Source organism: Neovison vison, chromosome 8 (assembly GCF_020171115.1).
Source record: "Neovison vison isolate M4711 chromosome 8, ASM_NN_V1, whole genome shotgun sequence".
Lineage (NCBI taxonomy): Eukaryota > Metazoa > Chordata > Mammalia > Carnivora > Mustelidae > Neogale > Neogale vison.
In genome coordinates this window covers 141,803,761-142,058,605 of record NC_058098.1, presented here as the reverse complement: position 1 = coordinate 142,058,605, position 254,845 = coordinate 141,803,761, and the positions used below count along the sequence as shown (strand labels likewise).

The window sequence follows — 254,845 nt, the reverse complement described above, 5'->3', positions numbered from 1 at the left end:
CTGCGTCAGAGACACGAGGGAGACCTGATCTGGGAGGTGGTGCGCCGTCCCACCACGAGGGCGTTCTGTCCACGAGGGGTGACCCCCCAGGACCCGTGCACGCTCAGGGAGGGGACATCACAGCGTGTAGACACCGGGCGGCAAGTCCGGAGGGGGCCGCCACAGCATCTGAGGTCCCTTTCCTCTTTGGGCATCAACCGCACTTCTTCATGTTTCAAAGAATACAGCACAAGGGCATGGCCTCTGCCCTGAGGCGGCTTTCCAGCACCCCGCGCGGAGCCCCTGCTCTTTCAGTCTGAGCGTGGGTCAGAGGTGAGCACCGGCCTTCTCATGGGCTCTCCTGGCTCGTGTGCAGTCCCGGGGGAGCCCCGGCCCCTCGGGGTCTCCTTCCCCCCTTGGAGGCGAGGGGGGCAGAGGGCAATCCCTCTGAGCTCTCGTGTCCCCTCCAACTCTGGAGAAGCGGGAGGGAGCTCAGCGGGTCCAGCTCCTGCTGCCGCCTCCTGCATGTGGCTGTCCTGCCTTGATGCCCGCTCAAAGCAAATCTGATAGGAGATCAACCACGGGGCAGAAGGCAGATCATTGCTCCTAACTTAATCCCCGACTTCTCAACAAGGGGCCTGTTCCCATGGCAGAGTCTGATCTGCAGGGCAGGGGGGAGGTTCCTGGCTGGGGTGAGAGCCGGGATTCATGAGGTGCCGCGGACAGCACGGAGCTGCGCTCCTTCAAGCCCCCGCCCTGGAAGCGTGGGTGGAGGTGGAGGATGGAGCCCATCCCCAGGGGCCAGTGGGGCTGCAGACCCGCGGGTCCACGCTGCCATCCAGCGGCCGGAGGAGGACATGCGTCTGCAGCCGGGAACGCGGGGAGTCGGCAGGACACAGATGCTGGGGGTGGGGGGGCTCTTTAGGATGGGATGTGTGTGTGCACATGTGCGTGCTTGTGCGTACGTGTGCATGGGTGTGCATACGTGCACATGCGTATGCGTGTGTGCAAGAGAGGAGGGGAGCACTTAGAGGCAGAGGGGGAGAGATGCTGCAGAACAAAGGGCAGGCAGGCAGGGAAAGGAGGGGCTCTGGTCCCGGACCCAGGGGAGCCATGTCCTTCAGAAAACCCTCAGCCACGTGGTTCCTCCTCCACATCCCCAGGGCGGTGGCGGCCATCTAGACGGACAAAAAAAGCCCACTCCGGGGAAGGATTGGTGGTTCTGATTGTCGGAGGAGGAGGAGCTAGCTCTAAGAAGGAGATGGGATTAATCTCCGGTCTCAGCGTCCCCGCACAAAGCCTGGTCCAGGCCGGGAAGATGACACGGGCGTTTCTGTGGGGGCAGGCTCGGGTCCCTGACTGGTGTCGTAAGACTGTCCATCATTCTTCCGGGGGCAGCATAGTGTCCTGTTCCTGCCTCATTCAGACTGGAGCAACGACTCTCGCTGTCTGCCTGTGCCGGCCGGCCGGCTTCCCCTGGGGGCTGTTTGGACAGCGTGCTCACCCTCGTTCCTTGGGAGACTGGGTGGGCAGGTGAGAACCGAGGGACAGTCACCAGGCATTACCCACATTAATCCAGCAGATCCGAACCAAGGGTGGGAGGTGTTTCTTAGCCGTAAGCAAGAAAGTCAGAGTCTGGCTAATTTAAGCAGAAAGGGGATTCGTTGAAAGGTTTTTGGAAGTTCACAGGAATTTTGGAGAGCCATTGGGGACCATGTAGAAGGGAACAGAGTCCATGAATCATGCTGCAGAGGGACCCAGCTGCTGCTCTTGCCATATAAGCTGCATTGGTATCTCACTGGCTCACCTCCAGAGTCTGGAGGGCAGGTCTGTGTGGGTACGTACTGTCCTGGGGCCATCTTGTGCAGCTGCACAGCTTGTGCACTGCACAAATCCAGAGAAGCCATTTCAAAGAACTCCCACACGTGGCGGCTGGTATGTGTCTGTGCCTGAGCTATAGAGGAGGCTGGGAAAGCACAGAGTTTTCAGTATCTCTGGTGGAGGAATACTGCTTTCCAAGTATGAGCATAAACCGAATGCACTGTATCTGTTCGTCTGTGCCGTGCAACGACACACCCAGAGCTCAGTGACTTCCAATAGTAACCATGTTTTTACCCATTCCCCATGATTCTAGGGGTCAACCATTTGGGCTGGGACAGCAGGGTGGTTCTTCTGGTCACGGCTGGGCTCCCGTCTCCTGGCAGCTGCCCGAGCAGTCACGCCTCGGTGGGCAGGCCATGATTCTCATCCTCAAGTGACCAGCCCGAGGGTGTGCACAAGGTGGCAGTTCCAGAAAGCAGGAGTGGGCCCACAAGGCTGGCTGAGGCCCAAGCCCTGAGCGGGAACGATGTGGCTCTGTCACCTTCTACAGCCACGTGCGAAGGTGCGTCGGATTCAAGGGGCCACATGTGGTGTGAGAAGACGCAACGGGATCTGGACGGTTGTGGCCACGTTTGCAATCTGCCACCCACAGGAAAAAGGGCAGATATGTCCCGACAGGACGGTGGGAGCAGGAAGGACCTTGCAGGTGGTCATTTGGAGTTTGGTGCGTGTGAACAGGAGGGAGGAGTCCCTGAGGGGGCGCGCGCTGCAGCCTGGATCAGTTCCTTTATCTCTGTCTGAAGGTGCAGCAGGCGCTCTGAGCTGTGCTGGGTCCTGCCGCTCAAAGTCAGGGCTGGGAGGAGGTTGAGGCACAAGGTGGGTTGTGAAGGCAGACGTTTCTAGCATCGCGCTGGGGCTCAGGGGCAGCGGGCTGCTTCTGGCTGTGGTGTCCTGGCCCGCCCGTCTGACCGCGCCCGTGGGGCCATGCCCAGCCCCGGTGACCCCGAGAGGCACCCTGCCTGCTTCATCCACGGGCGCAGATGGCACGGAGACAGCACCCCGAAGCGGGAAGAGCCCACGCCTCCAGTCCGCGTTCTCGCTGCCGTGGGCCACCCTGGCCCCAAACCTTTCTACCCGTCATCCCCCATCATGGTCCCTCGTGGGGATCAGTTACCCACTGCTGGGTCACAAACGACCCTACAAGCCGGCAGCTGTGTCTTGCACGGGTTCTGTGGCTCAGGAACGTGGGAGCAGCTGAGCCGGCTGGCTGGTTCGGGCCCGGCTCCTCTGGGGCTGCTGTCGAGGTGCGCGGCGGGCAGCTCTCAACCCCAGCCTCTGGGTGCCTCTGGGTGAAGGGTCTGCTCTCGCCGCTCCCACGGCCCCGACAGGCTCCATCCAGCTCCGGGCTCTGGGGCCCCCGCTGTGCTGGCTCTCGCCTTCCTCCCCCCTCCCACAGCGCCGTCTGGAAGCACGGGCACAAAGCCAGGAGGGCTCTGTTTCCACGTCGCCGCATGTGGCATCGGGCATGTGGAACTGAGTGAGGCAGGGGACGTAGACTCTAAATTTAATTCAACTTCTATTAAATTAACTTAAATTTTATTTTCATTTATTATTTTTTATTTATTTGAGAGAGAGAAGGAGAGAGTGAGAGAGAGCACAGCGGGGGACTGGCAGAGGAAGAGAGAGAAGCAGACTCTTGGCTGAGCAGAGAGCCTGATGCAGGGCTCGAACCAGGACCCCAAGATCATGACCTGAACGGAAGGCAGACGCTTTACAGACTGAGCCACCCAGGCGCCCCTTAACTTCAACTTTAGATGTGATTTTAAGTAGCTGGTGGCCGGACAGTGTGGCTGACAACACCCTGTTCTCCAGGTCCTGGACCGGCCGCCCGGCACCGCCTTGCCGCGTGCAGAGGTCCAGACCCCCGGAGCCTCCCAGATCTGCAGTCAGAACCTACGCCGTAGCGGCTGTCCTGCGGCGCGGATGCCCCACACTCGGGGAGCGGGGCTCCAGGGCGGGCAGGCGGCTCCACGGCCTTCGCGAGCCCCGAGAGTCCCTCTTGGCTGTTCTGTGTGCTAGTCTCCGGCCATGGGTGAGGAGAACCCAGGACAGGGTCACAGGTCACTTCTGTTAGTTTAATAAAGCAGCGCCCACTATGTACAGAGGCACAGATGTGGCTGTGCTCTTAAGATTTCCCCCTGGACGGCTGGACGGACGTGTCCGCACAGGCCTGAGGACCTGGGCACCAGCCAGAGGCCGGGGAGTACCTGGAGGGGGCGCGCTTTCCAAATCAGGGATGCAGGGGTGCAGGAGGGGAGAAGGGAAGGCCAAGCTGGTGACGAAACAAAGGATGGTGACAGACGTCCACACCGCACTGCCAGCCCCCCAGGCCTCCAAGGCCGGGTGCCGGTGCCGTGTGGATGAGCCGAGCTCCTGCTCCCGTTCAGCCGCTCATGACTCAAGTGACCTTGCATGAATCTCCAACCTCCTGAGCCTCAGTTTCTCCATCTGTGGACCCGGACACGACCGCTCTGCAGGGTGGGATGACAATGCCACCCGCTGGGCACCGCGGACGTTGGGGCCACCGTGCTGTTCCCGCCTCACGGAGAGCTCTTCCCCTAGACCGTGGGCTCCAGGGCAGGGACCGGCGTCTGCTGCACTCCACGAGGCGGGACCTGTCTCATCAAGGTCCACGGAGTCCTTTAAATCATGTGAACCTCACGGTGCATCCGCCTCTTCCTGGAGACTGAAGGTCCTTCCCTGTCAAGTCCCCCAGAGGCTGTCCTCTCTCGAACCGTGGCTGTGTGTGCAGAATCCGTGCATTTGCTGGAGGCTCGGAGACACAGCACTGGGCGTCCCGTCCCAGCTGGGCTGAGGGGATGTTTCAGGACCAGGCCAGTGGGGATGGGCTCTTGTGGGGGGATCAGGCCTGGCTGTGTGCCCCCAGTGAGGTCCCTGCAGAGACTTCCATGACTTCTCCAGGGAGGGGCTGCTCCATGGCCGAGCCCCTGCCCCCAGCCCTTGTGACATCACAGAGGCTCGGCCAGTCTCTGGGAAGTTCTGTCTTGCTGGGTGAGGCCCCTCTAAACTTCCTCCTGGCCAGCAGTGAGCACCATGGGACCCTGGCTGGCTTGTGGGGAGCAGGAAACCGGGTGCTGAACACTGAGCTTGGGGTGCTGCGTGAGGTTGGGCGCCACTCAGACACACCTTCCTGCTTTAAAGCTGTCTGTGACAGAGGAACGGGCCGGGGAGGGACTCAGTGTGACGAGCCTCTGACGGCATCGATCGGTAAGGCCGGGGCCAGTGGCGTCCACGGAGCGCGGGGCGGGTGTGGGGCCGGTGCCGGGTTGGGGGTGTTCCAGCCCCCATGGCCTGTGATGCCGGGCTGGGCCCTGCTCTATGCCCCGCGCTCCCCGCCCCACCCCTGCTCCTCCAGGCCCCCCGTGAGTCAGGGGTCTTTGCAGAGCTTGTCCGGGGGTGAAACGGGCTGGTGTCCTGCCCACAGAAGAGCCACAGCGTTGTGCTGGGAGCCCGGCCTGGGCTTACTGCCCGCCAGCTGCACCAGCCGCTGCTTGAACTCCCTCTGGTTTTATGCCAAATATGAATCAACTCCTTTTATCTCCAAAAACCTCACACTTCTGGCTGAAGCTTCACTGAAGTCCCCGCAGGTGCAGTGGGTCTCTGGGGGTCGCAGAAGGTCTGCTCCCGCGGTCCCACACCTACGGGCAGAGCCCGGCTTGCTGGTTTACTCTCCTGCTGTCCTGCACACCCTCCACACGTCTTGTCTTTTAAGGCAAATCCCGAGGGGACAGCAGAGCGTGAGCGGCGCCTGAGCGCGTGGAATTTCAGGATTACACTTTCTCCATCAGTAAGACAATGATCGCCCGCTCTCCAGAGGTGACTGTCCTCAGGCTCCTCATGGCGGACGAATCTGATGCGACTTGTAGAAAACGCTCCCGCACACTCACGGCTTGCCCCTTTCAGAGGGGATCTTGTTCCCTCACAAGGAATTATTTTTGAAAACCTCATTTAAACGCACAGACTTGGAAGTAGATGCCACGGGTGGTGCGGGCGGAAGGCGCCTTTGGGTGAGGGAAGGTCAGGTCCGGCGGGCGCTCCCTCCCGCACAGAGACCTTGTCTGCCCCGTTGACAGGACGGGGACACACTGGACGGCCGGGGAGATGAGCAGAGCCGGGGGAGCCCACGCCACCCAAGGTGCCGAGCTGCGAGCTCCCACGGCCAGGCAGAGGACCTGCTTCCCCACAAGTCCCCAAGGACTTGGAGCCTGGGCCGTGAGGGACACGTTCGGGCTTCATGGCTCAGGAGAGAAACCCAGACACAGACCGCGAGCTCCCTCCACGCAGCCAGGGTGCGGTGTGTGGTTAGGCCTGCACAGTGTTCTGGAACCGCACGGGAGGGGTCCCCTCTTTTCCTTGGCACACTAAAAGAGATTCCAGGAAAGTTAACGCACGGTGTTACGTTGCTTTCAGGCGTAGAACATGGGGGTCCAGCAGCCCCACGGATCACCCTCTGCTGCTCACGACCCGGTCTCCTCCATCCCCGTCACCTGCTCCCCCTCCCCCCGCCTCTGGGGACGTCCGTGTGTCTCTGTAGGTAACAGTCTGTGTCTGGGTTTGTCTCTCTGTCTTTTTTCCCTTTGCTCGTTTGTTTTCTTCCTTAAATTCCACATGAGCGAAACCATATGATACTTGTCTTTCTCTGACGGACTTATTTCACCAGCGGAGTACTCTCCGGCCCCATCCGTGTCCTTACAAGTGGCAAGACTTCATTCTTTCTGATGGCTGAGTGACAGGCTACTGTGTGTCTACAGCACATCTCTTTTCTCCGTGCGTGGGTCGGTGGACACCGGGCTGCTCCTTATCTCGGCCGTCATAGAGGATGCGGCTGTAAACCCGAGAACTCGTCCCTTTGGACGGGTGTGTCTGTGGTCTCCCATGAATCCGCAGGAGTGTGAGAGCTGGCTTGTGGGGTCATTCTGCTTTCTTCCTCACATGTGTATCCTGGGGTGGAGAAACTTACCCTATCCTGGCCTTCCAGAGTGTCTGGAGAACACATAAGGAATTATGCAGCTCCTGGGGAGACAGTGAAGACGGTGCTGTTTTCTTCATTGTTAACAAAGGGGTGGGTCTGTGGCTTCATCCCCAGGCCCCTGGAAACCCGTCCCCGCCCCTTTCATTACCGTGTGACACTGGGCAAGCGCCTGGCCTCTCTGGGCATCTCTGCAATGGGTATGATCACAGGTAACGCCCCAGCTGGCGTGAGGAAAGCAGGAGAACAGGTATGAGGCAGGAAAGCAGGCGAGGAGGCAGGGTTGGGACCCAAGATGCCCATTGTCTTCCGGACGCCCGTCTCATGCTGTTACACTTATTTTAGGGAAAGCGTGGCAGGACCCAACTGCAACCAGACCCAGACCTTTAGTGGAGGCGCCAGCTTGGCGGACAGGCCTCCAGGCGACCAGTGGGTGCTGTCGGTGCTCCACCGCGGGGAGGCCAGGATGGCCCGAGACGGGTCAGGCGGGCCTTTGCCGGGTCGGGCTGGATGCTCCCAGACAGCGGGGTGGGCCTGGGGTCCCCGTGGCTCTAGTGAGTGTCCCAGGTGCACCTCTGTGTGTCCCTTAAAACGGGCACAGCTGATGGTGCCACAGCCTCTGCCCTCAAGGATCCGATGGCTCCGTTTTCTCTCCTGCTTGCTCGAGGGTGCGGAGCGGCCCTGTCCGTGGGCCCCGGGATCTGTGGACACAATCCCGCCTGCAAGATCCCCCTTGTTGTGTGAAGTCCCTTGTCACGGGGTCAGGCACAAGGGAGTCAAAGAGACGGGCTGGCCTGAGTCAGCACGTTCCGGCACTGACAAGAGGCCGCCAAAGAGCTCTAAGATCGCGGAACGTTGTGTCTAAATTAATAAAAAGGGATATTAAGACAACGGTGCTCCCTACAGTAGGGACCGTTGCTAGAAGCTTCTCCAGCAATGGACATCGCTCTTCTGGGCTGCTCTGTGCAGAAGCTCCCAGGCACACCTGGCTCCTGAGCCCATAAAACGCGGCCGGTGCGACCAAGAAGCTGAGTTTTATATTTCATCGGACTGAAAGTTGCATATGATGTGTGGCAAATGGTTCCCATCTTAGCACAACCGTAAGATACCCGGCCAGTGTTATGTCTTTTGCACACTGAGGGCCTGGTAGGGATGGTCTCTGGTACTTGCAGGCCTGACCTCTGGTACGGCCGGGGGAGGGGTGAGCAGCAGTAGAGAACATCGTGCTGACCGTCACCTGCGCCCTCCCCTCCTCTGCTGTTTCTAGGAACCAGTCCAGGGCTTCGGGCTTCTTGCCCGTTTATCTCTGGTGGCACGTCTGCCGTGTGCGGCGAGGGCTGGTTTCTGCGTTATCTCACAGAAGCACATGCGAAGCTCGTGGCCGCCGGCTCGTGGCCGCAAGAGGAGCTTCAGCGAGAGAATGTTGGAGGTGTCTGCGTGACTGTGTCCCGAGGCAGCCGTGCCGCCTCCGCTGGCGCCCCAGCTCGGGGCGACCGTGCAGGCTGGGGGGAAGCGCCGGGACATGGGGGCGGTGGGAAGGCCAAGGCAGGAGCCCGGGGGGAAACCTCTGCCCCAAACCGAATTCACAAACCGAAAACAGACGGGTCTGAACGCCGGGTTTCACTTGGAAAAGCAAACGTCGGCATTGAAAATCTGCAGCTGGTTTGTGGGCTCTTCAGCGAATGCGCCTGCACACCAAGGGGCTTGAGGAAAGCATGTTCATCCAGTTTGAGGAGCAGGCTGTATGGCCTCCCCCTGCGGGTTCCCCCGGGGCCACCTGCGCCACAGACGCCGGGGCTGGGAAGGTCCTGCCTTGCTGCCTGCGCCACAGAGGGCACTGCGACCCTGACCCTGAAGTTGGTGCTTTCTTGAGAGCTGCGAGTTTATTTATTTGCAAAATGGAAACATTCATTTGCAGAAGGGAGCAGGGTTTTTTGTTGGTTTTGTTTTGTGTTCTAAGGAAGTGCTGAAGTGACTGTCTAAATCTGAGGGTCAGGATTTGGGGGTGGGAGCACTGATCCCTTCGAGAAATGTGGAAAATGCTCGTCTGTCTGGCTCTTTCCGCGCACATCTGCAGCCTCTGGTCCATGGCGGCTGCGTGCACTTCTTGGTGGAGGTCACCCAAGGCACAGTGAAGAAAAAGATGGACTACAGCAGGCGTGAAAAGAATGCCCCTTTCCGCTGCTCTGGCCAGGAGGGAGGCAGATGACAGGACCCACAAGGCACCTACCCCGTGTTGCCAGAACACCCAGCGTTTTCTGTCCAGCTGGGTAGCTGGAAGAGGGGCCTTAAGCTGTTGGCTTTGGCGGAATGTTAGCGAGCTCCGTCCTGCTGCATATGGAGCTCGCCGCAACCGCCAGGGAGAAAATGGGGACTTTTCAAAAGAATGACCAGGTGAATCAAATGTCATGTGATTATTCAAGAAAATTAAATATGCGAGAAGGCTTTGTCCAGCATCCATGGCTGGCTGGGCTCCGTGTGATCTTGTCGGGGACACGGGACGGTTACTGCGCTGCCGTCGGGGGAAAGCCCACGTGGCCCACAGGTGCGGACCTGGCACCGGGCGCGCTGGCCCCCAGCTCGGAGGTCCTGAGCCCAGGTGGGGCCACTGGAGAGCCCGGCCGAGCCTGAGCCGGGACCGAGCAAACCTGCCACGTCTCGGCTTTGACGAGCTGCCCCGGCCGTGGCAGAGTGAGGTCCACGCAGGAGCCTTAGACGCAGGCTGTGCGGGGCGCGTATCTGACTCGTGGTCCGGCCTCAGTGCATGGTGGTGGAGAGGGAGCCCGGCGCTTCCCCGCACAGCTGAGTAGAGCTTTCTGTGACGGACTGTTCTGCGTGTGCGCCACTCAACGTGGAGGCCATGTGAGCTCCCGAGTCCACTCAACGTGGCTAGTCCGAGGGAAAGTGGCACTGTTCATTTTATTAGATTTATTTAATTATAATGAAATTGTATAATTACATTATTAGATGTATTAGATGGCCACGCACGGCCAGCAGCTTCTAGGTTGGATGGGGCAGGTGTGGACAGATGTTGCCTTCTAGCTTGTGGGTCCCGCAGCCTCCCCTGCCTGCGTGTCTCCCCTGCCCCTCCTCCTCCTTGAGTCCTGGCTTAGGAGTCCATTCCCAGTGGGAGCCCCCAGGGCCCCAGAGGTCCGGGCGTGCTATAAGGGCGTCACTGCCGTCTTGATCACCAGCACCGCCCGCTGTTGTGTCCGTGTCCTGCCCTCAGCTGTCAGCCCCTGAGGAGCAGGTGTAATCCCAGCCTTGGCCCAGGGCCTGAACGTCACAGGACTGTGCACACGATTGCAGAACGGTCTCACTCGCCGTCTGTGTCGTCCCCGTAGGCCAGCACTGTGCTAAGAACTTTCATATGTCAAACAAAGTTAGGCGCATCTGGGTTGGAACCATGGCTCCCTTCCCAGCTGCGTGGTCTGTACACTTCCCTTGGCCTCTCAAAGGCGCGTTTCTTCATTTGTAAGATGCTGCAATACCGGCATCTCAGCATTCCGCGGATTAAATGAGATAAACTCCACGCACTGGGTATGACTTTACTGTAAACTCCACGCACTGTGTATGGCTTTACTGAAAACTCCACGCACTGTGTATGGCTTTACTGTAAACTTCACGCACTGGGTATGACTTTACTGTAAAGTCCACGCACTGGGTATGGCTTTACTGTAAAGTCCACGCACTGGGTATGACTTTACTGAAAACTCCACGCACTGTGTATGACTTTACTGAAAACTCCACGCACTGGGTATGGCTTTACTGTAAACTCCACGCACTGGGTATGGCTTTACTGAAAACTCCACGCACTGGGTATGGCTTTACTGTAAAGTCCACGCACTGGGTATGACTTTACTGTAAACTCCACGCACTGGGTATGACTTTACTGAAAAGTCATGATCAATGTCAGCAGTTTTCTCCTGCACCTTTTCATCCTCAGGAAGATTTCAGTCCAGTGAGGGAAGCAGTATTTTAAAACACGGAATGAGTTAGAAAACATTATTCATTCAGTCATGTATGTAGGAAATATTTACTAAGCATCTCGCACGTGCCGGGCCGTGTTCCAAGCCCCAGGGCAGTGTCTGTGGACCAGACGGAGATCACTGTGCTCCTGGAGCTCACGTCTCAGCGGGGGAGACGGACGATACAAGGATAAGCACCTTACACAGTATGTCTGTCTGCTGTCGAAACAGAGGTGCATGGGTTCGGGGTGTGGGAGGTGCTGGAGAGTGGAAATGTCGCTGTGAATGGGGGCGTCCGGCTTACTGAGAAGGTGATCGTGGAGCACAGGCTTGAAGGGAGGTGAGGACGCCTGTGCAGAACCGCAGGAAGAACCTTCCAGCAGAGGGGGCAGCCTCACTCGCTCGCACGCGTCCTGCCGCCCCAGCGATGGGGCAGGACATACCCGGGGCTGGGACGGGCGAGTCGGGGGCGCCCTGTGGACCTTGAGGGACACCGGCTCTTACTGTGACTGGACGAGGAGCCACACCCGCCAGCCGTTTGACAGGGGCCTCTAGTTTGAGAAAGGTGGCACTGGTGTCCTGCTGGGGGAGGGGCGGCCCTGGGCACCAGAGGGAGGGGAGGACGCAGGGACAGCTGGGGTGTGTGAGTGATCCGGGGAGAGAGGACGATGCCCCCGCGCCCCGTTCTCTCTCTGTGTGGATAAGGCATGTAACGTGTATAATTTCACCGTGAAAGTTTCTGTGTGTCCAGAAGTAGAGGAGGCTACTCGGGCCCGTGGTGCGTGTGCCGTGGCCCGGACAGCAGCCCTCGAGCCACGGCCAGCCTTGGTTCATCCGCGCCTTTACGCCCTTCCCTCCTGCTTGGGTGCTGCGGAAGGAAAGGCCATGCGTTCGGTCGTTTCCGGGGTCTGCATCCGACTTCTGGGCCGACGCGATGTTGGGATAAGTAGGATTCGCGGTCTAAGGGGAAGAGGAGACCCAGGGGAGGTGATCCTGAGATCGCGCGAGCGCTGGGGGACGGGGCGTCCGGCGGAGGCGGGAGACGAGGGACGGGCAACAGCCCTGTGGGAGGCCCGGGGACGCGGTCACACATCCCGGGAGACAGACGGAGTGGGCAGGTGGAAATCCAGGAAGGCGATATGCGTTTGGGGACAGTCGTCCTGGGAGTGACGTTACAAGCCAGGAGACGGTGTGAGGCCACGGGGTAAGTGGGGGGGGACTCGGCGGAGCCAGGGGCCCCCGGCGTGAGCAGCCCAGGGAGGACCAAGAGGGCACGGCAGGGAGCCGCCGGCGCTTCCCCAGGGGTAAGAGCGAATCACCGCAGACACCGCTGCAGCTCCCGTTGCCGAGAGCAGGTCATGGGGTGCGTTTGCTACAAAAAGTGTCCACAAGTGTCCGCAAGTGTCCACGAGGAAAGCTGCCATTTTATGAATCATCATAGTCCTGTGATCTCGGCAGAGAGTTGACTTCTCATGTCCATCGACCATTTCCGTTTCTTCTGTTGTGAACGGATCTTACTGAGACACTAGTTTTTGTGTGGCTTTCTCTTTTCACCATATGAGGGGTGGAAAAACAGTAGGAACAAGGAGGGCATCCATTGGCGTAGGAGAGGGGCGACAGCCAGGCCAGCCCTGACTCCCCCGTCCACACCTCTGCCCTTCTCCAAATCTCTGCTTTCTCAATTTCAAAGTAAGTGTGCATTGGATTGAGTAATGTTAGCCCCACTCGTGATGTGACAAAGGGTCCTGCGTCCCCTTGGGTGGAGTGACCTCTGTGCCTTAGTCTCGGAAGGTTCCAGAACACTGCTCTGTATGGGTGTCTGGGGGCGTCTGTTTCCCCTGCAGGCAGGGCAGGCATTCGCCTCTGCACCCCATTTCTATCCAGGGCCTGCCTCCTAATTGCTCAAATAAATGTTTTTTGAATGGATCTAACTACACACTTTGAAAGCAAATTATTCCTTTCTAAGTTAAAATATTTTCTCCTTTAAAATATAAAATAAAATTGCAATTTGAGGCAGTAGGGTTATGTATGTAGTAGTATTTTGTTATGTGCTTCAGAGGGAAAGCAGGCTCTAATTCCCTCCTGGATTGCAGAGTCACTTGTAGGGACCCTTGGTGGGCAGGCACGTGCCCCATCCAGTTGACGGTCCCAGTGTTGGGCCGGGAACCCGGGGGAGGGCCTCACTCGCTCGCAGGCGTCCTGCCGCCCTCTCACCCCAGGCTGACTGAGCCTCCTTTCTCGTTGCCAGGAGGCATGGCTGACTCTCCCAGGGAGGGAAAACTGGCCAGGGGTCCAGACTTCACCCAGCTTGTGGACATGGCGTGTGAGTCTGTAGGAGGAAAGGTAAGTGGGGGGGGGTATCTCGTGGATGAACGAGGGGTCCGTGTATCCATATGCTGAGCACCAACGCCCCCTCTGCAGAGAACCTGCTTAGAACGGCAAGAATCAGACTCAAAAATGCCAAATAATCTTTTAAAAACTAGTGACGATTCTGGCAAAGGCAGCATTGTTTTAAGCTTAGAACAAAGAGACATTTTGCGTCCGTGTGAAGGGCTCCCTGTCCTGCGTGTGTTCTCGGTGCTGATCCGTGGTCCCCGCCCGGGAGCGCAGGCGTACCCTGCCACCCTTGTTAGCTCCAGCAAGGGGCCGGAGCAGCGGGCACCGGCCGGCGCGGGCCGTGGGCAGTGCAGACGGGAGGGGCGCGCCCTCAAGCGAACCATGTCGAGCAGAGAGAGTCCGTTACTGTACGGTTTCGCTTACTCGTGGAGCACAAGGAATAACATGGGGGACACGGGGAGATGGAGCGGAGAAGGGGGTTGGGGGAAACCAGAGGGGGAGACGGACCATGAGAGACTCTGGACTCTGAGAAAGAAGCTGAGGGTTTTGGAGGGAAGGTGGGGCAGACGGGAGGGCCTGGTGGTGGGTATCGTGGAGGGCACGGACTGCATGGAGCCCTGGGTGTGGTGCATAAATAATGAATTCTGGAACACTGAAAAGAAATAAAAAAAAAAAAAAGAGACCTCCTGGGAGTCAAGGCAAGGGCAGGGGCCGGGGGAGTGCATCTCCGCTGGCCGGGGGCAGCCCGAGGGAGCAGGAAGGGATGGGGAAGCCCGGCCAGGTGAGTGTTGCTCCAAGGAGGCTTCAAGTGGGAGGGGAGCCAGCTCGGCTAAGGGGTGAGGGGCGGTGTCCGTTGGGACGCCAGGCGGATGGGGACGCTGGGCAGGGGGAGCACTGCGTGCTCCTTGGTTTCGTGTTTCTGGAAGTCGTCAGCTGGTGCTGGGGAGCAGGAGCCTCAGGAGGTCGGAAAGGCCCCATGTGCCCGCAGAGGGTTTCTGCCAAGGAGCCGGCAAAGGATCTGGACAGGCGAGGGTCTCTAGCGTCCACCCGCCTGTGCTTTGCCCTGACACATGCTTGGGGCAGGTCCACCCCGGCACGGCAGGGACTCCCCTCCACTTTGCGTCCCACACAGCCAGCAACTGCGAAACTGCCTTTAAGGTTCTGGGCGGGGGTCAGAGACCAGGCCTTTCATCGGAGGCGAGCTGTGCTCAGAGACGGACACAGTCATTTATTTAACATGGGTTCTCTGTGGAAACTGTAATTTCTAATAATAATTTGCAAGTCAATAGCACACAAGATAATGTCTCCTAAACAACACACCCTAAACCAATGATAGGCTAATTACACCGAATTAAACCAAAAGCTAGGTGCCCCCTACCAGCTTGGGTCCCTGCACCTGGTGGGCAACGGCCCGGTGTCGGCAGGCAAGGTGGGCTGGTCTGATGGTATCACCCAGGGGCCGTTGTGGGGTCCGCGAGGAGCAGCCTTGCCAAGGCAGGGGCAGATGTCCCTTCTCCCCCGGCGACTGCTGCCCGGGAACCTGTGCCGACCGAGAGCAGCCGTCCCAGTCCTGGGTGGGTAGGGATGACAGCAGCCTGTTTTGTTCAGAAAATCCATTTTATACCTGTTTTCCTGGTGCAATTAGCAGCAATGCCCTCCCTCTCCAACACGTCCTGCTGGGGTTGATAAATGATCGGCCAGCCTTCCATCAGGACATCCTTCAGTGAGCCGGCAAACCGGGGGCGGGGGGCGGGGGGTTGTGGCGTGTCCTGGGCCGCTGCTCTGCCAGTGAGACAGTCGCAAAGCCCAGTGTCCCCCGTTCTTGAAAAGAAGAGCTGGTGGGTTTTCTCACCGCGTCAGACGTTAGCGCCTCCGCGTCCGACCGGGAGAGAGCGAACACCGGCTCGGAGGAAGGGCGGAGGCGGGCGGCGAGGTCTGGACCTTTACGAGCATCCTGGGTTCGTTACCGGCTGTTTCCCTCTCGCTGGCAATGGCACATGTCTTTTTCCTGTGTCCAGTAATGTTTCACCAAGGCATGAAATAAAATGGTTTTTAATTTATGGTTATTTTATCTTCTTTCTTTGTCTAGATTTTATTCGCCACAGATGACTTTTTTGCTCCTGCGGAAAACCTCATAAAGGTATCATAAATTGGCGTGAAGTGTGGGTACAGAGTGATCTGAGTGGTTAGGACCCACCGGAATACTGGGGATGGGGGTCCTGTAGCGTGTACCAGAGATGAGCAGCTCGAACCGTAGAAGCCCTGAGAGACCAGCTCCGGCTCAGGCTAAGACACACTGGAGACGGACGGCACGTGACACGGCGGTTTGGGACTGCGCTGCTCTGTGGGGAAATTACCGAGATCCTGGCATATTGTCCTTTGTCGAACGTGGAGTTCGTAATCTGTGACCTGTGCTGGCACGCCTCTCGAACGTCGGGAAGTTGTAGGAAATTGAAAAGTGTAGGACACGCTTACGAAAAGAGGGACAAAACCCCAGCAAATACTGACAAATAAGGGGAAGGAATGGAGGCTTGGCTAGAATCCCGTGACCTCGTTATACTGGTTGTGGGGGTGAATGCTTGCGAGTGGGCGGATAAGCACAGGTGTGCACAGAGTTCACACGCACGCACACCGCGTGTGACAGCAGCCGGAGTCTTGGCTGTGCCCAGGGTGCTGTCCTCTGCGTGTCGCTGGCCTTCTGGTCGGTCTGGTGACAGGGTCACTCTCCTGGGCAGGAGCTAGCCTGGTCTGGAGCACGTTACGGGCAGGCGGTCTCTGTGAAAGTACTCCTCGGAGAAAATGATGCTGGAATGAAGAACGCAGATGCTGATTTACTTGTTCTAGGTCACGCAGCTAATGCGTGCCCAGCTTTAGCGTTTTACCATGTCTGTCTAGAGGAAACGTGAATGCACGCACGCCTTGACCTAGCTGTCCCACAGACTGGTACTACTTGCAGAGATATGTAGAAAACAGCCATCCTGGTGTTGTCTGGGGCAGGGGCTCGCGGGAATGCCCATCCATGGGGACCTGGTAAAGAGCCCGTGGTACGTGCGTCCAGATGTGGGTGACCTGTGGCCCCGAGGAGAAGGGTCTGCAGCTCTCGACGCCCGTGACGGAGGTCCCGCGTGTCGCACCGACTCAGAGCAGTCGACAAGACTCACGCCACGTGGTGAGGTGTGGTTGTCGGTGAGGTGCCGGGCTCCGCAGGGGACGCAGAGCGGGGCCTCTTCTCCTCCATGACACTTGTGTGTGTGTGTATTCGATACGCACGTGCGTGTCTGCACACAGGTGTGTGTGCAGCATAGTTGTAGAACACACGCGTGTGCGCATCAACACAGTCTCCTCCCTGAGAAAAAAACCGCGGTGGAGCTGAAGCCCCGCGCCTCGCTGTGCAGAATTAGCGCTGCCGAGACCGACATCGTCTCCGAGGACTTTTCACTCGGTTATAAATACATAGAAATTCCGCCTGGAGGAAGGGGTGCTGCTGTTTGGTTTTGAATTTGCAGACCTGCTCTTATAAAGTACCTGACGTCACGGGACACGTCCCGCGGCAGTGTGTGTGCTCTGCCTGTGCCCAGCGACCACGGTCTGGTGGCCCCCCACTACCTAGCACCGGGTCCCTCACCCCACCGGAACCCTTTCCTGTGCTGACATGCATTTAGGTCGCTTCGCTTTTACCTGTGACAATCCCTCCCGCCCCTCTGGGGTGGTAATGCTCGCGCGGGAAGCCCGGCCCTCCCGCGGGCGGTGACGGCGGCCTGCTCGTCTCTGCTTCAGAAGGACCGCCCAGGCTGCAGAGAACACGAGAACGCCGGGTCTGGGACGTGGCCGGATGGATGGCAGACCAGGAGGAGGAGGACTCCAGGTAACGCAACGTCTCTGTCTTTCACTGTGGCGAGGCTCAAGCACGGGTCAGAAAGCCAGTGCGCGTCTCGGCTCCGCTTTGTCCTGGGCCCTTGGAACGCTCTGTATCTCAGGGGTCCCTTCTGAACACCAGCTCTGACGATGCAGGAAGGGGTCCCCTGTGCCCCTGCAGCGGGGGGAGGGCGTGCACGAGTGTCGGAGAGGCTGCAGGGAGCAGGGCGGGGAGCTTCTGAGGTGGGCCTTCACCCCTGTTCCTTGGGGCATCTGCTCTTGTCCCCACGAGGCTGCTGTGGAAGCAGCCTCAGTCCCTCAGCCTGGTCCCGTCACTCAGGAGAAGAGCTGGGAGCGGACACACGTGCCTCTCTGTCCCTCTGCCGCGGCACACACCTCCTGTCACCCAAGGACCTACTTCTCTTCAGTACTACTTATCAGGCCCAATCAAGATACTCCTTTTAAAGTTGAAGAAATGCTTGGAAAAGCAAACGGACCCAGCACGAGGCTAATAACTGATTCTTCTGGGTCTGTCGCAAGTGTTGCAGAGATGCTGGGTGCTTCTACGGTGCTCCCGATGTGACCAGATTCCCGTGAGTCTGGGCATTTCAAGGCGGGTCTGCATAGGACTGTGAGTAACCAGGAATTACCTGGTGGCCGGTGCCGTGGAGACTTTGAGACTTCAGCTAAGTCTAAGCCGGGGACTCGGGGCACAGGAAGTCCCCGGTAACGGTAAGCGCGCCGTTTCCAGGAGGCTCAGGTCCACCCTGAACGCCTGGCAGGGTCTAGTCACACGTGACCTTTCTGGAAGGTTGATCTCATCTCAGATTCGCTGTTGTAGCAACGGGGTTCGGAGAGGCCAGTTTTCACTTTGGAATCAGAAGCGGGTCTCCCCGGTTCCATGGCCTACGTACGTCCTGCCGAGTCTGGAACAGAGGCTGTTGCGGGGCACAGCGGCCGCACTTGGCCATGTTACAGGAGACCTTTTGGTCACAGGGGAGCCTCCCCCGTGTGCACTTTTCTGTGGTGGGACGAGGGGCCGCTGTGGCTGGTCTTGAGCTCTGCTCGAGCACACGTTTCACCTGACCCGCCGTGCTTGTTTACGTCTCACAGGTCACGACTGGTGCATCATCAAGCTGGGGATACAAGGGATTATCCGAGGCTTTGACGTGGACATTTCCTACCTCATGGGCGATTATGCTCCTCGGATATCGATTCAAGCAGCCAACTTGGAAGAAGGTGCCCTGGGAACCACCGGCCCCCAGATGGGCACGGGGGGCAGGTGGGGTCATCCTGGGCAGCCCCTGCTGTGCACCGCCCACCCACACAGGTCCAGCAACTTGTCCAAGGCCACCTGACTGCCACCGAGCTGTAGAACTTGGATTCCCAACGCAGGGTTCTATGAGTTCTGGTTTTTAGCTCGACCAGAGGTGGGGGTTGTTACCCCCACCCTCTTCCGGCCCCTTGCAGAGGCGCGCCCGGCTGGCACCGTGAGGTCTGGGGAGCAGGTTGCAAGGGAGGGTGGCAGGGAGCGGGACACCGGACAGTGTGGAGCCAGGTCTGGGCCCGCTGTGGACAGGGCTGGTGGGGGGCACCAGCTTCCTTTTGGCTCTCCCAGGGTGCGTAATGATGCCGTAGGCACGGGGTTTTCGGAGAGGGTCCCTGCTGCTGTGTGGGGTGCTGGACCGCATGAATCGGACAGGATCTGCAAGTTAGGCCTGGGTTGGTGGTCCTTCAATTGGCACAATCTGCAGCTGGTCCTTTTAGAAACGGGCACATTTATGTGTGTGTATATACCTGTATTTAGGGACAATAAATCATGTCTGCTGGCAAATTGATGCTGAGAGCCCAGCGTCCACAGCCCTGTATGAGGCTCTGTGGAAGGAGGGGCCGTGCTCCCGAGGACGGGGGGGATCCTGAGAAGTTACGGGATGATAGGGAGATGCTACTCTGGAGGCAGGAAATGACTAAAGACAAACAGTGAGGTGCCTTCCCCAAGCCCAGCCATTGTCCGAGATATCACCCCAATGTCAACTCCAAGATGCCATGGGGGGAGTCCTGCTTCGGGAACTGACCTGGCAATGCTCCGGAACTTCCACGAATCCAACCTCTCAACCCTCTCGTCATGATACGTTTGTTGCCATTGGACTTGGAAGTGGCATGTACTGTTCTGACAAGCAAGTGTCCCCCAGGCGCCTTGCAGGACGTCTTGAAGTCACTTAGTGTTTTAAATAGCGAGGAACTTCAACTTGAGTCCGTTACTGTGGTCATCTGGTGCTCTGAGTTGAGAAGTGTCATCTTTGGGGTTATTTGGCAAAACGAAAATGAACGTACTGCCCACTAGGAGAGTGTATTCTCTTTGATTCTGAGCACGAACCCTAACCCTACTGGTCAATCTACCTTCAGATAAACAACCAGAAATCCCACAGAGAGGCGCCAGGACGGAAGCCGCGGCCACGCCGGAGGAGTTTGAGGCTGTTGCCAAGGTGCGCCCATGTGGGGCGGGGGGTAGAGGGAGAGCCTGTCGTGGCGGCCGGGCGGCAAGGGACGGGCTCCGCGCGCCCAGCCACGGCATTCAGCCCGGTACACCTGCCCTCATTTACTGGCCCAGCGGGACTTTGCAGGTGCTTCTGCAGGGGTTCATGCTACCCCTGTGCAAGGGAAAGATGTGGCCTGGGCGAGGTCTGCAGCAGTGGGTCTCAGGGCGCTCTGCTTCCCCCGGCTCGTCCGCTGGTGGCTTTTCTGATGAGATAAATACGGAAATCCACAGTAATAGCTTATATATTTATTTTTTTAAAATTATGTATTTAAATTATGTATTTATTATGTATTTTTTTAAATTATGTATTTATTTTTTTAAATTATGTATTTATTATGTATTTTTTAAATTATGTATTTATTTGACAGAGAGACACAGCAAGAGAGGGAACATAGCAGGGGGAGTGGGAGTGGGAGAAGCAGGCTTCCCCTTGGACAGGGAGCCTGACGCAGGGCTCGATCCCAGGACCCCAGGATCATGACCCGAGCTGAAGGCAGAGGCTCATCCGACCGAGCCGGCCAGGCGCCCCGCTTACGTACTTCTTACATAGACTTTATGCCTGATGAATCTGATAGACCAACAACTTGGGCTTCTGTTCTGGTACATTCTTGTTTTTTAGTCTGTCTAGTAATTCATACTGTGTTTTACGAACGTGTTGATCACAACAGACTGGAAAATAAATAACAGCAACGGTTTGAGGAGCAGGGATGGAGAGGAAACAGTCACAACGTCAGGTCAACTGGTCAACCGGACGGCCCGGTTTTTACTGAATGTTAGCGTCACTATTCCAGTTCCTTCTAAGAATCCCCAGAGGGGATCTCAGACCTGTCCTTCGTTCCCAAGCTCCCTGCTTGCACGCCTGCCCCCTCACGCAGTGGTCATTTTAATCAGGATGAACCCCCCCGGCCTTTAATCGCTTATCAAACCTGGGACTTAATCTTTATTAGTATTTTTATTAAAGTGTTTTATGAGGCATCCGTCATCAATTTTTATTCTCACGTGAGCACTACGATGAGTCCCCAGGAGCCACTGCTAACATCTTCATGTCTATTGCTAGCTGAAGTCCGACGACTGGAATTACCTGGTCCCCATGACAGAGCTCAAGCCAGGAAAGCCTGCTTCCAGCCACAATTACTTTCCCGTCAATTCCCAGCAGAGATGGAGTCACGTAAGGCTCAACATTTTCCCGGGTAAATATGACGTGGACCCATCTGCCGTTCTGGTTCTTCTTTACTTAATGTGGTCGTGTTCCAGAGTGAAGTCACTCATCACTCTAACATTTCAGGGTTATGATTTGCCCTTTCTGTGCTCTAGGAAACTCTTGTTCCAACCCAACCATCCATTGGTAGTTACTGAAAAGGCATCACATCAGGAAGTGATGGAACTGAGCTGTATTAGGTTAAATATCTCCTAATGATTTCTATTTTGCTGGGTACACTAGCAGATCAAGCAGTGTGTGCAGATGACCCTCCTTTTATTTTATTTAACAGCTCTATTGTAATGTGATTCACCTTCCATGTAATTCACTTACTTGAAGTGCACAGTTCAGTGGTTTATAATATACATTGGTATATGGCATGAAGTCCACGGAAATGTACAGCCAAGTACAACCATCACTACAGTCAGTTCTAGAAGGTTTTATCGCCTCAGAAGGATGTCCCGTACCCTTACTATCAACCCTCATCTCCCTCAGCCCTCAGCAGCCACGAACTACTTTGTCTTGATAGGCTTGACCGTCTCAATATTTCATGTAAATGGTCTTTTGTGACTTGCGTCTTTCACCAGCGTTTTCCGGGCTTATCCATGTTGTAACATTCTTAGGAGCATTTTGTCATTTTCATGGCAGAATAATATTCCAGGGCACAGAGAAACCACATTGTTTCTCCAATTCATCAGTTGATGGGCTTTTGGGGTTTCCACCTGTTGGAAACCCATTACCTATGGTTAATGCTGCTATAAATATTCCTGTACAAGTTTCTCATTTGGGCTTACATGTAGGATTGAAATTGTTGGGTCAAGGAGTAACTGTGTTTTAAATTGGTGGGAGGAACTATCAGACTGTTTTCTAAAGCAACCGCATTATATTATATTCTCACCAGCAGCATGAAGGATTCCAACTTCTCCACATCCTTGCTAACACTCAACGTTAACTGACTTTTCGGTTGTAGACATCATAAAGGATGGGAAGTGGTATCTCACTGTGGTTTTAACTTGCGTTTCTCTAATGACTAATGATGGTGAGCATGTTTTCAGTTCCTTACTTTGGCCATTTGGAAATGTTTATATATGCATGTGCACATGTACACCTGTATTTATAAACATTTTTTTTTGAAAAGTGTCCCTTGTCCATTCTTAAGTGGTTTTTTATTATTTAATTGTAAGAGTTCTTTATATATCCTCATACATATTCTTTAGCAGATATATGATTTGCAAATATTTTCTCCTGGGGTCCAAGTGTAAAGGGGCAGGAAGCAGTAGGACAACCTGAAGGGACACGTAGGGTGACAACAATTTGCTTTAAATGAATCACCCTCAGAGCATGGAGGGATGTGTCTAATATCTTTCATAGTTTTGATTAATGCTGAGGCTAGATATTAACTCTGTAAAGAAGAACCTTATTTTTTAAAATATCAAGTCAGCTTTACACTCAACAGACAAGCATCTTCTAAACCATCAAAGTTGATCACCATGTCCAGTGAACCAGAGCAGTGGTGACATAGGCTAGCTTCTGCTAAACTGCTCCCTCTAGTATATTTTTAGGGTGTTATGCTAACATAGTCTGGATTTATTTGTTGTAAATGTCAAGACTCTTCTACTGAAAAATTTTCAGATCCTTCAGTTTCATCAAATTTTTCATGTAAAAATTTATAGGGCTTTGTTTCAGTAGAACACTCTGATTAATGGGAAAAAGCTCTATATACAAAGCTTGCTCTCATCATCGAGGAAGGACTGGTCTAACAAATAAAAACATTCACTTTATTAGGATCAGATAATGTGAGTTGATGTCGGCAGGTACTCTCTACTATGCTGGCCTAATCTTGGCTGCTGTGGCTCTCAGAAGCGATCAGGTTTTGTGACTATTATCTTTTCTATTCTCAATCGTATTGCTAAGCAGTGTGTTGTTATAAAAATAAAAACATAATGTTCATATTAGTCTGTGTAGGATTTAGCAATGCTAATTTGTGACATCAAACATTATATCTATGGTGAATTTCCCAATTGATTGTCTTTTGACCTTCTTGGAATTACCAATCCAATTTTAAAAAGTGTGAGCACCTACTATGTGCCAGGACCAGTTCTAGATAGAGATGATAGAGAAGAGATCAAGATAGATCATTATTCTGGCTTTTAAAGATTTTTATGCTCTGGTTCTGAGAGACTGATATCAGCAGGGGCTTAAACAAATAAAATGACAAGTTAATTTCAGACTGTGACTTGAACTCTGAAGTAAATATGGGAGTGGTGATTCACCGAACCTGGGGAATCAGGCAGAGCCAGGCAGAGCTGGAAAGAGGAAGCTAGAGAGTGAGAGGAAAAGTCTTTCTGAGACCATGGCACTAAAGGTGAGACCTAAGTAAAGCAGTCTTTGGAGAGGCGGGAAATTTGTTCCAGTACAAAGGAATGGTAGGTGCAAAGGCCCTGGGGCAGTAGGGTTGGTGTATTTGAGAAACAGAGAAGACAGGTTGTGGAGGGCTATGTTATTGACAACCTACAAGCAGCCACCTTTTCAAGGAGGAAGTAACTATGGCCTCTTGCCTTTTCAGATGGTGGAATTGCACGTCTTAGAGTGTATGGTACTGGACAGAAAGACTGGGCTGCAACTGATCCCAAAGAGCCATTTGACCTGGTGGCCATCGCTCACGGGGGTGCCTGTGTAGGATTCAGCAATGCACACTTCGGGCATCCAAACAATATGATAGGTAAGAGGATGCTCTGGCAGCTGGTCTTTATTTGGGGCATCTGGGCACCAGCATTAAGCACCCCACATAGTCTGAATGATTTAAGAGGAAGTGCAGGAGTGGGTGAGATTAAATATCTAGCCACAGGATTTGATGCCTTTATGATATGAAGTGAATCAATAGCAATTTTCCTTCTTAATTTTGGCTTAAAGGGAAAAGTAAAACTTACAACCCTCTGGCTGTATGCAAATTTACCAAAACATTAAGCTGAATGAAAATGGTTTGTGTAATGATGCTCAGGACCATGGGGGTCTGTGATTTAATGATGCCAATGCATTCATTCTCACATTTAAGATAAAATCCTGTGACATTCCCATTAAACCATGTCATTCTTGGCAGGAGTTGGCAAGCCCAGGTCCATGGCAGATGGCTGGGAGACGGCGAGAAGGCTGGACAGGCCTCCAGTATTAGAAGTAAGAAGTCCCAAACAGCCACAGTGAAGTTTTCTAGATCTTGTTTTAACTTACCTCAAGGAAATGCTTATTTCAGAAACCCCTCAGGCAATGTTCCAGAAGTTCTCTGTGTTTTCCAGATTCTCCGCTGTCACAATCACATCCTGTCCTGTTGCATCACTGTCCATTTTTTTTTATTTTTAAAATTTTAAAAAGATTTTATTTATTTATTAAATAGAGAGAGCGAGCATGAGAAGGGGCTGAGGGAGAGGGAGAAGCAGACTTCGTCTCGCCTGATGAGGGGCTTAATCCCAGGACCCTGAGTTCATGACCTGAGCCAAAGGCAGATGCTTAACCCACTGAGCCACGCAGGTGCCCCTATTTATTTATTTTAGAGTGAGAAAGAGAGAGCTAGAGTGAGCATGTGGGGAAGCAGTCTCCCCACTGAGCATGGAGCCCTACTTGGGGCTCAATCTCACAATCCTGAGATCACCACCTAGGCTAAAATCAACAGTTGGATGCTTGACAGACTGAGCCGCCCAGGCATCCCCCAACCCCATTTGTTTAATAAAGAAGTGAGGATCTACAATTTAATCATAGAAAACCCACTGATAAACTCTTTGGTTGACCTGGAGAAGAAAATAGTAGTTTAATCATTTTTGGTATCTGCGTGTCCCTGAATGAGATCAGGGACAGGGACGTGTGGCTGTGGGATGGATCTGGGACCCTAGAGATGGCTCAGCTGTTAAACATTTTGGCCAGTGACTAATGTGAGATGCGAAAGTCAAAACAAAAGCAAACAAAACACCTTTCTCTGTGTTAATACCACCTTTCTCTGTGTTAAAACTTACTTGTAAACCCCCTTTCTTGGGTCAGTTTCCATGTCAATCAATGCTTCCAATGAAAATGAACATAAGGCTGTTGTCAGAAACTAAGGTTTGGAGGCAGATCATATATTGGTATGGATTTGACCAAGAACATCATTTCACTGAAAGGTCAAAACAAATTTATCAGAGGATCCGGGGGCATGGTTAGACACAGACCCTTCTACATGAGTTTACAATTGACATAGAAAGTCATGTAAGAAATTTATAAAAACTTACCAATTGCCCATTAAACTCTTGAGTCCACATGAGGCATTTAAGGAATAATAGGCAAAGGGGCAATTAACGCAGAAAGTAATTTACATACCAGGGCCTAGGAAACACGTTTATAGTAAGAGATAAAAGAAATAAATCCTACGTACATGTCAACATTTTTCACTTGTTGGCTCCAGAATTAGTTTCTCAAATGGCACCAAGCTGGCTTATATCTCTCGTCTTCCTTTTGGATTCCAGAATGATGAGAACGGCATTCTCCTTGTTCCGGGCTGTGAATGGGCAGTTTTCCGATTGGCACACCCTGGAGTAATAACGCAAATAGAAATTGATACAACACATTTTAAAGGTAAGAGTGATGTCGGCAGGGAAGGCATATGACCTGATGCTGGTTGTGGATATAATGTGGTCCTGTGGGAGGGGAGCTCAGGACAGTGACTTGGAATCAGCTTTTACCCTCAGTTGATGTGTGGTTTTGAGCAACTTCCTGGGACCCTTGGTGCCCTACTTTTTGTCTCTATATAATGTCAGAGTTGAACTGGATGACCCTCAAAGTTGAATGAGATTTTGTGAAGACCCTTTATTACTGGGGTCTGGATCTCTCTTGGAAAGACTGTGAAATAACATTGGTTAGGACATGACAAGAACTGGATGGCATCTTCTTATTTTGGGGGAAGGGGAACAAAGCATATTGGTTGGGGTGACCATTTCTGCTCCACACTGTACTTTTAAGACAAGGGGCTACACATTTTCAAAACCATGCTCTTCCATTAAAAAAAAAAATTGCACAAGCACCCTTGGTATTCAAAACCTACTTTCTTATGAAAGTATATATGTGTCATTAAATTGGCAAAGTTCAAAAGTAGATATTAAACTTTTATAACTGTTGGGTGAAATTTTCATACATATTGGATTGGGGGTATTGTGATTGTTTAGTTGTCAGTGAATGGTGGCAATTTATCCTTGTATTTTGGATGCCTTAATGTTTAAACATCTTGGGAATCATTGTGACTTTACTCAGTAACCACACCAAGACACACATACACACACACATAAATATTCTTTTTTATTAACATATAATGTGTTATTCATTTTAGGGGTACAGGTCTGTGAATTGTCAGGCTTACACATTTCACAGCACTCACCATAGCACACACCCTCCTCAATGTCCATCACCCAGCCACCATTCCCGCCCCTCCGCCAGCAACCCTCAGGTTGTTTCCTGAGATTAAGAGTCTGTTATGGTTTGTCTCCCTCTCTGGTTTCACCTTGTTTCATTTTCCCTCTCTACCCCCATGATCTTCTGTCTTGTTTCTCAAATTCCCCATATCAGTGAGACCATATGATAGCTGTCTTTCTCTGATTGACATATTTCGTTTAGCATAATACTCTCAGGTTCCATCCATGTTGTTGCAAATGGCAAGATTTCATTTTTTGATGGCTGCATAGTATTCCATTGTATATATATACACCACATCTTCTTTATCCATTCATCTGTTGATGGACATCTAGACTCTTTCCATAGTTTGGCTATTATGGGCATTGCTGCTGTAAACATTTTGGTTCACATGCCCCTTTGTATCACTACATTTGTATCTTTAGGGTAAATACCCAGTAGTGCAATTGCTGACTTATAGGGTAGCTCTATCTTCAACTTTTTGTGGAACCTCCATACTGTTTTCCAGAGTGGTGGCACCAGCTTGCATTCCCACCAACAGTGTAGGAAGGTTCCCCTTTCTCCACATCCTAACCAACATCTGTTTTTTCCCGACTTGTTAACTTTAGCCATTCTGACTGGTGTGAACTGGTATCTCATTGTGGCTTTGATTTGTATTTCCCTGATGCCGAGTGATGTGGAGCACTTTTTCATGTGTCTTTTGGTCATTTGGATGTCTCCTTTGCAGAAATGTCTGTTCATGTCTTCTGCCCATTTCTTGATTGGATTATTTGTTCTTTGGGTGTTGAGTCTGATAGGTTCTTTATAGATTTTTGGATACTAGCCCTTTATCTGATATGTCATTTGCAAATATCTTCTCCCATTCTGTCAGTTATCTTTTGGTTTTGTTGACTGTTTCCTTTGCTGTACAAAAGCTTCTAATCTTGATGAAGTCCCAATAGTCATTATTGACCTTGCTTCCCTTGCCGTTGGCGATGTTTCTAGGAAGAAATTGCTGTGGGTGAGATCAAAGAGGTTGCTGCTTGTGTTCTTCTCAATGATTTTGACGGATTACTGTCTCACATGGAGGTCCTTTATCCATTTGAGTCTATTTTTATGTGTGGTGTAAGGAACTGGTCCAGTTTCATTCTTCTGCCTGTGGCTGTCCAATTTTCCCAACACCATTTATTGAAGAGACTTTCTTATTCCCATTGGACATTTTTTCCTGCTTTGTCAAGGGTTAGTTGACCCTAGAGTTGAAGGTCCATTTCTGGACTCTCTATTCTGTTCCTTTGAACTATGTGTCTTTTTTTTTTTTAATGCCAGTACCATACTGTCTTGATGATTACAGCTTTGTAATAGAGCTGAAGTCTGGAATTGTGATGCCACCCACCAAATTTGGTTTTCTTTTTAAACATTCTTCTGGACATGGGGATATGGAGAGGAGAAATGAATTGGGGGAAATTGGAGGGGGAAACGAACTATTAGAGACTGTGGACTCTGAGAAACAAACTTAGGGTTTTGGAGGAGAGAGGGTGGGAGGCTGGGTGAGCCTGCTGGTGGGTATTATGGAGTATTGCATGGAGCACTGGGTGTGATTCATAAACAATGAATTTTGGAACTCTGCAAAGAAATTTAAAAAATAAAAAAAATAAAAAAAACATTCTTCTGGCTTTTTGGGGTCTTTTCTCATTTCATATAAATTTTAGGATTATTTGTTCCATTTCTTTGAAAAAACTTGATGGTATTTTGGTAGGGATTGCATAAAATGTGTAGATTGCTTTAGGTAGCATGACATTTTAACAATGTTTCTTCTTCCAAGTCATAAGGATGGAATGCTTTTCCATTTCTTTGTGTCTTGATTTCTTTCATGAGTACTTTATAGTTTTCTGAGTGAAGATTCTTTGCCTCTTTTTTTTTCACATAAGGAAGCATTTATTTGAGGTTTAACATGAAATCATACAAATAAAATTTGTATAAACACAAATCCACATCAAGTCATAACACAGATAGCAAAAGACAAAGTAAAAACAAAGAAAACTAATTGGCGGCTATATACAGTTGGACACAGTTGTGTCTTGTACACTAGAAAGTCTTTTACAAAATAATCATCTTAGATCAACAGAAGACCAATCTTCAATGTCGTCCTGCAAGATGGGTTAACTTTAGCAATTTCCTCCTGTTTTCTCCAATGTCCCCCTTTAGTATGGCTGGTAATTGTTTTGGTGATTGCCACCCCCTTGAGATGCCTTGCCGTAAGTGCTCTGTTGGCCACTGTAGTCTGCATATCCCTGTCCATATCCATAGTTCCCATAGTTATACCCAGTATAATCATAGCCGCCATAGCCACTATAGTTTTGATCACCACCATAGGCACTATTGTAATTTCCATATCCTTGATCATAATAGTTATTAAATCCTTGGTTCCAGTTTTGGCCCTGACCTCGTCCACGACCCCTAGTGCCACCTCAGCCACCAGCTGCAGCACCTCTTCCTCCTTTTTGTTGCTGCTGTTGCTGCCTGTATATCTCTTTGGGTTGTGCAACTTTGATTTCACACTTCCCAGAACCGATTTGATGATGTCTGCTTTCTAATAATTTCTTTACTGGCTCTTCATCTGTATATGTGATAAAACAAAATCCTCTTCTTTCATTTGTTTTTGTATCCATGGGAAGTTCAATATTTTCAATCTCTCCAAAGGCTCCAAAATATTCTTTAATTTGTTCTTCCGAAGTATCTGGGCTCAGTCCACCCACAAACACCTTTTTGGGTGGTTCTTTCCCTTTTAAAGCTTTGGCCCTTTTGGAGTCTATCAATTTGCCATCCAGTTTGTGTTCTTTCAGTTCCAACACCTTGTCGACACTAGCAGCGTCTTTGAAGAGCACGAATCCGAATCCTCTCGATGTTCCGGTCACCGGGTCGGTCTTAATCGTACAGCACTTCCCCAAACCGGGACAAATAGTCAGTCAGATCTTTCCTGCTTGTATCCCAGCTCAAGCCTCCAATGAACATTTTACCGTCATCCTGCTGGTTCTTGCTCGCGTGGATCTTGGATCCCGCTGCGAACTCCTCTATGTTGCTGTACTCGTTCATGTCCTCCATGGCGGCTGAGCTGTCGGCCGGGGGGTGCCGGCGCGCAGTCCGGGTAGCGGCGGCAGCAGCGGCGGAGCGTTGTATGGAGCTGGATTTAAAATGGCGGCGGAAGAGATCCGGGCGCCGCCTGCGCCCTCCCTTTATAGCCGCCCCGCCCGCCAATCGCGAGGGCTGCTGCGCGGTGACGTGGCGCTGGGCCCGGCGCGCCCCCTGCCGGGCGGAGCTGGGAGCGAGCGAAGGGAGGAGCGGGGCGAGCTGCCGCGGCGCGGGCGGCGGCCCATGGGAGAGCCGGGGCGGGACCTCCGTAGTGGGCCTCCCGCTGAGGCGCGAGGTCGTGGGTGAGGGCACGCGGGCGTAAGACGAGAGAAGCGTCGGAAGAGGAACGGCGGCGGGCGACGAGTCCTGGGCCGAGAGTCCGGGCGGCGCCGTCGCAGGGCCGCAGTCCCGCGGGTCCGGGCAGCCTTTGTCTGCGGCGTCCGCTGCGGCCGCTGCCCCGAACGGCCGTCCGCCCGCCTTTGTCCAGGGCCCTCGGCGCCGCGTGCGGACTGCTGCGGGGCGGCCGCCGTCGGTTAGCACCGCGGCCGGGAAGCTCCCGGAGAACGGCGGACTGCGGCCGTGGCCCAGCCCGCGAGCGCGCCGCCCGCCCCATTCTTTGCCTCTTTGGTTAGGTTTATTCCTAGGTATCTTATGGTTTTGGGTGCAACTAGAAATGCGACGGACTGCTTATTTTCTTTCTTCTGTCTTGCTGTTGGTGTATAGAAATACAACTGATTCCGTGTACGGATTCTATTTCCTGACACTCTACTGAACTCCTCTATGAGTTCTAACAGTTTTGGAGTGGAGTCTTTTGGGTTTTCCACATAAAGTATCATATGTGCAAAGGGTGAGATTTTGGTGACTTCTTTGCCGATTCAGATGCCTTCTATTTCTTTTTGTTGTCTGATTGCTGAGGCTAGGACTTCTAGTACTATGTTGAATAGCAGTGCTGATAGTGGACATCCCTGCCATGTTCCTGACCTTAGGGGAAAAGCTCTCAGTTTTTCCCCATTGACAATGATATTTGCTGTGGGTTTTTCATAGATGGTTTTGATGATATTGAGGTATTTACTATCTATCCCTACACTGTGAAGAATTTTGATCAAGAAAGGATACCATATTTTGTCAAATACTTTTTCAACATCTGTTGAGAGTATTCTATGATTCTTGTTCTTTGTTTTATTAATGTATCACATTGATTGATTTGTGGATCTTGAACCAAACTTGCAGCCTTGGAGTAAATCCCACTTAGTCCTGGTGAATAACCCTTTTAATGTTCTGTTGGATCCTATTGGCTAGAATTTTTGTTAGAATTTTTGCATCCATGCTCATCAGGGATATTGGTCTGTAATTCTCCTTTTAATGGGGTCTTTGTCTGGTTTTGGGATCAAGGTAATGCTGGCCATATAAAATGAGTTTGGGAGTTTTCCTTCCATTTCTATTTTTTGGGAACAGTTTCAGGAGAATAGGTATTAATTCTTCTTTAAATGTTGGGTAGAATTCCCCTGGGAAGTTGTCTGGCCCTGGGCTCTTGTTTTTTGGGGAGACTTTTGAATTAACTGCTTCAATCTCCTTACTGGTTATGGGTCTGTTCAGGTTTTCTATTTCTTCCTGGTTCAGTTTTGGTAGTTTATACATCTCTAGGAATGCATCCATTTCTTTCATATTGTCAAATTGTCTGATGTATAGTTGCTCATGATATGTTATTATAATGGCTTGTATTTCTTTGGGATTGGTTGTTATCTCTCCCCTTTCATTCATGATTTTATTAATTTGGGTTCATTCTCTCTTCTTTTTGAGAAGTCTGGCCAGGGGTTTATCAATCTTATTAATTCTTTCAAAGAACCAGCTCCTAGTTTTGTTGATTTGTTGTACTGTCCTTTTGGTTTGTATTTCATTGATTTCTGCTCTTATCTTTATAATTTCTCATCTCCTGCTGGGTTTAGGCTTTCTTTGCTGTTCTTTCTCCAGCTCCTTTAGGTGTACGGTTTGTTGTGTATTTCAGACCTTTCTTGTTTCTTGAGAAAGACTTGTATTTGTATATATTTTCCTCTCAGGACCAGCTTTGCTGTGTCCCCAAAATTTTGAACAGTTGTGTTTTCATTTTTATTTGTTTCTGTGATTTTAAGAAATTCTTTTTAATTTCCTGGTTGACCCATTCATTCCTTAGTAGGATGTTCTTTGGCCTCCAGGTAATTTGAGTTTTTTCCAACTTTCCTCTTGTGATTGAGTTCTAGCTTCAGAGCATTGTGGTCTGAAAACATGCAGGGAATGATCCCAGTCTTTTGGTACCAGTTGAGACCTGATTTGTGACCCAGGATGTGATCCATTCTGGAGAATGTTCCATGTGCACTAGAGAAGAATGTGTATTTTGTTGCTTTGGGATGGAATGTTCTGAAGATATCTGTGATGTCCATCTGGTCCAGTGTGTCATTTAAGGCCTTTATTTCCTTGTTGACCTTTTGCTTAGATGACCTGTCCATTTCAGTGAGGGGGGTGTTAAAATCACCTACTGTTATTGTATTACTGTTGATGTGTTTCTTTGCTTTTGTTATTAGTTGGTTTATATAATTGTCTGCTCCCATGTTAGTGGCATGGATATTTAAAATTGTTAGGTGGTCTTGTTGGACAGACCCTTTAAGTATGATATGGAGTCCTTATCTCTTATCATAGTCTTTGGTTTAAAAGCTAATTTGTCTGATATAAGGATTGCCAGCCCAGCTTTATTTTGATGTCCATTAGCATGGTAGATTGTTTTCCACCCCCTCACTTAAAATCTGGAGGTGTCTTTGGGTCTAAAATGAGTTTCTTGCAGACAGTTTATCAATGGCTTTTCTTTTTTAACCCATTGTGATACCCCATAAAAGACACAATATATATTTAAAGTGGAGCTCTTCTTAAGTGGTAGTGGACTTAAATGAATTATTTAAAGAAGTATTTATCATTGTGACCTATTTTTGGAAGACTATTTTAGATCTGATTATTGGGTCACTGTTTTCACTTTTCTTTTTTTTTCTTTTTCTTTCTTCTTACTATCTTTCTTTAGTTTTATTCTTTTTATTATATTCAGTTAACCAACATATGGTACATCACTAATTTTTGATGTAGTGTTCCATGATTCATTAGTTGCATATAACACCCAGTGCTCATCACCACATGTGCCCTCCTTAATAACCATCACCTGGCTACCCCATCCTCCCACCTCCCTCCCTTCTATAAACTTTAGTTTGTTTCCCAGACTCTCATGATTTGTCTCTCTCTCTGATTCCCCACCCCCCTTCAGTTTTCTCTCCCTTCACCTGTGGTTCTCCATGCTATTCCTATTCCTTATGTTCCACACATGAGTGTAATTGACACATACAAATGAACGTATCCACACATAATTGACTCTCTCTGCTTGACTTCTTACACTCAGCATAATCCCCTCCAGTTCTATGTTGATACAAAATTAGGTATTCATCCTTTCTGAACGTTGAGTAATATTCCATTGTATATATGGACTATATCTTCTTTATCCATTCATTTGTTGAAGGACATCTCAGCTCCATTCACAGTACGGTTATTGTGGACATTGCTGCTATGAACACTGGGGTGCGGGTGCCCCTTCTTTTCACTACATCTGTATCTTTGGGGTAAATACCACAGCTGATGAAGAGCTCATCCTGGGTCAGTGGTGATGTCAGCTTTACTCTTTTCTCCTGGTATATAGGTGCTTGCATTTCTGATGGTATCTTTAATCCATCGGTGTCTGCTTGAATAGTTTAAAATCACTTATTAATTCTGTGAATGATAGTTTAGTTAAAACCAGATAACAGTAAGTCCATGTAACCAGGGTGCCTGGACTATTCATTCCATCAGGAACTTGCTGCTGTTTGCTGTCTAGGTTCTGTGCATCACAATTTGATGGCAGCCCTGGGGTGTGGGGCATGTCAGGATCCAGCTGTCATCTCAAATACACAAAGCCTAATAAGTACATGTGCATGTGTATACATATTAAAGGAATGCAATCAGAAATAGTGGGTTTAATGTTCTCCTCCTGCATCTGTTGGGTTTCTGTGTGCACCCAGGGGTGTGCTCACCCACCTCGGAAATCACTGTTTTAAGAGATGAGCTGCAGGGGGCATGAGAACAATGCATTTTTCTTTTTCCTGTCAGATTCCTTTTTTTTTTTTTAAAGATTTTATTTTTTTATTTGAGAGAGAGAGAGTGCACAAGCAGAGGACGAGGCAGGCAGAGGGAGAGGGAGAAGTAGGCTCCTTGCTGAGCAGGGAGCCTGAAATGGGGCTCAATGTCAGGACTGTGGGATCAAGATCTGATCTGAAGGCAGATGCTTAACCAACTGAGCCACCAAGATGCTCAGTTCTTGATCAGCAAGTCCTCCTCTGCTGATCTTAAAGTCTTAGGGGACCCCCAAAATCGTTCTCCCCACAAAGAGCATGGCCCTGCAACTCCACTGGGCACAGCCCTGATGAACTGCAGAGAGAAGAGAGACTTGGGACCTCGTGTCTCACCCGGGGAACAGTCAGCACCCCTGGAATACAGCACTTGGGTGGGTGCTGCTCACTGACTGGTTAACTTAGCTCCGTCTTTCTCTGTACCTCATGTGAAGAAATATGATGCCATAGGGAAAGTATCTTCAGCTTATGAGAGCTTCAGATGAGCCACACATCCCTGTGCAAGTACTTAACTGCAATTGCTTCTGTTCAGAGAGAATGATTTATTCTTCCTGATAAAGGCTTATCAGATACCTTTACCTTTCCAAGTAAAATGCTGTACGTCCAAACTCCAACAAGCCAGCCAACTCATGTTGGCCTCATGATGTCAGGTTGATTTTGATTCCTCTGAAAAACACACACCTAAATTCATTGGGCAATCCAACGCCATCACTACTGGGTGCATTCCTTCACCCACATACATAACACTTTTGCTTCTGTTCAGAGAGAACAATTTGTTCTTTGCTGGGTCTTTGATTTGATTAAAAAGTCCAAGACCCTGTAAGCCAAAGTGCTACACAGAATGGAGAGTCACCCTGCGTTTGCTCCGACAGGCAATTCTCCCGACAGCTGTAAGCTGGATGGTTGTATCCTGACAACTCAGGAGGAAGAAGATATGATCAAGCAGAAGTGGAAGCTTCCGGGCCATAAGTGGAAACCGCTGCTGCCAGTCACCAAGGTGTGGTACCCATGGGGAGCTGGGCAGGCTGGTCCCCAGCCTGGCCGCGTCCCTCAGATGCACCGTGTTTAACAGTAACACGGACAAGCTTCTAAAAACCGTATTTCATTTCTGTCATGAGAACACATGCTCTATTTCCTCATACTTTTGCATTCCTAACAAGTTTTGTTTTAAATCATCATGTGCAAGGAATATATACGTATTTCCATATATATGTATATGGAAGATGTTTCTGTAGTATATTAACTTTTTAGAAGGGATGAGTAGCATATTCAAACCTCTAACCGCATGTCCTCTGTGGAGTGGATGCTGAGACATTCTGGAAGTGTCCACTTCCATCCGGTAGGAAGATAGTCATTTGCTGGTCAGAGTGGGGTGTGAAGGTTGCTCCCATGGAGTTATGGGTGATGACCTCTGGGAGGTCACTTGCTTTCCTTATCAGTGTGTCCACTTCAATGACTATTAAGAACCACAGATAGCATGGACCTGAGTGTTCATGTCAATGTTCCCCAGGCTTGTGATCCCAACTAGCTTTTCTCTGTGGTCAGCCAACTCACTATCAGTGAGTACCTGTCACGGTTCATGGGTGTTGAGCCCACAGGATGGCTGGCTCCGTGGGCCTCGCCCTGTGTTATCACAAGGTCGCTTCCCTGCTTCTCTTTCAGCTCTCCGCCAACAACAGTCACTTGTTCGACAGCCTGACCCTGGAGCTCCAGGACGTCATCACACACGCAAGGCTCACCATCTTCCCGGATGGTGGCGTGGGCCGCCTGCGACTCAAGGGCTTCCCCAGCTCCATCTGCCTGCTGCGGCCTCGCGAGAAGCCCATGATGAGGTTCTCCGTGAAAGCGGGCTTCCGAGCCAACCTCTGAATCCCCGCATGGCCGAGCGCTGGTCAACGCGGTCCTACACGTCTCCTGAAATGTTCTTAACACCCCAAACTTAAGAGGCTTCTAGCAATGAATCTTACCAAGATCAATGGGATTCCTGGTTATTTAATAAAGTGGTCACTCTCACATGCTGGTATCTGTACTTACGGTCGCTGGGAAGTGTGAGGTAGGTGAAAAATTGGCTGAGCCTGTGAAAGGCAGGTGGTCTCCTAAAGTTGACTTTTCAAAACCACTCCGAGATCTTGATGTAGCACACTCTGTTCCTCTTCCGTCTGTAGATGTGGCTGTGTATCCATAGCCTATCTCCTTCAACAGAAGTTTAAGTCCATCAAAACCACTGGAAAAATGTATTTCAGGAATCATGTACTGTCTCAGCTCAAGAGGACTGGCCCATCCCTACCGAGAAAAGGAATAACTTCCACAGGGGCACCCGTGCCCTGGAATCTTTCTCCCCCAAATGAAAGTGGATTCTGAGTGTCAGACCGGTGAGGAACCGTGTGCCAGCTGTGAGGAGAAATCTAGTTTCTCACAGGCTCTGAATGGTTCCATACAATTCTTCCTTGAGGAGTTTTGATGATGGAGACAGTCCTGATGTGCACCCCCATCCCAGCAACCTGTCCTGCACAGGAGGCCGGCAAGCGCAGTGGGAAGGCTGTGGTTAGTGTGGGGTGGTCCTCAGCACCCTCCCATTCCTGCCACCTTGCCAGAGAGGTAGATCACAGAGAGCGGCTGTCTCCCTTCCTTTCCCTGAGCTCTGCTCGCTGCACCTGTCTAGGCTCGCAGAGGCTCCTCCCCGGTCCTGGATCTCCGCCCCCTCCCCTGTGCAGGCTTTCAGATGCCTGACGCTCCCCTGTGCCGACTCCCTGCCTCCCCTCCCCTGGCCATCGTCCTGCCCCTCTCTGGACTGCAGGCCACAGGCGGTCACAATGGCCGGCTGGCGTCAGCCCACGCAGGGACCCGGGGTCGCACTGCGGTCCCGCACCCACTCCCTGACTGCGCCCCGGCTCGAGGGCAGCGAGCGGTGTCCGGTGGCCCTGGGGCGGCGCGGCCATGGGCACGCGCGGGCCGCACGTGCTGGTGGACACCACGCCCGCCAAGACCATCCTCGTGTACCGCAACGGGGACGCGTTCTTCGTGGGCCGGAGGTTCGTGCTGCCGCGGCGCCCCGTGGCCACCTTCGAGGCGCTGCTGGACCAGCTCACCGAGCGGGTGGAGGTGCCTTTCGGCGTGCGGCGCCTGTTCACGCCGACGTGCGGGCACCCGGTGCTCGAGCTGCAGGCGCTGCGGGCGGGCGGCAAGTACGTGGCGGCCGGCCGCGAGCCCTTCAAGAAGCTCGAGTGAGTGCGGTGCCCCCTCCCCGCGCGGCCCGCTGCCCTCGACGTGCGCCGTCCACCCGAGGCGCACCTGTCCCCCTCTGCCCTCTGTGCGGGGTGACCCGGAGAGTGCGGGAGCGCAATGTTGCCCGCCGTGGGCTGTGACCGGGCGAGTGCGGGAGGCACACCTGTCACCCTCTGCTCCGTGACCGGCCAGCGCGAGCGAGGGATGTGTGCTGTCGCCCCTTCTCACGGTGACCAGGCGAGCGCAGAGCCGTGTTCTGTGCCTGGTGACTCACCAGGGGGGCAGCACCCCTGTGTGCACAGCCCCCTCCTGCTGGTTGTGGCCGGGCTGGCGTCCACCTGCCCCCCCCCCCCAGGTGTGTTAAAGGGTGTCAGAAAGGGCCTGGAGAAGAGAAATGGGCGGGCAGTGGCCCTGAGGGCAAGCCGGTCTGAAAAGTCGACCTTGGCTGGAAGGTCTGCAGGAAGGAAGGGAGTTAGCCCTGCGGGGAGAACTGGGGAAGCACGCTGGAAGGCAAGAATCAGACAAGGGTCACCCTCTGCCTGGCTTCCCCCCCGCACGTGTTCCGTCATGCCTGGCTGGGCATTCTCAGATCAACGCACTTGCTAAGGTGTGAAATGCGGGCGTCTCCAGCAGAGTCTTCTGCTAGACGGGGGCCTTGTAAGCTTCATCTCCAGAATCCTGGCCCATGAAGCGAGGCTGGCCCACAGCACAGACTGAAGGTCTGCGGAGAGCAAAGAGACCCCCTCCCCAGTGTCTGCTGAGGTCAAGACAGCCCGCGGGAGAGATGTTACCTGTCCTGGGGAGATGCACTTGTGTGTGAAATCCTGATGGAAACGGAGTGGCCATATTCAACTTGTGAGTCCTACTGGATGGCGTCCCCTCAGAATGCCAGTTGAAGGCTTTTTTGTTAAGCCCGACACTGGTGTCACAGTCCCTTTGAGGTCTTACTGCTTGTGGGCTTACACAGCACAGTTCTGTTCATCTTCTCAGGAGTACTCCAGTGCTGCTTACAATTTCTCCGAGCTTTCTTAGTGACTGTCGTACAAGTGTCTCCGGAACCCCGAATTCAACCTTGCAGTTCTTCAACAAACAGCCGGTGTTCCCCCTTCCCGTGGGGTGGAGTCCGGGTGCTGTAGAGGCTGTGAGAGCTTTACGGTGCGGGTTTACGGGAGATAAGAAGCAAGTCACCATAACAGAGAGAGGGGTCACAACTATGAGAGATTCTGTTGTGGAGCAGGGCCTCTGAGATGGCTTCTTTACAAAATGCAAGAGGGGGAAGCTCTTTCTTATCCTTCAGGAATTCCTGACCTGGGGCAGGATCACCCATTTCTTGTGTCTGCCTTTTAAAGGCACACAGCTTGTGCTGGCACTGTTGCTAACTCCTTTCTTTTATGGTGAAATGTATTGTATATACAGCCGTGTATACAATATTCTATGTAGAGTTTAAGAAAACTCTGTATAAGCCCCATTCCAGATCAAGAGAGGACACAGCTGGTATGTGAAAACCTGCCACTTCCGTCCCCGTCCTTTCCCCCCGGTGAGCACCACTCTTCTGGTTTCTGTACCATCTTTCCATGATAATCGATCCTCAAAGGACAGAGTTTTCAGTGTTCTCATGTTTGTGTACTTTTGGTTTTCTGTTGGTTGCTTTTCCACATGATAATAAGCTGTGGTTTTCATCCTCGTCAATAGTGTGTGGCTGGAGGTCACTGGCCTCTGTGGTCATGTGCTCTTTCATGGACCAAAATGCCAGTTTACTTCCCCGATCTGGTGATGGCTAATTTGGCTTGTTCTAAATTTTATGCTGGAATAAATGAAACACTGTTGTAAACATTCTTTGGCTTATCTGCTAGTGCGTATGGGTAAGACTCTCTCTAGAAGGGTGCATTCATTACCTACTGCCATATAACCAATCACCCCAAGCTTTTTGGCTTAAAACAGCTTTATTTTCTTGCAGTTTCTGGGATCAGGAATTCAAGAGCAGCTTAGCTCAGTGATTCTGGCTCTGAGACACTCGTGAGGTTGCAGTCAGCATGTGGCTACAATCACCGGAAGGCCGGACCGGGGTGGGTGCTTCCTAGCTCACTCTCAAGGCAGGGGCAAGAAGCTTCACCCCTGCAGTGGGAACCTCTTCATAGGTGACGTAGCAGCTGGCTCCCCAGCACCAGGGATCTGGGAGGGAGCCTGGCTGACGCTCCTGCTGGTTTTCTGTCATGCTGTCTTGTCTCTCTATCTGCCTAGTTATCTTTGGGTGCAGGATATTACTCTCAAAACTTATTTGCAGAAATAATTTGAGGCCTAGGGTGATAATGTCTTTTGCCAAAGTTGATTTTTTGTGTGTTTTGGCCAGATACCTGTCATCAACTGTTCATGATTACCTTAATACAATTTCAGAATATGTGATAATTTGGGCCACCCAGATGGCTTGATGACTGGATGGACCCCACTGGGGTCCCAGTTCACAAGTATGGATAGTTCACAAGGAGCCCCGTTGCTGGTGCCTTGAGCCAAGTGCTTCTGCCTGCTGGTCACTGAGCCCATCAAAGACATGGTTCAACCTCTCAGCCATCTGTCTGTGGGCAGCAAGTCCTGGGCTGCAGTGGCCCCCGATAGTGGGCTCACATATTTGGGTTTTCTTTATTTCCTGGACCTTGGCCTGGCAATTCCTCATTATTTTGTTAGATGTCTTATGTTTTGAGAAAATGTTGTCATTTTGTCTGATTTTATTAGTTTTTAGTGGACAGGATGATCAGAGTTACTTAGTCCATTGTCCCCAGGGATGGAAGTCTTCTCTCCCTCCTTCTTCACATATATTTTTATAGATGGATGATTCTGTTTGAATGACAGGGTCCTTCAGTCCACAGAAGCTGTTTATCCTTTTCCTTTCTTGATTTGGGGAAGATTTTATTTTTTTATTTATTTGAGAGATAGAGAGTGATAGAGAGAGAAAACAAGATGGGGGAGGGGGCAGAGGGAGAGAGAGGATCCCAAGCACACGTTCTGCTGAGTGCGGAGCCCAGCATGGGGCTCAATCTCACGACCCTGAGATCCTAATCTGAGCAGAATCCAAGAGTTGCATACATAACCGACTGTACCTTCTGGGGCCCCTGGAAGGTGTTTTTCTGTTGTCTTTAAACTTCGAGGTTGCTGATGAGAAATCAGTTATCACAATTTACTTATTTGAACGTAATATTTTATCTATTCTGGCTATTTAGAATGTATTTTCTTTAACTTCAGTGTACTGTGGTGTAAGCGATTTGTCCAAGTAGTCAATTGATTGAGCTCTATGGAGTCTGGTGTGGTAACTTGCAACAGCCCTTGTCTTCAGAGGATGCCTCTGTCTTACACTTTCTGTGTTTTCTGCCTTGGAGTTGATGTGGGTTGGCCTGTCTCACTGACGTGAACCTCGCGGAGTCCTCCTCTTTGTCCGAATTTCTCTCTTTTCTTTGGGCTTTAGGTACTTGGTTCACATTGAACTTTTGGCTAATTTTTCTGCTGTATATAAGATGCTATCAAACCAATTCATTGAGTTTTAACTTTAAACTATTTAATTTCGTGTGGGTTGAGTTTGAGGAGTTCATTATAGATCCTGGATATCAACCTTTTGTCTGTACTGTCATTTGCAAATATCTTCTCCCATTCCGTGGGTTGCCTCTTTGTTTTTTTGACTGTTTCCTTTGCTGTGCAGAAGCTTTTGATTTTGATGAAGTCCCAGAAGTTTATTTTCGCTTTTGTTTCCTTTGCCTTTGGAGACGTATCTTGAAAGAAGTTGCTGTGGCTGATATCAAAGAGATTACTGCCTATGTTCTCCTCTAAGATTCTGATGGATTCCTGTCTCATGTTGAGGTCTTTTATCCATTTTGAGTTGATCTTTGTGTACGGTGTAAGAGAATGGTCGAGTTTCATTCTTCTAAATATAGCTGTCCAGTTTTCCCAGCACCATTTATTGAAGAGACTGTCTTTTTTCCACTGTATATTTTTTACTGTTTTGTCAAAGATTAATTGACCATAGAGTTGAGGGTCCATATCTGGGCTCTCTACTCTGTTCCACTGGTCTATGTGTCTGTTTTTATGCCAGTACCATGCTGTCTTGGTGATCACAGCTTTGTAATAAAGCTTGAAATCAGGTAAGGTGATGCCGCCAGCTTTATTTTTGTTTTTCAACATTTCCTTAGCGATTCGGGGTCTCTTCTGATTCCATACAAATTTTAGGATTATTTGCTCCAGCTCTTTGAAGAATGCCGGTGGAATTTTGATCGGAATGGCATTAAAAGTATAGATTGCTCTAGGCAGTATAGACATTTTAACAATGTTTATTCTTCCGATCCAAGAGCATGGAATGGTCTTCCATCTATTTGTGTCTTCTTCAATTTCTTTCATGAGTGTTCTGTAGTTCCTCAAGTACAGATCCTTTACCTCTTTAGTTAGGTTTATTCCCAGGTATCTTATGGTTCTTGGTGCTATAGTAAATGGAATCGATTCTCTAATTTCCCTTTCTGTATTTTCATTGTTAACTCAACCCACACAAAACAGACAAACACATCAAAAAATGGGCAGAAGATATGAACAGACACTTCTCCAATCAAGAAATACAAATGGCTATCAGACACATGAAAAAATGCTCATCATCATTAGCCCTCAGGGAGATTCAAATTAAAACCACATTGAGATATCACCTTACACCAGTTAGAATGGCCAAAATTAACAAAACAGGAAACAACATGTGTTGGAGAGGATGTGGAGAAAGGGGAACCCTCTTCCACTGTTGGTGGGAATGCAAGTTGGTGCAGCCTCTTTGGAGAACAGTGTGGAGATTCCTCAAGAAGTTAAAAATAGAGCTTCCCTATGACCCTGCAATTGCACTCCTGGATATTTACCCCAAAGACACAGATGTCGTGAAAAGAAGGGCCATCTGTACCCCAATGTTTATAGCAGCAATGGCCACAGTCGCCAAACTATGGAAAGAACCAAGATGCCCTTCAACGGATGAATGGATAAGGAAGATGTGGTCCATATACACTATGGAGTATGATGCCTCCATCAGAAAGGATGAATACCCAACTTTTGTAGCAACATGGACGGGACTGGAAGAGATTATGCTGAGTGAAATAAGTCAAGCAGAGAGAGTCAATTATCATATGGTTTCACTTATTTGTGGAGCATAACAAATAGCATAGAGGACAAGGGGCGTTAGAGAGGAGTAGGGAATTTGGGTAAATTGGAAGGGGAGGTGAACCATGAGAGACTATGGACTCTGAAAAACAATCTGAGGGGTTTGAAGTGCGGGTGGGTGGGAGGTTGGGGTACCAGGTGGTGGGTATTATAGAGGGCACGGCTTGCATGGAGCACTGGGTGTGGTGAAAAAATAATGAATAATGTTTTTCTGAAAATAAATAAATTGGAAAAAAAAAGGGAAAAAAACCCTAATTTTTCATTTCTAAAAATTCTCCCTCGTTCTTTTTCAAATCACGTGTATCGTTCTTTAGACTTTCTTGGTCCTGCATGTCCTTTCACACTTGCTTTTACTGAAATATTGTCCTTGTGCATCTGAGATGCCTGTGTTGGAAACCTGTTTCTATTTCCTGTTATTTTAGTCATTTTTTTCTCAGTTGAGAGAGTAATCTTCTTGTTGGTTACTTTTGACCGTAAGTGACTCCTTTTATGTGGATGTTAGTTGAGGAAATTCATGCAGGGCTGAGATAAAGGTGAGACTCTTTGGAGAGGGCTGCTCAGCTGATCTTCTGCAGGCTTTCACCCAAAGACACTCGGGGTCCAGGTAGTAACGTGTGACTTGGGAACCCACCCAGATAGTGTAATTTTGTGAGCAAGCTGGCTTGTGATCTGAATTCTTAATTGCATCTGCAAAGAGGCAAATTAAACATCCTATTGTTTTTGAAGTAAAATTTTAATCCATCGACATCTGAGTTGCCCAGAGGCATTGAGTTAATGACATTTTGAGTTAAGTTTGTGACAACGCCAACCCTGCTAAATCCTGTTTGCCACAGTGAGCCTCACTGACAAGAACACATCCCTTCACAGATGTCTGATTTTGTGATGATTGTTTTCAGGCTTGATTATATGCTATATCATGATTTATATATCACTGTAACCAGCTGCAAACAGAATTATTGTGTCCTCCCGAAATTCCCAAGTTGAAACCTAATCCCCAGTGTGGGTGTTAGGAGGTAGGGCCTTTGGGAGGTGAACCGGTCATGAATAGGATTAGTGTACTTGTAAAAGGGACGGGACAGCTTGATGCCCTTGCTGCCATGAGAGGACACATGAGAAGGCAGCCGTCCATGGACCCGGACGAGGGCCCTCGCCAGAACCCAGGCACACAGGCCTCTCATCTCAGACTCCCAGCCTCCAGAACAGCGATACACAAATTGCTGTTGTTGACTCCACTCTGTCTGGGTGTCTTTACTACCATCACTCCAGTGGACTTAGACACTCTGTACCCTGAATTCTGATTTCCTACAGAATCCAGTGTTCAGGTAGCAGAATGTGTTGCTACTAAAATTGACATTAAAATCCTTTTCAGTGTATGTATAATGAAAAGTATTTAATCCCCCACCCAAACATTTCCTTGTAAAATCAGTGTGTGTTTTATGTATGAGCTGATGAGGAAGGAAGCCCGGAAGCATGGGTCAACATGCCCAAACATGCTCGGTACATGCTTCTCTTTCCCCTGTCCTGTGGGTCGAGGAGTTTTCTAATAGACCCTGGTAGACCTCTGATTTGGTGGGGAGACTGTCATAGTTTATTTGAAATGTTTTGGGCACATGGTCGAAAAACTGACACTTGGAGGCATTTCTCTTCCCAGATCTCTTCAGGTTTGTTAGTGTTTTCCATGAGGGAGACAGCGTGATCCTGTTCACTGGTAGGGGTGGGGAGTGGGGAGGGTCAGGGCATTTTCAGGTGTCCTCGAGACTCTGGAATCATCCGTGCACCTTCAGTGATGTACATAGATGGGTGCTCTTTGCTTGTGAAGTTCATCATGCAGAGACATTTAAATTTCATTTTCTTCACTACTTTTTAGATCAATGAAGTATGAAATCGGAATCCAGACTTAGATGAATAAAGCTCTGACAAATCTTTTGGCTTGATTTCTGCTGGTATCAGTAAGCTAGCACTTGTTGGAATGTATGTTCTGTAATTACTGAGCCACTGGGCAGTTAAAGTTAATTTTCTCTAGCAAATAATCTTCTAATTGTACCACAAGCAAATGAACCTTGCAGTGAAACCTAATGATGTGTTAGCCATCCTGGGGCTCTTCTCATAATAATGGCTGCAAAATGGTACATTGAAAAGACAAACACCATCAAGTCTGTATAGAATCTGATCATTATTCAAACCCTACATTTTCTGGGATGAATTAGAGATGAGGAACATAGGTTTTTCTTCTATAAAACAAAATATTATAGGTTAGTAATCACGCTTCAAAAAAAATGTCCAGTAAAGCCTAGAATTCATGATTTCAAAAGAACATAAATCAAGACATGGTGTGTGTGTGCCCATGATTGTGGGAAACTCCAGAGAATTTGAGTGATACCAGGAATTTTTCCTGGATGCCTTATTACCAAAAATCAAATGTAATGTTTGATTACAGTATGAAAGAGCATTAAATCACACTATCATCGTTCGCCTGCACCCAACCTTTACTTCTGTCTCCTTGCCACCCGTTTGTATCCTGAGGGTAGTGGGTATCAGGAAAAGGAGGCAGCTGAACCAGGTATCAGGAGTGTGGTCTCAGGGACAGAAGGCCTGGGTTGCATTGAATCCTGGCTCTTCCTATCTCAGTAGCATTTAGCCAATTACATGACCTTGCTGAAGATCTATGTCCTCATCAAAATGGGGTGAGTTCATAGCCAGTGTGGTGCTGTGAAATTTAATGGATACAGTACTTTAAAATGCCTGACTTAATTCAAATGGGCGGGTTCTTCCTTTCCTTTGTTCTGGAAGCAACACTAAGTGACTTTGCACTTAAATGTCCAGTTTCTGCTCAAATGTCGGCTCCCCTCTTTCCACCCCCAAGGAAAGTATTAGACCAAACACTGGTCTAAAGACTCCAGTTCACTGCATCTCTGAGGAATTAGTTTTTCTCTCTCTGTTGTATTTGTCAGTTTTTTGGAGTGAAACATTGAGATGATAAACAGAATTTTGTGTTTTTTTGGTTGGATCTTTTTATGCCTTAGTTTTTCTCCCCCCCATGCTTGCTTGTTCACTTTTAAATTAATTAATTAATTAACATATAATGTATTATTTGCCCCAGGGATACAGGTCTGTGAATAACGAGTCTTACATTTCCCAGCACTCCCCATAGCACAGACCCTCTCCAATGTCCACCCCCTGCCACCCTATCCCTACCCCCCCACCTCCAGCAAACCTCAGTTTATTCTGTGAGATTAAGAGTCTCTTCTGGTTTGTCTCCCTCCTGATCCCATTTTTTCCTTCCCTCCCCACATGGACCCCGCACAGCATCTCAAATTCCTCATATCAGAGAAAGTATATGATAATTGTTTTTCTCTGATTGACTTGTTTTGCTCAGCATAATACCCTCTAGTTCCTCCACATTGTTGCAAATGGCAAGATTTCGTTTCTTTTGATGGCTGCATAGTATTCCATTGTGCATAAATATATACCACTCTTCTTTTTTTTTTTTAGTTTTTTAAAAAAAATTTATTTTTTAAATTTCTTTTCAGTGTTCCAATATTCATTGTTTATGAACCACTCCCAATGCTCCATGCAATCCGTGCCCTCCTTAATACCCACCACCAGGCTCACCCAACCTCCCACTCCCTTCCCCTCCAAATCCCTCAGTTTGTTTCTCAGAGTCCACAGTCTCTCATGGTTCATCTCCCCTTTCAATTTCCCACAACTCACTTCTCCTCTCCATCTCCCCATGTCCTCTGTGTTATTCCTTATGCTCTGCAAATAAGCAACACTGTATGATAATTGACTCTCTCTGCTTGACTTCTTTCACTCAATAATCTCCTCCAGTCCCATCCATGTTGATACAAAAGTTGGGTATTCATCCTTTCTGATGGAGGCATAATACTTCATAGTATATATGGACCACATCTTCCTTATCCGTTTGTCTGTCGAAGGGCATCTTGGTTCTTTCCACAGTTTGGCGACTGTGGCCATGGCTGCTATGAACATTGGAGTAGAGATGGCCCTTCATTTCACTACATCTGTATCTTTGCAGTAAATACCCAGGAGTACTATTGCAGGGTCAGAGGGCAGCTCTATTTTTAATTTCTTAAGGAATCTCTACACTATTATCCAAAGTGGCTGCACCAACTTGCCTTCCCACCAACAGTGTAAGAGGGTTCCCCTTTCTCTACATCCTCTCCAACACTTGTTGTTTACTGTTTTGTTAATTTTGGCCATTCTAACTGGTGTAAGGTGGTATCTTGATGTGGTTTTGATTTGAATCTTCCTGATGGCTAGTGATGATGAACATTTTTTCATGTGTCTGTTAACCATTTTATACCACATCTTCTTATCCATTCATCTGTTGATGGACATCTAGGTTCTTTTCATAGTTTGGTTATTGTGGACTTTGCTGCTGTAAACATTTGGGTGCATGTGCCCTTTTGTATTACTACATTTGTATCTTTAGGGTAAACACCCAGTAGTGCAATTGCTGACTTATAGGGTAGCTCTATCTTCAACTTTTTGTGGAGCCTCCATACTGTTTTCCAGAGTGGTGGCACCAGCTTGCATTCCCACCAACAGTGTAGGAGGATTCCCCTTTTTCCACATCCTTGCCAACATCTGTTGTTTCCCGACTTGTTAATTTTAGCCATTCTGACTGATGTGAGGTGGTATCTCATTGTGGTTTTGATTTGTATTTCCCTGATGCTGAGTGACAGGGAACACTTTTTCATGTGTCTGTTGGCCATTTGGAAGTCTTCCTTGCAGAAATGTCTTTTCGTGTCTTCTGCCCATTTCTTGATTGGATTATTTGTTCTTTGGGTGTTGAATCTGATAAGTTCTTTATAGATTTTGGATACTAGCCCTTTATCTGATATGTCATTTGCAAATATCTTCTCCCATTCTGTCAGTTATCTTTTGGTTTTGTTGACTGTTTCCTCTGCTGTGCCAAAGCTTTCTATCTTGATAAAGTCTCAATATTCATTATTGACCTTGTTTCCCTTGCCTTTGGTGATGTTTCTAGGAAGAAATTGCTGTGGGTGAGGTCAAAGAGGTTGCTGCTTGTGTACTTCTCAAGGATTTTGATGGATTTCTGTCTCACATTGAGCTCTTTCATCCATTTAGAGTCTATTTTTTTAAAAGATTTTATTTATTTACTTAACAGAGACAGAGAGATCACAAGCAGGCAGAGAGGCAGGCAGAGAGAGAGGAAGGGAAGCAGGCTCCCTGCTGAGCAGAGAGCCCAATGTGGGGCTCTATCCCAGGACCCTGAGATCATGACCTGAGCTGAAGGCAGAGGCTTTAACCCACTGAGCCACCCAGGTGCCCCTTGAGTCTATTTTTTAAAAAAAGTTTTTATTATGCTGAGTGAAAGAAGTCAAGCAGAGAGAGTCAATTATCATATGGTTTCACTTATTTGTGGAGCATAACAAATAGCATGGCGGACAAGGGGAGATGGAGAGGAGAAGGGAGTTGGGGTAAATTGGAAGGGGAGGTGAACCATGAGAGACTAAGGACTCTGAAAAACAATCTGAGGGTTTTGAAGGGGTGGGGGTGGGAGGTTGGGGGAACCAGGTGGTGGGTATTAGAGAGGGCATGGATTGCATGGAGCACTGGGTGTGGTGCAAAAACAATGAATACTGTTATGCTGAAAAGAAATAAAAAATTACAAAAAAGTTTGTATTAATTTTTAAAATTTCTTTTCAGTGTTCCAAAATTCATTGCTTATGCACCTCACGCAGTACTCTATGCAATACATGCCCTCCATAATACCCACCATCAGGCTTACCCAACCTCCCACCCCCACCCCTCCAAAACCCTCAGATTGTTTTTCAGAGTCCATAGTCTCTTATGCTTCATCTCCCCTTCCAATTTCCCCCAACTCACCTTTCCTCTCCATCTCCCTATGTCCTCCATGTTATTCGATATGCTCCACAAATAAGCGAAACCATATGATAATTGACTCTGCTTGACTTCTTTCACTCAGCATAATCTCCTCCAGTCCCATCCATGTTTTTTTTAAATTTATTTTTTATTTATTTTCAGCATAACAGTATTCATAATTTTTTCACCACATCCAGTGCTCCATGCAATCTGTGCCCTCTATGATACCCACCACCTGGTACCCCAACCTCCCACCCCCCACACCGCTTCATACCCCTCAGATTGTTTTTCAGAGTCCATAGTCTCTCATGGTTCACCTCCCCTTCCAATTTCCCCCAACTCCCTTCTCCTCTCTATCTCCCCATGTCCCCCATCCATGTTGATACAAAAGTTGGGTATTCATCCTTTCTGATGGAGGCATCATACTCCATAGTGTATATGGACCACATCTTCCTTATCCATTTGTCCACTGAAGGGCATCTTGGTTCTTTCCATAGTTTGGCGACTGTGGCCATTGCTGCTATGAACATTGGAGTAGAGATGGCCCTTCTTTTCACTACATCTGTATCTTTGTGGTAAATACCCAGTAGTGCAATTTCAGGGTCAGAGGGCAGCTCTATTTTTAATTTCTTAAGGAATCTCTGCACTGTTTTCCAAAGTGGTTGCACCAACTTGCATTCCCACCAACAGCTTAAGAGCATTTCCCCTTTCTCCACATCCTCTCTAACACATGTTGTTTACTGTCTTGTTAATTTTGGCCATTCTAACAGGTTTAAGGTGGTATCTCAATGTGGTTTTGATTTGAATATCCCTGATGGTTAATGATGATGAACATTTTTTCATGTGTCTGTTAGCCATTTGGATGTCTTCATTGGAGAACTGTCTGTTCATGTCCTCTGCCCATTTTTTGATGTGATTATCTGTTTTGTGTGTGTTGAGTTTGAGGAGTTCTTTATAGATCCTGGATTTCAGCCTTTTGTATTGTCATTTGTGACTATCTTCTTCCATTCCGTGGGTTGCCTCTTTGTTTTGTTGACTGTTTCCTTTGCTGTGCAGAAGCTTTTGATCTTGTTGAAGTCCTCCAAATTAATTTCCACTCGTGTTTCCTTTGCCTTTGGAAACATATCTTGAAAGAAGTTGCTGTGGCCAATGTCAAAGAGGTTACTGTCTATGTTCTCCTTTAGGATTCTGATGGATTCTTGCTTCATGTTGAGGTCTTTTATCCATTTTGAGTTTATCTTTGTGTATGGTGTAAAAGAATGGTCGAGTTTCATTCTTCTACACATAGCTGTCAACAAATTAAGCCAACTCCACACAAAAGAAAGGAAATAATAAAAATCAGAGCAGAGATCAATGAGATAGAAACTAGAGATACAGTAGAGTGCATCAATGAAACTAAAAGCTTGTTTTTTTGAAAGAATCAATAAGATTGATTAACCATTGGCCAAACTAATCCAAAAGAAAGGAGAGAGGACCCAAATTAATAAAATTATGAATGAAAAGGGAGAGATCACAATTAACACCAAGGAAGTAGAAATAATCATCAGAAATTATCAACAGTTATATGCCAATAAGGTAAGCAACCTAAATGAAATGGATGCATTCCTGGAAAACTATAAACTTCCAAAACTGAATCAGGAAGAAATTGACAACCTGAATAGACCAATATCTAGTAATGAGATTGAAGCAGTGATCAAAAACCTCCCAAAAAACAAGAGCCCAGGACCTGACAGATTCCCTGGAGAATTCTACCAAACTTTCAAAGAAGAAATATACCTCTTCTCCTGAAGCTGCTTCAAAAAACTGAAGCAGAAGGAAAACTTCCAGACTCTTTTTATGAAGCCAGCATTACCCTGATCCCCAAACCAGGCAAAGACCCCACCAAAAAAGGAGACTTTCAGACCAATATCCCTGATGAATATGGATTCTAAGATTCTCAACAAGATCCTAGCTAATAGGATCCAACAGTACATTAAAAAGATTATCCACCATGACCAGGTGGGATTCATCCCTGGGTTGCAAGGATGGTTCAACATTCACAAATCAATAAATGTGATAGAACAAATCAATAAGAGAAGAGAGAAGAACCACATGGTCTTCTCAGTTGATGCAGAAATAGCATTTGACAAAATCCAGCATCCGTTCCTGATTAAAATGCTTCAAAGTACAAGGATAGTGGGAAAATTCCTCAACTTCATGAAATCTATTTATGAAAAACCCATAGCGAATATCATCCTCAATGTGAAAAAGCTGACAGCCTTCCCTTTGAGACCAGGAACATGACAAGGATGTCCACTCTCAACACTCTTGTTCAACATAGTATTAGAAGTCCTAGTAACAGGGGTGCCTGGGTGACTCAGTGGATTGAGCCTCTGCCTTTGGCTCAGGTCATGATCTCAGGCTCCTGGGATCGAGCCCCACATTGGGCTCTCCGCTCAGGAGGAAGCCTGCCTTACCCCCACCCCCCCGCCTGCCTCTCTGCCTACTTGTGATCTGTCTGTCAAATAAATAAAATCTTAAAAAAAAAGAAGTCCTAGCAACAGCAATCAGACAACAAAGAGAAATAAATGGCAATCAAATTGGCAATGAAGAAGCCAAACTCTCTCTCTTCGCAGATGACATGATACTTTATTTGGAAAACCCAAAAGACTCCACCTCCAAACTGCTAGAACTCATTCAGCAATTCAGTAATGTGGCAGGATACAAACTCAGTGTACAGAAATCAGTGGCTTTCTTATACACTAACAATGAAAATACAGAAAGGGAAATTAGAGAATTGATTCCATTTACTATAGCACCAAGAACCATAAGATACCTGGGAATAAACCTAACCAAAGAGGTAAAGGATCTGTACTCAAGGAACTTTGAAAGAAATTGAAGAAGTCACAAAAAGATGGAAGATCATTCCATGCTCTTGGATGGGAAGAATAAACTTTAAAATGTCTATACTGCCTAGAGCAATCTATAGTTTCAATGCCATTCCATTCAAAATTCCACCAGCATTTTTCAAAGAGCTGGAGCAAACAGTCCTAAAATTTGTATGGAATCAGAAGAGTCCCCGAATTGCTAAGGAAATGTTAAAAAAAACCCCAAAAACCATAAAACAAAACTGGGGGCATCACGTTGCCTGATTTCAAGCTTTACTACAAAGCTGTGATCACCAAGACAACATGGTACTGGCATAAAAACAGACACATAGACCAGTAGAACAGAGTAGAGAGCCCAGATATGGACCCTCAATTCTATGGTCAAATAATCTTTGACAAAGCAGGAAAAAATATACAGTAGGAAAAAAGAAAATCTCTTCAATAAATGGTGCATTTTGAGTCTATTTTTGTGTGGTGTAAGGAAATGGTCCAGTTTCATTCTTCTGGATGTGGCTGTCCAAATTTCCCCATACCATTAATTCCCAAGACCATACTGTCTTGATAATTACAGCTTTGTCATAGAGCTTGAAGTCCGGAATTGTGATCCCACTAACTTTGATTTTCTGTTTAAACATTCCTCCTGCTATTTGGGGTCTTTCTGGTTCCATACAGATTTTAGGATTATTTGTTCCATTTATTTCAAAAAAGTTGATGGTATTTTGATACAGATTGCATAAAATGTGTAGATTGCTTTAGGTAGCATAGACATTTTCACAATATTTGTTCTTCCAACACATGAGCATGGAATATTTTTCATTTCTTTTTTTTTTTTAAAGATTTTATTTATTTATTTGTCAGAGAGAGAGGAGCAAGAGTGAGCACAGGCAGACAGAGTGGCAGGCAGAGGCAGAGGGAGAAGCAGGCTCCCTGCCAAGCAAGGAGCCAGATGTGGGACTCGATCCCAGGATGCTGGGATCATGACCTGAGCTGAAGGCAGCTGCTTAACCAACTGAGCCACCCAGGCGTCCCTCCATTTCTTTTTGTCTTCCTCAATTTCTTTCCTGAGTACTTTATAGTTTTTGAGTATAGATTCTTTGCCTTTTTGGTCAAGTTTATTCCTAGGTATCTTACGATTTTGGGTGTAACTGTAAATGGGATGGACTGCTTAATTTCTCTTTCTTCTGTCTTGCTGTTGGTGTATAGAAATGCAACTGATTTCTGTGCATTGATTTTATCCTGAAATTTTACTGAACTCCTGTATGAGTTCTAGCAGTTTTGGAGTGGAGTCTTTTGGGTTTTCCACTTAAACTATTGTATCATCTGCAAAGAGTGAGAGTTCGAATTCTTCTTTGCCAATTCGGATGTCTTTTATTTCTTTTTGTTGTCTGATTGCTGAGGCTAGGAATTCTAGTACTATGTTGAATAGCAGTGGCGATAATGGAGAGTCCTGCTGTGTTCCTGACCTTAGGGGAAAAGCTCTCAATTTTTCCCCATTGAGAATGATATTTGCTGTGGGTTTTTCATACATGGCTTTGATGATATTGAGGTATTTACTCTCTATCCCTATACTGTGAAGACTTTTTGATCAAGAAAGGATATTGTATTTTGTCAAATGCTTTTTCAACATCTGTTGAGAGTATTCTATGGTTCTTGTTCTTTGTTTTATTAATGAATTGTATCACATTGATTGATTTGCAGATATTGAACCAAACTTGCAACCGAGGAGTAAATCCCACTTGGTCATGGCAAATAACTCTTTTGATGTACTGTTGGATCCTACTGGCTAGAATTTTGGTGAGAATTTTTGCATCCATGCTCATCAGGGATATTGGTCTGTAATTATCCTTTTTGATGGGGTCTTTGTCTGGTTTTGGGATCAAGGTAATGCTGGCCATATAAAATGAGTTTGGAAGTTTTCCTTCCACTTCTATTTTTTGGAACAGTTTCAGGAGAATAGGTATTAATTCTTCTTTAAATGTTTGGTAGAATTCCCCTGGGAAGTTGTCTGGCCCTGGGCTCTTGTTTTTTGGGGAGACTTTTGAATAACTGCTTCAATCTCCTTACTGGTTATGGGTCTGTTCAGGTTTTCTATTTCTTCCTGGTTCAGTTTTGGTAGTTTATACATCTCTAGGAATGCATCCATTTCTTTCAGATTGTCAAATTGTCTGATGTATAGTTTCTCATAATATGTTCTTGTAATGGCTTGTATTTCTTTGGTGTTGGTTGTGATCTCTCCCCTTTCATTCATGATTTTATTAATTTGGGTCCATTCTCCCTTCTTTTTGAGAAGTCTGGCCAGGGGTTTATCAATCTTATTAATTCTTTCAAAGAACCAGCTCCTAGTTTTGTTGATTTGTTGTACTGTCCTTTTGGTTTGTATTTCATTGATTTCTGCTCTTATCTTTATAATTTCTCATCTTCTGCTGGGTTTAGGCTTTCTTTGCTGTTCTTTCTCCAGCTCCTTTAGGTGTACGGTTGGTTGTGTATTTGAGACCTTTCTTGTTTTTTTGTTTTTTGAGAAAGACTTGTATCACTATGTATTTTCCTCTCAGGACCAGCTTTGCTGTGTTCCAAAGATTTCAAACAGTTGTGTTTTCATTTTCCCTTGTTTCCATGATTTAAAAAAAATCTATATATTTGACAGAGATCACAAGTAGGCAGGGAGGCAGGCAGAGAGAGCGAGGAAGGGAAGCAGTCTGCCTGCAGCCTGATGCAGGGCTCAATCCCAGGACCCTGGGACCACGACCTGAGCTGAAGGCAGAGGCTTTAACCCACTGAGCCATCTAGGTGCCCCTGTTCCATGATTTTTAAAAATTCTTTTAAATTTCCTTGTTGACCCATTCATTCTTAATAGGATGCTGTTTAGCCTTCAGGTAATTTGAGTTCTTTCCAACTTTCCTCTTGTTATTGAGTTCTAGCTTCAGAGCATTGTGGTCTGAAAACATGCAGGGAATGATCCCAGTCTTTTGGTACCAGTTGAGACCTGATTTGTGTCCCAGGATGTGATCCATTCTGGAGAATGTTCCATGTGCACTAGAGAAGGAAGTGTATTCTGTTGTTTTGGGATGGAATGTTCTGAAGATATCTGTGATGTCCATCTGGTCCAGTGTGTCATTTAAGGCCTTTATTTCCTTGTTGACCTTTTGCTTAGATGATCTCTCCATTTCAGTGAGGGGGGTGTTAAAGTCCCCTACTATTATTGTATTATTATTGATGTGTTTCTTTGATTTTGTTATTAGTTGGTTTATATAATTGGCTGCTCCCATGTTAGGGGCATGGATATTTAAAATTTTAGGTCTTCTTGTTGGACAGACCCTTTAAATATGATATGGTGTACTTCTTCATCTCTTCTCAGTCTTTGGCTTAAAATCTAATTTGTCTGATATAAGGATTGCCAGCCCAGCTTTCTTTTGATGTCCATAACATGGTAAATTGTTTTCTATTCCCTCACTTTAAATCTGGAGGTGTCCTTGGGTCTAAAATGAGTTTCTTGTAGACAGCATATTGATGGGTTTTCTTTTTTTAATCCATTCTGATACCCTTTGTCTTTTGATTGAGGCATTTAGCCCATTTACATTTAGGGTAACTATTGAAAGATATGGATTTCGTAACATTGTATTGCCTATAAGGTCACTATTACTGTATATTGTCTCATTTCCTTTCTGGTTTGTTACTTTTAGGCTGTCTCTTTACTTTGAGTACCTCTTTCAATATTTCCTATAAAGATGGTTTGGTGTTTGCAAATTCTTTCAGTTTTTGTCCTGGAAGCTTTTTTATCTCTCCTTCTATTTTCAATGACAGCCTAACTGTGTATAGTATTTTTGGTTACATTTTTAAAAAATTTAGTTCTCTGAATATATTATGCCTGTCCTTTCTGGCCTGCCAGGTCTCTGTGGCTAGGTCTGCTGCCAGTCTAATATTTCTACCATTGTATGTTACAGATTTCTTGTCCCAAGCTGCCTTCAGGATTTTCTCTTTGTCACTAGGACTTGTAAGTTTTACAACTAGTTTATAGGATGTGGACCTATTCTTATTGATTTTGAGTGAGGTTCTCTGTGCCTCCTGGATATTGATGTTTGTTTCCTTTGCCATATTAGGGAAATTATCTATTATAATTTGTTTCCATATACCTTCTTCCCTCTCTCTCTTTCTTCTTCTTTTGGGATCCCAATTATTCTAATGTTTTTTCATATATGGTATTACTTATCTCTGAATATTCTCCTTGTGGTCCAGAAGTTGTTTGTCTCTCTTTTGCTCAGCTGCTTTGTTCTCAGTCATTTGGCCTTCTATATCACTAATTCTCTCTTCTGCCTCATTTATCCTAGCAGTAAGAGCCTCCATTTTTTATTGTACCTCATTAATAGCTTTTTTAAAATTTCAGTTTTGTTAGATTTTAGTTCTTTTATTTCTCCAGAAAGGGATTTTATTTTTCCAGAAAGGGATTCTCTAATATCTTCCATGCTTTTTTCAAGCCTAGCTAGCACCTTGGTTATCATCATTTTGAACTGTAGTTCTGACATATTACTATTGTCCGTATTGATTAGGTCCCTAGCAATTGGTACTGTCTCTTTTTCTTTTTTTTTGAGGTGAGTTTTTCTGCCTTGTCATTTTATGCAGATAAGAATAGATGAATGAAAGAACAAAATACTAAAAGGGTGGCAAAGGCCCCATAAATATATATGCTAACCAAATCACAAGAGACCAGGTACTGGAGGAAGAAGAAAGGGGAAATATATATATATATAGCACTGTTGAATAGAATAGAGCTACACACTTGATTTTGGGTGTATTCTGGTCTCTTGGAAGAAAACACCTCCCAAAATTTTAAAGAAAGAAAAACTCATACATATACAAAAATAAGGATAAATACGACAAAGGGATGGAATATGACTGTAAAGATGAAAATTTAAAAAGATTCTAAAAAAGGAATTGATAAGATTAGAAGTTGGTTGAAAAAAGAAAAAAAAAGAGATTGGTTGAAAAAAGAAAAAAAAAAGAGGAAAGATTGTGATCAGGTTGGAGACTAGAACAAAGCATGCAGTAGATTTAGGGTATATTTTGATCTATTAGAAGAAATAGTGTCCCAAAATTTTAAAGAAAAAAACCCCTATATTATACAAAAAATAAGGTTAAATACAATGAAAGGATGAAGTATGACTATAGTAATGAAAATTTTAAAAAGATTTTAAAAAAGGTATTGATAAGATAAAATAGTTAAGAAACATTAAAATAGAAAACAGTAAAAATTTAAAAAATAGAATATGAGAAAAATAAAATTAAAAAAATTAACTTTGAAAGACTGAAGGATCATGGGAAGAAAGACATGAATTCTATGTGTTGCTTTCTTCTAGCTCTGGAGTTCTGCTATTCTCATTGATCAGTGAACTTGGTCTTGGCTGTATGTTCTTGCTCATTTTCTGGGGGAGAGGCCTGTGGCAGTGATTCTCAAATGTCTTTGCACAGGGGTGCAATTGCACACCTGTGCCAGGGGCCAGGCTAAATAATCTGCTTGGTTTTGTTCTTGGGAATTTTTGTTCCCTGAATGTTTTCCCTACAGCTTTGGAGGATGGGAATGAAAATGGTGGCCTCCCAATCTCTGGCCCATAGGAGCTAAGAGCTCAAGCGCCCATTCCTCAGTGCACCCTCAGAGAATAGGAGTTGATCCCTCCTATCTTCCTGGTCTCCGACCATACTCCATGCTCACCTGGCCTGTGACTGAGTGTTTCTATCTCTTGTGCATGGCCCTGTTTAGACTGTCCAAACCCAGCAGGTTCCTGCAGGGTGGTCCTGCACTTCTCCTTCTACAGGAGGAAGGTGAGTCTCCCCCAGATCTGCCACTTGTGGTGTCCCTGCTTGAAGAGCAGTGGCCCAACTATGCCTCCGACAATGGTTTAAGGTAACCCTAAGCTGAGAGCCCCCACCCCCACCCCGCTCCATCTCTGCAGCCAGCTTCCACACTCTGATACCTGGAAGCACTCCACACTCAGACACATACGGTCTTTTCATGACCCTGCAGGTGCTGAGACCATAATGTCCCCACGAGGGCTCCCCATCTTCACCCCACAACCCCTGCTTAGCCTCTGGAGCAAGGTCCCTTGGTGGAGCAGACTTCTAAAATTTCAATTTTGTGCTCTGCTGCTCTGCTTGCCAGGAGCTGGCCCTTCTCCCTGCAGTCTCTCTTCCTATCACTTGGATTCACGTCTCTGCATGTCCTACCTTCTGGAAAGTGGTCAATTTTCTGTTCCTAGAATTGCTGCTCTTCTTCTCTTTGATCTTCTGTTGAGTTTGTAGGTGTTCAGAATGGTTTGTTAACTATATGGCTGAACTCCTGGGACCTGATGATATTTTAGTTTCCTACTCCTCTGCCATCTTGCTTCTTCCACATCTGCCTTAGTTTTTCTGCATTTATTTTTACTTTTTTAAAAAATGGTTTATTTTAGAGACAGATAGAGAGTATGAGTGGGAGGGGAAGAGTGAGAGAATCCCAAGTGGATTCTGTGCTGAGCATGGAGCCCTATGTGGGGCTTGATCCCATGACCCTGAAATCATGACCCAAGCCAGAACCAATTGTTGGATGCCCAAACAATGGTGCCACCCAGGTTCCCCATGCATTAATTTTTACTCTTTGTTTCCACTTAATTATGGAATAATTTGTTTCATTCGGAGATTAGTGTTCATAAAACATGGAATTTGGGGGGTTAAAACTGGAAGAAGAGCTCATACAGGGGCATGAGAAGGGGTGTTAAGCTAGAATTCTGAATGTGCCATGTTTGGTTTGGGTCACACAGTTTTCAAAGATGTGAATTGTCTGGGACATTTTATAACAAAAGGGAGTTTATGTAATAGTATGAAATTTTAGTTTTATTGAAAAAAAGATATAGAAGGCTGATTGTTCAGAAGGACTAAGTTTTTAGTTGCTTGAATTTCCACGTGAGAAAAGGGCCCTGGAGCAATGAGCACTGCTCACCCTGGCGGGAAGTAGGTTCATGCTTGCCACAGTCCCCACTGTTCCCCTAAGACTGCCCTGGACAAGCATTGTCATTATTTGCCTGGCCTCTGTAAGCAGCTGGCTTGTGACTCTTGACTCAACTGAATACTTTGTAATTCCTTTTCCTTCCAGCTGCGAACTCTTTGTCAATCCTTCTCCAAATATTGCTAAAACTATCAACAATAGCAACAATCTCAGATATATGATTTTTTAAATCAGGAAGAAATCTTAAAGGATATAAAATTAAAGTGTTTATTATCGTGAGAAAGTACCTGTTCTATTTTTGAGGCATATAGAGGGCTCTCTGAAAGTCCCCACCTGTCAAAAATTGTACTGGTGGGGCTCACATATGTGATATTCTGGTGACATTTCCCAGTGTTCATTTTTGGCAGAATGGGGATGGTGATGTAATTCTGTGTGATAGGAGGGGATGGTGCAGATGATGAGGAGCTAGATAGGGAGGGACTCTGCTCGGCCTCTGGCCAGTTTTTGGAACTCTTGGTGAGCTCACTTCTGGGGTCTTTGGTGTGCTGGTAAATAAGGAGGTTGGAGTAGATGATCAATACTGTCCTTTTGGATTAATAAGGTTATAGGAGGGAAAGAGCGCCATTCAGGCAGTTTCCCATGGGTGTTGCCAGTGGCAGCCAGTGTGGCATTGTCTTGAGATGACTTTGCCATTGACCTTGCTGTTGAGTGTCCATGTCCCATGTGCTGCTCTTTACTTTAGTTGAAGTTGTTGTGGATTCGCTTGTGGGAATGCCAAAAAGGAGTCCTTTCTGAAAAGACTCTGACCTTCCAACTCAATATTTACCTTCTAACTAGGTTTTTCTTTCTTCTTTTGCAGTTATATTCATATAGAGCCCAGAAAACCTGCAAAGATGAGAAAGTTGAAGGAAGTAAGTGTTCACTGCTAATTACTAAAGTTGGGATAAATTGGGTGATCTGGGAAAACTTTGAATGTCAGCACTGAATGATATCGCTTTTACTAAATCAGCAGTTTGTAGGCAATGCCTATAGGAGCGTGTTTCTCTTGAAGCCTGAATCCACTGTGCAAGCTTGTCATACTTGTCAAAGCACTTAAGTAACTAACATGATGGAAGTCAGTAAAAATACTCTAAGACCATGCCTAGGAAGATCGTCATCTTCGAGACACACTGTGCAATTATTTGTTGAAATATTTCACTTGTCTTTTGTTTTTGAGGATTTGAACAGATGGGTGTCAAGAAAAGCTATTTTAAGTTATATAACATTGAAGCTAATTATAATGCTAAATTTAAAGATTTGCCCCAAGTTCTTAACATTTTTGTGCTTGACAGACATTTGAAAGGTCTAGAGGGTGGAGCCTTCCATCACTATGTTCACATTACCTGACTCTTAGCAAAAAAAAGAAAAAGAAGAAAAAAAAGGAAAAAATCGATTTAATAAGTATAAAGAAATCCGCCTTTTAAAATAAGCAACAGAAACTGCATATCCTGTAGATATTTAGGTGGTAACATGATTTTTACTTAAAAAAAAACAACAACACAGACTTGTCATTTTGTTGCGTATTTCAAAGGTGAGATGTTTGAGAGTATTTATTCCTTTAAGTGGTAGTTTTGGTATTCTTTCATTTTCTCTGCCACGAGGTGGCATGTAATTATTCTTAACACCTGGTCGCCTGCTTCCCTCTTTCCAGAAGGGCAGGGGTGGGGATGAGCAACAATTCTGAAAAGTTGCCCTCAAGTTTCATTCTATGTGCACGCTTTTTTTGGGTAACTTAAAAGATAGGATATGATTATCCTTAGTCATTAGATTTTTAAGACAAGCAGGAAAGTTGCAGGTTATATTGTCAAATCCCCTTATTTTCTAGTCGAGGAGGCTTTGACCACAGAGGTTGAGTGACGTTCCATATGTGAAGTTAGGATGCTAGAGTGGGGACTGGCATGCACTCACAGTCATGGCGGTATAGTCATCCCCGAGAGTTTTGTAATTTTTCTTTTTATTTTTTTCAGGTTTTAAAAACATTTTTTATTTACTTTTAAAATTTCTTTTCAGCCCTCTTGAACTCTCTCTTTAAAGTTCTTTTCAACTTTCCCTTACGGTAAAAAAAAAAAAAATTTCTTTTCAGTGTTCCAGAATTCCTTGTTTATGCACCACACCCAGTGTTCCATGCAATACATGCCTTCCATAATATCCACCACCAGGCTCACCCAACTTCCCATCCTCTTCCCTCCAAACCCCTCAGTTCCTCAGAGTTCACAGTCTCTCATGATTTGTCTCTGCCTCCAATTTCCCCCAACTCCCTTCTCCTCTCCATCTCCCCATGTCCTCCATGTTATTCCTTATGTTCCACAAATAAGTGAAGCCATATGATAATTGACTCTCTCTGCTTGACCTATTTCACTCAGCATAATCTCTTCTAGTCCCACCCACTGTTGATACGGAAGTTGGGTATTCATCCTTTCTGATGGAGGCATCATACTCCATAGTGTATATGGACTACATCTTCCTTATCCATTCATCCATTGAAGGGCATTTTGGCTGTTTCCACTGTTTGGTGACTGTGGCCATTGCTGCTATGAACATTGGGGTACAGATGGCCCTTCTTTTCACTATATCTGTATCTTTGGGGTAATTACCCAGTAGTATAATTGCAGGGTCATAGGGCAGCTCTATTTTTAATTTCTTAAGGAATCTCTGCACTGTTTTCCAAAGTGGCTGCACCAACTTGCATTCCCACCAACAGTGTAAGAGGGTTCCCCTTTCTCTACATTCTCTCCAACACATGTTGTTTACTGTTTTGTTAATTTTGGCCATTCTAACTGGTGTAAGGTGGTATCTCAATGTAGTTTTGATTTGAATCTCCCTGAAGGCTAATGATGAAGAACAATTTTTCATGTGTCTGTTAGCCATTTGTATGTCTTCATTGGAGAAGTGTCTGTTCATGTCTTCTGCCCATTTTTTGACATAAAACAGACACATAGACCAGTGGAACACAGCAGAGAGCCCAAATATGGACCCTTAACTTTATGGTCAACTAATCTTTGACAAAGCAGGAAAAAATATACTGTGGAAAAAAGACAGTCTCTTCAATAAATGGTGTTGGGAAAATTGGACAGCTATGTGTAGAAGAATGAAACTCGACCATTCTCTCATACCATACATGAAGATAAACTCGAAATGGATAAAAGACCTCAACGTGAGGCAGGAATCCATCAGAATCCTAAAGGAGAACATAGGCAGTAACTCTTCTACATCGGCCACAGCAACTTCTTTCAAGATATGTCTCCAAAGGCAAAGAAAACAAAAGCGAAAATAAACTTTTGGGACTTCATCAAGATCAAAAGCTTCTGCACAGCAAAGCAAACAGTCAAGAAAACAAAGAGGTAACCCACAGAATGGGAGAAGATATTCGCAAATGACAGTACAGACAAGGGGCTGATATCCAAGATCTATAAAGAACTTCTCAAACTCAGCACACACAAAACAGACAATCATATAAAAAAATGGGCAAAAGATATGAACAGACCCTTCTCCAATGAAGACATACAAATGATTTTGTAATTTTTTTAGAGTTTATGTTTTTTCATCTACAAAATCTGATTGTAAAGAGAGTCCTTATTGAGAAGAATGTCAGAAAGCTGTGCAGAAAAGCTCAGTGAAGAAAATGGGCATCACCCATAGTCTTACCTCCCGAGGTCGGTGCTTTTTGACTTTGTCACATCTGTTTCCAGGGGCTGTTCTGTGCTCTAGCCCCAAGCATGTATACATGGAAACACACACGTGTACAACACATGTGTACAGATGTGTTTATGTGTTTGTAGAAATGGGGTCCATCAGTACACACTCTTTCCCAATCTCCTTTTTATTTACTGTATGTTGTGACTGCTTTCTCATACAGTGACTGATCTTCTGCTGCATGTTTTAATGGCTGCGAGATAGTCTGTCATGTGAACTTGTCATAATTATCTGGCCCACCCTCTCAGCAGATCTTTAGGTAATTCTGCTTTTTCAGTATTTTGACAGTGATGTAAAGGATCCCTTATATAGACATATTTGCTCAGAGTCGTGACTGTACATACAGAGGTGGAATTAGAGGCACAGTTGTAACTTCTTTAATATTTACACCAGAAGTTTCTGAGAAGTTATACTGCTTCTGGGGGTGTACGAGAACGCCAATAAGACCCTTGGCATTGAGCAGCGTAGAGGGTGTGGCTGAGCGTGCTTGGTGCCCCCTGCCTTGGGCCCTCTCCTTTTGCAGAGGAAGTCCCCGAAAATGGATTGTTACTGTTGTTTGATGTGTAAGTGCCTGTCTGGGTGGGAGATAGTGTGTTTGGGGACATGTATCTGTGCTGTTGCCAACCCTGAATGAGCACAGCCAAGAGTCTTGACTGAAAGGGAAGATTTGATCCAGGAAATCTGTTCTCATGAGTGGACTGTAAGTGCAGCCTGAAATCAAGATCTGTGTCCTGCTGTCCCGTATGAGGACAGAGCTCCAGAGTCACAGAGCCGAGATTTGGGGGTCACGCTGGGGGCACCTCCCTCTCTCACTGCCTGCAGAGTCACAGAGCCGAGATTCGGGGGTCACGCTGGAGGCACCTCCCTCTCTCGCTGCCTGCACTGCTTATGTCACTACCTGTCTCCCCCTCTTTCGTCGTCTCTGATGACTTACTGCTACTTTACTGCACCATGTCCTTCCTGCTTCATGGTTTTTGGGGCACATCCCCATAATTCTGGGTATAATAAAACAATGAGCTAAAAGATCAGTCTTTTATGGACTATTTTAGCTGTTTATCTTATTCTAGGGATGGAAATATTTTGGTAAGGCATCCGATGGAAAAACGCGTCTCCTGATTTAGAATTAGTGCAGCAGGCAGGCCCTGTGGTGGTTCTCGGAATAACCTGCTCCAGCCCCCTCCTCTCAAAGTTGCCAAAACCATGTTGGACACCTGCTGAGGAATCCCCACAGAAGCTCCAATCACATTGGACACTGCCCTTCCCTTGCCCTCCAGCCCAGCCCTGGAAGAGCAGGGAGGAGGAGAGGGCTGAAGGCAGGCATGATAAAACACCATGCGCTCTGCCCACTGCGCTGGCTCAGGCCTATACTGGGGGAGAGGCTCTGCTTGTGATGTAGGATTCAGATCTAAATTAGAATTGGCAGGGCTTTTTCTGTGTCTGCTGGGATGATCTTGGGGTTTTTGCTTTTTGTTTGTTAATATTATGGATTACATTGATTTTTAATTATTGTCCTTTTTATAAATTTTTGGATTTTATTTGCTAAAATTTTGTCTGGAATTTTTGCATCTGTGTTCATGGAGGGATGCTGTTATGCAGGTTTTTATTCCTTTAATTTATTTCTCTAGTTTTGGTATCATTTCTTCCTTAAGTGTCTGGTAGAAGTTGCCAGGGGAACCCCCTGGACCTGGAGTTGTCTTTGTGGGAAGGTCTTTAACTACACATCCAGCTACCTTCCCAGCTATAGGGCTCCTCAGGTTGTCTGTTTCTTCTTGAGTGAACTTTGCTAGTTTGTGTCTTTTAATTTGTCCATTTCATTTCAGTTGTTGAATCTATCACAAGAAATCATTTATTTTTAATTTTTTAAAAAAGATTTATTTAGTCAAGCAGAGAAATTCAATTATCATGTGGTTCCACTTAATTATGGAACATAAGGAATAGCATGAAGGACATTAGGAGAAGGAAGGGAAAAATGAAGGGGGGGGAATTGGAAGGGGAGATGAACCATGAGAGACTGTGGACTCCGGGAAACAAAGAGGGTTACGGAGGGGAGGGGGCTGGGGGAATGGGTGAGCCTAGTGGTGGGGATTAGGGAGGGCACGTATTGCAGGGAGCACTGGGTGTTATATGCAAACAATGAATCGTGAAGCACTACATCAAAAACTAATGATGTACTGCATGGTGTTTAACTGACTAAAAAAAGATTTATTTACCTATTTTAGAGAAAGTAAGCTCATGGGAGCTGGGGGAGAGGCCGAGAGAGGAAGAAGGGAAACATATTCCCTGCTAAGCAGGGAACCCGACGCGGGGCTCAATCCCTGGACTGTGAGATCATGATCTGAGTCGAAACCTAGAATCAGATGCTTAACTGAATGAGCCACCCAGGCTCCCCAAGAAGTGGTTTATAAAATTCTCTGACCCATTAACGTCTGTGGAACCCCGCAGTGTGATCTCCCTCATGCCTGCTGTTCCTGGGCTTCTGTGTCTTTTCTCTGTTTTCCCAACGAGACTGTATAGTTTTGTTACTTTCATCGATCTTCGCAAAGAAACGACTTTTGGTTTTGTTGGTTTTCTTGATTTCTTTGCTCTGTTTTCGGTTTCATTGGTTCTGCTTTGAACTTTCTTCTGTGTTGTTGTGGAGGGAGCCCCGCTCCTATGTGGGGTGACTCTTCTCTGCACCTTCGCCTTCGTCCCTTTCTCCTTAGGACATCCTTTTCCCCGCACTCCCCCGTGGCCCTTCCCTCCCAGGGCGCAGGCCTTTAGGGATGATTTCTGCTGTTTCGTCAGAGGAGGGAGCTAACTTCGGTTCTCTGTCATGTGATACATTTGCATTTTTGTCAGAGACACTGTGGACGCACCATCGTGGCCCAACGATGGAGATTTCCATTGCGGCACGGGGCGGATGGGGGTGGCTGGCTTGGGCACATGCTGGAATCCACCAGGCAGCCTTGGCCCACTTGCTTCTCCCTCTCTGCCAGCTTCGCAGGGTGGACCTGCTTCTCCTAGCCTCCTCATTGAAGCTGATGTGGGAAACTCTTCCCCTACATCGGTCGCCAAGTGTCAGTATCTTCATTATTTCTTTTAACTGCACAGTTTAAACGTGTGCTCAGAGTGAATCGCCTCTGACCCCAGGGATCCTGGAGAAGTGTAAGTGTGCTGGCCTGTGCTCACCCGTTTTGGTCCTTCTTCTCTCTGCTTCTCTCTGTATTTCCCTGTCCTCCACCCCCCAGTCTCACTGTTCTTTCTTTCTTCCTTTTGGGTGCTTTATCTGTGTGCCATCGTTGGAGCTCTGCAGGGGACACAGGCTGTGGACACCAGGCCCGGGCGGGTGGTTGCTCTCATGTGTTGCTGTTTTATTTTTACAAAAGGAGTCATTGATTTGCTTCATTTCTGCAGGCAATGGCACCGGGTGGGAGGGTGTGAAGGGGGATAATTCTCCACCCGCTGCCTTTCCGTGCTCACATCACTGCTCCAGAAGGGCTAAGCTCTGCAGATTCCTGGGCATTTTTGGGAAAGAGTTAAGTTGTGTGCGTTTCTGTTTGTTTGTTTGTTTTGTTTTGTTCTGTTTTTGGACTCAGAGGATCACAGAATGAGAACTGAAGTGACTTTGGAGGTGGTCTAGCCTGACCTTTCCCTTACTGAGCAGAATGGGAAGCGGGGAGCCCACCGCACTTTCCGTAGGGTTTCTGTGATCGGTGGCGATTGTGTGTCTCTTTACAAACGCATCTCTTCAGGCTCTAGGCTCGGCCCCCACCGTCAGGTGGTGCAGGTCATCTCTGTTGATTTAGTGTGCACGGCCCCGGGCCCAAGTTCCAGACCCTGATGAACGCCGTTCGCTCATGATGAGATTCCCGCCTTGATGTGGCTACGTGGCGCGGTCTTTTCTTGGTGCTGGACTCCTTGGTGCCACCCTTTTTGGTTTGATGTTTTGCATGGAAAAGGCTGTGAAGATGTTCGCTGAGGGTAGTTGGAGGAGCTCGCTGAGGTGCAGAGCGCAGGGACATAGGAGGCCATGAGGACGACGCCACCGGCGGCAGCAGCTCTCAGCCGAGCTCGGACCCTCCCTGGTGCTTTGCTGGCCCCGCAGTGCATCATCTCGTCTCGTGCCAGGCACGCTGAGAGCAGACCTTCGGAGACAGGCGCCACTTTCATCTGCGTTTTCGTCCACATCCGCCGCCGTCACCCACAGTTCATGCACAGGGACACAGGTGCGCAAGCTGTTCCAGGCCCTGTAAGCAGAAGGGGGCCGGGCCAGAGCCAGAATCACAGAGGACGCCCTCAGTCTCCACACGCCATGCGGCATAGCTTCAAACCCCCCGTGTGCCACATCTACAACCAAGTGTTTTCTGACGGCGTATCCAGGCCAGGACGCTTGGCAACAGGGGTTCTTGGTGAAGACACTAGTGGCTCTGATTGTTCCCCGCCTGGGTACTTCACCTGGTTGTTTGGAGGGTTAGGATTGAGCGCAGCGCCTGCCTCCATGGGGCATCCAGCCAACCACAGCTGCTGCCCGGGGGCATACACCTGCCGTGACCTTGAGTGTTCTTCTGCTCTTGGTGTAGATTTGGCTTAATTCGCTCAGACTCTTGGTTCGGGAGCCCTGCAGGCGCTCAGCGCAGATGAGCGGACACATGATCCCTGAAGCTGTCCTCACCATCAGACAGTCACAGAAACCACCTGTGCTTTTTTAGGGGCTCATGTGCAGTACTGGGAGAAGAAACCCAGAATCATGTATTTAATTGCTGGGGTTATTGAATTAGGCAGGTGATATCCAGGTTAATGAATCATTAACACATAAAAAAGCAATTAGCTCATTGTTTCCATAATTTTATGCAATGAAGCAGAAAGCTGTTTCTTAGGGTAGTTGTACTTTAATAGAATTTTGCAGACGATAATTCCTGTTGCTTTGTTTTTAAACTAGGTCAGCCAATTCACGGTAGTTTTTGGTATTCTTGGCTGTGGTTTTTTGCCATCAGCATGCAGGTGTGCAGAACCTTGTCTACAGGGCGCGGGCTGTCGGCTGCATTTCCACCACGCTCACTGACCTCACTTCTCCTGGGATTCTTCCTGGAGTGTCGGCTGTTTCTCACTTGCCATGACAACATTTATCCCTTCCTACTCACAACTTCTTCTCGAACTCCCGCTCTGGGGCACTCATTCTTCAGGCTCTGGGGATCCGTAGTCCAATGTGACCATCAGGATCCCTGCTTCTCTGGAGGCTTACATTCCAGGGAGGAGGAGTCAACGATAAGTGAACAAGTAAACACAGACATACTAGACCGTAGCAAATGCTAGATGGAAATAAAGCAAAGGCGTGATCGATCAGGGAGGCCTCTCTCGGGGCTGCTTCTAAGCGGAGTCTTAAATGCAGGAAAGAGGAAGGTGTGTGAAGACACGAAGGCACATTCCAGGCTCAAGGTCTCGTGCAGGGACAAGCTCCATATCCGAGGGCTGCGGGAACGCATGCAGGGCTGTGGTGTGGGGAGGAAGGGAAGAGTGCGGATTTTAGTGCACGTGCGGCTCTCTCCACCACGGGGGCTCTGAGTCAGGGGGGACCATTCTGACTGATGTTCCCCAGGGCGGTCCCGTGGGGAAGGGACCGTGGGGCTGGGAGGACGAGCGGCCGGGAGATGGGGCCACCTGACCAGCACGATGGACGCGCATGGGTCCGGGATACGGCTCGGGGTTAGAAGGGAGAGGCACGCTGATGGTTTAGTTGAAGGGGTGGGGGAGGAAAAGCCTCAGGGTCTCCCCGATTCTGGGGTTGGGCACATGGAGTCGGAGCGCAGGCAGGCAGCACGCTCCAGGCCGAGAGGACGTGCAGGGGCTGGCGCCGAGGGAGGCGTTTGGCAGACCGGAGCCCCAAGCCCGCAGCAAGCGCTTCCCGTGCCGGTGGGTCCAGCCGCCCTGTGAGCTGCTCCTCGGGCCTGGGTCAGAAGGGAGAAGGGGTCACAGGTAGCCCGAGATGGGGACGGGGAGGGTCAGCTGCACAGGTGTGTGGATGCAGCCCGCGGGTGTGGGCGGGGCTGCAGGTGTGGGCGGGACCGCAGGTGTGGGCGGGGCTGCAGGTGTGGGCGGGACCGCAGGTGTGGGCTCCGTGGACTCCTAGTGCGGTGGGGCGGGCTCAGGAGCTCACAGTGCAGCGGGGGTGGGGTGCAGCCTGCAGGAACTGCAGCGTGCGGTGTGGGGGGCACCCGAGGGCCCTGATGAGGGCCTGCTGGGCAGGGTGGTTGATGGTGAGCACTGGGGGGCTGCGGTGTGCCTGGTGCGTGGGTGAGGGGCCGGTGGGCTCGCTGAGCTGCCGGGAGGAGCCAAGGGGCGGCGCTGCCGGCGGTCCCGGGTGGAGGCTGGCCGAGTGCGCAGCGGCGGAATGAGGCAGGCGGGCAGGCTGGGCTCGGGGAGAGGGAATGTGGAGGCCTCGTGGCTCGGGTGGGGCACTCGGGCCCTGGAGGTCTGGAGGGTGAATCGACCCCACGCTCTCCAGCCTGCTGGAGATAGAGAAGGGGCAAACACTGCTGGGGAGCGAGTTTCACGAGGTCATGATGGAGAAGCCTTGAGGCAGCCCCAGGACTGTGTGGGGTCATGGTCTGGACGACCGGCCCTCCCCAGTGTGTCAACAGCACAATCCCCTCCTCTTGGTTTTCTGAGCTCTTGCAAACGATAAGACTCCGGGGAAGAGAGATTTTGGTTGCCTCCAGCAAGGCTCCGAGATCCTTTTCCTCCATGTGTTAGGCCACAGGGGGTGTGAGGTAGAAGCAGAATGAGCCGCAGGGGCGGCTAAGCCCCTCAGGTCGGATGCACAGGAAAGGATCAGGCAATGGGGGAGGTGTTCTCGCCAGCTTGTAGGGCATTCTAGCTGAACCCCATGGCCTGACTTAGAAGCCACCCACCATTCTTGGGCCGCACTGTTTGGCCGAGCCGCATGCCTGGGGAGCGTATCACGGATGCTGGCTCGTCAGGTGCGCTGCTGGGCATGTCCGGAGCTGCCGCGTTTCTCTCCGGACCTTCCCGGACGGCTCTAGCCCGCTGTGTACCTGCTCACCTGGCCCTAACCCCGACGGGAAGGCACAGCCTGCCGATCCCAACCCCAGTCACCTGGTGCTGCTGGGCAGGAGTCCTGTCCCCTGCCATGGAGGAATCCGGCCCTTCCTGGGGCCGCCCTGTGAGGCTGTCAGCCGGGCCCGTCCCCATGTTTGCTTGTTTCAGGGAAGGTCTATGCGGTCTGCTGCTAGTTAACAGGTGTTTGTCACTTTGAACTGAATTCTGACGCTTTTTCTCTTTTCAGATCAAACCGGTGGTACATTGTGATATAAATGTGCCTTCCCGGTGGCAGACACTTCACCGGACCTCCCGGCACGTTAAGTGAGTAAGGTCTTGTGAGCGGTCACAACTGCTGGGCTCCTTAGAGACAGCGTTCAGCTGGACAGACTCACCTTCACCAGCCCTCCTCCCTCCTCCCCACCCCTCCCCTCCCTCTGGCTTCCCCCTTTCCCTCCTTCCTCTTCTTCAGCCCTCCCTTTCTTCTCTTGAACCCTGATTTGGAAAACAATCCAGTTGCCCTGCGGTTCAACAGTTTACATGGGGGAGGAAAGGCAAGGGGCTTCCCACACAGAATTTAATCTTAGGCTCTTATTTTTAAAGCTGGCAGTTGCTGCTGGTGGGTGTTGAAAGGAAGCTTACGGGCTATTCCCCCACACTGAGCTCTTATGGGCAGAGTAAGACCAAAGGCAAAGACCTGTGGGGTTATAGCATGTCGTGCTCCCGTGCTGTGGCAGGAGGGGGATGTCTGGAGTCTCCATTCCCCCTGGAGCCACAGCTGATGCTAGGGTCAAGGTGCCTGGGACTGTGTGTCTGGGGTGATCGAGACGGCTCTCTGGGCCCGTCTGCCTTAGATTTGGGGCTGCAGAAAGCACACACTCGACTCAAAAACATCATTGGCTCAAAGCCCGCTTTCATCTTCCTGTCTCTGTGACTGGCACATGCCCCATGTCTCTGAATTGGCTCCCTTGCTTGTAAAACAGGATGGATGATATCATGCGCCCATGTGCCGCCCAGTGCTGGTCCCGGAGCAGGAGCTCTCCGAGGCCTTCTTGTACTGGGATGTTATCATATCTATGATGAAAACCTGTGATGTGGAGATGGAGCCAGTGTCCTCCCTTTTACCATGTTCTGTTCCCAGGGCACAGAATCCCAGGGAGTTTGTGCAGAAGGGTGGGCTCTCCGTGTCCGAATAGCACCAGCTGGGGCGTCTGGTCCTGGCCGTGGTCAGCACCTGCCATGTCCCCGACCCGGTGTCCTTCACACGCGTGCTGACCAGGGAAGGGCCGGGTGCCATCAGGGGAAAGCCCCGGCTAGACTCCTCAGAGACCAGACTGGGAGGCAGAAGGATGCAGGAAACGTGACCTGTTGATTAGCCAAATGTGCCCCTTTTCATGTCTATTTAGAACCTGGACCATCATTTCCATAGAAAACCTCTCCTTCAGCACCTGGGTCTTTCCATTGTGCCTTCTCTAGGCCTGAAAGCTGTTTTGAAAAGATGAGAGGCACAGAATTTCCAAAGTTTGTGAAAGACGCCTCTTTCTGAAGAGTGAATAGAAATCTTAGGAAACAGTATGGACTTATGGATCTTGCCTGACAAAAAGGCATATCCCTAAAGCTACTTTTTTTTTGGGGGGCATGAACCAAAATATCGGTGATTCTCACTTCTTTTGATGGATTTTTTTTTTTTCCCTCTATTACGGACCATTTACACTTGCAGCATGTGCTCCACGCATTAGATCGGTGTGCTAGAAATTCCACTAGATGGACCCAAATATCCACTCAAACGCAGTGTCTTCTCTACAGAGACCAGATCATGTTTGCTTGGAGAACCTGCAACTATAAAAAGCAAGCAAGCGAAATAGTTGTGGTGGGTTCCAGAGTCTTTGATGTTCAAGGGAGAAAGGAGTTTCTGCCTTCTCACAGGCCGGGGAGCTGTGGTGGTAGAGGGGTGGCTTGCTTGAGTGTGCCGAGATTCAGAGAGAGAGCCTGGGGCTCCCCTGGCTGTCTGGGTCTCCCCAGAACTGAGCACGTCTAGACCACGTGCATTTGAAGTGTGGACGGTGAGGCTTGGATTTAGGTCCTGATTCTGCCACGAAGCAAAGCTGCGTCACATGGTACCTGTTGGGTTGCCGTAATCACCATCATCAACACCTGAGGAAGGTCCATTCCTAGATCCATGTGCTATTTCTTATTTTTTAAAAATTTAAAATATTTCTTATTTAGTAATTTAAAATATGTTTTACTTAAAATATTTATTAAACCTTAATGAGCATCATAGCTGGTGCATAGAGTATAGTTTTATGCCTTTAACATCTCTTACTTGAGTTATATTTCTAAAAACGAACTACTTTTTGGGACCAGAGTAACATATGCCCATGATAAAGAAATAAACAGCTTTAAAAGGTATGTGTTACAAGCAAGGGTTCCTCCCACCTTCTGTCCCTAGATCTGTAGTGACTTCCCTGAAGACAACGGCTGCTAACCGCTTCCGGAGGATCCTTACAGGACAGGTTCACAGACCCAAGCATTTGGATCCTACAGACACTGTTGGGGGCCCCCTTTTTTCCACCGCACAGTGTGTCTTGGGGATGGTTCCTTATGAGCACATGTGGATAAACTGTGCTTTACATAACTGGCAGCACCGTTTCCCAACATTCAGATGTGCCCTCATCTAACCATGCTGGGTTTGACCGCCCCTAACCTCTCCATCAGGGTCTTCCCCGGGAAACTGTTCTTGGGTACTCAGGTGGGGTCGGCTGGTCATCCAACCACCTGGAGTGTCGGGTGGCAGAAGGACCGAGGCTCGAATTCCGGTGGAGCAGGAAGCTCTGGTTCATTATTCAGCTCAACCAGCAACTTTGGATGCTGTGTTAACTCTGGCACGCCCTCTGAATTGGTAGCTTCCTGATTTATAGATTAGAAAAAACGTTTCTTTCCTTTCTTGGTCTTTAAAAATTAAAATATCCAAATGGGTAGTTTCCCCCCATTTTTACATTCTTATTATAAATACATGTGGGAACCTGGAACCCTGTAAAGAATAAAATAAAAATACCTTGTCCTACTTCTCAGATCCTCCTCGTAGCCTGAAGGACACTCACGTTTCATGGTCTCTTCATACCTTCTGGTGTGTGTGTGTGTGTGTGTGTTTGTGTGTGTGTTTACAGCATTAACTGTATTTGACCATAACCCCCCGTAAATACAAATTCTGCATCAACAATTCTAAGCTGCATAGTTTATTACTGTCTGGCTGTGCCACTTTATTTGACCATTTCTCAGTACCTGGACCTATAGGTTCTTTTCATATTTTGTTTCTGTAAATAATCCTATGAGAAATGTCTTTATCTAGGAATCTGCTTCATTTCCATGGGTTGGATTTCACAAGAGGGAATGTGGTTATTGACCCCATTTGTTTCTTTAGTCTGTGTGACCAACTCGCTCTGAGGAAGAGCACCACACTTTTAGCGACAGCCCCACTGGGTGTGTGTGTCTTAGTCTGCTGGATTCTGCTGCTGCCACAATTTTTTTTCTTGGGGAGGGGACACAATTCTGTTCATAAGAGTGCCTATTTCCCCACACTCAGTATAAGAATGCATGTTAAGTATCTTTAAAAATTTAGACAGAAACATTGCATGACCTTGTTTAAACATTCACCTCTCTTATTACTAGTAGTAATCTATGTTTGGAAAGACTTTTGGGATAAGACATTTAGGAAAACCAAGAGATGAAAACATTGTGGCAAATATTTACTGCAGGAGGGCTATCACATAAATGCATTGTACTATAACTTGCACAGAACATTTCCCAGGGTTTATTTTGGGGAAGTATTTTCCGTAGAGAAGAAGGTGGTCTCTGCATGGGTTGGAAGCCCCTTGCCACAGAGCATTAGGAAAGAAAACCGAATCTTTGTACTTTGCACAAATGTATTAAAGTTTATATTTGCTCTGAAAGAAAAAGAGATGCATTCTTCCAATTTTAAATTATTTGTATTACAGGAAAACAACCACAACAAAACAACAGTAACCATGAAAAATGTAAAAAATGGAAAGCCAGAATTGTAAAATTGAGCTCCTTAATGTTAAATGTAATTTATTACTTTAAGACTTACAGAAATAAGACTCATCGTTTACATTATTCTAATTTGAGTTACAAGAGTGTGAAACTGTTGCCAAGTGACTTGGTCCAGGTGGCAAAGCCTCATTAACAGGAGAACTCTGCACTGAGTATTCTCCCCGCCGCCGGCCCCTTGCCCCGAAGCAGAAAACAAAATAAATCCGCTGGGATCATAGGGAAGCTGCCTTAAGACTACATGAGTGAAATCAATTGTTTCTGTTATCTTTTTGGAGGATTGCACATTATTTCCTGTGGGACACTACCTTGGCTCCATGGGAAGGGAAAGGAACTGCATTTTTAAAGAATTTTTTTAAAAAAATTCTCCCTTTGTTTGCCAAAAGGGCACCATTTTCTTCCATTTTACTCACCACAGTGGAGGTCTGTTATTTAAAGGGAGTCGTGTCCTGTTCACCTGCACATTTGATCGTCTGTGAAAAGATGTTTCCCTGCAGAGTCGCTGTGTCACCAAGCTTTCAGCATTGAGCTTCTTGGTGACAGTCCTCGGCAGGTCAGGCTGGGCATCAGAGGGCTGCCTGGAGTTCGCATTTGCTTACGGTTCCCTAATTATGGATCTCTCTTTGGATTTCCAGTGTTTCCCCCTAAAGGGTAAGGCACTAATGAATGCTTTTTTTTTTTTTTTTAATTCTTACAGTGTTTTCACAAATGGAAGACTATTTATCCCACCTGTAAAAATCATCGTACCCAAATTCAGTCTGATGGAATGGAATAGCGTGCTGGCCACGATTGGGGAAAAAGTCTTCCCTCTTGGAGGCGTGCGAAAGTAAGGCTCTGTCCCCTGGGGGAGACCCGGTCACAGCATGGGAGTGTCCTCCCTGGACCAGCAAGGACTCCCATGTGATGTCATTAACTCTGATTTTAATTATTTGAAACAGACAATATTTACTGTCTTTAAAAAAATTATTTATTTTTTAATTTCTTTTCAGTGTTTCAGAATTCATTGTTTATGTACCACACAATCCGTGCCCTCCACAATACCCACCACAGGCTCACCCAACCTCCCACCCCCTCCCCTCCAAAACCCTGTTAGTTCCTCAGAGTCCTCAGTCTCTCATGGTTCACCTCCCCTTCCAATTTACCCCAACTCCCTTCTCCTCTCCATCTCCCCTTGTCCTCCATGCTATTTGTTATGCTCCACAAATAAGTGAAACCATATGATAATTGACTCTCTCTGCTTGACTTATTTCACTCAGCAGAATCTCTTCCAGTCCTGTCCATGTTGCTACAAAAGTTGGGTATTCATCCTTTCTGATGGAGGCATAATACTCCATAGTGTATATGGACCACATCTTCCTTATCCATTCATCCGTTGAAGGGCATCTTTGTTCTTTCCACAGTTTGGCAACCATGGCCATTGCTGCTATAAACATTGGGGTACAGATGGCCCTTCTTTTCACTACATCTGTATCTTTGGGGTAAATACCCAGCAGTGTAATCGCAGGGTCACAGGGAAGCTCTATTTTTAATTTCTTAAGGAATCTCTGCACTGTTTTCCAGAGTGGCCGCACCAACTTGCATTCTCACCAACAGTGTAAGAGGGTTCCCCTTTCTCCACATCCTCTCCAACACTCCTCAGACTCAACACACACAAAACAGATAATTGGTACTTACTGTCTTTTTACCATACTTATTTTTATTTATTTATTTATTTTTAAAAAAGATTTTATTTCTTTATTAGCGCTAGAGAGAGAGAGCACAAGCAGGGGGAGGGACAGAGGGGCAGAGGGAGAAACAGACTTCCCGCTGAGCAGGGAGCTCAGTGTGGGACGCCATCCCAGGACCCTGGGATCATGACCTGAGCTGAACGCAGACGCTCAACCAACTGAGCCACTCAGGCATCCCACCACACTTATTTTTAACTAATTTATTTCATTTTTCATTCAACATAGTTTATTGAACATCTGCCATGTGCTAGGTATGGTGAATGGGTGAATGAGGACATGGGGATGGGGAGAGGTGGGGTGGACAGTGGTGGGGTGGACAGAGGGGGGACAGAGGTGAGGCGGCCATGGCTGGTTGTGGGAGTGAATCCAGGGACAGGCTGGTGGACTTAGACCAAGGGGTTGGTGTGGAACAATGGGCCAGAAGGAGGGATGGTGGGAGCAGCAGCCTAGCAGGCTGCAGAGGGAAAGGTTAAGGCTTCAATGTTGGGAACACGGCCGGGGAGAAGGATGCGCAAAGTCCTACATGGGAGCAGCTGACAAAGTGTAGGGAAGACACAAACCTTCTGAGTCAAAAAGTCCAAGACGTGATGCTGAGTGTCTGAAGTATCATCTGTATGGACCATGATGGTCCCCATGATGGTAGGCGTTGGGGTGGAAGGGCCAAAACATTCACTCCTGTTTCACTGGTCAGTTGTCTCTCTTGGGGGGGTCAATTAAAACGTAAGCAATTGATCTATGATCGGCAGTTGTGACGCCAGTGATGAAGACCAGGCCTCTGTGTGAGCAGAGCATAACTCTTGGGCGTCAAGAGTCGCGGGGTCGTCGTTAACCTAGTGAGGGCAGGGAGTGCCGAGGGGATCCCACATGTGCCAGGGAAGTTCGATGTGACCTAAAAACCAGGACTGCGGGCACCCAGATGTTCCAGAAGGCAGGCTGGTAAATGTCAGCGTGTTACTCCGAAGGAAAGAGCCAGCGCACGGAGCCGGCGGACGTGTGTGCGCTCCTGGACGGAGCAGAGGTGGTGTGGAACTGATCACACGTCACACGTGGAAGGCCAGAGGCGAAGCGAGCAAGGAAACAGGACGTTGGGAGGGAAAATAGGACATTCGATTAATACGCTTCTGGTTTTTCTCTCCGCCTCTCCCCAGTTCTTTACGGTTGAATGTAGAAGAGGTGCAGAGCTTGGGAATGAAAGAAATGCTTGGAAGTACCAATGTACGTTTATTTGTTCTCATCACGGCAAGAACACTGAGCTTTCTGAGAACGGACATTCAGAGAAACACGCGGGCCGTGCGGGGCTCCCGCCCCTGGAGGGAAGACCCGCAGCCCCTTTGGCGCGTCGGGGACTTGCGCTGTCGTCCGACTTGAGCTGCTCCAGGGTCCGTTCCCCTCTGCTCTGCCACTGCCCAGAGCTCGGTTCCCTGCGTCCAGCGCCCTCCGCCTGACCTGTCGGCTCGCACAGCCCCTTCCTCGTTTCTGCTGACGGCGCCAAGGATCTCCTGGGCCCCCGAAAGGAACCCAGACTCCATCTCCCCCGCGTCTGTCTCCCGCCAGGCCTCGCAGACGCCGGACTGACTCCTTCCCCTCCCCGGCGAGACCCGAAGCCTCCGTGCGTTCTCCTGGGCTCCCACCTCAACGAGGCCCGTCGCGTCGCCGTGATCCACGATCTGAATTTCGGGTTATCCTGAGGAGGGTTTCTTTGCCTTTTTTTAAATAACAGCCCGGATTGTGCCAGCGTGCGTGGTCGTCCGTGGCACGTGACCCCGCGTCGGTGTCCTCCAGGTGCTTTTCCTGCCATTTGGCTCCTGCCTGTGGAAACGCGCTCGGTGTGAGTCGGGGCCGGGAGCCTGGCGACGGCGACGGCCTTCCCGTTTCGGCGAGGGGGGCGGCTCCGGAGTTCTTTCCTTCCAGGTTTGGAAACATCCCGTCCTCGTCTCGGGCCTTCCGTGCTGCTGGTGAAGACTCGGGTGCGGGTGCGGCTGTGGCCGTTGCCCCCGCTCGTCGGGGAGGACCCTCCTGGGTGCGAGCGTGTCCACGTGTCCACGTGTCCCCCCGTGAGATTTCCCGTGCTCCCTCTTTAGTGACGCTCAGTGACTCAGTTTGAGCCTGTGAAATTCACCCTCGTTCATACGCATTTCTCTCCCTTTCACTTTTGTTACGTTTGAGATTCTTTCCGGCAGCGGCGGTCCTGCTCACCTTCATTTCGGGGCCTTTCTCCCGTGCGCGGTGTTTCTCGGGCCGCCTGCCTCCGGGATTCGCCCTCGGTCCTGCCCTCCCGGCAGCGGCTGGAGCCGTGGCTCGACCTCCGCGGGCGCCCAAACCAGTTGTCTCTGCGACTCCGTATGCACATCCGTAGTTCTGTTTCTCCTTCACACTTTCTTGTTTCCCGTGTGTAACTTCTCCTCCTACCGCACTTACGGTGTTTTCATGTATGTATTAAATTCTTGGCCCACTTGCTCGGACACGTCTGCTTCTGGGGGACGCACCGGCCTCACCCGGCAGCCCTGAGCAGGAGACGCTGTCCTCCAGCCCGCATGGCCCTGCTGCCCTCCGCCCCGTCGGCCTCCGTCCACCCCTCGCCTGCGGCCGGCATCTGTGGCCCCTGACTGCATCCTGGGGATGCCTGCACCGGCCGTCTGGATCCCCCAGTGCAGGGAGGCACCAGCGGTCCCAGGAGGGCGGCCCTGGCAGGAGAGGAACAGAGTTGCCAGCACTGTGCTCCTTGTCGCGGCCCCTGCTGCCCACGCGGCTGTCGGTGGCTTCTTGCGGTTGTCTCCTGTCTGGACAGTCTTCCCGTCCCTCCAGGGCTGGTCTAAGGCGGCCGTCCTCATGCAGTTCTGGAGCCGCTGCCGCAGGGCCGCCGGCGTTTTTAGAGAAGCGTGTCCAGCTTTGTCCTGGATCGGGGCTGGGCGGCCGTGAGGGCGGGGCCGCCGTCCGCGTCTTAGCAGCCTTCCCGCGTTCTGATGCTGAGGCTGGAGAAGGACTGATGGACAGAGGACGGTTCTGTGGCTTCAACCTCTTCAGCGGGAACTTGTCCTCTGCCCGCTCCGGATCGCTGCCCAGACCCCCGATCCCCTCGTACACGCTCTCTGTCCGGCCCGAGCCTCCTGGCTCAGGCCGGGCCCCTTCCTCCATCAGCTGCATGGGCGTGATGCCCCCACACCGGTCGGCGGCCGGTTGCTGGCACCCAGCTCCTGCCCGCTCTTCCATGGCAATTTCCAATCACGGCGGCAACCCCAGGGATCCCTTCCTCTCCCTAGAACATTCCGCGTCCCAGAATTCACTCTGCGTGTGCCTTTCACCTTCAGTGACAGTTGACCCTGCGTTCTGGCCTCTGGCCCCTCCTGCTACCCCGGACGGCTTTGCCTGTCTTCCCGTGAGGACCCCGCCCGCCCTCTGCAGCCCTCTCGTGCCCCCACCTCTCTGAGGCCTCCCGTTGAGTCTGGTTTCCTCCTCTTGGAAGTCTGGATCTTTGCCCTTCGCTGGTCCCATTTGTGGTGATAGGTTTGTGTACAAACCCTGGTGGCCTCTTTACTCGCGTTTGTGTCCAAGACGGCACCACGTTGTCCAGCACGTGAAGATGCTCAGCACGAGTGAGTCCAATCATGTCTTACGTGAAAGAATGAGTGGACGGATACTTGCCAGCCCAGAGTAAAAGTAGGCAAATATGAGTCGTTTGGGGTTTATAAAAAGGCGTATTATTTGCTAATAAATACCGGTTTGTTTTCCAAGCATTGTTATAATAATACAAGCCAATTTGTATCAATTTTTGCTGTTGTTAAAATTAATTGAACACCAACCAAGAGCTTAAAATGTTCTCAAGGGCCTCTGAGTACTTGTACATAATTGAAAATATACTTTAATTAAAAATCTAAAAATGGGAAGCAAGCCTAGCTTTGGAGGGGCAGCTCCCACGGGATTTAATGAGCCCGTTTGGATTACACGTGCTTACGGGTTCAGCGCTCGCCGGTAGCCCCGTCCCGGTCGTATTGCCTGCGGAAGGGCCCCCAGCCCGCGGCCGCTGCTCTGAATCTCCTGCCATCTCTTCTGGCTCTGTTCACAGGCTATTTACCATGAACGGGCATCTCTTGGAGAACTCAAAGGACCTACAGGACAACCACTTCTACGTGGCCGCAGGACTGGAGACCTTCAAATATTTCCCTTACTGGAAGTCCTCCACGGTGCCCAGCGAGGTCCAACAGTGAGCCCACTTCCCACCTTGCCCTCCTGAGTTGGGAGAGTTCGCCTTTTTCCCCGGGATTGCCCCCAAGTACAGCCGCTCAGCTCTTGGCTGCTTTTCCAGAGTGAAGCGACATACTCTTGTTTTATACAGGACACAGCTTTGGATTTTCAAAGGGAGGCGTGAGACTCCCTGTTGTGTGATGTTGTGAGAAGGACAGGGAGCCCTTGTGTTGCGTGTACGGCTTCTTCTTGGGGGGACACTGGGAGACTCGGACAGAACGAGTCTCAGTGTGCAGATCACACGGGCCCCGGGCCACGGTTGTGATGGTCCGGCCTCCATCCACGGCCTCGTTCTGTTTTCTTCCTTCGCCCGGGTTCCCCTGCTCTGGAATCGGAGCGGCTGTGGGGCGGCAGGCTCTCTTGGTGGAAACAGTGGTGATTTTGACCGTGGATCCCGGCCCAGCTAAAGGTGCACCATGGTGTGTGTGTGTGTGTGTGTGTGTGTGTGTGTGTGTGTGTGTGTACTTTCGAGAACGTCTATGAGGAAGACATAGGCTTTGGTGTGGTCTCCCATTCCATCACCGGAAAAAACTAGAGTGTTGACTGTCACTTCTCGGGCTTTGCTCACTCCCTGGCTTGGCGTCTGAATTTGGCCAGAAAAGCTCTTGTGACAGTGCACAATGTTCTCCTGCCCGAGCGACGCCCGGAGCTTTGCTCTGAAGGACACCACAGCCGCACGCACGGACCTGCTTGCCCAGAGCCTGCAGGTTTGCTCACATGGACAGGTGTGGACTCTGTCCGTCTGCTGGTCTCGCAGTTCAAGAACCTTGAAGTCCCCTGACAGGGCGGCCTGACATACGTTCCCAGGGCACAGCTGCATCTGACGCTTCCTCAGGAGACTTTGGGGTTTATTAGTCTGGGGCCGTCCATGGCGGAGCTCCTGATGCTCTCCCGTGTGTCCCTACTGGGTCTCCCGGCTCCATGGGGGGTCAGGAAGGAGGTGACCTGTGAGGCCGGAGCTCAGATCCAAATCCTCAATTTTTTGCCCAGATTCAGGCCTGGATATTAGGGCTGTGTCTGAGTTCGTTGCCTCTGGGTCCTGTGGGATGACACGGTGGGGTATGGGATGACAGGGGGACAGCCTCAGGTGTGCCTGCCAGTGGATGGTGAGCCCCGGGGGGACCGTGAGCCGCGGGGGGACTGTGCCCTGCCAGCCACACCCTTTGTCCCCTGCGCTGGGCGGCGGGGCTCTGCCTCTCCTGATTTGGTACCTGGTGTCCCGTGCCTCGCTGCGCTTTACAAGTAGCCCTCCTCTCAGGAGGCTGGGGTCGCGGTGTGTGACTCAGGTGCGTGGCGCCCGTTCCCACCCCGAGGGAGCTCCTGATGTCTGGGAGGAGCGGTTTCCAGCTTCGAACAGGACTTTGCAGCCTGGACGGCTCAGCCTCTGGCTGTGTTCGCATGACATGTGGGGCCGCAGTGGTCTGAGGACACCTGTCAGGGACCCTCCCCGTGGCTGCTTCTCCATCACGTTGCTCAAGGTCATCGTGTCGAGCAGAGGACTGGAGGTGTTGGTCTTGTGCTGGAGGCGGCAGGCGGTTCACCCCTGCACAGCCATCAGTTCCCCGGCCTAGAGCCCAGGGACCTGAGACGTGTTGTGCCTGTTTGCCCTCTCCTGCTGTTAGGGTTTCTACCTTGAGGTAGAGAATGGCTCGTTTTGTCTGTCCGTAGGTGATGACCGCACAGCACATGGTTAGGTTGGGGGCCTGCTTCCGTGCCTGGCAAGCAGGGCTGCTTCCTGATTTTATCCACTTGCTAATTTGTTCCTGGTTGTCCTAACTGCACCGTGGGTAGAGTACCTCAGGGGCTGTTGGACAGAGGTGCTGGTCCTCTCTGCGCCCGTGTCTGCTGCCACAAGAGCCCCCCCCATCCATGTGTTTTGTTTTTCTCTGTCCCCTGTTCATGTGTGGACCCTGAACTGGGTCTGTTGGTTGCTTAAGTATCTTTCTCTGTGCAAAGAGGAAGAGAGTCCCCCGAGTTGCTAAGAGAGTGAAGTCCATTCCCCAACCATGGCGTGGTCCCCAGAGGCGCCCTCCTGCCGGAGAGTGGGGTGCCCGCGTGTTCCTTCCTGTGCGTAGCACTGGCAGGGTTCAGCCCCTACAGAGGAATTGGCGGGATGTGCTCCCCGGGCTGCGTCCGAGGGAAGGGTGGCAGTTAGACGGGGGGGGGGTGGTGTCTGCCACGTGGTGGAAGGAAGCTGGGCTGGGTTTTGGATGGGGCTGGGGTCTCTGCTCCTCCCCTGGTCAGTGGTGCCACATTCACTGAACCTCATGTCTCCGAGCCGTGCTTCCTCTCCAGCAGGGAGAACATGGCGTGTGTGTCACAGGTCCCCATTAGAGCTGCATGAAAAACCCGTGTCTGTGGGAGTGACCGTCAACGGCCAAAACCCTCAAACATGTTAGGATTTTCCTCCAGGAAAGGATTAAAGCTTTAGGGCAGAACGTGTCTGTAGACACGACACCCTCGGGCCAGAATGCCACCCACCCTGATAGAAATGGAAACCCGTCGCATTTCCCAAGGTCTCTGGGAAGGAAACTGAGCAAACCTCAGTGGGGGCCCCTTCTGCTCAGAGGCTGGGAGATGCTGTTGATGTGAGCCCGTGACATGGGGGACCAACGTGCCTTCCACAGGGCCTTGCCCTCCCACATGCCGCGGCTGCGGCCTGCATTTTTAGGAAGATGTATTTTGGCTGACTTTTCTGACGTTCTAGCTGACTTATCTTTTGTCTTTCAGAAAGTATGCAGACATCGAGAAATGCTCACGAGGAAAGAGAAAAGTGAGTCCTTTTTGGGGCGCCTGGGTGGCTCCGTTAGTCGAGTGTCTGACTCTTGATTTTGGCGGAGGTCATGATCTCAGGGTCGTGGGATCGAGGCCCGTGTCGGGCTCTGGGCTGAGTGTGGAGCCTGCTTGGGATCCTCTCTCCCTCTCCCTCTGCCCCGACTGCTCACGCTCTCTCTTTCTAAGAAAAGTAAGTCCCTTTCACACAGTAAAGGGGAGAACTGGGCTTGGGGACACTTGGCAAACCTGCCCCCAGGCCAGCCCCGCAGCGGGGCCTGGAGCTTCTGGGGGCAGTGCTGGCGTCAGGCTTGCCGCTGTGCCTGCCGCGACGAGACGGGGAGCGCAGGGTGTGGCGCTGGGAGGCGCACGGAGGCGTCTGTGGTATGACCCAGTGAGCGTGAGCTGGAGACCGTGTGGCGTAGGGACAGACTGGAGGGAGAGGGGCCGGGCCTGCTGCGCACCCTGGGCCTGGGGGGGGGCACGTCAGGCACAGAGGCGAGTCGCGCTCACTGTGTGTGCATGTGTACACGCGGTGGGACACACACAGCCCGGGACGAGAGGAGCGGCCAGGACGGAAGCCTGGAAGGGCAGGCAGAGGCCAGAGGTTGGTGGCCCTACGGGCCCTTATCAGCCGCCGCTATGATGACGCGTGCCCCGCCGCCTTGTGAGAGGCTGTCTCCGCGCCGCACGGGCGTCATCGTTCACTCAGCAGAGCTGCTGGGGGCCTCCCGCGTGTTGGTCCGCAGCTCCCAGGCCGCTGGCTCGGCTCCTCCCTCCCGAGACCGGCCCGCTGGGAGGCCCCCGTGCTGAGCTGTCCCGTCCCCGCACCTCACGGCCAGACCTTCACGTGGCTTTTCTCCTGGCGCCGTGCCGATGTCATAACGGCCGACTCAGCCGCTGTCTTGGAAGGACTTTGGCTTCCTCACCCCTCTGAACCGCGCCGGGATTTGCCGGCAAGAGTCCAGCCTCGGCTGAGCCCAGCCCTTGCCCGTCCGCGCTGGTCCTGGAGGAGCTCAGTGTCGCCGAGGTAATGACGCAGCCGACCGGACTCCTCACCCCGAGCTCACGACTGCAGGCCTCACCCTACCGCCCTTGCTGGAAAAGCCCGACTGCGAAAAGATGCCTTTCTGAGTATGCTTGGCTCAATTTTGTGAGGGACTTTTGCATGTTTGTTCATAGATGAGATTCGCCTCCAACGCTGCTTGTTCATGGGGTCCTTGCCTGGCTTTGGTGTCAAGGGTTTTCTGAATTGACTCTTGTTATTTTGGAAGCTTCCTGAGGTGAATGATCGTCTTATTTCTTTTCTTTTCTTATTAATTATTTTTAAAATTTCTTTTCAGTGTTCCAGAATTCTCTGTTTTTGCACCACACCCAGGGCTCCATGCAATACGTGCCCTCCACAATACCCCACTCCTGCCCCTCCAAAACCCAGTTAGTTTCTCAGAGTCCACAGTGTCTCATGGTCCGTCTCCCCCTCCGACTTCCCCCAATTCAGTCCTCCTCTCCATCCCCCATGTCCTCCATGCTATTTGTTATGCTCCACAAATAAGGGAAACCATATGATAATTGACTCTCTCTGCTTGACTTATTTCACTCAGCATCATCTCTTCCAGTCCCGTCCATGTTGCTACAAAAGTTGGGTATTTGTCCTTTCTTCATCTGATTTATTCTCAGTTTTCTTTCTCTACAGATTGTCTTTGGTATTAAGTGTTTGTTGATTGACTGAGTGGACGAGAATCGTTGAGAACGTGGAACCGATAGACATGATTCTGCCCTAAGGATGCGTTTCCTCGCGTGCAGATGTATTTCATGACAGAGCGCTTGTGTGAATGAGTCTCGTGTGTAGCGTGATGGTTTGCAGGAGGGGGTCGTCGACATGGGGACATCGGCAAGCAGAGCGCAGGTCCACGTGGTCCAGAGAAGGGGCAGACGTTCCAGGCGGAGAGGGAGCCTTCGTGGATGTGCACAGGTGTCCAGCCTCACAGCTTTCTCAGCTGCCTCCACTGGTGTCTTCACGTGCGGTGTGGACACTGACTGCGAATGTTGAAACAGCCCGAGTGGCACAACCTTGGAATCCCATACTTGAGTGATCTGGGGAGCCTCTGGGCACAGAGAACGGAGCCACGGGTTTGGGGGTCGTCATGACTTGCTTTCGCTACGTCCTTGTTTCATTACGCTGTTGCGACTCTGGGTCCTGAGGGGGGGGTGGGGCTTTCTTTCCCTTTTACTAAATATTTGTTCTGTTTGGTCTAAAATGTGGCACGTGTTTGTTCTGATACCCTCTATAGTGCTTTCTCCTCTCTTTTGGAACGTTAACAGGTTTTAAGGACGCCGTGTAACGGGAAGGATCTTAAACGGGAGGATCACAGACATTCATACACTGCAATGCAAATAAAATGTGTTATTTCAGAAAAAACTAGATCTTATCATTGAAAATGTTCTGTGATGTATGACAAGGCATGGCATGGAACGGCAGAGCAAACACGTTTTATTCCAGAAAAAAAAAAAGGGAATTTCTAAAAGAACAGAACAGGCATTGATTATGACAAAGGTTGATGTAAAATCTGTGCTTTTCTTGAAAAAACGCCTCTCAAAGTGTCTCCCTCATTCGTTGTTCTGCGTGTGGAGGTCTGTGTAGTATGTGGGCTGAGAACTCAGTACTTACAAACTTTTGCCCCGTGTGAGGAACAGGTGCGTTTCTAAGGAAGGAAACTGGCCCATGTGCCAGGCTTCTCTGGCGGCATGAGGTTGGGTTTTCTTTTATTTTGTTATTTTACTTTTTGAGGCTGGGATTTAGAATTGCTCTCAGCAACCACGGGATGGCAAGTACGGTTGCTTCCTTACGGGCCTCGTCTCTTACTCAACTTCTCTGATGTGTCTTCCGTGGGAAGTGGGGCGCCTCCTGCGTACGGGGCCTCCGCGCCTGGCCGCGGGCGTCGCGTGTGGCTTCGCGTTCGTCGCCTGTCTCTTCGGCCGAGGCGAGCGCGGTTGGCAGCACACGCCGGGCGTCCTTGCGGCGGACGTCGTCACGGTGACGTGGATGTGACTCAGAATCACATCCAGAGAAGCGGAAAGTTACCGTATTCCCAGAAAGGTACAAAGATAGCGCGGCGGCTGGATATTCGTGGATATTTTTGCAAAGGAAGAGCTCACTCTTCTCTGGCACCTGAGGAGGGAAGTTGGCTGCGCGCAGCTGAAGATTCAGGCTCGGGAATCTGTGACAGTGGAACGACCGGCGCCCAGGCCTAGGGGGTCAGCGCAGCGACACTTTATTACGTCTCCCAGTCCTGCGTGTTGGCTGGGTGGGTCTTGGGCCGGTGGCGCCTGCCTTCCATTCGGGTGGCCTTCAGCTGTAGGGGCCGCTGGGCTGCTGTGGGCTTTTGGAGCACATCCGCCGGCGGTGCTGCGCACAGTCCCCGTGCAGTGGGAGGCCCGCGCCCACGGTGTGCAAACCTCCCCTGTGTCCAGAGAGGGGTCTGGCGGCCAGGAAGCACTCTGCCACGTTCTTCCGCCTCATCTCGTGACTGAGGCACGTGCAGAAGCCTTGCTTCCCATGCTCCAGGCAAGAAAGCACCAGCCTAAAAACGTGCAGAGCCACTTGGGAGAACATCCCAGAACAGTAGTGGTGCATTCCCACAAGGCACGGCAAAGCCCCGATGTGCTCAGCTGTGAGGAGAGATGGCTCAGGGCAGCCCGATGTGGGGTGTGGGATCTCGAGCCGAGCCGAGCGGTTTGTTTCTGTGGTTTGTCCTCTTCTTTGTGCTATGTGATAAAAACGGACGTCTAAAAGCTCCAAAAAGGCTGTTTCAGTGGAAAACAGAACTTGCAGGTAACAGAGTGTGTGGCAGAGTTTAGCTGGTAGTTTGTTACTTAGCGACACGAAAAATAACCACGCGTCTTATGATTCATGGCATTTGATTCCATGAAATGAGGAGAAACACAATGGCCAGGTGCTTGGCTGTCTGGGTGACTGGATGTGGGAGAGGCCGCCGGACTCCGGGTGTCCATTAACCTGCCCGTGACTGTTGAGTCCTAGGAAAATACCTGAATGAACCTGTCCTGATTTTGTTCGATCAGATTCCGTATTATAACAACTCATTTAGCACGATTTTGTATCTCTTACTCTCCAAGAAGTGAGGCTAATTTGATAACTGTTTAAAACTTCATTCCCATATTAAAATGACTATTCTAATGTGCAAGCCTCCATGACATGTTGGTAAATAATTAATAGGCATTGTGTTCTATCAGAGCCACAGCCAGGATGTTAATGTTACCGACTGCTCTTCTGGGCATGGAGTGCAAACGGTGTAGTGACCTGAAATGAACAAGAGATAAAACAGGTAAAGGCTCCTGTGTGTGCGTGTGTACGCGTATGCACACATGTATGACACAGAGAGTCGCATACCGTGGGACACCCACACTCTAATGACCAGGTCTGAACTGCAAAGCGTAGTGGGGAGTAAGTGCATCGGCGCTAACATTTGCGGGCTCTTAACGTCAAGACTGTTGCAGCATCACATAACATCCAAGGCTGCATTTGTGTCTCCTTCCAGTGGCTTGAAGAGGCAACAGTCGGGTTCAAATGTTGGCATATGTTCCGCTTTAGTAATGCGTGGAGTAGGACCTGGCTCTCTGATGGCAGACCCTCACCCACGTGGAAGCAGGATGTTCACTCGGGAAGCTGGAGCGAGGCCTTCAGCGTGCACCACCGGCTTCCCCTGGGAGTGGCTTGACTCAGAACTAACTGGGTGGTTCCTGTCCCTCCACCAGACACGCTCTCCACTTCACCCATGTCCCCTCGGGAGGCCGCCCTTCCTGTGCCTGAGCACGACAGTCTGTTACAGCCGCATTGAGTTTAGCTGGATCGGGTGAAACAGGCTCCCGAGAAAGGCGTAGTCCCTACAGCACTCCGGAGAAGTGAACACGGCGCGCCTGGGGTATGGGCCCCGAGAATGTTTTTAATGGGGGGAAAGATTAACGAAATGGGAAGGGAGCACCTGCCGCTTTGTAAGACGTCGCGTTGATTTGAGACTCGGGACTCAGGGCAGGGAGGAGTGGGGGCCGGGTGACCTGCAGATGTTTCTTTGCGCGGGGAAGCCACAGATTCTCTGTTTTCCACCCAATCCTTTGTTTCTGAGAACGTCTGTGAATCTGCGTTGCCCTGACCATGAGAGACACAGAGCGTCCGCTGCACGGTGCTGTGTGTGTAAAGCTGAAGGCGGCCCCTTGCCGACGTTGGGGAGCACGGAGCAGCCGGGAGCCGGAGGGAAGGGCTGCAGGTGCGTGGCCGTGGGCTGCGTGGGCCGCGGGGGTGGGAGAGTGCACGAGGGCTCGTCTGTATGGGACACGGTGACGCTGGAGCAGGACCAGCCCTGGAGGAGGTGGCAGCTGTGGAGAAGCATCCGGGGTGTCCCTGGCAGGTCGGGACAGCAGGGGCATAGAGGCTGCCTCGGGCACGGGCGGGCAGCTGGGCGGGCGCTGCAGACCCTGCAGTCCGGCCCCCAGCTTTTTTTTAAAGATTCCATTTATTCATTTGAGGAGAAAGAGCACAAGCAGGGGGAGCTGCAGAGGGAGAGGGAGAAGCAAGCCCCCTGCGGAGCAGGGAGCCCGATGTGGGGCTCAATCCCGGGACCCCGGGGTCACGACCTGAGTGAAAAACCGAGGGATAGAGATGCTCAGGTGCCCCAACCCTTCCCCTGTCTTTGTCCTATTCTTCTTGTTTTTTCCTACTTTCCCCCACATCTTCTTACTCAGTTCAAGAGATCAGCAAAGGTTTCCTGAGCAACTGCTCGGATGACTTCCTCGTCACGAGTCCGTGGCGGGAGGTCCCTGCTTGCTTGGAGCCGGGAAGGCAGAGAACAGGGCCTGTGCTCTGTGATGACATGCAGGTGTTCCCGGAACGGGGCCCCAGGACCCTGGGCTCGGCGTGCCCTGGGATCTGAAAACGGAGCAAGGGCGTCGCGCTTGGGGAGGACCCGGACGATGGGCGAAGCCTGAGCAGGGAGGAGGCTGGCCCAGGGCTGGGAGGGTAGCGGGCTTAGACGCGAGGGTCCCAGCGCTGAGCCGCTGAGCCGAGGCACCGAACTCCACCCCGAAGTTGTGCCTGCTCCAGGAGCATCTGAGAGGTGCGGGGGGAGGAGATTCGTGCGGGCGCCGCTCCCTCACTCCCCGGGCAAGTACGCACCGGGCGCTTTCTGCGGCCTCCCGGCTCCCGGCTCTGGGAAGTCGTCATTAGACAAACATCTCTGGCCCCAAGGGGCTTCCAGCCTTCTAGTGGTGAGACGCGAGCCACGGCCCCCCTGACCAGTCACGCACACTTGAGTCTGCTTCAGTGCTGGGCCACGGGACGAAGGGGAGGGAGGCAACGGGGTGCGCGGGTGAGCGTGGCTCGGACTTGGTGAGAAGCTACCCTAGCAGGGCTCCAGGTTTCGGCAGTTGTACGGAGCTTCTAGAAACGAGTGTGTTCCCGTCAGGTGCGGTGGTCACCTACGAGATGAAACAGTGAGATTAGTTTATTGAACTGACGCCCGCTCTTATCTGCCGTCATGCTGGCCCCGAGTCCTCTGCGTCTCGGGCCACCTTCCACTCAGCTCCGTCGAGTCACCGTGCCTGGGGTCGGGGGGCTGGGGGGCCGGGATTGGGCTGCGATGGTCTTGCTTTCCCTGTGCGCTTCGCTCTGCCCCGTGGTCGCACTGTGTCCTCGTGAGGAGAGTGGGACCCTTCCTGTGTCACTGTCCTTCGGGTATTACTTCCGAGGTAGCAGTGGACACAGGGTGTCTTGTCTTGTCGGGAAAATGGTTGCGAGAATCGGGGTCAGCGATGCTTGGAGTCAAGCAGGTTTTCTGAATCCCATCCCCCAGCTGCCCCAAACACAAGCGGCACATACTGTGTTCGGTTTCTACGACCCGTTCTGCCAAGATCTTGTTTCCTTACTTGTGGGCATGATTGCAGCTTTTAGGAAAGCCCCTTAAAGTAGGTGGAAAGATTTCTCTTGGTTCTTGTATTTGGTCGAGGGACTACGTTGTGCACTTTAATTTCTGCAAGGACAGCGCGGTCGTTTGTGCCATACATATGTTGATGGTACAGGGAGGCGCCGAAGAGAGCTCGGGAGAAATCCCGATTTATATAGTCCTGCCTGCGTTCAGTAAAGACAGAGAACAGGGAAGCTGGAAAGGTGGTGTGCGGGGCGGAGCGGGGATGTGCTCAGAACGAGCTCCTTGTCCACTGTAACCCCTTGTGCTCGGTCATTACTGTCTGTAGATTTCTTTCAGACCATCTGAGTTTCCCTGTGTCTCAATCCCAAACCAACCTGTCTCGGAAAACATGCCGAATAGCCTTTTATCAGAGATGCTCCCCTTGCTCAGGGGTTCCAGGGCAACAGTTTTGTCAGTGTTGAAAACAGTGATTTTATGAGGCTTCTAGGACCTCCTCAGACTCACCTGCCTCCTTCCAAAGCCTCCCCTCATTTTGTCGGGACTTATGGGGGGATGGGGGCACCTCCAGGTTGACCACTGGCCTTTCCTTCCTGGGAAGGACTGTCCTCGCCGTGGGAGGGAGGTGTTTTGCCACTTTGCTGAAGAGAAGTGTAAGGGACGGGGCGTCCAGACCTGGGTGCTAGGAGGGAACGCTCTCCCAGGTGCCCCAGCGAGGCTCGCCTGGTCGTTCTCAAACCAACGGGTAAGACTCAGGGGGCACTGCTGTTCCTCACACTTTTTATTTTTAATTTGTGCCTTAGGAGGACGCCAAAGGAAAAGAACCTCACAAGTATGACGACATTCCCTGTAAGGGAGAGGATTCTGTTTTTTATGCCAAAGAGGGAAAGAAGAAAACGCTGGTGGATCATTTAATGCAAGGCGGCGCAGGTAATGTGAGTTCGTCTGGCTGTGGGCGGGAAAACTGCTGCCATCTTGAGAATGTGCTTTCCCGGGGCCGCTCCTCTGCAGACGCAGGGCTTGTAACTGACTGTGGCCCTGGACGTGTGACTGTCTGGGTCACGAGTGAGACATTCAGCTCCAGGGGCCGTCTAGAGAGAGGAGAGAAACAGAATCCCGGCGCTGAAGGCAATGGGCTTCCCCAGCCAGGAAGCCCTCCAGATCAATGCAGGAATTCTGTCGTCTCCGGGAGCATCTGGACCGGCGTGCTTTCCCCTAAGGACGGGCGACGCAGTAAACAACCTGCAAACTACTCAGCCTTTGGAGGGAAACATGAGGCTCAAATCCACCGGAATTGTGTGGGTTTACTTTTTAAGTGTGAGGGAATTTGAAAGAGTAAACTTTGGAGCTGACTTTAAAATGAAATAATTAGAAAAAAATACTTTTTCTGCTCTTGCTTCTATCTGCAGAGCCCTGGCTGGGAGCCAGCTGCCCCACGTCCCGTCGGTGTGTGTCCCAGGGGCATCGCCGGGGGCTGGTGACACAGAGGCTAGGACCAGGGGAAGGAGGGCAGCGAGTCCGGCTTCCTCCTCTTCGTGCGCCAATGTTCTCTTAGCTTCCCGGGACCCTCTGCCGGTTTGCAGGTGACGTCCTGACCTCCCTGCGCTTCTCTCCGGCTCCCCGTCCCCGCTGGGCCTTCCCATCCGGATGACGGTGCTGTCCGGCTGTGCACCAGGCCCTGGTGTGGACGCTGGGCACTCACAGCGCTCCTGCCTGGTGGCACGGCGGACACAGTGTGCGGTTAGAGCCTGACCATGGCCAGCATGGGCCGAAGACCAGAGCCTACTGACCCTGTAGTCCGCGTAATAGACTTTAATCAGTGCATGAAAAGTTTCCTTCTCGACAAAGCCTGTACTGCATGGCCGGGCCTGCCCGGCAGGCACCCGGCCTTCTCTCCGGGAAGCAGCGTGGGGTGCTGGGGCCCGGGTCCCAGGTACGGCCCTCCCGAGCGTGGTCCTGAGCGGGGTCCCGAGCGTGGGGCCCGCCGCACGCTGCTTCTCTACGAACGGGCACAGTAGGATTTTCAGAGACTTGCGTGCGTGTTAAGTAGCAGGCAGAGGAGGGCCTGGCGCCCTGGGGGGACGGACGCTGCCCTCGGCCGTCTTCTTACCTTCATCCCGTCCGCCGAGGACTGTGTGGCGGTCCTTCTGGGGCTGAGGGCTGGGAGGGGCGGGGAAGGACAGCAAGTCGGGTGAGCTGCGGTCACCGAGGCCATCACGACCGTGGTGACGTCCTCTGGGGGCTGAGGGAAGTGGCCGGCCCCTTGCTGTCGCTGAAGTCTTGTCAGGGTGAGGACAAGGGTTTCGAGCACCTGCGGATTCTGTGAGCCTGTGGCACGTGCGGCTGTGGGGCCGGCGAGCTGCTGCTCCTCTGTGGGCTCAGCCGACTGCTTCCCAACGTGCGGTTTTAACACCTCGTCGGTTAAAATGCATTTAGTTCCTTACTTCAAAGGAAGTTCTTGAAGTAACCAAGGTGCATGTCCTCAGACTAGGACTTTGGTGTCGGGCAGGGGGTCGCTTTGATTTTGGAGTCGGCTGGACACGTGTTTGCCAAGTGTTTGGCGAGTCTTGTCTCTGGGACCGAGTCCCGTGGGGGCAGGATGCAGGGACGACCGTCCGTGCAGACACGAGGCAGAAGCAAGGCCATGGGGATCCTGTGTGGGATGCAGGGCTCCAGGGCCAGCTGCCCGCGCACCACGTCGGAAACTCAGTGGTACGGAGCCGCGACCTTGGTTTGGGCCAGAGAATGTGCAGGGGATGTCGGCCTGAACACCTGTTTGTGCTGTTTTCCTCCAGAAGGTGACGTGTACAAAGCCCAGACTCCCCACACGGAAACCCAAGGAGCACCGGAAGTCAGAGAGGACGATGACGTGCAGGTGGAGGCGCCCGCGGACCAGGTGGGTTGCGGGGGTCGCAGGACCCTGCCGATAGCCGTCCGAGCTGCATCAGCCCCCTGCCTGCCGTCGCTCCCCCCCATGCTTGCCAGCCTCTAGCATGTTCTGTGCCCCCTCTGGCCAGTTACTACTCATCTTCCGGGTCCTGCATCACACCTTTTCCTGCCTGCTCCTCCCCCCCGGTGGGTTCTTCTGCTTTGGGGACTGTTCTGAGCACTTGTCATGGTCTGTGGCTGCGTCCTTAGTTTTTTTTTTTTTTTTTTAAGAATTTATTTATTTGACAGAGAAAGAGAGATCACGAGTAGGCAGAGAGGCAGGCAGAGAGAGAGGAGGAAGCAGGCTCCCTGATGGGCAGAGCCTGATGCGGGGCTCGATCCCAGGACCCTGAGATCATGACCTGAGCCGAAGGCAGAGGCTTCACCCGCTGAGCCACCCAGGTGCCCCTAGAGAGTTTATTTTTTAAGTCATCTCTCCATCTAACATGGGGCTCAAACTCACAGCCTTGAGCTCAAGGCTCACGTGCTGTCCCAAGTGAGCCCGGGGGCCCGTTCTCATCCTCGGCAGACCTCCGGTCCTCCGCTTGGCACCGAGTGCTGGAGGTCTGCCCGGGTCGGGTCAGGCCAGTGATTGCTCTACATCTTCTCCGCATCGCTATGGCACAGTCTCTCTGCAGGTCTCTTTCCCGGGGCCCAGATGTACACACAGACACACACAGGTAGACACGCATCTATACACGCTGCATCCACACACACACACGTCCAGAGAGACACACCCCAGGAGCTGACACCCCTGCTCGATGTTCTGAGACACTAATTCAGCACAGCGGGAATGCGCGGCTGTCCTTCCACACCGTCCGCACACGCTGCGCTCTCCTGTCTCCGTGGCTGTGTGACACGCGTCCATCCAGTCAGACAGAAAACCAACTCACAGGTGCTCCTGGGACTCACGGCTTCAGCCCTTCTGCACCCAGACCACCTCAACGCCTGCAGGCCGTGCCTCCTGAGTGTGTCTGGAAGCGCTCGTCCTCTCTGTCTCAGCGCCATCCCTCCGGCCGTGACCACCGCCGTCCCCGGCTAGATAACCGTGACCGCTCGCGGGCCGACGACCCCCCCCCCCCGTGCCCCTCCGTCTCTGCGCCTCCTCCCGTAGGAAGACCGCCACACGCCCTCCCCTTTGTCCGCAATATTCTTTCTTCACCCTCGTCTAGATTAAGGACTTCATCCCTCATACTTCACGCTGTAGGCGCAGCAGAGGAAACGTTCCGTGGTCTCCTGTGTTGTTTCGGTCCTGGCAGCCCATTTAGCTCCCCGAGTCCCTCTCACAAAGCATATCACAGTTGAGGTTTTCTACTTAATTGTGTGACTTAATTAACATTTGTCTCCCCGCGTGGCTGAGCTTCTCGGGGGCCACGCTGGTTTGCACTGTCCGTCACCGTCCTGGGTCAGGACTGCGGGGCCCCTCATTCTGTGTATGTTGCTGAATAAATGAACAAAGCAAGCGTTGGCATCGGTGACCCTTTGAGAGGATGTGCTTGTCCTGCTTGTTTCTTCCTGCAGTTGGGGCGGTCCCTGCGTCACGGTGACTTTTCCGTGTGGACCACAGGACGGCAGTGCTTATGCGGGCTCTGAGTTTTCGGAACGTTTGGACAGCCGAGGTCCAGGCTAGGGGGACCATCTAGACCACATGTCTACACAGCCCCAGACTCGGTCTTGCACCTTCCAGGGTCAGCTGGCAGGAGCTGTGGGGTCCTTAGGTCTCTTCATGGGCACCCGCCGTGGCCGTTTGCTGGAAGAATCCTCCTCCATCCACTTGAAATCAGGTGCGGCTTCACAGCCTTTAGTGATGACGCGTGGGCGGCTGTCATGGGCCGCATGTTGACAGCCACACTGTCCCTCTGCCTCTGAAGCCGTGGGAACACAAGGAATTGATGCCTGTTGGTCTGGCTTCCTGGGTGACGGATGAACAAGGGACCCCCTCGCCAGCCCGCAGTGGACACGGGGCGCGCCTACCCTGACGGGCACCGAAATACGTTGACGTTGCTCTGAGGGACCCTTTCTTTCTTAGCCACAGGACTACGTGGCTTTCCCCTCGTGGAGAGTACCCAGGGCAGCAGTTAAACACAGCTCACTGCTTTTTGCTGACAAGTCACAAAACCTTGGACATGATGCCTACAGACGCGAGGTGGCCCGCCGTGTGAGGATTGGGACCGCCCGGGCTGTGGCAGACCAGGCTTGAATGTCGGGGAGGAGGGCACTGACTGGGGTCCCAGTGGCACACGGAGGTCCACAGGCATCTGCTGCCCACTGACAAGAGGCATCTGGACGGATGATCCACTCCTGTTTACAGGAAAGGGGCTGCTAGTGTTTTCCCTTAACGATGTCCCCGACAATTTCATTCAATGGGTTAGCGTTTCGTAAGTGGAGCGAAGGTAAAAATGCAGGTCAGGGAGGCTGGGAGAACCGGCCACACTTCCAGCTCCGTCCACAGAAGCGGTCCACAGAGCTCTGCTCTCACCCCCTTTGCTCCTTTCCCGGGGTTTGACATCGCTCGACTGCCACTAAGGCCGCCGTGTGTTTTCTCTGCAGACACCTGCGGAGATAGTCGAGGAAGATGAAGAGATACTTCATAGCTTCCCTGATTTTGAAAGCCACAAGGTGAGCTAATCCCACTCTTATTTTGTACTTGGTGCCGTGGGAGAAAGGCGCGTCCTTACCCTTCTAGCATGTTGGGTGGAGCTCGCGTTGGATGAAGAGGGAAGCAGAGAGCCCACCGCTTTCCAGAACACGGAGCAGCGTGGAGGTAGAAACCGCGCGTGTTTCCCAGGCAGGTGGTCCCTTCGATCCAGTCTCTCGGGTGCCAGAATCATGTGAGTAGCTTTCATGGCACCTCTGCTGGTCCTAATGACCTCTTCCTATGCTTCCAGTCACGGACTGAGAAACTGTTTTCCCAGTAACTCTCAAGGTGTATTTTTAGAGGGAGCGTGGGGAGGGGAATAGCAGGTGTGTAGGTGTGGAGGCGTCTGCGGACGCCACGGACGTTCTGCTTTGGGGGCGCTGGTGTTGTGTAATAGCTGGTGTGGTCGGGGACGCGGGACGCGGGGCGCGCGCTCCACGGATGGCAGCACGAGCCAGCCCCGCGGACCCGGGCTGCGTGGTTCTGCGTCTGCTCCGTCCTCCCCCACACGCTGAGCTGTGCCTTCCAAGCAGGACACGTTCCTGGGGTGCATAACCTCCGTCATGAGGTGACGAGTCCATCTGAAGTATGTGCACTGGGAAAACGTATCTTTAAATTGTTTATTTGCAGAATATTTGGCAATTCAAGCTAATAAACATATCCACCTCAGATAGTTATAATTTCCTTTTTTGCGGGGGGACAGAAGTCCACGAGCAGAGGGACAGGCAGAGGGAGAAGAACCAGGCTCCCCGCTGACCAGGACCCTGAGATCATGACCTGCGCTGAAATCAGGAATTAGACGCTCACCAAACGGAGCCGTCCAGGCACCCCTCTTGTTTTAAACTGTTTGGCCCCAGGCAGGAGGTTGTGTGGTTAAGTCTGGGGTATCAAGTGTGAGTCTCTTCTAATGCTGAAGCCTCCTGAACTATAAGGAAACTTGGGGTGCAGCCGCCTTGTGAGCCATTCCTTTTCCACTCGTAAACGTGCTCCGCATTTAGAAACAGAGGGAAGGGGGCCCGGAGCGTGGGTGGAAGGGGCTGGGGCTACACGGAGCTGTCGCCTGCTTCCTGCCCACCTGGGGAGGGCGCTTGGGCAGAAGGACGTTTGTCTGGGTTTCTCACCACCGGTGGGGGTTATGATGTAAACCAGATGTAAACAGTCGCAGGGAATGCGCTTTCAAGCAATTCTCTTCCCCTTCCTCCTGTTCTTTTGATGTGGAAGTGGTTTTCCGTGAAGGCACACGTGACTGGGAGGTCTTGGAGACGAGGAGGCAAGAGCGTACTTCGTTGCTGTGCTGTCGGAGTGAGAGCGTGTTCTGAGCGTCGGTCCTGGAGCGCGGGGAACGGTGACACGGGAGCTCCTGCCTGCGCGGGGGTAGGAGCGGAGACGGACCCTCTGTGCTCAGGCGTGGAGTAACCTATGGCCGTATTTCGGCAGGAAGAGGGCACAGGCATCGTGATGACAGTGACTTTGTGCGGCAGCCAGAGTCCCTGGTGTGGTCTGGCCACTGACGTTTGTCACGGTGCCTTATTGACTCGCTGTGTGAATCTGCTGGGGCCTCTGGGAGTTTCCGTGTGTATTAGTGACTTGGCATCCATCAGTAGATTTAATTCGTTAGAGTGAATCCAAGTGTCTTTCTTAATGCATTATCGGAATGTTTGCATCCCCAAGCGTCTGGCTTTTAACCGCCTGGTTTTGCCACCTCAGCTTCTGGGGAAAGAGGGTGACACGGAGCAGTGGAGGCCCCATTCTCTCTTGTCTGGACACTGATGACGTGTGGTGGGCGGGGGGTCTGGGGAGAGCAGCCTCCCGTTTGCCGAGCGTTTGCTCTGCTGGGCGCTGCGCTCGTCCCCGCTGCTGGGGCTGCCTCTCCTCCCACGCACGCTTCCCCGGGAGTCGGCACCCAGCTTTGCAGACCCCGAAGCAAGGACATGGGCGAGAACGTCACCTGCCTCCACCCTGTAGTTAGGAGGTGGGGAGCTTGGATTTGGATTCGGTTGTGAGTGAGCGAGGCTGTGTTTCCTCCTGTGTACTGAAGCCTGTGCTCGCTGTGCCTCATTGCTCAGCAGAGCTGTTTCCCGTGCCGGGCTCCGGGGTCTGTTCCCAGCGATGGCCGGTGTCGCGCTGCTCACGGCCAGAAGGGCCTCCCTGCTCTGACGTCCACGTGGCGCCATCTTTGCTTCCCAGGACTTCCCTGTGTCTTTTCCTTCTTGGCATGAAACGCCACATGGAGTTGAAGGGTTTTGGCCCTGAAATCTAGCCCATGTTTTTGAGGGGTCGGAAAGCGAGCAAGCGTGTTACGAGCACTGTAACAGGGAGTAGCAATAGCAAAGAAACGACATCCAGCGAACGCTTCCTGGGCAAGAGGCCAGTTGTCTCTCCTGCGCCCGCTGTGGATTCCTTGGGTGGGGGTCGAGCGTGAGGCTTGGCGTCACGTGTCCTTCACCGTGTCCGGGACCGTGCCTTGACGCAGTAGGGGTCTCGTGACCATTTGCGATCTGCTCTGAGCTCCTGTGGCTACGGTGCTTAAACTTAAGTCTGTCATCCTGGGGTAAAATGAAAGGGACCCTGCAAAGCTGTAAGCGTATTATTGTGCACATTATTTTTAAAATATAGATTTCTGTTGTTTGGTCATAAGAGTTTCTGTTATCTAAATTTTTTTGTAGTAGAATATGTTTATGTAAAAACATAGCACTTGCCATTTTGACCATTTTTAGGAGCACCGTTCGGTGGTGTGAAGGCCCCCTGCCGTGGCGTGCGGCCATCGGCGCTGTCTGTGCGCAAACACCGTATTGTCCTGAGCAGAATCTCGGGGTGCATCGAGCACGGGGTCCTCGTTGCTGCCTCCCCCAGCCCCTCTCTGCGGCCATGAGGAAGGCCTGGGGCGGGAGGAGTTCTGTGTCGGCGTCCGGGTCAGACGCGGCCCTCTTCCGGCCCAGAGGGTGTGGACAAGGGTTTGTTTGGTCCTGAGGCACGTTTCTGGCCCAGACGGGATGACACCAGGAGCAGAAGTAGAATCAGAGCCAGGCTTTCATCGGACACTTCTTCATCCTCAGGACGCCTTACATACGTCATCTCTGCAGATGATCTCTGACACGTCGGAAATACTGTCACCTTAAAGTGCGACAGCAACACTAACGCATCTGAAGAGCTCAGACAAGTGAACTAATCCAGACGAAGTGTGTACTTGCTAGCCAGGTGGTCACGGCACACTGTTGTCGTTGAGCTGGAGGCTGGAGAACCGTCCGAGGGGAATAGCCCACCAACACACACATTAGTCACACGAAGCAGAAACAAGGGAGGCATCCTTGGCGGCTGATGCGCAGTCGACGCTCTGGTGTCGCGGGTGTGGGGAAGCAGGAAGCGGGACCTGCATGCGGGTCTGAAGGCGGGAGCAGGGCCTCAGGTGAACACCCCGCGGCAGCCGAGAATATGGTGTGTCCTGTTCTGCAGCAGGTGCTTACTGAGAAGGGCGTGAGAACCACTCAGGAGAGGAGGGGTGTAGCCTGACGAGCTCGGCGGGGAAAGGGGAGGAGTGGGGGGGCCGGAGCCGGAGAGGAAGCCCTGCAGGGTCTGCACGCCAACCAGGAAAGTGAGGGGGAGCATGGGTGTGTTCGACCCGGTCCTTCTTGCACAGAGTTGATTACTGTATTTTTTTAATAATAGGAAAAGGAAGATGAAAGTCCTTGTGAAGATAGCGACAGGAAGGTTTGTATCAACAAATTCTGTAATTCTTGTGTTTTGTGCTCTGAAGACAGACCTAACAGGGGAATCAGTGGATTCCAAAACCCTGCCAGCCGCCTTTTCAGGAGTAAGACCTCTACTTCGCCGTCATGCATGGCAGCTCTGCTCCCACAGAGAGGAAGCAAACTCAGAGGGAAGGAAACACGGTTAAGACATTTCGGATAGGCGGGCAGATCCACCCGAAGGGCAGATAGGAAGAAAGCAGGAGGGCCAAGCCTCTCCTCGAGTCGTGTGTTAGGGAGCACCCTCCAGAAGCCAGCCACCAGCAGGCACCTGCCGATGCTCACTTGGGCTTTCCGGGAAGCCCTAAAACCTGCACCTTTGGGCCCGGCCCTTGGGCTGAGGAGGGAGGTGTCCACGCCTGGGGCCACAGGAGGAACGCAGGCCCCCCAGAGCCGTGACACTCGTAGCTCCCCAGGAAGGTGTGGCTCTGTCTGGGCGGCTGGCCCCACGTAGCAGGGAGGGACACGTTCATCCCCACGGTCCTGTCTTCCTGGCAGTATCTCTGTCCCTTGCAGAATCAAAGTCTCACTACTGGGGCACCTGGGGAGGGGTGGCTCAGTCCGTTAACCTTCCGACTCTTGATCTCAGCTCAGGTCTTGATCTCAGGTTGTGAGTTCGAACCCCATGCTGGGCTCCGTGCTGGGAGCAGAACCTACTTAAAAAAAAAAAAAAAAAAAAAAGGTCTCACTGTTATTTGTTGGATGATTAAGTGACCGTGGTGATTTTTTCAGAGTGGGCAAGACTTTATTTACTTATTCCTTAGTGCATGTAGACTTCTCGTCACTCCATGGAAAACTTGGGCCAGAAATGCTAGTATTTGGGAAGGTTGCCTAATCAAAACCAGCTGGAAAACCAGCCAGGATTTGACAGGAGATCAACCTGCCGTAGATGCACCGTCCACCACCTCCCCCACGGGAACCTCAGGACAGCGCTGTAGACAATCAGAGCTCAGTTTCTTTCTGTGAATTTGGTGGTTTATTTATAGCAAAATCAACTTCCAGGATAGAGATAACATGTACGAAATGTACTCGATGTTGTGACTTTTATTTATGCTCTCCGAGACAACTGAATTGTAAAAGAATCCTCGCAGCACCTGGGGTGGGGCGCACACAGGAGCTACAGTACCACCTACGAATACACATGTCGCGTGCAGATGTGTGCTCAGCCGCGTGGAAGCAGATGCTCCTGTCTCTGGCAGATGTGCACACAGCCATGTAGAAGTAGACGTGCCTGTCTCTGGCAGATGGGAACACAGTCAGGCAGAAACGGATGCACCTGTCTCTGGCAGGGGCACACAGCCATGTAGAAGCGGACGCACCTGCAGCATGCTGATGGGCACGTGGCCACATGTAAGCACCGTATTCCTGTCCTAGTTCTCCTGTAAACTTGCGAAGTGCCCCTCAGTAAGTTTACTTCTCTGCACTTCATTAACCCAGTCAACAACTTTTTACTTATTTATAGCTTTACATACCTCAAAAAAACTGATCGAGAAAATGGGTTTGCGAGTTCTTGAAAAGTGCAACATATCTGTATTTAAAACAGCATTTGCAGTATTTTTAAAAAAGATTTTATTAATTTATTTGACAGAGAGACAGAGATCACAAGTAGACAGAGAGACAGGCAGAGAGAGGGGGAAACAGGCTCCCTGCTGAGCAGAGAGCCCGACGCGGGGCTCGATCCCAGGAGCCACCCAGGCGCCCCTGTTTGCAGTATTTTTTTTTTTTTAAAGATTTTTATTTATTTATTTGACAGAGAGAAATCACAAGTAGGCAGAGAGGCAGGCAGAGAGAGAGAGAGAGAGGGAAGCAGGCTCCCTGCTGAGCAGAGAGCCCGATGCGGGACTCGATCCCAGGACCCTGAGATCATGACCTGAGCCGAAGGCAGCGGCTTAACCCACTGAGCCACCCAGGCGCCCTGTTTGCAGTATTTTAATGAAAGTGTTTTTCAGTTGGAAATCAGACACTTGGCCGTTCCCACTTGTATCTCTCTCATTAAAATCAGTGTCATCAATTTTCTTATCTTGAATTCCATCCCCTGGAATGCTCAGCAACCAGCTCGTCCGCACTTTGCTGGGAAGGCAACCATGGGTGTTCGGGGAGATGTCCCCCTGAGCTCAGACAACATTCTCTCAGACTTTAGTGTCCAGTAACTCTTTGGAAAATAGATCGTTTGTTTGATGTATGTGTTCCTTGCTCTCAGTCTGAATGTGTTGGTAAAGAGGATGGAGTGAAGAGGGCAAACTCCGGACACACGTAAGCTGTGTCTGGGGTGCAGTTTCCTGCCTTGAGCCTCAGGTTCCTTATGTGCAAAATTGGGATAACTTCCAACCTGTGAAGTCCATGTAAAGATTAGAAATAGCCATGAAGTGTCCTCTCCAGTGGGTGAGGAGTAAGTTATAGGGGTAGTTATTCTCCCCTCTTACTGTGATTCCTACCAGAGGTTAAAGCCTTTAGAAGGAGGCATTCTGTTTTATTTACATTTTCACTTTTCTTTCTTTTTAAAAAAAATTTTTTTTTGAGACAGACAGAGAGAGAGAGAGAGAGAGAAGGGGGAAGAAAAGAGGAAGAGCAATAATCTCAAGCAGACTTTACAACTAGTGTGAAGCCCAACCCAGGGCTAATCCCACAACTCTGAGATTATGACCTGAGCTGAAATCAAGAGCCAGACATTTAACTGATTGAGACACTGAGTGCCCCTATATTTTCATTTTTCTTAACACCAGGGACACACAGTGCCTTACTCATTGTTGGCATTAATTATTTTGAAAAATTGAATTTTCTTCTATGATATCCCATGTTTAAAAATCAAGGCTACTTTACCAAATTATAAAAATAATGTTTGTTATAGACTTATTAATACAGATAAAAATGGTAAAAATACTGAATTCTTCTACTTAGAATCTATTTCCACTTTTGTGTGTATTTTTAAGGGCTATTTTCCATTAACTTTTTTACATCATGTCTTAAAGGGATCATGACTTTGCTGATAATAAAAAATATTTTAATTAATACTATGAATCAATATTTAGGGTATTTTCAGTATTTTAGGGTTTTTCTTAGTATACTTCAAATGTTGAATTTACTTATTAAAAATAGATTTGAACATTTTTGATAAGAGATGTCACTCACATTAAGAAAAACCTCAAACAACCAAAGACAACATATGAATTGTGCTTATGTGGGCTTCCTCTAGAGCGATGTTACAGGTTGCCTTTTGAGTATTGTCTGTTTTGAACCTTGGATCTCATGCCAGAATAAAAAAAGACAATTTCATTTCTCTTTTACTGGAATAAATGTTCCATTTGATTTCTCGTTTGGTATCTTTGCTATTGGGGTGAAAACTTGAGAGGCTTAAGAAAACAGAAGGAATAATTTACCCGGTGATACATTTAAAAATGCAAAATAAAACAAACCATGAAACCAGATGTTGAATTATTCCATTCTGCATTAGACTGATAGTAAGTCTCTGAAAGTCACCAAAGAACATTGGGAATAATGTAGGGGTGCAATTTGGAGGCTTTGTTTAGGTCTTGCATTTTAGGGTATCACACGGACATACGGGTCCCTTATATTTAGAGGCATTGAGACAGGTTGCTATAGTGACAAGTTCCAGGTGCGGAATGTGTAAGATGATGAAATGATGACTATAACATTTTTTTTCCTCAAGAGCTTCAAATATCAAGCATAAAGTGATTAATAGTAAGTGTGTAATAACAAGTAAGATTTTGAGCATATGAACTCATCGATTTATAAAATGGTCTCTCATCTTTTTGAGGGGAATTCTGTGTGTTTCATGACCATGTGATGTGTGATAAGATCGAGTCAGGGTCCCTCCGAATGCATGGTCATGGCCACTGTAACCAACACTTCAGAACTGTTGAGCTTTCTGTGTTCAGTGCCATCAGTGTGACAGAAAAATAGCAGATTGTGTCTGCCTTTGAAGCATTTATATTGTAGCCCATTGGAAAACAAGAAAACAAGCGATGTTAATAGTGTGGGCAGTGAGAAGAAGTGGAACCCAGGTGTGGGGAAGCAGTTGCAGATGGTCAGCAGATGGTCAGAGGACGCCTGTCTGTACAGGTGTGAGCTCTTCTGTGGGGAGCTGGTGCTGTGTCCCCTTGCAGGAGAGGGCTGGCCCCAGCTTTTTCTGAACGAATGCTGCACTATGGGGCACTGATTCTCATACTTAACCTTTGAGCTTATGTTTCTGGCCTGGTTTCCAGTCTCTCCCCAATGCCAAACTTCATCTGGTTCAGCGGTAACTTCTTCCAAGACATGTCTGAATCACCCATCTGGTCATAGTGTTCTCTACTTTTAGCGACTGTGCTGGCTATTGTAGTATGTCATTTCCTCAACTGTCCTCACTTATTTTGTGTGTGCTTTCAGGTTTTCAATAACTCCCTGTTCCATGCCTTCTGTTCATTTTTCTCTAATGAAGAGTCAGCCCCTTGGGTAGGAGTGTACATTCTGCTCAGAGTCTCCCTTCCTTACCCACCAAGGAGCACTGCTTGTTCAAAAAACTCCTCACTGAACAGTCCTGGGAATTTTAGGATGAGAATTTGGCAGGAGAGAGAGGTTTGACCTTCTTCTAGCTTCTAGTCTTCAGTGTTTATGTTGTTGAAAAGTAGGAAATTTCAAATCACAATATGAATTTGGGTGAAGTCATAAGAAAATTAAAAAACAAAATAGAATGAAACAGTGGTAATTTTGGTCCCATAATTATAGAAGAGGAGTTAGGTATCATTGATACATGTGAGCTTATTTTCTTTTTTTTCCAATTTATTTATTTTCAGAAAAACATTATTCATTATTTTTTCACCACACCCAGTGCTCCATGCAAGCCGTGCCCTCTATAATACCCACCACCTGGTGAGCTTATTTTCTTAAAAAAGAGAGTCGTGTTCTATTTTGTTTTCTGGTTTTCTTGTCATTTTGACTCCACCCCAAATGCTACTGTGCTTAGACATACTTGAGAATCAAGTCTCACAGGACAGGAGGTTTGGAAAGAAACGGGCAACTTTTCCTTGCAAGTTCCCCCACTCTTTGTGGTCACTGAGGCTGGAAACGTTGTCCTCATGCCCGACAAGATCAGATAAGAAAAGTGGGTACTTGATTCATCACTAGCTATAAAATGAGTAACAAAACAGTGAGACATTTTAAAAAATAATCAAAATAATGATTTATATAACCTGACATAAATCACAGTTAAATGACTTAACAAATTTAATACATGCTAAGCTCAGAGCATGAGGCATCTTCCGTTGCGTGTAGCTACCGCTGGACACACTGTGTAAGCATCTTGTTTCGGTAAATGGGGGTGTGAACCTGGAACCGTGATTCGCTCTCGTACGCTCCATCAGTCCATCAGGAGAGGGTTTTCATTTAATTAACATTGTCAGAGATGCCCATAAAACCAGGGAGTTTTTGATCTAGCATTGTCTCTGACTCAGGGTTTTTTGTGACAAAATGAAAACGGCATTGATTCTTTCATTGATTTTTGAAATTCATTGCCTGCTCAGTATCTTTACCATTTTTCCCCTTTTTATTATCTTGATACCATTCTGTCACTACTGCTAAGTATTTTATTGCTTCTTTGAGAGATGAGGTTCATATTGATCAACACCGAAGTCGCAAAAGCTAAGTGTAAGTCATTAATAATGCTAAGTGGGGTATGGTGAATTAACTATTAAGTAATGAAATTTTTAGAGAATTACATGGCTCTAGAAAAATAAGGCTTGGCTTCCTCTATGCATAGGAGATACATTTGGATTTAAACAAAAAAAATAAATTTGCACTTTAAAACAGTGGAAATGATTTATCTTCAACTATATTTCACTAATAAAATGTAGTGTATTGAATATGTGTTTTATAATAGGATGAACCATGAGGGCGGCTCCATTGAAACACTTCTGTTGAGTTCGTGCAATTTTAGAAATCCTGGGTAGGGACCTGGAGGGCGAGGTGGAAGGCTTCGTTCCGTCTGGAGAAGCAGCACGTGAGCGAGAATCGGTGTCATAGGAAGAACAAGCCCGGGCTCTATAGCTAACAGCGCCGTATCGTTCACTCGAGAGCAGATCTTACCCGTTCTTGCCATATGTATGTGCAAAGCCGGTGTCTGTGTGAGACGGATGTGCTCATGACCTTGTCTGCAGTCCCTGCCGCACAGGGACACTCCTTAAACACCACGACATCTTGCCAACTGAATACATGGTTCTTACTTGTCCGTCGTACCTCAGGGCAGCTAGGAAGAGACCAGCAGGAGCAGGCCGGTTGTTTCTATCGCCTTCTGTCTGGGAAGCGTCCGCACTTCGCTCCTGCTCCCTGCGGGGCCTGCCCGTCCCTGACCTCTCCCAGCCGTGTGAGCAGCAGGCAGACTTCCTTCCAGCAGCTGCCTCCGGGGTGGGACTGCCCCCGGCTCCCTCTGGCTCCCAGCTTGTCCCGGTGTGTCTCAGGTGTGTCTGGTACCCTTGTCTACCCTTGTCGCTGTGCAGGGAGGAAGGGAGGACGGAGATGCTCAGGTCGGCGCGCAGCTTGTCCTCAGCCCGCGCTGGGCTGCTCACGTGGTCGTCTGTTGCTCATTCAGCAGCTGTCTACATTGCTCTCTGCTACAGAAAATCGATTACTAGCAGACGGACAAAACTCTTCTTTGGACCCATCTGCTAGGACATAGACAAGAACAGCACCAGGATTGTAGCGAGCAAACTCTTAATTAAAGGCATCAGCAGAGGAACCTCCTGTGGGCTGAGAGCAGAGTCGTACAGAACTTATAATGCATAAGCAGGAGAAGCAGGACCCAAGAGGGGGTCTTTCTGGGTTCCACGAGGTGGTCCCCTCTGCGGTGAGCCTAGCTCCAGAATGGGGGCCACAGGCCCATTTCTGGTCTCCGTGGGTGGTCCTCTTCCTGCACTGCTGCTGGCCTCAGGCAGGCAGGGCTTTTGTTTCTGTTTTTTAGACTGACTGACTTATTTCAGAGAGAGAGAGAGAGAGAGAGTCGGGGAAGGTCAGAGGGAGGGGGAGAGAAGCAGACTCCCCCCTGAGTGTGGAACCTGGTGTGGGGCTCGGTCCCGCAACACATGACGTCAGCCGAAACTGCGTCAGACGCTCACCCGACAGCACCACCCAGACATTAACATATCACCGCAGGCACACGAGCGTCGCAGGCACAAAAGGAAAGCATTTTGTTCATGTTTACTTGGTTTTCCATGTGACTTATACAGATGCTGTCTATAACTTTTAAAATGTATGAATTATTCTTAATTATGAAAATATACGTGGTCAATTTAGAACGTTTTGTATGTTGCCAAGCAGTCTGGAGTTTTGGTTCGAGTAGCACAGGGCCATAAATATAATTTTGGACACAGAGAGTAGCGTTTTAAATTCTCATTTCTGGGAAAGTTTAATGAGAGACCTTTACTGGCTGTCTGCACAACACTCCGGGAAGGTACTTTTAGGTGAATTTATTACTTAGTTACCCCAACTGATAGCCATATTTTGGAGGAAAAATATCTTCTCCCATGAGTAGAATAGAGAAAAGAAAATCAAAAAGAGGAGGAGGAAGGGAGCTGGAAGGCTCGCGGGCCCTTTGAACGGACAACGAGATTGTTCAGCCGCCTTTACTCTCGATTCCTCGTTCTCTTCTATGAACCTGGACACCTTTCCCTGAGAGAGAGCAGAGAAGAGAAGTAGTCAGTACCTGTAACCTGTAGCCGTCTGTGAAGCCACGTGGTATCCAGTTGAAGCATGTTTTTCATTCGTCTTCGGGGTTTGTCTACATTGGGACCGAAGGAGGAGGACCCGCCTTCGGCAGAGCAAAAGAACTTCTATAAATAAAATTCGTATTTTTGCTTGGAAATAGAATGAGTGTAGGGAAAATAGTTCTTTTTTTTTTTTTTTTGAACATGTGGTAAGTCAAAAAACAAGCTTATACCTCACATTGAAATGTCTTAAATAATGCATTTCACAAATCGGTAAACGGCACGAGTGCAGCGTGCATGTGAATTTCAGCAAACTGTACAGCTATTCGGGGTGGAGTGAAAGGCTCCTCCACACCCTTCGGTTCCATCCTCAGAATCCGAAGCCTAAGCAACCTTCAACCTACTTCGTCACTGTTGTCCAAACGTGTGTCACAAGGCCTGCACACTTGCCACTGACTGACAGCCTCATCAGGATACCGGGTCTGCGGGATCGTAAAAGTGTGAGCTGGTGTGTCTAGGGGCTCAGCTGGTCCGTCTCCTGGCTCCTGACTTCGGCTCAGGTCATGATCTCAGGGTTGTGGGACTGAGCCCCATGTGGGGCTCTGTGCTCAGCGGGGGTCTGCTTGAGGTTCTCTCTCCCTCTGCCCTTCCCTGTGCTCATGTGTACACGTGTGCTCTCTCTCTCTCAAATAAATAAATCTTAAAAAAAGTCTGTGCCAGAAGCACCCCTAGAAATGACTCTTCTCCGGCCCTTTCATGTTACTGAGGAGCAAATGGAAACGTCGTCTCCTTCTCTCAATACTGTGATTTTAGGAGATTTTCCTATTGCAACAGAGCTGCCTGAACCCAGTTCCAGATACCCAGTGAGGGTAGCCTCTGCGTTCGGAGCCCGTTGAGTTGCTCAAGTCTCTGTGCAGTGTACAGAGACAGGAAGGTGTGGACCTTGCCATCAGAACACAAGCGGCTGCTGTCCTGGGTTCTGCGGAAAGGCTGCAGCCCGTGGGGACGAAGTGTGCTTTGGCTCCTTGTGGGTTTGTTTGCTTTTCCTCAAGCCCTCGAATGCTTGGAGGGCTCAGTGGCATCTTTTGGAGACAATGATCTCGTCCAGATCTTCATCTATCCGTTCTAGGGCCGAGTCTTCTTCTCTTTTCCAGCCCATGTGTTTCTAAAAGTACATGAAGGTGGCCCTTCCACAGCTCCTGGTAATTTTCTGGAACTCTGGGATGAGAGTCAGATATGGTGCCTCTGGGTGCCAGCGAGGCAGAGGGTGGCCGTTTCGGCCTGGAGAGACTCCTAGGACGGCCTCTTGCTCAGCATCCCTTTTAGTCAGACTGCGGCTTCAAGCCCCAGAGGAAGAGACATCCCCTCACTTCCTAAATGAGCCCAGTCTCCCTCCTTCTCCAAAATTTCTTCTTTCTGCCACTCGCGAGGGTTGCCGTGCCTATAATTTCTGTCTGCCTTGTCAATGTTGCTAATCTCTCCCCTGCTCATGGACGTTTGTCCTGCTCCCCGGTAAGCAGAGGTGCCTGCTTTGAGACGTTGTCCTGGTCGTCCAGCAGGTGGCTCCGATGGTGGCCGCCAGCATGGCCGTGGAGCAGGTGTGCCCGGCTGTCTGCATGTGCTGAGCTGGAGTGCTCCTTGTCATTTGCTTTGTGCATAGCCCCATGTGAAGAGGGTTGCCGTTGCTGTCCGTGCCAGGCGTGCCGCATGAAATCGCTCCTCTCTCCCCCGTCTCTCCTCATTGGCCTCCCCGCTGCCTCTGCCGTAGCTGCCCCCCTGTGATGGGTGGACTCAGCAAACATTTCTCATCTGCTGCCTCATCCTTCAATTTTTCTCGACACTGCATGTCAATCTCTTGGTCACAAACTCCTGCATTCCGTAGCATGACACTCTCTAGTCCCAACAGCCTGTTGACTTCTCTCTGTTGACCGACCCCCAAGCAGAGACCTCTCCTTCTGTCATTCTGGTTCTCTCTGTTGCTTCCCTCATGGGGAGTTTACCCGGATGGCTGGAATTATTTGAGTTGTGTTGACCTTCCCTTCTGATCCCCCTTCTGTGTCCAAATGCCATTTCTGTCCTTTGTCTTTAATGGCAGCTTGCATGACCTCACGTCTTCCAGACGCTCACAGCACATAGGACCTTGTGATGTTTATGAACCTCTGCATTTCCACTTAGATGTCTCCTCAAATAAGACATGTCTTCAATACCACTTGGTTCCTCCTCGTCTTGATTGTGGCACCTTTGCTCTTTGTTAAAAAGGCACCAAATGGTGCCAACTTTCCAATGTTCCCAGCTCTGAGTCTTCCCTCCGGCCCCGTGCCTCAATACTCGTTGATGTCGGTCAACCCCTAGCGTCATACCGCGCTCCTGACTGTTTACGTCTGCACATGTTCTTCCCCTTTTGCTATGTCCCTGCTCTTTTCAATCCTTCATGGTCCCTACCTAAGTCTGACCACTTCTGTGAAACCATCATTGACCCTCCAACTTTGGCAATTTTTTTTTAAAGATTTTATTTATTTATCTGACAGAGAGAGATCACAAGTAGGCAGAGGCATGCAGAGAGAGAGGGGGAAGCAGGCTCCCTGGTGAGCAGAGCCCAATGAGGGGCTGAATCCCAGAACCCTGAGATCATGACCTGAACCAAAGGCAGAGGCTTAACCCCCTGAGACAGGCACCCCAGCGGGTTTTGAGACTCTGCACAACCTACTCCATGACAATGAGGTCATTATAGATGGTTATTAACACTGCGTTTCATAGATTTGTCATTTGCTGCCTAAGGGGCATGCATTTCCCATTTGTTAATTGGTCCCTCAGTATAACCATGTATTTCTTCATTGTAAAGACCACAACTTTTGTTCCCTGCTGTCGTTAGCAGTGACCTGCAGAGCCCAGGGTGCATAGCAGGTACTCGGAAGGTAATTAGTGATTGGCTACATTTGAGATTTTCAGGAAACAGACATTTTTAAATTTTTTTATTATGTTATGTTAGTTACCATACCGTACATCATTAGTTTTTGATGCATTGTTCCATGATTCATTGTTTACATGTAACACCCAGTGCTCCCTGCAATCTGTGCCCTCCTTGATACCCACCACCAGGCTCACCCAACCCACACCCCCCTCCTCTCTGAAACCCTCTGTTAGTTTCTCAGAGTCCACAGTCTCTCATGGTTTATCTCCTCCTCCCATTTCTCCCAATTCATTTTTCCCTTTCTTCTCCTAACGTCCTCCGTGTTATTCCTTATGCTCCACAAGTAAGTGAAACCATATGATAATTCACTCTCTCTGCTTGACTTATTTCACTCAGCATAATCTCCTCCAGTCCTGTCCATGTTGCTACAAAAGTTGGGTATTCGTCCTTTCTGATGGAGGCATCATACTCCATAGTGTATATGGACCACATCTTCCTTATCCATTCATCTGTTGAAGGTCATCTTGGCTCTTCCCACAGTTTGGTGACTGGCCATTGCTGTTATGAACATTGGGGTACAGATGACCCTTCTTTTCACCACATCTGTATCTTTGGGGTAAATACCCAGCAGTGTGATGGCAGAGTCATAGGGAAGGTCCATTTTCAATTTCTTGAGGAATCTCCACACTGTTTTCCAGAGTGGCTGCACCAACTTGCATTCCCACCAACAGTGGAAGAGGGTTCCCCTTTCTCCACATCCTCTCCAAAACACATTGTTTCCTGTCTTGTTAATTTTGGCCATTCTAACTGGTGTAAGGTGGTATCTCAATGTGGTTTTAATTTGAATCTCCCTGATGGCTAATGTTGATGAACATTTTTTCATGTGTCTGTTGGCCATTTGTATGTCCATACAAATGGAAACAAACATTTAAAATGAGAATCAAAATTTGTTTTCTGTCTCTGCAGCTGAAATTTCCCTTTATTTAGAGAGGAGCTTTCCCCCTTTTCTCCTTTGTGCCTTATTTACTGAGGAGCTACTTTCTATTCCGTTGTATGCGTTGACCCTTATTTTGTTTCGTGGCTTCTGATTAAAAAAACAAACAAACAAACAAACAAACAAACAAAACTCATCCTTAAGGATGACAGCAAATCCACAAAGGAAAGACTTAGCAGGAGCAGACACATTTTAAAGAAACATTTTCTTATCTTGCTTTCACTTGATTTTTCCAAGAGGTCATAGTAATTACATTATCATAAATATTAACTGAAATCCTGCCATTTTCCTAGTGAATAATTTTTTAAAAATTTCTCATGTTCCTCCCACCTATCTCCCCTGTAATAACCATCTGTTTGTTCTCTGCAGTTAAGGGTTTGTTTCTTGGTTTGTCTTTTCCCCCCTTTGTTCACATTTTGTTTCTTAAATCCCACATATGAGTGAAGTCATACGTTGTTTGTCTTACTCTGACTTATTTCACTGAGCATGATGCTCTAGGTTTATCTGTGCCATTGCATACTATAAGATTTCATTATTTTTTATGGCTTAGTATTCATTGTATTTATACCACTTCTTTATCCATTTATCAATCAATGGACACAGGCTGTTTCCATAATTTGACTACTGTAAATAATGCTGCAGTAAACATAGGGGTTCATGTATCTCTTCGAATTAGTGTTTTTGTATTTTGGGTAAATACCAGCCATGTGATTACCGGATCAGAGGATAGTTCTCTTTTTTAACTTGAGGACCCTCCATACTGTTTTCCAGGGTGGCTGCCTCCGTTTCCATTCCCACCAACAGCCCTTGATGGTTCCTTTTTCTCCACATCCTCGCCAACACCTTTTGTTTCTTGTGTTTTTGATTTTAGCCATGCTGACAGGTGTGAGATGATATCTCATCGTGGTTCTGATCTGCATTCCCCTGACGATCAGGGATGTTGGGCAACTAGTTGTGTGTCTGTTAGCCGTTTGTATGTCTTCTTTGGAGAAATGTCTGTTCATGTTTTCTGCCCATTTTTAGTTGGATTATTTGGGGTTTTTTGAGTGTTGAGTTGTATGTGTTCTTCATATGTTTTGGATACTAACCCTTGATCAGATATGTCATTCAGTAGGTTGCCTTTTGGTTTTGTTAATTGTTTCCTTCAGAAGGTTTTTACTTTGATGTAGTCCCACGAGTTTACATCTGCTTTTGTTTCCCTTGCCGTAGGAGACGCAGCTAGGAAAAAAGTTGTTATGGCTGATCTCAAAAAAATCACTGCCCGTGCTGTCTTCTAGGATTTTTATGGTTTCAGGTCACACATCTAGGTCCTTTGTCCATTTTGAGTATATTTTTGTGTGTGGAGTAAGAAAGTGGTTCAGTCTCATTATTTCACATGTTGCTGACCAGTTTTCCCAACACCATGTGTTGAAGGGACGGTCTTTGTCCCATTGTGCAGTATTGCTTCCTTTGCTGAGGATTCATTAACCACATAATTGTGGTTTATTTCTGGACTTTCTAGTCACCCCTTGATCTATGTGTCCATTTCTGTGCCAGCATCATATTGTCTTGATGACTACAGCTGTGTAATTTTTTGATTTATTTATTTTTATCTGAGAGAGGGGAGGGGCAAAGGGAAATAAGGGAGAGTTTTCTAAGCAGACTCACTGCGGAGCACAGAGCCCAATATGCGGCTCGATCTCATGACCCTGAGAGCATGACCCAAGCTGAAACCAAGAGTTGGACGCTCAACCGACTGCACACTCAGTCGCTCCCTACAGCTTTGTAATATGACTTGAAGTCTGGAATTGGGATGTCTGCAGCTTTGCTTTTCCTTCCCAAGGTTGTTTTAGCTATTTGGGGTCTTTTGAGGTTCCATACAAATTTCAGTATTGTTTGTTCCAGTCCTGTGCAAAATCCTGCTATTGTTTCAATAGGGATTAGGATAGATGTGTAGACGGATTTGGGTAGTATAGAAGTCTTAACCATATTTGTTCTTCCAGTGCACGAGGATGGAACGTCTTTCCATTTTTTGGTGTCGTCTTCCGTTTCTCTCATCAGTGTTGTGTAGTTCTCAGAGTACGGGTCTTTCCTGTCTGTGGTTAGGGTTATTCCTAGATATTTTATTGTTTTTGGTGCATTTCTAATTGATACTGTTTTCTTAATTTCTCTTTCTGCTGCTTCATTACAAGTGCATGGAACACAATCGATTTCTGTAGTTTGATTTTTGTATCCTGTGACCTCACATTTTTTAGAAATATTTTTTTTCCAATTTATTTATTTTCAGAAAAACATTATTCATTATTTTTTCACCACACCCAGTGCTCCATGCAAGCCGTGCCCTCTATAATACCCACCACCTGGTACCCCAACCTCCCACCCCCCCACCACTTCAAACCCCTCAGATTGTTTTTCTTATCTCGTTTATATTCGATTGTTCTAACAGGTTATGGTTATTACATACCAAAATCTTGTCATTTTCCCAGTAAATAATTTTGATATCAAAAATAGGCATTTTATTTAAAAGATCTCATTGCCTTTATCCCGTAGAAAAGGAGGAACACATACATGATGTGTAAGGGAGTTTTGTTGTTATGACAGATGTTTAAAAAGGCGTCTTAACCAAATTTCAGAGTGCATCTGCTTGGACTGTCCTTACGACTTCAGGGTGTTTCCAGTGAGATTTTCATGGTGTTATCTTCTACCCCCATTCTGGCCTCTTGGGGAATTGTAATGTAGATTTAGGAAAATCTACCTTCTATTGAATTATTAGTGACATTTTCTTCTTAGGTCGGTTTGGAGTAGACTGGTTTCCGATTCAAAACTTGGAAATATAAAGTGAGGTGGGGATGAAAGGAATCACTGACATGCATCAAGTTAACATTTTTCCTTATTAATAATACGGATAACTGAAAATCAAGGAAATACCCCAATAACTTCACCTAAGTGAAATTTCCCTACTCTGAGCCCATGGGGTCCTGGGCAGAGCTGATGCAAACAATACACATTTTCCTCTTTCTGCTTACTCCCTGGGATGCATTTTAGGTGAGGGAGGGTGGCAGTCACGGGTGGAGCAGGCAGCAGGGAAACAGCTGGGATCACAGTGAGGCAGGGCCTTGGGGAGTGGCCAGGTAAGCCCTGCTGGTGACCGTGCGACATGGCAGAGAATGAGTGTCGCCCTCACTTCCGTGCAATGCTGTAGACAGCATTTATGACAGTTTAAAGGAAGTGACTAGGTTTTCACCAATAAGTTTTTAGTGTTTGATCTCAGAGACTGTGTAAGGCCTTACCGATCGCTTACCACAGGCTTTCCACGACGCTTCAGGCCAAACTGAACAGTTTTGGTGAGAACAGTGATAAAATGCAAATAGAGAAATACCTCCTTTGTCTCTCATTTTTAAGCAATGCTGAGTTTTGCAGAAGTGATTTTGCATACAAGTGATGCCTCTGAAGATAAAGCCACAATTTCTTCATTTTGAAAATCCCGTCTCCTGATGAAAGCAGTCCTCATCCTGCACACAGCAAATCTCTTTGCTGTGTTGTTTGCTCTTTTCAGAGAGGATTGAGGCCCCAGGCTTCTGTCTCACTGCAAAGTGGCTTCCGCTTGCTGTGTCTTCTGGGTTCTCCCGGGAACTCTGTGCAGTTTGTCCTGTCGCCTCTCCCGGTGGGACGAGGAGAGCCTCCTGCTGCTGTCGGCGTCTCGGTCCTGACGGACTCACCGGACTCACCAGTGGGAGGCAGAGGGACGCTCTCTGGAAAAGCATCGTTGCTCTGAGGGGGAGACGGAGACTTTCCCACGAACGAAGCACGAGATCTTCCACATGTGGCCTCATGAGGTGGTTCTGATTCCTCTTTGCCTTCGGTTCAGCCCGAGAAGTGCCTCTTGTGGGGTTCTGGGCCTTGCATCAGGGAAGGCTTGCTCGGTGCCCCTGGATTCTTGCGCCTCTGCTCTTTCTGCTGTTGTAAAGGTGGTTGGACGGCTTCTCGCAGCTCGGCTCGCCAGAGCCAGGTAGACCAGTGCGAGAGGTATTGTCCTGGGGTTTTTTTTTCCTTCGAGAGCTAATGTGTTTTTGGCTGTATTATGGAGCTGTAACCTACACACACTGGGATCTGGGGCATTCCGGCAAATGTATGCAAACACAGCATGAGTGGGGAGCAGATGAGGGGTCTGCGTCCTTTGGCAACTTTTTCATTTCCACAATTTCACCCTCACATTAGCAGGTGCTCAGCAACTCTGAATGGCCACCTGCCAAGCTGGGCACAACGGCTGTGATTTCCTGCAGCCAGAGCCACCGTGGGCAAGGAGCCTCCCGGCCAGGGGCTGCGGAGGTGGGAGGCCGCCCCTCCCCACCCGCAGAGAATCCGCTTCCGATCTGTCCCCCTTCGGTGCTTTCAAGGGCTGTCGTAGCTGCTTGTAGGAACCATAGTAATTTCTTTTGTTTTATAATATCCATCGGAGCGAAGAATCACCTGGCTCACCTCTTCACACCAGGAATCCCTTCGTAGGTCCGTTTTATCTCCTTTTTTAAAGACGAACGTCAATTTACGTGCAGTGAACCTCGCCCTTCTCAGTGTGCCGTTCTAGGAGTTGGGGACATTCACAGTCACGTCCCCGCCCACTCCAACAAGCACAGGACATCCACGGCCTCCAACTCCCTCGCGCCCCTCGTCGGCGACCCCCTGTCCTTCCTCCCCTCCCTGGGGACGGGGCCACCACTCCGGGGCGGTCTGTCCGAGGTCCTGCCTCTTCCACGGTGTCCTGCGACAGGAGCTCTGTCTTCCACTCACTGTCACCACGTGGGTGGGGTGGGGTGACCGGCTGGGGCCAGGCCGGCGGCTGGGCAGTGACAGAATTCATCTCCGCAGAACAAAGGAGATAGAAGTTTATCGATAGGCAGCAAGGGAGCCGCGGGCAGGACAGCAAGGAGGCGACTGTCCGCCTGGAGGCAGGGGTGGGGACGGTGTGGTTAGGGGGCAGGTGAGGAAGTATGGGGATGTGGAATTTCCCTTTTTTGGTACCTGGGCCAGGTTGTAGGCAGCCACGGCTCAGCGAGGGCCCATGGATGTTTCGAGGCGGGTCCCCTGGTGGGCGCCGTGGGCCCCACTGCCTCACGCGGGTTCCTGCGGCTGCCGTCCACGGCCTGCCCGCGGCCTCTACAAGATCCGCCTGACTCGTGGGAACCGACCGGCCGGGCCCTCCCTTGCTGAGCCGCGGCCACCGGCACACGCAGCGCGCGGTCCGCCCCCTCCCCGGCTGAAGGGCTTTGGCTTGCGCCCAGTCTTTGGCAATTTTGAAAAGAGCGGCTGTGGACCTTTACGCACTGATTGGGTAAATACCCAGGAGTGAGGCAGCTGGGCTTTGTGGTAAAAACATATTTAACTTTGTGACACGAAGAACCGGCCGACTCTCGCTCAGCGGCCGCCCCGTTCTGCCGTGAGAAGCCCCACGTGTTCACGACGTATCATCTTTCTTCACACAGACTCAGACCCAATGCCTGGGAAGGAGCCTGGTGTTTGGGTTCACGAGGGTCCTTCGCCTGCAGTTTTCTTGTGACGTCTGTTTGGTTGGACCTCAGGCGACGCAGGCCCCAGAAGGGTCCCCAGCGGGGTCTTCTCGTGCTCTCGCGGGGGTTTCGGAAAGAATGCCGCAGAGGGGAAGTGCCCTTGTTGCATCATTTCGGGGGACATCCGTGTGGCGTCCCCAGTAACAGTAACCTTCATTCTCGGGTGACGTGGTGTGTGTCACTTTTTACTATTCATGCCTTCCCTGCCGTGGTGTCGGCGGCGGGTCGCTAGGCTCCCCGGTGGAGGAAGCGCAGTGTGAACGCTCGCACCAGCGGAGGGGATCCCCGCTTATTTCTCACTTAGTTATTCCCTCGACCGTTGATGCGCACATCACGGGCTTCTGAGTACTTACCTTCCGCTTCGGGTTCTAATCCAGGACTACAGGATGTGCTGTTCTCCTTGTCCCAACGTGGGCCACTGGCATTTTTCCAGCCCTGCTCCTGGATCCTTTGATGTGTTTCGCTATTTTAAGAACTTCCTTTTTTTTTCCTGTTAGTTCGAGTTCCTCCAGGCCCCACTGTTTTCTGTGCCCCCACCATGGACGCAGCCACGCATCCAGGGAGCCCTGGCTCGGCGCTCCCCGGCCTGCCGCACTCCCTCTGGTCGGATCTGCGACCTGCGTGCGCGAAGCCTTCCTACCCCTTGTCTTCCCCACGCTCCACCCCGGGGCAGCGGGTGCTCAGGCCGTCTCTCCGCGGTGGAGTCTGTCTGTCCTAGATTCTAGGCTAATGGTTTCCCTGTGGTCTCAGCTCTCTGATGAATTCAAGAAAATTGAAATTTCATAGATTTTTTTTTTTACTTTTTCTTGCTGTTAGGATAGGAGAGACTCTCTTTCCAGTTTTCCATGTTGCATAGTAAAGCTGGGTCCTTTCTGACAAGGGAGATGTTGGGGAGGACCGGACGGCGGTGGATAGCTTGGAGTGGCCCACGGGAATCTGTGTGAACTGGGTCCATGGGTCTTGCTCTCCAGTTCCGTCCCTGAACTGCCCGGAGGGAAAAGCTCAGCAGACTGGGGATAGACCCACAGGCCAAATGAGGGGAAATTTTCTCGTCCATGCGGATCCACGGTCTTCCTTGATCTTGGTCCGGACAGGCCAGGCCAGAGTCAAGGCACTCGCCGTTTCATGGAAAGGTAGATCGCCTTCCAGAGCGGCTGTCATGTTTTGGCAAATCACTGTTGAAGGCACTAACTCCTGCAGTGGCTAAACCTTGTCCAAACTTCAGTCCTCAGGCTCTGGCTGTGGCCAACTGTCCCATGCCCGAGGACTCCTGCTTATAGCTCAGAGAACAAAGTTTTAGCTGCTAACACTGATGGTTTCTGTTTCAGGAAGACAATTCACGAATGTCTTTTAAGAAAAGGGTTCCCTTAAGACACAACAAAAAGAAAAAAGGTATGTCATGTAGATGGTGAAGAAATAGAAATGTGTATATATTCTGTCATAATTCAGCTCTGGGACTGGTGTGATCCTATTGTAAACAGCTGGTCATTCTCATCTCTGGAAATACAGTTAAATATCCAGAGGACATTCAGTAGACAAAGGTCTCATGTCTTGCCCACCACCCCTTTCTGGCCCCTCATCTCAGCCCCATAATAATAACAGCACCAGATTAGAAATTCTTTCCTAAATTGTTTTCATAACTATTTACTTATCATCATCATTTTTTAGATTTGTAGTTTTATTTACTTAAAAAAATTTTTAAAAGATTTTATTTGACACAGAAAGTGAGCGAGCACAAGAGGGCCACAGAGACAGGGAGAGAAGCAGACTCCCTGCTGCGTAGGGAGCCTGATGTGGGGCTTAGTCCCAGGACCCTGGGATCATGACCTGAGCCGAAGGCACCCCTAGAGTTGTAGTTTTAGAGGAAGTTTGGGGTATATGCCTTTCTTTTTTTTTATTTTTTTATTTTTTAATTTTTTTTTTCTATTTTTTTCCCCAATTTATTTATTTTCAGAAAAACAGTATTCATTATTTTTTCACCACACCCAGTGCTCCATGCAAGCTGTGCCCTCTATAATACCCACCACCTGGTACCCCAACCTCCCACCCCCCCCGCCACTTCAATCCCCTCAGACTGTTTTTCAGAGTCCATAGTCTCTCATGGTTCACCTCCCCTTCCAATTTACCCAAATTCCCTACTCCTCTCTAACGCCCCTTGTCCTCCATGCTATTGGTTATGCTCCACAAATGAGTGAAACCATATGATAATTGACTCTCTCTGCTTGACTTATTTCACTCAGCATAATCTCTTCCAGTCCCGTCCATGTTGCTACAAAAGTTGGGTATTCGTCCTTTCTGATGGAGGCATAATACTCCATAGTGTATATGGACCACATCTTCCTTATCCATTCATCCGTTGAAGGGCATCTTGGTTCTTTCCATAGTTTGGCGACTGTGGCCATTGCTGCTATAAACATTGGGGTACAGATGGCCCTTCTTTTCACGACGTCTGTATCTTTGGGGTAAATACCCAGGAGTGCAATTGCAGGGTCGTAGGGAAGCTCTATTTTTAATTTCTTGAGGAATCTCCACACTGTTCTCCAAAGAGGCTGCACCAACTTGCATTCCCACCAACAGTGGAAGAGGGTTCCCCTTTCTCCACATCCTCTCCAACACATGTTGTTTCCTGTTTTGTTAATTTTGGCCATTCTAACTGGTGTAAGGTGATATCTCAATGTGGTTTTAATTTGAATCTCCCTGAGGGCTAATGATGATGAGCATTTTTTCATGTGTCTGATAGCCATTTGTATTTCTTGATTGGAGAAGTGTCTGTTCATATCTTCTGCCCATTTTTTGATGTGTTTGTCTGTTTCGTGTGGGTTGAGTTTGAGGAGTTCATTATAGATCCTGGATATCAACCTTTTGTCTGTACTGTCATTTGCAAATATCTTCTCCCATTCCGTGGGTTGCCTCTTTGTTTTTTTGACTGTTTCCTTTGCTGTGCAGAAGCTTTTGATTTTGATGCAGTCCCAGAAGTTTATTTTCGCTTTTGTTTCCTTTGCCTTTGGAGACGTATCTTGAAAGAAGTTGCTGTGGCTGATATCGAAGAGATTACTGCCTATGTTCTCCTCTAAGATTCTGATAGATTCCTGTCTCACATTGAGGTCTTTTATCCATTTTGAGTTGATCTTTGTGTACGGTGTAAGAGAATGGTTGAGTTTCATTCTTCTACATATAGCTGTCCAGTTTTCCCAGCACCATTTATTGAAGAGACTGTCTTTTTTCCACTGTATATTTTTTCCTGTTTTGTCGAAGATTAATTGACCATAGAGTCGAGGGTCCATATCAGGGCTCTCTACTCTGTTCCACTGGTCTATGTGTCTGTTTTTATGCCAGTACCATGCTGTCTTGGTGATCACAGCTTTGTAATAAAGCTTGAAATCAGGTAAGGTGATGCCGCCAGCTTTATTTTTGTTTTTCAACATTTCCTTAGCGATTCGGGGTCTCTTCTGATTCCATACAAATTTTAGGATTATTTGCTCCAGCTCTTTGAAGAATGCTGGTGGAATTTTGATCGGAATGGCATTAAAAGTATAGATTGCTCTAGGCAGTATAGACATTTTAACAATGTTTATTCTTCCGATCCAAGAGCATGGAATGGTCTTCCATCTTTTTGTGTCTTCTTCAATTTCTTTCATGAGTGTTCTATAGTTCCTCAAGTATAGATCCTTTACCTCTTTAGTTAGGTTTATTCCCAGGTATCTTATGGTTCTTGGTGCTATAGTAAATGGAATCGATTCTCTAATTTCCCTTTCTGTATTTTCATTGTTAGTGTATAAGAAAGCCACTGATTTCTGCACATTGACTTTGTATCCTGCCACGCTGCTGAATTGCTGTATGAGTTCTAGTAGTTTATGCCTTTCTAGTGTAACACAACGACCACAAAGAGTAGGAACTGACATTGTACAGTATTAAATGACATAAAGCTTGGAAAATGCTTTGCAAATCGTAAAAATCCTATGGGATTATGAGCTGTTTATCTTTTCAGTAAGGTGGAGCTTTTCCAGATGAGGGGGCTGGGGCACAGAGGGGGTAGGTGTCCTTTCCAAGGTCACATGTTATTTCCCGTTTCTGAATTCTCCGGTCGCAGCAGAACTCGGATGGCGTGTCTTCTGGGGTCTGAGGGTCTCGAGTCCGTGGGTAGGGGCAGAGGACCCTGCAGGTCATGCCGTAGCCTCGATTCGCGACTCAGATCTGTATCAGTACCTGCTGTGCTCTTTGGTTCTAATTTAGTCCCAAAGCAACACCTGCAACCCTTTCCTTGGAAGGTGGTGGTTACAGTTCCGTGAGATGACAGTGTCTTCCGAGTTTGCCTCACGGCAGAGATTACCTCGCTCCGTTTGTTGCCTCCGCTCCTTCTGTGGACCTGTGTGTGAGGACCTGGGCATTGTTCCCCGTGAAGAAAGATAGAGGGCGTCTCCCCGGGAGAGGCTGAAGGGAGCTCTGCCGGCTCGTAGGGAGGAGATGCGCCCAAACTCCTAGTCCTGTGGGCGGGCTGTCACCTATCATGTCTCTCTGGCTGAAGTCTCTTAGCAGTGCCCATGGCTCAGATAAACTAGCTTCCAGGAGAGCCTTGGGGGTTCTACGTGAAGGAGGAGAGCACTGGATTCTTGTTGGGCAGAGCTGCCAAGGGACAGCGGGAGACGGTGTCTGGGGACAGTGAGACTGGGATAAAGGAGAGGAAGTGGTTTTCAGGCTCTAAGGCAGTAGTGGGGTTCTTCGTGCCAGCTGACCTTTTATATTATTCCCCGTTTGTGAACTGGGCGTGGGGTACACAGGCTGACGGAGGACCCATCCTACCTTATTATGTTTGGGACTTCAATTTTAAATTTTCATTATAATTGTTTAAATCTCCACAATCAAAATCTTTCAACAATTTCCTTTTTCTTTAAGATTTTATTTATTTATATGAGAGAGAGAGAGGGAAACTCAATGGGGGGAGCAGCAGAGGGAGAAGGAGAAGCAGACTCCTCACTGAGCAGGGAGCCTGACTCGGGGCTCGATCCCAGGACCCTGAGATCATGGCCTGAGCTAAAGGGAGTTGCTCAACCACTGGCCACCCAGGCGCCCTTCAACAAAAATTTCTACTGGATGTGGGAAATAGAATCTCCAGTGAATGCTGGGGAATGCCTACCTCTTGGTTTTCCACTCTTCTTGGTAACTTAAGAGGAAAGTCATCATTCAGTATGATAAATGCCAAGGAGATGGCCAGAGAATTGTTTTGTTTCCTCTGAAAGAAAAGAAGTGGTTTATAAAGTGCCTCCCTTGAATGTACAGCTAGAAGGTGGGGTTTGCCTGGCGTGGGGCCCACGTGGGGCCCCCGATTACCACCTCGCGGCCAAAGGGAACCAGCTGGGCACCGCTGGTAAGTTGTCCGGAATGTCCATTTAGTTGTAGGGTAAGGGTCTGAACCACAGCGTCTCTTTGTTATTTGATTTTTAACTGAAGGATGCTCTCCAGGTGACAGTTCATGCCAGAGAAATCCTCATGGGCAACCCCTAACCTGTCTCCCCCTCCCTGCCCCCCTGTGACCTTCCCTGCACTCAAAGTCTGGAATACTTTAAAAGAATCCCATTAAACGCTACAGACTTTTATGGAGCCTTAAGCATAGGAAACATACTGGACCATCTGCTTTAACGGTGCTCTAAAAATACGCCCAGATTCCACAGCATCTCCATAGACGGTTCCTTCTTTAAATTTTCATTTCCACAACCTTGCCAGGTGACAATCCTCCTTTTCCAAAGGAGAACAGAATAACAACCTACCTTGTCCTCGGTGACATAGGTGACAGAAGAAACAGCAGAAATTCAAGCAAATCCCTTTCTCTTTCTTGCAACCCTCCCATTGTTAGGGAGGTGCCGTGCTGGCCGAGGGTTGCCCTCACGCCAGCACTGAGTCACCTCGATGAGGTGACTGTGAGTGATTTGATGATCCCTTCTGTTTTTTTTTTTTAATTTTTAAAGTTTATTTTTATTTTTTTAAATAAATTTATTTATTTTCAGCGTAACAGTATTCATTGTTTTTGCACCACACCCAGTGCTCCATGCAAGCCGTGCCCTCTCTAATACCCACCACCTGGTACCCCAACCCCCCCACTCCCCACCCCTTCAAACCCCTCAGACTGTTTTTCAGAGTCCATAGTCTCCCAGGGTTCACCTACCCTTCCAATTTACCCCAACTCCCATCTCCTCTCCATCTCCCCTTGTCCTCCATGCTATTTGTTATGCTCCACAAATAAGTGAGACCATATGATACTTGACTCTCTCTGCTTGACTTATTTCACTCAGCATAATCTCTTCCAGTCCTGTCCATGTTGCCACAAAAGTTGGTTTCCTCTGAGCTCTCCTCCATGGGTCTGTGGTTCAATGACAGACTTCAAGGTCTCCGGGCACTTTTTCACTCGAGTCCAGTCCAGTCTGAGGCCACTGGAGATTGTGGCCCAGTGCAAAGATTGATTTGGGAGAAGGCAATGAGTGCATTTCACACCTCACTTAAAAAAAGTCACCTTTCAGGGCGCCTGGGTGGCTCAGCAGGTTAAGCCTCTGCCTTCGGCTCAGGTCATGATCTCAGGGTCCTGGGATCGAGCCCCACATCGGGCTCTCCGCTCAGCAGTGAGCCTGCTTCCTTCTCTCTCTCTGCCTGCCTCTCTGCCTCCTTGTGATCTCTTTCTCTGTGTCAAATAAAATACAATAAAATCTTAAAAAAAAAAAAAGTCACCTTTCCCACCAAGTGCTTGTGGCTGTTCATGGCCACCTGTCCCAGCAACCCCTGTAGAAGCGGGTGTTTCAGGCCCCGGAGTTCTGGCCCCTTGTAACCCCCATTTCCAGAACAGTGCTGTGCCGTCTTACATTCTGTGTTTGCAAGATTCTGTTTTCTGGGGCCACGAGGCCATTTTAAGTCCCTGAGGTTTAATCCAAGATGGTAATAGCTTCATTTGTTTGTTTCGTGTTACTGGGAATGATTCGTGGCTGCGTCCCATTGCTGTTATTTTTCTTGTTTTTGAGAATTGGGAAGTAGAGGGATATTTGAAGAGAAGGAACAAAAGAATCAGAAGGAAAGACCGACAGGTTTTCCGCTGGGATCCTGTCAGCTCCTTCTGTCAGCTTTCTCAGCTGATGAGCGTGTGAGGGGCTGCCCCGTCCCTGCCGGAGGCTGCTGGTGCTGGGCCTGCCACGCCCAGGGGTTGGCTTCGGTTCACCGGGGGCTCTTTGAGTTTTGAATCTAATCCTTGCCTTTAGACAGAGCTTGAGCTGCGTGATTCTAGAGAAAAGTGTTCACTATACTTTCCTCCTTAGATACTTCCCTTACTCCTAAACCTAAGTCATTTCTGAGAACCTAATACCTGTCTCTCTCGTGCTGGCCAGACTCACTCCATTCCTTTATAGGAACCGATCTGTGGTCCTTCTGGGAGGTACTGCGGTTTGGTCCCAGAAAACCGCAATAAAGCCGGTACTCCAGTAAGCGGGTACTGCAATAAAGCAAAGTCAGATGAAGGTTTTGGTTTCCTGCTGGATAGAACAGTTACATTTATACTACATTGTACTACATTCTACATAGCAGTATGTTTACAAAACAATATACATACTTCAGAAATACTTTATTGCTAAAAAAGTACTCTTATCGGAGATTTCAGCCGGTGGTAATCACTGCTCATAGGTCACCATAACACATTTAACAATAGTGAGAAGCTTGGAGATACTGCAGGAATTACCAAATGTGGCATGGAGACATGAGCGGGTGTTGTTGAAATAACGGTGCCGACAGACATGCTTGATACGGGGTTGCCACAAACCTTCCATTTGTCAAAATACAAACCCAGTATCTGCAAAGTGCAGTAAGGCAGATTGCAGTAAACTGAGGTCTGCCTCAATACGCAGCCCCTCTCCGGTTTCGTAGGATTGATAATGTCAGCTCTATTACATAATCTTTCAAGGTCATAACAATTATTTCTTGGTGTCTGTACAACAAGTTGAATTTATATGGCTGCTCTCCTCTTCCGAGATGGGACACTCTGTGCCTTATACTCAGGGATGCAGGAAAAGGGGCCTTTGTCCTACCTGAGAGCCATGGAAACAGGGTATAGGCTTTCTCCCGTTTATTGACGTCACTCCTCCAGAATGGTCTTGTGGAGAAGCTGTCATTGGCTACATTAACACTGATAAGAGAGCATTTATATGTAGTTACTTATAAATGGTATGAAAACTGCTTGGGAATTGATGAGAAGCAAAGTGTTAGTTGGAGGAGCTGAGCGTTCAAATGAACCGTAAGAGTTTAATCAACGATGTGTGTGGAGGGAAGCGTGCTAGACCGAGAGGCGGCGAGTCCCCGCCCTGCCCCCTGGATCTGTGGCATCCAAGCAAGTCACTCAAACTCTTTGAACGTTACATTCTTCATCTCCAGAGTTGATAGCATCTGGCACTGTTGTGCTGTTAAATGAGGACAGGAATCTGGAGGTATACTGGGAGCTCTAAACAGCATCCGAACTTAGAGCCGTTCTCCATCCGTGCCGGCTTCCCTTGGATCTCCCCCGAGCTCTGCGGGTCTGTTTGGTGTTGCGGAGAGCACCTGCTTCTCCTCGCTCGGCCGAGGGCCTCTCCCGCAGTGTCACATGCCCCCTCTTGCCCGCCGTGTCACGTGCCCCCTCCTGCTGTGTCTTTCTTTAATTTCTGGCCATCTCTGCACACCTCCTTTGGACGGGTCGTCCAGTTGGCATTCTCCCTCGTTGCATGCTTAAAAATATTCAGGCTGAAACTCTTGCTGACGTCGAATGGCCCAGGATGGGATTCTCACCGGCTTTCACCATGCACTTTTGTTGAATTTCTTGGCAGATTTCACAGGAATAATACCTATAGCATAATGTGTTGTCATTCCTTTCAAATGAGATGCTGACATGTTTTCATCAGCATGAAGAAAAGAGAATAAACAGCTTATGACATGATGGGAATCAAGTCTAGGAAGGGACCTTAACGATCCGATAGCCATCCCTCCTCCCATAATTTCTCTTCTGATGAGCTTCTACTATCATTACTATCTGGGTCTTATTTTTATGTGTAAAATAAAAGGCAAGGACAAAATCATTGGTTTTCAGTCTTTAAAAGGAAACAGGGCAATGTTTTATAGTGGAGAACCCCAGGGGTCAAGGTTAGCACCACCAGTGATAAAGTAATGTCAGTCTCATATACATTTTCATGGGGTGCAAGCACGCTGGTGAATTCGGTCCTGGAACAGAAAAAGGATATTAATGGAAAAACTGGTGGAATCCAAATAAAACCTGCAATTAAATAGTATTGTCCTAATATTAACTTAAGTTTTTATTAATGCACGATGGTTAAGTCAGATGCTGACTCCAGGCGGAGTGAGGTGAGAGGGGAGGCTGGAGCTCTGTCAGCATCGCAGAGGGCACCGGACATGCGCTGTCACGTGACTTGGTGGTGACGAGGTCCAAGGTGTGGTCTTGGGAGAAGGACGGAGGACAGGCTTGCTGATGCAATGAGATGGCAGAGCTGGCCCAGGGAGGTTTGCCTTGAGTGGCTGCTGAGCTCTCCAAGGGCTGTGACAGAGGCTCTGAGGGAGGGACTGTGGATCCGGAGGGTCAGGGAGAGGGGTAGGGCCGCTTCAGAGAGAGGAAGTGGCCGGTGGGGCCTGAGGACAGGACTGGGAAGGGTTATAGGAAGGAGCAAGGGCTAACGGTCTGGAACGGGCAGCGAGGAGGAGGACCCGCCCGTCCCCACTTCCTCCGAGCGTGTGGAAGGGCCAGCAGCCATCGCTGGGGAAGACTGTGCAGAAGCTGTGTCCTCAGGAGAGTGTGAGTTGGGTCACTTTTTCTGCAGGGCACTTAGAAGCTTGTGTACCTCGGAGCTGCCATCTGCATCTGGAAGTTTATCCTGAGGCTGTTAATTCAGACAATTTCGTATTCTCCGCTGCCAGACTGCATGTTGATCACAACTTGAAATAGCAAGCGGTGGTTCTGTGACTTAGATTTATATCCATTTTAGGGGGCTTTTCTCTATGTCCCAAATTTTCTATCATGGGCACATTTGAACACAGAAAACTGAAATTATTTTAAGAATAAAATAGCCTATACTGGCTGCAGTCTGGCTCATTAGGTTACCCTGTTTTTCTAGGTCCCCAGTGGGAAAAGAATCCTTCAAGCCACCATCAGAGATGTTGTGACTTCAAACTACTTTTCGATTTAATTTGAAATTCCCTCTAAGGACTTGGAAAATATCTTTCCTGATTTATTTAAAAACATTCTAGCCCACAGAGAAATCAGATGCCTAGGTAATAGTTACAATGTACAAAAATTAAATGCTATCTAACTCTGGGCTCCTAACTTTTTGCAAGGGAATTATACCCTAAACCAAAACATTGGATTTGTTTTCACCAACTGGAGCCTGAAATCTTAATTCACAATGAGAGGCTACCGTCTACTGCGGCAGTCATAGAAGTAAGTGACAACGAAAATGAGGTTTCCGGGCAAGTGCTGACTACCGTTCTCACAAAACGTTCAAATCATGAATACTTTGAAGTGGACAAGTGATGGGATTCCCCGTGGACAGAGGCAGGTTTTCCTGACCTCCTCCAGCTGCTGTGGCGAACCTGGCTCCGGGCGGCCTCTGGCCTCCCACGACGTCCTCGCGACCAGCCAGCTCTTGAAACCCGGGTTCCCGTTCATTCTCCTCTGCCCCAGTTTTCAGATGCCGCGGCTGCTGCCGGAGGCAGTTTAATCTTTCCGATCAAATCTTGTAACCGCATCTTGAATTTCCTCCTCCAGGGGTCATCAGCTGCCCCAGCTGCCCTTGTCCGTCTTGTCCGTCATTTCTTGCCAAAATGTCAGGCTTTCAGAAGAGCTTCAGTCTAGCTATTTGTCTCCTGGATTCAAGTTCACCGACAGGCTTCTTAGCAGAAGTGTTTCTGTGTTAATCATGCCAGTGGAGACCTGGACACAGCAGCACACTCAGAAGCATGTATTCGTGATAGGAGCGATATTTTCATGCCATGGTCCTGAGCTGGCAGCGGCTTGGTAAACCTCAGGATACCTGAAGGCACAGCCAAAGTCAAAGCCAAATTGCCAGAGAAGCTGTTAGGCGGGGCAGACCCGCACAGGCTGCGGGCATCTATTCATGTGGTACCGGGTGTATTAGTGGATTCTATCTTGCAAGCCTTGATGTTAAGTCCTGCATTTCTTTCAGTGTTTTTCATTTCAGACCAAACACTCTATTTTTATTGCTGTTTACTGTTGGGGTTTTTGAAGGGCAGCTGCTGTGCAAGTTGAGCTGGTTTGCATTTTCCGGTTGCTTGAAGGGTACACCCGACACCTGCATTTTACGGTTTGCTGGTGTAACCAGAGAGACTCGGGGACCTAGCAAATCCTGTGCAGAGTGAAGGAAATGCCACCACGTGCCCCTAACTTTCCTTGCTGAAGCGGCATGAGGAAGCAGTTTAGGAAAAATGTGCTTTTCTTTAGAGGAAGAAAAGTAAGGTCACTGTTCTGCCAGTTGCCCTGTGACTGCGGCAACTACAGTTTGCATGATGTTGGCACCACTTTCTGTGTCACGATGCACGGTTATCCGTTGGTTGAAATTGCTCTACACTCCCTCAAGCTACGTCCCGTGGTTATGCTCTAGCCAACTCTTTAGGCGTAGATGGTCCATCAAAATCTCACAGTGTGTGGGCCCTTTGGTCAGTTTACTAATAACTGGATTTCTCTCTCTTTTCTAGCACTCAAGAACCTCAGCGAGAATAAAAAAGTGGTTCCATTTCCTGGTAAGAGAGTGAATTATCGATGATCATTTGTCGGGGCACGTGTGACACATGCAGGTGGCTGTTCTGGGCTCGCTTTGTCCATTTGCAAGTTTCCCCATTGAAGACGTCCCACGTGGGTTACTTGGCGCATCACCCGAGCCTGGGCACCCACCGGCCCTTTCGTCCTCCCACTTGTATTACGTGGCCATGAGCAGATGACTTATTCCTCACTAAGCAGGGTCCCCTCTAATCTGTACGTGGTAGGGTCGGGTTTTTCAGTGCGTGACAAGTTCAGGGTTAGACCGCCATACGGTGGTGCTCTCTGCCAGCCCACAGTTCAGTGCAGGCGTTATGCCATTACTGTGATACTTCACTGCACACTCTTCTAATATTTTGTAGAAAAAAAAGGGGGGGCAGAGAAGAGGAAAAGTAAAGCTCCTGAAGCCTGTGACAAGCAGTACAGATTCCAGACAGGAGACTTGAGGCAGAGGAGGGCATCCAGGTGATACCCTTTTAGCCCCATGGAGAGGTCCGCTGGGTCGTGGGCTCAGCTCTGATAGGAAACTGGGCACGTGTGTGTGACAACAGCATCATCTCATTGGTGACTGCACTCAAAGGACAAGGAGAGCTCAGGGAGTTTGGAAATATGTTTTATTGCATAATAATAGAACACTTTTTATTTTCTATTAATATTTAACATAAGCTTATATTACATTTTATGGTAATCTATTACTCACGTAAATGTGCTTTAATATCTTAATTCTATTTTTAATCTCACACATTCTAATTTTAGGAATGTGTTTAGGAATGCTCTATGTGTAGGGCTGGGGGACGGCTGGTTCTTTCATTCTTTATTGCCTTATTCTGCCATTTATCGGACATTTTCTGAGTACCTTCTGCGTGGTGCGTTGAGCTGGGTGCTAGAGATACAAGGCTGAGTGAGGCAAGGTGGACGGTGAGCAGGGATCACACCCTCTGTGGGAGGGAGCGTGCGAGCGGCCCAGGCTGCTGAGCAGGTCCCCTGCGCCCAGCGCCTCCCCGGGTTTACAAAAAGCGGCTTGGGCTGTGCTGGCTCTCACTGCCTCTGCCTGTCATTGGCTCACGGTCAGATTACCTCGTGGCAGTTCCTTGTCCCCCCTTTGCTGTTTAAACTCCAGTATGATCAGGAGTGGATCATGATCCATTTTTCTAGCTCACTTTCTGCTTTTCACTTACCACCATCATCCTGCGTTTTTAAGATTCGTATTTTACCCTGTTTCAAGAAAGAAAACTTTTTTCAGGAAAAAAACTGAACTGGAACCTAGAAAGCGAAGGCGACTCCTGCAGTATTGTTCTTAAAGGAGGGAGCCGGGACTCGTGTGAATGCGGAGGGAAGCAGTGTGACCTGCCGGTCCGTGCAGTGTGGACGTCGGTCTGCGTGGGTGCTTGGCTGAGCCCCAGGCATGTGTGTGCGTGAGGGGGGCTCAGTCTTGCTCTCCCACCGAAGCTCACTTACGGCGGGCGGGGGGCGCAGGTGCACACGTGGGAGGCGGGCACGGGGGTGTCTCGCAGCTGGCCCAGGCCCAGCGAGAGGCCGCAGGGGCTATGGATGGTGCAGGAAAGGGGAGGATCCCTCGGGGGAGGGGGAGGGTCCCTGGGCGCCGCCACAGAGGCCGTGTAGAGAAGGGCCTCGCACCTGTCCATGTGCGCAGCACGCGGCAGGGCCGTGGTTTCCCGCCACCCAAACGCAGAGGGCCTGTCAGGCCTGTGAGAGAAGGAGGCTGAAATGTCCGGCGACTCCATGTAAGGTGGTCTGATGGCTGGGGAGGCCGTATCCACTCAGCCCCTGACTCAGGGACTGTGCGCAGGAGCGAGTCCTCCTCCGTTCAGGGCCCGCGTGTTGGGGACTGTGGGCAGGAGCGGGTCCCCCGTGGTTCTGGGCCTGCTGTGGGGCGGAGGCCACACTGGTGTCTCTCCTTCCAGCTGGGACACTCTGCCGTCTTCCCCACAGGGCCTGCCAGAGAGCGGCAGGAGGAGGCTGCCCCTGATGTTGGCCTCCCAGCCAGAGAGGCGGGACTGGGTCACAACAGGGGTGTGTCCCCACGCGGAGGTGGGCTGGCAGGAAGGGCCTAGGTGGCTCTGCCCACGGGGAGGGGCAGGGGGAGGGGGGTGCGGTTCTTGCTGCAACCTTGTGTGTCATTTTGAGGGTTTGGGCCTTATCATGTCACTGTGTCACAGCAGAGGTGTGATATGATCAAGTTAGTGTTGAAGGTAATGACTTGGAGAACAGGAGGGAAGGGAAAGGTGAGAGCCTTACCTACACTCACAACATTCTGCGAGGTGAGGAGGCCCGGACCTGGCGTGGGCTGTTGAGAAGAGACAGCTTTCCCTGAATGACAGAGGCCTGGAGTGGGATGGGCTGCAGGGAAGGGACAGGGTTCCCTGAGGTGACAGAGGCCTGGTATGGGTGTGGGCTACCACTAGAAAGAGAATGGGTTTTGCAAGAGTTGACCAGATTGATAAGATTGGCCACAGGTTGGAGATGGGGAGCACGGATAAAGTTGGAGTTGGGGCTCTGGATTGGGGTCTAGGTCTTGGTTCTGCAAAGGTGAGAAAGAACAGGTTTGAGGGAGGGCAATAGGTAAGCACATCGGCTAAGACACCTGGCTTCTCTGAGGTTCTGTGAGGTCTCTCACTGAAGATGTTCTTCCACGGGTGGTCTCAGATAGCTCTTTCTCCAGTTTCCAGGAGCAGCCTTTGATTCCCTATGCCCAATGGCCTGAATCACTATAGGGATAGATGGTCTCATCATTGACGACTGTGGTTTGGCAAGTGGTAGGTTAACAAGTACCTCATAATCTTTCTGCTTCTAAAGGTTGTTTTCATGTGTTGGTGCCTTTTCTGGAGAAAGACAGTGGCTCTGGAGTCTTCTGCACTCTGATTCTTCCTTTTTGATATTACTAAAAGTATCTTTTTTACCTCAGTGACCTGAGAAAAAGCAAGAGTCTTCCCTATGGTTTTTCAATTTTTAAACAACCAACAAATATATATTTAATATTTGGTAACACATCAATTTATACTTGCTTTTCTCTTAAGCTTCTCTAACCTATTTTATGGTTATTTAAGATCTTATTTCCAAGTGAGAGTAAAGGTGATGATGTATGTAAAGCATATTTTAATTGTAATATCCTATGTATTATTTTTACTAAAATATTATCACTATCAATATGAAATCAATGATACAGTAGCAATGTTTGTCATTTTATGATTTATTTCACTTGGTTTAGATGGCTACTATGTTGATTGGTGATTTTGTCTTATTTTGTTTACTGAAAACAAGAAAAAGAACCATATGACATTCTAGAGGAAAGAAACACACCTGTACTACTAGAAACCCCACTAGAAATAGAAGACCAAAGAGAACCACCAATGGGACAACAACCACAAGAGTCATCATTGACACAATTGGAAGAACAACCTGAGGAACTAGAATTGCTCAAAGAGCCATATTGGAGACAAGCATCCCAAGAACAGACACCTGACAAGCAAGAATCACTTGAGTGGCCATCCCTGGGACAACAATTCCCAAAACAGATACCTGACAAGCAAGAATCATTTGAATGGCTGTCCTTGGGACAACCATCTCAAGAAGAGATACCTGACAAAAAGGAGTCATTTGAATGTCCATCCTTGGGACAACCATCCCAAGAACAGATACCTGACAAACAAGAATCATTTGAGCAACCATCACCGGGACAAAAAGAGATGACTCAGGGAAAAAACACTAAACAACAAATACCATGAAAACAAAATATCAGCCACGTTGTAAGAAACAAAAGTCAGAAGCTACAAAGGATCATAAGGCAAAGGAAAATAAAATTAGGCATTTTTTCACATTATACAGAAGAGGTATGCTAGTACAATATTAAAACTGTACATTTCATATTTTGGTGGCCAACATTAAAAACGAATGACCAAGACTAAATTCACTTGGAATTCCTTCCTCTGTTCCCCGAATGTGAAGCTGGAAGGGGAGGGAAGTGACTAGTGAGACATAATGTATTTTTCCACCTGGCTCAGACCTTCATTTCTTGGAATATCAGTCCGTATCTGGTATTCCAGAGTGACTCCTCTGCCCTGAAATTGGCATATACTTACATCTTGACCTATGTTTACTTTTTCCTATTTAAAAGTGAATTAAGGTATCTTATAATTATACATGTTATAATATACATCCAAGCACATATACATCACACACACAGACACACATATGTCTTGTATGTTAGAAATTGATGATAGAACCCATGGAAAGGTACATTTTGATGATTAAGAGAATGGACTCTCAAGTCAGATGATACAAGTTTAGCTTCTCCATTAGGTGTGTGAACTATGTCACTCATCCATAAATTGGGGTTAATAATCATACCTGATTCATAGGTTGTTGGAATAATTTAAAGCAATAATGTTTATTATAAAGTGCTTAGGACAGTCCTGGACACAAGAAAGGCACTAAACTATGTTAGTTTATTTCATTTTGGTTGTTTTGGGGTTTTTTTTGTTATTAAATGAGAGAAGACAAGCAGATTCTCTGCTATGATTATTTGTGGATTTGACCCTTATGGTTAACTGAGCTTTCCTGCCAGAACAAGGACTTTAGAATTGTCAAGGTCTTCACTGTTGTTAATGAGTTTTACAGTGTTGGCTTGTGGATGGAGAAAGGAAAGCTGTCATTCCACCATAATGATGCTCCTTGACTTCATGTTGGACATGCCTAGAGCACTTATGACCCATAAGTAGGAAACTATAATCACACGGAAACCACCTTAGGTTTTTTGGTAAACTAGGAAATGTCTGGTGGAGAGCCCACTGATTCTGATCTAGCTCCATGCTTAGTACATATTTTGGTGCTTGAAAAATAACTTTAGGATGGCATTTCCTGCTCCTGTTAGCCCGAGGCTTCTGTCTGACAAATCGTCTCTCCAGTGTCCTGGTGTGTGTCATCGTGTGAAGAGGACGGCTTGGGGCTGAGAACAGCAGGCCCAGGCCTTGTGCCACCTTTGTTGACTGTACGGTCTTGAACGTCTTCTTGTCCTTTCCGAGCATCACCTGTTTTCCATAAAATGAGAATGTTAGAGCTGGGAGCAAGTCCTGAGATGGCAGACGATGCAGCTGGCATTGTTCCATGGTCATCACAGGGGTTTGGAGGTTGGTCCCGAGTCCCGTGTGACGGCAGCTTTAGGTGGCAGGGACAGGACTTGAACTCATGTGTTTCTTTTCTTTCTTCCTTAAAAAATTTAGTTCTAAATTACTGTAATACGCAACCTGTCTTAGTACAGAATTATTGTAGGAATCAAATGAAATAAGCTCTCCGAAATTCCTGGTACCACCCTGGTGTAATACAGACCCATTTAATTTTGACAGACACATGAATACTGTTTCCTGTAAAATATCACATCTGGATGAGGTTTACACTTGGGGGTAGATTAAGGGGGTCTGGGTGTCAAGGGGATGGACTGCTTAATTTCCTTCAGAGAGTTATTAAGTATGAAAACCAAATAAAAAATGCAGACCCAGATAATGTCATGGCGTCTTAGCCCATTTGAAGGTGGGGCTGGAGGTTGGAAGGGGAGAAGATGGGCAAAGGTTCATCTTTATTTCATTTAATTTTAATTTTATTTTATTCTGTGTTTTATTTTATTTTGTTTTTAATCTTAATTCCATCCTAGTTAGCATACAGTGTCAGGTTGGTTTCCGGTGTCCGGGATGGTGATTCATCACTTCCGCACTCGGGCTCCTCATCGCACGCCCCACCCCTCCTTCCCCTCCCTCCTACCCACCTCTCCTCTGGTGACTTGTTCTCTGCAGTGAAGTGTCTGTTTTTTGGCTTATCTCTTCCTTCTGCCTTTGTTCATCTGTTTTGTTTCTTAAATTCCACAAATGAGCAAAATCGTACAGTATTTGTCTTTCTCTGGCTTATTTCACTTAGCATAATACCTTTTAATTCCATTTGTGTGCTTGCAAATGGCAAGATTTCATTCTTTTTTATGGCTGAGAAATATTTCATTATAAATATGCCACATCTTTATCCATCACCTGTCAATGGACACTCGGACTACTTCCATATCTTGACTAACATAGGTAATGCTGCTGTAAATAGAGGGATGCACATATCCCTTTGAATTAGTGGTTTTGGATTCTTTGAGTAAATACCCAGTAGTGCATTTGTTACTACTGGGTCGTACAGTAGCTCTATTCTTAACTTTCTGCGGAATCTCCATGCTGTTCTCTGGAGTGGCGGCACCAGTTCACTTTCCACCAACGGTGTAAGAGGGTTCCTTTTCTCCACATTCTCACCAACATTTGTTCCCTGTGTTTTTTATTTTAGCCGTCCTGACAGGTGTGAGGTGATGCCTCATTGTGGTTTTGATTTGCATCTCAGGGAAGGGGTTCTTTAGATCAACTACTGAACTAATGAGATATGAGATGGAATAATTTCGAAATAAGTTCTCAAGGTTGTTTCTGTATCCATACCTGCCTGGGAGCAAATTGCTGTTTCGATGCTCTGTGATTAGCTTTCATGAAATCTATAGATTCTCAACATGCCACAGGCTGCTGTCTAGAAAAACACCCAGAATTAACAGTAATACCAGCTCTTGGGATCTGGGAATAAAATGTGGTCAGATAAGTTTCGGAAAGTTCTCTTTTAACCTGCTTTTTTATGTCTTGTAGATGGCCTGGGAGTGGACACCAATGAATTAAAAAAATTACCTTTCTATCACTTGACGTCAGTTTTCCTCCAATCATGGTGCTTCCCTCTCGCATACCGACATATTAACAGTGAGAAAATTGCATCTGGTTTGAAATAAGCCCATGCACTGTGTCTTCTCAAAAGCTAAAGATGAGGGTTCCATATATGGAACTATGGATTCCATAGTGTTCCACAGTGTTCTAATTCCTTTTCTTGGTGGTATTTTTTTTAAGTAAACATTTAAAATTATGAAATGTAGTTCTTTGTGATTAATTTATAATTAAGCCTTGGAAAGATCACTAAAAAAATAAAAGATATTTAGAATGACCTGTGCTCATATTCCTCTCATTTATTTTTCTTGGAATGGGTATGGCAAGGTATTGTTGCGCTCTCTCTCTCTCTCTCTCTCTCTATCTATCTATATATTTTAGAGAAAGTGGGGAGGGGCAGAGGGAGAGAGACAATCTTAAGCAGGCTCCATGCCCAACAGGTCCTGAGATCATGACCTGATTGAAATCAGAAGTCAGATGCTTAACCCACTGAGCCACCCAGGTGCCCCTAAATCAAACTAGTCTTGTATAAAAAGTTGAACATGAACTTGTGTTTCCTTGTGGAGTGATCTTATTGGTTGGACTTGTGAGGGTTGCTGTGTTGATCTCCAGAACCTCCTACCAGTAACACGCTGTGGCCGAAGCATAGCTTGGAGTCTCTCCCTGGAGCACACCCAAATGGCTGAAGGTCTCATGCACTTGGAAACATATGAAGGTTTTCAGGAATGTTTTTGCAAATTTAAAAAGTGGTAAAACTCATTTGTTTCTCTGTTAATTAGGCAGTACTGTGTGCTTCTGTGTTTGTGGGAAAGAGATTGTTAAGAGAAGTAAGTCTTGTTTGTTTGTTATTTAAGTCAGAAAGCAGAGCAGATTGGAATTCTGTTGTCTGTATTTCTTGTCTGCCTCAGATACACTGACTAACAAAAACTTGTAGAGAAATAGCTTTCTTTTGAGTTGCAGAAATGCCTTCAGAGACATTAACACACATATCCCCTGCATTCCTCTCTACCCAAGCATCTTGTTTGCTGTTTTCTTCAGTTTAATGATTGTCTCTGCAAAGTCTCTAAAAGTCCTCACTCCCATCATTTCACAGACGCATCTCCTCAAAGTGCTTGAGACTCCACACTGGGTCGGCAGTGAGCAAGTCAACACCCACGTTGCCTTTTTGGGCTGATGCTTGGGTATTAGGAATATTTTGCACATTTCCCCCTTTGAATCATTTTCTCTTGTATTGATGTTTCTTTTCATAGAGGGACAGTTTAAACATGGGAAATCTTATCACCACACAGAGCCCCCCTGCCACCATCAAAAAGATTTCTTCCAGATGAAGCTATAAATTACCAATTATATCTGGATTATATCTGGAATATATGATCCTCCTCCTTTAAGCTCCTTGATAGATTTGCTAAATATATTTGATTAGGTTTATTTATTAAGTGAATGGAAAAAAATAAGATCTAAACCTATGTTGATAAAAATTAAACTTTTTCATAATGATTTGATGAACTATTGCTACACGTTAGCCCCCACCAACCAGCAAGCTATGTACATGTAATGTGGTTGCATTTTCAAGAATCAATTTGATCACTTAATTAATTACACAAGGTTGGTGGACGTCATCTGTGGACTCTTTTTTCTTGTAATTATATGTTTAGAACAATGAATAGTTCATTTTTCCTGGATGTCCACTTTTTGAAAATATAATGAGAATCAAAGTTCTAATTGTTCTGAGCCTCTACAGTGCCCTGTGGAATATTTTGGTTTATCTTTCATAAGAGAAAAATGATGAGCAAGACCCACAGAAGCCCTCTGCTCATAGAACTTCTATTCTGGTAGGAGAAAGAGGCTGGTCGAGGGTTAGGAACACAGCAGTCCACTACCAATATAGCTCACTCCCTAAATGGATTAAAATATCCCCAGGAGAGGAACCTGGGAGGCTCAGTCAGTTAATCTGCCTTTGGCTCAGGTCAGGATCTCATCATCTTGGAACTGAGTCCTGTATCAGGCTCCTTGCTCTGTGGGGAGTCTGCTTCTCCCTCTCCATCTGTGATTTTCTTGCTCTCTCTCAAATAAAATGAAATCTGAAAAAAACAATCACCCCCACCAAAGTTCAGCAGAAAGGAGGAATCCTCCCTGGAGAAATCACACTGTCTTAAATACACAGCATCCTGCATTCAATCAAAGATTATCAGGTGTGATAAGATACAGGATTCTGTCACTGAAAATCGAGAGACTAAGCACCCAGGAAAAGCGCAGATGATATAGTGATTTCACAGGAGTGCGGATGTTAGCAGAGAAGAACTTTACACTAACAACAATCAGTATGTTCAGGAATGTGGAAGGAAAAGAATAGAAACCTCTATCAAAGACATGGAACCTACAAAAAGGGGTCGAAAGAAAATTTTAGAACAGACCCGTATGGTATCTGAAAGTAGCAATGAATGGAGATAACATGTCAAGTACAGCAGAAAACAGGATTATAAATTGATAAACTGATCAATAGAAAATGCCTGACTGAGGCACAGAGACAAAAAAAGAATAGAAAGTATTTAAATGACTCTAAGAGGTACCCATGATGGAGTGAGAAGTTTTAATAAAAGTGAAGGTGGAGTCTCAAAAGGAGATTTCACCTCCCACAGAAGGACAGAGAGGATGTGACAAAAGAAGAAATGAGACTTTGGGAGAAGCAAACCTGTTAATGGCAACAGAGAAGTGAGTCAGGAAAAGCAAGGAGATGGAGGGTGAGGGAAGGTTTTAATTTCTCTGCCCTTCTGGTTTCTTGGCTTCTCCTCCCCTTTCCTCCACACACTTCCCCATTTCCTCCCTCCCCTCCCCTCCCCTCCCCTCCCCTCCCCTCCCCTCCCCTTCCCCCCCCTCCCCTCCCCTTCCCCCCCTCCCCTCCCCTTTCGTTTCCTTTCCTTTCCCTTCCTTTCCCTTTCTTTCATATGATTGATTCTCAAAATGTTGGAGGTCATTATTGGAATGATTCCATTGGAAGAGTGAAGAGACTGTCTTTTTTCCACTGTATATTTTTTCCTGTTTTGTCGAAGATGTGAGATGGGTTGATTTTAAGTAACTACATGGACAGGAGGCAAGAGCATGTGGAAGGAGAGCTATTTGGACATTTGTCACCACTTCTGTTGTAACAGGAGGGAACGGGATACTGATACAGATGAAGTCACAGTTGTAGGTTTGCTGGCAGGAATCTCTTGTTGCTTTAATATGTTTTAATGAAATACGCACTGGGGTCAGCAATGGAGAGTGAAGAGGGGATACAAGAAACTGTAAGAGAGAGCAGAAGGATAAAATACACTTACTAGGAAAGGGGCAGTGATACGTGCCAAATTCAAGGTTGGGGCTTGAGATTAGAAAAGGAGCAGAGAAAGTGAGGATGGTAAATTCCTTCAGCTGGAAGATGAAATGTTTTTTGGGGGAAAAAGTTTGTAATCTTAGAGAAGAGCTTAGAGAGGCTTACAAGGGGAGACATGATGTTTTTCGACCTTAAGGAATACTTTGATACAGGAGGCCAGGCTAGAGAGTTATAAAACTGCTCTTAAAAGACAAGACAAGGGAGGAGAGAAGATAAAACTAGGAAAAGGAGTAGTAGTTGCTATTATATCAGGAAGAATTATTGGAGCCTAAAGAACTAGAATGCAGGGAGAAAGGATGAAGTTTAAGGGAGTGAAATAGAATTATTTCCCTAAAGGCAGCCTAGAGTCATGAACCTCAAGACAGGAAACCCATTAAAGATGCTCATAGGGACTCAGTAATAAGCATGATTGGACAGCTTCCCTTAAAGGCTCGGGACTATGAAGAGTTAGATGTGAAAAAAAGAAGGTAAGAGAGGGTATTTCAAGCACTGCCAGATGAATGAAGATGCCAGAGCACTACCAGATGAATGAAGAATTTTAGGCAGAGAAGCAGGTCTAAACTGTATGGGTAGTTTGCAGAGTTAGTTCTCTAAGGGAAGGAATACAAGGGCTGCTAGGGGACAGGCAGGCAGGATACTAGCATGTGGGTTACATGGTGGACTGGGGAGCAAATAGATCGGGTAGAATTTTACAACACAGAGTTAAGAAGGCACACAATTTGTTCAAATAATAAATGCTTTGGCAAAATAAAATTTTACCAAATAAAGGCATCCAAATCAGCAAAGAAGAAGTCAAATTCTCACTCTTTGCAGATGATATGATACTTTATCTGGGAAACCCATAAGACTCCACTCCAAATCTGCTATAACTTGTACAAGAATTCAGTAAAGTATCTGGATATAAAATCAATTCACAGAAATAAGTTGCATTTTTATGCACCAACAACAAGACAGAAGAAAAATTAAGGAGTCAATCCCATTTACAACTGCACCCCAAACCGTAAGATACCTAGGAATAAACCTAACCAAAGAGGCAAAGAATCTGTACTAAAAAAACTATAAAAGTACTTATGAAAGAAATTGAGGAAGACATAAAGAAATGGAAAAATATTCCATGCTCATGGATTGGAAGAGCACATATTGTGAAAATTCCTATGCCACCTAAAGCAGTCTATACGTTTAATGCAATCCCTATAAAAATACCATCCATTTTTTTCAAAGAAATGGAACAAATAATCCTAAAATTTGTATGGAACCATAAAAGACGGATATTGAAAAAGAAGGATATTGAAAAAGAAAGCCAAAGTTGGTGGCACCAAAATTCCAGACTCCAAGCTCTATTACAAAGCTGTCATCATCAAGACAGCATGGTACTGGCACAAAAACAGACACATAGATCAAGGGAACAGAATAGAGAGCCCAGAAACAGACCCTCAACTCTATGGTCAACTAATCTTCAACAAAGCAGGAAAGAATGTCCAATGGAAAAATGACAGTCTCTTCAACAAATGATGATGGGAAAATTGAACAAGCCACATGGAGAAGAATGAAACTGGACCATTTCCTTATACCACATGTGAAAATAGACTCAAAATGGTTGAAGGATCTCAATGTGAGAAAAGAATCCATCAAAATCCTTGAGGAGAACACAGGCAGCAACCTCTTTGACCTCAGCCACAGCAACTTCTTCCTAGGAGCATCGTCAAAGGCAAGGGAAGCAAGGGCAAAAATGACTATTGGGACTTCATCAAGATCAAAATCTTTTGTACAGCAAAGGAAACAGTCATCAAAACCAAAAGACAATTGACAGGATGGGAGAAGATATTTGCAAAGGGCATATCAGATAAAGAACTAGTATCCAAAATCTATAAAGAACTTATCAAACTCAACACCCAGGGAACAAAGAATCTAATTAACAAATGGGCAGAGGACACAAAAAGACATTTCTGCAAAGAAGACATCCAGATGACCAACAGACACATGAAAAAGTGCTCCACATCACTCGGCATCAGGGAAATACAAATCAAAATCACAATGAGATACCACCTCACACCAGTCAGAATGGCTAAAATTAACAAGTCAGGAAATGACAGATGCTGGCGAGGATGTGGAGAAAGGGGAACCCTCCTACACTATTGGTGGGAATGCAAGCTTGTGCAGCCACTCTGGAAAACAGCATGGAAGTTCCTCAAAAAGTGGAAAATAGAGCTACCTGACGACCCAGCAATCACACTACTGGGTATTTACCCTAAAGATACAAATGTAGCGATCCAAAGGGGCACGTGCACCCGAATGTTTATAGCAGCAATGTCCATAATAGCCAAACTACAGAAAGAGCCTAGATGCCCATCAACAGATGAATGGATCAAGAGGATGTGGTATATATGTACAATGGAATACTATGCAGTCATCAAAAGAAATGAAGTCTTGCCATTTGCAATGATGTGGATGGAACTAGAGGGTATTATGCTGAGCAAAATAAGTCAATCAGAGAAAGACAATTATCATATGATCTCCCTGATATGAAGAATTTGAGAGGCAACATGGGGGTTTAGGGGGTAAGGAAGGAAAAAGTGAAACAAGATGGGATCGGGAGGGAGGCAAACCATAAGAGACTCTTAATCTCACAAAACAAACTGAGGGTTGCCGGGGTGAGGGGGGTGGGGAGAGGGTTGTTTGGTTATGGACATTGGGGAGGGTATTCTATGGTGAGTGCTGTGAAGTGTGTAAACCTGACCTGTACCCTTGGGGCTAATAATACATTATATGTTAATAAGAAATAAAAGGTTTAAAAAATAAAAAATTTGCCAATTTTATACCTTTCACTGTGAGAGTTCCCTCAAGACTTGAATTATGGAAGAATGTCAAAAGACAAATATCGTTTCAGAAGGAAGGGAACCAAAGAAAGCACCCTGATTTGGCAGTGTCAAAACCTAATGGGGCACATGAGTAAAAGTGAGAATTAAGCAAAAGAGGAGAGTTTGCAAATATCTCTGGGACTTTCTGAACTTTGTAGTGGAAACCAGAAGGAAGAGGTACAGTGCAAGCTTATTTCTTCTTTACAGAGAAAGATACAGCAAAAGAAATAATTTCTGCTACCATGGAAGTAGCTAACTCAGTTAAATTACTCAAGACTGGGAAAATTGTGACTGGCTTCTGCCAGTAAAGTTGTGGGAAGGGCACACATCATCCCAAAGGATCATTGTTGGGGGCTGGAGTTCTTCTCATTTCTCAGATATTTGTTCTTTTTGTCCCAGTGATGACTGTTCTCATGACTCTTGTCCCAGTGGTGGTTCTCTCTGGGCTTCTTCTTTACTGTAATTCGTAGCAGTGTTGGTATTAGTTCTATCATGGATCATTTGCATGTGAGAAGTTTTTTTTTTTAATTTTATTTTTTTACTGGTTTAAAGACTCTGTCTTTGTCTTTGGATTGTTTGATTTTGATGTATCTAGCTGCAGATTTCTATCTGACCTGGAGTTTGTTGAGTTTAGTGTTCAGCCACTGATTGGGCAGAGTTTTTCTAAAACAACTCAACCCAGAAAGTCTCCAACTTTCCTGAAGGGGTCTATATGCATGCTGGGGACCCTCCAGTATTCCAGCAGGGGACGGCTGCCTTTGCCTTTACTTCTTGCTTATGCAGTCTTAAGATCAGCTATAGGTGAGAGTTCAGGGCCTTCTCAGGTTTTTCCTGGGTATGCACACAGCTCTGCCTGTGGTTGTGGCCTCTCAGGAATATGTCAGAACTTTGTAAAGGTCTGTATTGACATCTCATTCCTTAGTTTTTCCTTTAAACTAAAACTTAAGAAGTAAGAATTTTTCGTCAGCTCTAACTAATGTTGCACTTCAAGCAGCCATGATATTAAACAATTGCCACTGATTGTTTTCAAGAAATGCCCCAGGAGATAGGGCTGTTTGTACAGAGTGAGCTGAGAGTCATGTTAAATCTTGGAACACTGTATCAAAACTAATGATGTGTTTTACAGTGACTAACATAACACAATAGAAAAAAAAGAGAAGCCTTGAGAATAGAGCTTTTTACAATGCTGCCAGACAGGACAAATAGGGACAGATATCTGGGTATGAACTTCTGGGCAGTCCTAAACCCTTTCTGCTTTCTCCAGTGGATGCTAAACTACAATTTTTCAAGGCTACTGCAGTTATGAGACTGTTAGTTTTCATGGCTACTGTTAAGCTGGGGAGAGGGAGATTGAAATAGGTTTACTGTTCTTGTTGGGATTCAGTTATTTGTCTTGAGTAAATTCTCCTTGGCTAGCTGCGACATTTTGGTTAATTTCAAAAGCTCTGAAAAAGTTAATTTTGACACTCTTTGGTAGTATTTTCATTACTTGTATAGAGGGGTGGTCTTCTGATTGTCCTCACTTTGCCGTCTCAGAAGTGCTTCTTTCATGCATTCTTGACATGCAAATGCTAGAAATGTGTGCTTCCCTAGTTTTGCACCTGTCATATTTTAATTGTGTTCTCCTTTGGTTCATATAAGTACAGAGAGGCAGATCAGCAAGTCAGCTGCCATGCAGGCTCCCAACTGGGGAATGGCACATCAAATTGCCTCTTTTGCAAGCCCTCAATTTTTGTGAGTGTTACATATGACAGCCTCCTTCACTTGACTTTGGGTGGATGTGGGAGCAAGCACTTTTCTCCCTCTACTTAAAGAGAGGGAGGGAAAGAAAAGTTGAAGCATTCTCCATTGAGCTGATGATTAGGATGATCATATAATCTATTATCTGAACCAGGATATATATATGACAGATAGAGAGAGAGGATAAGCGGGGGGAGCAGGAGGCAGAGGGAGAGGGAGACACATGTTCTCTGCTGAGCAGAGAGCCTGATGACGTGGTGCTCTATCCCAGAACACTGAGATCCAGACCTGAGCTGAAGACAGATGCTTAAACTAAATAAGCCACCTAGCTGTCCCTGTGGGACAGCTGTCCCTGTCCCTATCCCTGAACCAGGATATTTTTAATAGCAAAAAGAGTATTAAAGATAATTTAGTATATGCATATGTGCATAAAGGGAGGTAGAGAAAGAGGGAAGGAGGATAGAGAGGATAGAGAAAGACACACATACATAGAAAGAGACATATACACACCGACATACATACAAGGAGACAGAGACAGGGTGGGGGAGAGAGATTTATTAACTCCAAATTAATTTGATCACATTGGTGCATCTGAAGATAGTTATATTAGAAAAACTGTTCTGAAAACACGTTTTTTAAAAATGGATTTTTTTTAGATTTTATTTATTTATTTGGCAGAGAGAGAGCACAAGTAGGCAGAGCAGCAGGCAGAGGGAGAGGGAGAAGCAGGCTCTCCACTGAGCAGGGAGCCTGATGCAGGGCTTGATCCCAGGACCCTGAGATCATGACCTGAGCCGAAGGCAGCCAGTTAACCAACTGAGCCACCCAGGTGCCCAAACAAGTTTTTATATAAAATAAGCACAAAATATCTATGTGCATTAAAACAAAAGAAATGGAGATTTTTGTTATTGAATATTTAAACAGAGCAAAATGACTATTCCTGGTATACATTCACATATGTTAATCACATCCTAAAATTATCTTTATTTAATACCATTTCCTTGATTTTTTAAAAAAGTATGTTTTAATATAGTCTATTATTAATTTTTCACAAAATTGTCAACAATTGTCTTCAAAGTAACATTTGGGGGGTTAATAAATTTGAAATTTTTGACACCTTAATTTGACTCTTCTCTATTTACTATCAGATTTTTAATTGAGAAAATACTGTCTCAGAGGTGCTTAGGGACCTGGAAATGCAGAGCAAATTTTGCTAAATATAGAAAATTCTCAATACTATTTAAAAAATACTGAAATTGTAAATATTTCAGGCAAATACTTCTGTGGTTATTGTCTTTGTTGATTCCATTTAGGGCACATTCCATTGACAAATATTTTTATAATCTCAGAGAAGTTGTTCTTTTGATGATTCTTTGGATGCTTTATTAAATTTATATGCTACAAAATCATGATGCTTTTGAGTTTTATTGTGGTATAACATATAAATTCAAACAATTAAAAATAGCTGTTCCATCCACAGATTCCTCCTACAAGTTGAGATATTTTCAAGCAAAATTATAGAATTTCAGAATGAAGTCCTCCTCTCCATTTGACCTCTCATCATTCAAAATGTTGGGCATTTCCCTTGTTTTTGTAAGGATAAATGTCCATGAGTCCTGTTTTCAAGCTTATCCCCAATAATTGCAAGTTGTCCAGACTTCCAAATCAAGTTTTTTTTTGGTTCTTTGGGTTGAATTATCTATCAAAGCTTTCAACAGATTTTGAACAAGCAACAACAAAAATTTTAAAAAGCATAAGAAATATTTAATCAAGTGTAGAACCATTAGTTTGATGTACGAAGAAGTTCTTCAAAGCACAAACATTTCTGCAATGGTGGACGACAGGAAGCAGGGAGAAAAGGGCCTATTGGCCTGTAGAAGCTGTTTTTTGTTTAACAACATTATCACAAAAACACTGTAGTTCACATGCTCTTTGATATATGAAAATAATTTTGACAACGACGGCTGGTTGGCGGGATATCACAAGCACAGCACGACCGTTCTGAGTGCCACTCAGCTCCGGAAGTCCTCAGTATCGCAGGGATATTACAGTGCTCCACTTCAATGTGGACTCATGCGATCCCCGCAAAACCTATTATTTTGACGTATGTTAAATTTTTTAACTGAATTCACAACAGCATTCACAGTAATGTCAGGTGCTCTCATCTTCAACAGAATAAAATTGCAAAAACATTTATTTTATGAATTTGGATGAAAAACTGAATCATCATTGGAATCAGTTAAGCTGATATTCCACTTCCAGTATCTGGTGACATGGTATAAACTGGCATGATCTGACTCTGCAGTATTCTTCTGGATTTCATTTCGTACATGAGCAAGAAAGCTCAGAATGAGCCTAATAGATTAATTTACAAAACCCATCATTTGACCTAATGCAAAGGGAGAAGTTCTGATAACTTGACCAGTTTCTATTTGGTTTGGGGTACCCCGGCTGGGCTGGACTCAAGTCAGACCATCTCATAGCCCATGGGACAGACTTTTGGGGTTCTTTTACATCCTTTGTTGAGCAGGCTTGGTCCAGAGTGGCAGGGTTCTAAGCATGGCAGCCTGTGAGGAAGATCCCGGCATAGCTGGCATACACCTGCCTTGTTCTCCAGATCAAGGCGAAGGAAGCATTAGGAGGAGTCTACCTGACATCCCAAGTCCCAAGGAACATCAACTATTCTCAGCTGAGGTGGGCTTTGGGAATTGTCTTATCTGTTTCTTCATGGTGGGTATTTTCTTGGGTAGTTATTTCTTCTGGATGTACAGATCACTTTTTCATCAGAGGAGTCTGATGGTCTTGGAGCTTGCTCTGTGTGCAGCCCCTCCTCTCTGCTCCTCCTGCCCCCACCGCTGCCCCCCCTCCTTGGTCTGGCTGAGTTCTCCTGGCTTGCCTGCTCTGTGGCCTGGAAATTGTCTCCCGGCAGAAAGCCCAGAGACTGTGGCCCCCTTGTTGATTTCCCTTCTTCAGGGACCACAGTGGTGCTGGCTGTCCAGTGTCAGAAAAATCACACACTTTGTCTGGTTTTCTAGTTGTTTAAACAAAGAGAATGAATCTAGTCCCTGTTACTACCTCTTGGCTTGAAACAGATTCCTGGGTTTTACCATTAGTTTGGTGGTTTTGAGGGGATTTGGTTTCTTGCCATAATTTCTCTATATCAGAGAACATTCTCTTGCCTTTTTGTCCTTTTGGAAGGGAAATTTTGGGCAGACTAAATAATTTTTGTAGAGAAATACTTGGAAAGCGAGCTGAGAGATTTTGCCCAGTGGTGGTAAACAGCTGTAGACTGTAGGGTTCTCATTCTTTCAGGCAAGCGGGCTAGTTTTCTTCTGAAGGTGTATGAAGGGGAGACGGAAGGGACGGAAAGGTATTGTATATGCCTCCACTTGACTCGGGGCACCTTCCAAGGGAGCAGGACAGGATTTTAGTGACTCTGGCAGCGGGTGCCCTGCAGGGACCGGGATCGGGGTGTGGCTACTCATTGAACTGTGGTCGCAGAGGGTTCGCCCACCTGTGAGCACATCTTGGGGGGTAAATCTGTATGAAGGGGCATCGTGCATACTCAACGTAATTGTCTCAGTGAGTCAGGACGAGCGTTATGAAAACAGATCGCTGCGTGATGGTGCGTAGAATGGAGACCCTGATAGGTCTTTGGTGTCCTGCTGTTTTTGTCCTTCTCTTTCTGGCTCTGCCCTGCAGTGAGCTCTTCTTACCACCCCACTGAATTTGTCTAAACACTTCCTCTTCCCCACTGTAATTGACTATCTTCAATCTATTGTAGACTAGAAACAAGATAACAAAACGTCATAGGAACGTACAAATCAAGAGTGTTGAAAACCCTGGGTGAACGCTGGGGCTCTCATTTGTTGAAAGTGCATGCGTTTGGGGCACAGACTGAGCAGGTTCGTCCCAGCTGCAAGCGTCCTGGGCTTGCTTTATGGGTCTTGGATAAATCCAGGTGGGACAGAGAAGTGATACGTCTTTGTTCATTCTAAAACAGGCAGCTCCCCTTCTTTGGCTCCCTGGCTGTTTCCTACGGCTCTTCTGAGGCTGGCCAAGGGTACACCTTATCTTCTAATGAAGTGTTAGTGATGTGGAAATTTATTTAGGAAGAGGTGGGCACACGTTGTGCCTGGAAGTGGCATCTTGGCTGTATGGTTGTTTTTGAGCAGTATCTCTGCTTATTATTCACTAGGCCCATGTGGAATAACTCACCATGGGTGACTCAGCGAAGTGACTAAAAAGAAAATTCAGTGAAAACCCGGCATTAACTGCACATTATGGACTCACTGGATGCTCTGTTTGCTCCTCAGCTCCTGATTCTTATTTTAAATGCTGGAATAAAGCACATAGAACAGAACCGAATGTGAACTTTGAGGTTTAGAATGCCTACTCAGAGAATTTTAAAAGAGAAAAAGAGATGTTAGACGTGGTGTGTCTTCGGCATTGTGCATCTGTAACACTCACACACATTAGTTCGAAGAAAGTTTCCCTGCCACACCTTTTGGTAGGAAAACAAGTTTACATGCTAATTAACCTCTTTTCTGGGGTGCAGAGGGAAGCACACATAGGATATTCAAAAATCTTGAATATCCTATGTGTTTGAGAATTGGTGAGTTTAAATTTAAATTTTAAGTTTAAATTTTTTCTTATTTTTCACAGTGACATATTTTGACCTATATCTGGCATTCTGCATAATGAGCAAATTCCAGATTGCCATGGGAGAAAGGCCAGGGAATTCCTGCCTCCTAGGGGTACAGGTGCTGGTGAGCTGGTCAGCAAATTGCAGCTCTTAGATGTCCCAACTTCTTTTATTTCTATTTAAAAAAAAAACTTGTCCAACGAAAACTTTGAACTTGTCACAAAACACTAACATTTGGTATGTTTTAATTTTTTTTGAAAAATTTTAAGACCCAAACCACTTATACTTTTTACGTTACAATTAGAGCTTTAATGCAGAGTCTGGTAGAAAACATAAGGAAATGAAAAGTATGGGAGACCAACTCTGTAATTCTCAAGATCAGGTACCCCGTTTATTAGCTCCAAATCCCTGGCTCCTCATTATCCTTCTAAAAACGTTTTCATGATAATTCCTTTTTTATTCCGTTCTTAAAAGGTGTTCTTTCTTTCCTTTTTAAAAGATTTTTATTTGTTTACTTTAGAGAGAGGACACTGGGGGGAGGGGCAGAAGGAAAGGGAGAAGCAGACTCTCCGCTGAGCAGGGAGCTCAACACAGGACTCTATCCCAGGACCCGGAGATCGTGATCCAGCAGAAGGCGGGTGCTTAACCGACTGTGCCAGCCAGGTCCTTCCTACTCCTTCCTTCCTCCCTCCCTCTCTCCCTCCCTCCCTCCCTCTCTTTCTCCCTTCTTTCCTCCCTTTCCTTCCTTCCTTCCTTCCTTCCTTCCTTCCTTCCTTCCTTCCTTCCTTCCATCCTCACTCCCTCCCTTCCTTCTTAACATTTTTTCCAGCTTTATCCTGATGCAGTTGATACATAACATCCTTTGAATGTAAGGTGTACAATGTGTTGTTTTGATATGTTGTGTGTTGCAACACGGTTGCCACCGTAGCTTTAGTTAACACCTCCATCGTATCACATAATTACCTTTTTTAACCCTTTTTTAAAAGTGAGAACACTTAAGATCTACAGTCTTAGAAAAGTTGAAGTCTACAAAACATTATCTTTAGCTCTAGTCACCACACTAGACATCAGCTTTTAGCGCTCATTCATCTTAAAACTGGAAGTTCGGACACTTCCACCACATCTGTGATTACATTTTTGAAATAGTCACATTATTTCTTCTCCTCTTCCCATATACCCATCAAGAATATTCCGGGGGAAAATGTCTTAGCTAAGAGGCAGCGGTGTGCTGGTAAATGCTGTACAATTGGCTTCCTGGGATGGGGCGGGGAAGCCCTTCCTGTAAGCATCTGTCGCTTCTGAGGTGTGACTCTTCCCACCGCGGCTGATCTCCAGCTGTCAAAGTGACACCCCGGGTGGCACTGTGGGGAAGAGCCGTGTGTCATCAGCTTCTGTGACTCTGGGAGCAGGTGCCAGCCTGCCGCTGCAGAGACAAATGGGCTTAATGGAAACACAGCTTCCTCTATTAACCTTCCAAAGTTCCATGTGTTCCTGGAACTATTTTCTCAAAACCGTGAATGTGGGGCAAGCTAAACATTTGGATTAGTTATCTAAAAATAATTATTTCTCTCCAAGTATCTTTTTACTCCGAGAGTGTAGTTCTCATATATCTGTGGTAAAGACAGATCTGTATTTTTTTAAAAGACTATTTCTTTGAGAGAGAGTGCACACTAGTGCGGGAGAGTCAGGAGAGGGAGAGAGAGAATGTTAAGCAGATTCTGACTTTGAGTGCGAAGTCTGAGGCGGGGCTCTATCTTAGGACCCAAGAGATCATGACCTGAGCTGATACCAAGAGTCAGAGCTTACCTGACTGAGCCACCGAAGCACCCCCCCCCCGCATTTTTTAAAAAGATAAAACAGATCTTACACAAAATAATAAAGAGTCATAAAAATTTTGTACAGTCAGATGGAGTTCTCATTTTTCTTTTACCAGAGCTAGCCCAGCAGTCAACGAGAAACAGCAAATAGATTCTTTCTTTGTAGATCTCATCCATTTATACTGATACTTGAAAAAAGCTAGCGTAACATTTATATAGTTAACTTTATGGTACACTTTCTAGGATTCTAATGAATTTGTCAGAGAAGTGCGCATTTAATTTTGGGTGAAATAATTTTTCTTGGCCATCTTTCTAAACATTTAAAGAAATCTTTCCTTGACTTGCCATATTTGGGATGTGAAAAAAAAAATGGATATTTTGTCTGTGTGGTATAGACACAAGGTAAGGCTAAGCCTTCCTCCAGGACGAAAGGCAGGCTGATGGTGCACCTGTGATGGGGGAGCCCTCACTGACCTTGACCTTCACCTCTGGGACGAGGAGGGAGCAGGGGCTGCAGCTCACCCTTCTCGAGCTCCAGTCCCAGAAACCCTCTCCTTGCGCTCCTGTCATTTGGCTTTTCAGGGAGCTTGGTCTTTCTTGACAGAGTCAGGACACATATTTCTTCCTAATTACATGTCATTCCAACCCGCGTCTGATAAGACTCTCGTTCACCTTTGTGTTTCCATGGTTTGTGAGCTAACGGTGGGGAGAAGAGGCTATGTTCGACAGCTGGCCCGGAGGAAGCCTGGGCTGAGTTCACTCTCTGCCAAACCCTGGAGCAGTGATCCCTTTGTTGCCATTTCCGTTGTAATCTTCTTTGTTTTTTATTTCCGAAGAGAGGAGAGGTCTCCTAATGCAAAGTCCTGTGGAGTCTGAGAGTCAGGCCAGCCCAATGCCAGGTGCAGCCCAGAGATGCCGTGAAACTGGCTCTCAGCTGGCAGAGGACACGCCTGCTGCTGACCTGGGGTCATTTTCTTGCCTCAAAGGGTAAAGAGAAAACCATCAGATCGGCTCTGTTTGGCCCAAGAATTTCTTTCTGTTTCGATGTTGGAGGATTGCAGTGGCTGTCCTTAGAATTTTTTAAGCTGATCGGTGGGCGGCTTAGCTTATTTCACAAGTCCTGTGAAATAAATGTCAGAAGACTTACAATTCCGGGCAAATGCTCTCACTGGTCTGAGTAAAACTGTGTGGTTTGCAGAGTAAAGAGGGGGGGCCTATCCTCTAATAATGGGCTCCATTTATCACTGAAAAATTACTGCATTTAAAGGTCCAATATGATGTTACTAACAATTTTATTTGAAAGAATCCAACTTTGTCTGGATTCCCTTAAAAAAATCTGACTGTAGTAGTGTAACACTGACCCATATGTTTTATGTAGTATTGGGCTTGTGTTAGCAGGAGAGTGGGTAAGATCCCATAAGTGTTAGAGTGCATTATCTATACTTCCAACAATTTATGGAGCCAAAAATCATTCTATTAATTATCAAATAATAATTAGCCCCACTTTCTCCCAATCTCTAATTGGTTAAGCAGGTGCATGATGAAGTTGTATGGTATGGAAGAAAACACGAAGAGAGACATGTAAATTGATATCATTGTAGATCTGTATGGTGGCCACATTTATGCCTTTTCAACCAGATGTTTTCCAAGAATATCTTTAAAGTATTTCTAACTATGTGCTCCCTAGAATTCCCGAGTTATGATGGTGTGCAGGAAGAATGTGTCAATGTCTAGCCAGCTTCCTGGGACTTGGAAAAGCCCTATGAGAACTCTCTGATCCTTATCAGCTTTTCTCCCCTTCCGTTGAAAGGGGTCAGAGCTCTTCTGTGGGGATTGGTAACACAAGTCTTGTCATGGCACCTCATAACTATTTTGTCTAAGTGGTCATTTTTAGCAGAAATTTGGGGAGGGAGTGTTATATTAATGGTGGACTATGCCATTGCTGAAGGCTAGACAAAAATTAGTGTGTGTGTGTCTTACATTGAAAAACTCTTTTGTGCAGCTAAAATCTCATCAGGATCCAATAATATTTAAAATACCATTTGTATCATTTGCTTAGTATATCGATATGACAGGAACATTTGTGATGAACCTCTGAGTTTTAGCAGTTGGTTTAGGTGAAGAGTTTGTAATTTGTCCTTTTTCATGGGGTGGCTTAAACAGTATGACCCTTCTAGACAAGATTTTGAAGACTGATCTGTTTGATGATTTGTTTGCATTCTTATTTCCACCTGCTCTTTCGAATGGATAAAAATCACTTGTGAGAAACATGCTCAGACAGTGTAAAGGAAATGTTAAGATCCCAACAGAATCATACAACACGTTGTGTGATATTTAAAAAGAGAAAAAGTTGCAACTGTAAATATGTTAAAAACGTTAGTACAAATAACTCTGACCTGCATGTGATTTTTAAAAGTGTGTTCTTTGTTAACATTAGATTCTCACTTCCTTTCACTGTGTATGTAGCATAAAAACCTTTCCTTAAGGGAAAAATAATGGACTCAATGCCACAGGCACCACAACTGAAGATTTCACAGGGCGGGCGACTCGGCACAGAAGCCCGTTCAAGGAGCTGAAACAGTGTAGAGGGTATGGTCCAGCAGAGAACTTGCTAGTGCCACGTCAGGAGGGAGAGGATTCCGTTAACACTTCCTGAAAAATATCTCAGTCTATAACAATCCTTTGCTTTGCTTTTTATCAACTTAATTGAAATATACAATGAACTGCATCCACTTGAACTGTGCGTTTTGAAGAATTTTTTTATGAGTTCAAAACCCCTCTTTTTTAATTAAAAATTTTATTTTTTTATTAACATGTCATGTATTATTAGCCCCAGGGGTACAGGCCTGTGAATCTTCAGGTTTACACACTTCACAGCACTCAGCCTAGTACATACCTTCCCCAAGGTCCATAACCCAACCACCCTCTCCCTACCGCCTCCCTCTGGCAACCCTCAGTTTGTTTTGTGAGATTAAGAGTCTCTTATGGTTTGTCTCCAACCCGATCCCATCTTGTTTCATTTATTCCATTCCTACCCCCCAAACCCCCCATGTTGTCTCTCTACTTCCTCATATCAGGTAGATCATATGATAATTGTCTTTCTCTGACTGACTTATTTTGCTTAGCACAAAACACTTTTGTTCCATCCACATCGTAGCAAATGGCAAGAGTTCATTTCTTTTGATGGCTGCGTAGTATTCCATTGTATATGTATAACCACATCTTCTTGATCCACTCATCTGTTGATGGACATCTAGGTTCTTTCCATAGTTTGGCTATTGTGGACATTGCTGCTATAAACATTTGGGAGCACGTGTCCCTTTGGATCACTACGTTTGTGTCTTTAGGGTAAATACGTAGTAGAGCGCTTGCTGGGTCATAGGGTGGCTCTATTTTCCACTTTTTGAGGAACCTCCATGCTGTTTTCCAGAGTGGTTGCACCAGCTTGCATTCCCACCAACAGTGTAGGAGGGTTCCCCTTTCTCCGCATCCTCGCCAGCATCTGCCATTTCCTGACTGGTTAATTTTACCCATTCCAGCTGGTGTGAAGTGGTATCTCACTGTGGTTTTGATTTGTATTTCCCTGATGTAGAGTGATGCTGAGCACTTTTTCATGTGTCTGTTGGTCATCTGGATGTCTTCTTTGCAGAAATGTCTTTTTGTGTCCTCTGCCCATTTCTTGATTGGATTCTTTGTTCTTTGGGTGTTGAGTTTGATAAGTTCTTTATAGATTTGGGATACAGGTCCTTGATCTGATATGTCGTTTGCAAATGTCTTCTCCCATTCTGTCATTTGTGTTGTGGTTTTGTTGACTGTTTCCTTTGCTGTGCAGAAGGTTTTGATCCTGATGAAGGCCCAATAGTTCATTTTTGCACTTGCTTCCCTTGTCTTTGGCAATATTTCTAGGAAGAAGTTGCTGCAGCTGAGGTTGAAGAAGTTGCTGCCTGTGTTCTCCTCAAGGCTTTTGATGGATTCCTTTCTCACATTGAAGTCTTTAATGTGTGTCTGTTTTTGTGTATGGTGTAAGGAAATGGTCCAGTTTCATTCTTCTGTATGTGGCTGTCCAATTTTCCCAACACCATTTGTTGAAGAGACTTTCTTGCATTGGACATTCTTTCCTGCTTTGTTGAAGACTGGTTGACCATTGAGTTGAGGGTCTATTTCTGGGCTTTCAATTATGTTCCATTGATCTGTGTATCTGTTTTTGTGCCAGTACCATACTGTCTTAATGATGACAGCTTTGTAATAAAGCTTGGGGTCTGGAATTGTGATGCCACCAACTTTGGCTTTCTTTTTCAACATTCCTCTGGCTATTCGAGGTCTTTTCCAGTTCCATATAAATTGTAGGATTATTTGTTCCATTTCTTTGAAAAAAAATGGATGGGATTTTGATAGGGATTGCATTAAACATATAGACTGCTTTAGGTAGCATAGACATTTTCACGGTATTTGTTCTTGCAATCCATGAACATGGAACATTTTTCCATTTCTTTGTGTCTTCCTCAATTTCTTTCATGAATACTTTATAGTTTTTTGAGTACAGATTCTTTTCCTCTTTGGTTAGGTTCATTCCTAGGTATCTTATGGTTTTTGGGTGCAACTGTAAATGGTATGGACTGCTTACTTTCTCTTTCTTCTGTCTTATTGTTGGTATATAGAAATGCAACTGATTTCTGTGCATTGATTTTATACTGAATTGATTGATTTTATACTGACACTTTACTGAATTCCTGTACAAGTTCTAGCAGAGTTGGAATGGAGTCTTTTGGGTTTTCCACATAAAGTGTCTTATCATTTGCAAAGAGTGATAGTTTGACTTCTTCTTTGCTGATTCGGATGCCTTCAATTTCTTTTTGTTGTCTGATTGCTGAGGCGAGGACTTCTAGCACTATTTTGAATAGCAGTAGTGATAAGGGACATCCCTGCTGTGTCCCTGACCTTAGGGGAAAAGCTCTCAGTTGTTCTCCATTGAGAATAATATTTGCTGTGGGTTTTTCATGCTTTGATGATATTGAGGAATGTACTCTCTATTCCTACACTCTGAAGAGTTTTGATCAAGAAAGGATGCTGTACTTTGTCAAATGATTTTCCAGCATCTATTGAGAGTATCATTTGGTTCTTGTTCTTTCTTTTATTAAGATATTGTATCACATTGATTGATTTGTGGATTTTGAACCAACCTTGCAGCCCTGGAATAAATCCCACTTTGTCATGGTGAATAACCCTTTTAATGTACTGCTGGATCCTATTGGCTAGTATTTTGGTGAGAATTTTTGCATCTGTGTTCATCAGGGATATTGGTCTGTAATTCTCCTTTTTGACGGGGTCTTTTTCTGGTTTTGGGATCAAGGTAATGCTAGCCTCATAAAATGAGTTTGAAAATTTTCCTTCCTTTTCTATTTTTTGGAACATTTTCAGGAGAATAGGTATTAATTCTTCTTTAAATGTTTGATAGAATTCCCCTGGGAAGCTGTCTGGCCCTGGGCTCTTGTTGGGAGATTTTTGATGACTGCTTCAATCTCTTTATTGGTTATGGGTCTGTTCAGGTTTTCTATTTATTCTTGGTTCAGTTGTGGTAGTTTATACATCTCTAGGAATGCATTCATTTCCTCCAGATTGTCAAATTTGCTGACATATAGTTGCTCACAATGTGTTCTTATAATGGTTTGTATTTCTTTGGTGTTGGTTGTGATCTCTCCCCTTTCATTCATGATTTTATTAATTTGGGTCCTTTCTCTCTTCTGTTTGAGAAGTCTGGCCAGGGGTTTATCAATCTTATTAATTCTTTCAAAGAGCCAGCTCCTGGTTTCATTGATTTGTTCTTCTTTTTTTTTTTTTTTTTTTTGGTTTCTATTTCATTGATTTCTGCTCTGATCTTTATTATTTCTCTTCTTCTGCTGGGTTTAGACTTTCTTTGTTGTTCTTTCTCCAGTTCCTTAGTTCCTTTAGGTGTAGGGTTAGGTTGTGTATTTGAGACCTTTCTTGTTTCTGGAGAAAAGCTTGTATTACTATATATTTTCCTCTCAGGACTGCCTTTGCTGTGTCCCAAAGATTTTGAACCGTTGTGTTTTCATTATCATTTGTTTCCATGAATTTTTCAATTCTTCTTTAATTTCCTGGTTGACCCATTCATTCTTTAGAAGGATGTTCTTTAGTCTCCAAGTATTTGGGTTCTTTCCAAATTTCCTCTCGTGATTGAGTTCTAGCTTCAGAGCATTGTGGTCTGAAAATATGCAGGGAAAGATACCAATCTTTTGGTACCAGTTGAGACCTGATTTATGATCCAGGATGTGATCTATTCTAGAGAATGTTCCATGTGCACTAGAGAAGAATGTGTATTCTCTTGCTTTGTGATGGAAAGTTCTGAACGTATCTGTGATCTCCATCTGGTCCAGTGTGTCATTTAAGGCCTTTATTTCCTTGTTGACCTTATGTTTGGATCATCTGTCCATTTCAGTGAGGGGGTGTTAAATTCCCCTACTATTATTGTATTATTGGTGATGTGTTTCTTTGATTTCGTTATGAATTGGTTTATATAATTGGCTGCTCCCATATTAGGGGCATAGATATTTAGAATTGTTAGAACTTATTGGACAGACCCTTTGAGTATGATATAGTGTCCTTCCTCATCTCTTATTATAGTCTTTGGCCTAAAATATAATTTATCTGATATAAGGATTGCCACCCCAGCTTACTTTTGATGTCCACAGCATGGTAAATTGTTTTCAATTTACTTTAAATCTGGTGGTGTCTTTGGGTCTAAAATGAATTTCTTGTAGACAGCATATTGAGGGGTTTTGTTTTTTAATCCATTCTGGTACCCTGTGTCTTTTGATTGGGGCATTGAGCCCATTTACATTCAGGGTAACTATTGAGAGATATGAATTTAGTGCCATTGTATTGCCTGTAAGGTGACTGTTATTGTATATTGTCTCTGTTCCTTTCTGGTCTAGTACTTTTATGGTTTCTCTCTGCTTAGAGGACCCTTTTCAATATTTCCTGTAGAACTGATTTGGTGTTTACAAATTCTTTGAGTTTTTGTTTGTCCTGGAAGCTTTTTTTTATCTCTCCTTCTATTTTCAATGATAGCCTAGCTGGATATAGTGTTCTTTGCTGCATGTTTTTCTCCTTTAGTGCTCTGACTATATCACGTCAGTTCTTCCTGGTCTGCCAGGTCTCTTGGATAAGTCTGCTGCCAATCTAATATTTTTACCATTGTATGTTACATACTTCTTGTCCTGGACTGCTTTCAGGATTTTTTCTTTGTCACTAAGACTTACAAGTTTTACTATTAGATGATGGGGTGTGGATCTATTCTTACTGATTTTGAGTGGGATTCTCTGCACTCCTGGATTTTGATGCTTGCTCCCTTTGCCATATTTGGGAAATTCTCTACAATAATTCTCTCCAATATACCTTCTGTTCCCCTCTCTCTTTTTCTTCTTCTGGAATCCCAATTATTCTAATGTTGTTTCGTCTTATGGTATCACTTATCTCTCAAATTCTCCCCTCGTGGTCCAGAAGTTGTTTGTCTCTCTTTTGCTCAGCTTCTTTAGTCTCTGTCATTTGGTCTTTTATATCACTAATTCTTTATTCTGCCTCATTTATCCTGCTAGTAAGAGCCTCTATTTTTTTAAAAAGATTTTATTTACTTATTTGACAGAGAGAGATCACAAGCAGGCAGAGAGGCAGGCAGAGAGAGAGGAGGAATCAGGCTCCCTGCTGAGCAGAGAGCCCGATGTGGGGCCCTATCCCAGGACCCTGGGATCATGACCTGAGCCGGAGGCAGCGGCTTAACCCACTGAGCCACCCAGGCGCCCCAAGAGCCTCTATTTTTGATTGCACCTTATTGATAGCTTTTTTTGATTTCAGCTTGGTTAGATTTTAGTTCTTTTATTTCTCCAGAATGGGTTTCTCTAATACCTTCCATGCCTTTTTCTAGCCCAGCTAGCACCTTGAGAATCGTCTTTCTGAACTCTCGTCTGACACATTACCAATGTCTGTATTTATTAGGTCCCTAGCTGTTGGCACTGCCTCTTGCTCTTTTTTTTTTTGTGATGAGTTTTTCCGCCTTGTCATTTTATCCATATAAGAACATATGAAGGAGAGAATAAAATACTAAAAGGGTGGTAAAGATCCCTGGAAAATGTGCATTAACCAAATCAGAGGAGACCCCAAATTGTAGGGGGGAAAAAGGGGGTAAAAAGAAGTTCAAAAAAATTTAAAAAAAATTAAGAAAAAAACAAAAGAGAAAAGAAAATATATATTAGACTGGTGAATAGAACAGAGCCACCCATTTAATTTTGGGAGTATTTTGGTCTCTTTAAGAAACTACCTCCCAAAATTTTAAAGAAAGAAAAACACACACACACACACACACACACAAACACACACACATGTATATATATGTATATATATATGTATATGTATATATATATGTATATATATATATATGTGTGTGTGTGTGTGTATGTACAAAAATAAGGGTGAACATGATCAAAGGATGGAATATGACAATAAAGATGAAAATTTAAAAAAAATTCTAAAAAAGGAGTTGATAAGATAATTTGGTTGGGAAAAGAAAGAAAAAGAAATTGGAGAGATTTTGCTCAGGTTGGAGACTAGAACAAAGCCCTGTGCTAGATTTAGGGTATAGTTTGATCTATTAGAAGAAGTTGTATCCCAAAATTTTTTTAGAAGAAAAAACCCTGTGTGTATACAAAAAATAAAGTTAGATACAATGAAGGATAAAATATGACTATAATAATGAAGGTTGAAAAGGTTTTTTTAATGAAAAGTATTGTTAAGAGAAACTAGTTGAAAACATTAAAAGAAGAAAGAGTGAAAGTTAGAAAAAATTAGAATAAGAAAAAAATTTTAAAGAATTAATTAACTTTGCAAGACTAAAGAATCATGGGGAGAAAGCCATGAATTCCATGCCTTGCTTTCTCCTCCTCTGGCATTCCGCTGTTCTCTTGGTCAGTGAACTTGGTCTTGGCTGGATTTCTTGTTGATCTTCTGGGGAGGGGCCTGTTGTGACTCTCAAGTGTCTCTGCTGGAGGCAGAATTGCGGCCCTCATCAGGGGCCGGGCTAAGTTCGCTTTCGGGAGCTTTTGTTCCCTGAACATTTTCTGTAGAATTCTGGAGGACAGGAATGAAAATGGCGGCCACCCAATCTCCGGCCAGAGGAGCCCAGAGCTCGGGGCCCCATTCCTCAGTGCGCCCTCAGAGAAAAGCTCTCAGTCATTCCCATCTCCCTGGCCTCCAGCTGTGCTCCGAGCTCACCCAGCGGGTGACTGAGCATCTCTGTCCCTGGCACACAGTCCCGCCTAGAGTCTCCGAACCCAGCAGATCCCTGCGCTCTTCCAGGGGGTCTTCCCCAGGTCTTGTGGGGTCCCTGATCACAGAGCAGTGGCGTGACTGTGCCACGGATCATGGTTTAAGGTAACCCTGTGCCGAGAGCTCACTCCTCGGCTCTGTGTCTGTAGCCGGTTTCCCTGCTCTAATACCTGCGAGCTCTGTGACACTCAGACACCCCCAAACCTTCGGTGACCCTGCGGGACCTGGGGCCACACTGTCTCCATGAGGGTTTCACCCTGGTTTAGCCTCTGGAGCGACATCCCTTTCAAAATTCCCAATTTAGTGCTCCGTTGCTCTGCTGCTTGCGTGGAGCCGGCCCCTCCCCACCACGGTCTATCTTCCCGTTGCTTTGGATTCACTTCTCCGCTGGTCGCACCTTCCAGAAAGTGGTCGATTTTGTGTTTCTAGAATTGCTGCTCTTCTTCTCTTCGATCTCCTGTTGGATTTGCAGGTGTTCGGAACGGTTTGGTAACTATCTAGCTAATCTCCTTCTGACTGATGTCGTCTCAGCTGCTACTTCCCCGCCATCTTGACTCCTCCTCAAACCCCACTTCCGTTTTGAAGAATTTTGAAAAATGTATGGACCATGAGCCCACCACTGATTCAAAATACAAAATGTTTTCCTCACCCCCAAAAGTTGCCTTGTGCCCCCTTGGTGGTTCTTTTCTTCCTACAAGTCCATCTCCAGGTCAGCTGTCACTAAACACTAACTGTGTTTTTCTAAACTGTATTAGACATTAGTTACCCTTTATGTTTTGTTTTCTAGCTGTTATGTCTTACAATTACTAATAAAATAGTATTTTTTTTTTCTGGAAAGGCTGCTATTTGTTTATGAACCTCAAAGAAAACTCTTTTCATCATGGGAGTGCATGTGAGCTCTGCAGGGAGGTCCCTCCTGACACTGTATTCATTTCCTGGGGTGGCTGTCATGAAGTATCACGAATGGGATGGCGTAAACACATGTCTTCTCTCACAGAGCCAGACGCAGAGGTCAGAAATCCGGGTGTCGACAGGGCCATGTTCCCTCTGAGACTCTGGGTCAGATCTTTCCTGGTCTCTTCCAGAATCTGGCAGTCGCTGGCAACCTTTGGTGTCCCTGGGGCACCACCCTACTGGGTGCCTCTGTAGTCTCAGGGCGAGGTCCTTTTGTGTCTGTCTTTGCTAGGCATTTCCTCTTCCTGTAAGAACACCAATCATTGGACTTAGGGTCGCCCTCATCCAGCATGACCCCATCCTAGCTAATTGCATCTGCAAAGACATGTTTGCAGGTAAGTTCATATACATGGGCACTGGAGGTTAGGACTTGGACATATATTTTTGGGGACACAATGAATCCATAACACTCAGCTGTGTCTTTGGCCCTGGGGGTATAATTTTCTGCGGGGTGTGTGCTTTAAATGATAGCATGTGAAAAGCCTGAGAATTGAGAGTAAAAGGCAAGAAAGGGTGTAGACTGAGTTCCCATTGCTGTGAAGATCGAGAGAACAGCCAGACTGAGGCCGAGGGCTGGGCTGCCTCAGGCAAACCCCTGCATCCTAGCTGGGCTGCCATCTCAGGGACGACTCCCCCGAATGAGAGGAAATCCCGCGCGAGGACTGGGCTGGGCTGGGCGGGGCTGTTAGGACAGCGCCATGCAAAAGAAACCGAACGTGGGCCACAGATGGGAGCCATATGGGCAATTTCAGATTTTCTAGTAGCCACATTAAAAGAAGTAAAATGAAGCAGGTACAATTAGTTTTAGTAATATATTTTATTGGACCTCATATGCCAAAATGTTATCATTTCCAGGTAATTATTATGAAAGTATGGAGGAGATCATTGATTCTTTTTGTAGTAAGCCTTCGAAACCAGTGTATATTTTCCTTGACGGTACATCCCAGTTAGGGTGACATTTCATGCACTCAACAGTGACATATGCCAGCGGCCCCCATATTGGGCAGTGAGGGGACAGAATGGTCATTGGAAGTCGTGCCGTGCTGTCTTTGGAGATCAGTGGTGGGACGCTCCCGTGACATGACGCCGAGGGTCTGCGCTGGCCTCTGTGGAGTCATGCTGCTTCCAGCATGTTTGACCCCGAAGTTCACCCTCTCTGCAGGGCGCCCCTCAGAAGGGGGGTGTGATGATGAGGAGGTGATTTTGCAAATAAGAAAAAGGGCCAGAAGCACTTACATTACGACATGACCCAAAGTCACGCATCTCGGAACGAGGGTCAGGCAAAACGGCTGCTCTCCAGCGTAATGCTGCCTCTCCCCCGGCCTCCACCCTTAGCCTGGGAAGTGAGGGGCCGGGACGCCTCCCAGCGCTCCTCCCGGCGCCAGGTCTGTCCGTCATTAGGCGTCAGCAGCATCCTTGGCCCAGCCGTGCACACGCAGACACGCTATTTGGCATTTGGCCGTCCGTCTTCCAGGATCTTAACAGCTGGGGGTTTGGGATCTCTGCATTTCCATAGCTCCAGGGTTTGGCTGGAGGAAAGATTAATGATAAAAGCAGAAAACAAATGGTCTGAAATCCAGATACCTCAGCCAAGTCTCACATGGCCAAGTCCCAGTAGTGATAAATAATAAAATAATGACATCACTCGACTCTGGGATCCAATATGGTGTGAAAGGAAAATAAATGGCTTATCATAGCGAGTTCCAGCTATATTTTATATTGTTTTACTTCTTTTCAATGTGTTTTTCTCAGTTGCTTCCACACGACGAGCTGTGTTTCTATCAATTACACCCCGGCATTCAGCATATGAAACATTTCTCAACTTACAGATACATTTAATGTGTTTTTCCTGTTGCCCCAAAAGCTCAGGATGTAGGTGGAGCATAATCCCTCCGATTTCCAAATCGTGGGGGCATTTAGGCACGGGCCGCTCTGGAGACGTGGTCTTGGCCCCCAGCCCTACGCACGGGAGTCTTCGCAAGTGAACCTGGAGGACACGCGGCTTCCGCGCTTCCCCATCCACTGTCCTCTGCTTTAAATCACGATCAGACGCAGGACTTGGTTCTCTGAAAAAGTCACTGATTTCCAGGTGAGCACCCAGGGCGGTGGTCCCTGGTGACCCCATCGATTTGCAGGAGCACATCCTCTGGATGGCTGCAGGCTGGGCTTGGGGTAAGAGCAGAGTCCGGAAGCGCCGCTGCGTGTAAGAGGCGCTTGTCCCGCAGGTTGGAGCCCGCGTCAACAAACACGTCTGTGGGATCCCAGGCCCGAGAGAGCGGTCGGTCCGGAGCTGGAAGGCTGAGCGGTGACAGGGAAGGGCGCCTCGCTCTCCTGAGACACGCGCAGCGGCTCCTCCTGGTAGCTCTCTCCCCAGGGGTTAGGAGCCCTCCGTCCAGATGAGGGAAATGTGCTCCATGGGGAAGAAGCTGTGGTTTAAGGCTGCATGGCAGGGAGGGGCCCGGCCGGCACATGCCCGTACAGGGACATGCACGTGGGGCACAGGGATGCCACCTGCAGGCAGGGACACGGGCACAGGGTTTTCTGCACCTGGCACTTGGATTTGAGGATGGAAGAGTATAAAAGGGCTCTACGGGGCCTCCATGGTGGATCCCTTCGTTCACCCTCCCACGGACACAACCTGGTAAGTGCCTGATCCAAGCTCAGCAGGAAGCCAAGTCAAATACCGAGCGGTGATGACCGTCCACTACGTGAACACGGCACCCAGGCAAGACGGAGGGGCGGCAGGAGGGCTTGGTCCGGGCTGGTGTCGGGGGCTGGGCACGTAGTTCCTCAGACAGCGCTGGCTCCGAGGGGACAGCCTCTCTCCACACCCCCGTCCCCGTCTCCCCATCTCAGATGGGGGTCAGTGAACACGGCCCCAAGGACAGGGCTTTCAAGGTTGCGCGATGGCGGGGTGCCCCTGCCTTCCCTGGCCCTGGGAGGCCAGGACCCCAGAGCAGGACCCCCTGCTCTGTCGGCAGAGACTCAGGGTCCCCACTAATCCTGTCACTTCCCCTGCGGAACCTCCGCTCCTGCTCCCTTTACTGACGATTCCAAACTCACCCTTTAGCCACACACCTCGAAGACGCTACAGACTTCATTGTTCCTGCTTTTCGGCAATAGCTGGACCCGTCACTTCATGGGCAAGTGGGGGCTCTCTCCGGTCTGGTCCTAATGCCTTCAGGGAGCGGTAGGTCCACAGCTCTCCCTTTCTCCTACTTCCAGAAGCTTCCATGAGCTGTGGCGGAGAAACGAAATCCTGGCTTTCATTTGATTTTAATTAACTTAAATTTAACGAAGTTAAATCTGAATCAGCGCCAACCACACCGGAGAGCACAGGCTGGGCTCTTCCTTCCTTTTTTACTTCTCACGGTTGGCGCTCAGCCCGTCTCGTTTCTCAGCTCCAGCTCCAGAGCTGCCGGCAGCTTGAGGGCAGCTGGAGGGCAGCTGGAGGGCTGTGCTCCTCCCTTCCAGCGTCCACACGAGCCTGGAAGGTGGGATTCTCAGTCCCAGCCTGTTTGCATGTTCCACTTCATAAAGATAATCATAAGACGTGACTTTGCGGAGGCGAAGACTGCACGGTTCCCCTGCAGGAAATCGGATGTTTCCTGGGTGTGATCTCTGTGCGGGGGCTGCTGTCCTATCGTCCCTTCTGCCCTGGGGTCCCCTGCCCTGATGGGAGGGAAAGGAAGTGTCCCGCACCCCTCTGGCAGCTTTTCTCAGGCTGAGGCCTCGACTGGACCCCTGGTACCGCCTGAGAGTGAACGCCCTGGGCTTGGCTCTGCCTTTCTCCGGCCGTGGGCAGGAAACGGGCTGGAAATGGCACTGCCATCCCGGCTTGTGGTGAAGCCAGCTGACATATGCAAAGTTCGACCGGTGCTGGGCACATCCGAGGTGTTCTGGGAGTGTTGGCTATTCTCAGCAGACTTTCTGCTCTCACTTGTCTCTCTAAGATGCTGTGGACACGTGGAGGGGAGTGTGCAAGGCCCCTGGGCCGTGGGCCCCCACCTGAGACCCGGACCATGTCCTGGTCCCCTCCTCATGGCTGTGTGCAGCTCAGGGTCACCAAGGCAAGTGCAGGGGACCACCTCACTTTGCCGCAAGTGTCAGGGATTTAAGAACCCCAGTGGGCAGGTAGATGACCACCATTTATCAAGGCACTGAGAAGGCATTTTAGCGTTAACAAAGAGATGACTGTCTAGGTCATAAAATAATTTCAGAGCCCAGGTTTTCCTCCTCTTAAAATTGGGACAATTGAAGTGTCCGTGTCCCAGGGCTTCATAAAGATTAAATGAGATACTATTTCTAAACACCAGCCGGCGAATGGCAGAAGGAGCTCAGCAAACTCTCCATTCTTCTGACTGCATGTGAAGCAGCTCAGCCTCTGTCTTCGGTTTGAAAATCAGATATGCTTCGTAGACACAGGTGGAACCCCGAGAAACTCCTAAATGCGAGGCAGCCTTTTGTTAGTGGGATCACTGACTTCGATAGAAGATGCAGAGAGTCAAATAATTATTTTTTTGGTAGAAGGAAAGATTGATCATTCCTTAGTTGTGGGGACTTACTTGGAAATGAAACACTGTCAGTGTTTATAACATTCACCGCTCCCGCCCCCAGAGCTGTCTGATGCCACAGGCTAGGGTTTCTAAAAGCAAGATTGAGAGTACTTAAGACGTTCCTGAAGGACTTTAGATGTTCTGCTAAAGTAAATCTGTTGCTTCTCCCCTCCCCCTGCTACTTCTGCTAACTGATAAACCAAAGAAAGCTGTTGTGTAGGATGCTTTCTCCGTGCTTTCTTCGCCACTCTGGGCAAATGTTTCAATTCTTTATTGTTTTCGAAGGACTTATGTGTAAACATATAAACAAGAAATCCACAAATAATGTGGCAATTATTAACATTTATTGTCTAAAATCTTCCAAGTTAATCTTTTTCAACTATACCGGCACTTCGTAGCCATAAATGTTCAGATAATTTTGGTAATTGTAAGAAATCTCTGCATCTATTGGACTCCTATCTATTGGACAATCACGTTCCTTACTGTGGACTTTAAGTCACAAATACTTTCCAAGTCCATTGTTGGACTTGACTTTTCTTACTTCTCTTTCTCATAATCATCAGAGAAGTGATGAATATTTGAATTGGATAATAGCAACCATAGACAATAAAGAATCATTTCAGGTTCCCTGAATGCAAATCCCAGGCCATGGAAATAACTCCTCTTATTATTTTTAGAGTGACTGTCGTCAGCAAATGGCGACTCTAAATTAATTTGGGGGCTGTGAGAACTATAGCCAATGATGCTGACGCTGACCAATGAGCCACAGGAGAAGGGACGGCGAGTCTGGACCAACCACCACACCAGCCAGCACGAGACCCATGCTGTGTCCGCCACCCGACTTCTGCCGTTTCCACCGAGTGAAATGAGGACAAGGAAACTTGACACAGAGCTTCTTGGAATTAATGGGGTCAAGAATGGAGGAACGTAGGTCTCATCTCAGTGTGAGAATAAGAGATGTGACTTGTTTCTCAACGAGTTAAGATTAATCACTGACTTCTTGCTGTTCCCTGAATATGCCGTGTGTTTTCACATCTCCCACCTTCGCTCATGCTGCTCTGTTTGCAAGTTCCTTTCCCCCTTTCTTTGGCTGATCAAAACCCACGTACCTCTTCAGGCTGACAGATCTTACCTCCTCTATGCCGAGTCTGTGTTTCTGCAGAATGTTGTCTGCACTTCAGAAGGGTTCTCACAGAGCCTGTCTGATGACGAGTGTGTCTGTGTCGTGAGCCTGAACCCTTTCTTTCTTATTCTTTATTTCTAGCCTGCCTCGTTAGAGACAGGATTAAAATGCCACCAAGGGGGGAGTCCATTGTGGCTGGGACTTCTTCCTCCTCGGGTGACCCCGTATGGTGCCCTGCACCAACGCAGTATCTGTTAAGGGGTGTCTACTCCCATGTACCCTTCCCCTCCCCCATTCCCATTATCTGCCAAAGTCACGAGGGAAGAGAGGCCATCCGTCCACGAAGACCCTGAGACTCCACCTCGATTGTTGATTCCATTCCTGGAAGCTCTTCAGATTTTGTTTCTCAACTAAATGAAAAAAGATTATGGAATAAATAAAGGAATGGCAAGAAATCAAGAGATTCCTTCTTTTATAGTCCAGCCAACCAGATAGTCTTAGATAAATTGTTTCCATTTGGTGGAATGTAAACTCTAACATCGTAGCAAGTTCATGGACAGTAACGGTCACTGAGCTCAATTTTATACCTAGAGACAGACATGCCACGCTTGTTTGTTTTAGCCAGGGTACATTAGCATATATCTCACCGCAGGACTTTGCCCATGGGGTATTATTATTTTTCAAACATGTTGAGCGTTAATTTTTTTTAAAACCCAATTGTAGATAATATCTCAGAAGGAGAGAGCATTTCTTCATTAAATGGCTGTGGATGAGTAATGACCATATGCAAGGAGGATGATTACCTAGAAAAGGTTCTAAGTTATTTGGTTATTTTGGAAAAAATATGTAAATAATAAACATGTAGACGTGTAGGAGATACACATTAATAAATGAAAAATATTGCATTTTTATCCAGTTATGAAGCTTTCCTGGGATGCAGAGCAAACACTAGCAAAAAAAAAAAAAAAGCCTTAAGAAGATTTTTTTCTAAGGTACAAATAAATGTCATATTTGGAAAAATGAAGAATTAGAGCTGGTCATCTACACATTTCTAATAATTTCTATACACTTTTGGAATTATATATGTGTGAAATAAGTCATAGTCAATTTTTCTCCTTTTCCGCTCAAAGTAAAAAAGTGGGTGTGGAATCTCTTTCTGAGCCCGAGAGCATTTGGCTCCGACTGAGCCGGGGGAGGCAGAAAGCCGGCCTCTCCCGGAAGCAGCACATCATGCGAGCGCACGGGATGCGGGGGGGTGGAGGCGGGAACCCGAGAGGAAACGGCGAGGCTGTGGACAGCAGCACTGTCCTGTCACGGGCCGGACCGCGTGAACGGCGTCAAACCCCAGGGGAGAGAGAACCTGCTTTAGAAGACAGCGCTGTGTCGGTGCAGAGACACTCTGGGCTGAGCCTGGCCTAGAACCGCTGCGCGGCAAGCCAGACTCCAGAGCGGGGACCACGGTGGTGATTCTGAGGTGTGGAAGGAGGCTGGGTGCGGCCCCCCAGACCCCACTCTCGAGGCCCCGCTGTCCGCAGAAGCCTATGGCTGCCTTCCCTGCAGCTCCAGGAGAAGCCTGGAAGGCCAGTCCCGCTTGCGAATTCACGGAGCTTGTAAAAGGCACATGGTGCTGCGTGGTTGCGCCTGGTCCCGGGGCCTCCCCTGTGCAGAGACGCCCTTGAGTCTGTGTGTCCTCCGGGTCCAGTTTGAGATGAGCGCGACGGAGTCTGTCTTAGCCGTTTTACGGTTCCTGGAACAGACTGGGAGGAGGCCTGGCCCTCAGTGACGTGCTCTCCCTGTCTGAGAGGGCCTCGGGAAAGCTGGCCAGAGAGCAGGACAGTGTCCTGGAGCACGCACCCAGCCGTGGCCGTCACGTCCCCCAGGACCTGGCACACGGAGGGCCCGGCACACCTGTGGTCTGAAGGCCTCAGTGCGGCTGCTGTGCTGCAGGGAGCCCGGCCCTCTGGTTGCGCAGCGAAGTCCGCACGTATCCATTCAAATAAGCCCGAGTGAGGAGAAGGTCAGAGCCGCGTGGGCTCCACGGGCCCCGCAGCCGTCCAGCTCCACGTTGCGTGGCCGATGGCTCGCACAGCAGCTGTTGGGGCGGTGGGGCGCTCCCTGCAGTGTTTCCCGCACTCACGTGGAAGCCAGCCACTGCCTCATCTCCTGCACGCTCTGGTCTGCACGACCCCCTTCCTGGGGTCTCCTTGTCCCGGGGCTGAGACCGCACAGGTCACCCCGTTCTGAGCCCCAACTCCAGCCTTTTAGTAACTGCTTCCCTTGCCTGTGGAGCGTTCAGGAGTTGGAAGACTGTATGACTGTGTTCGAAAACGCTAGTTACGGAAATGAACCAGGTCAGGACACTTCGGGCCCCGCACACCAGCATAATGCTTGGGGGCTGGTATTCATCGTCCTTTTCACTAAAGCCTCCACCCAGAAAGCCCGAGAACATTCTATAGCTCTGGGCCCGTCAACTGGAAGCAAGCGAGGCATAAATACATCAGGAGATGTTTTTATTAAAAAAGAGACAAATCATCTAACATTACAGGTTTAGTTTATGGGTACAAGTTCAATGATGTCCCACAGTCTCTCAACACCCACAAAGGACATCTCTTGGTTGGAGAATATTCTCATGCGGAGAGAACAGCATCCGTGTCCTCCTGTTGACTCTGTCCCTCGCTGATGTGCGGGCTCTGCCGCGTCTTGCTGTGTGCCTAGAATGGGCTGGTCCTCCACACTCTAGGTTTGGGAAGGCTGTTTTCCTGTTTTCCAAGTAGGGCTGGAAGGACCCAAGGATGGCATATGCCCAGACCGCCCTGGGTGGAGGGTCCGGATGACTCCCAGGAGAGCAGCCAGGCAAGGAGGACTCCTGGGTGTGAGGAAGTCCATGTCTGTGGTCGGAAGACCTGGAGCCCGGGCGTGAGGCACATTCTGGCTTTCCTGGGGAGAAGGAAGGCGAGGGAACTCCGAGGGCCGGAAGACAGTGGCCCTGTCCTGACCACAGAGCCTGGAGGAAGAAATCTGTGAACTGACTCTCTGTGAAGCTGTGCAGGCAACCATTAGACACACGTTCTGCTTGGGTTTCAGGGCGAAGGTCATACTGAAATGCTTCCAGACATTTGAGTGTCCATGTCTTTTACCGAGTGTGTATTCACATGCACACACACACACACACACGCACGGGATGGCACCTTCGCTTTCAGAAAGATCTTTGGACTGATTAGCATTTTTAAACAAAGAAACAAAGATAGTGATTCTGCAGTGAACAGGCTTCCCAAGACAATCATCTATTAATGAAAAACTGACTTCGGCCTATCCGAGGCCTAAACATCAGGAAATAACAGCCACAAACCCCTATACTTTGTGACCAAGAAGAATCCCAGCGTGGTAGGAGATGACTTCCCCACGCCCGCCCGTCCCTTGCCCCACGTGGCGTGTGTAAGGATGCTGCCGCAGAGAGGGCCCGGAAGGACTCCAGGGAGGTTCCTATGGCGACCCAGATGCTCGTGAAGCATGTCCAGCGTGCAGAAGCGGGTGCCTCTCTGACGGACCCCTTGCAGGAGCTGGGCACGCCCTTGGACGCGCGCCTCATACATGTTTGGTACATGAATATCACATGCGATGACACAGCCTTGATTCTCCCGAGAACTGCTCAAGAAATGCTTCCCAATGGCCGCCAACCCAACCCATGGGCTATTTCACCCCAGTGAATAAGGAAGGTACAGGACGCAGTGTGGATCGGGTCATCCACGATGTGTCGTCCTCTTTACAGGCCTGGAGCTCTGGATTCTCAAGGCTGACTTTCCCGGCGAGAGCGCTGACCCGGGCGAGGGAGCGACACAACGTCTTAGCCTCCGCGCCCCACTCGGTTCCCCCCGCGGCGAGAGCAGCACGTCGCGTAGCAGACATTGTGCCCTTACTCCCGACCTAGGACGGAAGGAGATCGCTCTCTCACTACAGAGAGTCGGGAACACCCGCAATCATCTCTGAGTTCCTCCAGACACCGTGTCTCTTCAGCAGGATCTTCTGCTTGGAAGCAGCTCAGCGTGCCCCTCCTTGGCAGGGTCCCCCTCCTCCTTTCTAGGTTGGAATCATTTAATGACAAGAGAAAGCGCCACGTGTCTTCCGCAGAACAAACTCCCGGCTTGCGGTGAGGACGGCCGAGGTGTGCCTGGCTCATCAGAGGGACACCCGGGGACCCGCTGCTGCAGGTGCCGCTTGGCCGGCTCTCTTCAGACGGGGGCATGCGAAGCCCCGCGGCTGGCACCGAGCCAAGACATTTCAGACTCCGCCAGGCTGGGCAGCCCGGAGACACACCGTCCCTCAGATCTCGTCCACGGGGGGCTTCACGGAGCTCCCGCCGCCTGAGCTGAAGCTGGGTTCTTCTTCATGGAGGGATAAACCTTTGATCCTATCCATTAGTGTTGGAATTTGGGGTACGGTGTCATTATACCTTCCCCGTCTGTGTGGGGCCAAGATGAGGCGTGAGGCACTTCCTGGCTTTCCTGGGGAGAAGGAAGACGAGGGAACTCCGAGGGCCAGAAGATGGTGGCCCTGTCCTGACCACGGGGCCTGGAAAAGCCTAAGCCGCTTCACCCGCCTGCAGAGAAGCAGACGCATTCCCACCGCCCACGAAAGCGACAGCAGCCGTAGTTGATCAGTGAAGAGGAAGAACCCGCAAAGCCATCTCCAGTGACCTAGTGACATGCTCTAGCAGAGGAAAGCACAAGGGAGGAGAGATGTGAGCCCCTCTCCGGGCAGCTGGCTCAGCTCCGCACCCGAGGGCTGATCTGGGTGCACGGCGGGGGCAGAGAGAACTCGGTCTGCTCGTGACGTGTGTGCCCCCAGCATGGCTCCCGGACGGGCCGCACGTCGAGCTCCAGGCCTTGCACACGTGATGAAGGAGGCGCGAGCATTGCACGGGGCAGAGGAGGTCTGACACTCAGTCCAAGCAGAACACCATTGTGGGTTCAGGAAAAAAGCACGGCATCAAAAACTAATGGTGTAATTAAGGTGACTGACCTAATACAATAAAAAAAAGAAAAGAAAAAAGATTTTGCTCCAGAAAAAGAATCTGGCCCCATTTAGAAATAAGGTCTGGGTTTCATTTAAGACTTCACGGTTCCACGGGGGGACACTGCCCCGAGAGGGCAAGATGAACTCTCAGCGGGGTTCACACCAGCGCTGTCCTCCTGCTGAGTGAAATCCAGCTCGTCCACAGGTGCTAAGCGCGAGTGTAAAAGCCCGGGTTAGGGGGAAGACAGAACGTCGGATCTCTCATGGATCATTTTTGCACATTAATTTCGTGTGTAAATGATAATACCTCTGCAGGTTTCAAGTTAAGTAAAACGATTCAAGTTAACGTCACCTCTTACCTTTTACTTTCCGGAACAGGACACCAGAACACTGAGAATTACCACTTGGTCCATGAGATCTTCCCACTGGACATGCTGCCCCGGAGACGCTTGCTTGTCTGGATGTCACCAGAGGCAGGCAGGTGAAGCTGTCCTGCGTGTCTCCCTGCCTCTCCCTGCCTCTCCCTCCCCTTCCTCCTCTCCATCCTCCTCCTCCTTCCGTCTCTCTCCCCCTCCCTCCTCCTCCTCCATACCCCACGACCACTCTTCTTCTCCCTCCTCCCCTACCCCCTTCTTCCTTTCTCCTTCTTTTCCTTCTCTCCCCTTCTTTTCTTCTTCTCTGACCCGGTTCCTAGGATCACTCTGGTTCTTAGCCACCCTGTGTTTGCTCTCGCGTCCACGGCCGAGCTGGAGTGTGTCTAAGGTGAGCCTGGTCGCGACGGATACCCAGCCGTCCCTCTGAAGCTCAGCTGTGGGCCGGCTCTGGGAGCCTGCAGGACATAATCCCGCCCGGCTCAGCGCGAGCGGAATTCTCCATTCTCACTGTCCACTCACCTTCGTGCCACGAAGAAACATTTTCCTTCATGATCTCGTGTCAGCCACAGAGCTCTCCGGTAAGCTCCAAGCGGGATTTGTAACGATAGGATTATCCATCGTCCGGGACTGACTCTCCAATCCCGCTCCTTCCCGGGCACTGCGCGGAAGAGGATGAAGGTGACAGGTCAGCTTCACCTTTAAGGAACCGAGTCTGGGGAGGAAGGCTGCTCGCTGCCATCACGTGCTGTCCGGAGAGACGTGATTGGTCGGGTGCCCGATGCGGCAGGAAGGGCTCTGCCTTGGAGCCCAGCAGGTGCTTCTCCTTGGGGATGTGACCCATGTGCTTTGACGTTTCATTGAGTCACTCAGAGCTTAGGAAAAGTTGAAGTATAGTGCATCCCTGGGAGCTCGGGGGCAGCACTCACCAACATGAGGTTGGAAATGTCCTTCGTCATCAGAATGGGTGTTCCAGCAGAGGCTGCGTGTGTCACAGATGAGACCTGGAGGTGGAGACGTGGGTGTGGGGACCAGGCGTGGGGACAGGAGAGCAGAGTGGTGGAGAGGGTGAAGAGCAGGCTGGGAAGAGTGAAGGCAAACCTGTGATGTTTGGGTCTGGGGTTAAGTCACCAGGACGGAGGAAGGTGCTGGGAATCAGCTGGCCAGGAGTCGGGCTAAGTGCACAGAACTTCATCCACGTGGCCAGCTGTCAACCTCATCTTTTCCCAGCAGGGGTGCCGCTGGGAGGGCATTCTCAGCTCTGCCACAGCCTGGCCTGGTGGGAGATTCAGGCAGCCAGGGCCCTTGGGGCGGCCAGAGGGAGACCCACCTCACTTTGCACCCGGCCCCTGTGCCTCGGGGTCGTGTGCTCAGCTGACCTTCCCTGGACATCACGGGGGCCCATGTCAGGAATCTTTGCCATGTACACCCGACAGAAACTCCAGGAATTTCAAAGTAGAAATAACAGTGCTAGCTACGTGTGGAAGTTTCTACGTGCATGAGTCTATATGTGAGCGAGTTTCCCGAACCAACTGTTAACATTTTGGCTCAGAGTTCAAGGTCAAAGAAAACAGAACACGAGTGGAAAGGACTCAGACTGAATGGGTGTGGGCTTTCTTACATCCAGTGGTGGACCTTCACGGTCCTGACATCAACCTCTGGAGATCATCCACGCTCTCTCTTGGGGTTTTGACTTTCTGGAATCTCCAAACCTGTGTCGGGTTGGGATTGTAGCTCTAGGACCTGAAACCCGTGCTCTAACTAGCAAAGTCCTCAGAGGCAAAGTGCTTTCCTGTGGTTTTCTGAGGCTCTTGGTGGAGGGCCTGGTGCAGATTAGGTGCTAAATCCGTGTTAGCTGAATTGAAATTACAGTTAAACTTGGAGTAGCTTATTGCCGTAAACACACACGTAGGTGTCTTTAGTCTGATGTAGTCAGGGTGAGGTCTGTGGGCATGGGGCAGGCTCTGAAGTGGCCGTGGAGGACAGAAGAGCAGGACTCAACGGGACATTTGAGGCGGTGGCTTTGGCGACGTCTCATGCCAGCTTTACCCTAACAGAGCGCCTGAGCCGGGGATGCCTGTGAGTGAGTTCCCACCTCACTGCATCACCAACCGCGGGCGTAGAATCCCACGTCAACGTCCATGAGCAGATTGATCGGGGAAATGAACCGTGAGATGAAGACGGGAGGCCAAAGCTTCTCACATGCCAGAGACTCGATCTTTGATGTAAAAACCTAAATCCTACAGCAGGAGACACGGCGTGGTGACAGATTTACCTTTGAGAGCTCCTGCCTTGAAGAAGCAAGGCCTGGAAGCTGCTTTCACTTGCCCACTTCCCGGTGCTGGGAGAGTCCCCACGTCCCTCACCCCGAGGCCCTGCAGGAGGACCGTCCTCTCCGTGTGCACTGACCCAGCACCATAGCTCCGGGACCCACCCCTCCCAGCCCTCCAGAGCCCCTCCTCAGGCTGCACGGGCCCAATTACATTTTCCAAAATACAAATGAGTTTCCATTCTTTTCCCTCAAAACCAAGGCTATTTACAAACGGAACGAGAGCTTTGAAGGTCACGACCTCCCTGGCCGACCTCAGGACCTTTGTCTCTCCCCTCTCATTCCCGTGCTTAGAACATCGTGGGAACTCAGTGCTCATAAAGCACGGTGGTTCCTGTAATCCTTAAAGAAACTTGCTTCTTTCTCTCCTCCATTCTCTCTTGTTTTCCTCTGAGGCAGGACCACAGGAGCATTGTGCTTTCTAAACGTTCTTCTTTCTCCGTCGTGAGCGGGTTTTTTTTTTAACTCTTTATATTGATGTTCCATCTGCTGGAGACATTTCTTAAAAGCATTAAGGTGCATCTGTGTAGTGTTAATTTTTAAAAATGCTTTGCCTTTTAGAATGCCCTTTCCTACTCAATCAATAGGGCGACCTCAGCCAGAAGGCTTGGAATATTTATTTCTTGGGGGTCTTCGTAGAGAATACATCACATGACACAAGCGCTTGGAAATTCAGTGTCATAATTTACTTTCATGACTCTGCGTCTGTCCGAGTCTAAAGATTCATTGGGACAGTGGATGCCAGCTTATGCTTTTATTAGCTTTTCTAGTTGTAGAGAAAGAAAAACTTAAATCTTAAAAAAGTGTTTTAACTTACTTTTCACCAATTACATTGGAATTGTGGTAGGACCTGGGTGTTAATTGTATGATCAGTGCTGAATTATGTTTCTCTTTGGTCTGATTTTTCTGCTATTTATTATACTGCTGATTCCTTGTTTGTGAACCAGGGGAAAACGTTTTATTTTCTGCCCCTCAGTTCTTCTAAAGAGCAGTTTTCCAGCCCGGTCAAGTGAATTAATGAGGGTCTGACCTCCAGTGAGACGGACTGTATGTGCCGTCAAATGTAAAGGTACTCGAAAAAGACACAAGGGCAAATGTGCAGGCTGAGGCATGCCAAAAAATCAGGGGGCTCAGTGATTTGCCTCTAACCACGACAGACTGGGACTTCCAACGTGAACGTGTGCGAATCTAGCCTGTGTGGCATGCGCTCTGTGTTCCCGGGGGGCGAGAGCACGGAAGCTGCCCAAGCCGGACGCAGCACTGGCAGCTTTAGGTTGGTTTCCTTTATGTCTCTGCTTCGCTCTGATTAAAACCGGGCACCTTCACTGCTGATGTTTTATCCTCTTTGGGGCCCGAATCATGCCTTGTCATCAGGGTCTTGGCTGGAAGCCAAAGGGCAGGCGCTTCCCGTAAAGCAGGACGTTGAAGGAGGAGAAGCAATTTGACACTTGGAATTATTCCGTGACCCCATCATGCCCGTTATTGGAAAGGTGGGAAAAATGTGCCTGGGAAATAAGCCACTTCTTGATATTCAAGCATTTATGATTTTTAAAATCACCAGTTTGAAAATCAGCTAAGAAGCATGTTATTAACTTTAATTTCCTGTTTAGATGGTGTGAAAAATAAGGAGGTCTGTGGGCGAAGCCTGGAAGTCGGAGTCTAGAAATGCACGTGTGGTGCCTGGTGCTCAACCCACTTCCTTCAGTCTCGCCAGCTTCCTTCACAACTTGTCCATGAAATTCAGTGTCGGCGGTCCACATTAGTGCCTGATAGTCTTATAGGCACAATTACCAAGGCAATTAGCGGAAATTCCAAAGAAATGGAAATATTCGACTGCAGCAATTTTAGTCTGTAATTTGCTTTTGTGGGTATGATGCAAACACACAGTTTGATACTATGTATCCCTGAAGTCTCCTTCTTGCCTATATACCCAAATGGCGACATTCTGGGATAAAATACGACATTTTTCTTTTACATAATTCCCATCATCTTAGGCTTTTAGGGACCTATGCTTATGCCGGAAATGATGATGAACTTCTGAAAGCAGATAACCTCTGCCGTTACAAACATCGCTTCATAAATTCGTTCTGGTAACGCTTGTCCATCTGCACCACCCAATAGTTTCTTCCTCATTCCTAGGGTTTTTAAGCCTTTTTTTTTCTTTTTTGAAGATTTTATTTTTTTAAGTCGTCTCTACGTCCAAGGTGGGGCTCAAGCTCGCGATCCCGAGAACAAGAGCTGCATGACCTTCCGGCTGAGCTAGCCAGGTGTCCCCATTCCTGGTGCCCCCGTTCCTGGTGTTTTGATGTAACAAATAAGATTGTCTCCAGGGCTGCGGTAATAATGAGTGTGGGTAGGGAGGAGTCAGCTTTTCAGAACTGGCTGCAGCACGGATGTGTTTGTGATCACTCACTGTGTCTTTTTTTTTTTCTTTTCAGCCTAACAGTATTCATTGTTTTTGCACCACACCCACTGCTCCATGCAATCCGTGCCCTCTCCAATACCCACCACCTGGTTCCCCCAACCTCCCACCCCCCGCCCCTTCAAACCCCTCAGATTGTTTTTCAGAGTCCATAGTCTCTCATGGTTCACCTCCCTTCCAATTTCCCCCAACTCCCTTCTCCTCTCCATCTCCCCTTGCTAGGACTTCTAACACTATGTTGAACAAGAGTGGTGAGAGTGGGCATCCTTGTCGTGTTCCTGATCTCAATGGGAAGGCTGCGAGCTTTTTCCTATTGAGGATGATATTTGCTGTGGGTCTTTCATAGATAGATTTTATGAAGTTCAGGAATGCTCCCTCTATCCCTATACTTTGAAGCGTTTTAATCAGGAATGGATGCTGGATTTTGTCAAATGCTTTTTCTGCATCAATTGAGAGGACCATGTGGTTCCTCTCTCTTCTCTTATTGATTTGTTCTATCACATTGATTGATTTGCAAATGTTAAACCATCCTTGTAGCCCAGGGATAAATCCCACCTGGTCATGGTGGATAATCTTTTTAATGTGCTGTTGGATCCTGTTTGCTAAGAACTTGTTCAGAATCTTAGCATCCATCTTCTTTCAAGATATGTCTCCAAAGGCAAAGGAAACAAAAGCGAAAATGAACTTTTGGGACTTCATCAAGATCAAAAGCTTCTACACAGCAAAGGAAACAGTCAAGAAAACAAAGAGGCAACCCACGGAATGGGAGAAGATATTTGCAAATGACAGTACAGACAAAAGTTTGATATCCAGGATCTATAAAGAGCTCCTCAAACTCAACACACACAAAACAGATAATCATATGAAAAAATGGGCAGAAGATATGAACAGACACTTCTCCAATGAAGACATACAAATGGCTATCAGACACATGAAAAAATGTTCATCATGACTAGTCATCAGGGAGATTTAAATTAATACCACATTGAGATACCTCCTTACACCAGTCAGAATGGCCAAAATTAGCAAGACAGGAAACAATGTGTGTTGGAAAGGATGTGAAGAAAGGGGAACCCTCTTACACTGTTGGTGGAAATGCAAGTTGGTGCAGCCACTTTGGAGAACAGTGTGGAGATTCCTCAAGAAATTAAAAATAGAGCTTCCCTATGACCCTGCCATTGCACTACTGGGTATTTACCCCATAGATACGGATGTCGTGAAAAGAAGGGCCATCTTTACCCCAATGTTTATAGCAGCAATGGCCACGGTCACCAAACTGTGGAAAGAACCAAGATGCCCTTCAACGGACGAATGGATAAGGAAAATGTGGTCCATATACACTATGGAGTATGATGTCTCCATCAGAAAGGACGAATACCCAACTTTTGTAGCAATATGGACGGGACTGGAAGAGATTATGCTGAGTGAAATAAGTGAAGCAGAGAGAGTCAATTATCATATGGTTTCACTTATTTGTGGAGCATAACAAATAGCATGGAGGACGTGGGGAGATGGAAAGGAGAAGGGAGTTGGGGGAAATTGGAAGGGGAGGTGAACCATGAGCGACTATGGACTCTGAAAAACAACCTGAGGGTTTTGAAGTGGTGGGGGGGTGGGAGGTCGGGGAACCAGGTGGTGGGTATTATAGAGGGCACAGATTGCTTGGAGCACTGGGTGTGGTGCAAAAACAATGAATACTGTTACGCTGAAAAGAAATAAAAAATTAAAAAAAAAGTCCTAGCAACCCACTGTGTCTTTACTCTCTGGAGCCAACACCTGGGCATGCATGCTTGGTGCCCAACAGTGCATCAGGCCTGGCAGGTGCGGAGGCAAGGCGGAGGCAGGGGCAGGGCTCGGCTGGGCTCTCTGAGCACGCGCTAGGAAGGGGGCAGGGAAGCTTGGCAGGATGAGTGGGCTTCTCTTGGAGCACACATAAAACTGGTTCCATGCTCTTCATTTTTGCTTTTGTTGCTATGGTTTGAGGACTTATCTGTGAAAGCCACTGTGTCATTCAACAAGCAGAAGGCCCAGGTATGTTGCTGGTATGTGCTAAGCCTTGGAACAGACTTTGTGAAGTGTCCGTGAGGAAATAGTATAGCCACGGGTTTAGCTTGCGGTCTCAGAGACAGGCTGCCTGGATTTCGATTGCGGTTTCACCCCGTGAGTTGTGTGCATGGGGCAAGGGTCTTAACCCCCTGCCTGTTTCCGTCTGGAAAATGGGAGTGATGGCCACTCTTTCCTCTTGGGTTGTTGTTAAAGCAGAAGTAGATCATGGCTAAGATTAGATTATAGCCGTGTCTGGGTAATTGAAGCGCTTCCAAGATGTTATTTGCCTGGAGACAGCAGCGAGCTGACAGTGCCGCTGTCCTTCACCGCGGGGTGGTTCTGTGTGTGGGCGCACATGGTGCTGAGCTCCCTTGTCTCTCCAGCAGCACAGCCTAGAACCGGCTCATGGAACCCAAACCTGCTTGTAGAAGGGAGACCCCGGCTCCCCCTGAGACTGGTGTCTGTTGGATCCTCACAAGCCCAGTCTCTACAGTGACCTGTGAAAATGGCCTATTTCTATCTGGGACACAAGTCTGCTTGTGCACAACAGAAAGGCTCTTGCCTTTTTTGTTTGTTTTTAGACTTACGGATCACACGTATTCAGGAGAGCGCCTGACGTGTAATGGACTCTCAGTGGAGTTGAGCAGGTGTCCGGTTCCGCTCACGGGCACGACAGGAACTCCTGCCAGGACGTCCTCATTCTCACTCTGCTCCTGCTCCCAAGCTTCAGCCAACACCAGGGACCCGGGGGTCCAGGAAGCAGAAGCGCCGTGTTGTGAGTGCGTGGCCATTTGCAATGTTGTCCTCTGACAGGGCTGTCTCCGGGGAAGAGTCAGGTGTCCTGTCCTGTTCCTCGATTCCGCGTTCGCCCTCCCCGTGTACCACCCCTGCAGTCAGGAATGCGAGCCTCCTTGGCTCCCCTCCCTCCTTTCCTCCTGTGCTCTCCTCTCAACTCCTCCTTCTCGTCCCACGCTCTCTTCCCTTAAGCAACTCCACCATGTCAGTCGCCGTGCAAAAATAAATGGCATTCCTGCCCTTAGGGAACCCACGCTCCAGGCAGACATCAATCAAGCCTTTGAACATATGGATGCAGAAACGCAGAGGCCGTGGTGAGAGCATCCTGGGCTACGGGAATATCTGAGCGGAGACTTAGTTGGGAGGGGATGTCAGCACGGCTTGGGATGGCTTTGGGATCTGAAGGACTAGGGAGAGTCAGCAGTGAAGGTTATCCCAGAGGGAAGGAAGGGCATGGAGCCTGGGCGTGGACGGTGCCGGGGACGAGGTTTGGAAGAGGACGGTGTGGCAAGGATGGGGTGAACCTGGGTTGTGGAGGGACCATCCTGTGTGGTCTCTACCCAGAGGGTGACAAGAGGCACTGAGGGCATAAGCTCAGTCTCGTGTTTTGAAAAGGTCTTCTGGCCGCCATGTGAAGAGAACACGAAGGGAGGAGGAGGAAACCCCATTTCTGGCGCATCACAGAGAACGGGGAGAGCTGCTGCTGGGGGGGAGACGAGGGGCCCGTTGCAGAGCGAGTCAGGAGTAAAAGCCAGAAGCCAGGTGAGGAGCAGCAGCAGGGGCAGGGCAGGGGCTTCAAGAACGCGAAGCGGGGGTGGCCGCCTGCCCGCCGGCTTCGTGTTCCCCCTTCTCTAGGGAGGCGCGCTCTCCACAACGCTGTATTTGTTTTCCACATGTTTCTTCTCCTTCTCCTTCTCCTTCTTATTCTTACTCTTCTTCTTCCTTTTTAAATATCTTTTTTTTCAATTTATTTATTTTCAGAAAAAACAGTATTCATTATTTTTTCATATCTTTAGTACTTTGTTGTATGGATGCCGTATCTTTTCCTGTTCTCTGACACTATTAATTTTAAAATTGTAGGGGATGTTTTCAGTTTGCAGAACGAAGTGTGTAATTCTGGACCGTGTCTTTCCTACTGAAGCATTTCTCCCACGTCCGATGTCCAGAGTGCAGCACTGCAACGTGACTGGGCGTGTGTGTTCCCGGGGGTCTTTCTGCAGGGCGGTCTCGGTGGCCAGTCTGGGGGGATCCCCGCCAACAGTGCTGTGACGTCTTCCCATGGCTGCCCAGATTCCCCAGAGCTGGCTGGACCGGGCTCCTGCCCAGAGCGTGCGCCTCGGCTGCTGGGGTCCTACGGGATCCGCGGGGGATCGTGGGGGCGAGTAAGTGTGCAGGAAGCGAGCTCTCACTCAGCCCCTGTCATCGGAAGGCTCTGTCTACCTTCAGTCCGCCTGGCGCCCACCCGGAAACCCTCTGTTCTCCGGACAGTAAAACTCCTGGGGAGGGGAGCTTGGGGGGACGAGGAGCTGGTCTCTTCACCTCCCCTCAGCGGACTGTCTTCCAACGCCGAACACACCTGGTTCCACACTCTCTTCCTTTGCATGTGGTCGACTTTGCTAATGGATCAAAACCCTGTTTCTGACTGAGCTCTGACATGATCTTATAGTCTTTTTCTTTTTCTCTTTTTTATTCCCAGAACTTTAACTCTGAAAAAGTCTTAAACCCCCTCCAGAGTGTCGCTGGTGTCGTGGGTGCCCGCCCTCCTCTCTCGGAGGCTGAGCAGGACTTTGCTCCTGTCATCCTGTTGACGTCTGACCGCCATCCCCTCTTTCTCTTCTGAGCTATTAGTGACATGGCTGCAGAGAGCACGGCATTTCATCCTAGACCCTTCCACATCCATTTCCTGAGAACAAGAACATCCTTTGACAAAATTTCAGCAGAATTCTTAGGCTTGTCACGTTGGTCTCTTCTGCTGTGGTAACAGCCACGAGTTTATTGCTCAGCAGTCCTGAGCTTCAGATGTCTGAAGTGAGTCTCACCAGACTTGGATTTTGGTGTCAGGAGAGCTGCGCTCCTCCTAAAGGCTCCAGGAGGGAATTTAGGTCCCCGCCCTCCCAGCTTTGGGACGCTGCCTGCATCCCTTGGCTCAGGGCCCCTTCCATCTCCAAAACCATTGCTGGCTGATGGAGTCTTTCCCGAAGCACCTCACTCTGGCCCTGACTCTCCTGGGATCACACCGGATGCGCCCGGATGGTCCAGGAAACCGGCCCCTGTGAATGTCGGGGGCTAGAGCATCTACAGCCTTCCTCCACCGGCTGGCCAATCCAGCACATTCTCGGGCTCTGAGGATTAGGGCTTGAAAGTCTTTTGGGGACAGTATTATTCTATCAGACTTGGGAGATCTAGCAACATTATCATACAACAATTTAATGTATTTCCCTAGTCAATCCAATAAGGTGCTTATGGCTGACTTAAAACAGTCCGGTCGAGGACCACGCACGGCATGAGTCTCACGTCTCTGCCCTCGGTTAATCTGGAACAGCTGATCGGCTTCTCTGTCTTTCGCCATGAACATTTTGAGACTGTAGGTCAGTGGGTTTGCAGAGTTCCCAGCTTGTTATTTTGAAAAATATAATTTTTTGATAACTGATCCAATGGTTTAGACCTAAGTCGTAAAGCTGCTGGTGTTTCTTTAAGTTTTGAGAAGAGAAATGCGTTGTCTCCTCGGAGCACAGCAGACGGCACCCCCGCTGCTCACCGTGGTGGCAGAGATGAGAGCACTGTGCAGGGTGACTGAAGACTGTCCCCGTGATGGCATTGTTTCCCAACGTGGCCGAAATGTCCCCTTTGCCCCCTGAAATAGTATGTTGTCAAACGGTTCACAAACAACATTTTTCAGGTTTGTTCCCCTGCTGTTACGCATTTTCATCAACATCCTAGTAATTCTCCGAACTCACAGGAAAAGTCAAGAAGCCCATAAACTGACCATTTCCACAATAATATTGTCCTTCCATTATCTCCCCATCTCATTTTGTTAAAGGCTTTTCCCATTTTGGAAACTGTTGGAGAGGAGATAGCCCCCCTCACATGGACATTCCTGCATATGGTTAAAAATACCATCTGTGAATTCTTTCATCTGGTTCCTTTAACTGATATATACACACATATATGTATATATGTGAGTGTGTGTGTGTGTGTGTGTGTGAGAGAGAGAGAGAGAGAGAATTATTTGTCTTATGGTTTCTTTTAATTTGCATTTTTGGAAAGAAAGTGGAATTTTCCCATATTTTCCTTTCAGTGTTACTTAGCTTAGTAGACATTTAATGGCAAAGTATTCAGAATGGATTATTCACAATAAAGTCTAACTAGGAAGTTTCAATAATGGCTAATCTTTATTTCATCCCCATTCGGAGCCAAGCACTGTGCTCAGAATTTTGCATATTAGTTCCAGTCCGCAGACTCAGAAGTCAACACCGTGAACAAGAGAACCAGCCTTCCCATCTGTGTCTTGTCTGCAGGATTGAGAACACCTGGAAACTTCTCTGTACAAGGAAAACCTCGGATCAGGAAGTCCCAGACGCTTACATTTTCCTTTCTAATTAGGCCAAAATAATTTCTTGATAAAGTGACCCTTATTGTAATCAAAAACATTTCTTTGGACAAATTCTCACCTTTGAAAGTGTGCATTTTTGGGTGGAGGGGTTGGGGTTACTTATATGATCCTTGTCCTGAAACCACAGCGATTATTAAATAAAACCCTGTTAGTCACAATGCTTAGAATTTTTCACTGCCTTTATTACTGAGAAAAAAACCCTGGGGGGAGGAAGGAGGTCACGTGAGAAATTGAAAACACCACAAATGGTAGGTTTTGGCCTTATGAAGATTTCAACCCAACAGCCTCGCCTTCTTCTCTTTGCAGCTGGAGTCCTGCTCTGTTGTACTTGGTGTTGGAGGTGACTCTTCGACGCCACCGGGGCAGGAGCCCTCCACCAGCGCCCGGGAATGCGCCGGGCAGAGCTGTGAACCCCGTTCCATGCGCACGCGTGCTTACGTGTGCATTTGCTGGGAATGGATACATAGCTTTCAAGAATCTGTGAAAGGGCCTGGGTTCTGCCAAGGTCAACTCCGACTTCCCTGGAAGATCCCGGCTTCTTCAGCTGATTCAGAACTTCATTCTGTGCTGTGTGTTAAGGCAGGACAGTGCAGTCACACACTGACGGGCGAAACAAAGCATTTTGCGGTAACCCTTCCATCAGGATATGACTCATCCCCATCACACATCAACAACCATTTATTCAAAAATTTCATTTAAAGAACATTTCTTTAAAAGAAATATTTATGTAAAGATTTCGTTGAGTTTTTCTTGGGCACCAGACACAGTCCTGTGCAGTACAGACATAAAGGGCTCTGATCTAAGGGACGGGTGGTCAAGCAAAATAGGAAGCCATGGATCAGATAATGTCTTTAACAGATGCTTAAGTGTGGTCTATGATTAGTGCAGCCAAGTGAGAGGGGGGTTTCTGTGTATGGTCAAGCAAGAAGGTCCTGGAGGAAGCAGCCTTTGGGTTGGCGTCTGATGGATGAGGCTGCAGGTGAGCTCGCAGAGTGGGATGAGTAAGTAGAGAATCCCGGCAGGAGGAGGGGAGATTAGAACCTTGGGGGCACTGAAAATTCAGAGGATTTTGGTCTTTACCCTAAAGGCAATTAAGTTCATTAGGGAGATGAGTGTCACATATTTGCTTGAAAATTTCCCTCTAGTTGATTTGATGTATAAATGCAGACAGCTAGATGTATATAAAGATCTCTCTCTCTCTATATATATATCTATATCTACAGGTATATGTATATATACAGATATATGTATATATATCTGTAGCTACATTTATCTATCTACCTACCTACCTACCTACATATCTATCCATCTAGATAGGGGGGCATCTAGAGAGGGCAGATGGTTATAAAGATAAGTCAAGAAATATTTGAATGTCGTGGTGGGACATGATGGCAGGTTGGACTAGGGGTGGTGGAAATAAACAGAAGATGATAGATAGGAGAGTTATTTTAGGAGGTAAACCTGCACATCTTGGCAGGGAGTAGATTTATGTGCTGATGTAGAGAGAGGAGTCTGGGCTGATTTGTAGGTTCCTAGTGTGTGTGCACAGATGGTGCTGCCATTGATGAGGCTGGGAAGACAGAGCAGGGGGAAGGCTCCGAAGAACATGGGTCTGGTGGGGAGACGCCAGTCTGCAGATGACCTGCCAGGTGGGAGTGGCCGCGTCAAACAGTTCTCTTGTGCATCTGGAGAGAGCTGCATCAGCCTCAGGTCAGTGAGCTTTGGGTAGAGGGGGAAGCTTAGTGTGCAAGCGTGGGAAGCAGTGTGTTCTCACTTCTCTGGACGGAGACTGCATCCAACGTGTCTCTACCATCACCTTGTAACTTCCTCTGATGTTTGGCAATGGTTTTTGTAAATAAATATTGGTTGGTTGGTTGAGCGAATGAGTGAATAATTTAGTGGGTAACTCTGTCGTGTGAAGAGCCCTGGGCCTGTAGAACCCAAGCCCACCCACGGTTTATCCACAGCATTTCACCTAGAGCACACTCGCCAACAACCACGGAGTTACCAGCTAACATGTATCAAGGTACCTTTCTTTCCTAATGCGGTATTCTGAAACAATTTCTTTTGTTAAATGTGGTAGTCCGTGAGGAGTTACATATTACATATAATTATATAATATGTTTCTGTTTCCTTTGCATGAATCTCCTGAATCTGTTTGTTAAAAACATGTTCTAAAGTGTACTGAAATGTTGTAAAAATTGCAGTCCGTACCCACCTACTTCCACTGCTGGCTCTCCATTTATATTAAATTTAATTATTTACTTTGTGATAGGACTAATGACACTGCAAGTGACCCTTCAGCGGGTGCTCACTGTCTCAGGGGCTGGCTGAAGGGCTGTGTGTGTAACTCCGTTGTAGGTCAGTGGTGGAGTCTCAGCTGGAAATGATGTCTGTCTGATGTCTGTCTCCAGAGCTGAGATGTCAGTCATTGTGCTTTTATTTATTAAAATGCACAATACTTTGAAAAATGCTGGTGGAGTTTTGATCGGAATGGCATTGAAAGTATAGATTGCTCTAGGCAATATAGACATTTTAACAATGTTTATTCTACTATTCCAAGAGCATGGAATGTTCTTCCATCTTTTTGTGTCTTCTTCAATTTCTTTCATGAGTGTTCTGTAGTTCCTCGAGTACAGATCCTTTACCTCTTTGGTTAGGTTCTCGGTGCTATAGCAAATGGAATCAATTCTTCAATTTCCCTTTCTGTATTTTCGTTGTTAGTGTATAAGAAAGCAACTGATTTCTGTACATTGATTTTGTACCCTGCCACATTACTGAATTGCTGTATGAGTTCTAGAAGTTTGGGGGTGGAGTCTTTTGGGTTTTCCAAATAAAGTATCACGTCATTTGTGAAGAGAGAGAGTTTGACTTCTTCATTTCCAATTTGAATACCTTTTATTTCTCTTTGTTGTCTGATTGCTGTTGTTGGTAAAAAAAAAAAAAAGCATATACTTGATATTTCTTAGCAAAGGTTTAGAAAATCTAATTAATTCAAGGAAAATATCTACATGTCTCCCGAAGACTAAGAGCAAAGCTCCATTTGAAAAGAGATCGTTCACCACCTGTCCCTTTGCAGGCTCCCATCAAACCATAGTCACACGCCCATTCAGGATGACCTTCTGACAAAGCCTGCAATGTTTTCTTTTTTTATTAGCAAACAACGATAGGTAATAGTGCACGTGATTGTGTGCCATACGTGGTGTCCATCACACGTGAGGCTTAGGAATACCATTCCGGATTTTGCTAGCGCCTCCCTCAAGGTAACACTGAGAAAAGTGATGGAGGAAAAGATGAGATTTTCTGCTTCTCACCGAGATTGAATGAGAACCCACTAGAGGCAGGTGGAGCCAGTCCATGCTTCCGTGTTGTCCCTGGGCCATGACTCGCATGGGTGCCCACAGCCACTTGCTGAGCACGCGGGAAGTTGCCTCTGGGAGCTGGGACCCCTGGCCTGCACGTCTGCGTGTCTCCTCTCTGCTCCCCGAGGCAGGCGTGATTTTTAGCCCCGAGACCAGGAGCCATTAATAACGTCCCCAAAGTCAATGAGTGGGTGGATGGTGCTGGGCTATGTAGGATACCTTGGTGCCAAACACAGGTGCTCTTTTTTTTTTTTCTGTTCCAAATTTCACTGAATCCATCTTTTATTTGGTTCTACTTATATGGTTCATTGTGAGTAATTTCTCTGAAATCAGAATATATGCAAAGGTTCTATGCGAGCAGTTGCTTAAATAATTAAAACTTCACCCCCCTCCCCAACCTTTGGATGTGTAAAAGAGATTCTTTTTTTTAAAAATTAAATTAATTTATTTATTTTCAGAAAAACATTATTCATTATTTTTTCACCACACCCAGTGCTCCATGCAATCCGTGCCCTCTATAATACCCACCACCTGGTACCCCAACCTCCAACCCCCCGCCCCTTCAAAACCCTCAGATTGGTTTTCAGAGTCCATAGTCTCTCATGGTTCACCTCCCCTTCCAATTACCCCAACTCCCTTCTCCTCTCCACCACCCCTTGTCCTCCATGATATACCACAGGGCTCTTCCACTCCTTGGTGTGGTCTTGAGGCTCCAGGGCATGAGCTAGGAGTCCCACGCTAGCCAGCTTGTCCTGAACATGTGTATCATACCGTGAGACCATGCAGACTGAGCATGAAAGCACAAGACAAAACTGTTCCTTTCCTCGAAATATGGCAATTCAACCCCAAATGCTCTCCAGACATGACGGCAAGGCCATCTAGACCAGATCTGGTCAAGTGCACTACAGTTCATGCTCTCTGCATCAGGCCCACAGAAGGTCAGTTTTGGAATTTGATTAAAAAAAAAAAATCCCAAAGCCATGGTGTACCTGGGGGAAATGGTCAGTTAAGCATCCAGCTCTTGATTTCGGCTCAGGTCAGGGCGTGAGGGTCATGAGATCCAGCCCTGCATTGGGCTCCTCAATGGGCATGGAGTTTGCTTGACAGTCTCTCCCTCTGCCCCTCCCCCACACCCCTTTTTTTTCTCTCTCTCTCTCTCTTTTAAAAAATATGTGAAGAAGAAAAGAATGTTTCTACTTTATATTGGTGCATAGAAATAGGAATATAGAAATATATATGTATATTTTTACTTTTAGAAAATTTTCCTCAGCATGAAGTACATGCCGGAGTTCTGTAGCTTTGTCTTAAGAAACTCCCAGTCCAATGGATGTACCAAAACAACCAGGAGCTTCTAGCTTCTGTGTGCGATGGATGGAAGGTTGTTGGTTATTCCCTCCCCTGTCCCCCCAAAGGGACACATGCACACACACACACACACACGCACACACACACCCAAGCCTCAGCCGGGTACTCCTCAAAGGTCACCTTCCAATGGGAGGGTCCCCTTCCTGTTCTTACCTGTCCATTCACATGCTTCCTGGATCCTTTGGTGTTTGAGGCAGATGGGACTGAAGTCCTTGGGGCTCAAAGTCCTCCCTTAAGGAAGGCGCCCTCTTAGGGGAATTCTGCGGAGCATGGCTAACCGGCCAGCTGGGCAAACGTCGCGGCAACGTGGCGACAGAAAGTGAAGTGGTGCTGAGCCATCGCCAGTGACCGTGTCCGGCCCTGATCTGCTCTGCATTCTCCGTTCTCCTGCTCCGCTTGCCGCCGTGCAAGGAGCTAAGGCTGTCAGTTCACAGGCGCTGACAGAGTTGAGCGAGAGGGCTCAGAGAAGCTGTTTGCTCCACTGAAAACATAATATACGTTTTCTTCTTTCAAAAGACCCCGAGCCCCCCATGTACATGATAGACTACAGCAATTTCGGGAGGGCTACTGTGGTCAGCCTATCAGGCAGGTAATATGCATTTTAAACGTGTTCTAAATGCACACTTACGATGGATGGTACCTGACACACAAATAATTTCTGTTATGAAAGCTCTTAAATACACTACATAAATTTGATGTTTATTTTTCAGCTTTCTGGATCCAGCCGTGGGCTCATCATGATTACTTTGCATTGGAAAAATTGCCTTCAGAGCTAAGAGCTCGTACATGGCCTGGTTTCCAACACGGCCGCTTAGAACACTCATGCCCGTCTTGCTTCCCCTGCACATGCTGATTGGCTCTTTCTACAAAAAAAGAACATATATCCAGATGCCGCCCCTGTCGAAATGCAGTTGTTCAGTATGGAAACGTGTGCATTGCCACAGTATATCTGGAGGCCTGGCCCATAAATAATGAGAGGTCTTGACAGCCCCGTAAAGAAAATTAAATTAAAATGTCCAGTGTTGAAACGGCAATGGGACAAGTCATCAGGACGGTGAGAGCCATATTGTATTGTAAGCACGCTTGCCCCTTTGGTTCAGAACACACACTGTGTCGGCTCTGTCCGCAGCATGTTACTGCAGGGCACGTGCTGAGGAAGAACGGTCCTCTGGGCCAAGGGAGGAACATGTGCAGAAACACAGACGTTCAAAGGGGGTGAGGTGGAGTGACAGAGGGCTTTTTAGGAAAGCAAATCCCAGGACCTTAACTTTGTGATTTGCTTTGTGAACTAAGATGCTTGTAGCTGAGCCTTTCCTGTGCTTTGATGTCCTAACTGCCTCTCTCTTGCTCACATCTTACTATTCTTTTTTTTTTTTTTAAAAGATTTTAGTTATTTATTTGACAGAGGGAGATCACAAGTAGGCAGAGAGACAGGCAGAGAGAGAGGAGGAAGCAGGCTCCTCGCTAAGCAGAGATCCCAATGCGGGACTTGATCCCAGGACCCTGAGATCATGACCCGAGCCGAAGGCAGCGGCCTAACCCACTGAGCCACCCAGGCGCCCCCACATGTTACAATTCTTGAGGAGAGAATGTGCTATAAATTCCAGGCGTTGAGGCAGGTTGCAAAGAACGAGGGAATGTGATGTGGTCCTGTGTGCCGTGTGGCAGAGACATGTGAAAATAACGTCTGTTCAGAAAGGGTCCTGTTGAGTCCCAGGATCTGGTTCCTGGAGGTGTGTGGGCTTTGCCATCGTCGCCTCGAGACTGCTGGATTGTTTTGGCTTAAGTTCCACTGGTAGCATGTGCCACATCTGTGAGTTCTGCCTCTGTAGTTTACTTATTTATTTATGAGATAGAGAGATATAAGATTTATAAGAGAGAGATAGAGAGAGAGGAGAGAGAGGAGGGGCAGAGGGACAGAGGGAGTCCCTTGAGCACAGATCTGGGCTCGCTCTCACAACCCTGGGACCATGGCCTGAGCCGAAATCAGGGGCAACAGGTGCCCCTGTTGCTGAAAGACGGTGCCACTGGTCACTCATGCTGCTTTGGTCCAGAGTCCCGCTTAGATGCTGCCTTCCAGAGCTTTCCATTTGATGGACACACAGATCTATAATCTTAGGTAAGCATTTTCCTCCTATCTCCAGAGAACTTGCTTTACTTTGTTCCCAGATATTTTCAGTATTTTAAAAAGAATTTCCCCAGGAAGCGCTGCACGGCCTCATGGATTTTGTGTTCATGGTGGGGCTGAGAAACCAGGAACTGCTCTCAGGTAGGAGTTCGCTGGAAATGGCTGGAAATTGTGCCATGTCCTTTATTGCATATTACCCTTCCCTGGCATGGACGGTCGAGGGATGGGGTCCCCATTCCTCCATACCCTCCTCTATCGTTGAGGGGATGCTGTGTTCACGCTCCTTTCCCTCAAACTTGTGTGCAAACCCTGCCTTCTCTGTGTACATTCTGTTTGCTTCTCCTTTCTACTCTCAGGTGAGATAATCATTTCTCTGCTCATTTTTATAAGTCTTTCTGAGAGCGAAGGAGAAAAGTGTGTAGCCTGCTGTTCATAAGGAAATACATTTATTAACAAGAATGAAGTTTAGCAGCAGAGTGGAAGGTAGAAATAAACTTAACTTAGTCCTTGAATTTTCAAGAGAGAAAGTATAATGGAAACGTCCCTCTACCTCTCTGTGACTGTAGAGCCTTGAGCACACCATTCCTGAGCTCAGTCCACATCTGCTGAATGTGATAATAATTCTTGCTCCATAGGGCTGCTGATCTTTAAGTAAGATAATTAAAAAATGCTTATCACAGCTTCTGGCACACAATGAGGACTCAATAAATAGTGATATTATCTTAAATTTTTTTCAAGGGGGAAGCAAAAAGTAAGACTGAAATTCACCTTCCCTTCCACTGCTCTTGCATAATTCCAAGGCAAAAGTGTTCAAACGTATGCTTTGGTACAATTTCCACTTAGGTCCAAGAAACCCAGGTGTGTCCAACAGTGGTTTGCAAAGTGTGGTGTGATGTCCACACTTAGAAGTGCAGGTGGAAAAGGCGTGTTCTTGGTTCTACCCAAATCAAGCAAACCAGATCTGGCAATCAATGCACGTTAGATAACAGAGACACTCATGTTTGGAAATCAGGGCAGCTCGAGGATTGACTGGAAGCGATCTTTAATCTTTCCTATTATGAAAAGAAAGAAGCTCCATGTCGTGAACTTTTCATTTGGTGGAGGTTTTCCTGGGGAGGCCGGAACCTCATGCTAGTGTCCCTGGGATGACACACAGTCCCTCCAAAGCAGGATGACGTGGAGGCACTCAGGAGAATGCTACCAGCCCTCCCAGGACAAGGGGATGCCCGAGGGAGGCACGGCACCGGTCTGCCAGCAGCTAGCTGGAGAGCCTGGGAGCACAAGGACCTGCCTCACGGAGAATCCGTGGCTTTCGAGCTTGTAAACGGCCAACGAATGTGTCTGCCGACCGTATTGGGCTTCATCCTGCTTTCTTCCCTGTGGACTTTGTTGCTGAGCGCACAGACATCACTTCCCAGGTTTTGAGTTTTTGTGTGGGTTTCAGTGGTCAGGAGGGACAGGGACAAGCAATGATATTCATTTTCTTTCCTTTTTTTTTTTTTTTTTTAAAGAGAACAGCTACTGCTTACAAATAGAGTGAAATACAGACATCTCAAAAGACAGAGACCTTATGTCATTTTGTTTCTCTTGTTTCAAAATTAATACATGGTTGAGACAGGAAGTTGGAAAATTATGAAGAATATATTTTTTAAGAAGAATAAATTTCACCATTCAAAAGATTACCACTGTTAACCTTTCCTGTCTTATGTCCCAAGTCTCAATATAACTATGTATGTTTGTGCACATTGTTTACAAAGTTGAACTCATACTGTTCCTGCCCTTTGGTAACTTTTTCAAACACATAAATGTATCATGTAAATGTTTTGACATTACATATTCTCTGAAGATGTGATTTCTATTGGCTCGCTGGCATTTATGTGGTAATGATTTATTTATATAGAGGCAATTTTTAAAAAATCTATTTATTTTCAGAAAAACAGTATTCATTATTTTTTCACCACACCCAGTGCTCCATGCAAGCTGTGCCCTCTATAAAACCCACCACCTGGTACCCCAACCTTCCACCCCCCCGCCACTTCAAACCCCTCAGATTGTTTTTCAGAGTCCATAGTCTCTCATGATTCACCTCCCCTTCCAATTTACCCCAACTCCCTTCTCCTCTCTAACACTCCTTCTCCAATCAAGACATACAAATGGCTATCAGACACATGAAAAAATGTTCATCATCATTAACCCTCAGGGATATTCAAATTAAAACCACATTGAGATATCACCTTACACCAGTTAGAATGGCCAAAATTAACAAAACAGGAAACAACATGTGTTGGAGAGGATGTGGAGAAAGGGGAACCCTCTTACACTGTTGGTGGGAATGCAAGTTGGTGCAGCCACTTTGGAGAACAGTGTGGAGATTCCTCAAGAAATTAAAAATAGAGCTTCCCTATGACCCTGCCATTGCACTCCTGGGGATTTACCCCAAAGACACAGATGTCGTGAAAAGAAGGGCCATCTGTACCCCAATGTTTATAGCAGCAATGGCCACGGTCGCCAAACTGTGGAAAGAACCTAGATGCCCTTCAACGGATGAATGGATAAGGAAGATGTGGTCCATATACACTATGGAGTATTATGCCTCCATCAGAAAGGATGAATACCCAACTTTTGTAGCAACCTGGATGGGACTGGAAGAGATTATGCTGAGTGAAATAAGTCAAGCAGAGAGAGTCAGTTATCATATGGTTTCACTTATTTGTGGAGCATAACAAATAGCATGGAGGCCATTTTTTAAAATTTATTTTTTATTTTCAGCATAACAGTATTCATTATTTTTGCACCACACCCAGTGCTCCATGCAAGCCGTGCCCTCTATAATACCCACCACCTGGTACCCCAACCTCCCACCCCCCTGCCACTTCAAACCCCTCAGATTGTTTTTCAGAGTCCATGGTCTCTCATGGTTCACCTCCCCTTCCAATTTACCCCAACTCCCTTCTCCTCTCTATCTCCCCTTGTCCTCCATGCTATTTGTTATGCTCCACAAATAAGTGAAACCATATGATAATTGACTCTCTCTGCTTGACTTATTTCACTCAGCATAATCTCTTCCAGTCCCGTCCATGTTGCTACAAAAGTTGGGTATTCATCCTTTCTGATGGAGGCATCATACTCCATAGTGTATATGGACCTCTTTGTGGAAAAGCCTGGTCTGGTCGTATGGATTTTGTCCTTTGGGACTGTGCTTCTTTACCCATTAGCGTGCCGGTACCAGGGTTGTTCAGGGACTATAGGAAATGAGATACATATAATCCTCGTGTACTGTCTGTACTAGAAGACAGACTCACCCACTAGGGTTTACGTTCTGAACAGACAACCACTAAACTTACAGAAAACACTCGTTTCCTCCAGGAACGGCCATGCGAGGTTATTACTGGGTGATCAGAAATGCCAGCCCAGGACTTCCCTCTTTAATGTCCTATCTCTGTTTTAGGGTTAGATAAGAAAAATTCCTGAGCTCCTGTGTTATTATGAGAACACAGAAGAAGTCTCTTCTTCACATCTTAACTCCCAGGACAAGGGCTGTGATCATCGCAAGAGCGGTACCATTGACCGTTCTGAAATGTCCGAGACCGTGCACGGCCGCGGCGACTGGTGTCGTCAGCACGAGCAGGGTGGGGGCTGGTGTCGTCGTGTGACGGGTCGGGCTGGACACGGCCTCGGGCTGGTGTCGTCATGTGACGGGTCATCTCCAGAGCTCGAGGCCGAAGGACAGGACATGACTCGCCGGTGTATCCAATTCAGAAACACGCACACGGCTCAGGAAATAGTAGTGAATTTGGAGAATTAAGCAGACCCCATTCATAATTGAAAAGCTGGTTTGCTCTACTCGTGAATTTCCTTCCTGACACGGGAAATCTGATGATCTCACCCACCTGCTCCGCGTCCTGCATCTTGACTCTGCCTCCTTTCTCCTGGGCAGGAGTTGCTGTTTCCTTACGCTGAGGTCACGCCAGCCCCGTCCCCTTCCTTCCCTTGTGCACCTTAAAAAACGTGTTTTCACCTACTGGCTGGAGAGGAATTTTTCTGTGCTTCTGTGGGATTTTGTCAATTAGATTGGAAGACAGGAAGGAGGGAGTGAAGAAAGGCTCTCGTCTTGCTTTTCCTAGATCCCAGAGGACGCTCCAGCCCCCGCCGCGCGGCTGTACTCAGCCCGTGAACCTGCACCCTGACTCCGCCGTCAGTCCTCGCCCGCGAAGCGCCCCAGCTTCTGGGCTCTGCCCGTCGGCTGGGGTCCGTGGGCGTCGGGCTTCCGAGCTTTGAAGGGCTGCAGCCTTCAGCTGCTGGGCAGGGCACGCGGTGCTCACTTCTTTGAAAACCGGCATCCAAGTGCTTTTGATTAAATGTGGAAAAGGTGGCTGGAAGCCCCGGCAGGAGGATGGAGAGACCTCCACGCATGTTGCCACTCTGCAGTGCTGCAACGTCTCGAGCAGGCTGAAATGAAGGCAAACCCGAGATGGGAACACGAGGTAAGGCGGGGTCTCATGGAACCTCAGGGACAGTTCCGTGGGCTCCCTAGCGACCGAGAGAGGGGTCTGGCTCTCACTTCCACTGGATCCAGGCAGGGGTGCCCGAGTCTGGGGCACGCTGTCGCCTTTGCCCTGTGACCTTTCTTCCGACCGTGCCGGCCAAAGGGCCCCTGTTACCCTGAGGCCCTGTGACACTCGGGATCTCCTTTGCTCTGGGGCCTAGTCAGTCTCACACGAAGCCGAGCCTCCGGAGCCCACGTGTGTTCCGACTCCCACCGTAAACTCTCGTCTCCCGCGCAGCTCCGCATCTCTGTCTTCCGGGCTCTGGACCATAAGCGCATCAGTCCGACTCCCGCCGTCCCAGCTCGCGCGTCATCCGACCTGCCCCAGGGAAGCTGACCAGCCTGGACCCCGCAGCCAGCAGCACCGGCGCCCCTCAGGGCAGAGCTGGCCAGTCTTCCGTCCAGCAGCGCTTAGCACATCCTATCTTGCGGTACTTTTCTGTTCCCAAACTGTGAACTGCTTTCAGTGGTGGTGACTGTGCCAGTCAGATCCCAGGGACAGTACCCACGTCCCCTGCTCCGTCCGTGCCACTCAGGGCCTCCGCTGGCGATCTCCGAGACTTCAGGGAGAACCCGGCGTGGATGGGGGGCGGGAGAGTCCCCAACTGTAGATGCCGTGTGAGTGGTCGTCCCGACGGTCGCCTTGTTCTTAGCACACTCGACTCAAGGCTGCTCACAGTGCGTGCTGTGGGGCCAAATTAAAAAGTTTAAATTGATCGGTTTCCTCAATGCTATTTTTTTCACTTCAGAAGAAAAATACCATCTTTTTAAGAATATTCTATGAGTGCATTGTTTTTGAGGGCTCCCAAAGAAAGAGTCAAGAAATATCCCAATTACCTCAAATGCCTCAAGAATGGTGTATACCTAATTTCCGGTTCACCGGCTCTCCCAGAATCCCTTTCTTTGCACTTTTATGTACTGGATGCATAAAGGTCTCCGTTCTGCTTCTTATTGCAGTAAGGACAACATGCAACATGAATCTTTAATGCTTTGCATCTGAGAGAAAGAGTAGCTTTATTTGAAAATACTAATTACTTCTAGTGTGGCCATGCCCCAGGTTTAATTAAACGATGTTGGTTGAGATCCAACACGTATGGGACCTGAACTCTGATCATTTGTTCCTTATCTTTTTAAAGATGGAGTTTTAAACGGTGTGTTTATTTCATTAGCAGGGAGAGCATATCACAGTCAAAAGCCACACACACGTTAGCATCTTTTGTGCTCCCTTTACTGGCCAGTCTGAGTAAGCAAAACGCTCCTTTATTCTCGGAGGCCAGGCCCAGTTTGGTGAGGGGATGTGACCCATAGTGTCGCAAATACCATAAATTCATTCTGAAAAAAATGAGTTCTTTCCAACCATTGGCTAATTAAACCAGAGGAAAGGCGATATTTGTATTTATTTTTGAATTGGTTACTGTTCTGAGTGATGTCGGTGAAGAATGTAATTTTGGAATTGTCACAGGTTCCTTATGACTTTAGTCCTGAGCCAGACACTCCTTAAGATTTGGAGGAATCCCATCTAAAATGAGAGTCATAAAGTTATGTGCAAGACTAAATTCATAAATAAGGTCTGGGAATGGTAGCGCTGCCTGATTTAATGCCTTTGTCACGGGCGTAATTTATAGCTATACATTTGAAATATAGGCTTTCTAATTTAATGGTAAATCGTGGAAGCCCCTTGTTTTTTTATGGGTTCGTGGCTCCTGCTTGAGAGCTACAGCGAGAAGTGAGGGATCGTGCAGAAGCGTAACTGCTCCACTTGGAAGAAGTCTCTGAGGGGACCTCGTCTCAGCTCCCGATTCTGCCGTCAGTGATCTGCGGAGCAGAGGGGAAGGGGAGAGAAGGTTTTGATTATGGGTGACGATCCCTGAGCACAGTACTCCAAGCCGGGCGGGCTTAGGGCTCCCTTCATAGCAGTTGCTCAGTAGCTTCCAGAGAAGAGAAAAGATTTCATCCAGTCCTCAGTTGGTGAGAGGAGTAAAAGGACCTCATTTTGGTGCACCCAGGTGGCTCAGTGGGTTAAAGCCTCTGCCTTCAGCGGAGGTCATGATCCCAGGGTCCTGGGATTGAGTCCCGCATCGGGCTCTCTGCTCGGCAAGGACCCTGCTGTCTCCCACCCTCTCTGCCTACTTGTCATCTCTGTCTGTCAAATACATACATAAAATCGAAAAAAAAAAAAAAAAAGGTCACAGCCTTGCTGAGGTCAACAAGGAGCCCGAGGACAGCCAGGGTGCAGCCGTGGTAGAAAACCAAGTCCTCCTGCCTGTCTTCTGGGGTCTCTTTTCTTTCCCCAGATCCAGGTATAAGGAACTATGGAAGCGACAGTTTATGAAAGGGGAAGGTGGGCCAGGGTGGCAGATCCGCCAAGGGAGGTCAGGAGAACCAGCTTTGCCGCGCACCGACGCGGCGCTTGACTCAAGAGGAACAGAGAAGGTTTTGAGATCGGCGCTCAGGAGTCACGGGGGCCTCGATGGGGGTCGCCAGCTCAGGCAGCTGTTCATTTCCCTTTCAGAGACCTGACCTCTCCGGTAGGTCACCCTGAGCATTTGTAAGAGGCCCTAAGGCTCTAGATGCTTTTCTGTCTCTTTTTCAGGGGTTGGTTTTGGGGGGAGAGGCTTCCGTAGGCTTCGGGAGCGTTGCGGCGGCTCTCACGGTCCAGGTACTCAGCAGAAGTCTGGTGAGCTACAAGGTCCGCAGGACCCAACTAGGTCGCGGATGGAGAGTGGACGTGGCTAATCTAAGCGGCCACTAGATGTCACTGTCCACCCACCGACCGCGAATCCACCCCCCACGCCCACCCCCACGTGGCCGGGACAAAAGCCTGGGGAGCTGCCGCAGGTGCCGACATTTCCAGCTGGTTTCTCACAAGTGACCGGTCGTCTCTCGGGGAAAGACCGATTCCCGGGTTAGTCAATTCAGGGTATTTTCTCCTTCCTTCGATTTAGATCCAGAGCTGATGTGGTTCCCCCTTTCTTTGTCCTCCAAACTTTTCTTTCGCCAACACAAACACGAGATTTTACCGTGGAAGCTGGTCTGGGAGGCTTCACGGGCCTCCGCTGGGAGGCCGTCGTGGGCACCTGGCGTCTGCCCACCTTGGGGGGCTCTGCCGACGCCTGTCTCCACTGGCGCCAGGGCCGTTCTGACCCCTGAGGGGCAGGTAAAACGGACGGGAATTCCTCCGCTGCCCCTTCCATGTGTTCGCTGTGCGACCTTGGAGAGGTTGCTCAGCATCTCTGACTGTGCGTCCCTGGCTCTGGCGCAGGTTTTCCCGTCTTGCCTGCTAGGATTGCGGCGCTTACGCTCCCCCGTTCCTGCGGCTCTGTTAGGGTCTGCTTGACGAGACGGACGGGCGAAGGACTGTCACATTCCCTTCGCTCGTGCCTGAGATGGGCCCAGCGCAGTGCGCCACGTCTGTGTTGGCCCAAACAGCTGGAATTCCGAAGTCGGAACCTCACCGTGAAGGCAGATAACCTACTGATCCTGTTGTCTTCGTGGGTTTCCCGACTGTAACAGGGAGCCCCGAAAAGGACACTCTTAATTAGAAGGAGCCTTAGGGTTTATTTAATTCAACCCCTTTCTTACTGCTTTGTATTCTTTCTCCAATATTCCACAGGGAGCTGTACAACCTCGTGAATAGGAGGTTTTCTTACAGTTTCCCTAAGGTGTGAGAGCACCCGGGGCACTGAGAAAGACCTGTGGGCAACAAAAGGCTGTGAGGGCTCCTGGGTCCCGCGTCCCTCCCCTCCCCTCCGCTGTGAGGGCTCCTGGGCCCCGCGTCCCTCCGCTTCCCTCCGCTGTGAGCCCTGTGCCATCCACCTGCTGGCCTCTGTTTCCGCTGGTCCTCGCTGCAGCACCACAAGGCCCCAGCGTAGTCCCTGACTTCCCCGCCAGGAACCCGGCCTCCCGCGAACCACTTAGCTGGTTACCTGGCAAAACCGGCTTCTCACAGCTTGGCTTCGAGTCGCTCATCGACTCACAGGAATGTGGGTCAGGGTCCTGTAGGAACTACCTGATCGAGCTCGGTCACCCTGAAGAAATTCAGATGAAACTGTGACGGCCCGCCCAGTTTCCTCTGGTTTCACCGGAATTTCAGACGAGTGTCGGGCCAGACGTGTGTGCGTGGGGGGCAGGGGCCCATCTGCGCGAATCACTGAGTATGAAAAGAAGGGGGTTTAGCCTGCAGGTGTTGAAAGCTTCGCTCGTGTCAAGGAAGAGACCTGTGAATACCCAGAGTTGGTGGACGTCGGCGGGGGCGGGGGGGCTGTGTCGTTCGTAGCAGATGCTGCATCGATGACGGCTCACCCTCCGCCTCTGGATCGCCGGAGGGTTTCCACGGATACTGATTTAGAAATGCCAGCGGTGTTCACGCTGCCGAATATTCATCCTCGTTGTCACTGGAAATATGTCAGTCTCTCCTGGGGAGGGGGCGCTGGGAATTCGGGGCTTGGGGCCAGCTCCGGGCCAGCGCCAGCTTCCCGCTCCTGTCTTACTTGCTTCTTGGAGGCCACCAGGCAGCACTTCTCCTCTCCCCAGGACTCGTTGCATCTTCTCGACGCTGCATCTCAGGAAACGGGCAGGAGGAAGGAAATTGTCATAAAGCCGAGGAGCTCAGTGCATGGGTTGGGAGGGTTTGAATCGAATCTGGAGAAGACACGCTTCCGGATTTACCCCCAAGGGCTTACTCAAAACTCTGAAGTGTGGTATTTAGTAATGAAGTCCGGTGCATGCGGAAAGAGACATAAAATCATGAAAAAAAAATGCTCTTTGTAGGGCAACCTGCAGGGAGAAGCATTTGACCCAGTGCCTTTGGAGCACAGGGTCTCGTGTCTCCGTAGGACAGGTGTGGGGGACCCTGAGTGAGGGTGTTGTAGCGCAGAGGGTAGAGGACCTCCGATCTGCTCAGTGGACCCAGACTGGATGCTTAAACCCCCTGACCCCCAATTTTTGACGTTGGGAATGGGCAGATTCCTATTTTAGCTGCGTGCCACAGTCGGGGAAGAGTGACGTGTGACACTGACGTGTGACAGGTCTTCACGGAGCACCGCAGCACCTTGTAGAGGGAACGCTGGGGCTGTTGGAAGGGGTGTTTACAGCTTTGTCACTTCAGAACATTGGCCAAGTCCCTCATTTCTGAGTTTCAGTGGATTGAGCTCATCTATAAGATAAGAATCGTGATGCCGACTCCACGGAGTTACTGCCCGTGGGACACTGTCCAGAAGTCGCCCTGTGTCTGCCGCGGGTCCGTGCGAGACCCCGGGGACGCCTGAAACCACGGAGAGTACCAAGCCTTGTACATACCACGTTTTTCCTATATACACACAGACATATGATAAGGTTTAATTTATGATAAGGCGCAGTCAGAGATTAACAACAAAAACTCATATAGACGAGAACACTCAACGATGATGGTAAGGAAAGACCGGTGAAGGCGCCCACTCAGACCACCCTGCCCCTCTGCGCGCAGCTTCTTCCTCCTGTGAGGGCGCGTGGTGACAACACGCCATGTGACGAGGTGGGGGCCCGGGACGCAGCCTCAGGCTCTGCTGACCTGCTGACCACGTGCCAGAGGCAGGGTCAGCGGCTTTGTACCTCAGGTGGCCGCAGGCGACCAGAGCAGGGGACATGGACGGTGGCTGAGCGCCCCCTCCGGCCCGTGCGTACCGTCCCCCGGCACCCAGCGTGGACTCTCAGACGATGACTGCCGTCCTCCCGGCCCCTCCGTCCCCCTTATTGATTGATCAGCCTCCCGAGGAAGTGATTAGAGAATGAGATGGAACATGGGAGTGTGGTTCCTATTTATAGATCATTAATTCGTTGGCCTTTGGGAAAGTCACAAACGCTGTCTGCCAAATCATTCGTCTTTCTTCCATCGGAAGCGAGTCCCGTGTCCCCAGGGCAGTGCGAGCTGCCTGGTGTGTCTCGACAACCGGGAAGGAGCCGTGGGGCCCGCGGGGACCCAGGATGTGCGCTCAGCTTCGGTCGCGTGGCAGTTTCCGTGACAGACGCGCGTTCTGTTTGGAGTATTAATTATTTCTCTTCATTATCGAAAGGAACTTGAGTCTGTTTCCGATGCGCGCCAGTAGAGAATGTAATAAGAAAGAGAAATAAGGAGCCGGATGGAAGGGGGGCGGCGGCAGCCCCCCAAGAACTGGGGACGGGGGTCTCAGCTCCCAAGTGCTACGTTCAGTTCCGCACTTCCGAGCGGCACCGGCAGCGCTGGGTGGGGACCGGTCTGCGGGTTTTGTGTATTTCACGGTCAGGGACACTTTCCACCAAAGCCAGCGTTTTCCCGACGAAGAATGCAGGTGGACGCAAGGGTCGTGGCAGCCTCTTTGAAGACTCAGTGTCTGTCTTCACTCGGGTTCCCCTGAGCGTAGAGTGTCCCCTGTGACGAGGAGTCGGAGAAGGCGATTTGGGAGGGGGCTGTGCTCGCAGGGTTAGGGAGACGCTGTCCCTCGACCCAGGCGCGGGGTGTACACCCTTCCCAGATGGGCAGATGGGTAGATGCACAGCCTCGTTTGCTTAGATTGTGGGTGACTCCAGCCCCGGCCACGCCCGACCCCTGCCGTCCTGCTCGCACGCTGGTTGGCCTGAGGTCCCTCGCGCACAGGCAGGAGTGGAGGACGTGCTTCCTTCGATTCTAAAATGGGAACCCACCGACCTCTGTGCGTGTGAGCGAATTCCACTCAGCCCGTTCCGTTCAGTTCATTTCCCGGTTCTCCGTGTCCAGGGGAGCTCAGCGAGCGTCTGCTCTGTGCTGGAGGGGGTGGTGGTGAGGGGGAGGGGGGCAGAGGCTCTGTCCTTGTCCCTGGTGCAGACCCCCTGGCGAGGGAGCGGCAGGCACCGCAGCACACCTGGAGGGGGGGATGCAGGGCCACGGGGAGGGGGGAGGCTGGGCGCCGCGGCTGGGAGGGAGCCGCAAGCCCGTGCAAATGTTCCTTTTAAGATCACAGCGAGAGCGCACCCTTCTGGGCCACGATCCTGTTCTGTTCCATATTATTGTGGAGTTTCCAATTAGGCTGTAGTTTAAAAAATATTTTTCCTGAGGGTTAATGTTTACATTTACAAATGTGTACAGCTTAACTAACAGTTTAAATGGAAATTCTAATGTAGTCTATGAATTGTTGGCTCATTTGCATATTTTATCAATTCACCAGCCTTCTGGGTTGTATACAGCGTGGTAATTAGAAACAGAATTAAAAAGGACTGTGCGTTAAAAAAGTTTCATTTCAGAATGCGAAATGCTGGGTGCCGAACGGCGGCTTCATCTAGAGCGTGTGTCCAGTGGGCGTGGGGGGGGCTCCTGGAGGTGGCCCGTCCACGCAGGGGCTGGCTCTGGGGTTCACGGACACAAAGGAGAAGACGGGGGGCGCGGGGCCCTGCTGAGTGGGCTCCCCCTGCGTATTGCCGGGGTCCTTGGTGTTCTCACCGGCACCCCCTCTGCCCCACATCGGGACCCAGAGCCCGAGCTGCCGCCCGGACGAGCCGGGCCACTGTGCAGGGTGACAGCTTTCCTGGAAGCGGGAAGAGCAATGCGAGAATGCTCCTCTCATGGCGGCCGGTTCCGTCCACAGATGTGCACGGGGCACCCTGTGTGCCCCAACATGATCTTCGGGGCCGCACCCCCCAGGGGGGCAGAGGAAAAACAAAGCTCACAGGCCCCTCTCCTGCCGGCTCTTCGCTGTCCTCATCGCAGACGCACAGCCCAGCTCCCTTCCAGGAAGGACGTGCTGGCTGCGCGGCCCGATGTCCTCCACTGGCCGCACCCGGATCCAGCTCGTCCTGGCTACCGCCGTCCACAGCAATGGTCTCCGATGTCCCTGCCTGTCTCGTAGCTTCTCTGCTGTCTTCCTGAGGGAACCAGCGCTGCAGCCGGTTTTCTGGTCAGGCAGACCTCGCTCTCCGGGACGTCGAAGCAGTGGCTGCCTTGGGAGTGGCTGCGTCTCCAGAACCCAGGACTGTGCCTGGGACCCACGAGAGACTCAGCGTCTCAGCCAGGAGAGCCGGGCTCATGCTGCCTAACGAACCGCCCTGCCCAGCCCTCGGAGGCGGACTCCTTGCTCACACACACATCCCTTTCCCAGGGGTAGTGGCTCTGGGACGTCAACGGCTACGAAGCAATGGTGAGTTGTGGATTAGCGAGTCACGTGGCCACGTCTACCTTCAGAGAGGAAGGAGGTTGGTCCTACTAGTGAGAAGCGTGGTTCTCTGACACACGCGGTGTGCGGAGGGCGGCGTGACACGGCTGTCCACCGTGACTCCTGCGGATGCTGACTCGTTTCTGCTGCGTGGGAAGGCACCGCCCTCTAATGAGGTCACAGTCTCTCGACATAAAAGTGGAAGTCCCTAATGTCCCAGGGGCCTTAAACAAACCTGAAGACCATCTGGCCTGCGTTCACTTCAGTGAGGAGAGGAGGCGGCGGTCCTCATGTGTCCAGCATCTCCGGCGTGGCTGGACCGTCCCAAGGCTGCGGCTGTCCTGAGTCTGGGGACAGCGTCTCAGGACTGCTGACCCCGGACAGGCGCTCGCCACGTTCCTCTTGTTCCCGTAAGAAAGTGGATCTCGCCCTTGCTGCAAACACTGCCTTGTTCGTCGGCCGCCTCCAGAGCAGCCGAGCACAAATGATGCCCCTGGTTCACCCCGGCCTGGGCCTCCCCACGCAGCCTCCGGGCTCTGAGGACTCAGACATTCAGGCGGGGTGCTTTGGATGGTGCCCGGGGCACAGTTAGCGTGTCAAGACCGTCCTCGTCGCCGAATCACTATCCTTATGATTGTCGCCGTCACCGCGGGGGGGCTGGTGGACTGTCCCGAGTCCCAGGGGTCCCAGGGACCACTCCCGCTTACTGAAGGAGGGGTCGGCAGTTAGGGTCAGTGTTTCTCCTCCTTCATGTCTAATTATCTGTGTTTGGGATCTTCGTGCTGGGAATGCCGGTGGGAGGGACAGCCCTTGCCCCGTGAGTCCTCCGTGTTCTGATCCACAGCAAGGAGGGAAGGTAGGGGGTGTCCACAAGGGCAAAGTGAGGCTGGGGCCAGTCACACAGTCATGCCAGCTCACATGTCCGGTGAACAGCGGCACAGAGCATGACTCAGCACACGTCGGCCTCACCTCAAGGCGCAGGCCAGGACTTCGGACCCCTGGGCGCACGTTAGCAGCTCAGGATTATCAACCCCCTTCTGCACCGAAGGAAGTTGGGGTTCAGGGCAGCCCTAGGTTGACAGAGCGTCTTCGGCTGTGTGGAACTGAAGCGTGTGCGACTCAGGTTGCCTGAGCCCATCCTCCCTGCCCTCACAGTGGTGGGACAGTCCCCTCCAGGGGTGGGGCCCAGGGGGTCCCCACCTTTTAAGTCTGGTAAAGGCAAGGGCAGCCGGGCATGGAGAGTGTCCTAAGGGGCAGCTTTTTGGGTCTCGAGGAAGGGTACCACCTCCCACCCACGCTGTGCAAAGGGCTCAGCTTTGGGGAGCAGGGGTCTATGGGCGTGGGGGGCGCCTATATACTGTCTCTGCAGGTGCGTGAGCTGGGGTTCATGGGCACGGCCCGCTCCTCACGGGACGGGGTGCGAGTCACGAGGCCGTCCTTGAGTGACAGTCTGCCTGCTGAAGCCACAGCCTGGGAAAGCGGGCGTGTCATTCTCTCTGGGGCAGAGGAGAAGCACAGGGCAGGTCGCCAGCTTCCCTCGTGACTCGGCCAAGACCCACACCAGGTCATGGGGCTCCAGGAAGGAGTGGTCCGCCGGCACCATGACTTCGTTTCTTGAACACGACAGTATTTTAATTTTCTCTTTCCTTCCTCCCTCCCCCTGCGTGTCTCTGTCCTCTCCTCTTGCTCTCTCAAGCTATGCCAGAGAAGGGCTGATGGAAAAAGTCAAGACAAATAACTTCAAGTCTTCAGATGAGATTGGTGCTTTGCGATTTGACTTCTCTGTGTTGTCTGTCCATTACGCAGATGATAGAAGTCGGTTATATCTTTCTGACTCTTTATCGATCTGTCTACCCACAGGCTTATCTCTGTGTGTTCTTCCATGTGGGAAGGGGTCAGAGTCCATGGAAGCTTCTGACAATGCAACATGTCTTCCTGGCTCTGCTACAAGACCTTTGATGGGACACCTGGTACCAGTGGCGAGATTCCCCATTTTACTTGTCTCTGATTGTCTCAGGGGCTCCATGTTCAGGACATAATGGTATGTGGCAATTCTCCGTGGCCAGGAAAGACATGGTGACAGGGCGCTGGGGGCAGGACTCCCGAGGGGGCCGGTGGAAAACCGCAGGGTAGACGGTGTGGGCCATGCTCTGTCCTGGTCCAGGCCGCAGGAGCACAGGACGCTCTGTCCATGTGGTGACAGTCTCTGACACTTGCCCTATGGTCAAGCAGGGTCTACTTCCTGACATTCGTCCACCTGGCCCTGGCGGCCAAGGAAGATGGGAAGCAGGGGTGGGCAACGCCTCTACACAGAGCCCTGGGATCTTCCTGCGTTTAAAAGTTTGTACAAAAAAGAAATAAATAGCCTGGAATTCTACCTTCTCTGTGGCTGAAAGGTACTGGTTTCTTCTGTAGATGGTTCCCTCACTCAATCAGTGTTCCTGTAGGCCCAGGAGCTTTGGGCTCTAGCACTGGGTTGCAGGGGGCTGAGGGCCTCTCTAACTGGCTGTGGGGCCGGGGAGGCTGGGAGGGTTCCAGGTGGGGCCGGACGGACATGAAGGCTGCCTGTTCCTGTCACCATCAGCGAGTGGGTCTGATAGGTGCTGAGGTGTCCGGGAGAAGTCCTAGACACAGCAGCACAGGTGGAGGGAAGGTTCACCTTAACTCTGTGCGTCTAGTCATCGAGGGTCTAGGCCAGGCTAATTTTGGCCTTAAAAGGCAGGAAGCTAGCCTGGCTGAGAGCCTGCATGAATTTTGGGGGTACAGAAACCTTCAGTCTATAGTGGGGGATGATACAGCAATAATGCCATTATGACTGAATGTTTGTGTCCCCCACATTCATATGTTAAGTCCCAGCCCCCAAAGTGAGGGTGTAGGGAGGGGGCCTTTGAGGGGTGAGCAGGTAGTGAGGGGGCCCTTGTATGGGAGGAGCCCCCTTGTGTGGGAGGAGCCTCTGTGGGAAGCATCAGAGTGCTAGCCGCCCCCTCCTGCCCGACCCCCTGTTTTCAGTCACGTGAGGACACAAGAGGTCAGTAGTCTGTGACCTGACACCGCTGCTGCCTCCGTGGCCGTGAGGAGCACACTTCTGTCGCGTGCCACGTCCACTCTGTGGTACTCGGTCATGGCGTCCCAGACGAGCACAGACAAACGCTCGTCTTGAGCCTTTGTCTCTTCACCTGTCTCTCTGTCTCGGCCTCTCTCGGAATCTTTCTCTTTTCTCTCCCTTGATTTAAAAAGCATGTAGTCTCTCTCTTTACTGTGAAAGTCGGCCATCATGCTCAGCTTTGTAAAGAGCTCTGGGTTTCTGTGGCTGCTGTCCCCGGCCTTGCACACTTGATAAAACTGTGACACTGATTCTCTTTACTGTTTTCCTTCTGTCTTGCTGATGAAGTTTCTTAGAAACCTCATCTAGAGAGAGGTAGAGATAAATAGACACGCGTAAGCTGTCTCTTTTTCAGAAAACCAACCAGCAGCCTCCTTGTGGCTTCTGGTGCTTGAAAGGATGAAAGCTCCCCTCGCAGATGGGAGGGCAGCCATGCTCCGAGCCTCCTGGCTGGGGATCATGTGCTGTGAGCACCAGACAGGTCCTGGGAGGTCTGAGGGAAGGTCAGGACTCACTCTGGCATCCAAGTTCCACAGCCATACGGACGATGCTCTCAGCCATTCAAGGGCAGAAACGTGGAATATAAGATGCTTTCTCCTTGAATCTATTAACTGTAATTGTAATCAAGGATGCAACACTGGCTGAGTTTCAGATCTAATTTTCTAGTAGGATAGTCCAAGGGATTTGCAGACGCCCCAAGGATATCACATAGTTTCTGCAACCCTCCAAAGATGAACCGTTTTGTGAATCATCACATGAGAAAGAGCCGGTCGGGACACGGCAGGAAAAACCTGGCAAGTGACCCATGTTTTCATTAACTACGTGGAACCAACAGTTGACTGACTATTGCCATCTGCAATACTGCAATTACTGCAATGATTCCTTCAGTGTTTTTAAATCAGGAAACATGTACTGAGCTCCCCCTACTGTGCTCTGGATACTGTGCTGAGCGCCAGCTAAGTGATGTAACGTTGCCTTTGATGGGTTCACATTCCAGAGGTGGAGGACTGCTCACTGTTGAAAATATTTTATTTCAGGATATTACTTGTCTAATTATGTGTAACAAGGGCTCTGTGAAAATGGTGTGTGCATTTAAAACTTAGACAAACAGATAAGCAGATGATAGATGGGAAAATATGGATGGGTGGATGGACAGGTAGACAGTAGATGAATGACTGGATAGAGAAACTGATGGAAAGATTGATAACAGATAGGAGATAGATGATGGATGGCTGGCTGGACGGATGGATGGATAGATGGATGGACAGATGGATGGATGTACGGATGGATGGATGGACAGATCAACATTGATAAAAATAAAACATCGTCTGCACTCTCAGGTAAACTCTGACACATTGCTAGCAGTCAGCATCAACTACAACTGCCTTGTTCATGTGACTGAAATCTCCGGTTTGGTTCATAAAGTGACTTCCTGCAGTTGTGTTGCCTTCGGTAGCAAATTCTTCGGCTCTGCCTCAGAGATGATTGTGAGGCATCCGTATTATTTAAACCAGTAAGTGAGAGATGTGTACATTCTCCCATCTGCTTATTATTTTAATAATTTAAGTGCCATCGTGCCTGCATAAACGCCGCAGATGCTTACAGGCGCAGGAGCAGCTGTGTGATAGTGGAAAGAGAGCAGAGATCAGGGAGAAGTGCGATGGATGACCCCGTAGACTCTAGCGTCAGAAAAAGCTTTCTGGAAAGTTATGTCATGTAAATTGTATATATTCAGTCTTCATTTCAAAGAAAAACAAAATTTCCAAAAAAGGACAATGTTTGTTAATTCAAGAGTAACCAATGTCATGCCTTTATTTTATTTATTTTCTTGTGTTGTGCACTTATAGGTATTTCCTGCTTTAATCCCTTGAGCTCCCATGAACGTTTTTTAAGTCAATCAGTCAATCTATGTTTTTGAGCTAACCAAAGAAATCAAATGTATTGCAATTCAGAGACAAAAATGCTTTTTCCCCAAATAGAACTAATGCAATGTAGCAGGTACTCCCTAGCAAAAATATCGCTCTTACTTAGTCACAACAAATAGATTTCTATTGGAGCCACTGTGAGCTGCACAAGATCTGAAAGCTCTTTCTATAAGCACATCATGACCAATAAGCAGCCTAATATATCTTAGAACCATTGGAAAGAGACAAATAGAAAAAAAAGAAAAAACCAACAAAATGTTATGGAATGGTTTGTGCATTTCCTTCCTTCTGTCTTCAACCTAGGCCATGCTCTTGATCTAAAAGAATTATCACCTTTAAGTTTCCATGTTGTCAAAGTATTTACTATTCCAGTGCTGGGAAGCCAGGCTGGCCCCCAGGGTGTAGAGTAAATGTTTCCATCAAGCCCTGTGAAATGGGCTGCTGCGTAGATCCCGGGACGATGGTTGGATTGTCTCTGGACCTTGTCAGATATGCAATAGAAAAAGGCAAGTCTGTCTCTGTCTCGATAAGCCAAATGGCAACCAGAGGACCAGAGCTCAGATGAGGTATTCTTTGCAAATGCAGGTTGTTAGGGTCTGTTCATGGTTGGAAACAGGACTGACTGACAGGCATAGAAATCACGTCTTTCTGCTGAGTTAAAAGCCAAAAGAGCAGACAGGATGACTCTTCCTATGTCCTCAACTCTACTGCGGCAGGTTTGTAGACATTTTCTGGGAATGGTCATGGGGGTCCTGGTCCTGGGGAGACCTGGGCTTCCAGGCATCGGGGCCCTGGTGGTTTTGGCCCCTGTAGTGAGCTCCTGGAGGGACAAGGCAGGAACAATTCTGCACTAGCTGACCATGTAATGGACATCGAATGGCCACTCACAGGGAACACCAGATATTACCCTCTGACTCCACTTTGGATCTGGGCAGGAAATGCTTGCTTTTTATTTGCTGTTATGTTTAATGATTTATAAAATCAACAGCTACACAAATTGCCATTCTCCAGGCTTGTCATCTTTCCCTTCTGTGTCTAGTACCTGCCTTATTGGACCATGTTGTTTCCCTTGTGGGCATGTTGTTTCTGAAACCAGAATCAGAGCAGGACTGGGAAGCCCTAGAAGGCATTTCTGCAATATCTGCCACGCTCTCCATGGGCAGCTTTCAAGAGCTCCTCTCAAACTTTCTCCTCAAGGGGCCCTTTTAATTTTAATTTTTTAAAATTTCTTTTCAGCGTAACAGTATTCATTTTTTAAAAAAATTATTTTCAGCATAACAGTATTCATTATTTTTTCACCACACCCAGTGCTCCATGCAATCCTTGCCCTCTATAATACGCACCACCTGGTACCCCAACCTCCCACTCCCCGCCACTTCAAACCCCTCAGACTGTTTTTCAGAGTCCATAGTCTCTCGTGGTTCACCTCCCCTTCCAATTTACCCCAACTCCCTTCTCCTCTCTAACTCCCCTTGTCCTCCATGCTATTTGTTATGCTCCACAAATAAGTGAAACCATATGATAATTGACTCTCTCTGCTTGACTTATTTCACTCAGCATAATCTCTTCCAGTCCTGTCCATGTTGCTACAAAAGTTGGGTATTCGTCCTTTCTGATGGAGGCATCATACTCCATAGTGTATATGGACCACATCTTCCTTATCCATTCGTCCATTGAAGGGCATCTTGGTTCTTTCCATAGTTTGGCGACTGTGGCCATTGCTGCTATAAACATTGGGGTACAGATGGCCCTTCTTTTCACGACATCTGTATCTTTGGGGTAAATACCCAGGAGTGCAATGGCAGGGTCATGGGGAAGCTCTATTTTTAATTTCTTGAGGAATCTCCACACTGTTCTCCAAAGAGGCTGCACCAACTTACATTCCCACCAACAGTGTAAGAGGGTTCCCCTTTCTCCACTTCCCCTCCTACACATGTTGTTTCCTGTCTTGCTAATTTTGGCCATTCTAACTGGTGTAAGGTGGTATCTCAATGTGGTTTTAATTTGAATCTCCCTGATGGCTAGTGATGATGAACATTTTTTCATGTGTCTGATAGCCATTTGTATGTCTTCATTGGAGAAGTGTCTGTTCATATCGTCTGCCCATTTTATGATATGATTGTCTGTTTTGTGTGTGTTGAGTTTGAGAAGTTCTTTATAGATCCTGGATATCAACCTTTTGTGTGTACTGTCATTTGCAAATATCTTCTCCCATTCCGTGGGTTGCCTCTTTGTTTTGTTGACTGTTTCCTTTGCTGTGCAGAAGCTTTTGATCTTGATGAAATCCCAAAAGTTCATTTTGCTTTTGTTTCCTTTGCCTTTGGAGACATATCTTAAAAGAAGTTGCTGTGGCCGATATCAAAGAGGTTCCTGCCTATGTTCTCCTCTAGGATTCTGATGGGTTCCTGTCTCAGGCCCATTTAATTCTGATGACAGCCTTCAGGGCATCTGCAGAGGATTTTCTTCTTTCCTTTCACAAATGAGCAAACTGAGGTTCAGAAAAAAAAAAAAGACAAAACTAAGTGGCATGGCTGGTCATTGTCAGAGGCAGGATGGGAACCCACGCCCTGATTCTCAGTTCAGAGTGGCATTGGTGTCTGTGGCCATATCTGCTATCATCCGTGGTTTGGACAGTGCTCCATCGTGATGCTCAGGAACCTCCAGCCAGCTGTGCCCAAGTGACCAGCACACCAGTGAATTTATGTGGCTGGACTTGCTTGTTGTCAACCCACTGGCATGTCCCCCTGCTCTTCACTGCGTGCCTCAGTCCTTCTGGAAAGTGTCATTCACGTGGCAAATTCTACCACAGCTGCTTGGACAGTGGCTGAGGGAGAAAATGCAAGAAGCATGTATAGTCTATGAAGAACTAAAACAAGTCATATTCAGTTATTTTAAGGAGCCCTGCGCAGGATTAGCAGCTCCACAAATCTGCACACAGATACGTTACCATGAAACAGCAGAATACCAAAGACGAGAGACAGTTACAGAAGAGAAGCCACCTTTGTGAGAACTACAACCAGAATGACAGCAAGTGTCCACAGAAACAAACAGAAGCTACAAGGCAAAGAAAACATCTAAGTGCCGAGAGAAAATAATGATCAAAACATCTAAGTGCCAAGAGAAAATAATGATCAACTGAGGATTTTATACATGGTAAGCTTATTCCAGAGTGGCACAAAAGTAGGATATTTTGGTCTGCTTCATAGAAATTCAGAATGTAGCTGAAGTAAAACAAGAACAAATAGACAATTTAAGTTTTAACTTTTAACCATAAAGCAAACTGAAGCGCTAAGCATGTCAATGTCACAGGGTGGAGGCTGGTTCTGGGTCCCCTGTCTGTTGAAGGCAGGCTGTGCCCAGGCCCTACAGAGTCTGCTGTCCCCTGCTGTCCCCGGGCCAGCTCCTACTGGGTGCACAGGCTTCCTTGAGGGAGTGCCTGTCCTGCTGTGGCTGTGGTCTTGGTCATGGTGATTCATGGAAACCCTGTCTTGCTCCCAGGCCATCCAAGTGGTCTCTGCACCAGCCTCTTGTGCTCTGTCATCCTGTCCCCCAGCATGCTGATCCCTGGCTTGAGAGGCCAGGGAAAAGGGGAGAAAGTCCCAGGTGGTGAAGACAGAACTCTGTGCTTTCCAAAGTTCAGACCTTCTTCTCTACCGCCTGTTGTCTTCTGCCTTGACTTCACAGTAAGATTGTAAATCACAGTGAAATGGATTCTTTTTTTGTAAGTGACTACACACATTTTCTGCAATAATATTGTTATTTAGTGATACAACTTACCTTCTTAATAACATCGTTTACAGACAAACATTATAGTATATTGAATGTAGCCCAGTGCAGTGCCCAGAAATGGACTCCTGGGTCTGATATGAGGTGGGGGTCCAATTGCACTTTGTCACAAGGTATAACCAGGGGTTGGTCTGTCCCTTTCCCTCTTCAACTCCAGCTCTGCACACGACAAACACACAGTCACAGAGTGGGACTTGCAACACATTCATGACATTGTCCCTGGGCTTCCTGCTCTGCTCCTTTGGTCTAGGGTTTCCACTGTATCAAACGCACACTGTCTTATGTTCCTATAGTCTTGCAAGGGCTGGTATCTCTGAGGGCAATTCCTCTGTCCCCTTGTCTGCCATTGTCCTTGGTCTTAATCTTCATAAAGGTCTAGCGAGTATGAGCCTTTGTTTTTCCATACATGGTTTATAACTGGCCTTCCACGTTCCTCAAAACACTGCTGGGATTTTGATGGAGACTGCTTGGAAGAGAGATTATTCACGGAGAATTTATAACCTTATACTGTAAGCTTTCCTACCCATAAGCATGGCTATTTCCCTCAACTTATTAGGTATTTGTTAAAAAAAATACTATCCTCAATAGCCACAAAAATACCACACACACACAAAGATGACCAATGTCTTCCAATGGTGCTTGATATTCTCCACAAGAATCTTGTGCATCTTTGGTTAGATTTTTTTTTCATGTGTTTTTCTTCTTGTTGCTATGGAGAATTGTGGGCTTATTTTTCTTACATTTATGGCTGGTTACAGAAATGCCATGGACTCACATGTATTGATTTTGTGTCCAGCGACCTTGCTAACTCTCTTATTAATTCAATAATTTAACTGTTGGTTCTTTTGGTTTTTCTATGTGCAATCTCCTCTCTTTTATATCCTTTCATATCTTTGCAATTTCCTTTTTCTCTCTCTCTTTTCCCTTTCACGGTTCAATACTGAATAGAAGTGGAGCACAAAGGGTGCTCTTCTCTTATTCTTGCCCTTGAAGGGGGTGCTTCAAACATTTCATTGTTGACTCATCTTTGCAGCAATTTTTTAATCCCCACTTTTAGGTTATTCCTAGTTTGCTAAGAGCTTTTATCTTGAATGAATACTGAGTTTATAGAATTGTTTCATGGCATCTATTGGGATAATCATGTGGGTTTTGTCATTTATACTGTTATGAATCTATTAATATTATTAATTACTTTAATAAGTTTTTAAGAGGGAAGTGTTGTACTCTGATATCAGCCATCTTGACCATAGTTTATTTTTTCCCCTTTATTTCTTATTTTTTTATTTCCTTTTATTGTCTTCTTGTGCCAGCTAGGGCTTCCCGCATGATGTGAAATGGGGGTGGTGAGAAAGAACGCCCTTGCCTTGTTCCTGAACTTAGGGGGATATTATCCAGATTTTCACCATTAAGCATCACAGTAACTTTATTTTCTTGTAGATGTTTCAACAAGTTAAGAAAATTCTTCTATATGTTCGCTGAGAAGTTTTTCATGAGTGGGTATTGGATTTTTGTCAAACTTCTATTCTAATTGCTATATGGTCACGTGCTTTCTCCGTTCTAGCGTTTCACTGTGTATGGCACAGTCATTTATTTTCAGACTCTGACCCTGTCTTTCACCTCTGCTGTGTGTCTACTTGATCTTGGTGTAGAATTCCTTTGTTTGTTGTACAAGACTTGCTGATAGTTTATTGAGGGTTTTTGCATCTTTATTCATAAAAGGTCCTGGTCTGTACTTTCCTTTTTTTTTTTTTTTTGGAGTGTTTTTATCAGGTTTTTGTACTTGGGTGATGCTAGCCTTATAGAATAAGCTATGAAGGACTCCTTCTACTTCCGTTTTCTAGAAGAAGCAGTGGAGAATTGGTATCATTTCTTCCTTAATAGTTCTGTAAGATTCACTGGTGAATTTATTTAGTAGGTAATAGGTCTACCCAGATGATCTGCTTCACTGGTGTGGGTTTGGTAGTTTTCAATCCGCCAACTTATTGGCCTATTTCATCTAGGTTATCAAATGGGAGGGCATAGAGTTGCCCCTGGTATTTCTTTATTACCTTTTAAATGTCTGTGGACTCAGTGGCCATGACCCCTCTTTCATTTCCAGTGTTGGCGATATGTGTCTTTTGTCATTCTTTTCTTGGTTAGTCTGGCTAGAGATTGCCAGTTTTTTTTTAGGGTTATCAATTTTATTGATCTTTTTAGAGAAGCAGCTTATGGTTTTATTAAGTATTTTTCCTGTTCTGTATTTCATTGATTTATGCTCTAATTTTATGATTTCTTCATCTGCTTACTTTAGGAATAAACTGTTTTCCTTTCCCTAGTTTCCTGAGGCAAATACTTAGGTGATTGATTTTGAGCTTTTTTCTTTTTGTAATACATAACACTTAATGCTGTAAATTTTCCTCCTAGCTCGGCTTTTGCTGGAAGTTTTGATAATTTATACACTCATTTTCATTCACTTGAAAATGTCTTAAAATTTCTTTTGAGACTTCTTTTCTGAATTATGTACTATTTGGAAGTGTGCTGTGTAATTTTTCAAATACGGGAGGATTTCCTAGCTATCCCTTGGTTACAGTTTCTAGTTTAATTTTGTTGTGATCCAAGGACGTGCTTTGTATGATTTCCTTTCTTTTGGATTTGCTGATGTGTGTCTTGTGGTTCGCTGTGGTATGTCTTGGCGGATGTTCCAGACTGAGCTGGAGAAGAATGTGTAGTCAGTCTACTGCTCTAAAGAGAGGGTCTATACGTGTCAGTTAGGTCAGGTGGGTTGACAGTGTTCTTCAGGTCACCTCTGTCTCACTGATTTCTCCCTGCTCGTATATGACTTCCAGAAAGAAGGGCGTCACAGTATTTAACCAGAACTGTGGAATTGTCAAGTCTCCTTGTTCTATCAGTTCTCACCACATGTATTTTGATGCTCTCTGGTTTGGTGCTCACTTCTTGGCGATTATTAGGTCTTATTGGAGGACTGTTCCATTTACCATGACACAATGCCAGTCTTCATCCCTCAGATTTTCCCCACTCCAAAGTCTCACTTTTATGAAAATAGGTTATTTTCTTGATATTTCCTTTGATTAATGTTAGCATGATATATATTTCTCCATTCTCTTACTTTAAACCTACTGACCCTTTATACGTAGAGTGAATTTCTTGTGAATATGGTTTAGTCTTGTTTTTTAATCCACTGTGAAGAATTGGAGAATTCTGAATATAACTGGTGTATTTGCAATAGTATTTAAGTGGTTATTGATGTAGTCGGATTAATGTTTACCACAATGGTCCTTGTTTCTAATCTTTGCATTTATTCTTTATTTTTCCCTCTTTTGCTGCTTTCTCTGATATTAATTGAGCAATTTATATTGTTCCATTTAATCTCTTTCCTGAATGTATTAATTATCCTTAAAAAAACTAAATGGTTGCTCTAGACTTTCCAGTGTATTTCTTGACTGATCTACAGCCATTGTCAAATAACGCTGCCCCCGTTAGTGTGGCATGGTTTCCTCTTCACCGAGGATTCTGGACCTCCTCACCATCCCTTGTGACATCACTGTCATACGTTTCACCTACCTGCATGTTACAGTCACCAAGATGTTTTTACTACTTTAAACAAAAAGTTATGCTTTAGATCAACTAACAGTAATGAAAATAAAATATCTTACCTTCACTTATTCCTTTTCCGATATTCTGCCTTCATGTGGACCCCTAGTCTCTTAGCCGAATCCTTGCTTCTGGAGAACCTTTTAAATATCTTTTTCAAGGAACATCTGGTAGTTCTGAATTTCCTCTGTTTTTGTTTGTTAGAAAATGTTTTTATTTCTTCTTCACCTTGCGGAAGAATTTAACTGATTATAGAATTTTTGGTTAATGGTTTCTCCTTTCAAAACCTTACCTATTTTATTCCATTTTCTCTTTCTTCTTTTCTTGTTTTCATGGTTTCTAGCAAGAAGCACTCTGTAATTCTTATCTTTGTTCCTCTATAGATAAGATCTCCCCCACCCAGCATCTTCCATGACTTCCTTTTTTTCTTTTGTGTTCTATTTTCTGGGTAGTTTTTGTTTGGTGTTCTCTAGGCTTCCTGGGCCTTTGGTTTCATGTCTTTTATTAGTTTTGGGTGGTTCTCAGCTTATATTCAAATATTTCTTCTCCTTTCTTAACTCGACATTCAAGTCATTCATATGTTATGCATTTTGAAATTCTTCTAAGTTCTTGGATGTTCTGTATTTATTTATTTATTTCTCTTTGCCTTTCAGATTGTGTAGTTTCTATTGACTTATCATTAAGGTCTCTGATTCTGTCCTTGGTTATCTCTTGTCTACTAAGAAGCCCATCACTGACATTCTTCAGTTTTGTTATAGTATTTTTTCTTTTTATATCTAACCATTAATTTTAGTTATTTCTTAGAATTATCATCCCTCTGGTTTCAATATCCATCTGTTCTTACATGACATCTACTTTTTCCATTAATACACATAATATATTAATCTTAGTCATTTTTAAGTTCTCTAATTACACCTACGACTGTGCTGTATTTGAATTTGACTTTGATGCTTGCTTTATTTCTTCAAACTTTTTTTCTTCCCTTTGGACCTGCCTTACAATTTTGTTGTTGTTGGAAAAAAACTGGAGATATATCGGGTAATAGGAAGTGCAGTAAGTGTCCTTGAGTGTGAGGATTTATGTCAATCTGACGAGGAGCTGGGTTGTGTTTACTGGTTAATGCCCCTCCCATGGTCGGTGCTACAGACAATCTTTCTCTGGTCTTCATCATGAACTTGGTGGGGTTCACTGAATTAAATCCATGAGATTGTGGGGCCCTCCCTAAGGTTGTGGCCCCAGGTGTTTCACAACAGTCCACACCTCACCTCGTCATCAGGTTTACCTGCTTCGCCTTACATCTTCCTGCTAGTTTAGGCTCTAATGGCTTTTGCTTCCAGTTGTCAGATCTTGGCTCCCACTCTTGGATTCATCAGTTCCTCCAGATTTCATGGTAGCAGTTTCCCATCAACCCCAACTGTCTAGTGGGTCCTAGAAAAGGAACTGATGCTTATATGTTCAGCCTTTTCTTATTGTAAAGTTGAGAGTGGCAATTTCTAAGCTTTTCACCCTTTGGATCTGAAACCATAAGACTGCTGGCTTGCTTTGGATTAGTGTTACTATGTTTGATATTTTCCCATCCTTTTACTTTTGTGATATTGAATGTTTATTCGTACAGTGAGTTTCTGGTAGGCAGAGTAGTGTTGAGTGTTGCTTCTTTATTTAATCTTACAATTGCTACCATTTAAACTGGGGAGTTTAGACCATCTGTATTCAATGTGATTGTTGTTGACAGTTTGCTTTAACTCTATCATTTTTCTACTTGTTTTCCTATTTCTACCATTATTACCTTTTTTCCTTTAACTGTCTTCTTTGGGAAATTGGACATTTTTTTCTTATTCAATTATTCTTTTCTGTTGGTTGATTGCATACCAGAATTCTGTATTTTTACTTTAGTGGTTGCCTAGGGTTTATAGTACCCACCTTTAACTTATTTCGGTGATGTGATTGATGAGAGGATATTAGAGTATGCTTGAGTTTTTTGTGCTTGATAAAATAAGCAGAAAACAATAATTCCATAGAGATTTTGCCTGGTCTGTGTGCACAAGAACACTTTGAGGAGAAATAAGTTATCAATCATAATGTATTTCGAGGCTAGGAAGAACTGATTTCTCTGGCAGCCCTATGATGTTTCCTAAAATATTTGTGCTACATGATACTGTGGGAAAATGGAGATAGTGTACAATATATTTATTAGGCAGAGAGTTAAATAATTTAAATCAAAGTGTCTTGGACTTAACTTTAAAATACAAGTTTAACAGAAGTTCATAAAAATTTCTTTGTTGCCGGACTTCAATGGCCAATGTGAGGTTCCATGAGCCAGGGTCTTGCAGACAATTTCCTCTAGGAACCCAGGACTGTTTCTATTGGGTTTTCTCTCAGGATGGGTCCCACAGAATACCCCAGGTGTTATGCGATGCATATAAATATTCTCTGGTAGTTCTGGAGGACTTCCTCAAGAAGTGATGGAGGTGAAGTGACCAGAGAGAGCTGGAGACAGAACCAGTGCGGTGGGGACTTCCTGTCACGGAGGGATTTTTGAAGTTAGGCTAGTACGGTTGAAGTGGCTGACGGCCACTGGTTATTGGTGGTGATGACTTGCCACTTCTGACCTAGTGCAGCAACACCTGATGCGTAAACATCCTTCTCTTCAGTGGTTACTGGGGAGTTTGGGGCTGCCCATTTTAATGATGGTGACGCCTCCCAAGCACACGTCTTGGTCCCTCAACCTTCCCCCCATCTATGTGCAGTCAGCCATGATTCTTGGTCAAATAAAAGGGTGAAAATTTTCTATTTCTTAAGCTGTTTCAAATAACTTTTATGGAACAAGGTAGGGATTTAAACAGGAACCAACCAACCAAACAAATTAAAAAGTAAGAGGCGTCCATGTATATTCTTACCTACTCAAATCATCTTAACGCTCTTCCACTTCTTTTCTGTCCAGATTTGTGGCCTTGGGCACTGTCTTAGTCTGTGTGGGCTACCATAATAAATACCACAGATTGTGGGGTTTAAGCAACAGAAAGTTATTTCTCACAGGTCTGGGGGCTGGAAGTCCAAGATCAGGGTGCTGGTAGGTCCTGTGTCTGGTGCCGTCTCTCTTCCTGGTTTGCAGACGGCCATATTCTTGCTGTGTCCTCAGGTTGTGAAGAGAGAGCCCTGTGTCTTTCCCTCTGCTAGAAGGGCACTGATCCCATCCTGACCTAATGATCCCCATGTTCCCATCTGCTCACAGCACCACACTGGGGGTTAGGATTCCAACATAGAGAATTCAGAGGGACACAAACCTTCAGTCCATACCAGGTACCTACTATCTCTCTCATCAGTGCCTCAGATCACTTCCGTCTTCAAACCCCACTGCTCTGTCTCTCTCTGTGAACTTACCTTGACTACCTGTTTTCTAGTGTCACCAGCGTGGTCTCCCTGATGCCTCACCTTCCATCCTGACATGCCGGCTCTTAGCCTGGTGGTCATGTGGGGAGCAGGAAAGCAACTTTTTGTGCTATTGCCAGGAACTGCCCCTTTCTACCTAGAAGACATGATCTCAGAAAGCAGCACAGACCAGAGCTGCCCCTCCCTTCACATCCCTGTGTGGGAGAGCCTCTGCCCCACCAGCCTGGTGATGGAAGCCCGTCCCTTGGCAGCAGTCAGTTACACAGGTGAAGCTCCACATACCCTGCAAACATGGGACAGTCTCTCTCCAGCTCCCTGCTCCTATGCTGTGCTTGTGAGCCTTTGTGTTCTGCTCTATTGGAGTTCCTTGGCCCCAGACTTGGTTTCTGTCTTGCTGGAAATGTAGGTGCTTGCCTGGAATCTTGATTTCCCTGCCTCTGGATAACACCTAGCACTTAATCTTGTGCCCACTTGTGGCCCTAGACAACGAGACCAACCTTACTCCAACGAGAGCTTTCTCTCTCCACCCTGTGGGTTTTGCTGGTTTGAGCACTTGGACAGCACCCATCTAACTGGCTATGAAATAAAGGCAGACTCCTGAGCAAAGACTGGAGACAAGAACACGCATGTTCTCATACCTAGAGCCTTATTCCGGGCCTCCTTGAGTAGGAAAATGTTTCTTAGTTCGCCTTATTTACAGACAGAAGTCTATGAGTGCGTGAACAGCCCTCACGATGACAAATGCTGTGATACAAGCGTATTTGTGAATGCAAACAAATGGCGGAGGATGACAAATGCAAACAGATAATTAACACTTGCCGGGGTAAGACCAACAGACTCTAATAATTTTCCTAATTGGTTTTCCTCCCTGTGGACAGGCAGTTGTGTTAACCTTTTGCTGTTTACAAATACACATCTGTACACACGCAGGTAGAGAGAACTGCCCCAGCCACTTTGCATTGCTCAGGAGTGTGGTGTTCCAAGGAAGTGTTTTTACTGGATAATTAAAGCCTACTCTGTGCTCCTAATCTGCCTTCTTCCAAGCTTCCTGCGGTGGTTTCCGTCTTTCTCCACAGTCCTTTCCCAGGAGCCTCTCCTCCCTTTACCATCTCTGGAAACCATATACCCAGGTTGACAAGATTTCTACATTAAGCATCAGTGGAAAGGCCCGAGTGTCGGCTGCGGGGCTCTCTCCCAGGAGTGAGTCTTCCACACTTATTTGGGGCACCCTCATAGGTCCCATAGTGTTTCTCCACTTACTTCCATCAACTCATGTTCACTTTTATAACCATCTCAGGACATATGGAAAGTGATTACTATATTAAACTCAGTGGGAAGTAGTTAATGACAACAGGAATAAATAAAGTCATTGAGATACTGGTTTAAATTATCAAAATTATTTTCTTGAAACTATGTGGCAATTTTACTCTATTTTCTCATGTATACTACCTAAGGATTTAAGCATTAAATCCTTATATGCAAGTGTTATAAATGTTTCATTGAACGATGAATGCTGTAAACCCGTTAGCAAATATGCATTCTCGTTGTTAATTATTAGCAAAACTGGCTTTTTGGTGGAGATTGGAGAACCAGAAGCCAACTCAGGGATATTTAACATTGTATGTTAACGAGGAGGTAGGTACCATGCAAGTTGGCACAGATTATTATGGAATGCAGGAGAAAAGGGAAGGTGATTTTAATGAAAAAAATATGAGGTGTGTCTGTGGGAATGGTAGCTAATAGGAGCAGGAACTTGCAGGTGATTTTCTCAACAGTAGCTGCGAAAAGCCCTCGTTTCAGGTAGTTTACTGATGAGAAAAAGGAGGTGTGTCTCTAGAGCAACAGAAGGAACTGCCAGTAGAATTTGGATTGGGAGGGACCTTTTCATTTCCATATTTGCAATGGGTAGTGGCAATTCATACTACAGGCCCAAGAGACTGGGTGAATGAATGAATGAGTTTATGCAATTCTGTCCATTGGTTGCAACCAAAGGAGACCCAAACTGTCCTCATCCTCATCAGTGTTCTTGTCTGTAAGGACTTAAAATAGACCAGCATCCGGGTATCTCCCATGAGCAGTAGGCAAATTGAAAAATTTACTAAGCAAATGCAGCCTGAAGACCCACTTCGCATTCTCTGTTCCCTGCTGATTGCCAAATAATCACGCTCTTTATAGACTTTCCAGGCCTGCCACTGTTTTGAGCCATCCCAGTGAAGGTGTCGTGGGGCCCTTCCTTTGAAATATCTCTGAGTCCATTTATGAGTCTCTCTCTGTCTCTGTCCTACCACATATACACACACACACACAGCCAGCCTTGGTACTCTTCCTTAATACCAAATAGTTTATTCTTTTTTTTTTATAATAATTTTAGCTATCATTGTTTTTTTTAAATTTTTTTTTAAAGATTTTATTTTATTTATTTGAGAGAGAGAGAGACAGTGAGAGAGAGCATGAGCGAGGAGAAGGTCAGAGGGAGAAGCAGACTCCCCATGGAGCTGGGAGCCTGATGTGGGACTCGATCCCGGGACTCCAGGATCACGCCCTGAGCCGGAGGCAGTCATTTAACCAACTGCGCCACCCAGGCGTCCCACCAAATAGTTTATTCTGATCTAGGCATGGTAATTATTCAGTTGAAATGATTTTGATATACTTATCTTTTTATTTTTTAAAAAATTTTTAATTTAATTTTATTTTTTAAAAGATTTTTATTTATTTATTTGAGAGAGAGAGAGAGAGGGAGAGATTGAACATGAGAGGAGAGAGGTCAGCAGGAGAAGCAGACTCCCTGTTGAGCAGGGAGCCCGATGTGGGACTTGATCCCAGGACTCCAGGATCATGACCTGAGCCAAAGGCAGTCGCCTAATCAACTGAGCCACCCAGGTGCCCTGACATACTTATCTTTTTAAAGAATTTATTTATTTTTAAGATTTTATTTATTTGATAGACAGGGAGAGAGAGAGTGAGTTAGGAGGGGTGGGGGAGAGGGAGAGGGAGAAGCATTAGGAGAAGCAGACTCTTTGCTCAGCAGAACGTGGGACTTGATCCCAGGACCCCGAGACCATGACCTGAGCTGAAGCCAGATGCTTAACCCACTGAGCCACCCAGGCATCCCAAGGCTTTGTTTGTTTTAAGAGAAGTTTTAGGTTTATAGCAGAATTGAGAGGAAGGTACAGAGATTTCCCATATTCCTCTTGCCTCTACACACCCACAGTCCCCCCCACTGGGGACATAACCCACCAGAAGGAGACATCTGTTACAAGTGACACACCCGCACGGACACATCATTATTACCTCAAGTCCGTGGCTCATATTCAGGTTCTCTCTTGGTGTTGTCCCTTCAGTGCGTTCGGAGACACAGGTAGTGATACGTGTCCACCATCAGAATGACCATCGTATGGAATATTCTACTGATCGAAACTCACCTTAAAGTAAGAGACGAATGCTGGGAGAACATTAGGCGTGCGGAGCAGGTTCCTTATGCTGCAGCACAGCTCTGGTCTGCGAACATCAACACAGTCCCCAAGCCCCTCGTAAGGCAGGCACTGTGCTCTCCAATTTTACACACAGGGACACTAAGGCCAGGTGGGGTTTAACAACAGGTGCAAGGTCACAATTTGAATCGTGCCACTGGCTCCAAAGTCACCCCTCTTGAGGGACATCTGAGGCTGCTACCTTGACAGCCATAGAGGCAGTTTCAGATGGTGTCTTCAGAGCGGCTTGGAGCCACGCTGGATCTCCCCGGGGCCATGTGGCTGACGGAGGCTTCAGAGCCTCCTTACCCAACCCCAGGGCAACTCCACTGCAGGACGGGGCATTACCCACAACTAGGCTTCAGGAGGATGTTTTGTTTTGAATCTTGTTCATTACATTTCAGAACTGATTTATTTCACTCCGTTTCTCCATCCTCCTGGGCTCTTGCTCCCACAGGAATGCCCTACCTGGGTACCTCATCTGTTTTGATTGTTTACTCATCATTTTCTTCCTGTACTGTTTCCAGTGGGGGCAGGGAGGGCTTTCCTCTGAGGAACAGATTCCTGAGGCTTACACAGTGCTTTTGTAAGCAACCTTCCCATTCTGCACCTGTCCTCAATGATGGGAAAATGAGGTTCTCAGGAGGCATTTCCCTTCAAATTTATCAACTCAATCTTGTCCCTAAGAGTGCTTCTTATATTCCTCCTCTTTTTCAGATTCAAAACTTGTTCTTTTGATTGGTGCAAGTGATGTAAATATTTACACATATATTTTTATTGGTGGTGTGAAAGCATGTTGAAGGCAAGGCAAGTGGTGGCAGACTACGGGCTCTGGTGTCCTGAGTGTGTGTGTCTCAGTGCATGCTAGGGTCTCACACTGGGGTCCCCTGATGCTCTCACACTGGTGCTTTCCTACACAAACACACAGACATTGTCCAGCTTTCCCCTGACACTTCCTTTCGTTCAATGAGATTCTGGAGACCTTTTAAACAGTCTCTGATTCATATCACTTCGTGATAGCTAAGTCTATTGGATTTAGTATTAAGACAGTTTTCTAGTGCATTGGTTGACTGAAAAGAAAGTGGATCTTCTATTCAGAAGGTGGAGGAAAGCTCTGTGAAGAGAATGTGGGTCCTCAGTTGGGCTTCATTGGTCTTTCTTGGTCTCTGGCAGAAATACCTCAGCCCTTTGGGCTTTGCTCACCAGAAGGTCACCTCTAATTCCCTTCACTGTTGCTGGTTTCCTGTGATTTCAGGTAAGTCTCCATCTCTCGAAGGGACTGCACATGTGCTACCGAAAGTTAAACAGAAGTGCCAGGCACAGGGCCAGCAGCTTAGGACCTGCAAACCCCATCTGGGCCCAATCACAGGGAGCTGCGGGTCAGCATCAGCGGGCATCCAATGCACTCCGGAGATAATGTAAGAAAAATTATGCATTTATACATTTTTGGTTTGAAATTTAAAATATTTCATCATAATTTTAAGTCTTTATGAAGGAAATCATTTCCAGGGTCTATGAATATTAACGTTTAAAAAATAACTATTATATGACTTTTTCCCAAGAGAATCTAAACACCATAGAGAATTGGTACTACCAGTTGATTTAAAAACACATGAACAATTTCTTCTTTAATTAGAAATATTACATAATGCTTCCTCCTTGAACTCATAATTCCATTGTATTTTCTCCATAAAATTATATATTAATATAATATTTTAAAGAACAAAGTTATTTTATTGATCATGCTATCTTATTTCTTTGCAACAAAAATACATATATAGACTGATTTTTGAAAAATTTCTTTTGACTCTAAGGCTGAAAGTACTAATCTTTTCTGAATTCAATAATTATTAGTACAAAATTGATCAAAGCAGTGTAAATATAGTAATTTATTCATTATTAAATATACAAATTTAAGTGTTGGAAATGCCTTTATTAATTCGTGGGTATGTGTTCTGTTTACTTTTCCCTCTTTGGTTCATGGATTCATATATGGTATTACTTATTGCTAGAATGAGGTAAGATTTGCCATCAGTTGTGTTCATTTTTATTGTTACTATACATGTAAATAGTGATACATGCAGTCCATAGAAATAAATTGATGAAAAGAGGAGTTTTTCATGGTGATGCTGAAGTCTTTCTCGGTCAGAAGCCAAAAAATTACGTAACCGATGTATTATCCCAGAGTTATTATAATGATCTAGCAGCTAAGATCTCAATCAGATCCTGTTAATTTTGTTGAAAGTAAAGACTCGGGAAATACTGTCCTTGCCGGAGTCTTCCTTGCCTGACGATTAGAACCACTCTCTCTCGGTCCCCACGCGTGTACTTAGATTTGCCCCTTGGTCTGACCTTGGAAGCTCTTCGGTCCTCGCGGGACAGAGGCGCTTTTCTTCTGCGAGTGGGAGAAGAGCCTCATTTGAGAACTGACGAGCATCACGGCTTGATTTCAAGTGGATCCAGGTTAGGAAAAGCTCCAGTTAGAAGCTGAGGGTCTGAGAGTGGGTTCCCTTAGACGCAGCTGCCTGTGCCCCGTAAGACAGAGGTCATATTGGTTATACATTCGAATGCCTTGGAGTGTTTTCAAAAATACCCATGTCCTGGGTCCTACCCATAAGAATGTCGATTCCATTGATTTGGCTTTTGGCTGTCAGGACGTATTTTCAGAAATGCTCTCCAGGTGATTTTAAAGTGTGTTCACGGCTGGGAATTCCCGCTTAGATCTAAGCTCCGTGAGGTTAGAAACCCGGATCCGGGGGCGCCTGGGTGGCTCAGTGGGTTAAGCCGCTGCCTTCGGCTCAGGTCATGATCTCTTGGTCCAGGGATCGAGTCCCGCATCGGGCTCTCCGCTCGGCGGGAAGCCTGCTTCCTCCTCTCTCTCTCTGTCTGCCTCTCTGCCTACTTGTGATCTCTCTCTGTCAAATAAATAAATAAAATCTTTAAAAAAAAAAAAAAAAGAAAGAAACCCGGATCCGTCACTCAGGTGAGCGTCTTTGGGACCCGATGCTGGGTGGGCCTCCAACCGCTCCTGCTTAGTTATGGGAAGGAGATCGCTTTTCCAGAGGGGCACTTGTCCTGTCTGTAGGGGAGCCCAGGGACTTGGGCAGCACTGAGTGAGGGAGCTTCTCCCTCCTCCCCTCAAACCCTGCTCTCTCCGTTCCAGCTCTTGCCATGCAGACCTTCCCGGCTTCCTCTTGCCTCTCCTCTGTCGTTTGGCTTCACTGCATAAACAACCTCATAAAAGTGTATTGTGTGTCGGCTGTTTATTTCTATCTCTCCAACTAAAAAGTAAGCTTTGTAGCAGCCAGGATCTTGCTCCTTGCTGTACCCTGAACATCTAGAAGAGAGTCAGGGTACAGTAGGTGCTCAGATAGATGAAGACGGGCTAAGACAGAAGACAGAGGGAAGGGACGTTTGTCTTGGGAACTGGCAAGGAGAGGGCTGCATGGCTCGGGGGTGCCCACCTGTAATCGCCAGGGCACCAGCCCTCCCGTCCCAGGCAGCTCGCGATGCAGCTTTCGGCTCAGAACTAGAAGAGCCACTTCAGGGCAATTTGCAAGAACCTCTTTGTTTTCGCAAGGGCTCTTTGCCCCTCCTGGGCCCTCCCTGAATCTTTCACAGGGCGGGAATGACTACCCAAGGTGAGAATGTCCTGACTTGCTGACCTTCTGTGGCTTGGTCCCTCCGCTGCCTCCTCTCACCGGCCTCCTGAGCCCAGACAGCATTCGTGGTGCGGGTGGCCCGCGCGTGGGGGAGGAGCCGCATGACCGACTGAAATCACTGCAGTTACACCTTATCGTGCGGTCGGGATTCTCTATGTCGTCACCATCCTAGTCTTAAAACTCACTGTGAAATGTGGCTCCAGGAAAACAACTTGCTCTGATGTAATAACAAGGAGAGAAAGGTCAGGCTGCAAAAGTCAGTGGTCCAGTGGTAAGCGTTGAGGGTGAAAGTGCCTGCACCGTTTTGCTCTTTTCCAGCTGCCGAGTCGCACGTGCAAATAATCCTTCCTGCAGTTGATGGTGCCGGCCCACGTCTGGAGCCCATAAACTAAAGGGCACGAGATCACTGGTTCTTGCAAGAGGCTTTATTCAATTTCCATCTTGTGCCCACAAGTGGTTCTGCCGGCAGAGCGTGCGTTTCTTCACGCGAAGAGGCTGCCCTTGCAGGTTACAGAATCTGAGCAAATATCCAGCACCCCAAGGTAATGACCACTAAGGTGTGGTGAAAGCTCGCAAGAGATCACATCGGGAGCAGGTGCTAGCCATGCACCGGCGCGTGAGGCAGCCCAGAGCGCTCTGCTGCTCTTTTCCGGGGGAAGCTTCTGGTTTTAGACCTTCCCGAGCCTCCTAGGTGCCGTCTCAGTACCTACAATCTCTTCTCCTTGCATTTTGATTTGTTTGCTTTTCCTCATATTTTATATCTTTTGCATGTACTCTGAGGAAAGTGGCGCCACAACTTTCTCGTAGTAGTTTTCAGAAGGCATCACATACCCTTCAAGGATCCTCAGTCTCTCAGGTGACTCTACCCTGATTATTGAGAAAGAGTTTCTGAAGAATACGTTCTTTTAATGAATAAAATCTATAACTCACACAATCACAAATAATGCTCACTCTAATATACCAGTTACTAGTTACTGTTACTCCTTGCTGTAACAGTTACTCTGCCAATACCGGTTACTAGTAACGATTACTCCTTACTGTTACAGTTACTCTGGTAGTACTGCTTACTCGTTGCCATTAACTCCTTACTGTAAGTTACTCTGGAAGTACCAGTTACTAGTTACTGTTACTACTTACTATAACGGTTACTCTGCCAGTACTTGTTACCAGTAACTATTATTCCTTACTGTAACAGTTACTCTGGCAGTACTAGTTACTAGTTGCCGTTAACTCCTTACTATAACAGTTACTCTGGTATTACCAGTTACTAGTTGCGGTTAAATCCTTACTTAACAGTTACTCTGCCAATATCATTTACTAGTTGCTGTTGCTCTTTATTGTAACAGTTACTCTGGTAGTACTGGTTACTAGTAACTGTTAGTCCTTACTGTAACAGTTTCTTTCCGGAACACTGTGGTGCCTGTGGAATGTTCTTACAGGTAGGAGCGAGGTCCACCAAGGGGCACAGAGCCTTTGCCTCTCTGGGAGGTGCTCACTTGCTCCAAAATCAAATGAGATGTACAGTTATATTTGAAAATTAATAATCACAACTTGTAAGGATATCCTCATAACTTTTAAAACTAATAGAATATTTTTATACCCAATACCCAGAACACTGGTGAAGGGTAGTGGCCACATTTTGTGTTGGACCCCCAGAGTCAGGCTTCCTTCTCTGTGCAGCAGCTTTAGTGAGACGTTATGCCCCAACCCTACAATTCACCCATGAAAGTGTGGAAGTCTGTGTTTTCAGTGTAGCACATTATTAACTGTTAGAAATGATGAGAAAATACACTTAGCAAAATTTACCATAGTAATACTTTTCAGTAGCATTAGTTATATCCACAATATTGTGCAACCATTACCAGTATCTATTTCCAGAGTTTTTTCATGATCCCAAACAGAAGCCTTGCCCCTACAAGACAATGAACCCCTTTTCTCCTTCTCCTTGACACCCTGGTAATCCTGTCTCTGCAGATTTTTGCTTTCTAGAGATTTCCCATCTTTACAGTGTGTGTCCTTATGTGTCTGCTGGATTCCACTCTGCATAATGTTTCCAAGGTCATTCATGGTGCAGCTGTGTCGGAACTGTTCATTTTAATCTTTTTTTTAAAATTTATTTATTTGTCAGAGAGAAATCACAAGTAGATGGAGAGGCAGGCAGAGAGAGAGAGAGAGGGAAGCAGGCTCCCCGCTGAGCAGAGAGCCCGATGCGGGACTCGATCCCAGGACCCTGAGATCATGACCCGAGCCGAAGGCAGCGGCTTAACCCACCGAGCCACCCAGGCGCCCGGAACTGTTCATTTTTATGGCTGACTCGCACTCCATTGTATGACTAGATCAGATTTTGTTACCACCCACCTGCTGGTGGACTCTAGACTCGTCCCTGTGGCCCATTGCTTCCAGTGGTTGTGCATAACACCACAGTGTGTGACGCATGGGTGCTCAGGTGTCCGAGTCAGCCTTAAGATAAGGTCAGCCTGATGAAAGTTGCCCAACCTCAGGAGGGCCATGCATTGCTGCTTTCTGCTCCTGCTGTTGGCTGAGGGCTCCCTTGTGCCCCCCGCTGCCCCAGCATGTGTCACGAGTACCATCATTGAGCGCAGCCCTGGCCCCTCTACCACAGTGCTGGGGCAGCGGGGCAAGCCGCCGACACCAGCCAGGAAGGCACAACTTCCTGCCGCATGAAGTTCGGAGAACGCAGACACACACAGAAGGGGTGCCAGATTACCGTGTCAGACATCACCTAGATTCTAGTCTCATACAGCTTCAGTTTCTGGGCTTCCCGGTCTGCTCCTCCTCCTGTAGGTTTTGGGGACACGTGACGGACTTGCAATATGCTGAGCATCTCTGCGCACACACGGCAAACTTCTCTCAGCCAGAGACTGCCAAGCCCGCTCACGCACTGAACAGCTCCTGAAATAGGTAGTGGTTAGTGGGGAGGGAAAGGGGACTAGGCAGCAAAGAGGAGTTTTAGGACACTAAGACTGCTCTGTGCTTTTAGGGTGAGCACATGTCCTTGTAGATTTGTTCGGACTCACAGAATGAACACACCAAGAGTGACCCCTAATCCGAACTACACACTTTGTGCGATAATGATGTGATGGCGCAGGTTCATCCGTTATAACAAATGTGCTGCTCTGAGGGGTGCTGGTCGTGGAAGCTGTGCGTTCGTGTGGTTAAGGAGTTTGTAGGAAATCTCTCATTTCTGCTCAATTTTTCTGGGAACCTAAAACTGGAAAAAAAAAGTTTGCTGAAAAAAAAATCCAAGGATCTACATTGCACAGAAAACAAAAGTACACAGCTGTCTAGAGATTATGGTGGGGACAGGATAGCACCCAGGCCTCAGTATAGAGGTTATACATAGATTTATTATTATGATTACATCATGTGCTCATGATTTTGTTGTATATTTATATAAAATTAGACATATATTACATAATATTGTGTGTGTGTGTGTGTGTGTGTGTATTTGTATATATGTAAATCTCTCATGATTTGCCATCCTAGTGTTGGAGACCCAGGAACGCCGTGCTCTCACCAGCGCAAACCTATCTGGGAGCCAGGGGAGCTGTGGTATAAACTCCAGCCCAAAGGCAAGAGAAGACCGATGTTCCAGCTCAAGCCCGCAGGAAAAGTATTCCCTTCTTCTGCTTCTCGTTCTGCTCATGCCCTCAACAGTTCGGATGATGCCCAGCTGCACTGCGGAGGGTCATCTACCGAGTCCACAGATTCAGATGCTCATCTCATCCGGAAACACCCTCACAGACACGTCCAGAAAGAATGTTTAATCTGGGCACCCGTGGCCAGTCGGTTTGGCCCACAAAATTCACCATCACACTGTTTGGACTTGGAGTGAAGTCAGGGGCCAGTGTTCTGCAGGAGACCAGAAGAGTCATCCAGGGGTCTGTCCTGCAAGGTTTATTTCATTGTCAGGGTTAATTACCGTGACTCATGGGTGACCTGTGCCCCCAGCGCAGCAGACATCCGCACATCTGACTTGAGGTTCAGACGAAGAGCCGAGCCTCGTGACCGCCGGAGGAGGAGCCGAGATGACCTCCATCTGTGCAAGGAACTAAGCCCCGGACGTTAAGTGACTCACAGCATCCCCTAGCTACCGAGGGGCAGGGCCCGAATTTAAACCCAGGGCTTCTGACTCTAAACTCTGCGTTCTTCCCACCACCCCTGCCGTCTTTCCCTCCACCTACTTTATGAAGTGGAAAGCAATTCCAAACGAACCCACACGCCCTGGTTTTTATGTGTGTTTTGCTCCTGATGCTTTGCTTGGTTCCACCCCGCGGCCGTTCTTTCTCTCGTGTGCGCTTGGCTGCGGGCAGGGAATCAGCCCGAGTGGGCGGCAAGACCTCGGTTCTGCTCGGTCAGGGACGGCCTCCTGCCGAGCTGGCGTGAATAGGTTTTACCGTGAAAGCCATTTTTGCACACCAAGCTCCTTTACTGTCAGGAACGCAGAGAGCAGACCCTTCTGTGCTGGGAGGGAGAGGGGCAGCCTGGTGGCCTGTTCATGCCTGGACGTGTCCTTCCTTGGCCTCCCGTCCCCTCCGCTGTGCACTGTAACAAGCAGCCACCAGCTTTCTCCTGAGATGAGCTGTGAGCTCAGGTGCCCGCAAAGCCCTGGGGTCAGCGCCCTGTCCCGGCTTCTGGGGGGGCTCCCTGATCTGCCTTGGTCCTTCCCTGGTGCTCCCTGACCTTGTGGGGGTGACTCCCAATGCGTGTCCCAGCGCTCACATTCGTGACTTACTTCTTCATGGGCTTCTTGGATGGTGAGCACCTGCCAGTGGCTTTTTTGTTGTCCGCGTTTGTGTTTCTGAGGTGTCCAGGGTGTGCCCAGAGCAGCCACTCTCTCTGTGTTTGATAAATGAATAAATTGATGGATAAGACCCTAGACTCTACCCCACCATTTTGCCGGAGAAGCACGGTGAGGGCCCGGCAGGGGACACTAGCACATGATGCTTCCCACATACGGAGCGTGGGTCCCTCTTGCAGAAGGCATCTCGGGAGGGCAGAGGTGCCACCTGGCCTCGAGGGACAGCTCTCTGTGCCAGGAGTTGGGAGAGGGGAGAGCAGGTGGGGGACGGTGGGCGGACTTGCCCCATCAGCAAGAAGGTTGGTGAGTCCGTGTGTGAAGTCATCGGTGGGAGGGAAGAGGAGAGAAGGGGCTGAGTGGCAGGGCCGGGGTCGGCTGGGGTGCCCCAGGGAGCAGGAGCGAGGCCCTGGCTGAGGCCGGCGGGATGCGTGGCTGCGGAGGCCCAGGGCGGGATCAGCCCTCATGCTGATGCCCAGGCCCGAGGAGAGGACAGGGCAGCCGGGCCGGAGAAGGTGGAGAGGCCCGAGAAGCAGAGATAGCGTGAAGGGAACAATCTGGAAGATTGACGAATCCCAGTAAACGCATCCGGTGACACTTAACACAAAGAGTGGCCGGTCGCTGTTTGTTTTATTCCCGGGGACCTGGTTCCATCGCTCTTTTTCAGGACTCTTCCTGCAGAAGCCCATTTGCCGCGGTTCTGTGAGGTAGCCCGAGGCTCCTGGGGACGCAGAGCCTGGCTCCTGCTGGTGGGCGGAAGGTGGGCCCCGGTGTCTGCGGAGACAGTCCCCACCGCGGTCCGCATTCATGCATAGCTGAGCGTTCGGACGGTTCTCTCGTGGCCAGGCCCGGAGGGTGGGGGTGAGGTGACCCACGGTTCTCTTCTCCATACCCTGGGATGCGCTGAGCTCCTGGAGAGGCTGCTCTGTTCTTGGTCTCCCTGCCGACCACAATCGGTGGCTCTGTGGCCGGGGGAGCACAGTGGGTCCGGTGGGCCAGGCCCCCTCTGCTTGTGGGCACAGCTGCCAGGAGGGGCTTCCAGACACCTCTGGGGCCTCTGCGCACCCCACTCACAACCACAGCAGCATCTGCGAGGGGGTCGGGGGTCAGAGCAGCAGAGAAGATCTCTGCCCGGCCTCCCCACCCCGCTGCCTCTCCTGTGTCCTGTGGGTCCCGACCTGGGAGTCATGTCCTTATTTCTCATCAGCAGCTGGCCCTTTGTCTCCCCATCCTTCCCCCTGCCCCGGGGTTTGGGAAGCTTCGTTTCCACTCATGGAAGGAGGCCCGGGGAAGACGCTTCCGTTGGCAGCGGAGTCGCTGATCCTCGCTGAGCAGCCAGCAGCTTGGGAAGGGGGCTTGGGTGGGCCCTTCCTCTGTCGCTGGACCCAGAGCCGGCCCGGGGAGGCCCACCCTGGCCAGGCACAGAGTTCAAAGCCGCCTGGCGGCCTGGGTCTTGGGAGCCCGAGGCAAAGGCAAAGCCCGCCTTCGGGTCCTAAGGCTCCTTCTCCCGGAAACCCGCCTCCAGGCCTGTCCTCCAAGCTGCTGGCTGCTCCCTGTGTGGGAAGGGGTGGTGGCAGGCGTGTCCTGGTCATGCTCCGTGGTCCCCACACGCTGTCCCCACCTCTGCTTTCCTGCTTGGCATTTGGTCCCCCGTGAGTCTGGCTGTCGGCTCCCTCTGGTTCGGACGGGCTGCGGGGCTATGGCCGGCAGCTCTGGCATCGGGGCTGGCTGCCGGCTCCTCAAGGGCCTGCGGGGCTGATTCCCCCGGAGGGTCCCCCTTAGCCTGCAAGCCCCATGGTCAAGGGGCTGGGTCTGCACCTTCTCTCGGTATCAACCCAGGCGGCCCCACCCTTGGCCTTTCCAGTGTGTGCCCGAGGATTCTGGTCCCATCCCTGAGCTGCAGGGGCGGGGGTCTTGTGCCCGGGACTGAAGAACCCTGGCGGGAGACCCCCTCCGTCCTGGGGCTCTGCGATGTGCAAGGCGCGGCCTCGTGGAGCAGGGTCCTCGCTGCCTGGCGGGCGGAGGAGCGAGGCGCTGGCCGGGCTGCCGTCTCAGCTCCCACTTGGAGGAGGAGGAGAGGTCACCTGGAACCAAGGGCTGTACAGTGCAGTTGAGAGGTGGGGGGCACCCTCAGGGGCAGCTGGGTGATCTCCTCTTCCTTGCAAAGTGCTTCCCGCACATGGGGCCATCAGCCTGTGCCGGGGCACGCGGGTGTGTGTCCCTCAGCCATCGTCCCCGGGGCGTAGCCTCCCACCGGCTTGTAGACAGACAGGAGCGGAGGACGTCCACGCCCTTGCAGCATTTCAGACTCTAATTCCATTTGCCAATTTAGTTTTCAGTCAAAATCCATTTTTCACTCTAATTTTTATTTTATGCGTGTTGTCATAAACGGAGGGGAAGCGAAGACTGCCTCTCAGGGTGACTGAAACGCCCATGAAGTGCAAGCCGCTTCCTGAGATAGCGTCCACCCAGGGAGCAAAGAGAAGGGCCGACTTCTCCAGCTGTCAGCCTTGGAAATGTGGATGGGACCAGGGTCAGAGTGGTGGCAAAGGGGACACGTTTAACAATCTGCCTGCTTCCTTATTTAAAAAAAATTGCATGGTTAACTTAAAGCCAATGACAATTTCTTGTAAAAGTAATGACTGTCAGATGAATTTCTGTTACAACATGATCTTGAATGGTAGAGAATCTGTGCCTGAAACTTCTATCATCAAAGCAATTCAACAAACTAATTCTCAACATGAAGACAGTTTGGGAAGTGATGAAAATAATTACTAATGTATGCATTACTTTGAGATCTGCTCTCTGTTTTTTAAACCTTGAGATCTATTTTCCCTGGGTAGTTATGCGAGCTGGTCAAATATTTAAGTCTTTGGTTGCTTACTAAGAAGTATCTGAGCACGCAGTGTTGACTTGACTCGAATCCTTAATAAAAGGAATAATTTAGTCATGGAATGTGTATATCAGAATTTAACTAACACAGAGCACATTGAATTTTCCTCTGAGGACTGTCAATTGACAAAACTAACCTCGTTTACAACTATAATTTCGGAAGCTGCCAGGTGATCATTAAATTCTATTCTGGTAGCATGAACCATCGGACACGTTCCCTGCCCACCCCCCAGGCTTTGAGGGAGTCACTCAAAACTCCTCCTCTGATTTTAGCACAGGGAACCTTGCAATGTTCCTTAGGGTGGTTCCGTCTTCACCTCTATCATCAGTCCGAACTTTTCTTCACAGCAGCCTCATCCGTGATCTCAAAGCCACAGAAGGCACACGCCAGGGGGACCCTAGGTCTCACCTGCGCCAGTACCTCTGAAGACGTCATAAAACATCAACTCCAGGTTCTACACTGCGGAGTCATGTTGGCGATGTGGAGAGAAGCCCGGGATTTTGTTGCTTTTACCTGGCCTCCCGTTCCAGCAGAGTGTTGGAGCTAGGTCTATGCAGAACACGGTTTTAAAACCACTGCCTGGTGCCTGGGTGGCTCAGTGGGTTAAGCGACTGCCTTTGGCTCAGATCATGATCCCAGCGTCCCAGGAGAAGTACCACATCAGGGTCCCTGCACCACGGGGAGTCTGCTTCTCCGTCTGTCCCTCTCCCTCTCAAGCTCTCTCTCTCTCTCTTTCTCTCAAATGAATTAAAAAAAAACTTAAAAAAAATAAAACCACGGCCCTAGGCCAGTCTCTAATGCCCAGAAAGTGGAAGTGAATATTGTTTATGTTACACAAGAGAATGCATTTAATTCTGATAAAGTGAGTGGTTCACTGTAGATGTGGTCAACGTGTTACCTGGCAGGGCTGGGGAAGATGGGTTGTGAGATCCTCAGGGGAATGAGCGTCGCCCGTTTCTGTATCCCCAGCGTTTGGTTCAATGTCTCCCCAGCCCTGAGCACTTGACGACACGGAAGAGAGGGGAGGAGGGAATGAATGAGTGAAGTCTTAGAGCCAGCACGAGCTCATGAAGAACCAGCGAGAACACTGCAGAAGTTTCAGAGCGGAGAGAGACGGAAGCTTGTATGTACTGTGTTTCAGGACACACTGGCCAGTCCCTGTGATTTAACTGACCCAGGACCACAGGAGCGGTCAAGAACACAGCCTTGCTCGTGAGTTGTGTGCAATGTAAGTTCCTCCAGGATAGGAGGCGAGAAGACAGTGACGAGGGCACAGGCATTTTCGGGGATGTATCCTCTGAAACTGTTAGGCTCATTCATTCCCGGGCTGTTGATGCCGAGGACTGTGGGTTTGGGACTGGCAGGGCAGCGCTGGGGGAGTCAGCAGGGGCACCCAAGAAGGGCAGGACCAAGGCAAGAGGCAAGGGGGCAGCCCAGACGCACAGTCTCCTCCGGCCCTGCTCAGGGAGGGTTCTGGAGAGAGAGTTCGGCAAGGTGTGAACCTCGACCTCTGCCACCTTGTCTCTATTACCAGAACAGACAAGCAAGCGGACGGAAGCCGGGCTATCCATTCTGCTTTCTCTTTTGAGAGTGGCTACATGTGCCGAGGCCGTTTCAGGCGAGGAGTGGCCGCCGGTGCGGCGCTACCCACCAGCCCGTCGCCGGAGATACTGGGAGGCCCTTAAAACAGGCCCATTCCCGGCCCTTAGTGCCGGGAATTCTGACCGGCCAGAGCCTAGGAATCTGGAAGCTGATGAATCACAGACCTGCACCCCTGAAACAAATAATACATTGTGTGTTAATAATAATCAAAAAGAAGCTTCCTAGAGTATCCTAATGCCGAGGCAGGTCTGGGAACCACTTACTCAGTGGAGGACCCCATCCCACGGACTATCCCTGCCCCTCCCACCCCTGTATGTCATCGTCCTCCACTCTGGTGTTCTCGGGCACAGCCAGGGCTGGAACGGCACCGGCGGCTCAGACCCCCAGGCGGTCACAGGGCCCGCGTGCGAGCTGCCGGTCACAGAGGCCCCTGCCGGCGAGCACAGTTCCTTAGGGACACTCCGGCTCTCCGTCCTCTCCCCTGCCCAGGAGACATGCATTAGTCAAGGCCCTTTGCTTTGCAAGTGGTAGACCGGGGTACTCGGGCTTGCACTCAGGACGGCTCTTCCGGACTGGTCGTCCTCGTGGCCCCAGAGGACTGTTCTTTCCTCCATTACTGTCCGTCGTGGAGACCAGACAGAAGTCTTGCCTTTACCAAGAGCTTCCCTCTGCCCGGGGTTGAAATTCCCTCCGGATTACATCTCAGGCCAATGTTTGCATTTCTTCTTAGGGCCCATTTACTCAATCCATTATAATTATTCATTTGAATCACACTGGGCCTTACGGCATCCAATTCCTTTATTTTATAGGGAAGCTCAACGCAGAGTAAGGAAATGATTCAGCCAAGGAGACCTGTCTGTCAGAGCAAAGCCTAGGAGCAGAGCCAGCTCCTGCTGCCTGGCTACAGACTCGAGTCTCAGGAAAGGGTCCATTTAGTATCGTCGTCACTGATAGAGATGCTTCTTTCCTCCACACCCGCGAAGTCTGGGGGCTGAATGGGTCGACACTCTCGGGGCCTTGGACAAACGTTCTCTGTTCTGAAGGCAGCTCCTCCGTGCTCTGAGGTGTCTTCCTGCCACATGTTCACAACCTGAAATGTTTGGGGCAAGGGCACGCTTACCCTGTTCGTTGTTCTTCGGGTCTGGAGCACCTTTTCTGAAGAAATGCAGTTTGTTCTACTCTCGTGGAAGCTGAGGGGCTGGTGAATGGAGCGGGCCCGGGAACCCCAGGGCTGTGGCCGTCCTGCCCTGCCCTGGAGTGCTTCTGGGCCCCTGAGGGGACGTCCTGTGCTTCCAGACTTTGGGGTCGCCACCGGCTGCTCTCAAGTAAGGGAATGAGAATGACCTCTCCCGACCCCGTGCTAAAGGCCACCAATCTTGTAGGTGCAGAGAAAGGGGTGAGGCACCCGGGTGCTCTGAAGACATCGTTTCGTTCATGTCCCCTACGGTCCCAGGATTTCGCCTCTTTAGCAGACGAGGCACTGAGCGCTCCGTGAGCGTAAGCGACACAGGCTGGTGGAAGTGCCTGCTTCAGCGTCCGTCGGCCAGGGGCTGCATCTCCCTGATCAGTGCCCTGCGGACATGACACTTCATTTGTGACCTAATACTCGATTCTGTCCTGTTCAATAGTGTCACTTAAAGAACCGAGTGTGATAATGTGTGTAAGTCACCCAGTGCAGTGTTGGTCGCAAGAACTCAGTGTAATAGCTATTAGTGTTACAAGAGCCACCGACCAAGGGGTCGTCCCTCGCCAGTGACATCCGTTTGATGTCAGATAAGAAGAGGTGACGTTCACGGAGCAGTTACTCTGTATCAGGTGCCGTGGTAGTTGTTACGTAAGAGTGACTTTGTCTCATCTTTAAACCTCTTATGAAGTAGACACTACCATTATCCCCATTCCGAAAATGTGGAAGCTGGGGTTTTAGGAAAGTAAACGGTTTGCCTGCGGTCACCTTGGAGCTAAGAGTCGGTGCCCAGCCCTCCAGAGCCGTGGTATGCGACCTCTGACTTGACGTGTGCTTGTGACAGTTTCTGCCCACTCATTCTGGTCCTGCCTTTCGAGAGGACGTGGAGGATAACAAGCCCTTCTTTTCCCGACAGGTTGTAGTCAATGATAGGCTTCCCCGAGTCTTCTATTTCCAACAATACAGTGCTGGTTTGCTTAACGATTCCTCCAAAGGCGCCCTGGTTTTCCCAAGTGCGTGATTGTTCGTTCCATGTGATGTTACGGACATCCTCAAACCCCCACCATGACCTGGTTCAGTCCTGTGTCAGCTTTCTCTACGTGATGCAGTCTTGGCGATGCCCCTAAAATCTAGGGGCATACAACACAAATTCTCATTCATGTTAAATAAAAATATTTCCCAATATTTTCTTCCAATTTTTCAAGACTTTTCATTCAGCCATTGAGAGCTCGTTGTATAATGTGAGGTTGGTATTTAATTTTATTATTACTTTTTACCTGTGGATAATGACTATGCAAACACTTTCCCATGGCTTGTAATACCTACTTTATTATATTCTAAGAAATTACACATGAGCGAGTTTGGGACTGCATTTGTGAGAGTGTTTTGTCTATCTCAATGCCAAAATCACAGTTAGTTGGCATTGTTTTGTAATAATTCTTAGTATCTGAAGGGAAAGCCTCTTGTCCTTATTTTTCTTTGTGTGTGTGTGTGTGTGTGTGTGTGTGTGTGTTAAAAAGATGTTTTATTTCAAAGAGTTTGCAGTATGAAAAAATAAAGAATTTACAGTATGGAACCCAACTGGTACACCTGAAATAATCACATATGGTCATTGTGTATCCATTTAATCTGATATTAGAATCTCTTGGTTAATTTTAGAGTATTTACATCAATATTTCATAATATTAGCCTGCACTTTTCCTGTCTTTTATTTATCAGGTGTAGGTTATATCACCGTATTGTTGTTTGGAACTTCCAGAGCTATTCCTGGACTTTTTATATCTGTCTCACTTTTAGAATCAATTTGTCAAGTTCCGCAAGAAATACATTGAAAGAACCTTCTTAATTTCATCTTAAAAAAATCTGATATATCCTTACCATTTTTTTTTTTTTTCAAGTCTGCTTTGCTGTTTCTCTGGTCTGGAGCATCCTTTCAGAAGATGTGAAATTTTGGTTTTATACTCTTACTTTCTCCATCTCAGTCTGTGCTGACTACTGCCTCCTGTTGGAGGTTATGTAGTTCCTTCCTACCAGAGCCCAGAATGGAAGGGGTATTTACACTTGCTGGCTCCAGATTCTATTCAAAGTAGTCACCAAATGAATGATATACTTGGCTCAAGATCTCTTAGCTCAGCTGTATCTTTTCCTTTCACATCTCAAGTATGGATTGTCATCTTGGCTCCTTCCACAGTTTGGCGACTGTGGCCATTGCTGCTATAAACATTGGGGTACAGATGGCCCTTCTTTTCACTACATCTGTATCTTTGGGGTAAATACCCCGTAGTGTAATTGCTGGGTCATTGGGTAGTTTTATTTTTAATTTTTTGAGGAACCTCCACACTGTTTTCCAAAGAGGCTGCACCAACTTGCATACCCACCCATAGAGTAAAAGGGTTCCCCTTTCTCCACATCCTCTCCAACACATGTTGTTTACTCTCTTGTTAATTTTGGCCATTCTGACTGGTGTAAGGTGATATCTCAATGTGGTTTTAATTTGAATCTCCCTGATGGCTAGTGATGATGAACATATTTTCATGTGTCTGTTAGCCATTTGTATGTCTTCATTGGAGAAGTGTCTGTTCATGTCTTCTGCCCCTTTTTTGACTTGATTATTTGTTTTTTGGGTGTTGAGTTTGAGAAGTTTTTATAGATCTTGGGTATCAGCCCTTTGTCTGTAGTGTCATTTGCAAATATCATTCAAAAGAATAAAGAAGATATGGTCCATATATACAATGGAATGTTACGCCTACATCAGAAAGGATGAATACCCAACTTTTGCACAGCATGGACGAGATTGGAAGAGATTATGCTGAGTGAAATAAGTTAAACAGAGAAAGTCAGTTATCACAGGGTTTCACTTACTTGTGGAGTAAGGAATAGCATGGGGACATTAGGAGAAGCGATGGAAAATTGAAGGGGGGGGAAATTGGAGAGGGAGATGAACCATGAGAGACTGTGGACGCTGGGAAAGAAAATTGAGGGGTTTGGAGGGGAGGGGAGTGGGGGGATGGGTGAGCCCGGTGGTGGGTATTAAGGAGGCATGGACTGCATGGAGCACTGGGCATTATATGCAAACAATGAATCATGGAACACTATATCAAAAACTAATGATGTACTGTATGGTGACTAACATAACATAATAAAAAAATTAAAAAAATGAATTTCCATCTAAATTACTACCACAGGCAGTCTTTGCAGACTTTTCTCTTTTCGTGTCAAGAGTGGAGCAGCCCCACCACAGGGCCCAAACCTCCCCCTGTTCTGGTCCTTCACCTCCTATCAGGCAATGTTGGTTCTTATCTGGTACAAGTCGTTCCATGTGTCTGGACTGAGAGCCCAGCAGACTGATGGCTTTAACCCTCTCTTTTTGCTCTGCATTTTGTTTCTTTTTTAAACTATGGGCATATTTCTATTATGTGGAGTATGGGTCAGTCTTTACAATTAATTTCTTTTAATTACCTGGAGGGAAGTCATTTTAAAGATTGAACTCAGCACTATCTTGAAAACAAGAACAACTTTATTTTTGTTGATTGTTTTAGGAGTATGTCATGCTGTTGACTTCCGCTGAATTTACGGTTAGGAACAGTCCCTAGATCATTCACAAATTAAATGCTCTCAACATCAAATATCTTCGAATCCTGCAAATTGTCCAATTATTTTGAAACTAAATGTCCTTGTTCCAGTTTCACATTGTGTTTGGAAATCCAGTGAATTTTCAGCAGACACAGCAGGCTTTCAGAGGTACAGACTCTCTGCCTTCACAGGACTTACTCACAACTTTGACAAGGACAGGGCTGAAGTCAGGTCCACCAGAGACACCTTTTGACCTCATTTGGCACATTGGCAGTCTTTGTGTTTTTTTCATTAAACCATGAGTTCGTTTCACAGCAGACATTTGCTAAACAAGTGTGAGCTTTGGAGGCAGACAACGTATTTGCTATAAGGAGGATTTGAACTTGGGGCACGTGGGTGGCTCAGTGGATTAAAGCCTCTGCCTTGGACTCAGGTCATGATCCTGGGGTCCTGGGTTTGAGCCCCGCATCGGGCTCTCTGCTTGGCAGGGAGACTGCTTCCTCTTCTCTCTGCCTGCCTCTCTGTCTACTTGTGATCTCTGTCTGTCAAATAAATAAATAAATAAAATCTTTTTTTTTTTTTTTTTAAAGTAGGAATTGAACTTGATTGTGCCACTTCCTGGGTATTTGACCTTAAAGAATTTGCATAATCTTCTTGAGCTTCAGATTTTCTCATCTAGCAAATGAAACATAAGAAGCAGAGGCATGTGAGGTCTAAATGAGGTAATAGGTAAGCGCTGGCGCATGGTGCCACGTGAGCAAACCTCTCTTCCTGCCCTTCCCCAATCACTCCCTGCACCCCACCACATTTCTTCATTGTGACACTGTGCCAACTTGTGTGAAATCAAGGTTTCTGCGTGCATGGTGGGACCTGGTGTGCTAGTTTCGCATTTCCAGTGGTGGGTCGGGTCCTGCCTAGGTCCTCCGTGCCCCCGAAGGAAGCAGCATTGGCAGAAGAGCAGAGAGTTGATGTAGAAAATGCTGTTCTCTAACAAGGCCAGGGCACAGCAGGGTGCTGGGAAATGGGTCCGGTAGGGCAGCTGGAGTCCAAGACGAAGGGCCCCCTAGGCCACGGAGGATGGCAGACATTTTGAAAGGGGCAGTGCCAAAGTGAGATTACCCCATGTGGGGTTTGATGAGGCACAAGTCCGTGAGGGCAAATGAAGCCAGGGTCTGTGGGGATGGAGAGATGGAGAGAAGGGTTGAGAAGGGACTGAGGGCATACTTTCCTGGGTCACAATCCACAGGAACTTGTGACCCGGTCACCTGTTCAGGAGTGAACCTGAAGCTTCTCTCTTGGGAAACTTGGTGATGGATCAGACAGTAGTTCTCCGGTGTGGTCCTGGGCCGGCATAGACCTGGATGCCTGCTGGGAGCACAAATCTCTGGTTCACTCCAGGACTCCCCAGTTAGTCCTCTGGGGTGGGATGTAGCGATCTGCTCCAACAAGCCCTCGGCATGTCTGATGGCTGTTAGTCTGAGAACCACGGAGGTAGGTCATGAGCGTGGAAGGGTAGATTTGGGCGAACACATAACGTGTTTGATTTGTATACTTTGGGGTTTGAGATAACTGCGAAGCAGGCCAGGCATGTGGTATCCCAAAACGGAGATTAAAGGAAATATTTATTATTTCTAAACCTGTGATTAAAGGAAATATTTATTATTTGTAAAACAATTTTAGGTATAAATTTGCTAGACCCGAGTGTTTACATTTTTGAGACTGGCTCATGTTGTCAGATTTCTAATAATTTTATTTTCTCAACTCAAATAATGTAGGGCAATCAGTTAAATAAACACTTTTGATACATTGCAAAGTTTTTTTTTTTTTTACCTTGCACTTGAGTTAGAAAAGATATTAAAAAAATAAAGCCTTTATTTTCTAAGCATAATTAAAGAGTTTGATTCAAATAATATTTGAATTTTCATCCTGGGGGGAAAAAATAACATGTGAAATTGAACTTTTAAAACTACCTCTTGAGCAAACAGGGGATATTTCTTCCTGACATTTCAGAAGGGTATTTACACCGTGATGCCATTACACATTATAATTACATAATTGCACATTCTAATTATATGATCGCACATGTTATGCTAATTATATAATTAGACTTAATGATAGCAATTGTGCAAGCACATAGTATCAGAATCAAAATGAATGAATTGAAAAATTAGAATATACATGAGAATTTGTAAGATTGCCTTCAAAAAATTTAGAGTAGTTGGTGACCATTTTGAAGGACTTAACGGGTATGAACAGAAACTACCTCCTTTGTTCATTGGTTATGTCAACCTCTAAAATTTTGCTGAAATCTGATAAAAGTTAATGTAAGTTGCAAAATCTAGAAGGAGAATGAAACAGCAAGAGACGCAGTTGAGAGAGTGAATAGGACTTTAAACAGAGCAGAAGCCACCAGCTTCTCCCGTACTCACATTCCCCTTCTGCTCTGACAGCCGTCAAGATTTTAATCGTATCTGAATTCCTGGGCTTTTGTCGTGTAACTGCCAACTTTCAGATTTGGTGAATGGGACATTCACAGTAATTGCTGTTCTCTTGAACTTCCTCAGGATCGCAGATCTTTAGATAGTATCTCAAAACGCTGGAATGTTTATTTTCAATAGTTTCAACTGATCTTGATCCTGGGAAAATAAGAGTTCGCTAATAGTTACTCCTTTAATGTGGTGATTTGATCATTTTTGCTTATTTTTAAGCCAAGGGTTTTAACTGAGAAAAAGCCACATAAGCTTTTTCCCCGTTCCTGCTGGGGCTGTGATTCCTCTGTTAGCAAATGACTTGTGAAGGATGAAGGAGGGGCACGTCTACCTTTAGGGGTTTTTCCAGCAGCTGGCTGCAGAGCACAGAGTTGGAAACGTCATTTAAAAAAAATGTAATTTTAATTGCATGTTCTCCTGAAGATTCACCAAAATGGCTGGTTTAATTTCCCAAGGGAACCTATTTCTGCCCTTCGTAGAATATGGAGACTGTCTTGGGGCTGACGGAGAGCATGGATTTATTTTCTTTCCTTTGGGTGTGCAGTGGGGACTGTGCGCTGGCGGTGGCTGCCTGGAAAATGAACAGACCAAATCCGGCCTCTGTTTTATTGTCTCCTCATTAAGTTCCCCAGAATATCTCACACCTTCTGTCTCAGCCCCTCGTTTGTTCTGAGTAGATGACACAGTCCTGCAGCTTGCAGGCTGGAAACGGGACCCGCACCCTCGTTATGCTGCGGCAGCTCTTCGCTCTGGCTGGCTCCGGAGCGTCTGCAAGCACGTGACCGCCAGCCTCGGCTGCGGCAGCTCCAGAGGGGGCCGGAGCCCGTGCACATAACCTTATTTTCTTGTGTGCCACACAGATGAAGCGGAAGGGCACACCCTCGAGCATCGCCTCCCCAAGTGAGTGCATCACAGGGTCACATGCTGGCTTGTGATAAATGGCGTACTTACTGGAAATAGAACATCATGCGCATTTCACCCGCCTCCCCCCAAGTGCGGACAACGCTGCTCTCTGTTGGGAGATTCCGTGTCTGGGGGCGATCGTCCTTATAATCTTGATGATCAGGGTATGCCAGTCCCGGGGCCATCACACGTCTCAGGGATTTCCTGGTCTCAGAGATTTAATACATCCGTGAAGTCATTTTCTTCCTGTAATTCAGAGTGATTAAACCCACCTTGTAAAAACTGTGGAAATAGAATGTTGTGAAATGTCAGTGGGCTAGAAGGGGTCTTTCAAATGTTTGGAGTTCTTGCTGCATGAAAATTAGAAAACTGTGGAGGAGTAGAAGCCTTAGAGAACGTCTATTTTACAGAGGCTCTGTGAGTCCTGAGGGGCTGGACCCTGGAACCGATTCCCTGGCCGCCCGACGTCCCACAGCTGCGGAGAGGGAGAGCCAGAGCCCACCTTTCCCGAATTCTAGTGCTGTCCCCACTGCCCACAGCCAGCTTTTCTAAAAGCATGTTCATTCAGCCATTCACCCATCCATTTGTCCATCTGCCCATGTACAAAGGGTTTATTAATATGTATTACAATGCTGAGCAGTGAGGGAAGGACAAAGATGAGTCAAGGGAGCTCATGGACCTTCTGAATGATCAGAGACGTGCAGCCTACACTTGACATCCACAAATCAGGGCAAAGCCAGGTGAGTGTGGGGACAAGGTTAGAGAAATGGGAGCTAGGCTGGAGACTGGGGTTATTAACAGTATGTGAGTTTGACGTTGCAGAGGGGTAGGACTTCAGGGTCTGTGGCAAGGGACATTACCGGACATATGGGTAGAGTCCCCGTGGTGGAAAACGGGGAGCGTGTCCTGAAATCAATAACGACTCTGTCTGGCCCAAGCTAGGGGACCATCAAGGGTAAGTTTTGTCAAACTATGCTAGTCTTGCTTTTGGACTGATTGGTTTTAATTTAGTCTGAGGTTCAGGAGTCGCTGAAGGTGACTGAGCAGGAGAGGAAAGCTGTCAGAGGTAGGATTTAGAACCGTCTGTCCGGCTATGGAGAATGGATTGGAATGAAAGATCAGGAAGATAAGTTCTCACCCTACCTGGTCTGTTCTATTTCTTTCCCATAGCTCGTGAACCTGCACGTCAGCGGACAGATTCTTTTTCCCAAAGTTCCATTTCTCCTTTCCTCTTCCTGTTTCCTTCCCTCCTGCTTATCCTCTCTCTCCCCTTCCTCTCTCTCATCTGTTATTCAGCAACTACCCATGGAATCCCACCCCAGCTGTGTGTCCTGCTGTGACATGGACAGACGGAAGGACAGTGTGAGACACACCTTCCGCTCTCAGAGGAGGGAGGCTGTGCTGTACCATGAGACATCTGTGTCATCTGTGAGAGTGAGTGCGGAGTGGAGCCCCGAGGGGACCCCATCGTGACCCCCCTGGGAAGGGCTGGGGAAGGCTTCTTGGAAGTCCTGACTGTCCTGAGGCTTGCAGAATGAGGGGTAGCTAGGGGCAGGGTCTGAAGGAAGGACACCACAGGTGAGGGGGACCTGTACATGGGGTCAGGGAGGGGGCCTGTCCCACACCTCCCAATAGCTCAGCGCAGACATCTCAGTGGCCTGAACAACGCCTCCTTCATCATCCCAGGCCAGACAACCCTCCAGACCGTGGTCTCAATCCCTGCAAGACTTTGCTCAAAGACACCTTCCCAGAAAGGCCCGTCTCCACCACCGTCTTCAAATTCGTGTCTTCCCCACACAGACAAACCTACTCTATGATTTATCAGGTCATATTACACCTTGGAACATATTATCAAAGTTAACTTTGTCTTCAACCTGTCTTCCGCCCCACCTCCTTCCTCTCCACTCCCATGTCCCTCCCCCGCAACAGAGCCCCACGAGGGAGGGGATCCGCTCTGGTCGCTGTTGTATCCCGGGGACCTAGAGAGTCTGACACGTGGCTGGTCCTGGATATGTATTTGACGACTGCATGACTCGGCCTCTGGCCCTTCCTCGCTGCTAATGCCCCCGTCCCGTTTCCTCACTCTGTCACCTCCTTGGAGGGTCTGCCACATGCTGAACCCCCGCATGGTGCCGACTTCTCTCCTTCTCTGTGTCCCCAGCATCTTGACTCCCACCCGGGCCTCCGCCAGCTCACCGACATGCCTCCGTCTGGGCCTGGAACCACCAGACCGAGTCCTCGCCGTGACAGCACGGCCTCTTGGCCCGGGTCGGCTTTCCCCCCAGGCCAGCCGCGGCCTCCCTCCTGTGTCGACCTCTGCTGGGAACCCGCTGAGGTTGACTTGGTCCCGCGAAGGAGTTAGGTGGACGTCTTATCCCACCACCCCGTGAACGTGACCTCATTTGGAAACAGGGTCTTTACCGTGGTGGTAAGTCCGGTAAGTCAGTGTGGGGTGGCGTTCTGCGATGTTCTTCACGAGGAGGTCCATTTGGCTGTAGACACGCAGAGTGAAGAGGGCCTCGGGCGACAGAGGCGGACACCGGAGCCAAGTGTCCACAAACCAAACACAGCAGAGGCACGTCCTCCAGAAGCTGGAGGAGGCCGGGGAGGAGGAGGCCGGTCTCGGACGAGCGCGGCCCTGCAGCAGCTGGATTCCAGACCTGCGGGCTCCGGCGGCTGGCAGATTCAGCTCTGTGGCTGGAGCCGCCCGGTCTGTGGCGTTGCGTTGCGCAGCCTCAGCAGACGGGGCGTAAGTTCATCGGAGTCTCTGAACCCTGTGACAGAGCGATGGCTCCTCCTTCTCTCCCCTCCTCTCTCCTCCTGCCCCGGCCCTTCTGTCTCGTTCCTTTTGGGGCCCTTTTGGCTCCCGGAGCCGGGTCAGACGCAGGGTCCCTGTGGCAGGGAGGGAAACGGGGAGGAGATTCTCTCCCTGGCAAGTGTGCCGTTCTTTTTCCCCAAGAGGTCTGCAGCTGAACGTCAGAAGCTCTAGCAAACCAAGGCCAGCCCTGCCTCTGGCCGCGGTAAGCAGCCTGATGAGGAGGAAGGGGCCACAGGTGACCTGGGAGCTGTGAGAGGGACGCAGCCCTGCAGGGACCCACGGGGACCGGCCCGTCTGTCCTCTTGCCGATGAGTGCTCTGTACAAACTAGTGCTCTGTGTGCACAGCAACGGAGGGGAAGAAATCAGGGTGTTTGATTGTGGCACGTTTTCCCCCCTCAGGCCCTGAAGGGTAGAGAAACACTCGAGCCACAGAGGATAGTGTCGGAGTCCATCTGAGAACGGGAGGGAAGAGCCGGCCGTGGCTGGTACGGGCTCCCGGAGCCCGACCACGGCAGCTGCAGGAGGGGGGGGATGAGGACGCATCATCTGCGGACCGGGGCCACAGCGCGGCAGAAGACCAGACGGCAGTGCCTCAGGAAACCAGTGGAGACACGGTGGGGGCGGGGGGGGGACCCTGGTTGTCACACAGGGTGTGGGAGAGCTGGGTGCTTGTCTGGGCTCCCTCCCCCGATTGGGTCGAGGGACTCCGCACCCTCCCAGAGGCTCTGGGCCTCATTATAAACGTGGAGGCTGCACTGGCCTTCCCTCAACTTCTTGTCCAGGGGACCTGGCTCCTCAAACCCTTCTCCTGAGCCCTCAGCCTCCGCCTTGTTCGTGACCGAGTGAGGAACAGAAGTAAACCAGACACCGGGAAAGCCGCGAGGCATCCTCTCCCGTGTCAACAGTTTTGGCTTCCACCGAGGGACAGACTCGGTTTCCTCATCGATGATAGGATAGCGCTGGGCCTCCCAGACCGGCTCTGTGCTCTGCGGGTGTGGGGTCCCCGCCATGTGGCTGTGGGGGGCAGCTGCTGATCTGAAGAGCTTTCTGGCAGATGGAGAGAGCTTGGAGCAGATGTGTGGGATCTGGCTTTCAAGGAAGTTCTCTGGAGAGCTCCCTCGATTCTGTGGCGCGCACTGTCACCCAGGCCTGTTGAAAAGCAGATTCTGCCCCAGGGGTCTGGGGCGTGGCTCGGGGGTCTGGGCTGGGCTCCGATTGGGCGTTGCCGTGGGCGGATGCAGACCCGCGTGCATGGTCCACACTTGGAGCAGTGAGGCTGTGGACGCCGCACCGTGAGGTCGTTACTGTGGGCGCTGCTGGAGGAGGTGATGGTGATTCGGGAGCACGTGTGCCAAGCTTAGAGTCGGGCCTCTGATGGTAAAGCGAAAACTGAAACCACGTGCCGTGTGCTCCCCATTTCCCCACCGGAGGGACTGGCGGACTGTCTCTTCTACAGAGAAGCGGCATCCCTTGCGGTGCTTTGCAGGGTTACACGGTGGTTAGTGCCCCCTCCTTGCCCGCACTTCCCAGGGCCGCCGTGCAGGCTGCTCAGAGGCCCGGCCCGCCTGGCTACGTGGTGCTGAGGTCGCTCCACAGTCCGAGAGCGAGGGATGGCACAGCAAAGCACCTGAGTTATACATGACAATCGCCTTGTTTTCCAAGTTTCATTCAATCTTTCCTCCTTTGGCCAGCTGGCTTTGGTCGTTGGTATTGATTCTTCTTTCATTGCAAGACTCGGGTCTCCGTCAGCAGCCGGGTCCTGGAGTTGCCTCATGTGAGCACGTGTGGAAGGCAAAGACCCTGTATCTGTGACTTCTGGCAATTGCAAGAAAAGTTCATAATTTTTTATTTTGTAAGTGGCTTGGGAAAAGAGTTTCCTTGAATTTGATACATTTGACTTTTTGGCAAGGTTGTTCAGTCAGGTCCAGAGTTCTGGAAAGGGCTTTTTTGGGCATAATTGCTTATGATATAAGGTTTCTCTGGTAGCAGGCTTTGTGGAAGCATGCTCGCTTGGGAGTTCATGCCAAGGTGAGTCCGAGAGATAAGACAGAGCCACGGACAGCCTTTGCGGCTGGCCAAGCCCCTCGCTGAGCATGAGTGCTCCTGTGGCCACTGTGCGTGGGGCCGTGAGCTGGAGACTGCTGCCACCTGCCACTGATCGCCCGTCATCATCTCTCTCTCTTACCCACCTGTCTGTCATCTGTCTATTAGCTGTCTGTCATGGACCTACCTACCAAACTGTCTATCATCTATTGTCTGTCTGTCTGTCTATTGATCATCTATTTAACTATCATCCACCTACCTACTACCTGTCTGTATCATCTGTCTACCATCTACCTGTCTATCATCTGTCTATCTACATATCTCTCCATCTTTCATCATCTGTCTCTCTACCTACCTGTCATCTATCGATCATCTGTCTGTCTGTCTGGCTATCACCCACCTGCATGGAGGTGTGGTTGACATATAAGACTGCATCTATCAGTTTCAGATGTACAATGCAGTGATTTTGTATTTGTATATATATTGAAGTGATCACTGCAGTAAGTCCGGTAAAGAGCCATCAGTATACAGAGTTAGAGCATCTGTCTTGTGATGAGGATGAAAGTCGCTCCTTCTAGGAGAGCATCTGTTGCTGTAATGGGAGGGAATCTGTATTTAGCACAAGGACCCTCAGGAGATTCTCTGTAACAAAGTGTCTCTTGGCCGCTGGAGTTCAAACCCACATTCCTGCATTCCCTCCTTCTTCAGTCTGAGGTCTGATCAGCCGCCTGCGGTATTTAATACACAGTGCATCTACAGGATCTGACTTGACTTAAGTGCACACAGTGTGCATACATATGTGTCCGTACACACATGTAATACACGCCCTCATAAGTACTTTCTGTGCCTAACATTGTAAATTTTTTGGCCTGTAGTATGACTCACTGTAAGATGTGGTTATTAAGGTACAGTACACGGGGGCGTCTGGGTGCCTCAGTTGGGTAAGCATCTGACTCTTGATTTCAACTCAGGTCATGATCTCGGGGTCTGAGATGGAGCCGTGCACCGGGCTCCATCCTCATGGGGAGTCTGCTTGGGATTCTCTCCTGTGCTCTCTCTCTCTCAAATAAATAAATAAAATATTTTTTAAAGAAAGAGATACAGTACTCAAAGTGAATTTTGAATGTGGGTATATCCAGCTGTGGACATTCTGTCTGAGAACAAGCCAGGCACGCCGTGTAACCGTCCAGCCACCTGGACCGTCAGGACAGTCATGAGCCTGTGGGCCCCAAGCCTGTTTCCTGGGTTCCTCCTTGCTCTTTGTTGGAAAGATATTAAGTGGTTTTATGGAGGAGGAGAGGGCTTTGGGGAGGATGATTGGAGGACGGCATGCTGGGAGGTGGTCAAAATACGTTTGAGGGGTTCCGTTTCCCCAAACCCTTGAGGGTTCTGGTTATTAGTTCATCATCGAGGCCGGGAATGGGTCGTGTTGCCTGTAGATGATCAGGGGTAAGAGAGCAGGCTCTGAGGCTGTGCCCTCTCTCTCATGGCTCCTCAGTTCTTCCGAAGCAGCAAGAAGTCAGCTGTAATCAACACATGAACAAATGGGCATGGCTATATTCCAGTACAGTTTTATTTATAAAACAGGGTATGGGCTGGACTTACCCGTGGCTACAAATCGCAAACCCCTGGTTTAGACTAGATAATGGTACTATAAGCTTTTTTGGAACCTCCATGCACATACATAGGGATGGTTAACTATTTAAAGTGATGGGATAAAAAGCCTGAAGATTTGCTAGAGGATTTCCAGACGCCAATATCCAGAGGTCTTTGTTTTAAGCACTGCCGGTTTTCTTAGCAGAAAGCTTGGCTGGCTTGTCTGGGTGAGGAAGCTGTCTGTGCCCCACATACAGGCTGGGGTGCAGTGGGTGCCCTTCCCCATGGGCTTTTTTCTGCCTCTTTTGCCTTTTGATTGTGTCTTGGATTCTTAAGCCTCTCCAGAATAAAAAATTGTCTTGTATTACAAAATATTTCTTACCCCCACCCCCAGAACTATTGCACTGAAGTACTGGAGGTAGAGCTGAGGAGTCTGGTGAAAAGCCCAGCAGGTGGTTCCAATGGGCCGAGCTCTGGATCCCAGCTCCCGGACAGTGGCTATTTTTCAGGGGTTTTTGGATTTACACATTGGCACCTGGCAGCAAAGATTTGTTCTAATATTTGAAATACATTTAATAAATAAAGCCATTTATCTACATTGGAGTATCTTATTAAAAAACAAGAGGGAAATATTCACTGCAAGAAACAGACAGCACTTGTGTTGAGAAAGGTCAATGCTTGCAAATGGTATGAATGACAAGAAGAAAGAGAGTAAGTTAGGGCATTACCACGGGATGTTTAACTTCATGCTCTAGCTGGCCAGAGCTGCCATCCCAAGGTCAAGGAGAATCACACAGAAACAATAATTGCTGGAATGACTTCTGACTTGCACGATAGATAAACACTACAAAACATGCAAGCAAACTCTCCTATTTCAAGCGTAACAAACCACTTCCTTCCAACGCAGATCTTTGCCGTCGTAAGAGAGCAGGGAACTGATTTAACATAATGCTTCATGGACTCGCGAAATCTGGACGGTCCTTTCTCTTCCTGCAGCCCCTGACCCATTCAGGCTGTACTCAGTCAATTCTGCTAACACCACCCTCTGTCCGGCCCCCTAGATCCTACCAGTCCCTTCCCCTGTTTCCCCCCTGTGAGACACTACTGAGATATATTCAAGCTTAGTGAGCCGAGCTTTGTGCAGTCAGTAGGTCTACCTGGCTCACTTCGTGCAGAGGAGGCACAGTCAGGAAGCCATGGCCACCACCGTGCCTGGCACCCAAGACAGAAGCACAGGGTCCAAACTCAGCACCCAGCCAGCAGTGCTACAGGGAAGCCCCTTCCATCTTCTGAATGTCATTCACATGCTTCTTGGTTGAAACTGAACTGCATCCAGATCTCAGCTGCAAGGAGTCTGGAATATGTAGTTTTACATTGTCCAGCCCCTATGGTCTGAGTGCACAGAGTACAGAATGGAGTACAAGTAGAAGTCAGTGTCCACAGACAATTTCCCTCCCTCCCTCCCTCCCATCCTTCCTACCTCCCTCCCTCCCTTCCTTCCTTTCTTCTTTCTTTCTTTCTTCCCTTCCTTCCTTTCTTCCTTCCTTCTTTCTTTCTTCTTTTCTTTCTTTCATTATCTGTATCTATCATCTATGTTTGTATTGATTTATCATCTATCAATTATCTATTGACTATCATCTATCAATCTGTCATCTAACCATCAGTTGATCTGTCTTCTGTCAATTTATCTATTGACCGATTATCTACTACTCAATCTATCACCTATCAGTCATCTATTTATATTTGCTCAATTTATTATCTATCAATTTACTTATTGATATATCATGTATCTATCATCTACAATAAGTCTATCATCTATCTATTAATCTACTGACCGGTCATCTATCAGTCTATCTGGTGACCTATTTATGCAGGTGCACACAGCCGTGATTCAGGCAGGAGACCTGAGTCTTACTTGTTGTGCCCTAGAAAAAATTCACGTAACCTTTAGACACTGGACTTTTCCTCTATATGTGAATATTCTAATACTTTTTTCTGGAATTTTTATGAAGATTAAATGACCTCAATTCAAAGTGTGTGAAATGCTGACTCTTCCTGAAATGTATCAGAGGCTTTAATAATAGCAATAATGTGCACGTGTATCATAGCACAATACATGCTCTATCACCCAATTATGAACCAATAACAGATCACTGAGATCACACACACTGTGGAAAACGTGATAAGAAACAGCCTGCTGCTTATCTCCTCTTTCTCATGCATGTTGGAGCGGCATTTCCCTCTGGTTAATTACTCCACATCACAGCATTTGACATTTTCTCATAGTTGGCGTTCACAATGCGCGTGACTTGGCTGGCTTTTAACACCATCACCCCACAGATGAGCTTGCGTATCTTGAGCAGTACAATAAAACGTTTAAGCTGATGTAGTATTTGTTTTTCCAAAAGCTCAGGTACATAATAAGGATGCTATTGCTCAGTGATTATTATTGATTGAAAGAACGCTCTGTCCAAGGAAAGAGAAGCGCGAGACAAAATTTCTGCTCATAAGATGTGTCCCTTCTTTATCACGTGTTATTTGGGAAAAATAATTTTCTGTCATGTGGTTGAGTCTTGACTCTATTTAAAAATTTTAAACTATGGGTGAAGTGCCTTGGAGGGTCAGTATAATTTAAACAATTATTCTAATTCTCTGCGTGTGGTCCAGGGACGTGGGTGGTTTTCTAGAGAGGATTGTCCGTTGGGGACTTGAACCAGGTCTGGCTGTGGAGACTTCGCTCAGGGAAGCCGTGACCTGAAGACTCCTGTGATTTCCCACGGCAGATGGTCTTTAACAGGTGACTCTGAGTGATGGAAATGGTCATGAAGCTGTTGGCCCGGCCACCAGGTCCCCACTGCTGACATCTGTCCCCTGTTCAGGGAGAGGCTTGCCAACCATCCCTTGTAACACCACCAAGGCCTGCAGAGTCCAGTAGGCTGAGTATACGGTGTGTGCTGTAGGGTGGCAGCCACCAGAATGTGTATAAAAACCTCAACTCAAGAAAGAGGCTGCCCAGACCTGCCTCTGGCAGCTGTTGTCCTCTATTATTGGTCAGTTTTGATCAAGGGCTTATGTCCCCCTGGGCAGTCTCTGTGAGTTGGAGGGGAGTTCAGTCCACACTTGAGGGAATTTAATTCTCTTGTTTTCTGAAAGAGTGCAAACCACTCTCTTACTCTTGTCCGTTTTCGCCCTTATTATCTTTAAAGACTCTAGACCGGGTACACACCAGCTAAGGGACAGGTCACGTTGGAGCTGGAGACCATCCGCTGCAACTGGCCCACCTGACCCGAGGTCCAGACTTGCCTTGATCTCTGTCCTCCGTCCGGCTCATCTCGGAGCTGCCTCCTCACTGTGCGCTCGTCAGAGTACAGAATGCTCTTCTTATGTTCTTTTTCAGGTACGTATGTGTCATGGCTTGAACTATCTGCCCCCAGATTCATACGCTGGAGTTCTAATGCCCAGAATTCTGAGGTCAGAGTGTTACGTTATTTGAAGATGATCTTCCAGAGGCAATCGGGTGGAAGCGAGATCATTAGGACGGACCGTGCTGCAGTATGATTGCCGTCCTCAGACACCGAAGACTGTCGGAGACAGACGCGCACGGGGAAGTTGCCACGGGAAGGAAAAGTGGCCATCGAGAGCCAAGGACGGAGGCTGGGACAGGCTGTCACACATCTCTCAGCAGGACCAGCCGTGGCGACACCCCGGTCTTTGACTTCCAGCCTCCAGAGTGTGAAAAGCTAAAGTTCTGCGGTGTAAGCGCCCCCGGGCGTGGTACAGCGGGAGGAAACTAATACAAGAACCGTTCGCCTTTCTTTAGAGAAAAGAAACCGGAAGTGATGATTTCACGTGTCATCCCCACAATGACAGTAAGGACTAGGAAGTCGTGGGCTCTGCCGCTTTTCAGGAGCTCGGTGTGATCTTCCGTTCGAACGGTACCTTGCAAAGTAAGAGTTCAGCTTGCAGGCTTCCCGCCGGAGAAACCGAGGTTGGGGAAAAGTAAATAGTTTGTCGGAAGGCGAGGAAAATGGGACTGGCCGCACTCAAGCTCCAGGACGTGAGTTCTGGTTCTCGGAGGCTCCTCAGAGCTCGGCCGTGTGAACACGCGTCCCTGATCCACGGGAATCCAAGATCACCACATCAACATCTTGTGATTTTTTTTTATTAGTGAACACTTTTTAAGGCTTTTGAGAAGCTAAAGCAAATACTCAGCAAAGAGAGTCATAAAAGAGCTTTGAGATGCAGTTGGCGTGGGACGGCTTAATTGTAAGTCGGGTTCCACGGTCTCAGGGCCTTAAATCCGGGTGTTTCCTCTTCTGAACTTTCTGACTGTGGTGTTTCCTCGGCTGAGCCTGGCGTTTCAGTGCTAGTGGGACTTGGGAGCAAGGACCAAGTGTGTGGGGACAGCGGGTCGCCAGGCCCCATACTGAGCTGCTTCCGTGGGTCCACAAAGTTGATGGCCTTGGAGACTCACGGGGGCCGCACCATCTTGCGGGCAGGAGACGAGGACGGCGGCTGGCCTGGAGGAGCCGGCAGAGATGGATTTGGGCCCAGGCTGCACTGCCACCTCCTTGTGTCTTTGCTGTGTCTCGGGCCTGACCCCCTGAACTCAGGACTGACCTCATGAAAGCAGGGACCTCCTCGAGGCTTCTGCCTGACAATCTCACCTTTTCGAAACTAGGGGAGTGTTGGACAAAGAAGCATTTGTGGACGTTGCCTGTGGGAATGACTCAGAAAGTGTCTCCACCTCCTCGTGATGTTACAGTCCTCTGGACATTCATCCCATCCCCACTAAACGGAGCCCACTCTCCTGTTCGGGGAGTCAGGGCTTCGGGGACCATGCTCCACGATCTCCTGGCTTGTTCACAGAGAGACGACCGTGTGAGGTGAGCCTGCGCTGTGGGCTGTGTCTGCGCTCACCCGGGAGCCGCCTGCTTCCCTGGGCTCTAGCTGCTCCTGCCCTCCAAGTCCTGGGCACACCTCACGACCCTGGCAACCTCAGGACTTGGTCAGCAGCAAGAAAATCCTCTGGCCTCACCCACCGGGCCCACCTCCCGGCTGAGCAGGCCCTGCAGGTCTGTGCATGGGTGGTTTTCTCCATTCAACCACATTAGGGTATTTTAAAAAAAGCTTGTGCACAAGGGGCTATTGTTAATCAGTCTGATCCTTCTTGCAACATCTCTCTTGCTGGGGCCTGTCAGTCGGGCTGCGGGGGTCACGGGTCCTGAAGGTCCCTCGAGCATGATTTGGAGCAAGGCTACCTGGGCTTTCCTGGGGTCAGCCAAGACCCTGAGCTGGGACGACCTGGGGCCCCAAGGACAGGTGCGGCTCAGGGAAGCATTTCCTTGCAGAAAGGAGGGTGGGTGCACAGTCCCTTTTGGGCTCTACTGAAGGGCGAAGCCCGCCTCGTGTGCCTGGTTTTAAAGAAGGAAAGGCCCCTCTCAGGAACAGAAACTGATTTCCTACCCGTGCTGTCTGTACATGTACAAATGTGCGCACCTGAATTCATACGAGCTCATGGTGATACACAGTATTAAGGGTATGTATCTGTGTATTATAAAATAAACATTAATCTGTGAAAATATATTTCTTTCATCACCAGCTGGAGGGGCTATTCCATCTGAAGATCTGTTTTTGGCTTTAATCTTCTTGGGCTGCTTAGATTTGCTGTCTTTTAAAATTTTCAATGTATGGATTTTTTTTTTTTCTGAGTAACTAACTCAATCGATATGAAATTAGAAAAAAATCAAATATCTGGGTGTGACTTGCATTTTCCTCCGGGATCAAACACACGCACACGCTCGTGAGAAATGCCTCCTTTATTCTGCCCCAACCCGACTTCTCATCAGTGCCAGGAGTCCCACTAAAGGAAGTTCCTTCTCTTTCTGAAATCTTGTGCTGTTCACGATCTGAAGCGACTGTTCTCGTGGCAGAATCTCCTACTTGCCGCTTGAAGCAAGCCGGCCGGGAGTCCAGTATACTGTGGTTTTATTTATTTGTTTTGGTTTTCGTTTAACGCTACTGTGTTAGAAAATGTTTGACATCTGATTTGCACTATTTCAGCGGATTTTAACCAGCCAGAAGAAAAACAAGTCCTGTGTAAGCTTTCTAAGTCCAAGGAAAACCTTGAAAGCACCCGCTTTGGGCACTTGAATGGGGAAAGCAGAAGGAGCTGTTTAGTCTGGTGTGTGTGTGGGAGGTAAGGAGGGGGATTAGTGGAATACTCAAGTGGACTCGAAAAAGCAAGGCATGAAGTACTGGAAAGGTCTAGCCGTCGGTGTTCAAAATACTGCTCTCAGCCGGGGGAGTCCAGCCCGCGCCTGTGGGAGAGACCACCCAGGAGAAGCAGACGGTCGGGCTGGGAGCAGCGCGGGGGGGGGGGGGGGGGGAGGCAGGCACTGCAGATGCTGCGGGGGGGGGGCGGGGGCCCTGCACGGTCTGCGCGGGGAGACCCACAGCCTCGGACTGCTGGCTGGTCGCCTGCTGCGTGTGCCCTCCTTTCTCCCCCGGACAGCCTTCCGCCTGGGTGTGGAGGAAGCTTCGTCCTTCAGCTCACGCGCTGCGGCCATTCCCACCCAGGCCGGGAGCTTCACGGGGTTCTGAGAAGCGGGGTGAGGTAACGGGGAACTTCCACTTGACTTTTCCAGAAGAGACAGCCGTATTCATTACTACCATGTTCTTATTCATCCATGTTGCTATTCATATTCATGGTTATCTAGGTTTATTTTATCATCGTTAATTATATTCATTATGTAATACAGTATGGATAGTATGTTATTTTTGTATTTGACCGAGAGAAAGAGCACAAGTGGGGGGTAGCAGCAGCCAGAGGGGGAGACTGGGCCAGAGGGCAGGGAGCCCAACGCGGGACTCGATCCCAGGACCCTGAGATCATGACCTGACCAGAAGGCAGACGCTTCACTAACTGAGCCCCCCAGGCTCCCTATAGATATGATTAATACATATTACACAGCTTAATATAATCTGAATTATGTATATCATATTAATGTCCATACTATAATTATTATCCAAGTCTTATTATTTGCTAATTATTGGTCATCAATCTTATTACGTATCATATGAATTTTAAGTATGTTCTTATTTAGGAAACCTGATAATGAAAGAGATGAAGTTGCCCTTGAGATGATTTTTAAACTTGGCCTCCTTTTCTGCTCCCTCCGTCCACAGGGCCTTCGCGCTCACAGAATGGTGTGAAGATGCTCCAAGCAACCACCTGCTGATGTCAGGTATCGACTTGTCCCACAGGAAGACAGATCCTCTTTGGAATTAGAAGACTGTACAAAAGTAAAAAGATTTACAGATTCCACTTTTATCAACGGTCTGTACTTTGTGCAGCAGGACTAGGAGCCCTGAGACCCCCAGCCAGAACCCCTCTCTCCCCCCCGGGAGGCAGTGGGCACCCTCTGCAGACCTGCTCCCCTCCTGAGGCTGGTCCAGTGGTGGTGGTGCTAGGGAGGAACTGGACTCACCTGCTCCAGCGCTTTATGAAAATCTGGGAAATGCGTGCATGTCCTGCATCCATCCCGTGTTACTGGATCGCTGCTAAGGAATTCCAGGAAGAATGGTAAAAATGCCTCTTGGGCTTGCCCTCCACAACCCTCATTTTTAGTGCCTGTTATTCCTTAAATAAGAGTTATTTTTGATGAGAAATTAGTTCAGATTTTCAAATTATTGCATCGAATTTCTAGAGGCTTCTCACCACCAACATGAGGTCACAGCCTCCAGGATTTGTCGGTATCTCTGATCCTTCTTGGGACCTCCCTGGGGCCTTTGATGGCATTAGGAACCTCTCAGGAGGCCTCTTTGACTCTAAATGGAATCTCTGATTTCCTTATTACATGGGATACTAAATATTACTCAAAATTTGGAAAAAACTCTGGGTGGACTCAACATCTTTATCTACATCCGGCAAATGAAATGAGCATTTAAGTATTTGCAGCCTCTTCCTATAGAAGTGGCAAAAATGAGGTCATTGCTTGAATATCCGAGAAGAGAAAATGACCCGAGAGCCCTCTTGCTGATGTGAAGATTCGTTAGCTGGAGGCTTGGTAATTTTGGGAAAACAAATTTTCTCTCTGAGGCATGAAATTAAGTGTGGACGCTCACCTCCATTTGGTGCTTCCTGGGTCCCGGGCGCCCCACGGCACCTGTGTCCCACTGGCTGGTGGTGCTGGAAAGTTCCAGAAGGGAGGCCTGACCTTGGGGCATGGCTTCCTCAACCAGGAGGTGCTGCTTCATTTTTCAATGTAGTCTCATTTTTAATAAAAACAATCCTAATTCCGTTTTATATCCTAGGCTTCCTGCCCTCCATGGGTGGAATCTAGGGGAACAATTTCTATTCTCACAGATTCCTGTCTTCACCAGTGAGTTAGGTACCCAGCACCAAGGGCCCCCT

At 48.2% G+C, this 254,845-nt stretch overlaps 2 protein-coding genes and 1 pseudogene across 2 annotated transcripts; 2 read left to right on the top strand and 1 right to left on the bottom strand.

Moving 5' to 3' along the window:
* Positions 1 to 13,071: 13,071 nt before the first annotated feature.
* On the top strand, positions 13,072 to 35,377 carry ALLC (allantoicase). The gene is made up of 11 exons (XM_044262132.1): positions 13,072 to 13,161; positions 15,245 to 15,295; positions 16,933 to 17,020; positions 18,124 to 18,249; positions 19,417 to 19,496; positions 20,607 to 20,739; positions 23,314 to 23,469; positions 23,848 to 23,921; positions 25,238 to 25,346; positions 34,330 to 34,454; positions 35,120 to 35,377. Exons 1-11 carry the CDS (start codon positions 13,072 to 13,074, stop codon positions 35,324 to 35,326), a joined length of 1,239 nt encoding a protein of 412 aa, XP_044118067.1. The 3' UTR covers positions 35,327 to 35,377.
* Positions 28,065 to 29,258, bottom strand: LOC122915345 (annotated as a pseudogene).
* Positions 35,378 to 36,394: 1,017 nt separating the features above from the next.
* On the top strand, positions 36,395 to 239,850 carry DCDC2C (doublecortin domain containing 2C). Its single transcript, XM_044262257.1, has 11 exons — positions 36,395 to 36,681; positions 58,425 to 58,476; positions 68,580 to 68,656; positions 73,098 to 73,226; positions 78,191 to 78,328; positions 81,100 to 81,142; positions 88,880 to 89,006; positions 90,872 to 90,972; positions 93,555 to 93,623; positions 97,309 to 97,350; positions 239,746 to 239,850. Exons 1-11 carry the CDS (start codon positions 36,395 to 36,397, stop codon positions 239,848 to 239,850), a joined length of 1,170 nt encoding a protein of 389 aa, XP_044118192.1.
* Positions 239,851 to 254,845: the final 14,995 nt, after the last annotated feature.

Coding starts and splice junctions, on each gene's coding strand:
- DCDC2C (XM_044262257.1), top strand. CDS start 36,395: ATGGGCACGCGCGGGCCGCACGTGCTGGTGGACACCACGCCCGCCAAG. Junction 36,682..58,424: donor GAGCCCTTCAAGAAGCTCGA/GTGAGTGCGGTG, acceptor CTTCTTTTGCAG/TTATATTCATATAGAGCCCA. Junction 58,477..68,579: donor AGATGAGAAAGTTGAAGGAA/GTAAGTGTTCAC, acceptor TTCTCTTTTCAG/ATCAAACCGGTGGTACATTG.
- ALLC (XM_044262132.1), top strand. CDS start 13,072: ATGGCTGACTCTCCCAGGGAGGGAAAACTGGCCAGGGGTCCAGACTTC. Junction 13,162..15,244: donor GTGAGTCTGTAGGAGGAAAG/GTAAGTGGGGGG, acceptor TTCTTTGTCTAG/ATTTTATTCGCCACAGATGA. Junction 17,021..18,123: donor CAGGAGGAGGAGGACTCCAG/GTAACGCAACGT, acceptor TACGTCTCACAG/GTCACGACTGGTGCATCATC.